The sequence below is a fragment of the Haemorhous mexicanus genome, chromosome Z (assembly GCF_027477595.1).
Source record: "Haemorhous mexicanus isolate bHaeMex1 chromosome Z, bHaeMex1.pri, whole genome shotgun sequence".
Lineage (NCBI taxonomy): Eukaryota > Metazoa > Chordata > Aves > Passeriformes > Fringillidae > Haemorhous > Haemorhous mexicanus.
In genome coordinates this window covers 37,152,731-37,397,752 of record NC_082381.1, presented here as the reverse complement: position 1 = coordinate 37,397,752, position 245,022 = coordinate 37,152,731, and the positions used below count along the sequence as shown (strand labels likewise).

General features: G+C 40.7%; 7 protein-coding genes across 18 annotated transcripts; 4 read left to right on the top strand and 3 right to left on the bottom strand.

The window, feature by feature from the left end:
* Positions 1 to 33,904: 33,904 nt before the first annotated feature.
* LOC132322141 (thioredoxin) lies at positions 33,905 to 43,520 on the top strand. Its single transcript, XM_059836443.1, has 5 exons — positions 33,905 to 34,037; positions 40,171 to 40,275; positions 40,911 to 40,970; positions 41,789 to 41,854; positions 43,306 to 43,520. The coding sequence occupies exons 1-5, from the start codon at positions 34,014 to 34,016 to the stop codon at positions 43,366 to 43,368; spliced, it is 318 nt and encodes a 105-aa protein (XP_059692426.1). The 5' UTR covers positions 33,905 to 34,013; the 3' UTR covers positions 43,369 to 43,520.
* A 7,072-nt stretch (positions 43,521 to 50,592) lies between these two features.
* PTGR1 (prostaglandin reductase 1) lies at positions 50,593 to 94,155 on the bottom strand. 8 transcript variants are annotated; one of them, XM_059836440.1, is made up of 10 exons: positions 93,576 to 94,155; positions 61,539 to 61,645; positions 59,628 to 59,673; positions 58,866 to 58,925; positions 57,447 to 57,614; positions 55,309 to 55,426; positions 54,871 to 55,026; positions 53,277 to 53,382; positions 52,145 to 52,263; positions 50,593 to 51,263 (listed from the first exon to the last, which is right to left on the bottom strand). In XM_059836440.1, exons 2-10 carry the CDS (start codon positions 61,642 to 61,644, stop codon positions 51,153 to 51,155), a joined length of 990 nt encoding a protein of 329 aa, XP_059692423.1. In that variant the 5' UTR covers position 61,645; positions 93,576 to 94,155; the 3' UTR covers positions 50,593 to 51,152. The 8 variants fall into 8 exon arrangements, with proteins under 8 accessions (XP_059692423.1, XP_059692421.1, XP_059692417.1 ...); XM_059836438.1 differs by lacking the exon at positions 93,576 to 94,155 and adding an exon at positions 70,789 to 70,906; XM_059836434.1 differs by lacking the exon at positions 93,576 to 94,155 and adding an exon at positions 62,227 to 62,449.
* Positions 70,987 to 92,163, top strand: SMC2 (structural maintenance of chromosomes 2). Of its 2 annotated transcripts, none has more exons than XM_059836432.1 (25): positions 70,987 to 71,155; positions 71,760 to 72,019; positions 72,898 to 73,047; positions 73,657 to 73,779; positions 74,725 to 74,763; positions 74,946 to 75,056; positions 75,197 to 75,241; positions 75,683 to 75,916; positions 76,514 to 76,663; positions 77,341 to 77,574; positions 78,419 to 78,578; positions 80,476 to 80,593; positions 81,255 to 81,393; positions 81,644 to 81,763; positions 82,073 to 82,277; positions 82,834 to 82,969; positions 83,958 to 84,082; positions 84,890 to 85,083; positions 85,313 to 85,456; positions 85,699 to 85,893; positions 87,012 to 87,212; positions 87,988 to 88,104; positions 89,421 to 89,581; positions 90,791 to 90,938; positions 91,810 to 92,163. In XM_059836432.1, the coding sequence occupies exons 2-25, from the start codon at positions 71,852 to 71,854 to the stop codon at positions 91,966 to 91,968; spliced, it is 3,576 nt and encodes a 1,191-aa protein (XP_059692415.1). In that variant the 5' UTR covers positions 70,987 to 71,155; positions 71,760 to 71,851; the 3' UTR covers positions 91,969 to 92,163. The 2 variants fall into 2 exon arrangements, with proteins under 2 accessions (XP_059692415.1, XP_059692416.1); XM_059836433.1 differs by having other exon boundaries at positions 70,992 to 71,147.
* Positions 94,156 to 96,923: 2,768 nt separating the features above from the next.
* On the bottom strand, positions 96,924 to 155,999 carry ECPAS (Ecm29 proteasome adaptor and scaffold). Of its 4 annotated transcripts, XR_009485026.1 has the most exons (50): positions 155,502 to 155,645; positions 148,242 to 148,372; positions 144,620 to 144,736; positions 142,943 to 143,061; positions 141,717 to 141,869; positions 139,504 to 139,672; positions 138,882 to 139,021; positions 137,616 to 137,697; positions 137,278 to 137,397; positions 137,023 to 137,108; positions 136,678 to 136,756; positions 135,535 to 135,584; positions 134,910 to 134,976; positions 134,683 to 134,805; positions 133,482 to 133,585; positions 132,213 to 132,336; positions 130,166 to 130,246; positions 129,223 to 129,454; positions 128,593 to 128,684; positions 126,738 to 126,872; positions 124,604 to 124,769; positions 124,017 to 124,189; positions 123,442 to 123,543; positions 121,524 to 121,647; positions 120,408 to 120,553; positions 119,457 to 119,511; positions 118,603 to 118,717; positions 117,606 to 117,671; positions 117,243 to 117,360; positions 115,295 to 115,462; positions 114,365 to 114,444; positions 113,515 to 113,620; positions 112,851 to 112,898; positions 111,791 to 111,912; positions 110,564 to 110,714; positions 109,707 to 109,772; positions 107,916 to 108,005; positions 107,359 to 107,425; positions 106,631 to 106,722; positions 106,476 to 106,542; positions 106,050 to 106,241; positions 104,863 to 105,071; positions 104,177 to 104,220; positions 103,475 to 103,667; positions 102,768 to 102,912; positions 102,072 to 102,177; positions 101,831 to 101,919; positions 100,580 to 100,651; positions 98,198 to 99,744; positions 96,924 to 98,105 (listed from the first exon to the last, which is right to left on the bottom strand). XR_009485026.1 is itself a non-coding variant. In XM_059836429.1 (49 exons), the coding sequence occupies exons 1-49, from the start codon at positions 155,875 to 155,877 to the stop codon at positions 99,605 to 99,607; spliced, it is 5,538 nt and encodes a 1,845-aa protein (XP_059692412.1). In that variant the 5' UTR covers positions 155,878 to 155,999; the 3' UTR covers positions 96,924 to 99,604. The 4 variants fall into 4 exon arrangements, 3 of the variants coding, with proteins under 3 accessions (XP_059692412.1, XP_059692411.1, XP_059692414.1); XM_059836429.1 differs by lacking the exon at positions 155,502 to 155,645 and adding an exon at positions 155,856 to 155,999 and having other exon boundaries at positions 96,924 to 99,744; XM_059836428.1 differs by having other exon boundaries at positions 96,924 to 99,744.
* A 2,809-nt stretch (positions 156,000 to 158,808) lies between these two features.
* DNAJC25 (DnaJ heat shock protein family (Hsp40) member C25) lies at positions 158,809 to 166,322 on the top strand. The gene is made up of 4 exons (XM_059836424.1): positions 158,809 to 159,141; positions 160,134 to 160,286; positions 162,228 to 162,698; positions 165,618 to 166,322. The coding sequence occupies exons 1-4, from the start codon at positions 158,824 to 158,826 to the stop codon at positions 165,738 to 165,740; spliced, it is 1,065 nt and encodes a 354-aa protein (XP_059692407.1). The 5' UTR covers positions 158,809 to 158,823; the 3' UTR covers positions 165,741 to 166,322.
* A 10,199-nt stretch (positions 166,323 to 176,521) lies between these two features.
* GNG10 (G protein subunit gamma 10) lies at positions 176,522 to 182,732 on the top strand. The gene is made up of 3 exons (XM_059836425.1): positions 176,522 to 176,698; positions 179,962 to 180,093; positions 181,821 to 182,732. The coding sequence occupies exons 1-2, from the start codon at positions 176,618 to 176,620 to the stop codon at positions 180,085 to 180,087; spliced, it is 207 nt and encodes a 68-aa protein (XP_059692408.1). The 5' UTR covers positions 176,522 to 176,617; the 3' UTR covers positions 180,088 to 180,093; positions 181,821 to 182,732.
* Positions 182,733 to 184,108: 1,376 nt separating this feature from the next.
* On the bottom strand, positions 184,109 to 232,383 carry SHOC1 (shortage in chiasmata 1). Its single transcript, XM_059836423.1, has 28 exons — positions 232,339 to 232,383; positions 228,623 to 228,752; positions 227,957 to 228,038; positions 226,194 to 226,384; positions 224,338 to 224,500; positions 222,409 to 222,511; positions 221,552 to 221,708; positions 220,165 to 220,272; positions 216,690 to 216,819; positions 215,785 to 215,879; positions 214,574 to 214,816; positions 213,004 to 213,450; positions 210,491 to 210,616; positions 208,886 to 209,062; positions 206,282 to 206,389; positions 204,489 to 204,676; positions 199,960 to 200,032; positions 198,461 to 198,530; positions 197,688 to 197,866; positions 197,085 to 197,190; positions 195,363 to 195,474; positions 194,300 to 194,421; positions 193,250 to 193,343; positions 192,067 to 192,198; positions 190,540 to 190,689; positions 189,298 to 189,466; positions 188,509 to 189,078; positions 184,109 to 186,131 (listed from the first exon to the last, which is right to left on the bottom strand). The coding sequence occupies exons 1-28, from the start codon at positions 232,381 to 232,383 to the stop codon at positions 186,031 to 186,033; spliced, it is 4,371 nt and encodes a 1,456-aa protein (XP_059692406.1). The 3' UTR covers positions 184,109 to 186,030.
* Positions 232,384 to 245,022: the final 12,639 nt, after the last annotated feature.

Genomic DNA, 245,022 nt, shown 5'->3' with positions numbered 1-245,022 from the left:
CCAGGCTGTGCTCATCCCTGGCTCAGCTGAGGAGGCAGACAATTCTTCAAGGAAAAGGTAGGTAGGTAGGTAGGTAGGTAGGTAGGTAGGTAGGTAGGTAGGTAGGTAGGTTCACAACATGTAAAAACTAAAGCCTCGGAGTTGGACCTTGGGTCAGGACAGGGAGAGGGTGGAGCTAGGCAATAACACCAGGAAACAGACATGGGAGCCCAGGAGGGACCACAGTCCATCCCAGGCAAGTAGGATGGGGGCAGAAATGCCTGCAGTGGATACTGGTCGTGCTGAACAGAGACCGTCTTACAGCTGTCTCGAGGGAGAACCTCGACTCAACTCCAGACCCATCTCACCTAGCGTGGGGCATTTGGGGAATTCCCAAAGGTGAGGGGAGGTTTCTCCATGCTGGAAAAGAAGGGGTGGCAAAATGGGAGGCCGTGTGGTATGATAAGAATGGAAACCTCGAGAAAGCTGCAGTTTAGAAAGCACTTAAGTATATGGTCATGTCCTACAACCATTAAGGGTACTTAATTGCACCTATGCAGTTAAAAACATGTTTAAGCATTCTTCTGGGCTGCAGTCTTAGTCAGTACAAGATTATAATAAATATGGAAAATTGTGTCAGCCCTGCAGACACTGGCGAGATGGCTGCTAAGTGCCTGGCACTGAATATCTGCCATCAGCTGAATGTAGAAAGTTGATAAAAGAGGTGGCTGCCCAGTCAGGTATTGCTAGGCCAGATGTCTGGTATGATTTTATTAAATAGCTTGGTTAACAATGTAGGGTAAGGGACAAACAGCTCATTAGTTAATCTTCTTTATTGCAGGGAGGTGCTATAAGCACCTGTGAGAATAAATTATGTGAAGGAAGGATAATCATATTAAAGGGAAATGACGTGAAATTAATGTTAGAAATTACAAGTCCATTCTTCCTGAGGAGAAAAAAAATTTTAAAAAGAATGTGCTCCTGGGGAGAGAGGGAAGTGTGAAGGCAGGCTGGTGACCTGGCTATTCCTACCCCTACTTGCTTTTTATTTCATACTTGGGAGCAAGCAACATTGGCAGAGTCCTAGGCAGATGGGAGGAGAGCAAAACCAAGACCAGCCTACAGCACTGGGGAGATGCTTACAAGCAACGGCGCTGGTAAGAATTTTATTTCATCTTAGTTTTGGTAGTATGACTTCTCTCTGGCCAACACCAATGAGGTAATGTTCCTGCCATTCCTGTATGTGCTGGCAGCTGGTATCCACATGGGAGGAGGAGGAGTGTCACAAAATCTTGAGTTGTGACACTCTAAAATGGCAGATAAATAAGGGAAGATAAACACAGCCAGACAGATCCTGTTCATGCCACCAAGGATCACACTGCACAGCGCCTGTCCAAAGTGTGATTTTGCAACCTAAATGTTCCAGAATCATAGGGTTCTTCTGATTTCATCCCTGGTAGGATTATATAAACCAGACATGAGTGGCTGCCATGTATAAATACCACTTTTGAGGACACTTCAGGGAGGAGTCAGTGATGGTAGCTATTGGGGTTCAATGAAACAAAGGATTGAATGTAAATGGAACTGATTTCCCACTGCACTGAAAAGTATATGAGTTTTCTGGGTTATCTGTGGGCTGGGCTCCCTCTAAGGAAGCACTGGACTTGATGAGTTGAGTTAGTGTAAATCAAGGCATGATAGAGCATAATAAGCATGAGAGAGCTATACGGAGAGCTATACAATCAGAGAGCTATATCCAGAAGGTTTCTTTCGTTTCTGCTTTCAAGAAGCTACTGGGTTTTTTTGAGACTTTCAGGTTATTCATGAAAAGATGCAAAAGTAGTATAGAATGCAGTTTGGCTGGGCATAAATGACTTGGTACACAGACACCAGCACTCTGAAAACCATCAAGCACTTAAGGACCAAGAATTAGAAAACGGAGCCCTGTCTATCCACTTACATTTCCCAGAAGATCTGTAATTCAGCCTTAGGGCAACAGAGGTAAAAGCTATGCAGCAAAAGTAAACCACAGAATCATAGAATTGTTAAGATTGGAAAATAGCTTTAATAACATTGAGTCCAGCTGTTAACTTCGCACTACCAAGACCACCACTAAACCATGTGCCACATTTACACATCTTTTAAATGCCTCCAAGGATGGTGACTTCTGGGCAGCCATTTCCAATGCTTGGCAACCCTTTCAGTGAAAAAAAGTTTACTAATGTCCAATCTAGACCTCCCTGGTGCAACTTGTTTCCACTTGTCCTGTCACTTGTTATCTGGGATCAGAGAATGACCCTCACCTGGCTACAACCTCCTTTCAGGAGTTTTCCTTTTCTCCTGGCTAAACATACCAGCTCCCTCAGTCACTCCTCATGAGACTTATGCACCAGAACCCTTTCCAGCTCCATTGCCCTTTTCTGGACATGCTCCAGCACATCAATGTCTTTCTTACTTTAGGTGTGCAATCTCAAGTGTACAAATCTGGGCACAGCATTCAAGGTGGGGCCTCACCAGTGTCCAGTACAAGGGGGACAGTCACGTCCCACAGTCCTGGTCCAAAACTATTGTCGATGCAGGCTAGGATTCCATTGTCCTTCTTGTCTTGGCCACCTGAGCTCCCTGCTGGCTCATGTTTGGCCAGATGTTGACCAGTACCCCACAGTCCTTTTCTGCTGGATAGCTTTCCAGCCACTCCTCTCTTCACCATGTGAGGTTCTTGTGACCCAAGTGCAGCGTCTGGCGCTTACCCTTGTTGAACCTCATACAATTGGCCTCAGCCCACCATTCCAGACTGTCCAGATCCCTCTGCAATCCCTTCCAGCTGATCAACACTCCCACCCCGCTTGGTGTCATTTGCAATCTGACTGCAGGTGCAGTCAATCCCTTCATCCAAATCATCAATAAGGATTTTAAACAGAACTGACATCAACACTGAACGCTGGGATACACCAGTAGGAACCATTTCCCTGTGAATTATAGGGGCTTTATTTTACTCCATATCCCTGCCTTCCAGCTCAACTACCCTGAGGACAACCAATCTTAGTATCAAAGACTGAAGCAAAGAACACCTGAAGTAGGCTTGCAAAAGAACTTGCCTTCACTGGTGCCAGGTTCCCTGTCAGACCCAGAAAGGCTCAGGACCCAGTTACATTTGACATATAGCAGGGTGCATTGTCTCTCTCAGTCTTGTCCTCATCACCAGTGGGTGTCTCTGGACCCAAAAGCATCTGCAAATATCCCCAGCAATCACAGCTGGTCAACAGCCCTTGCAGTTTAATGAAATTCAATTCAAGTCAAGGGTCAGGATCTCTATGAGGCATCAGTGGGCTAACACAGGAAGTAACAGCCAGGGTGATTACCTGTAAAAGAACAACAAGACCACAACTGGATCTTCCACACTGTCCACCACACCAAAAAATTCCGTTGGGAAATAAAGTGACATCACTCAATCCAGACAATCTCTGCTATCAGAAAACCTTCATTGCCAATATTCCCCAACAGATTAGTTCTTTCTATACCTCCCTCATGCACACACACGTGCACAGGGGAGCCACTGTCTGCCACTTGTGGGGAAGTAGTGCAGACTCTTGTGCCAGCTCCACATCTCCCTAGGTATGGATGGAGAGTGAGCTGCAGATTACCTGCCCATGGTTAAAGTGACTTCCCCTAATTTAAAAACATCAAAAGCCTGTTGGTGGGAGATTTAGTTGTGCCCTGCCTATGCAGGCACAGGCAGGCAGGGGAGAGGCAGACAGGCATCTTCAGGACTACAAAGCAGTGAGCCAGATGCACAGCAGCCAGTGCCCTGCAGCCTGGCCCAGTCAGAACTCTTTCAGGGGCAGCACTGCTCCACACAGCAGCCACGTGGAGAAGCAGTGCCCAGCGTGTTATCTCAGCTACCTTGGAGGAACTGTACTCAGGGTGCATATCTCACAGTGCTTGGGTGCAATCAGCCCCGCAGCAGGGTGTTTTAAGGTCAAAAGTGAGTGCCACAACTCCTGCAGGAAGCAGGACTGCTTTCACCCAAGAGGGGAGCAGATCAAATGGGACCCTGAGCAGACAATCTCTGGGGGGGGGGTGGGGGGGGTGGGGGGGTGTCTTGTGAGGGAAGGTCAGTCTCCAGGGCAACAAAGCTGTCATCCCTGTGGCAGGAAAGCAGACTGGCAGGAAGCTGCACTAGCCCCTATATCTCAAACTATGCCTCTGTCATGTCAAAATCCAGGCTTGGCCTCCAAGAGGAATGTTACGTCCTGTGGAGCATCTTGCTGTACTGTAACAGGGCCACAGAACTCCTTGGTCCCCTGCACTCAAAAGCAGAGCTGGCTGCCAGGGCAGCACACCATGCTTTTACTTAAGGATGCCAGAAGTTCAGGCTCCTCTGCCATCCCTGCCTAGATATAGTGAGTTGATGGGATGGATTCTGCTGCCACCCTCAGTTTCTAGCTACACACATGCATTGCTGCAGCTGGGTTGGCTTGGCACTCTTCTTCTGACAGGATGAGGTGTGGATGTCACTTGGTGTGATGCCAGGCTGGTGTTCTGAGTGTCAAAGGACAGATCTTCTGCAGAGATGGGCGTGAGCTTGGCCAGTTTTCAGACCACAGCCAAATGTAATTAATTTCCATAGCAAGACTTGCAGGTATTGATGTCATCTCCAAAGATGGGGAAACTAAAGCACAGGCAGCAGATAATCTGCCCAGCCATGCACTAGAGATAGAGAGATACAGTCTGGGCTGGAGCTGGGACTTCCCAGTTCCTCCCTTAGGATGTACTGCTGCCAGCCCATGTCTCCAAAGCAGAGCTTGTAGTCAGTGGCTGCTGGGGCACTCAGAGATGTGGTGCGGTGTCTGAGGATGCAGGAAGAAAAGTACCACATGTCACCCCTGACAGGGTACCCTCTGCCTCAAAGGCAGACAGAGGAGTATTCAAGAGCACATGTCTAATCACATAGTAGATCATCAGGACCATAAAAGCAGCAAATAACTGGAAGCACTGATAAATAAAAAAGATCTGAGTGGGCAAAAAGCTGAGTCTTAGGATGCAATGCGTTTGGGCTGTCAGGCTTACCATTACCTTTTTGCAAGAGTGTGCAGAGCCTTGCCTGCTGTAGCTCTGCAGGGCACTGGGCTACTTAGTCCTCACAAAGCTTCTCTAGAAAATAGCAGGATTTCATTTTCCCTCAGGCTCTAGCCACTGCATCAGCAGCACTCCTACCAGATCAGTTTGCGAGACTGATGCAACCAGAATTGAAGTACTGCAACTGCATAGTCTCTGCTGAAGGTGCCTGTTAGAATAGAGGAACAAAAAAAGAGAGAAACTCAAAGAAAGCCAGACATGTTATTTCATGGTGTTCAGTCTTGTCTGGAAAGATTCGGGTCAGACCTGGTGTATTCCTGCTTCTGGGAGGAGGCAGTGGGCAGCAATCACCCTTGTTCCCAACGCCCTTATCCAGGACAGAAACAGTGGAAGGCCTGAGAACAGGCTTTTAGCCCTGGGGATACTTCCCATAGCTACACAACCTCAAATCTGTCTACCTGGGGTTCCTGTAGCCTGTATTTTGACTACAGATGTAGCTCCTGACTCAAACCAGCATGCAACCCCACAAGAGTGGGACCCCCACTTTGGGATTTTTGTTGGGGCAGTGGATTCTTCATCTGAGGAATGCACAGCTCCCTTACCAGTGTAGAAAAGAGGTCTACATTGCACCAAAATGAGAAGCTCCTCTGTCTTCTCCCTGAAAATGATGCTTGCACCCAGGTACCTGAGAATCTTTGCTACCATGGGTAAAACAGTACTCAAGGGTCCTTTTCTGAAGGAATGTTCCTCTGCTCTTGGTGAAAACGAACATTTAGCTGCCGTCTTTGTCCTAAAACAGTCTGTTTTCATTGGTCTTCCTCCAAATCATCTTTAGGAGGAAGTACTGCCTTTACCATATGAGCAAAGCAAGTACATACTGCTTGAGTTTGGCCAGAAAAAAAAAAAGGTCAGATGAAGATGACTGTTTCCCTGCCAGCCTTGTGATGTTTCAGCCAGGATTTGATGCAGTCTGATTGATATGTCCAAATAAAATTCTCATATGAGCTGGCCACATTCCTGAACTCTAGCTTAAGTCTCACAATAGGGTGGTGAATCTCCTGCAAATCTGAAACAGCTGTCTGTGCCCTGCCACTTTCTGCAGAAACCCTTTTGCCCCCACACCTTCCTGGTCTCTCCCTGCCAGAGCTGAACTGGCAGCCATAGAGTGATTGCCCAAGACACAGTTTCACTTTCTCTGTGCTCTGTGTAACTGCAGCTGTATCTTTCTCCCATCTCTGTAACATACAGCTTTTTTGTCTTTTTGCCCCTACCTTTACCCTGTTTGTGTTTTTCTTTCCCTTGGAGATGCAGCAACCATGTCTGGTGAGAGCCTTTTGCCTTCATACGTGTGGCACCAGCAGCTGTGAATCCCCACTAAGTGCTTCAGCAACCTCTGTTCAAGGCAGTGATGCAACCCAGGGAGCCAGACCAGGGTTCCTGCCAGCCCTGCTGTGGGCTCATGGTGTGCTCCCAAACAAACCACTCATCCCCCATCAGTTGCCTTGCAGACCTTGGACACGAGCTGCCTTTGCTGGGCAGGCACAGACAAGCCCACATCCAAGTATGAGTTGCACAAGGACTTGCACTGAGGGAAAAGGCTTTTCCAGCCCCAGGTATAGGCTGAGGTCTAATTCACAATCCCAACCTGCAGCTCCATCCCTCCCATCATCGCAGTGAGTTGACTGCAATGCTGGTGTGTCTCCATAGCTGCCATGCCCAGAGCCCACCAGGCCTGGTTTGGACGTAGATTCTGTTCTTAAAGGTGTCTGTAAACATACTTTTCCACTTTCTACTGCTTTTGTTTTGGGGTTTTATTTCTGCAGCACTCAGAGGCTGGTACTTAAAAGTCTCAAGCCCCTGCAGAGTTCAGTGGGAAGTACTGGACATGGGGGTATCCCTGATCCCCTGTTCCAGTGCATTGGTCTCTGTGGAAAGGAAGATGGCAGAAAACCCATGCCTTCCAAAATAATCTGTATTTGCTACATGCTTTATCACAGCTGTTCATGGTCCCCCAGGGTGTTTTGGTTCCCGTTTGTCCTAATTTTATTTGTATAGAAACAAGGTGCAGGGAAGGAGGAGGGAGAGGTAAGGAGACAGGGAAGTTCTTGCCCTCCACAGAGCATGCTCCCAAGTCCAGGCATCTCCAAGACCGTATCTCCAGGGACAGATGGCTTCAGGGCCACCTAGCACCCAAGTACTCAACATCCAAAGGTGTTCTTGTGTTTACCCTTTTCATGGACTCCCAACAGGGACCCTCATGTGGCACCCCCTGCCTCAGCCACCTCCCAGACATCTCTGATCAGCATGCATGAGCAGTATGAGATAACATCTTGCATGTCTTGTGCTGATGATGGAGGGGTTTATATTTGTCCTTTCCTATTCTGTGTGTCCAGAAGCAGCTTGCCAGCTATCAGAAGGGGAAGAAGTTTCCCAGACATACTGCAGGGATGCAAACAAGTTGTTTGCACAAACAAGTGTTTGCGCCTGTCCTTTTTCAGAATAATTCCTTTTATTAACCAAACCACTTTTCCAGTTTGCCAAGATCATTATCATTACTCCAGTGATTCAGGGCAGTGCATCCCAGTTCATCATCATCTGTAGATGTCAGAAGCACATGCCATAGTCCAGCATTCAGGTCAACAATAAAAACAGTAATTGGGACCAGACTGAGAAAAAAAAAATAATCATAATAAATCAAGAACTTCTGGAGTTTGCTTGAAATATCTCATCTGTGTGGCCAGAAGTCATTGTCACCAGATGCGTTTATCCAGCAAAATCTGTACCAACCTTCTAGTGATCTCATTTAAACCACGCTCCGGAAAGCCTCACAGGAGAAGGTATAAAAAGCCTCAGCAGTGCCAAGAGTCCCAGGTGACCTGCTCCTGCATGTCAGCATCACCTCTTACCTCCCTTCAGGGGAAATCAGGTTTTTATAGTACAATCTGCTGTGCAGGTGTCATGATGCACAGTTTGAGTCTTCTGTTACATTTCCTGCCTTCATCAAATTTTCAGTGGTAATTACAAATAGTTCTGGGATTGACTGAGCCAACTCTTGCATTGTTTGAAGATTAATTTTGTCAGGTCATGACAACCTGTCAGTGTCTCACAGCTGTGGGTTCTTCTCCCCTTGGCTGAAATCTCATTGGTTGCTCTTGCAGTTTAACAACTAGCACAAAATGAAGCCTGCACCTCAAAATTAAGACTGAATCAGATACAGAATCAACCATTTTAGCCTTTCCAGTGCCAAAAGTTGCTGTCTGGTCTTCCACTTTGAGTCTCACAGGCAGCTACCTCTATAAATATTTACTGGGACTAGCACCTGCTTGTGCTGTCTCACTGAAACCTTCTGTGGAATGAAAACTGGGGGGAAAAGGCAAAAAAATAAACAGAAAGAGCTTCTACTCTATTCTTAAAAATTCAGAGTCTACTGAAAATATATTTCTAATGATCAACAGCAAACTTGTTTTTTCTTGGCATGCCCATGAACCCCTAAGTAGCGCAGAAAGCACAAATTTAAGTTTTGGATCTACCTGAGGTTCCCAATAGAACAGCCTCAAAGGAGAAGTGCTACCCACCTGATCATCTTCTCTGAACATACACTTCACTAGCAAACTCTGCTTGCATGAAGGTGCAGGTTGTAAATGCCAGATATGTTTCAGCTGTCACTACCTCCCCATTTCCATTCATCTGGCTGGCTCCTGCTTGATTCAAACAGTCCACTGCAAACAAGGTAACTTTGCAGGAAGTTCAGCTCTGTGGCTTTGCTTATGAGAATGAGGGTGCTTTACCTTATGCCTTACACTGGCAATACAGCAAGGGCAGGGTGAAACACAAATTTTGGTCTTTACCAAAAAGGTGTGTTTGGGAAGAGGCGTTAACTAACAATGCTCACTCAATGCATGAATGCCCTGCTGGTACATTTCAGACAAACTGCAAGCATGAGCTTCATGCATTAGCCTTCCTGCACTGGTGCTCATAAAGCTGGCAACAAAATCAGGGAAGAGCATGATCACTGCACTGCTGCACTTCAGACAGGGAAGGCACTGTGTGCAGTGTGCATTTATTGGAGCCAGTCAGGATGTGAATGCCAGGCTCAATGGACAGGTTTGGGATTTGCCAGACAGGCAGAAGCACTTCAAATGCATCATACCACCAAAGCACTCAAGTGGGATGGGCGCTTTTTTTTGGCAGGTCATCACCACCCTCATACTCAGCAGACTTCTCCTTAGCCAGAACACAGAAAAGTTCATATGCCCCTCTCTCTTCTGACAGTTGTATTGGGTTTGCGTGGCAAGACTTTGGTAGCAAGGTGTGACTTCTGTGAGGAAATGCCAGAAGTTTCCCCTATGTCTGATGGAGCCAATACCAGCCAGTTCCAAGAGAGAGCTGCCACAGGCCAAGCCCAAGCCCATTATCAAGGGGGTTAGTGCCTCTGGGACAGCAAATTGTAGAAGGGGGATAAACTGCTGCACAACAGCAGCTGAAGAGAGGAGTGAGAATACAAGAGAAGGACAGTCCTGCATACACCAAGGTCAGTGCAGAAGAAGAGGAAGGAGGTGCTCTGGAAACCAGAGCAGAGATTCCCCCTTCAGACCATGATGAAGACTATGGTGAGGTAGGATGTTGCCAGCAGCCCATGGAGGTCCACAGTGGAGCACATATCCACCTGCAGCCTGTGGAGGACCCCATGCCAGAGCAGATGGTTGCCAAAAGGAGGCTGTGACCCTGTGGGAAGCTTTTTTTTACTTTTCTAACAAAGAGCAGAACTAGCATGGAAAGGTTGTGGGACCATAAATGCCCATCATGCAAAAGCCATTCAGAGGACGCTTTTCCCCAGCCTCCCCACCACCACAGGCAGCAAGGTCCATCCTCAGAGTTCAGTCTGAAGGTGAGGGCTCGGATGTATCTTGGTGAACCTGGCATGTGCACATTTTGAGGGGCTTTGGTGTGCTTTGTTTGCCAGTGCTTCTTTGAAAAAGGAGTGATATATTAAAGTAACAGAAAACTTTGGACTTTAAATAGCTCCATGTTTTGCCTGGAAAAACTCTCCCTGAAGCTGTTAACTGGTCTTCTGGAGCTGCTGTTAGTAACAAAGCAGTGGAAGTGATACATTTAAAAAATTAACTCTGTGCCTCATTTACAAAGTCTTTATCCAATTAAACTGCATTTTTTGAGCCACTTATCTTTCAAAGGAAGTGGTTTTAAAACACAAGGTAAATTCACATCCTGCACTGCCTGATGCCCCACTTAAAGCCAGATGTTAGGGTTGATTGTGACCATTGGGCACTGCTGAATTCTACCTAAAAACACTCCCTGCATTTGGAGAGATGCTGCACAATCAAGACTATCCACCTGAGAAAGTTTCTTTTAAAACATTCAGAACATTATCTCCCGACTGTCCCGCCACTTGCCTCCTCTTGGAGTAGTGAGTGGCTTCTGGGAAGGCACGACTCTCTCCCAATGCCCCCCTCAGGGTGCACCCCACATTCTTCTGAAATGCCAGCCAGCGATCACTCCCTTCCATCCAGATCAACTACACAGTGTTGACTCCAGCAACAAGTATTTAACCCAAGGATTTAACCTACACCATGCAGGCAGATGTGGTCTCAGCTGACCTTTTTCCTGAAAAGTTCTCCCTGGGACTTACAATTCTGTAAACAACTCTTCCAGAAAAATGGTTTGCTCAGAAGCATGCGCAGCAGAAACACTTCTAAAACCCTATCAGCTATAAAATAATAGAGATTCTCAGCGATTCTCTTGGTTTTACTTATACAAAGCACTATTTTGTTACCTCACAACTGTACCAGTAGGATAAGAAGGTTTACAAGGAATTTGTCATTGGAGGATAAAGACCTGTTGCTACATTGGGCTGACATATTCAGACAACTACATGAAAACGTTGGGATGGTGTAACCATGGGTGATGGCAACCATCTCTTGCACCATTAGCGCGAAGTGGGGCTTGTAAAAGAGAAATTGAAGGGATTTGCCTTCCTAAATTCTTTTTTGGTAACAAAAATAATACAAATAATACAAATACAGGTGAATATGGATCACAGAAGGGAGACGAGAAATGTTCTCACCTTGACTTTAAATTGGGGGGTTCTAACTGAGTAAAATGGTATGATGATGAAAAGCATCCCAAACAGTGAGTTTCACCTATTTTTTCATTTGCATGCCTTGTTTACCCAATGTCCAGTTTTGTACACTGCACAGGTTTTGTGGCTCTATCATGAAAAAGGTTTTTTTGATTGCCAGTTTTCATCATGGGTGGCACCTGCACCTCTCCTTCTCATTCAAGAGGGCTAGCCCTGCCCCCTTAAACATAAAATGCCATGAAGGATATTTAATTTCTACCAAAAACAAAGGCGCTGGGTATCTCCCGTCAGACCCACCAACAGGCCCAGCACTAGAGGGAACTCCAGCACCACTCCAGCACTCATCCCTGGTGGACCACTGCTCCACTGACACAAGTGGATGGGATTATCTGCAAGGACCAGTCCTGGCACTGTTCTCCTTCCCTGATGCATAAGGCCATTAAGACTCAGCGTCTGGCCTGAAGGCAACAAAAAGAATTGCCCTTTATTGGCATAATCTGCCTTTGGCAGGTGCAAAAATGTTAAGCATAGTTTAAACAAGGAGAAAGAAGTTGGCCTCTGGTGTCATCTGCTGCTGAGATGCCACTTCCAAGTAAGGGGGCACTCACCCATCAAAACCTCTTGCACAAAAGCTCCTACAGAAAACAGACCTCCTCTCCACATGACAGGGCAGCTATATCTTTCCTAAAAAGAAGCCATGGTCTGAGCTGCACGTTTGGTTTGACTTATTTTGCCCCAACCCAGGCAGTGGGAGAACCGATGGGAGGAGAGTGGTGTGCAGCCACCTCCAGCAGCACAAGGATTAGGGCCTTCACTTTTGCAACCAAAGTCAGAGGGGCTCAGCTTCTCCATCAGTCAGATGAATTCCTTCTCTGTTGTTAATTTCTCTTGTTTTCTTGCAGGTTTTTGTTTGTTGTTGGTTTTACCTCTCTGCTATAGGATTTTCAGATCTCCAGAATGAAGTGAATTTCAGCTGGGTGGTCAACAGCAGGATTTCCTCCTGCAGATCCAGGCAGACCCACATCTGCTGGTTTGTCAGTGCTTGGAGTTATAAATTAGCTTTCACCTAAAACACCTTTGATGTTGCAGCTGTGTGGTGAGGGGAAAGCTGGACAGGTGCATGGCTGCTGCACCTGTCATCTCATGCTGCACGTGGGGGACTTAAGTTGTACTGATTTTTCATCTGCCTCTGCACCTCAGTGGCAGGGAGTGGTCCCTGGGTGTGATCCGCAATGCAGCTGGCTAGGCAGTACCAAGAATCCAGCCTGTTCCTGGGTGACAGCTGAAGCATCCATGGCTAAGCCAGCTAGTCATGAAAAAATTATTTCCGCAGCTGCCTCTTCATTGCAACAGTAGCCCCAAGGTTCTACAGAAACCCACAGAAATCTGTGTAATTGCAAACGCCTGCCCCCTGCTCCTAGCTTCAGCACCAGCGCAGTCCTGCTCTGACCTGCTGAGGCATCACTGCATATGCCCTGTCTGCAACTACCCCTGGGCACCTCTGGCAAAAATAAGACCTCAAGGTAGCTGGACCTCTGATCTGGCTCAGCATGATCCTTTCTGTGCTCATGTCTCAGGTAAAGGATTGCTGCAGACTCCTATGGATCCCTTTGAAACCTCCCCATTTTTCAGAACTCCTGGGGTTGAAGAAGCTACACAGTTTTCTACTAAAAATAATATACCTGTTCCCTGTTTGCATTTAGTATTCCTGCTTAATATCCTTAGTTCCTGACAGCATGAAAATACCTGTTTCCTGCTGAAGAACACATCAAAGACCTAAGTAAAACCAAAAATATTAACTGATAACCTCCACCTTCTGAAGTCAGAGTTAGCAATTTTCCATCCTTGAGTTCTTTTCCTCTCATACTGTGTGATTCTGTATTTAAGGAGCCTTTCTCATTGTTATATTCTGCTTGCCAGAGATTATGATCGCACATTCAAGAGCCTTCATCAAAGAGCAAGCCTGCCTAACTTGAGCTCTGCACTGGTTGCTAATGAAATCAGATTTCCATTTGACTTGTACTGGATTCAGTTTGCAAATGCCATTTTCCTTCTGTTTCACAATCAAATTGGATTTCTAGGTGAGGAAGCCACCTTGCTCTGATGCAGTGCTAGAGGATATAAGCCCTTAATGGCCTCTCTCCAGCCAGCACTATGCTTAGTTTTACATTTCCCCTCATGTAAAGTTGATTATGTATACACCCACACATACATATGTATATGCACACACGCACTTATGTAGGCATGATCAGATGAGGAGGTGGACAGATCTTCTGCTGAGGAGCTCCAGTTCTCCTAAGCCTGAAACTTGGCAGGAAGACCTGGAGACACACAGCCCCATGTCCCAGGCCTGTTGGGGGTTATCCAAAGAACCTGGTGGGGTTTATTGGGAGAACATCTCGCTGTGGTGCAAATGAAAACACATGACCCAGAAAGACTGGTACCAAAACCCCAGAGGCTGTCTGGGGATTCCCCTCTTGTGGTTCCAAGGACTCTAGGGAAAAACGTCCATCCAACAGACTCAGAGTTTTGTCTGCCAAACCCCAGCTGCAGCCAGCTCCCAGCAGATGGAGCGGCTGCTCCCCAGTCTGAGACCTGTCCCCTGAATCAGGGTGACTGAAGGATGCCCTGGTGGACATGTGTGTCAGCACTACAAACATATTCCCTAAAGCCCTCAGAAAAGGGCTTCTTTAATACCTGATCTGACTTCTCAGACTGCCAGTCACAAAAGATTTCAGTGTTGTTAAAGCAACCAAAATGAGAGTAGGAGGAAGATCAACCTTACTTCTCTTCAGGTCTGTGCTTTCCTGTGGTTGATGCAGAATTCTCTGGTACCTCATCACGTTTTATTTCATTGATGATGAGTTCCATGTCAGGTGAGGCACAATGTAAAAAGGATCTGAATAATTTATTATTAACCTAACAGGGGAAGAAGAAATAATGAACAAATTATCATCAAAGAGTTTCTAAAGTAAAGGAAAAAAGAAATGTTTCACTGCAGATTAGAAATTCTTTCTGCTGATAAATGAAAGCCAGCTGTGACCACTGACAAAAACCTTGCTCTGTCCAGTGTCCCAGCTCTGGGGTTTTTCTACAGTGCTGGTAAAGTGGTATTTGTGGCACACACCACCAGGCACTGGAAAGCCCATGTGTGCAGACAGACATGCATGGAGGTACACCTATGCACAGGACGTGTGCTGCTGAGCCAAGGAGGCTCCATGCTCCAGAAAAACTATGTGCCAGGGTTTGTTGTCAAACTGGGACTCCATTTTTGACATCAACACCCGGACAAAATGCCTTGCCTGCAGTAGGAGCTTTCCTGAGCTTGACCTTCATGATGTGCAGAATGGAGTCCACCTTAAAGAAAACATCCCTAGGAAGTTTGGTAAATAAGAAAAAAAAAGTTGAACTGGACCTGTTTTGCTGAGTCAAGATGATGTAAAGGTGCTTGAGAGGAATAAATGCTCCCACTTCTGAGTCATCTGATAAAATCACATCCTTTGACTATCTCTTAGCTCTGCTGATATGAATGACTTATATGGAAAATACTCAGTAGTTTGCAGATTGCCAAATTCAAGAAAGATCTTGGGAATACACAGACTGCCTAGTGGATGGGTGTGTGCTGCACCCTGTTTCTGTGGATTTACACAAGCTCTCCTTCTGATTTCATTCGTTGACAAAGGAGGAGTTGCACAGCACTGAGAATAAAGCTGAGCTAGTATAAAAATGGTGTATGAACAAAGCCAGATACCTCAGATTTTGCAAAGTCCCAATAGCAGAAAAGATTTTCTACCAGGGCACGTTTTTCAGATCTGAGACAAATCTGCTATTTCTTGGATGAGCAAACTCAGCCTACAAATAGAGCAAGTTCCCTAAGAGCCGAGGTATAGGCTAGCAAAACTGTTGAGTTAGTGGAATGGAGAGCTGGCAGAGGCTGGGGAGCCATCCTGCATGCTCTCAGCCAGTGTCCAAGAGCCTCCTTTGCCCCTCAAAGGTACATGGGTGACATTGTCACCTCAATAGCAGTCATTAGAAAAGCACTGCCTGTGGCAACTGCATCTGCTCTGGCAGGGTTTGTGGATTTGTGTGTTCAAGTATAGAAAGGGAGAGGGATGAGGGAGGATGTCTGTGTTACTAACTGTGTTCTATTCACTTTGTCCCAGACTACTCTTGTTCATCTAGTGTGAATTTGACAGCCATTTTCAGCTGAAAAGTTACACTGGCTTATAGCATCCTTTTTTGTTCCACAGGGAGTGCTCATTACCCAGTGAACAAGAAGGTTTCTGGGTCAGAATGACCTGCTGGCTTGTGCCTTAGGATCAGGCATCTTAACTGCAGTGGGGAGGCACCCAGCTGAGCACCTCCTTGGGCTCTGAGAGAGTAGAGACCCTTGACCCCTCATTCTCAGGACATTAGCCAGACACTGCTCTTGCTGCTTAGGATGAAAGTGAAGCAGAATCCCAGCTCTTGGGACTCAATAACCACCTATAATAAAGGCAACTAATGCTACAAAATAGTAAAACAGCCATCAGTTAGACAAGAATGTCACTAATGGATATTTTTCCAGCCCTGCTTCAAAGCAAAATGATGGGCTTTCGACAGAGTGATTAGAACAATGCCTCGAGTGGAAATATCTCATACGAACCAAGTCCTTCTGGGTGCTTTGGCTGCAAATTTTCCTCATGCTTAAGGTTCAAATGATGTGAATAGGGTTCAAAAATGTGGGGAAGGGGGATGATGCACATTTTCAAAAAATAACCTCTGGCTCCTCTTAAGAGAGACAACTCAGGAAATACAGTGCTATGGCATGCCAGAGAGGTGACCTTACCTAAAACTGCCTGTCCAGAAGAAACAGACAAAACTGCTTCATCCTTGTCTCTCTGTCCCTGAATATTGCTGTGCTGTGCTACATCCCCATGAAGAAGAAGGCTGCCCTTCAAGCATCCCCATAGCTAAGGGAGGTTTGGGGCCTGCTTGCCTTGCAGGAGGTGGAGGGCACTGATGGGAGTACCTTGTGGTGCTAGGGTGCTGTGCTGCACTGTGTCTTGGTGCTGCCTCAGAATCGGGCAGAAACCTGCTAATGCACAGTAAGCAACACACAGAAGTTGGAATCAGGTGGAGGGAGCAACACTCTGCTGCAATGCTAATCCCAGCAGCAGGGGGACCCTGAAGTAGTGTACTTGATTCTGGCAGAGGCGACCAGGGTTATTGCTCATAGTGACAGCTGAGCAAGCCTCCCCAGTACAGGTCAGCCCTCAGCGCCCTGTAGGTACCACTCACAGAAAGCTACTCTGATCCTGAAACAAGCCCCAAACCCTGAGCACTCAGCTCAAGCCATGCCATCTCTGGAACTACAATATCAGATAAACAGAATTGCAGGGTGAAAAGCAGCATCTGGATTTAGGAGCAAATTCTGAAGTTCCTCAACACTTGGGAAGATTTGGTACAAGATACTTTCCCTGGCTTTCTTCTCTTCCTCACCAATAATGCCTCCCCCACCCAAAAGCAGGCTAAGCATTTGTATGGATTCAGGTGTAATGATGTTCACAAAAAAAAAAAAAAAAAAAAAAAAAAAAAAAAAAAAAAAAAAAAAAGCCTTACTGGCAGTGACATAGACCTGCAAGGATCCTCTGTCTTTAGCAAACACAGTGGAAATCTAAAGAAGCTTCCTGACTCTGCCTCAGTATCTTGCTTTAGCAATAAACTGCTGTAATCATCTCTCTTCCGGAGAGGAAATAAGGTTCATCTCTCAGCTTCGAAGGAATCAAGAAAATGCACTTCAAAGGAGTGACTGTTTGTAAGTTTTTAAGTTCTGTGGTTTGTAAATGCTGTGGTGTAATTGCAGAAGAGCAACCTGTCCAAATGTATCCACATTCAAGGACATTCTGAAGCTCTTCTCTGCCCATGAGTCTACGTACTGAAGACAGCATACTCAGGTGAAACAGCATAGCTTCTGTGCTGCAGAGTGCTGAAAAGTGCTGGGCTTTTTACTTGCCATGATGGCAAGTTCATTTATTCTACCTACTCCAAAAGGAATGCGCAACATAATGTTTTCTAATTTTGAAGTCCGTCTGATATTGGTTAAGGGCTGTCAAACAAAGACTGAGACGCCTCTATTTATAAAGACCTGTTGTCAACATTACATCTTGAGCACAAAATCCAAACTACTAAGACCCTCTCCCCAGACAGCAAGAACCTAAAACACCACCAAGTCATAGAAGTAAGGCAGTCCCGTTGACTGCAAGAGGCTGCCTTTTCAAGGGTCAGACCAGCAAGTAAACTAATATTTGCATGTAATATTCAGCAGCTTGGGTAAAAAGATGTAAGGCATGAAAAAATAGGCCCTTCCCCTTCCTAAAATCTCTTGTGTGTACTCCAGCAACTAAGCTTTGCTATAAAATGAGAAAGGAATCAAACTGCACCTGGATTTGATTCTTGCACAACCAAAGCCTCAGGTACATTGAAATATGAGTCCAGCACCAAACACCCCAAAATACCCACTTATTCACAATTGTTGGAAATATATACCAGGCATCTAATGCAGTTTCACGTGATGGAAGTCACATCAGGTTAGGTCCTGCTCAGTAGACATCTTCCCCAGTAGAGATACACATAAGAAAGGCAGTTCCAATGTATATTTCTAATATTTTTGCCCATTTTGTTTAGTGCTAACAGAGTATACAGCAACTAAACAGGTGATATTAACACACCAAATATAAAAACACACATTTTCCTTTAGTTTTCTGGTAAGGATTCTTAGTTTCTGGAAACAATCCCATTCTACTCAAGCTACCAGATCCATGCCAGCTGATAACGAGGGATGAGCCAATCCAAATCAAATACAGACAAATAAAATATCATGCTTTATTGATGAAAATAGAAGAAGGTTTCTGGCCATCTGCCAGGAAGATAAAGAAGGATTAGCTGGACATTTCTTATTTCAAAACCCTGACCTTTTATCACTATTCAAATTTCCACCTTGGTATACAATTTGGAGACGAGGCTATTTCTCATCATGAGCTATTTCTCATCTATTAATTGTGACAAATACTTTAGAAAAAAATGAGGAAGTAGAAATCAGGAAAAAGCAAATCTGCTCCTGAGAGGGGAGAAGCAGACTCTGTAAGACAAAATGCAAACACATCTTGAACTGCAGGAAGGTGATGTATTTTCTCAAAAATGTGTTTCAGAGCAACCTTTCACGGCCTCTGTATTTAGTGGCCACTTATTTCTATCTGTGTCAATAAATAACTAGAGCCTCGATTTTTCCAGACCTGGACCTGGCTCTCTTGAGAGAAAGCTGCATGCAACTCAAACATTGCTCTTTTGCTTCTCTTTCAGTCCTGAGAGGCCAGCACAGACAGGCCATGATGACAAAGGGCAGATGCATTTTGAGTGAAATGGGAACTAAAAACTCAAAGTTTACACTTTCATGAGTGAATGGTTTAGGTCATTTAACAAATTACCATCAGCAAAAGCAGGTGTAATATAAATTTGTAAAACCACAACAAAGTTCAATGGCAGGATCCTCTCTAGCACTTACTACCTAGATGAAGCACAAAAGAAAATTGTGTTAGAATCACTTTGGAATTAATTATACAGAGGCTGGGGACACCAAAGGGTAAGAGGGAGACCCTCCCATTGAGTAACAAGGTTCAGTAAAGACTTCCTTTCTTTTTAAACTCTTGATGAAGCCTGGATGTGGCTGTGCCCAAACTTAGTCTCAGAACAGTTTACAGCTAAAGGATTTAATATCCCTTAGTCATTGACTAATTTAATACTTACAAAATTATTCAACAGGGTGTACTGTAACCAGAGCAGTAAAATTGAGATGGCAACATTCAATCTACACCTGCTATAGTTTGTATTCACATCTGCACACACACAGATACATAGAAGTATGTAAAAAGTTATATGTGCCTGTTTAAAAAAAAACCCTCAAGTTCAGTGAAATATGTCAAATGCCTTTGCATTTCTCAATGGGTAAAAAGCTGGCCCTCAAGGAGGATGGGGTATCAGCCCAGTCCCATGGGAACTTTTGGCAACAGCTCCCAAAGTCCTACATGTGACAGCTGGTAAGCTCCAAGAGGCATCCCACTCAGAGAGTGTGGTAGGTTGACCCTGAGTGGACACCAGGTGCCCACCAAAGCCACTCCATTACTCCCCTCCTCAAATGAACAGGGGAGAAAGCTTCATCAGTTGAGAAAAAACAGGAAGAAATTACTCATCAGTTGCTACCATGGGCAAAACAAATTTCACTTAGGGAAACTGGTTGAATATATTACTAATAAAAATCAGAATAGGAGAATCAGAAGTAAAAAAAAAATCTTAAAAACAGCTTGCCCACACCCCTCCCTCCTTCCCAGACTTAACTTTATTCCTGAATTTCTACCTCCTACCCCACATTGGTGCAGGGAGACTGGGAATGGTCAGTTCATCACTTATTGTTTCTGCCATGGCTTCCTCCTCAGGAAGAGGAGCCCTTTTCCTGCTGCACAGTGGCATCCCTCCCATGGGAGACAGTCCTCCAATTAGCTCCTCAGTGAAACCTTCCCATGGGCTGCAGGTCCTCATAACTGCTCCACCAGTGGCTCCCTCAGGGAGTCACAAGTCCTGCCAGCAAACCTGCTCCAGCATTGGCTCCTCCGTTCATGGGTCTGCAGGTCCCTGACAGGAATCTTCTTCAGAGTAGGTTTCCCACCATGGGTCTCGGGATGGTGTATTTTCAGCATCCACCTTTTCCAGCATGGGGTCCTCCATGGGCTGCAAGGGGATCACTGCTCCACAGCGGTTCTCCATGAGCTGCAGGGGAACATCCTGCCCCACCATGGTCTGCCCCACAGGCTGCAGGGGAAACTCAGCTCTGGTGCCTGAAGCACCTCCTGCCCCTCCTTCTCCACTCACCTTGGTGTGTTCCTCTTACAGATTCTCACTCTACTCTTCTTTGGCTACAATTGTTCCTGTGCAATAACTTTTTGTCCTTCTTAAATATGCTCTCGTAGAGGTGCTGCCATGTCACTGAAGGGCTTGGCCTTGGCAGGTCCATCTTGGAACTAGCTGACATTGGCTGCACAGCCTGGTTTTTGGTAGCAGGGGAGGGCCACAGAGGAGGCTTCTGTGAGAAGCTGCTGGAAGTTTCCACCACGTCTGACAGAGCCAATCCCTGATGGCTCTGAAGATGGACGTGCGGCTGGCCCAATTAGAGAGGTTAGTAACACTTCTCTGATGACACATTTAAGAAGAAAATCAAAGCAGGGCATGCACAGTTTTCTTCCAGCGGCAGCAAAGCGCCGCGGCCGGGGCCGTCCCAGCGCGGAGCGTGGCAGTGCGCGGCCACAGCCGCCCCCGTCTCGGCGCGGCCCACAGCGGCCCCGCCGGCCCGGCCGCCCCAGCCGAGCGCTGCGGGCGAGCAGCGCAGGGGCAGCGGCTCCCCTTCCCAGCGCCCTGCCTGAAGAGAGGTGCTAAACATCAGCAGCGCCCTGGCAGCCACCGCTGCCCCCGTGATGGCAGCAGTGCAAGCACGGTGAGCGACTCCCCGACACGGAACCTCGACGAGATCAACCTCTCAGCACCCCGGGATCCTGCAAGAATCCTCGAATTACTGGAACTGGTTGGCAATGGTACCTGTGAAGAGCAGTTTTTCTTCTAGTCAGAGAAGAGGAGGAAGGGAGGACATGTGAAGGAAAACAACATGGTGACACCAAGGTCAGTGGAGAGGAGGAGGAGGTGCTTCAAGCATTGGAGCCGAGATTCCTCTGCAGGCCATGATGAGGACTGTGATAAAACAAGCTGTCATGCATGAAGTCCATGGGGCTGCAGAGATCCAGTCACAGCCTGTGGGAAAAGTGCTCATGTTGGAGCAGGTGGATGCCAGAGAAAGCTGTGCTCTAGTGGGAGACGCGAATAGAGAGAGAGGCCCTGCTTCCAGAGATAGAGAGTCTTGCTTCCAAACTAGAGCAGCCTATCCTTAAAAGACTGCACCCCATGGACAAGTGACCCATGCCACAACAGTTTTGGGAAGACTGTTTGCCTGTGGGAGGAACCCCATGGCATAGCAGAAGAAATACTCCTCTCCCTGAGCAAACAGATGAAGATTTTGAGTAATGAACTCATCAAACCCCCATGCTCTGTCTTCCTGCACTGTCAGTGGGAAGGAGGGAGGGGCTGGGTGGACAAAAGGTGTTTTAAAGGCTTATTTTCACTTCTTTTTATCCTCCTCTGACCCTGCTAATAATAAATTTACTTTATACCTTTAAATTTGAACCTGTTTTGCCCTTAGAGTGTTTTTTTCTCCCAATCCTTATCTCAATTCATGAGCCCTTTTTTAATCTTTTTCCCTCCCCTCTGCCCAACTCTAGCAAGAGAGGGTGAATGAATGACTCTTTTGGGTGCCTGGCATTTGGCCAGTGTCAAACCGTGACAATGGGAGACAAAAGTAACATGAACCAGCTTCAATAAAAGAGGTACACACACACAAAAAAGGCGGGGTACATGCAGTTCATAAGCCTTTCCTTCTGCTCTGAGCAAAAACACCCAAAAGGCCAGTGACTAGTCAATGTAAAGGAAGACAGAGGTCCTCTTGGAAACACCATCTTTGTTTTGAGTCAAGAAACAATAGGTGATTGGTGTCAATTGCCATTGAGTACCTGCTCAATGGGTGGGTGTGGTCCAAAGACAAAGGCTGGAAATAACTCCCAGGTATAGCAGTTGTCAGTAACAGACCAGCCCAGAGCGCCCTCACAGCCTTGTCCTCTCCATTTCACCTGCTAACTTAACAAACTTCCTTTGACTTCCCTCAGCCAGCCAGCTACAGGCCTCGCTCTCAAGAGAAGGAAGCCTAGGCTGGGCCCAGACCAAAACCCAATAGCCAAACCCTGGTTTTCTCTTCGCTCCCCCTCCTGGCTGCCAGCTGCAAAATGAAGTGTTTTAGCAGTGACTTTGCAGTTTCAGCGCTTTGCTGAAAACAGTGTCCCAAACCTCTTGGTGCAAGCTGGCTCCCAGAGAGGCACAAGGCTATAGAAAACTGATTCCTGTCTCCCTATGACTTTATTTTCAGCAGATCAGGAGCAAAGCTTTTAAGTAACAGCACTTGGGAATGGGTCTAGGCTTCTCACTGGATCATTTTCTTTTTGCACACAACCCTCCCCCAAAAATAAACCAGTTGGTTGCAAAGGCAGCATGCTTTCTGTAAGTGTCTGTTGACAAAATCTGTACCTTTATTCCTATAGTGAAAGGAGAAATGAGTCAAGGGAGCCCTCAATGTTGTTAAGAGCTCAGAGGACTCTGAAACATTAATTGGCCTGTCTGGACCAGCTCTGTGTCTGGACACTGTTATTGTAGCCTCTATCACAACTATTGAAATCTGAACTTGGGACCACACACACACACACACACACACACACACACACACACACAGTGTTTAATTTCTTTACATTGTATACCCTATTTCCTATTTGCAGGCTCTTTTCTTTTAGTTTCTAACAAAAAACAACATACTTCTCCATTTTAATTGGTTTTTGTATTGCTAAGCTTCTGGGCTTTGTAGCTGCTGGGAAGAAAAGCAAGGGCTGTCATTGCTTTAGAAGGAAAATACATTAATATGATGCTAAAGAGTAAACTTAGGACTGAAAGTGCTTGTCCGGCACAGACATCATTGTGCAACACAACTTCAAGGGAAGGGTCCTGCTAAGCAACACAAGTTTACACCTCAAATTTCGGTAAAATCTGAAGAAAATCTCCAAATTTCAAAAAACTTCTGATGGAGACAAGAATTTCCCCCAGACCACAGTCAGGGGGAACTCTGTCTGGAGGAGAGGATGCCTCATCTATGTCTGTACACTGGTGCTTGCCTGGTGCAGTGCTGCAACACTAGTGAGAAAAGCCAGGGTTTATCAGAAAGCAGATGACAAAGAAGAAGCCCTCCAGCCCATGTGGACTGTCCAGGTGCCCCCCTGTAGAAAACCCCACTGCTCCAACACCACATACAGACCCCAAACATGAGGTAGTCAGGGAAGAAATTGATGTCTGTCGTTGCAGCAGGGCACCTGCACCCAGGAACAGGCGTCCAGCCCATTTGTCTCTGGTGGTAGGTAGCAGTAGTGCACTCATGCAGAAGCATCTCCCATGAGGCCAGGGGTGCCCCAAGGCTGTTAATGAGTATCACACTTCTCAGAAATGTCTCATAAGTCATTCTGGAGTTGCCATGAGAGGAAATTGCATGGCAATAAAGCAGAATTATATGGTTATGTTAATTAACCAGAAAGGTGGTAAACATTAACTCTCTTTGAGAATCATGTGACGCATAGAGATGTTCAGGTTCCCCTCTCAGCTCAACACTATTTTGGTTTTTTCCGTTTGGAGGTTTCTGGAGGTGTGCTGTCTCCAGGATATTGTAGGATATGATGGCATGCTGAGAGGGGGTTAAATGTCCAGCACAGGAAAGAAAAGTAGCAGCTATGCCTCCCTGCATCATCAATCACTGTCATATCCTTTGTCCTACAGCAGTTCAGGAGCTTGATATGACAGCACTGGCTGCAGCAGTGTTCAGCTTTCCAGCAGAGCAGGAAAATGAAAGGAAGATCCACACATTTCCCTGTATCTTCATTAGGCATTTGACCACAGCTTTACTGGGAGGGCCACGGTCCGTGTGTGGCATGGCCAGGAAATTGAAAACCTCTTCTGATTGGAGGGTTGAGGTTCAGCCTGGCTGTAGAAAGGGTGGAAATGGACCAATTGCTCCTCTGTAGCACACAGAAAAGCCAAGGCCAGGTCTTCTCCTCGTGACTTGTTGGTGACTAGGAAAAGGTTCCCTTGTAGTCCTCTGCTCAAAGAGAAAAAACTGGTGCTGACAGATGCCTGAAATGCATCACTGGCACTCATGTGACTTGTAGCCAGTCACATGAGGTACACGCTTGGGTACCATCTGTCAGTGGTCAACCTGGTTATATGGAGAGACCCACAAACCACACGTATATGTCGGTGAAACAGCTCTGAAATCCTTATGGAACAGATGACACCAGCCACCAGCATGGATGTGACATTTACAGCATTGTTTCTGCCTAGATGTTGCAGTGGCTTGAGATGTCTGATGGATAAGTCTAAGACTAGAAGGCTTCTCTGTCCTGGGGCTCTGGCTGTGTGGTTCCTCAAGCCTTGCTGTCATTGCATGAATCACAGCCAATGAATCACAGCCACCTCTAAGCTTGTGGAAGAGGCAAGAGCACACGTCTCATGAGATAGCCAGCTAGTTTTGTTTCTTCCTGTCTGCTCCAGGGCATCTCATCCCTGTTTTTCAAATGCTTCATTACAGATGTGTTCAAGGATCCTAAGTTTTTTCTGGGATGTGGTGACCATCTTCCTACTCATCCCTGCTTATTTGCACATCCAAAAATATAATTGCTTTGAAAAATGTCAGCTGGACAACTTCTGCAGTGTAAACATGGGTTCTTCAGCCCTATTTGTTTTGGCACAAAAATGTAATTGTATGTGCACTTTTGGAAACTGAAGCTTGGGCACATCTCTCTCCAGTGAACATCATGGTTCTGTTAAACAAGTATCTAGGAAATCACACATTACATGCTTTTTAAACTTGCCTCCATACCCACACACAACCATCCCCTGATCTGAGCCAGCAACAAGAGATGAAGTGCTGCTGGTTTTGGGTAAGAAAATGAGACAGTGATGGTTTATGAATGCACTGCATTTGCAAGACAAGTTTTTCATGGGGGCAGGGGGGCAGTCTACAGGGGTGGCTTCTATGGCAAGCTTCTAGAAGCTTCCCCCATGTCCAGTGAAGCTACCGCTGGTCAAGGCCAAGCCCATCAGCAGTGGAGGAAACTCCTCTGGAGTAACAGAAGGGGAAGAAGTTACTGTGTAGGAAAGGAGAGCCAGGAAGAGGAGTGAGAATATGTGAGAGAAGCAACTTTGCAATCACTAAGGTCAGTGAAGAAGGATAAGGAAGAGATGTTCCAGCGACCTGAGGTGAAGGCCATGGTGAGACTGTTCTCCTGTAGCCCATAAAAGTCCACAGCAAAGCAGAGATCCACCTGCAGCCCCTGAAGAAATCCAGGCCAGAGTACAGGAAGAGTGTGAGGAGCCCTCCCCCTGCAGAGAAAAGAGCAGCAGAGACAATACGTGATAAACTGACTGCAGTCTTCTCCAACTTCCTGCATTCTGGATGATGAGGTAGAGAAATTGGCCAGGAAAAAGGAGACATGGGGTGGAAGGTGATTCTTTAGCATTTAGTTTTAATTTTTATTACCCTACTCTGATTTGATTGGTAATAAATCCAGTTGATTTCTCCTCCAAGTCTGTTTTGCCTATGATGGTAATCAGTGAGTGACCTCTTCCCGTACTTATCTCAACCCACAAGAATTCTCTCCTCTGTTCAGCTGAAAAGCAGAATGACAGAGCAGCTTTGAGGAGCACGTGGTGTCCAGACAGGGCTGACCCACCACAAGAGGCAACCATACAGCTGCATTTTAAGAGACCAGTCAACCCCCCAAACTAGGGACTGCCATGGGTACAAGGACAGAAACGCTGAGGCAGTGCTCTAGTGTTCTGAGGTACACCTTGTGGGAGGGATGTGATGCTGTCCCACAGCTAAGATGACATTAAGGTGTTGAGACACCTTGCCATGCAGGTCCAAAGCTAGTTTGCCTCTCTCTTTCCATAGTTTTTCCTTCACACTGCTGACAGCTTCTTTACTGCACTGCTATGTCTCCAGATATCAGATTACCCATTTCAGGGTTGTAAGTGGAGCATGAAAGTAAGAGCCGCATGGAGTTCCAAGAGAGGGAATACACTTGCTCTCCTGAAGCCAGTGAAGATGACACAACGCCCCAAATCCATTTTAGTTTTTGGAGCAGAGAGGACCATAGAGGCACTAAGTGTAGGGACCCTGGTGCCAAATTTGTCACTGCAGTGGTCCAGGGAATGTGCCAAACAGGAAAGAGGGGATATGTGAGCACCCCACCTTCCCAATGGGGCCATGAACAACTCTCAGTGTACAAATCACATTGTGTGTTTTTAAATCAGACCTGTCAAATGCATCACTGCTGAAGGTCAAAGTCTGTGTGGCTTATGCATCTGGGTCCCTCAGCCTGCAGGTAGTGCAGGAATGTGGAGGTTTGTGAGGCAGATGCAGAACTATACAGAAATGTAGTATTTTACTTCCCGAAGAAAAGATGCGGAGCATGGTGGGAAGAAAAAAACTAGGGAAGAGGATGATGCTGAAAGAGAAATAAAGTAGAACAGCTTTGGGCAGCAGACAATGCAAAACAATGTTTGTGATTGGCACTGGTTTGTAATTTGATTGTGATGCAAAGAAAAATGAAGAAGTGAACCTTATTCCCACACCCCTTCTCACACACTGCTTCATGCGGACAGCACAGCGTGGTCTGCCCAGCCAGCTGCCAAAAGGCACTGGACTCCTATACTGGGAGGTCAGAGCCAGGCTTGATGCAAGGACACCAGAATGGTGGCAGTCAGAACAAACACTTCAGGACCACAAGAGCCAACCTCGGGTGCATAGGTGTCTCTGTCCCTCTGGGAGCCTCCTTAGGAACCCCCAGCCAGGCCTGAGTCGGCAGACACGGGGGAGCAAACCCCCGACACGGCTGACTGCGGGGAGACACCTTCTCATGCCCCGAGGGTGCTGAGGGCAGCTAGGCCAGTTGCCTTAAGCAGCAGAGGAGACACTAGAGACATCGGTGGAAGAAAGGGCCGACTCTTAGCAGGGGTTAATCCAAGGTTTTATTCAGGAGCTCTGGGGAGCTCCTGCACCTCAGGGGGCCTCCTGCTGAGAGCCCCGGGAGATGTGCCAAGGTTACATTTAAAGGGAGGTGGAAACCAAAAGTAGATAACATTTTACTAACCAATAAATGACCCAAAGGGATGGATACTGGGGGATAGACATTTAGGACAGCATATCAGGCAAGTCTCGGGGGGGGGCTGACCCCTGGCCTCTGGCTAATCGCTTGATGTCTTGGACCGAAGCTTCTAGACGGAGGGGTTGGGATGCTGATTGACAGAGAGCCAGGGTGGGGATTTGGGGATGATCTCATCAAGGCAGAGGAATTACATAGGTAAAAGGAAAGGGGGTGCAGTCTGGGGTAAACTATTTGGGAAAACTACAGGGATACAAGAACCAAACTACTTCAAAGTATTACAAAGTATAAAAACACACTACAACACATAGGTACTTTTTTTGGTCTGTGAACAAGATTTGAGAAGGTAGCCAAAGACAATTACAGCTTGCAAGTTCTCTATATCACATAAGCACCTGTGTGTGATGTCAATACTTTAAATGCAAATGTGAGTGTTAGTTCGCTGGTAACACACCAACTCAGTCTATTTTATTCACAAACTTGCATTTAAGATGAAGAAAACCAAGAGTACCTGGCAAATTGTGCTACTGGCTGAGTTCTGTAGATTTCCTGGAAAGTCTGTGACGAAAAGGATCCTGCCCACACAACAATGAACAGACTCATCCCTGGTGAAACATATACTTTAATCATTTCCAGGAACTAATTGTATTTCAGATAAATTCAAAATGAGAAGCACTGAACCAAATCCCTGGTGAATGGGAATTATGTGTGAAAGTTTTCATAATAGGGGGCCTACAGGGGTGGCTTCTGTGAGAAGCTGTTAGAAGCTGCCCCCATGTCTGATGGAGCCAATGCCAGCTGGCTCCAAGATGGATCTACCACTGGCCAGACGTGAGCCTGTCAGCAAAGCTGCTAGCACTGAAAACACCAAGGTCAGTGAAAGAGAAGGAGGAGGAGGTGCTCCAGACACCAGAGCAGAGATTCCTCTGAAGTCTTTGGTGAAGACCACAATATGGCAATCTCTGCCACTGTGCCCCATGGGAGTTCATGGTAGAGCAGAACCTACAGGACCAGCAGTCTGTGGAGGACTTCATGCCCAGAGCAATTGGATGCCCAGGGGAGGCTGAGACACCATGGGAAGCTCATTCTGGAACAGGCTTCTGGCAGAATTTGTGGAGCCATGGAGAGAGGAGCCTGGCACAGGTTTGTTGGCAGGACTTCTCCCCCCGCTCAGGGAACCCTAGCTGGAACAGTCTGTGCTTAAGGAATGGCACCCCAAAAAGGGACCAACACTGGAGCAGTTCAGGAAGAACCCACACTGAAGAAACTCCTGGAGGACAGTCTCCCATGGGAAAGAAGGGAGGGATGGGAAATGATGTTTTAAGGTTTGTTCCTATTTCTCATTATCCTGTTTGTGATTTTAACTAGCAATACATTAATTTCCCAAAACTGAGGCTATTCTGCCGATGACAGTAACAGCAGTCTGTCCTCAACTCAACCCACAAGACTTTTGTTATAATTTCTCTCCCCTCTGCAGTTCAGACGGGGGAGTGATAGAGTGGCTTTGGGAGCCAGCCAAGGTCAACCCGCCACACCTGGAAGCAAAACACACACCAACCACTTTGTCCTTTATGTAGACACCACATACACATTTATTCTTCATGGCCTGCTTCCTCGAAGACTTCTCCACATGTGTATCTCCACATGTCCTGAAACACCAGTGTTTGCCTGTTATATAAGGCCAAATCAGCAGGTACTGTCCCCCAGACAAAGTGTTATGAAAATGCGCATGTCCCAAAAAAGCAAAAATATCTCATCTCCTCTCCAGGAGTTTCCTGGTCTCCCATTCTGCATATACCCAGCACAAGCACAGCAACCACAAAGTGCTAAATTTCAGCTTCATGCTTTTGCACAGCCTTGAAATTCTCTTTTCCTCTTTGTCCACTGCTGTCCTTAAGGTCAAGAGCCTTGAAATACCCCCCTGTGCCCCAAAGAGTCTTGCTCCTTAGTAGCAGCAGGGGACATTTGGCACAGACAGATTTAGCATCATTCCCCAGGAAAATGAAGGATTTCCTAAAAAAAGGATGCGGTTCTCTAGGAAAAAAACCCCCAAATATATACAACATTGTCTTGTAGAAAAAATTGCAGGTCTGCTTGCTCCAGCCTGTTCTGCTATCCAAGGAAGAACAGAGGCTGAGAGCATGGAGGAGATGACTGAGTTAGAGACACTTAAGGCAAATACACAACATGTGTTTGTCTTGACATGTGACCTGAAGTGACCCGATACTAGAGAGTGCAGATGAGCATTCCCATGTTTGCAGACCTCCTGTCAGGGTACCTTCCTTTGTGGAGACCCAGAACATGTCATAAACCCAGGTGAGCTCACAGAAGCTTTCTTTAAAAAAGAAAAACAGGCTCCTTCTAATACAAGTCCCAAAAGTAGCAGCTTCATCAGCTCTGGAGTGTTTTGAAATTCTTTTCTCCAAAGAACTTAGTAAAAATGAAACAAAAATGAGTGTGAGGGAAGTAACATGGATGTTTGCTTGATTCCCAGAAATGCTTTGTTAACCCACATCCCCACATGGTAAGGGGAGATGAACTGTGGCCAAGATCTTTATTCCTTTTTTTTTTTTTTTTTTTTTGGGGGGGGGCACATTTTACTCAACTTCTCTTTTTTAATCAGACATGCTACACCAAGCATTCAAAAGACTCCAGGCAATTACATCTGCAGTACATTAGCCTGGGAGAGAGAAAGAAGCATGTTTCCTCTGTGACTTATGCTGGAACAACACCAAGCACACCCATCCAATTATTAAACATTTATTGCACCTTTAATACGTCAGTTACAAAAGCAAAATCTTCCAGAAAGGCAGGCTGGAATGAAAGGGAAAGTACAATTAAAGATTGCTGCTTTGTTGCAGTGTCAGGGCCAGGTGTTACACTCTCAATTTCCATCGCAAGACACTGGCAATAACCTTGCTTTCCTATGGTAAAATCTGATGCTGCTATGGCTGCAGATTGTTGCTTCCAGCAGCTTCCTCATTTCTGCAACTGGATGCAGAATTTCTTAATGCTGGACATGACTGACCATCTGTGCCATGGCTGTAGTATTATTATCCTTGTGCCTTCTACTGAATGACACATTTGAGTGGTCAGGAGACTTAAAAGTGGTTTTAGGACACAGAAATTTGTCTTAGATATGCTCATGGGAGCTCGGAGAGGTTAACTTGCAAGAAGTTAGCACAAGCTGCTAGATCTAGTTTCCTGCTCTTTCTTTCCTTTTCCATTTCCTTTGTTCTTCCTCTTCTTCCTTTTCCATTATTTCCTTTCCCATTTCCTTTGTTCTTCCTTTTTTTTTTTCCCTCTTATTTCACGTTTCCTCACTCTCCACTGCATGCCTATGGAACACCAGTGACTATTGTGTGCCAGAGTCCAAAGCCTATCAAGAGCAGTTTTTGTTGGTTAATGCTTTGCAACACCACACTCAGGATGTCCAGCTGTAGACCTCCAGTGTGCCTTGGGTCTCATCACTCCATGACGTTTCCTCCACCCACCAACACGCACTGGCATACAAAGAAGAAAAGACAAAGCAAGCCCTTGAAAGGAGATTCATGGCTCCAAAGCCTTTAAAAAACAGGCAGGAAAACAGATCTGGAAAGCCATGTGGAGCTGGGGGGAGCACCACACCAGGACCATGTGTCACAGCTCTGCCTCATTCATCCAGATGGACACCATGATTTACAACCTGCCTCACTGGTCATTCTGTCAGGGATTACTGCTGCCCACCTTTCCTACCCTGCTTCCCACCTCTCCCAGCAGCTCAGAAAAAACTGAAACTGTAATTTGCTTAGCCTCCCAAACCCTACTGCAGGTCTGACCCTGAGCACAGCTTGAGTTTACCTCCAGCTGTGGGTGAAGTGCTTCCCTACTGCTTGCCCATGTTGCTCTCATCTAGGAGGTGACAGAAATCAACACAAGCAAAGGCCCAAAAAATAAAGGATGCCTTCCATCACGGGAGCCTTTTTAAAGGTGACTAAACAAGGCAAATTGAATTCCCACCTGGATGTTTGTGATGATTGTGGCATAGCATGTGCTCTCCAAAAATACAGTCCTTTTTACTGGCCTACACCTAAGTGGTACTGATTAATTCTCTTAAGGGCACCTAAATTTAGACCTTCTGACTTCCTCTCACACATGTTTTCCACACATCCAAGGAGTGTGGCAAATATATACTTATAGTGCATAGGTGGGTCAGGCATTTGTCTATGTCTCCAGACCCTCTGCAAGAGAAACTATCTAGGGACTGATTTTTGAAGCTCACATTGCCTTTCCACTCTGTTCCTCCTCAGGCCACATTTTCGGACTTTCAGAAGCAAGCAAACACACATTCCTGATAGTCTTTCAGTGCTTCCTGGTTCTCTGCCAGCCCACATTTGCAAAGAGCCATCTATTGGCCACTATCCTATCCACTGACTCCTGGGTATGACACATCATACAGCAGTCTGCTGAAGCATGAAATTCACGTGATTTTCAACTTCTCCACAGTCAACTCGCATATTTTTAACATCCAGTCTCCATCAGCCTGGAGGAGAGAAGTATGTTGCATTTGTGGTTGTGAGGAAGGTGGGTGGGAGTGAAGGCACATGAGAAGCTGAGGCCACTATGGTTGAGTGATTGTGTACATGGGACAGCTACAGCGTTGTTGAGCTAAACAATGAGACATTCCACAGTTTAAAAAACAAAATACAAAAATAATAAGAAAACAGGGTGTGTTTTCTGGGGCTGTAGATTTTTTCCCCCCATTTAGAGGACACACATTCCTCTGTACCATTTTTATTATGTGCTGTCATGATAGTAATTACTACAGTCTAAGAATCAAGTACAGATCACATAAATTATATTACTGTCCAGTTATTTTAGGCATCCATACAACAATCCTACAGCAACATTTTGGACTTCAAACTGCTGTATGCCTAAGCCTGTCAAGTCAAGCAACTGTGAGCACAGCAGGAGACAAGCAGCCATACATGGCACCTGAGAAGGGATACACCTCTACTTCTAGTTTAGAAAGGGTTTACCCCCCCACACTTGCCTTTAGAAAGTTGTTGGTTTCTAAGAATTTATTATCTGGGTGGGTTGTTCCCTTCCTTTGCTTGCACTGGCTTCTGCACGAGCCACATGATGCTTGGCTGAGGTGGGGCATTCAGGAGTTGGACTTTGAAGGCAGTCTGGGCTTCTCATTTTATCCTGCCAGGCAGCTGGTTGTAGAGCAAGGTGCCTTGGCTGATGAGGAATTCCTGCTTTCTCTTGAGCCATTGGCAGCAGCTGCACCTCCCCAAAGCAGCACAGGGCACATGTACCAGATGTGTCTCCCTGTCAGCCACAGGGCACAAGGACACGGGAGCAGCAGGGACCAGCTGGAGGAAGCTGGAAGAAAATATGAATGCCAACAGAAATCACCAAGCCTTCACGGTGCTGCCTCTCACCCACAGGCATCCTGTCTCCTCTAGTGATGCCACCAAAGAAAAAAAGGGGATGCTTATGGCATCTAATAGAAGGGGGAAGAAGCAGGGAGATTCAAAATGTTTCCGGCAGACAAAACCTATCAGGTCTGAAAAGACCTAGACAGGAGGTGGCCTGCTGTGGTGCAACTTAAGTTGAGCAAAGGGGATGCAACCACAGGGCCAGAAAAGAGCTTGCTAGTTCTGCTGCAGTAGTATGCCACACACTTAATAAAATTCCAAAATAAAAAATTACTCAGTTTCCACCACAAGTAAAGCAACATATGAGAGCACATCCTGTTGGGATGGGTTGGTACCTGTATCCAAGGCAAACTGTCTTTTGTTTTCTTTTTCTTTTTAAGGAAGAAGTGTATTTTTTTAATCCAGGACCTGCACTGTCTTCTCATCATCTGCTCAGCTGTATCCCAGAGCAAATCTTTCACAGGCTGGTAACCCAGCTGCTAAAACCTGCAGAAACAGCCCATTCATAACCCACCTGGCACCAATATCCCAACGCCTAACCTTTCCTGTGGCCCGTGCAGTGGGAGCTGGAGTCAGCGACGTCCAGAGTCCAACATTAAACCCTACCAGCCCAACAGAAGGAGAGCAGGGCTGTGGCAGACCTGTTTTGCACTGTGGGGTGGGCAGTGGTGCAGCATGCGGTGAAACAAAGGATGTCTCCAAAACACTGAGAAATAAACAAGACAGACGAGAACTTAAGGTTCCACCAAAGAGTCCGTCCCCTGGGATGGGAAGGCTAAGTTGTTCCTACGAGGAGTCTTTCTGGTCCTGGCTGAGTCCCTCCATGAGAGGAGACGGTCAGTGTTTAATGCCGGGCAAGCACCGCTCGCCTCGCTGAGCCTTCTGCGCTGCAGAAGGGCCCACATCACACAGAGAAACGGCGCCACTCCGTGCTTTTGGTGGTGGGAAGGAAAACAACAAGGGGAAAAAAGAAAAATATTCCCGTGATTTATTCCCGCCTTCCAGCTTTGCAGCAACCCCACTCTGCCCGCATTACGGCCAACACCAGCTCCCTTTCTCGTAAGGCGAGCAAAACGCCGCGTCAGGCAGGGCCGCTCCTCGGGGGGACGCGGCGGGGGGGGGGAGGCCAAGCACTTCCTGCTCATCGTTACACAGCACTTTTCCAACCTTCCTGGGCTTTCCTTTCTTCCGCTGCTGCTGCTGGTTCCCCCTGGCAGCCGGCAGGGACGCACTCTCCCCTCCCGGCCGTGGCTGCGGGCGCGGCTAGAGCCGACCCGCGCCCCTCGCCGCCTCCCCTCAGCGGGGCCCCCGCGACCCCGGTCCCCAGCGGCGCCGAGGGCGAGGGCGCGCGGGGAGCGGCAGGAGGCGGGGCGGGCCCTGCGCATGCGCGGCGCGGCGCGGCGCTGGGCATAAAAAGGCGGCAGGGGCGGCGCGGGAGAAGCGCTGGGACGGCGGGAGGCGAGGGAGGAAGCCGAGCTTAGTGCGGGGACGAAGCCCTTGGTTCCTTGCATTTACGCCACCGACCCTCCGTTCCCAGCCGTCGCCGCTATGGTGAAGATCGTGGGCAGCCTGGTGAGTCCGATGGTCGAGGCGGCCATGTCCTTTCGCCGTGAGAGGGGCGGACGGCGGGACGAGCATCACTCCCCGGCGGGCGGGCGAACGGGGAGGGAGCGCTACCGGGGGCAGCGTGGCAGGCGGGGAGCGGTGCTCGGGCTGCCCTGGGCTCTCGAGAGGCCTTGGCCTGTGGGAGATGGCGGGTGAGAGCCCGTGTGCTGCCCGGGCAGGCGGAGCCTGCTTCGCCCATGCGGCGGGAGCGAGGGAAGCCGCGCGGAGGGCTCGGCCAGACCGGAGGGGAGGAACAAATAACTGCGCGACCTGAGGCTTCGGGGAGTCTGGATGAGCAGAGGGGTGATGCAATTTCACGTTATGACGGATTGCTGCTCACTGCACTCTAAAGTCTTAAGGAGAAGGTTTCGTTTCTCAAGCGGGCTGCAGCGTAGTAGAGAACGGGAGGAGACGACACAGTCCTAAGCTGCGTCAGGGGAGATTCAGGTTGGATCTCAGAAATTCCTCAGGTAGGAGGAATTTCTTAAAATACAGGGTGATTGGGCGTTGGAATGGGCTTCACAGGGAGGTGGTTGAGTCACCATCCTCGCATATGTTTAAAGAACTGGACGTGGCACTGTGTGCCGTGGTGTTGGCTCACAGCTTGGACTCTATGATATCGGAGGTCTTTTCCAACCTAACAGATTTTGTGATTCAATACCTTAAATTAGCAGTCCTGATTTGCCTTATGGACTGTTAGCATGTAGGGGACCAGGTGGCTTTCTTAGAGTTTGGCCTAAGTTCTGTTGCATTTCGGGGCAGGACATCATGGAAAAGTTCATCCATTCTTGACTTGAAAGGAGCTGCTTAGAGACCATTCCCCATACTTAAACAGCAGGAGTTGCTGGCATAAGAAGTATTTCCCTTGTTATGGTGCTGTCTGACATATTCACACCCCTAATGCAGCACATTACTGTTTAGATGGTTCTGTGAACGCAAACACATCTGTGGCTCTGAGATACAAAATAGTAATAAAGCCTAGACCAACACATGGAGAATACCCTGCTGGTGATGAAATAGCATGTGGTCTTGTGCACAGCAGCTGATGTGGTTGATAGACAACAAAAGAGTATTTGTTAGCTGTAACTTAGGAACCCAAGTCTCAAAAAATATTCTCCATGCAAACTTCGCAAGCTCTTCGTTTCAGAAAAAATCCTGTTGGACTAGTCTCACCTTTTTGAACTTGAAATTTGGTGCAAGTATCAGTTTGATCTCATTTTTAAGTGTCTGCAAGTGATGATGTGTGGGCATCTTGTAAGGCCCCACAAAGTCGCTCAGCAAGGTCTTTAGCAGGGTTTACATTTGTTCTTGTACTCTGAGTTAGACATGGGAGAAATACCGTCAGGATATTCTCAAGAGGTCAAAACAACAAAAAAGACTTTACTGGCAGCTTTAGAAAATCAGGGAACCTTGGCAAAAGGTTTAGTGACATTCAGTCAGCATAATACACTTCTCAAAGCATTAACTTAGCCCACTCTAAACCTGTTTGATTTCAAGTTACTCAAAAATTCTGAGGAGAGAATTAGAAGAAGAAAATGACAGAAAAGACATTTTAAAGGGCACATATAGCTAATAACTGCTGGGTCCCAGTGGTATTCAACTGATAGAAATTCCAAGAGGAGGTAGGGTCAAGACATATGCTAGCAGCATATTTGGCCTTAAATACCCCTTGCCTCCAGTGTGCCCGTGAGTGGCAGATGCTGTGTGTCTGGGATACAGGTTCCTGGGATGGGGGGTGTGGGGCAGTGCACTGCCTCACCAGAGCAAGGCCTGGCCTGCCCCTTCCCCCACACATCTGCACCTCAAATTGTTTCAAGACCTCAGTCTTACCAGTCTGTCAGGCGTCCAAGTTTGTTTTCTAGGCTGTGCTCTTCTACAGTCAGTTCACTTTAAAAATGAAAGGCATGTCAGACCTCTCCCGCTGGACCGCAGAAGAGTTGGGATCTGATACATAAATATACAAACTAACGCTTGTGACCACAGCTCAAAAACCGGTGAATACAGGAAGCCCCTTAAGAGGGACAAAATGCCATTCAGGTCCTGGAAAGAGAATGGTGTGTGAACTCAACCTGGAATTGTTGTTCTGCTTTGTATCTCTTCCCCCTTCTCTGTTTATGGTGACACAGATGGGGCAAACTTTTGGTGTAAGTGTCGAGATTTTTGTTACACACAGGAATGGGTTAAACACGACAAGTCAAACCTGGCTCTGCTCTAAGTTAGCTAGGCTTCCACTATCCTCCTCGCTATGAGCCTTGTTTAATAGCCTGCTGTAGTTAAAGTGAACTTTAGTTGCACATTCGTGGGGAGTGGGAACTCAACAGTCATGCTGACAACAGCATTTTAACGTCAGTGACACCCAGAGTATTCAAGCACAGTGCAGCTGGGATTTGTGGATTAATTCTGGTTTTCAGTAAAACAGGTTTGTATTCTTCTCTGATACAAAGGGGAAAACCCATTCTTGCACTGTCTGCACTTCTGTGAGTGAGGGCTGGGTAGAGGTGGCCCTTTTCCCTGCACACCCCTTCAGAAACAGACTAGCTTCTGAAGAATGTCTACTTTCAAGGCACTTGACTGATCCCTCTGTAGTACCTGCTATTGCACAGAAGGAGCTGTATTGGTCGTTTTTCAGTGCCCTGAGATGAGTGACTAGTGTAACTTGTAAGAGGGTTTGGCTAGGGGACATACTGCCTTTTATAGTCAAAGCTAATGGGGTGTATAAACTTAAAAATCTGGTGCAGCCAAAGCTGTCCTCTTCATTCTAGCTGCCTCTCTTTTTATTTAGGTTAAAGAAAATGCTGAAAAATTGCAGCTTTTGCTATAAGTGATAATTTTAGAAGTGGCATGTGCTAGGGAGTTCAGGCAGTTGAACCTTAGCTTTGTTTATGCTAGCTTCTGTATTTGAAAGCCTCACTAAATTACATAGTAACCTTTGGCCATCACTCGATGACTGGACAAGTTCAAGGGTGACTTGATATATGTTGAAAATAATGTTTACAAGCAAGCTTTAATCAAATAAGCCAGATAGTGTGGACCTGTATTATCTGTTGCTGAGAGCAGCAGACTCTCTTCAGCACCATCTGAAGGAGGCCAGCAGCCTCCTTTTTGAAGCACTACCTGCTGCTGGGAACCTCTGGGGCACAAGAGGCTTTCATTATTAGGGTTTCTTATGTGGCCCTTGGGAACAGATGCCTGCTACCAATGTGTTTGTTGAAGGTAGCATGCCCTTTTCTGCTGGACAACAATACAAGTAAAATGAGGTCTTGTGTGTGCTCAGAGAGGTTGTAGTTAAATATTTAAGGAAAAAAAAGAAACAAACAGCCAAACAGCAACAACAAAAAAAACCACCACTGCAAAGAACAAACCAATATTGACCAGCATGCTAGCTGAGGTTTCCCCCAGTGAGCTGCTACCTGGAGAAAATGCTGTTTAACAAAGCTCTAAGATCCTTTCCTGCAAAGCATGACAAGTTGTCTTGTGACAGGAGGTTCCCCTACTGGAAAAAGAGATTGTTTAGTGTGACGGTGATCACAGGGGTCCCAGGATGAGGGAAGAGATGAGAAAGTTGACTCCATGTTCACAAGGCTTGACTTATTATTTTATGATATAATATATATTAAAACTATATGAAAAGAATAGAAGAAAGGATTTCATCAGAAGGCTAGCTAAGAATAGAAAAAGAATGAATAACAAAGGCTCAAACTGACCAAGATAGTCTGAGACAGGTGGACTGTGATTGGCCATTAATTAGAAACAACATCATGAGACCAATCATAGATCCACCTGTTGCATTCCACAGCAGCAGATAATCATTGTTTACATTTTGTTCCTGAGGCCTCTCAGCTTCTCAGGAGGAAAAATCCTAAGGAAAGAATTTTTCATGAAACATGTCGGTGACAATTTAGTTTTTAATAAAAAAAAACTTTGTCACTTTACAGTTAACATGAAAGACAGCTAGTGAAGTCAGCTGAACTGGTCAAGCAGCTTGTTTTTTGTTTTGCTCCTGCTAGTGTCTTCCTTCCTCCAGGGAAATAAAGCTCACTAGAAAAACTTTCAGAATGTCTCACTAATTCAGTATTTTTAAACTTGCAGGGGTAACACCTTTGGACCCAGCATCTCTTTTCACTGTCCTGCAACAATTTTGGCTCATAGTAGAGATGATTTGCAGGGTGACACCTCAGGACCAGGTCACAAGTGGTGAATGGTATATGTGACCAGCTGTAATTATGATGCTGTCCCACTTTCCCTTTGTTCTGTGCAATAACAAACCTCAGCTGTGTGGCCATATGATGAATGCATTCCAAGGCTGGCTTCCTTTAACAGAATACAAGTAATTATGCAACTGGACAGGAGACTTAGGGGTTAAAATAGGATGGTCTAACTGGCAGCTGCGGGAGGTGGATTCAATAGAGTGGTGATGTTACAGTGCAGAGGTCTGAGAAGCTGTACCAAAAATCAGTAGCAGGATTTCAAGGCCAAAAGGAGTGAGGCTTGACTGAGGAATTTATGATATAAGTACTGGGACGGAGCAGCGAGTGTGGATTGTTGTGTACAGGGACATTAAACATTGTTGGTGGGAATGGGCGCAGGAATGCATACTGTGTCAGTACAGGAGTAGGGGAACCTAGGGAGACAGGAAAACTTAACTGTTCCTATATCTTTCAGAATGAGAGGTGGTGTGGAGTGTTACTACTGGTCTTGTGACTGTCCAAGATGCAAGGATAGAAAAACCAGTATGACTGCTGTGCCTCTGAAGAAAGCTATGTGGGGAGGGAAAAAGTTTACAGGGAGATGTAATGCTGAGTGAATTTGAAATTACTGGAAGCTGTGAAGACTTTCACATAGGATTATGCATACATAAGAATCCTGCTCATGCAGGATCTCTGCTTGCTTGTCAAATATATTCATGACCAGTTTGACTTTGGCTTCTCAACTGTGAGACATTTTTTAGCTTACTAGAGTCAAACTTATTGTGGCTGATTGCAGAAGCAGGTATGGATTAGTTAACCCTTGCACTGCAAAACCAACCCCTGTGTACATCTGGCAGTAACCATACTGCTTTCAGCCAGCTGTTGCTGACAGGATTCCAGTGCTTTGCTCCATTAAGCTGGGGGGGACTAAAGCAGCTATCTTTTGAAGTTTACACTAACAGCTCTCCTGAAGCTTGATTGCCAAGGTAACAAAGTTGAAAATCATTGAAGTGGCTTGTACTTTCTTTGAAATAGACAGTATCAGAATGTAGGTGATCAGCACTTTCTACTTCTGCCTGAGACATCTGTTTGCCTTTTGTTAGGATGCAAGTATTTATTACTTTTAATGCCTTTCAGTTCTGTTAAAGCATTCACTTTTTGACCAGCAAAAATAAGTAATGGCATGTAAGATGTTTAGTCCCAAGAAATATTGTCCAGAGATGATTTGCATGACTAAGTGCAACACAGCCTTGAAGACTCAGAATAAGTATTGGGTGTTTACTTGTGTAGTCTGTATGTGTACCATTGCTTTGGATAATGTCAAATGTGGGTTCACCTAGCAAAATAACTGTCTTATGAGGTTGCTTTCAAAAACATTCTTTAGAGTAAGACACACAATATCATTTTAATGTTAGCCATTGATAGAAAAAGTCACCGGAGTGCATGGCGGTACAAAGGTTTGTGTCTGTCCTTTCCAAATTCTGCAGAGGAAAGTCTGTCCCATATGAAGATGAAAGTCTTGCTGCCAAGACAGGAATGAGAATATGGATTTTAAAATCTCTAAGGATCATATTTTGGGGATAACACAGAGCTGTCAAGCATTATAAGTAGAGAATTTCTAGCTTGTTTCCAGAATTCAATGAGTTTGACTGAGCATTGTGGTTGTTTTCTAATTGGTGAGACATAAGACACTGACTGCTGCTAGCACCAATGAAAACAATTCATGCTGAAGCACTTAGATTATGGTAGAAATAACCCAGGTAAGTGTTTTAGGCTTGCCATAATGATTAGTTTGTTAGGTCTGAGAGCAAGCCAGCATGGGGATGAGTATTGTATCATTTAGGAAAGGAGGGGGAAATCATCAATGTGTTCTTTTTTTTTTTCTTTTTTTTTTTTTTTTTTTTTTTTGGTAGGTTGAATTTGAGGCAGAACTGAAATCTGCTGGTGAGAAGCTTATAGTAGTTGATTTTTCTGCAACATGGTGTGGACCATGCAAAATGATCAAGCCCTTTTTCCACGTAAGTATTTTTTCTGGGTTTATTTTTGCATTAAATTGTATATAAATGTTGGCGTTGCTTTACAATAACATGGAGGAAAGTTCCTTTTGCCTTATGTGATTTGCCAGCATTTTCTGGAAAAGTGAGAGGTTGCAGAAGTATCTATTTTTAAGACTACCGAGTGAAATAGACTGACCATTGATATAGCTAGGAACTAAAATGAGCTTTAGCTTTTGTCCTGGTGGTTACATGCATTTTGGGTACATAGAGACCTGCCAGTTGCATTGCAGCCTTCTGTACATGGTTAATGTAACTCCTGCAGCTGCATTTAGGTGGCTGTGTTATCTCCTGATAAGGTATGAGAAGCTGTAGCATCTTTTGGTGGTCAGCTGTAGGCTGAAGAGAAGGCCTTCCACCTATGTCTCAGGATATTTTGGATCTTTGTGGGGAGAACATGTTTCTACAGACTCCTCCAGAAACAGTCTGCAGCAGAACAGAAAATTTTTGCTCTGGTAGTAAAATAGCTGCTTTAAGATAACAAAGCATGTTTCACTAGCAGTTTAAGCAGCAACAGCCTTTCAATTTATACAAATGCATCTTTTCAGGAAGCTTTCCTGTAACACTGTAACTGCATAGTTCTTTTTATTTCTTTCTAGAGTTTGTGTGAGAAGTATGGTGATGTGGTATTCATAGAAATCGATGTGGATGATGCCCAGGTAAGGTCTGGGGTGGTCATGAGGGAGGACAGCTAAGGACATCCATGCAAGTGACAGCCAAGAATTCAAAATGTCTTCACACATTTTGAATCAAAATCTGAAACAAAACAAGAGTTTACTTCAACTTAAAATTGAAACACAGGGGTTTAGCTGGAAAGAATATTTTTTTTTTTTTTTTGCAGGGAACACCTGAACAGAACAAACTAACAAACTATCTGCTGGTTATCAGCACTCTTGAAGTCTTATAGCATGTGTTGGATAACTTGGAAACAATGACCCTTTACTTTGGGAGGGAGCGTTAGTCTAAGGTCTTAAGCTGCTTTGATGCAATCTTCCTTAAACCTAATGGTTCACAACCTACTGATCTGTCTGGTCCCTCCACTGCTCTTGGCACTTTTTCCTCTTTCATTAAAAATGAAATTAGGTCTTGAATTAAGTGCAATATAATGACTGCTGTATTGCAGTTTCAGCATTGTCAAATAGGTACTTGAAAAATATCACATGGAATCCCAAGAGCTGCCATAGGGCTCTTGAGTCTTACAAGCAGACATCTGTTTTGATGCAGAAGTCTGTTTTTTTCCAAACACAGAGTACAGGTTAAGGTTTTTGCTATTGCATTAATTAAATGTTGAAGAAGGGATCTTTAAGGCTTACTTCAGGGAGATGTTAACACTGCACTGGTTTTGCTAGTGATGGACTAGCAGAAGTTCTTTTGCTTTATTTTGAGCAGCATTGGCTTTATCCTGTCACCTAGAGTGGGTTCTAATTTTAACATCCTTAAGAATGCCCAGTTGAAAATGGCTTTTTATCTCTTCCAGGATGTTGCTTCACACTGTGATGTGAAGTGCATGCCAACGTTCCAGTTCTACAAGAATGGAAAGAAGGTAGGCTCTGCTGTTCTGGAACTGGAGCATGCAAGCTATACACTTGAAAGAAGATTGGGAGTGTTGGACTACTTAGTCTGCTTTCTCTTGATTGTGTCTCTATGGTACCACTACCATTAAGACACTCTCACTTGTTTGAGAGCAAACAAGTTCATCTTAGTACCACAGCAAATGTAACCAGCAGTTAACTGGTGATGCAAACTGACTTGTTCACAGGTAGTGAACTGAGTTAGTTACAGGTCAATCTTACAGACAACTTCATGGGAGACAGTGGGGTGAGATGTCTGTGTTAAGACTGCTGGTCTGCCTGCCTAGCACCCTGCCTTTTACTTGGCCAGTGTTTGTTGTCTGGATGCAGCTTGTGTTGAAGAGAGAAATTACTATAGGTGCCTATGGAATCCCGCCCAAACAGAAGTCTCTAACCTGGTTGAGGCTATATACAACAAACAACTGTTTAGTTTATTTCACAGAGAGGCTGTATAACCTTTGAAGTGAAGGTCCTGTCCCTGTTTAAGACTGGGCAGACCTCTTTTGTCTGCACTGCCAAGAGATGGATGAGATAGGATGCAGATTGTGCTCTGACAGCAGAGTGGGCTGCCTGTGCAGGATAGTTTGAGTAGCTCTCTGCATGAACTTGCTAAGCTGAATGTGTTGTCTTAGGCTTTTAGTTTGCTAAGCAAGCTGAAGGTGGACTTTTCTGAAGGAAAACAGTGCTTTAGGTGCAAGTTTTATGGCTGAAGGCAATGGAAGTGATGTTGGATAGCTGAGTGTCACAGGTAGGGTGTCTTTCAGTTCAGTATGAGGTCAGTATGAACCTTTGACAGTTCTGTTAGGGTAAACTTCTGCAACTTCATGATGTCATTGGAAGAATTGAGATTATAGCTTGACTGTCAATGTGTGGCTTTTTGTATCAAGCAAGAAGTTTCATGGCCGGTAGTGTAGTCTGCTCTCTGCCTGCCATCCCTGTAGATAAAGAAGGACATAGCTGTTGTTTTAGAGGCAACATTCATCTGCTGTCTCAATCTTTCTGCTCTGTAAGTTGCAAGATCATTTCTCACAGGAGAAGCCAGGCACAGGGGTAGGTCATTTGGAACAGTCCTTCCAAACTTGACTGGTAGGGTCCTGAGGAACTCAAGGTGACTTTGAGCTGCCTCTGATATGTGGGGACCTTCAGAGTCCCTTTAAGCCTCTTTTTGAGTCTTACATAATATTGATCCAGGATTAATGGTAGTCTGGAAGTGAAGTTTGATAGTCTTCTGTATCAACTTTTGCATTAGTTGAATTGAGAAGGAAATAAATATGTAAACATATGTAAAATACTCTGTTTTTGAGAGTGGGAAAAATTTTCGTTTTTAGCAGAGTTGAATAGGTGTGTATGTGACTTGATGCTATGCAACTAATGTTAAGAAGCATTAAATGCAGGAGTTCTAAAAATCAGTCTCTCTTTACAGGTCCAGGAGTTCTCTGGGGCCAATAAAGAGAAGCTGGAAGAGACCATTAAAAGTCTAGTCTAATCTCCAGCCATGAAGACATTGAAGAGTGACTGCTTTGGCTAAATTACAGCCTGCAACTTTTCTACTTAAAAATAAACAAACTAGCTAGATTAAATGGTGCAAACTATCTTCTTGGTCCATGTAAATGAGTAAAATAAAGTATGAACTCTTCACTTTTGGGTATTGCTGTGTGTTTAACAAAAAGCTTGAATTTCATAATGTCAGGTGAGTGTAAGGTTTTGCTATGTTAAAAGGGTACTGTCTATACAAAGACTTCTCAAAGGCAACTTCATCTACTGTTGGTTTAGGATCCATGACAGTTGCTTTAGGAGGAGTCTGCTGCCACCCTACTGAGATGGTAGTCACTATGCTATAATCTAGTTTACAAATACCAAAAGAGGAGTTGGAGAAAAGAGGGTAGTCACTGGGTGGGATACTTCTTTCTTTCATTACATCTTTTTAGTTAAAATATTTTTTAAATGTTTCAAGCTGCATTTTAGAGTTCAAAGCTAAGACTTGTCCTTCCAGAGCATTATACCAGTCCTACTATGGAAGTGCATGGTAGGACTTGGACTTGCTGTCTTTCTGCCTTTTCAATTTGCCTTGCCATTTGTATGAGTACCTTCTGGTTCTATTAGTAAAGAAGTTTGTTTAGTCTGAGTTGGGCTGCTTTGTTTCTACGCAATAGTCTGGAACAAATGACTGAAGAAGTAAAACTTGTAATGTCTTATAGTCAAGAGAATTTTAGATTTATGTACTCTTGTAATTTTCATTTGATTGCAATGTTGCACTCTCAGGACACGTTAGACACTGTGTTGGACAGTAAACTGGACTCTGGTCCTCCAGTCTTGAATCAGGCTGTCTGGATGAATGCTGACTTGCCAGCCTTTTAATACCTGCTATTCACCTACTCTTGGCACTGTAACCAAGGGGAACAGTGTTTTTTCTGCTGTATCAAAATGGCTTCCTTGCTGGCTTGGATTTCCTGTACAAGAGCTCAGTGACAAGGGAACAGGGCTGTAGCTAGCAGCGAGTACAGCTTAGTGAGCTGTGCTGCTCTCTGAGTATCCCCTCATGGAAAAGCTAGATTTCCTGCTGCATATGCAGACAATGTGGAATGAATGAGCCTCTTGTCTTTGTGGTAGGAAACTCACCCATGACTCAGCGTTACACTCACTTCACAAGCATGCATGAATTTCTTGATTGCTCTGGAGGACTGAGGGCCTTGAACAGCTTAATGTATATGTTCCTAATTTGAAACAAGATTTTTCTAGTCCAAGAAGTGGTCACACCCTTTACTTGAGAGTGAGCCATCAAGGCTCTTCTTGGATGTAAGTTCTGAGTTGTGATTATGCAATGAGAAGAACATGGAAAATATTTTCCATGTAGTTCTGGCTATTTGACTAAAAGAGGTGCAACTGCATGTTTGAACTGATCAAAGGTAAATGGGAAATCACTACCCCAAGTGGTGCCATTAACAGACTTGTGAGGAGAGAAAAAAAATGAAGCTGCAGCAAGACTGCACTATGAACACGCACTATCTGCAAACAAGCATTGCTTTTGAAAGCCATTTCTGCATGGCCTACTTATTCCCTTCAGGTAGTAACTGTGAACAAGCATGGTTTAAAAAAATTCCTCCTGAAGGTTCCAGATGAAGTTCAGCAAGAGGCCCTGGCATCCCACTTCAGCCTTAAGAAATGATACTGCAGTGTGCTGCAACATACAGTATATTTCTGCTGAGGCAAGACCAGACCAGGTTGTTGCAGGGGAAAGGTGTGGTCAGTGGTGCTTTGTTGCTTGTGTGTTGAGTTTAACTTAAGACTTTGTTCAGTTTTTTAATAAAATGATACTCTGCAGTAGCCTTGGACAATCCAGGTGACAGTGACTGGAAATTCAAGTCGTGATTGGAAAGACCAGAATAGCTGGAATACCTCTTGTGCTGAAGCAAGGGGTGCAAAGCAGTTCTTAAAAGGGCAGTGAGTTCAGCTTCCATTGCTGCAGTATATTCCCCTCCCAAGAGCTGGTATGTAGGCATACTGTGATGAAAATAAATTTCATAGCCTAATTTGAAAGATGTTCTTTAAGGCTTGGCTCTTAAAAGAATACACAGTGAGGATCTCTATGTTAGGTAAACTTTCTCTTTAAGGGAAACAACACATGGTCCTCAAATGCAAAGTTATACCAGAATTTGACTGTAGTTGGTCCTTGTCATTACAAGTGATGGAAAGCAAAGCCTATGCTTTGTTCTGGTTGTATGTAAGGAGCCTGGGCTCCTAGAGCTCAAGTGCCCCTACTGGGAGGAGAGAACCCTAGTTCAGGATGGGAACTGGCTTGAATCTTTCAACAGGCAAAGGTGGGTGTTTCAGTCTTTAACAAGCCTCGGTATAGCAAATAAACATTTTGTTCTGAATGGAATGGGTATGAGTATTCTTGCAAAAGCCTAGGGCATATGCCCTCTCACAAGTATTAAGTAATGATACTTCACAGAGAGCTGGGTGGGTGCATTTTTTTGGTTTTTTTTGTGTGAAGGTGTGAGGCCAGTATTGCTATGTGCCAGGCAGTAGCGCAGCATTCACTCTTTCATTAAACTCTGTGGTCTGCTTCTTGCATGAGCAGGATTGGCTGCTTTGATCCAATGATCTGCAAAGATGCCTGTAAGAGGGAAGTGGGTAGGTAGCCAACTGACTTGAATGTTTGGTAGACCTGATGTACATGGCAGAGAAAAAACAACATAGAAAGGTTTCTTTTGGGAATAAGGGTTTCAGGAAGAAGTTCTTGCCCCTCAGGCAATGACTGCAGTCTGTGTCATTTGGCTATGAAATGGCTGGGATCTGTCCCTTGCTGTCAAACAGGAAAAACAAGATGTTTTTGTCTGCAGGCCTGTTACATAGTTTGCTTATAATGGGCTGGTCAACAGGAAGAGAAGTACTTCCTTGAGTATAGCAATTAAAACACATAGCTGGAATAATTAGGCTTAATGAGAAAGGACTAACATGAAAGGAAGGGCCAAGGGGGCGGGGGGGTCACAGTGAGTGGACATGTGAACTGCTTTTGATTAAACTGCAGTGGCATAGTGACACTCCTTACCTCCATCCAGGGGTTCTGAAAGGCCTGTTGTGCACTTGGGGAAGCGTGAGGAGCTTAACCACCCACGACTCAGATCTCTTGCAGCAGTCAACCTAACTGCAACTCCAGCTAGCCATCTGCTTTCCCTTCTTTCCTTGACCTGAATGAAGACTTTAATTCCTCTCTGAAATGACTCCAGTAAGAGTATTGGTTATAATTTCAATGTTTAATTTCTTAACTGTTTGTACATTAAAACTAGCTGGATAAAAAAACATACTTTTTTTTTTTTTAAACAATGCCAACAAACGAATAGCAGCTCCTCTGTGCTGTGCTCGATTGACATGCAGATTTCAGCCACCAAAGGAATTGGCTTGAGGAGCATACTGTTGAAATCCTTACCGGATTAACTCTGTTGAGCTAGTCCCTGGCCCTTGGTGAAGGGTTGGAGAGTCTGACCTGGTGAAGGTGTCTTACAAGATGCTTTTTCTCATATGCTCTTGTTCCTTTCTCGCTACCACTATAATTTAGAGCTTTTATTTAAACTCACATATCACAGAAGGCTTGGCTTTGGCCATTGATTAAGCCCCCTTTGGAGCTGGCTGTCACTGGGTGTATCTGATGTGGTGGCAGCTTCTGGTCCTCACCAGAAGTCACCCCTGCAGCCTCCCCAGTATCAAAACCTTGGTAAGATTGAACTAGGTGAGTTTGAGAAACTTGAAAACACCTGAACAGATACTGGAGATGGACAGCCACCTGAAATGCAGTTTTCCCTCCTATGGTCCAGGTTAGTAGAGAAAGTGAGGGAGGCATGGGAGCTGCACCAAGTTCTATTTCTACCTGCAGCTGACAAACACAAGCTTGTGCCATGCAGATCGCCACAAGGTGGCCACGGCTGTCTGTGAGTTTTATACAGTGTGTATAGGCACAGGCAGGCTCTGTGAATGCCTTGTGCTTGTAGCTCTCTGACAGTGCTGGGGTGATGGCTGTACCTTGAGATAATGGGCTAGAAGGGAATGCATGGGGGAAGGCGGGCTCCTACTATCCTGGTGGCACCATCTGCCTGGCTTACAGGACTTTGTCATGGATGTAACAGAGGTATAAACAGACTCTAGGGAGTGGTGAAGCTAAGCATTAGAAGGCATAGAAGGAGTCTAAAACTTGGCTTGGGTCATCTCCCCCCTACTTGAATAAATCCACGACATTTGCTCAGGGAGACAATGAAGTCTGGTATTTCAGCATTCTTTGTTTCTAGCTCCTCTGAGTGGGACAACTGGGGGAGAGCAAGGACGCACACCATGAACAGTGCTGTATCTGTTAATCCTTCTGATAAGGGAAACACAATGGGCAGTTTGCAGGATCACTCCAAAGGAGGCTGAGCCCACACTGAGCTAGTAATGATGGGTTGAGGATAGGGACAGGAGACATCTCCCTACTCTGTAGGTTATGGCCAGCAGCAAGCTAATCTGTCTGGAGCAGATGGTAGAGGTGAACATTTAAAGTAAGGGGTCATAGGAGCAAGATAAAAGCAAAGGATCAGAGGTATGGCTTGCTTGCCATACAGGCAGAGGTGGCGGCAGGTTTAAGGTTGGATTTGATCCAGCTGGGGAACAGATCTCACCTCACATAGAAATGGATGCTGTGGCTGGGCCATGGTGTCTCATGACCCTCCTTGGGCACTGACCATGAGAGAAGCCCATGAGGCAGCGATGGATTCCAGGGATAGCTCCCTGGTTTCAACAGCCTACAGCCCTTCGCAACAATTCCCAGTGCTTCCTGAGGCCACCTTTGGTGTGGCAGGCCATGGTGAACTCCTCAAGGAGGCACCCACTATGTCCTAAGCTCAGACAAGTTATTGCCACCAGCTCCAGCTTGATGTTGCTTAGGAACAGGACATAAAAGTTGCATATTTACTAGCCTGGAACAACTCTAGAGACTGCTTCATATTGCACAGGCAAGCACAAGGCATTAAGCAGTTAAACCACTACTCTAGAAATAATGATATGTATAAATGAAGAGCTATTTAGCCAACAAATTATGAAGCCTGCAGCTGTTTACATTTAAGATAAAATAAACTCTTCCTCTTGCTCTCAAATATTCCATCCTCAATTAACTGGGATATTAAAGTCTCAAGAATCCCACTGCCACCCTACCTGCGAACTGTAACTTAAGTAATGGCACAAACATAACCATGTGGACTGGAGGAAAGCAGCAGAAAAAGACCAGAGATGAGTATCAGATAGCCACAGCTGCAAAGTGAAGAATGACCACTGCACCCTGGGCAGTGCTGACATCCTTTTCCACCTCTGCAGACACACACAGCGGAGAACTGCTGAACTGACCCAGCCCCAGGCAAGCCCTTGCAACACCTTCTGATAGCCAGTGGGACCACTGGAGCTCACCCCTTCCCAGCAAGCCTATAAGATCAGCTGCAGAGTGATACTGTTAGAAGAGGGGGTGCCTGGCAGAGTGCTGCTCACAGGCCCTGTGCAGCTGTCAGAGGAGAGGCTGGACTGCCTGCAGGTACTACCCATGCTCTGCCCCTAAAAACACACAGAGCCATGTACTGGCAGAAAAGCCAATCCCAGCAACACGTTGCTGCGTCTTTGTTCTAGTCTGGACCTTGGCACCTTGTTAGCTTCATTATCCTGTCTGTACTCATAGGATTAGCTTGCTTCACTTGCAGGGCAAAACAGAGGGACTTTCATCCTGCCTTGTTCCACTGCCACAAGGAAAAAATTCAAAATTTTTAGTATTTCCTTTTTATTTTCAACATGTGGAAAAATCTAGGTATTGTTCCACAAACTTAGAACTTTGAGGACAATAAGACTCACAGTAAGAAACTACTGCAAGACCTCCAAACGGTAACAGACAATGAGGGATAATTGTCATTATAATTGTCATTATTCATGTGGTGGCAGTGTTCCTGACATGTAACAGAAAACTTGGATTTTCATGAGGATACAGTTATATTCCCCAGAGAAGTTCAGAGGTGTGTGGTGTTGGTTTCATGCAGAAAAATTATATTTTATGGTTAAATAGCCCTGCAAAATCAACTGCTATTTATGAAGCATAAATCTGCACAGAGCAAAGGGGAATGTACAGATCAGTATTTTAGAAGGAAGCAGGCTGAGACAGGATTGTTCTAACTGACAATCTTTCTGCAACTCTGACCAAGGGACAGGAACTCCATGTGGCTGTTCTTAGTTCACTTCCTAATCATCACTTTACTTGAAACAAGAGATCATTAATTCACTAGATTTAATTCAGTATTTTAGGAATTGCAAGCCCTCTGAAAATTCCTCAACAAAGAGCTACCACACAACAGCACACCTCTATTCAGTGCATCTGAAGCCTACTGACAAGAAGTTCCCTCTTTTGCTTTAGCACTTTATGTGACGTGCAATGGTATTAGTCCACAAATCTTCCTTAGTGGCCAATGTAAAACCACTCAGTGGCCAATGTAAAACCACAGCACTGGAGCTTACTCAAATCGTCAAATAATTCTCCTCAGAAAACAGTATAAAGTGACCAGAACCTCTTTCTTACCCACTTGTGCCAAGGTTCATTATTTCCCCAGTGGCCAGCTCACCTGCATTTCAGGGTGTGTTTTGTTAAGTCCACTCAGTCCACTATTATCAATCTACATCTTAAGAGATCTCTTTTTGTTGACATACATAGCATCTAATCCTGGAATTGCAAAGATATTAAAGCTGTTTGGGATTGCTCTTCAAGGATCAGTAATGCAATCTTCGAACTAACAAAGAAGTCCTCCACAGTGACTGTAAATGGATCACCATCACCTTCAATGCCTCTTTGTATCCCATAGTAACAGGTCCTTGTTCTCTTTCAGAACATCTAAGATACCGAAAGTGCTACAGTTGCTAATCTATGTGTCTCCTTTGTGTGGCACATTGTGTGTGCTGGACACCTATTTAACACAGTAGGGCCATCATATTCATCTCACCTTCCAGGAGAGCCAGGATAAACACTATGGCAAGGTCACCTCCAAGCTTGGACACCAACGACAAGTTTCTCAAGAAAATTAGTAATCTATCCATATCAACTGCACTAAGATCTGCTGGGATAAACAAGTCCTTTTAGTATTTTAGCTCCTATATGTTCACCATAAGGAAGTGAAAGAGAGAGGATTCCACAAATAGAACTATAACATAAGCAAAGTATACATTAAGAGATTTATTTTTCCTTTCCATATTCTCAGAATAACTGAGAAAGCTACACTGTTTAATGAAAAATTTTTTTAAAAAGCCAGCTAGAGAGGAAGCTGGAATCCCCAAGTTTTGTTAGCTTAGCTTGCTCCTTGATATGGGTTTAAAAAAATCCCCCTTGCAAAGTTCTGGGCCAAATCAATGGGTAAAAATTAAATGTGCCATCAGTTAGCAAAGCTTTTCAAATTGATTTTCCTTTCTACAAGCGTGCTCACAGAAAGGTTCAAGCTATTATCAAATCTGTTAAAGTTCTGATTTTCAGCAATTTTAAGTCACTTTGTTTTGTGTAGCTCTGGGAAGCAATTCTCAATTTCTTCACAAGCAAAGCAATTGGACTAAATACTTAGACTAATTATTAACATTAATAATTAGCCAAATTATTAACAGAAGTTACCACGAACAAGCATCTAGCAAAAAGACTGAAACATACTGATCACATTATTTGACAAGTGAATTAAAGGCATTTGACAGAATCACATTCTCCTGCACCAGTCTCCCAGGAATATCTGATCTTCACACTTTTACAACAGCTTTTCCAAGATTTTCTCCCTTTAACATTCCTATAAAAGCCGTTGGCATATTCTCAAATCCTTCAGTGACTTGTTCATGGCACTTCACCTTACCCTGTCAAAAGAAAGAAAATTGCTGAATTTTCATCCACCAAAACAGAGTAACTTGCAGCAATATTTTCTCCAGCATATATATTTCATTTGAAACACACAAGCTGGCATGCACCAGCATAAATGCAAAACCAGGTGGGCTCTTGTGAGGATCTGCTTTTGTTGTAAAACCTTTTACTTGGAGTCATAACAGGAAGTAAAAGTCACTGCTGTAAAAACATACCAGGACAGATTTACTGCTACTTGGTCCCCAAACAATTGACAGGTAGGGGATCATTTACCCAAAACCAGGCCTGTCTCTATCCATACAGAAGTATGGAATTGCAAATCCAATTATCAAAACCTGACCCATCCCAAAACCTCATGTATGTACAAGCTAGAGCCTCTTAACCTTTACTGGTCACACTCACAAACTTCTCACAGCCATGAACTCGGTTACTAACTCAGCCTTCACCTAGAAAAATAAAGTACAAGAAATTCCCTATTAAATTCCTTTAAAGCCCAGCTTCCAATACTATAAATTCATTCTTTCCAGTAACTTCAGCACAATACTACAATGGAAATCCTGGCCCATACTATAAATGACTCAATGAGAGATACAGGAATTACTCTAACTATGAAAATCTTCATTATCAGGTAAGTATTTCTGAATTATTTCTGGAAGCATGCTTCTTCAAAGCCTACATGTATTCTGGATTATATCTGAGTCTACAAGCTGATATCACACATCTCAACAAAACAGAAGGGATTAGGCATATTTATCATAGTTTAAGTGTTCCCAAGAGTCTCAAGGATCAAGGCAGGGAGAGGAGAGACCTCTTGAAAAGATGGACTCTGCAGAGTGAGTACACCTTACAAACAAGTGCCCCTTCCTTCCTTCCTCACCTCCATGACCCACTTCAGCAGCGCCTGCAGACCTTCCTCCCGGCGGTTGTTCCATCGGCTCACAATAAACCCTTCCATTTGAAGCTCTTTGAAAATCATGGGAAGCTGCACATAAGGCCCTGCAAGAGAAAAGAACCAGCAAGCCACCTGCAATATCAGTTTCATTCAGAATTAGTCTCAATGCATAAAATGAGCTTTTAGCCAGTAAAGATCACTGAATCACTTTCTTTCAGCTAGAAGCAACAGATAAATTTTCCAAAGAGAATTTCCAGCACAAAAGACTGAATATTCATGGACAGATAGTCACCTAGGGAGACAAAGGCCTGATCCATAAAGCTAAAAAATTCTGAAAACAGTTTCATTCAGAAATAAAGTGGCCTCAGCTTCACCTGAGAGACTTAAGCTGAATCTCAAAAATACTGTTTTAATACCTTGTTTGATAGCCTGACAGGCACTCATGCTCTCTCTAACTCTCAGGATCTAAGTTATAAACTCTAGAAAATGTTTCCCCAGTCACAAAAATGTCTGATAGTCTCCTCATTACTAAAAGACTGTTCCATTTTTTTTAAGCGATGTGACAGTCCAAAGCCGGTCAGCTGCCAAAGACAATACAGTCCTTAGAAGGCAAATCTGGAAAATTTAATGCTGTTGAAAACGAATATTCATTCAGCCATATTTCTCAGCAGTTTTATTAGTAGCTGAAATCTTACTGGGAAAAAAAAAACAAAACAAAGCAACCCAGAAAGCTTAAGCTGCATCATCTAAAAACCTGAGGGAAAACCATTATCTCATCTTAAAGTACGTACTACTGTATAAATGGCATGATGACTGTCTTCTGCTGATCTGTATCTGCATAGGGCCATGTGGAGCCCTGTTTTAAGTATCTTAACCACTCCTTCATTCCTAATCACCTGATGTTCACCAGACAGTGTGGGCAAAGGAGGATGAGTGCATGTACGCACAAGGAGCATGGTCCCAGTGTCCCACACGTCCCACAGCAGTAGTTAGTTACCCAAATGTATACAGATATCCACACTTAAATGGCACAGGGAAGTAAAGAGCAGACTGCCATTATGAATTTCTGCCACTACCAAAGACAAAATCATTTTAGATTTACAATAAAGGCCCTCACCTTTCTGAGGCACAGAGTCATTGTACTGAGAGATGGCACCACAGACTGCAATCCTTCCATATTTCTTCATTTGGTTGATAGCAACACTGGCAAATTCTCCACCCACCTACAAGAACCAGAGCATGGACAGCATTAGAGACAATCCAGTGCATTAGAAACAATCCAGTGTTTAGCACTGACTGCCAAAATCTGCCAACATTGCATTGTTGCACCAACAGGTTCAACTGGGGGAAGTGACTTCCACTACCCCAAAGACTTGGTGGCTGCAGAAACCTTGGATTTCCACAGTGCTATGAGGACTCAATCTCACTCTTCTAAAAATTATTTATGAATGTATGGAATTAGTTTTAATTCCAAATCTGTTTCATGAAGCTTGGTTTGGAAGCATGAGGCAGGACTAGCAAATAGATCCCTCCTCCTAAGGGTGCTAAGAAGCACCAACCCTGCTTTTCCCACACACCAGTCTGCAATTTTACATCTTTACGTCATGGTGATGTAAACTTTTTACTTCACGGTTCTCATCTCCAAAATAGGGATGTGATGTGAAAAGAAGCTTTTAATAGTGAAAACCTGTGAAAAATTATACTGCTGTGCAGAGCTCTGCACAAAAGCTAGAAGTGAGAATGAAGGGAATGGACATGACCATGAGCTAGGGTTTAAGACCTTAGCTCCTGCCACAGAGACAAGCACTTTGCCAGGACACCAGACATTCCTTTCAATTGCCAGAGAAAGGCAAAACACCATGGCCTTCATCCCTGGATTGGCAGAAGCACTTCTGAAAGAAAGACATGCCAAAGAGGTGATGATGGTTTATTTTAAACCAGGTAGCTAGCCAGGGAGTTTAAGGCCAATATATCAGCTAATACCCCCATGGCCAGGTATTATATTATCAGGTATGATATATATGTTAGCTGTCGTAGGAAATTAAAAGAGACAGGGGTAGTTCTTTATCTTGAAAGTGAACTGACACAATTTAACTGCATCCATACTGTTAAATTTTCTTAGCCTTTAAAACAAGATGTTCACATTCAAGCACCTATCAAGAACAGTACATTGTCCCCATTAATTCCAGCTATATTTGGGAGATGTCAGAAACTTTCTGAGGGCTGCTCCAGTAGATTTGCCTTGCTACTGTTTTGTTTACCGGTACCAATGCAGCCCGCAGGACCACATAATGTGGAGCCATCCACACTCACTCCCATTTCAGCAATAGCAGAGAACTGCCTGTGGTTGAAGGTGGGGCCAGGAATGGACTGGATCAGTTTCATGTTACTGTGCCCGTCACTTGCGAAAATGCGCCATGCTTTTCAGAGAGTGAAATAAAACCTCTCTCCCCATTTACAAACACTGCCAACAATCCAGCTTTGCCTTTTCAGTTTTGTTCTTTCTGTTACTGCTCAAGTCAGCTGCAGAAATATGTGTGGGAAGGGATCAGAAAAGCAGTAAGCTCCTACAAAGACCATTGCTTGATTAAATGGATCTCCATACTGAAATCCTGGTGTAGACTTCAATTAGATTATTACAATATTGAGTTCCTGCTAGAGTTTAAAGAAAATGACAGGTGCTCAAGGAAAGGCCTTCTTTCTGAACTTACATTGTCAAAGAAACAGTCATAGCCATCAGGAGAGGCTTTACGCAGTGCTTCATCCAGAGATTTAACAGTCTTGTAATTAAAGGCTTCATCGAAGCCTATTTTTTTCAGATAGGCAACCTTGTCATCTGAGCCAGCACAGCCAACCACTTTGCAACCCTGCAAGGAAAGGAGAAAAACACTTATAAACATCCCCTGACAATGCAGGCTGACATTCAGAGTGTGCTAGGTGAAGGGCTCACCCTTAAAGGCTGTTGTCTGCATATGAACTCCTGAAACATCCAGCTAGATTTGCTATGTTGTCAGGAGCTTTTCCATCTCAAGACCCTAGTGTAGACACGCCTTCAGGGATGCTTGTCCTACTGATCATTCATGGCCTTGTTGCCCTGTTTGACAGCTATGTCTTCTCAGCAGCACGTATGAGCAGTTCAAGCCACTCACCCCAATTTTAGCGAGCTGCCCTACCACAGAGCCCACAGCGCCAGCTGCAGCATTAACAAGGACTGTCTCTCCTGGCTTCATCTTGCAGACCTCCAGCAGACCAAAATACGCAGTGAGGCTGCAAAGGAAAGGAAAGAATGTTCAGTGAGGAATAAAAGATGACAGACACACAGATGTGGCTTGACCACACTGATCCAAAATACAGTCACCACCAGAACAAGATTAAGTCTTCCTATATTGTGAAATACAAAACTTAATGGAACCTTAATTTGGCTTTTTCACAGCCATCCCAAAAAAAAAAAAAAAAAAAAAAAAAACAAAAAAAAAAACACAACAACACAGATACACTGCTGAGAAAGAGATTGCTGAGGCAGAAATCTCTCGAAGGTGAAAACAGCTTTCATTGTGCTCATTAGTGAGAAGGAGAAGCACAGATAACTCTGTGGCAACTCAGTTACATACTGGAAGAGACAGTAAATCCAGCATAGACAGAGGTCAGTTTCCAGCTGGTATCTACTAGATTAAATTATATTAATCACAAATCAAAGCTGGCAGAAAAAGATAAAAAGGCTGAGAAAAACTTGCTGAACTGATGGGCTCACTGCTCCAGAGGTCTACTGTGCTATGGCTACTGGGTGAAACACAGAATAGTTAAGGTTTGAAAAGACCTCCAAGATCACTGAGTCCAATCTCTGATCAATTACCACCTTGTCAACTAAATCTTAGCTCTAAGTGCCATATCCAGTTGTTTCTTGAGCACCTTCAGGGACAGTGAATCCACCACTTCCCTGGACAGTCTGTTCCAATGCTTGACAATCTCTTCTGTGAAGAAATTCTTCCTGGTGTCCAACCTGAACATCCTGGAATGCAGCTTGAGGCCATTTCCTGTTGTCCTGTCACTTATTACCTGTGAGAAGAGACTGACCCCCATTTGGTAACAACCTCGTTCAGGTAGTTGCAGAGAAGAGTAAGGTCTCCTTGAGCCTGTTTTTATCCATGCTAAACAAGTCCAGCTCCTTCACCTGCTTCTCATCAGACTTGTGCTGCAGGTCCTTCAGCTTTGCTGCCCTTATCTGGATATACCCCAGCAAGTCAAAGTCTTCCTTGTAGTGAGGGGCCCAAAACTGGAAACTTCAGGTCTCACCAGTGCATTAGTAATCTGTAGGAACCACTGAAGTAGCTCAACGACTGGTCAAGAATCCCACAGAACTCTTCTAATTTCTAAATTCAAGCTCATAGCTTCCCATATGGTCTCAAATGAAAAAGCTAACTGAATTCCTCTATAAGACATCTAGAAAAAAACATGCATCTTGACTGATGTTAAAATCAAATCTGAGAAGTTCTCCACCACACACAATTTTACAATCATTTTGAAAGCCTTCCAGATCATTAGCACTGCCTAAGTCCTGATCTCCCATAAAAACTACAGAGAATGAATAAGAAATGCAAGCAGATGACTGAGAGATTCCAATAGTACATACAGATTCCAAAGCACAGCACTTCTGTCTGCTGCAGTGCAATTTAAAGAACATCTATTTTGCTGCATGATACAGCATCTGTCTTTTGCACTTTGGGGTTGATTCTGGAAATACAGTGAATAGCAACAGAGCCCAATCAGTAAAAACAGACTAGTCCAGGTGCCAGTGAAGTTTGAGACTTTCTACTAAGGCTAACACAGACTGAACTACATTCTTTCCAGCTCTTCCTGGATCCTCTTTCTGACCTATTACAGCTCCTCAAGGAGAGGCACAATAATCTCCAAGGCAAATCTCCTCTGATGTTGAGGAAGGACTAAACTTCATGCCCTATACAGGGCAAGCACATCCAGATGCACAGCTTTTTTACCAGCATGAACAGGCAGCATGATAGTAGAACAAGATAGTAGAACAAGACTCTTTCTGACCTATTACAGCTCCTCAAGGAGAAGCACAATAATCTCCAAGGCAAATCTCCTCTGATGTTGAGGAAGGACTAAACTTCATGCCCTATACAGGGCAAGCACATCCAGATGCACAGCTTTTTTACCAGCATGAACAGGCAGCATGATAGTAGAACAAGACAAAGGTCAATACAGACAGGAAGAAAGCTCCTGCACACCAAAATCCAGGGGATAGTTGCCTTTTCATCTCCAAACTTACCCTGGCATGCCAATTGTTCCAAGAGCTAGAGATTTGGGGAGTGATTCCGGCCAAGTGGAAGGAAGGAGTTGTAGATCTTTCCCATCAGAGATAAAATGAGTTCTCCAGCCCCTGCTAGCCACAACAAAGGCTCCCACTGTGAAAGCAGGATTTTTGCTTTCTACAACCCTGTTTAAAAAGTAAAAAAAAACAAAAACAAAACTAAACAAAAAAAAAAAAAACCTAAGCAAAAAAAAAACCAACCAAAAAACCCATATCCTGTTAGAAACAAATCAATACTGGGTCTTCCATTCTTCCTGTGATTCATAAAAAAAATATTTCACGTCATGATTTTTAACCTGTATCTTCTGACTGCTGATGCTTTAGGGGTCAAGTGCCTTTCCTGAAATGTCTACAGCCTCTTATAAAGAGGGAAATACTGGCAAGATGATTTTAGATTCAGCATCGCCCACAATAAACCAAATTTTCACACACAAGTGCCAATTGTTTCTTTGACTAGCACCAGTTTGGTTTGAGATCAGACCAGGCTTCTGTGAGTTAGAATGCAGGAAAGAGGATGCTAGGATTAAAGGATGGAACAGCAAGTTGCTGATAAGCTGTCTGTTCTCAGACAAACTGCACATCATTTAAAAATTTAAGATCCTGAAGAGGAATGTCCTGGGGTAATGAAATCAGATAAAAAGCAATATCTAAAATCAGGGAGATATCCATATCAGGATCTCTATGCCAAATGAAAATTCCACTTTCTTAGCTCAACAACAAAACTGTGTTGGAAAGGGGTAGATAAGCAGCTTAGAATTATTAGAAACAGTTGACCCTCTGTCCATCAGACTTGGTTGTTAATTTATCCCAGCCCTCAATGTTTCTGCAGAGAAACACAAGAGTCAAAGGCCACAGATGTTCCTAGGCAGCAACTCACAGGCAGCACAGCAGGAGCAAGCTGACAGAGGGAAACATCTGTGCAGCTACATAACCACAAGCTTAGGAAAAGGATGGATTTAAGGTTATATAACGCTTTGGCTTGAGCTGTATCTTTGAAGATGCAGAGATATTTTCAGCTGGAATAGATAGCATGCATGATTGCAGTCATGCAGCTACTAGCACATCAGGTTTTAAAATGTGAAGTTCAAAATGTGCAAAGTACAATAGTTGGTCCTTTATACTTGTAAAAATTGCCTTTGAAGACATTATCACCAGCAACAATATACCAATTTTATCCTAGGTCTATATGCTCTCCAGAAAAGCAAAAGATTCTTGGAGGAAAAATACATTCCAACCACTTACAGGTAAGAAAGTCAGTAGCAGAAGTATGTAGACACAAGTCAGGGATGGGTAACATAAGCTGCAGATGTCTGGAGTGTCAGCACATTCCTGTTGTGATCTGCCATGCACACTGATAACAGGAACTGAAGGTCTTACCTGGCAACCTGCGTGCCTATCATTATGTCACCCTCCTTCATGTCCCTTCGACTGTAAGGTCTACAACACAGGCAAACACAGCTTACAGCATGCAACTTTAATAACATTCCAGACACACTAGGAAGTAGTAGCAACTGCTTGACACAGAAAGAGAATATCTGTTGTTGACAGTTAACAATTAGCTTGTCATTGTAACAGCATAACCAGATGTTTTCCAGAGCCAGCTACTTGGGCATCCTGAGCAGGAGTGCTGGTGGGATGACAGTATTAATCTTCCCATCATGGTCCATCACTACAACAAGACTGAGACCCAAAGAACTATCTCCGAATTTAGTGTCCACAACGCCTCTTCAAACTACCCAGTCTCCCTGTGCTTCAACTACCCCTTATTGGGTATTTCAGCAATGTCCACCTTAAAATGTGTGTCCTTAAGTACAAGTTTGCTAAGTTAAATTAAGCAGGAACTGTTACAAGGCTACAGTCTCATTCGAGTACATTGCATTCCAGTTGAAGACATGACAAGGAACAACAGCTGATTGAAAAGTCTAGGGCAGCAGAAATGTTACCCCAACGTCTAGTTAAATCTGGCACAGCTCCATATATTATTGAGTCTTGTAATTCACGTACATTTTTTAAAAAGCTCACAAAGGCATTGGGATGCTGAAAACAGCAGTGAGTGCTGCCCACTGTTGTTTTGAGGTTTAAACGGCAATTCAAATGAGGTGTCTTAGCCAGAAATTCAGAAAGGACAAAAAAGTATACCTCATGTAAGGATCAACACTGAGAAACACTGATTCAAGGAGCAACTCTGCAACAAAAGACAAAGCAAATTCCTGGATATTAACAGTGCAATAGAGCACAGTTTCCACAAGTCAGTCTTTCAGCTAAATTGATATGAACTCCTGACAGCTCAAAACCCCCATATCTTTGTTTAGGAAAAACCTACCAGAAACAACTACAACATTCTTTAGTTTTGGGTTATTGGCATGCTGTTGAAAACTAAAATTTCCCCAGTGTAGCTTTAGCAAACTATCTTATTTTCAACCTTGCAATTTCGCATGTATCTCCTCTCTCTGCAGAAGAGTCAAGCAGCCAGAATTCATAATCAAAAATCTCATTTAATTTCGATGTATATAAAATGTCATCCCATGATTCAGCCAGAAGAGGGTGGCACAGGTCAAATACAAACTAATTGGCTGCCTTAAACAGAAGGCATTAGTTCATCCTTTCTAAATAGCCTAATCCACTTTACTGTCTAACAACACTTGTTCTTGGGAAAGACACTGTTAAACATGTTTTAAACTTCTCATTTACACAGCAGTTTGAGCGGTTCATCTCCACCGACTAATATTTTTCATGGCCTGTGCTGCAGCAGTCTAGCTGTAAATGTACTCAGAGATGGAAGTACCTTCCCATTACTTAAGAGTGAGCAGAAAAGCCACGTAACATAACAAGGAAGGCCATCGCATATAAAAGTGCCATTGTAGTGTGAGCTTATGCCTCTTTTTGCTTTAGGGATTAAAATATGAAGGAAAAATTACTCTATCTTCTTAAATACCCACAGCATGAAATTTTTAAATGTATTTGCAAATGTAAGAAGAAATCCATTTTTCAAACATTTAAGTTGTAAACATAATTGGTACTTTAATATCCTTCTGCATAATTCCTTCTACACACCTTTTAAAGCGTGGCAAATTTTGTAAATGACAAGTGGTGGGATGAGTCTCAGGAAAATACAGTACAAATGTCCATGTGAAACCAAAAATCAAAGTTCATTCTTTTATCAACAGCTCCTGTGATTGATATGATGATAAGTTATCATATTCCTTAATCTTTTTAAAACAGAGAAACACAGGAATAAAACCTGTCTTTTTTTTTTTCCTATTTATATTCAACCTCTCTTCCTGTTGCAACAATCAAATAAGATAAGGAATGCCAAAAAAAATCGATTTTGAATGCAGGCAAAAATCTTGCCATCTTTCTTCTTGAAATAGAAGATCAACCTTCTGTGACTCCAGCCCCAAGGTCTTTCAGCAGCAGGCTCACTCCCGGTGCAGTCACTCTGCTCTCCTCTAGCACTATCCTCAATATTTTCTCCATCAGCATGAAAAACTCCACTGAAAACCTAGTCCTATAGGGTATCATGTTCTCCATCTTTTTCCAAAAGATTTTGAAAATTAAAGTAGATAAAAACATTTTACTAGTAAAACATGTTAGGAACTTAATACAGTTACTTCATTGGTTCTAAGTCACAGTCCACTTCTCTCTTTTGGCATTAAAAAAATTCTCTTCTCCTGGCTGCTGGTTTTGAGGCCACATCACTTCTTCATGGTGATTTTCTCCATTTGCAAACACATTCAAATGCCTTTGTCATTAGGCAGCAAGAGCGATTAGGCAGCAGTAACTGTGAAAAATAGGCTCCAATTGCTGTGTGATGGACTTAGAATTCAATCATTGTTTCTAAGGCCTTATCAAGAATGCCTTTGAAACCACCAACCCCATCAGTATACGTTTTCAGCAATTGTCCTTCACCCTTAAGGTGCATGGCTTGTGACAAGCCAGCAATTTTTGAAATTCCAAAGAGAAACATGCAGTTTTATAGATCCACAGCCACACATCAGCAAACATATAACCTCCAGAAAAATTAGTAGTGACAAGTAGCATTCTGCTCACCTCCATCCTTTAGATTTGGTAGCTCTATCTTTTTCAGGTCAAAGTCACTGGTTTTGGGAAAACCATCAAAATGCTTCTTTAGAGCCCATGCCTTGGCAATCACCATCCTGTGTACAAACACAGACAAAGCACAGCTGTCAAAGCGATGCCCAACAGTGCTGGGCTGCTCGTGGGGCTGGTTTAGATTTCATCAGGCAAAACATCTATCTCAATAATGTGCCATCACACAAGAAAGCCTCTGCTTGTCTCTGTGGTAATATCACCAGGTTGAGAAAATGTCAGAAAAGTACCCTTATTGCATTAGCAACCTAGATCTTCCTCCGACCTGTCAGACCTCTCTGCCTGCTGGCAGCAAGTCCTCATGTGGGAAGTCATCCCAGCAAAATATACATCTCCCACTCTAATGATACTAAAGAAGGAAAATCTACTCATTCTAGGAGGAAAAAAAAATCCCTTTAGAAAATATAATTAAAAACTTATGTCAATTAACTATTAACCATTAAACTAAACTTTTACAAGCTTGAACCAAAGTGCAAATGAGAAAAACAAATGTAAGCAAGATCTCTTACTGTGACATTCATCATATTGAAAAAAAATGCTTCTCCAGTTGCAAAGCTTAGCGCTTAGAACTGGGAGCACACTGCTACCAATATTTTTCATACAAGACAGAAACAAATAAATTACTTGCATTAATTCTATCGTCACAGATCCTTTTCCCTTCTTACACCCAAGGGAACCAACAAGAACAGAGAAGTTTATACTTAGAGCAAGCAGGTGAAAACTGGGTCTCCCGCTGACAAGACAATAACCTTCTGCGTCTGCTCAGTCACTGGCTGGACTCCTTCAGTCACACACACTCAGAAAAGATGAAAATGTCTGCTCTTGGTAGGTACTGCCCTCAGTACACCTCCCTTGAAGTAAGTAAACATAGCATAAGGAACACCCACTGTGATTCACTTTCCTCCCATTAAGTAGTTGAGATTAACCCTTCAAACCCAGTTCAGCTCAGTGCCCAGCCAGCTGCACAGGCACTTTGTCAAGCATGCAATGCTAACTGCATAAAACCCATGGTTCTAGAACCCACAAAATTCTGCAGTCGGGAGACAAGACTATCCACCACAACAGGAATTTCTTCAAATTACATTTTACCCATCCAGTCCTGAAACTCTACCTCTGTGCAGAAATAACTAATTAAAAATTAATGTCCATTTCATTGCTCAATTCATACTTGAACACAGCAAATACATTCACCACTCATGGTGTGTGCCCTGACACGTTCCCTGTTCTCAGCACAAGGACAGATTGCATGGCTAAGCCTCTATCTACGAGCCACCTTAAGAATCAATAGCAAATTTTGGCATTTTGCCCCAACTATGTTGCAATGAGGTATGTAACAAGGGAGAAAACTCTGTGCAGGGGACTGTCTTCAGCTTTTGTTCTTTTTGTGAAAACGCCCAAGTACAATATGAAGGGTGAAAAGTGTAAAGAAACCAATACATTGCGACGTGTTCAACTACAAAACCCCTGAAGACAGAAGTGCTAATGAGTACCGAGGACCTGAGGGAAAAAAAGCAAAATGTGTTTAAAGATGCACATGCAAAGATCAGGGAGAACAGGGCAAGCTCTCTATCTGCTCTATTATCTACTATTTAGATAAAAGAGTCTGTCACCAAATCCAGAAACTAATCAGCACTTAACAACTTTTTGTGATGAAACAGAGATATTTCGTGTTCCGCAATGGCAAAGAAACACAAAGCAAGTGAAGGTTTCCTGCACCAGAAGTGTGTGCTGGGGAAATCACCTTTCACAAAATCAAGTATCATCAAAATCGAAGCATCCCAGAGTAGATAAGTGGGCCAGCATTTGTATCTGCTGCTTTATGTATTTGCTTTGGTATCAACAGTGTTTGGCTGCAACAAAAGACACTGCAGCAACAACCAAGCAAAGCGAGAAAACAGGAGCAAAAGGTGAGTTCAGAAATACACAAAACGGATCCCATTCACTAGCTTACACTCACAGGCATTGAGAGGGATTTGTCCCACCTGTGTGCCCTGCATTCAGATAGGCACCCAAGTGCTCCAACCAGGAATGATCAGGGACAAAGGGATGCTGGCTAGGCTGGCAGCCATGCACTGATGTGCCATTTGCACCTCCGGGGAGCCAAAAGTGCTTCAGAAATGCTTTGTCCTCCATCCTGTCACGTGTCTGTGAATCATCAATACTGACTCCCTGCTTTTTGTATCTTTTGTGTGTATGCCTCCAAGGCACCAGCCCTGTTCTTTACTTTCCCACTATCCTATCTTAGTAGCTTGAGTCTTTACATTTTGAGTACAGGACGAACTGTAAATGTACGTGCCATCAGTACTGGCTATTTCAGTCTCTCTTCTGTTGTTTCTTCGGGTGCTTCCACCCTCAGATCTCCTATTCACAGGAATCCTCACCTTCCTATCAAACATCTCTACTTTTTGGAAAACACGGGTTTTTCTGCAGAGCAATGATCCTGCTTAGGAACAATATCGAAACACTAATTTCACTAAACCCTTTTTTATTATATTTAGGCCTAATTTTGGAAACAGAACAAATTTTCTGTCTACTATTTCTCTTTTTTTCTACTGAAATCACATCATTATAGCCATTTCAAGGCTAGGAGACTCTCCTGTAGGTCATAAAACAAAAACCCCAAACCAAACAGAAAACAATACAGACACATGCTTGATTATTAGAGCCACAAACTATTTTCCAGGACAACAAACCAAGATGTTTTTGTATGTTTAGATATAAAATCATAAGAAGTAGTAAGGACTACATTGCTCAAGCAAGCATATAAAATAACTCCAAAGGATAAACAGCAGTGATACAACATTTCTGGGTTCCAGCAAAATTTTACTGGACTAAGTATGTCATAGCTACAATCTCAGTTCCAAGAACAGTAACCTGCTCTTGTAAACTGTAATGCTACCTTGTTTTCAAGGTCAGTAGGTCTGAATAATAAATTTCTTTTGACAGTTAATTATATCTTAGTTAACCAGGAGTTTTGTGATTTTTCAAAAAAAAATTGTAATGAACTACATTTAATTAGTTTTAAAAAAAGTTTGACTGTGATTTTGATTTAGATCTGTGTTGCATGAGTGTCAGCAGAAAACTCTGAGAAATTACCTCACTGTAACCACAGGAAGGAACTCCATGGACCCACACTGCTCATAGAACCTAATCAGTGGAAGAACTGAATTCAATAAAGAATTATTCAATGGTTATCAAATAACTAGAGATTAATTAGAAGTCATAGAACAAGAAAGATAAGGAGTCAAAGGTCTATACATCCCAGAAAATTTCATTAACACATTGCAGGTGCAGTAAGGGAGCCACTTCATAGCTGAGTACACCCCAGAAAACTTAATCAATAGAAATTGTCTAACCAGGACAGTAAATTTAATAAAGCACTGTTTAGCTGGATTAAACTTGGGTTATCCATTAAACAAAGAGAGATTAAATGCTCTGAAAGTACTTAAAAAACCAAAACATATATACCACAATGCAATAAATTAGGCAGATTTTTCGGAGTGTCTATAAAATATCTTGGATGTTATAGTGTATATGAATGCCTGAAAATTATTGTTTCTTTGAACAGGTCTCTGCAAATAAATTCCCAATATGTTCCAAATTTTGACTCAATACTGTTATTAGGAATGTTCCTCTAACAGCTTTTTGCTGGTAGATTTAAAACTCTTCGTTACACTTCTGTGTGTTTGCTGTATAAAGTGTTTCATAGACCATTATAATTATTACAGTAGAGACTGCTGTGATAACTTGAGAACGAACAGCCCAGAGAGTGATAAGAAGGTATCTTTAAAAATAAGGTGATGCATTTCTGCTTGTTTTTCTTAAAAAAGAACCAAAAAGCCTTTGCTGAAATTGAAGGCCAAGACAGCATTTAGTCTGATGTCCTTGAAACCCTCCTTGCCCTGTGGTCTAGCCCATCAAGTTATCAAATAAAACAGACAATCAAGGAAAGAAATAATGGATTGGGAAGTCTTGGCTTTTTGCACTAGCAATGTACGTAACAAAGCAAGGATCCCACCTGTTTTCAGATACTGCAGCAGCTGCAAGCTGCAGCAGAGCTGAAAGTGAAAGCTTCACACAGGTAATCATAGCTCAGTTCCCAAAATCAGCATGAGTAATGAGGTTCACAATTCAGGGGAAAATGGAAGAGAAGAAGAAAGACATGAAAACTGGAATACCATAATACATACTAGCAACTAGAAAAGAAGAGACAGACAAGTCTGAGAAAATTGAAATAGTTTCAATAGACTGAAGAGCTAGTGGTGATAACCGAAATCAGGAAATCATCACATTAAAGCAGAAAAGCAGTAAAGCTTTCAAGACAGCATGAGTCAAATCAGAAAAATTTACCTTTCTCATCTAACCTCAGCTGTTATTCCTGATTGGTGTGGTATGGTTTCCTAGCCTGGACTTGCCCAAATCTAACCTTGAGGACAAAATCCTTTTAGAAACCTGTCAGTTACATGAGTTCAATTAAAATTTTGGGTTAGCTTAACAGGTCATATTCCTGACAGTCACAGTTTGTAAATATGATTGTGGAACTTTTCCTTTCATCTCCATTCTGAAGCAGTTACACACTGGAAGAAAAGGGTGTGATTCTTCTGAGGCTAAGTAAAGTGTATCTCAGACATAATTAATCTGTAGATTGGTTCTGAGGAGAAATTCACCCATCACAACAACAGCAAAGTTGTTCTGGTAATCATCATCTTATCTATTTTCTTCCCCCAGATCTAATGTATTAATATTCTGCAGCATTTTAAAACAAAGTGCCTTTAACCAGCATAAGGGACAAAAACGTTAAAAAAAACCAAAACCAACCAACCCACAAAAAGCCCCTCAAACTAACATAAAAGGACTTCTTGGCAGTAGATACTGCCAAGGGAGTAACAATCCAGAGACCACCTCATACACATACAAGGATTACCTGGGAGTGAATATGGCCTCAAATCCCATGTTCTTACAAGCTTTAGCAAAAGCTACCTGTTCTTCCCTCTGACTTAGTTCTTACAATGCTTTTTCAATTGTATTTTTTTTTCCCTGTGGTAAGAACAAAGTAAAGGCAAACCACTCCCATGCTACTTTTGGCAGAGACCATACTGCAAATATCCACACAAGCATGACACTGCATTAAAAAGCAATAAGCTGCAACTGCACTTTACTTATGCAATACTACCAAATCTTGGAAGAAGGTCAAAGATTGAAGGCGGCTAGTTTTCACTCTCCTAAATGACTGTGCCACTTTGTTATCAGGTTGCAAATCCAACAGAGGTTCAAAGGAGCAAGTTCACACGAGAAAGTGAAAAGGGATGTCAACACCATCACAGAAATAGGTCAGCTGCATGCAGCTCTCAGAACTGCACTTAAGTAAGACCTTATCACTCTCTACAGATATCTGAAAAGAGGCTGTAGCCAGGTGGGGGCCAGTCTCCAAGTAATAAGTGACAGGATGAGAGGAAATGAGCTTAAGCTGAACCAAGGGAGATTTAATTTAGGTGCTATAAAAATATTCTTCACAGAAAGGGCTGTAAAGCATTGGAACATGCTGTGGAATCTCCATAGTGGGAAGTGTTCAAAAAACATGGCACTTGCGGACATGTCTACTACATGGACAAACTACATTCCTTTACTGGTGAACATGGTGGTGCTAGGTTGGACTTGATGATCTTAAAGGTCTTCTTCCAGCTTTAGCTTTCTATGAGCTCTCTATGGCTCTATGGGGCACAGCACCTGATGTGGGCTGACAAAAAAAGCTGAAGCTACTTAAAGGGCCAGCTGTGCTTTCCTAGACACTGCATAAAGTGATTAAACCTAAACCTCTTCTAGGCACTTTTTTTACTTCTGCCTTACTTAAATGTTGATACAGGACAAACATGTTGTAACATCAGTAAATGCAAAATTTCATCAAAGCTATAGAAATATCCTATAGCCCAGTTTCACTTCTGCCTGTTCTTACAGCAACAGGCCTGTTACTGCCCCACAGAGAGAAATGATTAATCCGCTTGATTTTACAGCTGCCAAATAAAACTTTGAGTATATAAAAGCATAGATTTCTACAAAGGTTAAACACCCCCTTGCAGCGTACACATCTCTTGGAGCATAGTGACTAAGTGAACTCGGAAGGGAAGTGACAAACTTCAAGCTGGAGCTTTCAAGCACCAGCAATCTCTCTGAAGCCCCCTGGACTTCTGTACTATAACAAGGGTAGTTTCACCGTTGAACAAGTTCCTGCTTGTAACATATACAACCAGCTTCTCCCACAAGATGGAAACTTGCTGCTCAAGCCCACTTAGCATATACATACATCTCACCTGGTATCTCTCACCCGTTATCTTGTAGTATTAAGGAGACTTGATAAACGAAAAATTAAAGGGACATGAGGAAAAAAAGAAGAGGGATGTCAATGAGCGTCCAAGGAAACAAATTTCAAGAGTGGAAGCACAGATCAGATTGTAACAGACATGTGAAGCTGTATTACTTTTGAAAGATAATAGATAAAGATTTCAACCTGTTCTAATATCTGACCTTGACATGGTTTGGCAGGAGGAAATCACAGGATTCTCCATGTGTCACTGTTAAACACTGTTCAGCAAACAACATTTATCATCTCTTACCGTGCATTCCCCTCAGATGAAGTAGGTTCCATCCTCTTAACACTGTGCTGCTAAGCAGCTAAAGATGGCAGAAGAAACAATAGCTTTTGTTTCTGGATACTGAACAAAGCCATTCCTCTCTTGGTTTTCCTTCATCATCTTGGTGACTCTACACTGGATCTGTTCATGTGTGTCGGGGACTTTCTTCTACTAGGGAACTGAGAACGCTGGATGCAGCTGGATCCAAGTTCAGGGTAGTGGGGAAAGATTCTGCTCTTCCAGGTTATGACTGTCTAGGTCTTTAATAAGGATATCAAAAATTATGGCTAGTAATAGGCTGTCCACTGTGGTGGACAATCCTCCAACTTAGGAACAAGATTAACTCACCAATTTGTCTCTGAGGTAGGGCTAGATGAACACTCACATTTACAGACCATAGGAGATAGTCAGAGCTCACACCCCTGACCAGTGTTGATCAGTGGCAAGAGGGAAATCTGTCAGGTATCATATGTCATATGTAGGATGGCTTCTTTGTCATGACACTGGGACCCTAGGATGGCATTTTTCACAGACGCAATCCTATCACTAGACCTTCACTTATAGTAGGGAACACTTTGCTACTCCAGTCCCCACTCTGCTGTCCACCCACACTAAGGGTGTGGAAAGACAGGTGGTTTGCCATTGAAGACTGAGGCAAAAAAGTTGTTGAGTGCCTCAGCCTTCTCATCCATTGCTACCCATTTGCCAGCCTTGCATTTCCCACAGTGGTGTGTGTGTGTATGCTTTCTTTCACCTCTCCTGTCAAAGTAACATTCCTGTAGACACCCTTCTTGTTATTCTTCACACTCCTTGTCAAGTTCAGCTCCAGATGCCCCCGGCCTTCCTCAGCCCATCCCTACACAATCAGACTACCTACACTCTTCCCAGACACCTGCCCTGCTTCCACTGCCTCTGCATGTCCTTCCTGCCTTTTTGTTTGACTCACACATGCTGATTTCTTGCCTTCTTTGCCCAATTTCTTGTGACTGGGGATCACTAGCTCTTGTGCTCTGTGGAAGGTGTCCTTAAAAATATATCACCTCTTGTCCAAAAGGGCAGTTTCACAGAGGATTCTACTGACTAGCTCCTTCAACAGCTGGAATTTTGCTTCTCGGAAGTTCAATAAAGTTATTATAACAATAACAAAACCACTCGTAGATAGCCACCTGCTAAAAATATATTTTCCTTCCTCAAACCATGTGTTATATTCATTCCAATGTGCTAACTGCATGTTAAATAGCTACAACTCGATTTTATATTTCTTAAAATGAAGCACTTAAATTTAAGCCTTATGACGACAAAGCTATTACAGATCTACTTAATAACTTATTTCTTAATACTTAAGCAATTAATTGTTTTTCTTTCCCATCTCATATGTAAACAGGGAACAAACCTGGCTGTCTTTATAGGATGAAGCTGCTCACATCAGAATTGGTTCTGCTTTATTTCAATTTCCTTATTTCAGGCTGTGGTTAATCTGGATGGAAAAGGAGAAGCTGGAGCAGGTACAGTACTAGCTCCCCAGCTGCCAACTCTCTCAACACACTGAGAATAACTTTGGAATTTGAAGAACAACCAGGTGCCACCTTCAGTGTAGTCCAAGCAGCCACCTCTAACAGGAACAAACCAGGAACCCTCTTGCAGGCAAGAAACACTCAAGCACGTTTCCCACAGCAGGCAGATTCAAAAATAATTTCGGAACATTTTCAGTTTGCCAAAAAAGAGTGGGTTGCATAGTTACACAGTATCATTCTGACTCTTGTCCAAACTCAAAATAATTTTTCCCAGTATAAGTTGAAGATGTAAGCAAGTGAACTGCAGATAAGGGACCATCAAGTACTTCTGGCTACAGTACTTCCAGCAGCAGTGATGTCACACTAATGCCTTAAACAGCTGCATCCAATATAATTCCTGAAGCAAGCAAATATATCTTTTTTTCCCTAATGTAAAGTAGACCTGCAGTCTGAAAAATTTCATATTACTGAAATAGCAACAAACTGAGTAGTCTAGGACACCAAGTTTTACAGCTGACCTCAGCAGTAACACTGTCCAGCTGACAGCCTGCAAAGTCCTGGTCTATCTGCACAGCACGACAAAAGCAGGCTCAGGAATGAGTAAATGCCCTCAGCCGACTTTGCTTTCCTGCTTTGACCAGTGCGGCAATAAATAGACAGCTACTGTTCTTCCAGTGTCACGTACTCACATATTTTGAGCAATTTCTCCTAATTCTGCTTGAATGGAAGCATGTGTGTTTATATTACAACAACAGATTTGAACAGGCATAAATGGCGCCTGGGTTTTGTTTTCATTTTTTGGGGGGGAAGGAGTGGGGCAGGCATAACAGGAATGCGTGTAGGAAGTAGAGAGCAGCGCTTTCTTCATTTTGACTTAATTTTAGGGAGGTACAAAGACACTTCCCGCCGCAGCCTGGCGCTAACGCTCAAGCTCCTCAGCGGCGCTACAGAGCTCCCCAGGAACGCCCGAGTGCCTCCCCGTGCACCCCCATCTCCCTCGGGGACCAGAGGCCCCCCGCCGCTCTCCCTCCCTGGGCCGGCACCCACCATTTTCCGCCAGCTCCCGCCCCAGCAGAGCCCTTTCCCCGCCGTGCCTGCCCGGCCGTGCCCGCCGTCCCCTCCGGCCGCGTCCCAGCTGCGCCCGCTCCTCTCCCAGGAGGCGCCAGGCACGGCCCAGCACCGCCCCTCTCCCGCCGGGGAGGGCGGGCCGGGCTGAGGGCGCGGGGAGGCCGCCATCAGGCACCGCCCCTAACGGCTCCGACTCTCGGCGCCAAAATTTGATCCTGGCGGGCAGCTAGGAGCGGCGCCGGACGGGGGTGACCGAGTGAGGCACTGGCATCGAGGAGCTGCGCCGGACAGGGGTGAACGAGTGAGGCACTGGCATCGAGGAGCTGCGCCGGACAGGGGTGAACGAGTGAGGCATTGGCATCGGGGAGCGGCTCTAGTCGGGGGTGGGCGAGTGAGGCACCGGGACCGGGGAGGGAAGCAGGGCTGCCCACCGCCCATTCGGCATCAGAGCCGGCAGGGAGGGCTCGCTGGAGCAGGGTCACTGGCGGGGGCAGCGCGATGAAGGCGGCAGGGTTGAGGATGGGGCTCTGATAGGTCCTTGTTCGCGTGTCTCAGAGCCGAGGCTGCCGCTTGCCTGCGATTTGCCCCTGGCGGGCGGTGTGAGTGAGAAGGTACAGCAATTCTGCGAGCGGGAAGGGGAGGCTTTGCCGTGTTCTCGAACGCCCGGGGCTTTTCTTCCCCTTCGCTTGCGGCCAGCTTTGCGGCAAACCGTGGTTTTGCCGTGAGTCTATGCTCAAGTGTCGTGATAAACTTTGTGAAAAGTCAAGTCCCTTAGAAATGCTGAAGTACAGATGGGATACTGCCTGGACTTGTGGTCTACTTGGATTTTTTCGTTTATAAATGTATGGTGTTTTTGTTGTAAAAGGTATGCGGTTTTTTTCCATTTTCTCGGATCTAGTTGTTTGTTTGGCGGTATGACTCATTTGGTTATTCTTTTTTCTTTACTCTAGGTAAAGTGTAGGATATAGGATTATAATTCGGATACCTTTCTCAGTGCTTCTCAGAGGAATACTTTGCCTGGTGCCTTAGGAACATTGAGAAGATGTACATTAAGTCAATTGTTCTCGAAGGTTTTAAATCCTATGCTCAGAGAACAGAAATTAATGACTTTGACTCGTTATTCAATGCCATTACTGGCTTGAATGGTAGTGGCAAATCCAATATCTTGGACTCCATCTGTTTCGTGCTGGGAATCAGCAATCTGTCACAGGTAAAGAGATGGGACATTTAAGAAAAACCTTTCTTCTGTTAGCAACTTTTCATGTTGCTCTAGTGAGTAACCTTCCGTGGAAGACCTGAAGTGGTGCTTCTTTGAAAAAAATAGTTTGAATTTTTCATTGCATGAATCTGGGTATCTGTCATTGTTGCTCAATCTTTCATTAAGGCTGAGTTATAACTTTATCCGCCTACCACAAAGTATGTGGCTTAAAACAATAGGCTAAAACTAACCACTTAAGAGCTAACAACTTCAAGCCAAAAGTCCTTTTTGCATCTAAAGGCACTAATTTACTGATTTGTAATAAATGTTTTCAGTACTGGATTGGGTCTTAAAATCTGGCTACCTGGTTCATCAGAAAAAAATTTAAAAAGTGGTTTTCATGCAATGCCTGCTATTTAAGAGATAATGTATCTTTATTTTCCTAAAAAAGTGTGTGCTTTGACATCAGTTTTAATCTCTGTCTGAAGGTGATTTTTAAATTTGCTTTCTTTCCCATCCCTACCTTCCCCCAGTTGTAGACAAAGCCAGCAGGCCTCCAAGGAACGCTTTCTGAATCATTTCCCTGTGAACTAAAAATAAATGCTTGTTAAATAAATTTACTGTCAGCTGGCTTTTTTTACAGATGTATTCAGTGTTTGTCAGGAGCCTTATGCAGAAACAGTTTATCTGGATAAGTAAAACTAGACTGGCGCACAGTGTTTGTGGTTTTACAGTGATAGCACCTTGCAGCTCCAATGTGTCAGTTGACATGAATTCATAAATATGCAGCTAGATCTTTGGTTATTTTGTTAATTTCTCCAAAACCTACAATAGTACAGTTAAAATTTCAATTTCTTTCAAAAAAGTGTTTATCTGTTCCCTGGATTTAGGTGCGAGCTGCCAACTTGCACGATCTAGTTTATAAGGGAGGGCAAGCTGGAATTACAAAGGCAACTGTGTCCATTAACTTTGATAATACAAACAAGAGTCAAAGTCCATTGGGATTTGAAGCTAATGATGAGATCACTGTGACTAGGCAGGTGAGTCTTTAATATCTGTATTTTTTTCATTACCTATGTACATTTTTACCATGCTCATGAGTGGTCAAGGAAAATAACAGTCCCTGAATTTTTAAAGTCCCTGAGTTTCTGCAGTAGAGACAAGGCTTCTGTGTTGCTTCTATAGTGACGTTAGTCACACAAACTGTAAGAGTAGATCCAGTGTACTAGCTAGAAGTGTTCATAAATCAAGTTAAAATTTTCCATCTTGTGGCTTTTTCTGCTTTCATATCTTTCCTCTTAATATCTGAACTCTGTGTTAAATTTGGTCTCCAAGAACAAAGGAACCTTTATTGTTCTGGTGAAGATGTTGGGGTTTTGGTTTTTGATTATTTTTGGATTGTTTGGGGTTTTTTTTGAAGTAGAGTTTTTGGAAAGTTTCTTGACACTATTGTCCTCAATGACTAATCTTTCTTATAATTTAGTTAAATATTTTAAATGTCAAACAAGCTCTGTTTTGATGTTCTGCACAGTTTGCACATACATATGTATGCAAAGATATAACAGGTGTGATTTCCTCAGATTTTTTTATTCTTTATTACAGTTTATATTCTCACAACACCAAGCAGTTTTTTTGTTTTCATTCTCTAGGTTGCTGTTGGAGGTAGAAGTAAGTATCTTATCAATGGTGTGAATGCTGCCAACAGTCGTGTGCAGGATCTCTTCTGTTCTGTTGGACTCAATGTCAATAATCCTCACTTCCTCATTATGCAGGTATTGTGTACATCTTTATAAAATACAGAAAAAGTAGGACTTGCACTAAATTTAAGACAGGGGAGATAGTGGGAAAACACTTAATTTCCTAATTAGAGAGGCATCTTATCAAGAAGAAATGAAGTCTGTTAAGTTGTTACTATTTATAGTACAGCATAGTTTGACTCTAAAGCACATCTTTTATCACAAGACCTCATGTGGCCCTCATGTTAGCAAAACTTTTCCAAAATATTTTCCCATTTTATTTTCTATTTTTTCTCTCCTTAACAGATAGGTATTGCTTTTATAAATATTATAAAATGGCAGATTTTATTTGCTATTATTTGTGCTCTGTGTTAGACAGTGTCTTGAAAAAAGTTGAGATATGTACCTTCTGATGTCACAATTATCAAAAGAAGGCTGACAAATTGCGAAGACTGTAAGGGACTAGGCAAATTCCTGAAATATTTGCAAGGAATAATAAAACAAAGCAGGATTTATTGTTTCAAATATAACTATCCCAAGTGGATGGCAAAGGTGGGAACAGTTTTGTACATACACTCTTTCTCCCTGTTATGTATGAGCTACCTCACCCATAAAGCTCATTTATAATTAGGAGCTTATTCAACCTACTAAGACTCTAGGAAAAATATTTGCATTACTCCTTTAGGATGTAATCAGGACTGTGGAGGATTAGCCTAAGATACAATGTAAGGGCCATTTCAAGTCTATTACCTGAAAGAGTGACTTATTTAAACTTTGAAGAGCAAAACAATTGCGTAAACTAGATTATTGTTGTAGCAAATAAAAATTTTAAAGTGCTTGAACTTATAATACAATGTATAAAAGTGAGTGGGGGTTTGGGGTTTTGGTTTCTTTTTACTACTTCATGGTACACATGAGGTTCTTTGGTTTCTTTTTACTACTTCATGGTACACTGATCTTGTTTTATCTTTCTGTCACTAGGGACAAATTACCAAAGTTCTAAATATGAAGCCACCAGAGGTAGGAAAGTTGTGAGAGTGTTTTTGTCTGAAGTTTTACTGAACTGATGTGACTGATAAGAATCTATATGTTGGGAGGGTGACAACAAAAATAAAGGTTGGAGGGAAATGAGATGTTCAGCTTAATTGAACCAATCTAATGTAAGAAGAAACATCAAAGTTTTTTGCATTGCTTTATTTTAGATTTTATCTATGATTGAGGAAGCAGCTGGAACGAGGATGTATGAGAACAAGAAAAAAGCTGTCCAGAAAACCATAGAGAAGAAGGAAAACAAACTGGACAACATTCAAAAGGTACTACATGTTGTAAAGTAGACTTTCATTCATGTTTGTTAAAGATAACTGAACAACTAGTTCAATGTTGACTTGTACAGTGTGTTTAAATTTTAGAGTTCAGTAAAATCAGAATATAAATCTTCTGTTGTATGTTTCAGGTCTTAAATGAGGAGCTCAGTCCATCTTTAGTGAAACTGAAAGAGGTATGGAGAAATTAGAAGGGTGGTAAGGTAGGTCCTTCAAGTACCGAAAAAATACTTTCACAACTACCCTGAACCAGTAAATTTTGGCTAAAACAAGTAAAGGAAAAAATTTTGTCATATTTCTAGATACAGAGAATATATTTTAGACTTCCAGTAAATCCAAGAGAGCGATGCAGGGAGAAGAAAGAAAACAAGAGAATTAGATAAAAATAGATTTTAAAGTGTCTTAGTTCTTAAAAAAACTAAGTCAAGCGGTATTTCTGGTGTGCCATCAATTATATGAATGTTGTTTTAACTGAGAATAACATTAAGGATCCATCCACTTACTTACAAATACTGATATTTAGAGGTGCTTAAAAGATTTCTGTAGTAGTCTTTTGTAACTCTGTTTTTCCATCAAAATTTAGAGGCTTTGTTTGTTTGGTTTTTTTTTTTGCCCAGGAACGAGCATCCTATCTAGAATACCAAAAATTAGTACGAGAAATAGAACATTTAAGCCGGTTTTGTGTAGCTTATCAGTTTGTTCTGGCTGAAGAAACAAAGGTATCCTCTGCTGATATGTTAAAGGAAATGCAGTCTAATATAGTGAAGTATCAGGAATCAAGGGCTGAAATCGAACAGAAGGTAAAACAACTTAATGAAGATATAGCGGAGATGGAAAAGGAAAAGGATAAGGTAAATGAAAACAGAGTTGTGCTCCTCTGAATACCTGAGGCACAGGGAGAAATAATTTTAAGATACTTGAATTATTTTTATAGATAATATACTGTTGAATTTTTATCTTCTTCTGATATGTTGCTTAGGTTATGTGGTTATGCTTAGGTTAATCGGTTTTATCTAGGAGACATCCATTTAAAGGGGTTTGTTTTTTTGGGTTGTTTTTTTTTTTGTCTGAAATGCAAATGAAAAATAACTGAAGTGTAAAAAACTGTTTGACTTCATGTTTTTACTCTGTGCATTCAATATTAAGTTTTGCCAGAGGCTTTTTTCTCCCTTTTTGTTGATGTCTCAAAAGAAATGCAAGCAAAGTTCTGTTTGACCAAAGTCAGTATTGACTTTGATTTTGGGAGCAGTAAATTCAATGAGAAACAGGATGGCCCATAGAGTCTTTTGATGTCTAAATCCACCTTGTGTGCAGGGACAGTGTCCCATCTTATGGAGTGATGTGGGTCTTCAACAGTACCTTCTTGTTTGGTTGGATTTCAGAGATGAGACATGAATACTGCATTTGTTTCCCAGGCTAAATTAAATTCCCTTCATTACTGGTTGTAGGAAGCTGGTTGTAAACTCCGTGAACTAGAAGCTGCTCTTTCAGCACATCAAAGAGTTAATACAAAAGTACGAAGTGCTCTTGATCTCCAGAAGCAAAACTTAAAAGGTGAAGAGGCTAAGTACAATGAATTGGTAACACGTATGCAGAAGGTAAGATATTAATATACAATTTTCTTTACATACTAAATTAATTCAGATTGTGGAAACAGCTGTTTTTTCTTTCCTGTTATGATATGAAGAATCTTGTGATTGGCAAGAATTATATTAAGAAAGTAGAGACAAATGTTAAGGGCTTTGTTTAATTTGTTCAGCATAGGTAGTAGGTTCCCTATAGAAAAAGACATGATGCAAATACAAATAAAGTGCAACTCCTCACGGCTCCAAATTTTCTCTTAAGTTCAGCAGAGGTCTCTGTAGCTTCACACTATTATGCTCTCTGGACATATGTTACTCTTAAAATTGAATGAGGAATTTCTGCCTTGCATATTTTTGACAATCAATAGTTTCTTATGCAGGAGGATAATTTTTTAGATATTGGGAAGAGCAAGATAATTCTAGTTTTTGGGAGAATTACTTTCTTTCATCTCTCTGTAAATATTCAGTATACTCATGGGACAAGTAACACATTTGAAAACACGCAAAGACATATTGCAAGTTCACAAGTTCACAAAATCTGACAAAGGGTCATAGAAATGTAGTTGATGAAACTACTTGTTGCTCCTTATTTAAACAATATGAATTTCAAGGTAATAGACTCAGGTTCTCTTCTTTTTTTTTTTTTCTTTTTTTTCTTTTTTTTTTTTTTTTTATTCTTTGTTTTGCTGAAGGATTCTAAAGCATTAGAGTCAAAGGAGGAAGAAGTAAAGAATCTAGAGAAAAAACTAAATGTTTCACTGGAAGAAAGTGAAAAAGATGCACAGGCTTTAGCTGCAGCACAACAGCATTTTAATGCTGTATCTGCTGGCCTATCCAGCAATAAGGATGGCGAAGAAGCTACTCTTTCAGGACAGATGATGACCTGCAAAAATGAAATTAGCCAAGCACAAACAGAGGCTAAACAGGTAAGAAAAAAACCTCTGCCTGTCTCAGACCTGCCTTCATACTTTTGAAAATTGTCTGAAAGCCAATTGACACATGCTTGAAGGATAAATGAAAAGAGGTGCACAATATCTATGCAAGATATTTTACATTTTGTCATATGCATTAAACTAACTTTTTGATAAAATATAAACAAAATATCATTGCACAGGAAAATCCTGTAGCATTGCTGTGAGGGAGTATTACAAACTGGCATCTGAGGTATAAAGTAGAATTCGCTGTACTGAAATGATCAATAGAATTGAATAGGAAAAAATTAGGACTGTTGTCCATAATAAACAGTCAAAGATATTTCAACAGTTAAACTTAATGGAATCAAAATAAAGATGCCTGTCATTGTGAAATGGACGGTTTAGAAAAAAATATTTTTTCCTTAGTTAAATTGTATGCTCATCACATCACTGAAAGAGCCGATGCTTGTTTTATCTTAAGACAGAAGACCTCTGCTGGGGTAGTTCTGATAGTGGAGTTTAAATTTCCAAAGTTAACTTTCCTTGTCTCACTTCTGGAGAAATTCATCTCTGTAGAGTAACAAGAACAGCTATATCCCATCTTAAATTATTTTTTTTCCTTCTCAGAGTTTATTCATGTTCTAATATGTTACTACAGTTAAATACAAGATCTGTGGTTTTGTTTCCAAATAACCTGTGCCATTATTTTCAAAAGCCATGGCTGGTTTTTGTCATATCTGCAACCAGCGGAAAACTTCATAAATTACATGGACAGATTGATAGTGCAAATGTTTTAAATTTGCACCTGCAAGATTGTCTTTGAAGATCTGGTTTCACATTTGCTTACTCATTATAGGCTCAAATGAAATTGAATTATGCACAAAAAGAATTAAAGGCAAAAGAAGCTGAAGTTAAAAAGATGGATGAAGGCTACAAGAAAGACCGAAATGCATTGGAAGCTGTCGAAAAAATGAAAATAACTCTAGAGAAGCAAATAAAGGAGCTGAACTATTCAGGTCTGGTGAACTATTCAGACTTCTGATGCATAATTCTGGGGCAATCTGCAAAGGAGTATAGAATTGTCATGAGTTGACCCTGACTCAATGCCAGGTGTTTGCCAAATGTGTTCTATCGCACCCCTTCTCAACTAGACAGAGGAGACAGTACACTGCAAAAGTTCATGTGTTGAGATAAGCACAGGGTGTGATCCACTTGACAATTACTGTCATGGGCAAAATAGACTTGACTCAGGGAGATCAATTTAACTTAATTTCTAAAGCTCTATTTTACTTCTGATTTTCTGTACCTTCTCTCCACAAGTGATGCAGGGGGATAGGGAATGGGGGCTGCAGTCAGTTCCTCACACGTTGTCTCTGCCACTCCTTCCTCCTTAGGGTCAGGACTCACACCCTTCCTCTGCTCCACCATGGGGTTTTTCACAAGGGAGGCAGTCCTCCTTGAACTTCTCCTGTGTGAATCCTTCTCATGGCCTGCAGTTCTTCACAAACTGCTCCAGCAAGGGTCCCTTTCATGAGGTGCAGTCCTTCCGGAGCAGGCTACTCCAGTGTTGGGTCCCCTTGGGGGTCACACATCCTGCCAGCAAACCTGCTCCAGCATGGGCTCATCTGTCCATGGGTCTGCAGGTTCTGACAGGACCCTGCTCCAGTCTTGGTTTCCACCGGCTACGGGTGGATATCTGCTACACTGTGGACCTCCATGGTCCATTTTGCTACCTCAGCATGGTTTGCACCACAGGCTGCAGGAGAATCTCAGTTCCAGTGCTTGGAGCACCTCCTCCCTGTCCTTCACTGGCTTTGATGCCTGCAGGACTGTTCCTCTCACATATTGTCACTCCTCCTTCTGGCCACTGCAGAGAGGTTTGCCTTTTTTCCCCTTTCATAATATGTTATCCCAGAGGCTTCACTACCATTAGTGATGGTCTTGGCCTTGGCTAGTAGCAGCTCTGTCTTGGAGCTGGAGGATGCAGAAATGAATGAAAACAATAGAATTTATGCTCTGCTTCCCATCAGGAATTAGGAGGCAGTGTTCAGCCACTTCTTGTGAAGTAGGACCTCAGTCTGCTGTTTTGGAAGGCTGTTTTGGAAGATAAAGGCCTTAATAATGGATGTTTCCCTTCCCTCATCCTTTCTCTTAGCTTTTACTGATGAGATTACCTTGATAATAGCATAAAATATCCATTGGACGCCGTATCCTGTCTATGTCCCTTCCCAACCTGTCACCTACTCACAACCTACTGGCTTTTGGAAGAGGGACTGGAGGGACAGCCTTGGTGCTGTGCCAGTATTCTTAGCAGTAGCCAAAACTGTGTTACATCTATGCTTTCTCAGTAGAAACACTATGAACAGCACTGTGAGGGCTGCTGTTGGGTATCTCACCCAGCCCCAGTGCAGGAGGGAAATGAAAAATCAAGTGCACTGCTTTCATGCATAAATTCCTCTGATGTAAGCTCTGCAAACTCAAACTTTCAGAGATAGCATCTTAAAATAATTTGATTATATCAGCTCTGGACTGACCATTTTGAAGTTTGATGGCACAATTAAATTCCAGCTAAAATTAAGATAGTAAAAGAGACCAACACCCCCATTGCTTCCTAGTTTTCTATACCTAAAACACTTCTTAGACTTTGTTTGTTATGCCAGGTAACATTTGCTTCAGACACTACTGTTAGCTGATATTCCAGATCAACCTTTAGGGAAGAATATTTCTCTTTAAACTTTCTCTTTGCATGTTTGGTGTCATGATGGTATTAATTTATTTAGTCTGAAAATTTACAAAGAATTTTTAAAAATCTTCTCTACATATATGTAGATAAGCAGTGTAGGATACTAATTTTTAAGCTAATATATTTCTCTGCTCTGGTTATATCTCTACTGCTTGTGTTCAACTCTGAAGAAGAAAAAGAAGAAGCCCTCCTAGCAAAAAAGAAGGCATTGATTTCTGATATCAGCCGGCTAAGAGAACGAAGTGAAAATTTAATGGCAAAATTTCCTCATCTACAATTTACATACAAGTAAGATCTCAGTGTGATCCTGAAAGACTCTTGAAAGGACTTTTGGGGGCATTTTACCACATAATTCTACCATTCTGCTGTCTTTTTCTTGCTGCCAGTGAATAATGACTGTCTTACCCATGCTGAAAATGGGGGGAAAGTCAGGAAATGTTATAATCTTATCTAAGTCACTAGAATTTAGAAGTTTTGTCTGATGGCATTTCCAAGTCATAAGTTCAGTAGCTAAAGCCATGGAATCCAAAGGTCTAAACTAGGAAATATGAAATCATTGTTTTCAGCCTGTGGACACCAGTAGACTTGCTCTTTGGAGGTCGACTCCAGTCAAATATCTGTATCCCCAGGTTTAATTTTTTGTGTAATGGGCTGAACATACTCCTATAGCTGTGGAAATAACAGAGCCCATTGGAAAAATCCATTGAAAAAATATGGAAATAAAACAGGAATTCCATTCTTTTAATGGCTGTGTAACTGACTCTTTATTGTCAATCCTCTTCCTGTGGAGTATTTAATTTAACAATTTTTTCATGGGGTTCTTTTTCTGATAGAATTTAGAATTGCTTATGGGAAAGCCCATTATCCTGGGTTTTAAATATAATTTTTTTAAGGATGTGTGAGAGAAAAACAAACATGATTCATAGTCATAATTTATATTTATTTTAAGACATCCAGAAAAAAATTGGAATCCAAACCATGTGAAAGGCCCTGTTGTGTCTCTTTTCACTGTGAAAGATCTATCCAATGCCAAAGCCCTGGAAGCGGTTGCTGGAGGCAAACTCTATAACATTATTGTGGACACAGAAGTAAGTTTATTTCATTACTACAGAACTCTAAATTTTGAGATGTGGTCATATGATTTGGGGTTGGCAAGCAAGTGCCTTGTTGTTACTGAATGCTTGAGAGGGGTTTGGACCCAGGTGCATGTTTTAGTTGGGTCAAGAAAGTCATGCATAGTTGTTGGCAACAATGTGTTCTTCTCCCAATGTATTATTGCCTTTCTTTACAAAATCACCTGTGTACTCAGGTATGCTTTGTAACTATTTTTCATTTGAGGTTACTGGCAAAAAGCTTTTAGAGAAGGGTGAACTAAAGCATCGATACACCATCATTCCCTTAAACAAAATTTCAGCCAGGACTGTTCAAGAAGACATAGTCAAGCTGGCCCAAAGCTTGGTATGTAAATGAATACACTCTTTACAATATATTGCTTCTGTCCCATTTCAATTTTATTTCTGTGCTAAAATCTTGAGATTCTTAATGGTTATTATAATAAGAATTTGTACAGAGTTTGAGGAGATATTGATTTTGTTTTCCTTTGTATCCTTTCAATTTTGTGAGGTTTAAATGGATATTAATTATTCCACTTGTAACTGAAAAATGTGATTATACTTTTGGAAGAGTTATTATCAACAAAAGACAGAAATCAAATTTGAGACTTATTATAACTTAAGGCATACTAATTGCATTTTGTGTGATTTCTAGGCTGGGCATGCTAACTTGCATTTAGCCCTTTCTCTAATTGGATATGAATCTGAACTGCAGAAAGCAATGGAATTTGTATTTGGAACAACACTGGTCTGTAATAACATGGATAATGCTAAGAAAGTGACCTTCGACAAAAGGATAATGACGAGAAGTGTTACTCTTGATGGAGATGTGTTTGATCCCCAAGGAACTCTGCATGGAGGCAATTGCTTGTTCTATTAATATAATACTAACAATATTGTGTGTCTGTTGATATGTTTACTGCTCTTGCACATTTTTTCTAAAAATTAACAGTAACCTTTTTGTTTAGATACATACTGGGAATAATACATTTGAGGTAAAGTTGTCTTGAGCTGAAATAATATTAATTATTTTAAGAAAAAATTAATGACAACCTTCACATAAAGTAATTTAGATTTTAAATATTTAAATCTTATTAGACTGTATAATCCTCTTGGAAGCAAAAGTGCTTTTTTGAAGTAATTCATTATTGGTTTGTGACAATTTCATAAATTATGGAAAGTTAGCTATTTGAATAAGACCACACACGTGTAGTTTTCAAAGACTGCAGTACCATGTTCTGTGATAGAGGAGGCAGTCTTTCTCTTCTAGCTTTAGCCTAGCTGTCTTCTCTGTTTCTCAATTAAAATAAATCATTAACCTGCTTCATTATTAATGTTTAGAATTTGCAGTTACCAGTGGTGAATCCACTGGTTTAATTTCAATAAGCCTGGCTTTTTAATTTTTTCGTTGGACAGGTGCATCCTCACAGGCTGCACCGATATTGTCTAAACTTCAAGAAGTGAAAGATGTTGAAATAGAACTCCAGAAAAAGGAATCTGAACTTGCAGCTGTAGAGAATGAGTTGGCAAGCTTGAAGAAGGTTGCTGAAAGGTAAAGTTTGCACTATACTGTATAATTTCTCTTAATGTGACTGTGTAAACGTAATGTAACAAGTTGTTTTGGGAGGCCATAGGCCTTTTGAGAATGTAATATGCAAAAAGTAATTCCCTTCCTCCCTCTCCTCCCAATATAATTAGTAAGTTCAGTAATCAAAAAGCAAATTCAGTTTTTAAATAACACATGCAAAACCTCTTTGCTTTGGATAATACAGGAGGGGAAAAAAGAGTACACATTGGTATTTAATTGAAATTGGTTGAATTTTCATGAAGTCCACTAAAGAATGGATCTAATCTAGACATATTTTTAACACCTGTACAGAATTCCAATTTGTAGTCAGTTTTATTTTTCTCACAAGGAGATAAAAAGATGTTAAAAAGGACTATCTGAGGGATTTCTGTAAGCATTTAAATTAAATAATATTAAGTATATTTGGTTTTTAGCTACTCACTTACTGAATACTATATTAAAAGATGCAACAGGAAAATATATTTAGTCAGTTTTACAAAAATACCATATGGAGGTAGTGTTGCATAACATGATACCTACCACCTGGATTTATTTTTTCAAACTGTTTTGAGCTGCAGTAGACTTCCAGAGATATTGCTGAGAAGGAAGGAACTTTTGCTTCAAGATATCTTTTCTACAGTTCTTCACCGTAATATCTGTAATGCTGCCAGCTGGGAAAAAGTGATGTCTGAATTGTTGCCAAAATTCCACGAGTTGCATTTGTTTTAATAGGTCAGATCAGGGCTAAACAGCAAGAGCAACGTATGTAATAATTAACATGCCTATAAACCTCACAATTATTATTAAAGCAGTTATATCAAATTTTCATTCATTTAAGCTTATTTGCCCTGTTGCCATCACTGTATCTCACATGAGAAATGGAATATAGATATTCATCTAATTACCACAGCTTTGAAAGTGAGATGCTAGGTAACCTTCCATATAGCAGTGTGTGTCACTACTGTCTCAAAAGGTATCGGCAGCTGAAGCAGCAATGGGAGATGAAGTCTGAGGAAGCAGAGCTGATGCACAAGAAGCTTTGTCAAAGTGCTTACCACAAACAAGAGGAAGAGCTGATTGCCCTGAAGGAAACCATTGGTGACAAATATGTTCTTACTCTTTTACCTGAAAACTAATTGTTGAGAATGAGATGGATATCAGGCTGTTTGAGTAACACATTCTTTATTTAAGAAAGAAGTACTTTTAACTTTAAAAATACTAGCTTTATATTGTAGAACATGTAACAAATACAGAATCATAGTATACTTACACAGAGGTGATTCACTTAAAGGTGGCCATTCTCTTATAGTAAAGGTTATACTCTCACTGAATGTTTTTTATATACTTTGTAATATAGGAAAATACATCTTTGCAGGGAAGTCCAAAATTGATTTAATCCCATATTTGAGTAATGTTTGCTCTTTTCAAGCCATCTGTATTTAAGGTTAGTAATATAGTTTGCATAACAAGAAAGCATTGGAAAGAAATAGTGTTTTGTATAGCTAAGGAGAGGCAAAATTGCACAAAATGTAGCAGCAAGTAAAACATCTTAAAAAAGGACAGAAGTGATACATATCTAGACGTAGTATTCTAGGGATGAGATGGTATCTTGTTAGGTAGCTGTCTGATTACTTTTTGGTCCTGTAATTTGACATTCTTCCCTCAGTCAAAAAAAAAAAAAAGGCCATCTTTTCACAATGGCTGTTTGGTCCGCTATCAATAACTGATAGCAGCAGCACACTGTCTTTGACATATCTGATTATCATTGACATATCTGATTATTCAGACTTCAGCAACTAGTGAGTGTTCAACCACTTTTTTAGAGATTAATTTCAGCTAGCGTTTAGGATGTAAATTTAAAGATGACAACAGTGCTCAATCTCAGTACTCTACTTCTTGATTCAGCATCTTGTGAAGAGACATTAAAAAAAACTGAAGAGAGCAAAACGAAGGCAGAAAAAAAATACAAGGAATTAGAGAATAAAATTAAAAATGCAGAAGCAGAGTGTCTAAAAGAGCGAAAAAATGCGGAGCAGAATCTACACAATGCCAAGAAAAAGGCAGACACTTCAAGCAAAAAAATAAAAGACATGCAGCAGGTAAAACTTCACTTCTGTTGGTAGTTCTCTCCATGTTAAAAATGCAAATATCAGAAAGTTTGATTCTCCTGAGGTTTTAATACTCTCAGTTTTGGGACTTAATATCTTACTGTGTAGTCACTGACTGTAGCATTTACTACATCAAACTGAATCTTAATTCTTTCCATCCAGCTGAATCTTAATTCTTTGCATTGAAGTATAACTAATAAATTAGAAAATATCTCTCTAGGAAGTCAAAGCTTTAGTTCTGGAACTTGAAGAGCTGAAACAAGAGCAGGCCTCCTATAAACAACAGATAACAGCTGCAGAGGAAGCAATCAAATCCTACCAGAATCAAGTTGACACTCTGGTGGCTGAAGTGGCTAAAACAGAGGTAAAAGTGAATAAATACTGTGTTTCATTATCCATTTTGATGTTACTCTGTGTGATCCTCTGAACCTCATATTATGTGTATTTTTTTCTGCAGATTTGCTTACTATACTCAGCCTAGGTAGTTATTTTTTGCTTCACTTTCACATGTGATTTTTTTTTTTATCCTTGCTGTGTCAGTTCTAATAAGGCTTTAATGCCAGCTTTAAAAGAGGCCAGTAAATGTCTGCTGATTTGCTTTTTCAGGAATCTGTAGAGAGAGCACAGAAGGAGCTTGCCGAGCAAAAGAAACTAATTTCATTACATGATAATGCAATTAAAGACAAATCTGCAGAGATGATAAAATACAGTGAACAAAATAATGAATTACAGCTTAAGATTAAAGAATCAGAACACAGCATCTCCAAATGTCAACAAGAAGCTGATGATGCTGCTGCCAAGGTATTTCAAAATTGTGCTCTTCTTCACATCTTGTGACCAAGAATGGTTATTCCCTAGCCACATGCAAAGGAAATAGCCTTTTTCCTTTAAGCACTGTCATATTTGCAGCTCTCAATGTAAAATTTTTATCTGAGGAATAGGGAGTGGAAATTGTACATTGTAAAAGAGCTAATCTGTATGGAGTAACAACATAGATCACAGTGAGAAAGTGATCAGTAAGAACATTCTGACTGTATGGAGGCACAGGGCCAGCTACAGCCCCATGGAGAAATACTTAGAGATTAAGAATATGCTAAGTCATAGGAATTGAACCAGAAGTCTTCACTCCAGTCCTCCAGGCCTGTTTATCTTTCTGTGGCCCCATAGGCTAGTTTCCCTAACCCTTGCAATTGGTCAGTTTCCAAGCCCCCCTAACACTATAAAAGGGGCTGTCTTGGCCCATTCTGTTAGAAGAGCTGCATTCAGACCCTTCGTGAATCCCTCGGAATAAACCATCATGGAACACTCCGATGCCTGCCTTCCATCTCTCTCTCGTCGGCTTTCAGGAAAGCCATGACCAGCCAAAGCCCCTGGCAAACTAAAGAGCTGAAACCATAAAAGAGCTGATATCACTAAGAGCTGACAATCACTGAGCTTGCTAAGGTGGCCACAGCTGTGCAGTGGTTCAGGCTAGGGCACTCAGCCCCCAGAGGGCTGAGATATCTGGCCTTAATGCTGCTTGCCTGGGGCACTGACCCCACGGGGAATCAGCTATCCGGCTAAGAGGCTAGCCCCTGAGGCTCTTTTTTACATCTGACTGTCTGGACAAATTAGATAACTACTTAAAGAAGGTAGTTCCATGATGAAGGTGACATTGGTAGAGTTCAGATGTACAAAAAAGTGCTTCAAGTTAGTAAGATGTACATGAAAGCAACCTTAAATCCTTCGCTTGTCCACAGTGAAGAAAATCACAAAAAGCATTATAAAGAAATCTACCTGTGCTACACTGGGGTAGAAGAATTAATGTGGTAATTTCAGAATGTAGGTGGGGGGGTTTTTTGGGTTTTTATTTGTTTTAATTTTTATTTCGCATTTGAGAACCATGAAGAAAAAGCTTCAACATAACTTTTTATTTAAAGGTGGCCAAAATGCTGAAAGAATACAAATGGATACATTCAGACAAGCCACTCTTTGGCCAGCCAAACACAGCCTATGATTTCAAAAGTTGCAACCCTAAAGAAGCAAGTCAGAGGCTGCAGAAATTGCAGGAGCGTAAAGAGAAGTTGGGAAGGAATGTGAACACGAAAGCCATAAGCATGCTTTCTGAGGCAGAGGAAAGGGTAAACGTTCTATGCTTTAATCTATAAAAATTGGACAGGCTGGTCATATGGTGTATATACAATATATACAGATATATATAATGTAGCTTTATGTTTTCATGTGCTTTCTTTGTCAATATACCAAAAATAAAACTAAGCCTTTTCCTGTATTTTTCATACTAATCTTACATCTTCGAACTATTCATTTCCACACCAGGTTTTTAGATTCTCATAAGGTAAAAAATACTCTTTTATTCCTTTCTACCACAGATCATCCTAAGTTGAAGCCTGAGCAAGCCTTGTGGCATCCATTAGATAATTTGAGAACTATATACTGAATTAAAAGTTGCAAAAATATATTCATCTTCAAGCACGACAGCTTGATGGTGTAGCAAGGTTGTCTTGAATTAATCTGTACCTTCAGGCTAATCCAGGATTGTCTGAAAACTGCCCACTGATTTTATCCTTCAACTTTTCTAGTACTTTTCCTCCTGTCAGCCTCGAGGACTATCCTTTCTTCTGTGCAAAAGCAAATGAAGCATGATTAACTTGGAAGTGCAACTTTCAGAGCAATGTCCTTCCCCCTTGCTGATTGTTGAAAATTCTGATGCTTTAATTTGCAAATAATCCCAAAACTTACATCCCTCATGCAGCTAAATGAATGCACTGGATTTTAATCTTGTGGTTAATGACTATTTCATAGCTACACAATGATACAGTGAAGCTGTAAGATTAGCACATAGTGCATTTGAGCACAACATTCATTGAAATCAATCTTTTCTTCTCCTTGCACCAGTACAATGACTTAACAGAGAAAAAAAAAGTTGTAGAGAATGACAAGCAAAGAATTCTTGAAGTTATTGAAGAGCTTGACCGGAAGAAAAAACAAGCTTTAGAGGTTGCTTGGAAAAAGGTATGACGCTTGAAATTTATCTTCATGTTTTAGTAGAGGATCAGATTTAACTTTGATTACTGTTTTGCATATTTCCTTGGGGAAAAAAAAGTCTGTTTTCAGAGCTAATATCCCTGACCTATATTTAAAAATAATCACTTTATTTCTCCTGTTTATTCCCACTTTTGAGAATAAGACATGAATTCTCTGAGAATTGTAAAGGTCCGGTCAGAGCTGCAAAACTACTTTCTCATTCCCTTTTAATATGCCTTAACCTTCATAAAATGTCCACAAACATTTCATGAAGGTTAAGGCATATTAAAATACAGCTGGGTTTTATTTTTGTTGGTTTTTTTTCTTTTCCTAAACCAATATTTTACCAGAGTAAAAATTTCCTGTTGTTATATTGCCCTCTTCAGTGCAGGGCTGTGGGCCTGGGTTACTGCTCCTTTTACTGTCAGGACACATAATATTGGGGTAGAGCAATGTCTGATTTATGTTTCTGTTTACCTAGGGACTCTGCCTTTTTACCAGGTCTCTCATATAATGAATTATAAGAAAAGTATAAAATTATGCCTTTCTAGATGGAAATCTTTTGACACTTTCATTTCTGCTGTACCAACAGGTCTTGTGTTTTTTGGCCTTTGAGAAAACTGATTTTAATCAAGGTTAAATTGCACATAGATGAAATATCTGTTTAATTATTAATTATCCTGCCTCTACTTAGGATATCACTGACAAAATGGTACCATTTCATTGTAAAAACGGTGTTTGACAGAAATTATTGAGCTGTAATGCAAAAGCATCATTCATGGTGGAAGTGTGTTTTCTGATAACTCCTAAACCTAGGAAATTTTAATCTGCATTTACAAAGTTGCATCCTATCCCATACCTGGATATTGGTTAAGTAAACCTGTGAAGAAAAAGAGTGGGGAGGACACCACCATGTATCTCTTACACGGTGCTTGTACTTTTAGTAGTCCATTAACTGGGAGAAATTGCAATTTGCCGGTTAATAAATCTGAGTTAAGGCATAACCATTTCCCTGGCTGATAGCAAAAAGAAGCCTTCCAATACATCTTCCATTAGATCCTTCTAAAATGCTTAGTATGAGGTGTCATATATCCTTTGGTGTTGCTTCTTTTTCGGTACAGAAAAAGTAAAAGCTAATGTTTTCTCACTGTCCTGTGAGACATGTATGTGACTTGGGAAGTCACTGGGAAAGTGTTGAACTGGGAAAGATGTCTCGAGTGTTGTGCTACTCAGCACCAAGTTCTTCACTCTTTGTGCTCTTGATCCAAAGCACATTTATACATCTTTTGTGGTCTGACTTCTAGGTGAATGAAGACTTTGGTTCCATTTTCTCAACACTCCTACCTGGAGCCAGAGCTATGCTATCAGCCTCTAAAACTGGCAATGCCTTTGTTGGTATGGAGTTCAGAGTTGCCTTAGGAAACACCTGGAAGGAAAACTTAACAGAACTTAGTGGAGGACAAAGGTCGGTGAATTCATTTGTTTTCCATTGTCATTGTGTATGTAATTGATATGTATAAGTAATTAAAAGTTCTGAAAAGCAAAAACTTAACCTTTTCCTTGTCAAGTCAGGGACTCTGCTTCCTTCCAAATGGACTCAATATTGGAAGCACTATTAATACATTTTGACTTAGAACAATGCTTTACTTAGTAAAAGATAACAAACAGGATTTTACTCTTGTCACAAAGAAGTGGCAAAAAAACCAACTGAATGGTGAGAAAACCACATTAAACTCTAGGTAGTACTGACATAATGTTGAATTAAATGCTCCTCTCCTTGAGCTGTAACCACAAAAATCTAAAATCTACATAGGCAAGTGTTTCCCTGGTATAAAGGTAGTGTCATGGCAGCAGTTTTCTTCTCCAGTGTCTAAGGCTACTGTGTAGGGCTTCTTTGCAACTTCTGAGGAAAAAAGATCTTTACACACTGAAAAGCAGAAACAGAATTTGGGAAGAGGTGAGACAGAGATATAGAACTTTCTAAGGACAGAATACTTGAAGAACCAGATGCGGAAAAACATAATTGCAAAACTCAGAACTGGAAATCAAACAACAGTGTAATTTTAAATATTGGCACACAACTAACATGATCTTCCAATAAGAAGGAGTAATATTTGCTGTTTCTGACAGAGACTTCATGTTTTGAAATGAGGAAACTATAATTTCATCTCTTCAGAACCATAGCAATAAAGTGCTTTTGAGGGACTATTTTAGAATCATAGAATCATTTAGGCTGGACAATCTGTTAAGATCATCAAGTTCAACCATTAACTTAACTGCCAGGTCCACCATTAAACCATGTCGTTAAACCCCACATCTGCATGTCTTCTAAATCTCTCCATGAGTGCTGACTCAAGCACTTCTGTGGGCAACCCATTCAAATGCATGATAACCATTTCAGTGAAGAAATTTTTCCTGATATCATTTCCTCTTGGCCTGTCTCATTACCTGGGAGAGGAGGCCAATCCCCACCTGGTCACACCCTCCTTTCTGTAGACAGCTGTAAGGTCCTTCCTGGGCCCCCTTCTCTGCAGGCTAAACAACACCAGTACCTGCTCCTCACCAGACTTGTGATCCAGACCCTTTACCACCCTCATTGCCTCTCAGCAATTGTTTTCAAAAGCCAGAGCTCTTCAAACAAGACTAAATCATAATTTTCTTGTCTCCATACTAGATCGCTGGTGGCGTTATCCTTGATATTAGCCATGCTCCTCCTCAGGCCTGCCCCAGTTTATATCTTGGATGAAGTGGATGCAGCCCTTGATCTCTCTCATACCCAGAATATTGGTCAGATGCTTCAAACCCATTTCAGACACTCCCAGGTATGATCTTGAAATTATTGTGGGAATAGAACGGTTTGGGTTGGAAGGGGCCTTAAAGACCATCTAGGTAATCCTCTGCCACACGCAGGCACACCTTCCACCAAATTGCTCAGAGTTCCAGCCATTATTTCCAAAGGCAGTCTGGCACTGAGGACTCTGAGCTGTTTACTTCTTTTATTCTATGGATGTGTGTTAGATTTCTGCGTTGTTTCAGCTGACAGCTAGACTGACATGGCAGGTGGTGAAACTTGAATGTTACTGCTGCACTGGTTAAAATGGAGCAATAGGGAGGAGTATCTGTAATACGCTCAATTTCAAGCATGACAACATCCTGAGTTCTTTTTTCCCAGAGATTTTTAACTTGAGGTTAAAGATATTTCATGTTGACACTATTAAAATAAGTCAGGCACTACTGGAAATGATCTCTGTATTGTGACCTGTACATGAAAAAAAGGCAGTACCCATCTCTGTTTGATGTAAGGACTTGACCATTCCAAATTATGAGAGTGAGGAGGGGAACCAGTATTGCAAAATTATTTGAGTAGTATCTTTTGACTAGGTAAGATCCTACATTCCTTCATAATTAGTGGCAGTTATTTCCATGTTTTCTTTCACCACGAACAGACATCCTGCATTGTGAACTGGATCCCAGGCCAGGTGCTGGGATATGGACAGAAGTGTCCATTAGCTGCAGAAAAAGTGGGTTTACACCGTCCTGTGTAGCACATTCTGTTGAGCCTTGGTTAGTCATAGAATATTTTTAAAAGATTATTACTGAGGTATTTAGCCAAATGAAGTCCTCTCTTTGGAAACCTTTTCTAGTGTTGTTTGGATAGCAACATTAATTTTAAGTGTTTCTGGTTTGTTTTAGTTTATTGTGGTGTCCTTGAAGGATGGAATGTTCAACAATGCAAATGTCCTCTACAAGACCAAGTTTGTGGATGGTGTATCCACTATTGCAAGATTCAGTCAGACTCAAACCAAAAAAACGAATCTGCCTGCAAGAAACATGCGAAAAATAAATTTGTGAATGTGAATGGTGAGCTGGGAAGAATTGGTCTTCTACATATGCAGTAGCAAATCACATGTTCCCTGTTGCTTCTTAATGTTTTTATAATGTTTTTAAATGTATTAGTTCATATCTGCATCTTACTAAGAACTGAAATTCATTGGAAATAGTCTGTAACAGCCTTTTCTTTTAAGTAAACTGGACAATTTTAATGTTTACTGTGTACTGTAATTCCTTTCATTCCTCTGTAACATTTACACATAAATGTATATAAGTAGTAGCTTTGTAAAGTTGAAGTAGTAACTTTGTAAACTTCCTTTAGATGAGGAAAAACTGATTCAATTACCAGTGTTCTATTCGGAGGACTTATTGCAAGTGTAGTAAGAGTCTTCCTCGCCTGACGTGGTTGAGTCAGGGACAGATGAAATGACTCCTTGGCTCAGAGGAGATCCTTTATTAAGAGCTAGCATCCTTTTATAACCAGGATCGCTAAGGTAAACCAGACTGGTCTCAAAGTGAAAACCTTTCACACTATTGGTGAACTACGAATAGCACACTCTGAAGGTACATATCTATAATCAATATGAACAGAAAGAGAGATAATAGTTGTTTTCATTCTTCCTCTCTAAGTTTCCCAGGCCTGAAGCCTGGGAGAATTCTCTTTGACTGAACTGAGAATCTCCATAATTCCCGCTTTTTATATAAAGAGGGAGCTGGCATTTGTACTCCTCTACAGGACCCACTGCAGGAAGGAGAACAAACATGTCGGAACTCAGGACATCCCTCTGGGAGTCCAGAGTTTCCGGGACCCTTGCCAGGGGGCTCAGAGGCCCTGGCACACAGTCCAGAACACCAGCGGGTTCGATTACGAATCATGGAACAACTTACCACCTTTACATGAAGAGATAAAAGCCACGGCAGTTTAGATAGTGCAAAAATAAAGTACTCACAGAGTGTAAATGTAGGTTTTAGGATTTTTGGTATAGGGGTTTCTGGGGACAAGATGGAGGGATTTGGGTGTGTCAAGCCTTTCTTCTTCTTTTTCTCTGCCTCCATCTTCACTGGTGATGTTGGCACTTTTAGATTGGTTTAGAGTAGAAGCTCACTGTCTAATATAGATGATAGGTATTGGAAAATAATTGTAAATATTGTACACGTAGTTTGTAGTATAAAAAGATAACGCTGCCCTGGGGGCAAACAGAGTGCCTCTGACTGTCCTGCTGGACGGACCTCCGCTGGACAGGGAGAAAATTTTATAGATAAGGTACAATAAACCTTGAGACCGAAAAACTGAAGAGCTCCGACTGATCCTTTGAACGCACAGGCTGAAACAGAGACTTTTACCAACAAACCGGGGTCTCAAACCACACGGGACCCCACACAAACACAGCTCAAGAGGTTTGTCAACTGTCAATCAAAACCTCTAATCAGACATTGGATCAGAACAGTTCAAGAGATCTCTAACTCATATTATAAATTCCAAGAAATCAGTTACCAACTCTAGTATAGTAACAAACCATTGGCAGTCTGCCAAAGGACTGGCAGTCTGACTCACCAAAACCCATTTCTCAGTGCAAGCAGACGCCCACATGGCAGCAAAGAAGGTATTAATAAACACATGCACATACCCAAATCATCCAAATCTGGCAAAATGAGACATCTGTTTGCCACAGGTGCAAACCTTTAGGCCTCTGGGATTATCCCAGCAGTAAGGTACAGCAGGTCAAACCTTGGTGGGCTTTCAATGAAATTGCTTTCTGCAGGGTCCGCGCACTTTGATAGAAGAATCATGCAAGGCTTTTGGCCTATGCAATCATGTCCTGAATAAACAACTTGAGTGATAAAACTGAACTCAGGTCCAAATTGCATCCTCAAAGTTTTCAAAACAATTCAGTAGAATTGACCAAATTCAGAAACACTTGAGAAAAATGCTGGAAAGTCATGGCAACAGCCCTTAATATGCAACCAGGCTGAGCCTAAGTTGTGACATTCCAGTCTGATCCGAGTCTATGAATACGATGCCCTTTTTTTCCCAGAAAGGCCAGCTGCAACAGCGGGTTTTATGACCCTGGGGCGGGGCGGGGGACCCGGTCCTGGCGGACGGACCAAGGACCCCAAACCCGGCCCACGGGGTGGGGTCTTTGTTTCCACAGCCCGCCCCCACGATGCTGCGAGTGTCCCGGCCACAGGAGTGGCCGAACGCCTCCTCCTCCTGTCCTAATTCTCTCCAGGACCACTGGTCCACGTTGGCAGATGGAAAGGAGAGGTTTTTCCGGGATTATAAAATTTCACCCTGAGTTTGGGGTTCTTGGCACCACCCCCGTCTGCCCAGGACAAGCGGGTGATCCGCGCTCCCTCCGGCGCCTCCTTGCCCACGATACAAGTGATTGTTGCCCAGTCCCCTGGTTCGCGGCCCCACCCCCATCCCCCCGGGGCAGGAGACCGGCGGCACCGTGCTTGGAGACCGCCTCTCCCGCCCCGCAGAGGGGAGCGGGGGGCCGAGGTGCCCCGAGCCCCGCGGGGAGCTCCACAGGGCGAGGGCGCCCCCCGTCCAACAGAGGGTTTATCCCAGGAAAACGTTGGTTCCCAGAAAAGCTCTGAGTTTCAGAGTTCTCAGTTTTCCGGCACCGGCAGAGAGCAGCTGCGCGGCGCCTGCGCTGCAGAGCAGGCTGGTGTCTCCTTTCACTCTCCCCGCCTCAGGAGGCTCGGGACCGTCGGAGGAAGGGGAAAGGGAGACTAGACTGAAGGAGACTGGGCTGCTTGCAGGCTCCGATGCAGGCGGGAAGCGGAGCACCGAGCTCCTGCAGGGACTGGTCGTGCAGTGGAAGGAGCGGTGTTCCCTGGCGGATCGCAGGGGGTCCTCCAGGGCCGCGTGGTGCCCCGCCAGGCTCTGCCGAGCGGGCTGAGGGTCGGGCCCGGGGACGCAGCCGCGGAATCCGCGGCTGGAGAGGCGGCGGCGGCTGGCGCTGGCAGGGGGGGCCGCTCGGTGCGCCGGCCACGGGCGCACGCAAAAGCGCCGCGGCGGCTCCTCCCGCTCCAGGGGGACGTGGCGCCGCTGGCAGTGTCTTTGGGCGGCGGCTCCAGCCCGTCCTGCGCATGCTCCAGCGAAACAGAAGAAAGTCGCAGTGCCGTCCCACCCCGCGCCGCGCGGGCCGGGAGCCAGCGGAGCCGGGTCGGTGGCGTCGCAGTCCGCGGCTCGGGACCGCTTTTCCCGGGGCTTTCCACTGAAGGGCTTTCGAGATGGGTCTCCAGGCAGGCAGTGAATGCCTTGTGACCGCATCGCCTGTGGTGACTGCAGTTAGCAAACAATCACCTAGGGATTCCCAAGTCTCCGAACGGAATGCAGCGCTCACATCTGCTGCGAACCTGCCCAGGCCCGCAGACCGCAGAGCCCTCCATCAGAGACAGCGAGTCTCATGGGCGGGACAAAAGCTCGTCGCTAGAAAGTTGGTTTATCATTTTCAAGGAAAACCCGTCCCTCAGCAGGCGTCCACTTCAGGAGACAGACAGTGTTGGGAAAAAACTGTCCCCACTCAGTTCCCAGCCTCTCGGGGCCGTCGCCCGCGGTCCGAACGGGACCAGTCTTCTCAGGAGGACGCAGGGCACAGTCAGTGTTACCTCGCTCCGCATGGCAAACGGCGTCCGATTCACGAGGGGTCTCCCTGTTCAGCCTCGGCTGCGAACTCGGCCGGACCCTCCAGGGTCCCGTCCTTCACCCTCGGCTGCAGATCACGTCGGAGTCGCCAGATGACGCGGTTGAGTCAGGGACAGACGAAATGACCCCATGGCTCAGAGGAGATCCTTTATTAAGAGCTAGCATGCTTTTATAACCAGGATCGCTAAGGTAAAACCTGATTGGTCTCAAAGTGAAAACCTTTCACACTATTGGTGAACTAAGAATAGCACACTCTGAAGGTACATATCTATAAACAACATGAACAGAGAGATAATAGTTGTTTTCATTCTTCCTCTCTTAAGTTTCCCAGGCTTGAAGCCTGGGAGAATTCTCTTTGACTGAACTGAGAATCTCCACACTCACCTGTTATCAAATTCCACAGAAAAGTATAATTGGTATGTAATTGTTTTTTAAGGAGCAAAGCAATCCTCAACAACTAACTCCTAAGCTCTTTTTACAATTTTTAACTTGTTGTTACTCAATATAAACAATGGCATATAACACAACCCGGTTTTGTGTGTGCTTTCCTTCCTCAAAGTTCTTCACTGAGCTGTGCCTTCTCAGAATTGAACCATTTCTCAGTTTTTAATTTATCTGAATTTTTCCTGCTGCTTTTACCGGCCAGAAATGACATGTCTGTGGGGCTTAAGTCCAAACCAGCTTTATCACAGCACTGCACAGCAGGTCCAGCCCACCACAGCACAGGACCCTTGCACGGTCTCTGCGTATGGTGGGTGTATGGTCTGACAGCATTTCCCTTGCCAGAGCACGCTTCAGCCACTTGGTAACCAGCATAGGTGAGGTTTGTGTTCATATGCTGTCCTCTGCTTACCTCAGTCATGTCCCTCCCTTCTTTTTCTTCCCTTCTGAATACTGTTTAGAAAAGTATATATAACTGAGGTTGCACTGGGGGGGGGAAATGTGTGCATGTCTGGAATAATTTGGAAATACTGAAGTTCTTTAATATTATTTTACTAAGTTTTCAATCTCAACTTTAGTAAGTTTTCATGGCCTCATCTACCATGTATTTGTAATACATACAAGACTGTATATATAATAAATGCAAAGAAAGTGTCTTTAATACAGACACATGCCCTAACCCTGCCTGATTTCAGGAGACCAAGCCATGGTTTCAAAAACACACACTTCCTTCCAGGGCTGCAGAGCCACCAGGTGTCTCCATGAGGGGAGGGCAGCAGGCCAGCATGGAGCACAACAGCAGCACACACTGAATCTGGATTACAGGAACACTATAAATTACCCACCGCAGGAGAAAAAAACACTACCAGTTACTCCAAGGAACAGATCATGCAGCTTTTATTTAGTTTTTTCCTTTTTGGTAAGCAGGAGGGTTTTCTTTCAGTCAGACCATTCACATATTTGGACAGTACAGATTGCAGTAAATTTGATGGAGATCTTGCAACATTAGAAAACTTTTCTCAATATACATCCATTTAAGCAACAGCTTTTAAGTCAGAGCAGGAGTGCTAGAGTCGAGTCTGCGCACTGCACTCCAGGTATACAAAGCACTGCAGCAGCACAAGAAATGCCCGTGCTGGGCAAAGTACAGTGTGTTTTACATAGTGCAATCACTTTTAGAGGAGAAACTCTAGGAAGGCCACATCTATTTTTTATTATTTTTTTTTAATTCTATCAAGTTTACAAATGCGAAGGGGGTAGAAATCAAACCTCTGACTTAATTAACTTTTGTACAGGTAGGTTTTGTGTATAGGCACATGCTTTAGAGAGGAGCTCTGAATCTGCTCTGTAATCACGAGAAAGACATATTGCTTTGTGATTCAGAAAGTGTCATACCATCTCTAACCTTCCTAACACTCTTGGCCAGAGTTGTAAATCCAGCTGTTTATAATAGAGTTCCTAGAATACGCTCTTCCCTCTAGTGTAAATCCCCAATAGAGAAATTCAGGTTGCTATTGACAATGATTACAGTTATTCTGTGTACAGTCATTTGACCATACTAGGCATTGCCTCTGAATACTCCAGTCCACAGTGAAAGCTCAAATTACCAGAGACATGGAGGCTCTTACTTTTCTGTTACTGTCACTCATCAATATGAAAAAACCCAAGTCAGACAATGAACTGCTACAGCAAAGCATCACTGGTAATATTCACCTAATACCAAAAAAAAAAAAAAAAAAAAAGAGCACTCATGACACTACATGTCACGGTAAGCAAGTTTTTAAAGATACTGCAAAATTGTTTGCCCAGTAAAGTTTTAAAATGTACACTGTGCTCAATAGTTCAAACTACACGTAAACAAAGAGCAGCTCCCTGCAACAAGGTGTAAATCAAAACATTGTAGCACCAGCTCCCAGCACCAAGGAGTTGCCCACTGACCAGTTCTAATGTACAATGCAATAGTGCTCGCTGAGGTTTCTGCTACACAAGAGCCACAGTGGGACAGCTCTGCCCATTTCTTCCTGACGTTCTCTTACCAGGTGTGCACAAATTGCATTCTTCCCTATGGAGAGCAAGTCAGACAACAAGATTGTTACAGTACCAGGAAACACTGACTGGGGAATGGCACCTGAGGGGAAAGTAGGTACTGCATACCTGAATCTGAATAAATGGGCATGGAGGAAACATGATGTCATCTGAGCAATCCTCTCCTTAACAGAGCAGATCTGAAAGGAGCTGCAGACTGCAAAAAAAGAAACAAGCCTTCCGGTGCTGAGAGCCATGAACATGATATTGCCCACACTAATGATTTTATTTCACCATCAGCAAAGCATTTATCCCCAAAAAGTTGTACACATACTGGTCAGATTATGGAGCAGTGCTATCTTCACACTATTAAAGTTTGTTGTTATAGTGGTCAGATTTGTCTTTTGTTAGAGGAGGAAAAAAAAGGAGACAGGCAGTAGGGCCACATCACCATATAGCAATTTTACTCCCATATTAATGCAGATATAATCTTCTTAAGTGCAAATTGCTAGAAACCAGCATGACTTGGGCTCTGATAAATGACAGATGATTCCGTTTCTTACAAATATTGACAAGTCTAAATTGTTACAGGTTTCCAAAGCAAGAACAGGTTTACGAACAGGAAGGGAATAAAACATTACCACTACTATTAAAAAAATGTGTCATTTCAAACTTCAAACGCTCTTCAAAAACATATCTAAAAAAGATTGTTTTCCATTTTTTTTTTTATTTCCTGGAGCTAAGGAGTGTCCATGCAAAACAATTTTGAGAAGAGCAGTGTTCCACCTGGGTACCAACTAGGCTCAACTTTGTCCCACACAGCTCAGTAAAGTGCTCTCTTGTGCATCCTTTTGGGGAAAAAGTTCTCATTTAAAGTTTGGGAGGCCAAGGTTGCCAGCTGGGGAAGGCATAGTCTTGGTCAATCCATGCTGAGGTCAGAGAAGGAGGAAGGAGTGAAGTTAACAGTACTCTGCCTTTCATAATGCACAGACAACAGGCTGCAAGGGAGGAGCAAGCAGAAGCAGAGGTGGGTGTCAGATGAAACCCTGCCCCTGGGAAACCACAGGAGTTGAACACAGGCCTCATCAAGGGAAGCATTTTGTTCTCTACAGATAACAAACACCAGCACTACTGGGGTAGACACCAGTTAACAGATCTCTACATACAAAAAATGTCAAAACTAAATGTGATTTTACTTTCTGTACTGGTGGATTTTCAGCAGTTTTTCTGAAGGACAAAGGGGGTCTGAGTAACATTCTTCTGCCTGTTAAAAAAAAAAAAGCATCTTGCCCTTGCGTTTATGTTGCACACTTACAAACATTATAGGGCAGATGAGAGGTATCTGCTGATAAAACAACTAATGATTAGCTTAAGAGTAAAAATAATATTAATGGGGAAAAGAATTTAAGGCATTTTTTATTTTGGCCAGGAATGATGCATCCTACAGAGTAATCTTCATTTCCCCACTTGGTTTTCAGACCACTGCACTTTTTTGCTTTTGTTTTACATGGCACTTTGAAATTTATGTTTTACAACTTAGTCAAGATTTTCAAGTGTTCTCTTCAACACAAATGCCCTCTCTTGTAGCTCAGGTCTGCTATCTGATGCCATCGTAGACAACGAACGAATGAGGTGCTCTCTGCTTTCTCGTGTCAGGCTTTCCCACTGCTGAGCTTCTGTGCAGATAAAGACAGACAGACATTGGACATGAACACCAGAAAACAAAACAAAAAAATTCCAAAAGGACACTGCTTTCCCCAGACAGGCTAAAAGAGTGACTGCTTCGACCTTTCACTCACATTTCATACTGCACTTCCAGGAGAACTCAGATTCACCCGGATGCTCAGGTGCATGTGCTGCCTCCTGACAGCAAGTTGCACCTCTCTAGACCAGGTGTCATTGTCTAAGCCTGCAACGTGTGAACACAAGGGCCTGAAGAGCAACATGTTTCCCATGCTGCAAATGGCTCATGAAAGAGGCATGTAAAGTTTTTGCCAGAATAAAGGAAACATGAAATGCATACCAGAAACCCAAAGGAAAAATTTGCTACATAACAACTGCATATGAACCTGAGACCTAAGACGACCTCACCCTATGAAGACAATTCTGCAAGTCTTGAATACTAAATAATAAAGAGAAACCAAACTTGACACTGAAAATGTAAAAATCACTCTTCTGTACTAAAAGGAGCTCCCCCCTCTGTGGAGCTTGAACATAATACAGACAGATCTGACAAGACAGTTCTGTGAGCTCCATGTGGGACTCTCCTTGCTGAACATTTTCCTCACCAAAGAAAATGGTATTCAATGGTACTTTAGAACTTGATAATAGCTTTGGTTACTTCAAGGCCTCTCCTACTTCCAAGGAGCTTCCCCAGAATTGCCAGTCCCAGCTTCCCCAGAATCGCTCCAAGCAGAAGGAAAGGCCATCTCTCCAGAGTTTCAGGCCATACAGCCAGGTGCCATATTTACCAAGCAGTGGCTCTTCCAGGTGGCAAGTAAAAAGTCTCACCTTGTAGTCTGGTGAGCAGCAGTTGTATCACAGACAAAGCTTCTGTTCTTATGGACGTGTAGCTTTTGTTTTCTAAGAGATTTAAAGAAAACAGACAAAAAAACCCAAAACCACATTGAGAACCAAATGCATTCACCTTACAAAAAGCAGTCACCTCTGTGATCTCCAGACCACTTTTGCTAACACAGTTCACTGAGCTCTTGTTTGTGCTGTCAGTCTGCAGTGCCCACTTGAACACGAGGCTCATTTGAATGGTAGAAAGTCAGCAACTGGAGGCTGACAAGTCAACTAAACCTTGTGCATTGCCTCTGCCAGTACCACAGTGCTACTGTTCCTTACATATTTCAACGGGGAACAAAAGGCTGCCATAGCTGCAGGGTGATGGCAGACAACTTCTGTGTGTAACAGAATGTTCTAGGAAGTTGTACTGGTTGGAGACCATACAAATGTTATCAAGCAGGATTAAGTGAGGGTACGTAAACCCCATGCCAGCCATCAAGCACAAGCTTGTCAGCTTATCACAAAAAGCTACTTGGTCTCTGAGCAAAAATCTTACTAAGGTGAGGACCCTAGTTCTCATTCCATGAGGACTGATACCTAAAAGAAACTTTCTCCAAAGGGGTCTCTGAATTGGTAGCAAGCACTAAATTAAGTGCTGTCTTTAGGCACATCTGAAACAAGACCACATGCAGGTACGAGATATGGGGCACTGTGACAGTCACAGGACAAGTGGAAACACTACCAAAGTAACAGAGGCCCATGACTGTCAAGATGACACATGCAGCACTTATATATGGGTGCCCTGCTCCAGTAGAGCACAAACTGCCTCTAAGCCTTGGAGCTTCATGCTGGCTATCTGAGAAAATTTGGGGTATCTTTTGGGTATTATAATCTTAGATACATAATGCATATGTATCTAAGAAGTCTGAATGGTGGAGGAGAAAACCTTGTGTTTCCTTAAATTAGGATTGCTTGATTGTGTTCTGAGAGGTTGCACAGTGCATCTGTCTCTCCCTCCCCATGCAGAGCTCTCTTGCACCAGAGGAACACACTTCTCTGTGAACTGCACCCTGCACACTGCTGTCTCAAACAATGCAACTTCACAATAATCACCACAGTGCAAGGAACAGCTAAATGTTACCTCTACAACTTCTGCTTATTCTGCATTTCCTCTACCACACAAACCCCCAGAGGAAAACTGTATTAACAAGCAATTCATCATCCATCACAAACTAGGAGAAGTCCATTTACCTAAAGAATGGGTGATAGAGGAACAGGTTTCCAACAGTATTTCTGTCAAAGCCACAGGATCAGAGTGCTCCTCATCAAACAGCATTAGCCTGTCAAATGCAAAAACAGTCAGGCATCCTGCATCACTGGGACAGAAGTTTGCTCAACTTCTCCATTAATTCAGTGTCATCAAATTCACAGAACAGTTTCAAGCAAGAAGGAGAAGCAAATCACTGAAGTGGACTACAGAAAGAAGAATTACCCTTGAAAGTAGGCATTCATGGCTTGTAGCACTCCAAGCTGCACTTTCCACGTGCTGAGTTTCAGACGGTCACACATTAACTTGCAAAACTCTTGGCGATAGCAACCTACAGGAGAACAAGGACATCATCACTGTGTTACCACACACTTACTCGTCTGTCTCTAAAGTGCTCCTCAACAAGTGACATCAAGCTATTCACTGCATATGACCAAGTCAACATCCTGTAACGAGTGACCCTGAAAATCTTCACCACATCAACTCACTAATTACAAATGCTAGCAGACGAAACAGCTGCATTACACACTCTGTCATGCTAATAAAAGCAACCTTTTCCCAACCCTCTCCAGGTATTCCCAATCCTTGTACTAGCTTTGATGCAAATGTAAATCTGAGCAGCAGGGTTAGGCTTCTTTTCATTAAACAAGCCACCTCACCCAGCCTGCATATCGATAAACTCAGAACATTTTTGTGAAGTGAATTTAAGACAACAGTACAGGATTTTTCCCAAGAATGGCTTATTTTGCAAGAAAGCAGTTGGGGCAACTATCTCAATTAAGACCCTCACAATCTGCCTGGAGTAAGATCCTGCATCTTCTCCTGCCCTCCTCTCATTCTGCACGTGATCTCCAGGTTCTTCCCTTCAGCTTTTCATTGTAACAAAAAATAGTTTGTTCTGCATGTCATCAGCTGACTTACGCTGTGTCTCCAGGCTCCTCGGCCAGGCTTTGCCCAGGGTCTCAAAGGCACAGATCAGGGACTCCATCTGAACCTCCTTCTCCCTCATGTCCTCATCCTCTTCATCATGCTTTGGAAAAGCTGCTCCCATGCTCTCCAGAGAGTTCTGCAGAGGCCACGGGGACAGAAGGATGAGGGCAGGCTAGGCACACACCGCAGTGCAGCTCAGTCTCTCCCTGCAGCCTGCACACACCAGCCCTCGTGCCCAGCTCTGGCGCTGCTGGCAGCTGCACAGGCACAGCAGGCTCCATGGTCTGGCACCCAGACCACATGCCTGTGCTACACAAGTCCCACTCCCAGAGCTGCAAAGCTTTGCTGATACTAAACACAAGCACTCTACACAGCTTCCCAGGAGCCTTCCGCTGGCTGTAGAGCAGTCAGGAATTAACTTTTCGAGTGGTAACAGGGCAGTGGCGGACATCACAGGCAGGAATCTGTCTAAAGAACAGTTGAGCTAACTCAGAATTTGGGCAGCACAGGTAGAACCACCCCAGGGCTCGCCAACTGTCTGGTATTCAGCTCCACCAAAGATCTGGCTGAGTATGGGGAATCCCTCATATCATCAGCCCTCTGGGCAGAAGTCTGGCATGCAGCCAGCATCACTGGGACTATCACCACTTGGGTGTTCTGCTTTGAAAGAGAGAAAACTCAAAAAGTTGAACTGTCACCTTCTTTATCATGGGGAAGATGATATCAGCAAGTTCCTGGAACCGATCTTCCTTTGTTACCTGCAGCACCCCAGCTGCACAGCGCAGTGCCACCATCTTATACTTCAGGTTTTCTTTACGACATTCTTTCAGGAGAGCCTGGACAACATCTGTGATGGTAGGCTGACCTGGCACTGACTTCTGCAGCTCTGCACTGAAATGCAAGGCACATGGACACTATCATGTTAATCTCTTCTCAAAATCTGCTGTTCCCACAGAGGAATTAATTCCTGTGTCCAGAACTCAGTGGCCTACCAGTAGTTGTAACAGAACTTACACAGGGGGGCTCTTTCTCACTGTTTGTCTGCTCTCCCTGTTTTATTCTCTCTTTTTCTCATATGCTTCCAAGGCACTTGCTCCCTCACTACCTCTTCTACCTCTTCCTCATTTTCCCATTTAAGGTCTCCATCTTCCCCCTTAGTCTCTGCTTTCCTCTTAGCAATTGTGGCCTCTCTACACTCTCCTCTTCCTCTCTAAATCAACCATTTACTTCTGCAGGTCTCTCTGAAGCATCACTTGCTCCTCACATGCTGATAAGAGATCAGGATGGTGATGACAAACTTTCTATAATCTCCTCAGTACCCTACATGCAATAACACTGTACAACAACCTCCCTTTTGAGATCTCAGATCCTGAGGGTACCACCTCATTCAAGCCACTTACCTGCAAGCAGAAACCACACTGCCAACGGCCTTTAACAGCTCCTCCTGGAATGACAGAAGAGACATCACTGAGAAGTGCCACACAGCCAAAATGTACAGTCCTGCTGCACGGGGCAAACCTTCGTGTTCTTCTGCAAGGGGCAGTGGGGAAACATGCCTGTGACAGCAGTTCAGAGAAGCAATGTCTATCTCTTGCCACTCCTCCTGCAGAGGACTTAGCTTTGACAATCTGCACAGAGCTGGCAGCAAAAAGGGGCCGTGCAGCACCTCTGAGCACATGCTAGTATCCCTCCAGGATAGAAATGGTGCAGTGGAATTAGTCAAAGTGGGAACCTGGAGCAGTGTCATGTCATAGTTTGTCTCAGGTATCCTGTCCTTTCCCAGGTGTCAATCACTGTTTGCCTTTCGGTCAAGCAGCAAAGGCTAGACAAGCCCAGGCAAGCCCCATCCGGACATATGTTGGAATTTATTTCAACAGGAACCCTACTCCTAAAGCAGTCTGAATTTCAGGTGCCTACCTATCTTCCCAGTCATTTCTGTTTCTGCTAAATGCAGGATAAAAGGCAGACTCCCTACATCAGCATTCTTATTGTGCTGCTCTGCAGCAGAGAACATTGCATTTTCTGACTTAAGGGCTGCACGCTGCTGGGCTCACAGCAACCCATGAGGTGACAATTCCCTGTTTACCTTCCCAGTCCAGGTTCTCCCTGGCAGGCCTTGCAGCAGTGCAGAGAGCACCATTCCCAGATGTGGCGGTACAAGGGAGCCTGTCTGTTTGGCAATTGATGCCATGGCAGCTGCTCCCTGAGCTTTCATCTTCCAGGACTGGGACTGCAGAGCCTTCTGGGTGATGGATATCAACTCCTGCAAATACAGTCTGATCCCACCCTGAGTACCTGCATGTCAAATGGAGGAAAACGATAATTTTGCAACAAAACAAATATACCTTTGATCTTACTAAAAAACCCTCAAAGATAACAATACAACAAAAACCACCACAAGTGAACAAGACCAGTGCTACCCTGGCAAAACCAAAAAACAACCAGTTATAGGTCTCTTGGGGTTTTTTGCTATGAGATACACCAGAAAGGTCTACTTCAGGCAAAAGCGTGTAGAATTCCTCACAGCCTGGTCGAAGATGGGTTTTTTCTAGGGGTTCCAAATACAGTCTTTGTTGTGTATTTAGACAGAGAGCTCATTTCAGTCCTTCCATATAGCAGACACTAGACACTGTGAGTCTGTTTCTAAGCAATATAATGTCTTTTTTTTTTTTTTTCCCTTCCAAGAACAGGTTACTAGAGAACCTTTTTCAGCTCCTTTCTCACACTCCTGAAAAGTCATCTGGTCACTGAGGAACCAAATCTTAAATCTGAAAGAGTCAGCAAGACAGTACTATAATGCATCCAGATCTTCATCTATAGAAAGAACTGCACTTCTATAGCATAGATTCATTCAATGAATCTAAAACCAGAGGTATTACCACAGAGATCTCCAAAAGAGAGAAAGGTCAAAGCCCCTGGAACTTTGAAATGTGCAGCAGCCCCTATAGGCTGACATAAAAATTTCCAAAGATGTCTAGTTATCTGCACCATCAGGGCCATTATTACAGGGGCATTCAGAGTGTATCACAATTTTAAAATACTTCTACTGTGACTGTCCACCCTTGTGATCAATGTCCCTGTAATTATTTAAAACAGCCAGAGAAGGCCAACTTCATACAAGAAATCTAGAGCAAGGAAGAAAATGGGAACAAGCTTTCCAAATCTCTTACCATGAAAACTAAAACCCTGCATTTTCAAAATGGAATTCCAGAAAGCATGCTATTTCTTGTCCCATGCTTTCCAGAAAGCTTTACTATTCTTAATATAACGTACCAGGTACATTTTCCTGCCAAACTTCAGTCCACAGAGTAGAATTCTCTTTCTCTCCTTTCTCTTCCTCAGGAACTTCATGCATCCCAAGAAAAGCCAATGGCAGCACCTGCTTGGCATGGTTCTTCAGTACATCTGGGCTGTAGCGTCCCATAGCATGCACAGTTAAAGCACAGCCTGCTCTGTAAACTGGCTCTGAAAGAGCAAAACAAGCACCTTATGACTGTGAACCAGGATTATCATTTTAACTGCTTGGTTTGCCTCTTGGAAAGCAGAGTACTGCACAGTATTGTGTAACATTGTATAGGAATTATTCAGCCAGTGAAACCTAGCATCAGGACATATAAATGTTTCTTTACTAGCTTTTGATGTCACCAGGAACTTTTTCTGCACTGTATTCTGTAAGTGAATACCTCAAAAGCAACACACCTTCCTTCTCCATGTACCAGCTGCTGAGTTTGTGCAGCAGTTTCTCAGTGCTACTGTCTCGGGAAGTCTGTAAGAAGGAAGAGACTCAAATTATTCAAACACTTCAAAGAAGACCACCTATAAAAAAGCAAAATAAAACTTAAAGCCCAGCTTACCCTGACTAGATGCCCCATAGCAAAGGCAAAAGACTTCTGTACCACACTATTGCGATCAGTCAGGCCACTCAGTAAAGCACTCATAAGTTTGCCTGTTGGAAGAGACTTTACTTTATCAAAAAACATTATGTTTTATTCCGTCTAGCAAGAATTGCAATAACCTGCATTTCATTAGACTGCCTGAATTAATGCATTTTTCCTCACTGCATGTATGTGTGGTTATTAAGTCTGTAAGTCCTTATGTTTAGTGTTTTGCACACCTTGACTGATAATGTTCCTATATGCAAGCACTCAATGCTTTCATGCTTTCAGCTTCATTTCTATTTTACAACAGAAATGTGAGGTTCTTTCTACTATCAGAAGAGACTCAATGAAGCCAAGGTCGCTGTTCATGGTCCAGCCATAACTCAAATTGAAAGAACAAGTGCATACTGACAGTGCTGCAATAAGACAGGCATTGTTAGACTGCTCCAAGAAAAACAAGAAATATTTTTGCCTATTCCTACTCAGTGCTAGTGAATTCCCTCAACCCCTTCCTCTACCTCTTCCAACTTGGTGGGGTACTGAACCTACTCCAAGCATGCCAATCTCAAACAAAAAAGCTAACTTCAAACAGCTCTCTGATAAAAATAAACATGTAACGATCATTCTTGTCCTAAACTCAAGGGAAGAAACACCACAGCAACAAAAAGTCCCTTTAAATCCTGACACTAAGAGACAAATCTTACCTGAATAAGGTGTTAAGTCTTGAGGGCACTGTGTGGTTAATGACACAATTACACTGGCACAGCCCCCCTGGAAGGTTGCAAGGGAAAACAAAAGTAAGATAAAACAATATTTTCCACTGGTCATTATTGTTAATACTTGCTATGGCGCTACCTGCACTTGTAAGACATGATCTACACCCACTGACCTCTATTCTCATAATCCAAGAGCAGTAAAAGTAGAAGTAGTAAAAGTTTGCAAAACATGAATGACAAGAATTGAAAGAGGAAGTGAAAAAGGACCCACAGTCAGGACAAATGATCCTAGAAGATTTGCAGCAATCAAGGACAACCTTCTGCACTCATGTGTCACAGAGTACAGCAGCCATGTAGCCTAGAGGAGGCTAGGGCAGCACACATTCAGTAGAGTGATGTAGTAGAGTGGGACTCAGATGTCAAATGACTCCAGTATCTATCAACCCAAGCTGTTGTTTTAAAAGACATAGTCAAAGGAACCATATTTACACTGATCTATATTCCCCTCTTCATTTCCAAAAGAATTATTAAAACCACAGACATACCTTTGTGCCAAGGCCAACTCCACTTTTGATCAGTTCACACAGCCGAGGGACCAACTCACCGAGTACAGACACATCCAAATACTGCAAGCTCTAGAGAAAGGCAAGAGACAGGGAGAGAGAGGAAAAAAAGTAAAAAAAAGAAAGGTAATGATAGTAACTTAAGTTGGTATATTTCTAGCAGAGGCTGCCTCAGCACTGCTGGCTGGTCCTGATCTGAATCACAAGAGCTTGCTGCATGATGAGAAAAAGCCCACATGAAGTGGATTCCACCACATACAGATTCTCCTGCCTTACTTCTCTGTTGAGCTGACCTTGCTAAAACTATCATTTGCTGGAACTGATGTTCTCTGGCACTCCAACTGCTAAGGAAGCCTGAAACTAACACACACATGAGAATGAGATACAAAGGCATCTGCATCTTAGAACAAAACCTAACATTTCCCCAACTCTCTGAAACCAGGAAGCAACAATATATCCAAACTAGGGCCAAATATATCCAAAACTGGGCCTCATGTTACCAGCACTCTATGTAACACACTGTTTCTAGAGGGGAGATCCATTCTCTAGCAAATTCAAGGATCACATATCAAATAATAGAATAAATAAAGGTAACTTCATGAGTGTCCAAAGCCAGATCAACTGTTACTTCCCCCTCCATCACTGGTATGGTGAAGGAAATTATCCATATAATCTCCCAGCCAGCCCAAGAATATACAGAAGGTTGCTCATAAGCCAGGACATCTTCACAATACTCCAGGGAAGCCATTACTATCTCTCCCCTACCCTACAAAATCCCAATCAACAAATCAGGGCACCACAGCTGTTCCCCCAGGGCTAGCACGGTAGGGCATGGCCCGGAGGAGGGACAGCAGCAGCTGCTGCAGCCTGCAGGGTTGCAGCAAGTATACTTTGACATGGAGCCTTTCATTCCCAACCACTTTACACTCTATTTATAGAGACCACTTCACCTGACATCAAAACTCAACTCCACATGTTGTTATGTACAGGAGGGCTTGCTGTTGCTGTCCAGAAGTCAAGGAAACAATAAATTGCTCTGATGGCTACAACTCCCCTAAAATTTGCTCCACCGTCACATTCTCTACCTGCCCACATGCCCCTGGCATGCAATGCCTGAGCAGAAAAGAGGTGCCTTTTTTTGGGAAGGGACAGGCTCTTACAGAGGACAAGGAGTTCTGTCAGGACAGATCCTACAGCACAGCATCTGGCTATCAGCAACTCCTCCTCCAGCAGAAGAAAACTCTGGTGCCAAACCACTTGCTGACAGTGCTTCCAGTGATTTCAGCATTTTCTCTAAGTACCTCCACCATGAAAGTCTGGGCAAGGCACAGATGGGAATATCTAAGGCACCACAATGCAATGGCTGAACAGCATTTACCAACAATGACTATCATCAGCTGAAGGCCCAGATGAGAAGCTGTTTTGGAGTTGTGGGCTAGAGATGAAGGGACATGCTAGCTAACATAACCCAGAATCAGCTGAGGCCCCATCCAAAGAAAAGCACTGGAAGTGCTCTTCATCAAAGCAGGCAGGTCTTTAGATGAAGAAACAATCCATCTAACTCCAAATGGAGCCACAGTTATTCACAACTGATCTGAGGGGAAAGGACTGGTGGCATGGTGAGAAGTCTGTACATGAAAAAGGAAGTGAACACACAGCCACAGATGTGATAAGAAAACAAACCCTGAAGAGATATTCTGTAAAGCTTCCATTTTAATTCCTCTGCTTCTACAACATACCTTACACTGGAACCCTTCTGAAATCAATACTTACCATGTTAATGGTTTCCATCATGGGAGATGACTTGACAGCACTAAGTCTGGCACTATCCATTGCAGTCTAAAAACAAACAAACAAACAAAAACAACAGGGGAAAAACACCAAACAAATCCAAGTGTAAACACAACATGAAAACAGTAGAAAGGACAACAACATCAGCCGTAACTCACTACCTTACACTAAAACCTATTTCAGATGCACTGAGAAAGCAATTATGCCTACAGACTAGGAATGTTTCCCTTTCAGAGGCAGACTGATGTTCTAGAGGGGGAGAGAGAGGAAGAGAAAACAAAGGTGGGGGAAAAGAGATAAAATCTCACACCGAACTGTTCATATTGTTCACTCCCTTTTCATTTGGAAAGGGATAATCTAATTGAATCACAATGAAATTAGCTAAATTTGTTTCTAATCAATGGATTTCAATCACTTTCTCAAAAAGACTGTGATTTCTTAATATGGTTCTCTGAGAACAATTAAAGAACACAGTGCTGACAACATCCACCTCCAGCCCACAGTGCTACAGCATGCCTTCCAATTGAAGTTATATGAAGTCCTGAAGTTAATCTCTTGGAAAAACAGCAGTAACATTTAAAAACAGATTACTAAAATTGCTCTTCACTTTTGGAAACATACAGTGGTCTAAGGAATAAAAATAATCCCAATCCTTCAAAAAAACTCCACATTGGTACAGCCATATTCCATGACCAAACTTTTTAGTAACTTACTAGCTATTTCTCTTTGCTTTTTGAACACCTCTCTATCAAATCTGCTATTTTTCTGTTCAATTAATGAAGACTAAATCTTTATCATCTTTGCTCTGTTGATACTTCCCTTGTTATAGCTGCACTTACTTTCTCTTGATCTGTTGCAGAAAGACTCAAATAATTGAGTACTTGAGGCTCCAGCACACTCAAGGATTCCAGCAGGGCTGGGATAAGTTTTGGTGCATGAGGTTTCAGCATAGATCCAGCACTTTTACTGATCTTCACAAGAGTGTTAATACTGGAAAAAGATTAAAGGAGAGGTCAACAGAGAGACTCACAAAATGGTCTGAAAAGCCTCTCTGATCTACTGTAATCCAGATATACTGATTTAAATATTCCTTCAAACAAAACCATGTGTAATTTTTGCTTAAACAAAATTATTCCCTAGCCCTGAACTTCCAAGGGATGTTATGTATATTTTGGCCAGAATTGTTTACTTTGGCCCTGGAATCACAAAGGGTATGGGCAAAGAGGCAGTACTGCAGAGAGATAAGGAAGAAATAACACAACCCCATGTTTTAAACAAGCACTGTGCAAAGTCACCCTGAGACATTAATTGTCTCTGTCCAAGAAAAGACAAGTTACAATAATCTATTCAAACCTTACTAGTCAGTTTCAGACTGATCACATCTTTCAGGCTGCATTTTGACAAAGGGGTTTTTTATCTTCAAAAGGAATGAAAAAAGTTCAAGAAATATTCTTTTGTTAGAAGCCTTCTAGCTTTCCTAAGAATTGTTTTTGTGAAGACCAGCTAGCTACCCTTCAATTCTGAATTTTCCAGTTTTTCTGACCCTCAGTCAAAGGAAAGAATAAACAAGGTTATAAACTGACAAGCACATAAAGTCCCTACACATCAAGGAACACTGACATAAAATGTATTTGAACAGTGTGACCAAGTGCAGTCACATGTGGGATGTGAACTGTCAATATTCACAAGAACTTGTGAAATCAGACATGGCTGTTTGAAGAACCATGGGACTTTTGTTTGCAACCAGAACAAATATGCCAGTCCCAAGGGACAGCCTTAGCATGGCACACTGCTTCTGAATCAGCCTGCCATTTGTACAGGAAGAAAATTCAGTTCCTGCTGGGAACTGAATCTGGGCATTTGCAGAGAGGACATATACTCCCAAAAGACAGGCAAAGTTCTCATGGCTGCTGTTTAAACTCTGTGAAAAAAGAACTCAGCAGGAAAGCTCTTTTGGAGTGCAACTTGTCACTTCAAACACAAAAAACATTCTGCAACTCAGGTGAATAAGCTTGGTGTCTTTGGTCAAGACCCGACCCCAGGAACTTTCATAGTGCAAAACTAACCTGAGAGATCGGACTTCAGCAACTGTGCTTACTATTCCTTTGTCTAGGAGGCAAGGGAGCAACACAGCTATTGTCTTCTGACCTGCTGCTCCTTTAGAGGGGTCACACATTTTCACACAGACCTGGGGATAGGTGAGAATCAGTGCTGCAAACATGTACAAACCTCCCCCACAGATTATATTAAAGCACCTTCTCCTTCAGACAGAAGAAGCCAACAACAACTAAACAAACTGCTCAAGCCCAGGCTCTGTTACACCCTCATATTCCCTGCACAAGGTAGTTAAGCCAACTAAGTTAACTACAGTCAACTTCCAGAAATGGCAAATTCAGAGCCTAGCAGGTCTTGACCTGAATCTGGATGAACAGATAAATCAAAAACAGCCTCTCAGTTGAAGGACAGCCTATCTCAGCCACAGGGACTCAACCATTCGACACAGAAGAGCAGCAAGTCACAGATAAGAACACATTCTGCAATCACAACCTTTCACAACACTTTGCAACCAGATCCTTACTTGCAGCATTAAAATGCCATGCACTATGAAGACTGTGATTTTAAACGCAGCACTTTAGATCCGCTGCCACCCATATGACTTTTTTAGAGGATCACCAAACAAATTATCAAGTGCGTCCTACACCCAAAAAACTTAGTCAGTAACAGCATCACAGAGAAGTCCATACACAGTTACTCTGTTTCATAAGAGTGACATACCACCAGGCTTGGTCAACTAGATCAGTCAATCTTGCTAAACTAAGTTTACTTAAATTCCATCCCCAAGTAAGGAAAAAACAACATCAGAGAAAAAACCCACAGTTTATTATATCCTTCCTTTGCTAGTATAGACCTTAACATGGCATTACCCTCAAGCAGCAGGACTTCATTAGCATCAATAAAAGTACAGGGGAGTGGTGATGCTTATTATGATTGTTCTCCAGGGCTGTCTTTCACAACTGGATCTTACACATGAAATCCTCTGTGTAAATATAGTCTATGGTCACCCCTGAGATCAAAACCATACATGCCTTGTCTACATGTGCATATGACAAAATTGTAGAGTTTTACCTTGCCTAAAGTTTTTAGAGCTAGTTCTGCCGCCTTTCGCACAGTCTCCTAAAAAAAGAAGTCACCAATTACTTCTGTTATTTTTATTCTTCTAGAATGATTAATATTAATTGATAAGCATTAACACTAGAACAGACAAGGCTATCTTCATGGCCAATACTTAATAGAAAGTAGCAATATCTTTAGAAGAAAGTATTAGAACATTGTTCAAAGAAATTCTGGCTTTGGTCCATCTGAGTATCTGGTACAATCAATACACTGACAGAGCTGAAACCCAGAAAGACCCAAAGACTCTGACATTACATATCCAAGTTCAGCACACCATGTATCACAATGTATCAGTTCAGCACATTAGAAGTCCAAAATGTGTGTTTTTATATTCAAAAGTTAAGCAACTACTCAGAAATTCTTTTTATCAAGGAAAAATCTGAAATAATCTAGAATAAGCACAGCCAGAACAAAAACCAACACTTCAAACATAAAGAGAATTTCCAACGTGGCAATAAAATTTTACTTTCAAGGAGCATGAATTTCTAGTCTGCTTAATACTCAAAACTCCCACTAGCTTCAAGCTCACTTGTCAGAGAATCTCTCTTTAAACACCTCAGAGCTTGATCACTGTACTTTTTGTTGAAGATTCTTATTCAGTTCTCAGTCCCATTACCTTAATGTCATCTTGCACTCTAAACAGGACTTCCCAGATCTCTGGAAGCTTGTCTATGACATCATCCAAAGGTCTTCCTCTTAATAAGTCATTTAGTGCCAGACAACTGCAAACAGGAAATTTTATTTCTTTCACAGTGTTCTTACTTGATATAGATGTTTATATTCAGATATCTTTATAAATATAAATAAATAGTTTAGAAAAAATGAGAACTGTTTCACACTCCTTACTTTCGCCAAACACTAAATCTACTCTGTCACAAGAATGTCTTCTTTGGCAGAGAAAAAAATGCTCAGTCATTCAGGTAAAACTTGAAATATTTGACAGGAAGTGAAAAAAGCTGCTGAGGTGAAAACTGCTACTGCAAACATTCCAGTGACAAAACTGTTTTAGTCTTCTCTTCTTTAAGCATACAATAAGAAGAAACCAAAATGTATTAAGTATGGAACTGAAATTAAAATGGAGGTTTTCAGTACAGCATAGCTACAAACCATTTATTAAAAACGGCATCCTGCTGCCAAGTACATAACTTCAGATTAACAAGGTTTTCCAAGAGAAACTATTATTTCAGATTCAAGGATAGGCAAGAACTAGTAAGTAGAAAACTCATTCTTCAGAAGATGTTGTTGAGTGTAAAGCAACATGCACTAAAAAATTTCAGCAAATAGCTGAAGTTTGTATCATACTTCCAAGGGCAGGCTTGGAAGTATGAGTACAAGGCCTGGGCTGTTATTTTGATGAAAGGATATGTTCTCTTTTCCTCCTCAATCTCTTCAGGTTAACAAGTTTACAGTGAACAAGAGAAAAGAACCGCGTTCAAAGACAAATCTAATACTTTTCCTAGCAATACCTGGATTCTCTGATCCTCCAAAGACTGCTGGTTAGGTTACTGATCAAATCCTCAAGAATTTCCTTCATGTACTTATCAACCTATAATGAAAAAAGGAAAAATCATGAAACAAGCACAGCTATGCATCCTTCCCCAGTACTCTGTAAAAAAAGAGTACTCATGGACAATACAACCTGCTTTCAGACACATCAGATGAACTAATGCTTGCCAGTGCTGTGCAAACTTTCTCCGACTGTGCTTTAGACATGCCTTTCTCTGCACTGCTTGAGTGCTTAACATTGTGAAAGATTCAAGAAAAGTCCCCTATGACCTTTATCAGCTGAACTGTTAAAATGCAATACCACACATGTATTTACTCAAGAAGCAGTTGTGCTTTAGTGAGGGATTAGAGTGCATGACTTCACACTGAGATCAGCTTTCCTAGAAGAAAAAAATGCAAACCCAATTCCAAGCCTTGCAGAACCAGAGCAAGAAAATCACTTATTCCTGAAATACACCTGGGAGGAGTGCTCCTCAAACAGATGGAATAGCCTCCAACCATGAGCTTCCTCCCACTTAAAAAGTGAGGAACTATATTTAGATGCTCTTCCTTTAGGAAGGCATCTTAGGCCATAAGGATTCCCGAAAAACTTATCATAAGCAATATCAAAGCACTATCAAAGTGGAAAGACCCCATTTTAAGTAAGTAATAAATTTTAATGCTGGCTGCACAAACAAGGTCAGCAAAATCCTTTCACATATGAGAGAGAGTGCAAAACCTCTGTGAAAGCTCCAAGCTGGCCCATGGATTTAAACACCTCCTTTCCAGTGCAGTATCTCACCCCTTTCTGCACAGCCCGTCCTTTCACAAAATGCATCTCTCCCATGAGGATCTCCGACACACTGCTGGCTGGCAGCAAAGCCCCTAGCTGCACTTTGCTGGTCACTCACCATCGACTTGTCAGTGACCAGCGCATTCCAAATGCTGGTCATTGCCTGCCGAATGCCCAGGTTGGGGTCAAACTGGTAACGGTAGAGCCGGGGAAGAAGCTGGGGCAAAAATGGAGCCAGCTGCTCTCCAGCCTTGGCAGCTATCACATTGAAACCAAAAGCTGCTCCCTGAAATAGCAACAAAATAGTATTTGTTGAAACATTGATCACTCATGCAGTTATTGCTCATGGACACCACATAGTCAGGGACAAAGCGGACTGACATGGTTCAGATTTAGACCAGATCAAAAGGTCCAGAATACTACTAGAATTAGCCCATCCTCACTGCTACAGTAACACAGTAATCTCACACTCAGCAGACAACATACTACTTCAAAACTTTCTTCCAACCTTAAAGTCAAGATATTGATTGATCTCATTTGCAGAAATAGTACTGGTGAATTAAAACTATGCAGATTTAAAAGAAGATTTAAAGAAGATTTAAAAGAAGATTTAAAAGAATCTTCAAAAGAAGATTCTTTCTTGGTTAAACTGGTGAGGGGTGGGCAACTGCTTCCTTACAACTCTGCTGATTTAGAAAAGTTGGAATAACTCAGGAACTGAAAAACTATAAAGAAAATAACTTTACCTTATTTCTAAAACCTGGAACTTCTGGGGATTATAATTTTGCATCTGTCCATATTTACTTTAAACTTCAGTACTCTTCTATGACCTTTTCTTTCTCTAACACTCAGTTCTACTGTCACTTCTAATGCAGTGGAACTGATGCTTGCCTGTGAGGTCCCACGAGATTTGGCAGAATAGCCCAAGAAGAAATTACTCAATGAAGGCAGTGCAGTGACTGCCTTTAATGACTGCCTGTTTTCTGACTTGCAGTGTCAAATGCTGCCACTCAAAATCCCACACTAGGGACTTCAAAGGACAGGATGTGTTGTTTGGGTAATCTAGAAAACAGCAATAAAGACACATTTTCAGTTAGGACCACTGCCATGAAAAGCAAGAATCTGCAGAAAGTGTAAGGAAAAGCAAGGCCTCCAAGGCCCTGAACAGCATGCTCTGTTTAGCTCTTGTGGGGGGTTTAGAGCAGAGATTTCCAGATGTCCCCTTCAACTTAAAAGATTTTGCAAATTCTTCAAATGCCAAAGCTCAATCCACACCTTCTGAGTGGATTTTTTTGACTCATCTACACTGGAGAAATTCCACAAGGGTTAGGAACCTAACTATGCTCCTGTGCTTTTGAAGTCACAGTGCTGAGGGCGGTCTTGAGAGGTGCTGCTGAATTGTCAAACTCTGGATGAGAGTTAAAGCTGGGACTTGTTTTTAGCACTAAGTGGTGTTGTCAGGGATTTAAAACAAGTTCTTCCATGCTCCTGTGAAACCAGTGAAGAGTCCCCACATAAAAACTCTGAATAGTACACCTAAATCTTCAAGCTTATGATACTCCTTTTTTCACCAGGAAGGGCATCCAACAGTATTTTAGGCTTTGCTAAAACTCCCAGCTGTTTTAAAATACCAAAACTTGAGTTAAAAAGGGATACTTTTGACAACAATGCTTTCTAGCAACTTGCTCATTACTTTTTACTCTGCCTCCTTAAATAACAAAGATAACTTTCCTTGGCATCCAAAATTTCATCCAGTTTTCAAAACATTATCACTGTTTGAACACATTAAGGATTGTCCTTCTATGCACACTCAAAAAAAAAAAAAGGATGTCAGATAATTCAGAGGGGGATGTAGGATTATATGAATACTCTGATACCAAAGTTTTGTTTTAAGAATTTCAAATAATCCTGAATTTTTTTCTCAGCCTGCTCCATTTGCCTTGGACTGATACCAAAGCATCAACGCATGCAGTTATTCATAAAACATATAACCAGAAATAGAGAAATGGATTGTTGTTTCCAGAGTTCAGAGTGGGAATGGAATTTGTATGAAAGCAGAGCACTACCTTCCGAGAATTCCACATGGCATGATGGTTGGCCAGATTCATGAATTTGTACACCAGGTCTGGCTGATTGAGGTCACTAGCCAGTGAACAAAGCTCCTTGTAGGTAGAAAGACCTTGACTTTGAAAAGCAGAAGGGAAATCAGTGTTACTATTTTTATTTAGACAAATGCTACAACACCTAAAGCTACATTTAATTCACGTTGTAAAGCAGGCAGAGAAAGGTGAGTAGTGCATCTGTATTACACAGAAATAGTTACAGTAACTTGGAGAACAAGAAGGAACAAAATGTCAGGTAGCATATTTTTAAGGGAATTCTGTATAAGCACTCACTGTGTCTCTGTCAGAGACTATAAGTAAACTTACCCATCTGGAGTTTTACTCAGACCTCCCTGAAATACCACGGTTTCTCCAGTCATCTCATGTTTGGCTCTGATAGAAAAGAATGCCAGTATTAGCATTACCAAACTCTAGTTGAATACACTGCACACTATAGAACAGGTAATTTTGCTCTATTAACTCAGGAACTTCACAATTTTTTCAGTTCCAATCCCACAAAAAGCATACAGGTGGGCAAAGCTACACACACTGCAAGGAATGTCATTAACCTGTAAAACATGTAATGTTAAGGAGACATTACAGCAAGTGAAGAGTTTTGCTGTAGAAAGGTAGAAAGTCAAAACACTGAATGATGACTTTTTAGCTCTGTCCAGACATGAGCCATATAATGGACAGCAAATCTGTACTTAAAAATGAAATAGTATCATTTCCATTCATCTTATTTCTTCCTGCTTACCACCAATGAATCCCTAATCCAAGCCTAGGTTTTTATGATTCAGTGGTCAAACCTACACCAGGTTAGACAGGAGAAGTCCATTAAAGAGCATTTCAAATACTGACCAACATGATCTCGAGCCATGAGTCTTAAGACCAGCATTTGTCATGCTGAAGCTGACAAGCAACCATTAACAGCACTTCCTTAGCAAAAGGTGCATTTCAGCACAAGCAAGTCACCACTTCCGCAACATTTACAATGTGCAGAGTTGCTGCAAGTGGTCATTGCTCTCTGCAATGACACAATGCAGCAAGTAGCAAATCTAAGCAAATCCCAACCCATTTGAACTGCTTCAATCAGAACTGACATATTATTTTGAAGCTTTGCTGAATGGAACAAAACTAGAACAACTTCAGTCACAAACTACTCTAAGCTGACTTAAGAAATGTTCAGTTTGACTCCCTGTGAATGGATAGTCTTGCCCTTGATTCCAAAACATCTCTTTCCCCACAAAAAAGAGGCACATTTTTATTCCCACCAGACACATAAGTCAGAGTCCTCTGTCACTGTGTTCTGAGATCACTGTACCTTTTCCCAGTCATAAGGGTATCAACGAGCGTAGTGACTAGCTCTTGCTGATCCTGTTCACTTCCTAGTTCATATATCAGCCCAAGACCTTTTGAAGCAACATCCTGACTAAGCTCTGCAAGAGATTTTACAAAGCAAAATTCAGACAAGCAAGTAACTAAGCAGTACACAAATTTCAAAAGTAAGGTTCAACCAGAATCAGAACATAGCAAACATGGCTCTGTTTTACTTCAGAGCTGTCCATTTCAGTGCATATCTAGTCTGTTATGACACAAACTTTGTATTCTGGAGCTGAAAATTGTCCTGAAGGAATAAACCCCTTCAAAATAGGTGACATCTTCCAACACTATTGTTACTGCAAGTTTTGAAACAGCAGAAAGAGTTCCAAGACCCATAGGTATTCTAACATGCTAGCGGCACCTGAAATCAACTGTGGTAATACTCTCTTCAGCTTCAGCAAGCTTTGCACAGGCTGCTGGATGCCACTCTTTCCACTAGCTGCCATGGGTATAGCTGTAAGCCTGAAGAGGTCTCAGAGTTTCTGTTCATGCAGAACTCTGAGATATACATCCTGCTGCCCAATACAGAGCTGAAGTAACACCATTTCTGTTACTACAGTCTGAAGGGGCAAATGCAGTGTGCTTCTTAGCCAAACGCACAAAAAAGTTGTGCTTCTTATCTCTGCACAATGCCTAGAAAAGAAATAATTCCTACTAACATAAGAAATGGGAAGTTTCTACAGTCATCAATGCTGACTGACAGAGTATGGTTGACTTTATGCCTGTTCAAAAATTCCCTCCAGTCTGCTGAATGCCAATGAAAAGACACAACTTTTAAGATGCAGCAGTACTTACCATCACTATCTGACAGAATTGAAACAAATGCACTTTGAATATCCTTGAGATGAGACTGTAAGAGGAGAAAAGAGGACATTATTTTGGATCCTTTGTTTGGTTTCCAGGCAAGTTTCTAACAGAAGCTACTGTATCAATGGAGTTGCCCATTTGAGCTACACTTATGACAAGAACAACATTTGTTTAATACAAGGCAGCAATGCATCATAAATCTGGATTGCAGCCAGATGGGACTTTCTCCATCCCCAAACTGGTGAGTTTTTTCACCTCCCTACAAGGTGCAGTGTTTAGATGAGTGCAATATGGGGCAATGTTTTATATTAAAAAAAAATAAATTACATTTGCAAAGCAGCTTGTCCCAAAGCTCTTTATCAATACCTGTAGAGGACAAAATGCTTACTTGATTCCATCACAGTCCATAGTACCTCTATGCAGATAGAGGACATTTTGGTTGGGAATGTTTTATTTTGTACTTGTATAGGACTTTTTACATTTTCTCATTATGGACAAGCACTTTAAATATAAGGTTCATAAAGTGTACCAAAAATACACAGTACATGAAGCACATTGTAACTGCTCTTAGGTACCAAAGATAAATACCGTGAAACACTTAAGTTCTGCTCTCCTTCTTCTTCCCCTCCTAGACCTCTCAAAGACTTTTTGAATATAAATCCTAAACACTATACAGATACAAAACTCTTCTTCCCAAGGGAGCATTTAGTGCTACTTCATCTTACAACAGCTATTTACATTGAGATTATTCTGACTTGGATGCAAGTCAGATGTTTACAAAGGTGACAAGCACCCTTGTTCATCTGCCAGATTGTCTGTTCCTCTAGAAACAAAAGATAGGTGAGACAATAGAAGTGAAGAGGAAGGGAGGGACAGAAACAAGATAAGAAGCAAAAATAGGGAAAAGGAGCTAGAGTTAGGAAAAGGCATATTTCTTACCTTAATTGCTTTGTGGGTGCTCAACTTTTTCACCAATGACAGAAGCCAGATGCAAGCTGCCTGTCTAACATGTGGGTTGGGACTGATGATGTGCTTGTTCAAAATAAGGTCTAGGACCCACGGCACCACATCATTCACTTTCAAATCTATATTAAAAAAAGTAAAGGTGGAGGGGAGGAGCTCTGAGAACTGTCCACACCCATTTTGATGGAAATAATGAAAAACCTAATGAACTCAAGAGTACTCATGTGACACCTTAATCTCTGCTTATTTAGGAACTCACTGGAGTCACTGGGAAAGTAATAATAGTAGAATAAATAACAGAAATACAGAATCCTCCTAAATCTTCATGAACATGTTTTAGAGCCTCTGGCCAAGAAGAGGTCCAAGACCATTCACACTAAGACTCAGGGCAAAACATATTTTTTTGTTAGGACTCACAATTTCTGGAGCAATGGCAAGGTTTAATTTGTACCACACGCTCAGCTTTCTGTACACTGCACATCTAAGACCACTCTCACAAAATTAAAACATGTGTTTGCAGGTCTGAGATTAATATTTACAGTTGTCTGATTTGAAGCTAGACTTTTGTCACACTTTTATTTCAATGGGTACAGAATCTTAGTCCTTTGAGAGAGTTTCTGCATTTACTGCATGTAAATTTCACTTAATTGTATTACTTGAAGTTATTGGAAAACACTTGCAATTTGATTTTATAACCCTATTTTCCTGTTCAGGGTTCACAATGGTATTTTAAAAGATTTGTATATTAAAAACCCAAAACTAACTCAACATGGCAAACAAAAAAAAAAAAAAACAAAACAAAAACAAACAAACAAACAAACAAAAAAAACAAAAAAAAAAAGAGAAAAAACCAAACCAACAAAGTCAAGTGGCAATGAATTACATAAAGAGCTATTTAAACAACCCATGAACAAAGTCTTCTTCTGCCTCTGAGCAGACAGATATGAAGAGGTAAAACAACCTGTATATAACCACAAACACAAAACCTCTCTTGCATATTCTGTTATAAACCAAACACCACAGAAATGAAGCTTGGTGCTAAGTGTTAGCCCAGACATTTCCCAACCCAGCCCCTGCATTAGGAAGACCTACCTGAAGGAGGGATATATTCCTCCTCTGTGACTGTCCATGCATCCCGTGCAGCCACTGAGCTGGTTCCAACAGCAGCACTGGTAATAGCTTCACCAACAGTGAACTGCAGCTCTATCTGTTTGGCCTGAAAAACACATCAGAGCATCACTGACAGTACTAACAAAGCATATACCAAAACTTCTGGCACTTAATCCACAAAACCACAGTCTCTTTCCCAGTCCCGATGTTCAGCACTAATTTACAGTAAGATCACTCTTCTAGTGAGCTTCTGAGACTATGTGGCACCTCAGACCCACTGAAGTTGATGTAAAATGAGGCAATCCAAACTGTCTGAAATGAATGATAAAAGCTAAAATTTCCACATTTTTTAAAGCACATCTTTGACAAAGTATTTACTAGTCTCTGTAGAAGCTAAACTTGGTGAAAAGAAATAATTCAATAGAATGAAAATAAAACAAAGTTAGAGTGATGCTGATAGTGATTAGTGAAAATTACTACGGCTTTACTATAATAGGGAGTATTGAAAGAGTCTCCTGTAATTCCATCCAGAAGCTGATTTCTTAAAAGATGTGGAAACCTTTTTTTCACATTAAAATAATTCAGATGGTACTTGTTTTGCTTCACTGTCCTCCTTACACTATCCTCTGAGCCTTCAGGAACAAGATATGCCACTTTATTGTCAGTACTTATGATGAATTTTATGTTGTAAGAACTGGTTTCCATAACTGCTGAGTACCTTCAAGATAGCTCTCCTTATGCTCTAGAAGCACAAAATGCTCAGGGTTCCTGGAGAATTAAGCCTTTAGCTTCCTGCAATCTAAGACAAATAGGTTTTTTTCAAGTACACCTTTTATAAAGGAAGTGGTAATGTCCCCATGCAGTTACAGGAGAAAAACATGGCACTCAGAAACATCTTTCGTACTTTGGGTACACAGTATTCTCAGTATTTTTAGTATTTTAAGTAAAGTGATAGGACAGGTGGTTAAAGGCTTCAAACTGAGAGTAGGCTTAGATGAACTATTAGGAAGAACTTCTTCACTGTGAAGGTGGTGAGGCACTGGAAGAGGTCACTCACAGATGCCCCAACCCTGGCAGTGCTCAAGGTCAAGTTAGATTGGGCTTTGAGCAACTTGGTCTAGTGTGAAGTGTCCCTGCCCTGTCAACAGTTGAGGGATTGATCACCTTTAAGGTCCCTTCCAACCCAAACTATTCTATAATTCTATGGTTTTTGCCCGTTTGATCACATTAGAATTGGAGCACTCAGCAAAGCATGTCTGTCTGATACTCAACAGCCACTTCTACAATGCAGAATCCTATGTCATTATCAGCAAGGAAGAAAGGCAAAACAAGCTGTAAATGAAAGGCACTAAAAAAGCTTTTTTTACTTTATTTTGTTATCTAGCATATTGAAATATGTATAGGAGCTCTGAAGTACTGTGAAAGAATGCAGTGTATTTCAATAATGAATTTAGATGGACAAGAGATACATATATTTATATAAACTTCTAATTCAAGTGAGTTGTATTAGCTAATGTAGCTCAGAGGTATTCATATTACCTACTTTCAGGGTACTTTTGAAGGCCAAAGTACAGGCGTAAGGCATCAATAATATAAGCTCTGGAGATTTTATACATAAAGTATACAAAAAAAAAAAAATCTATAAGCTTCTTGAAGGGGAACAAGTATTTGCTCAGACTGAGGCAGAGACCTGGACTAGAAAGTTTTTAAACTGTGGCATAAAACCTTTTACCAGCCCCAAGTCTATCTCTGCTATCTATTTCAAGGCAGTTTTAAAAAACCCAAGGCACTATCACAGAAAGTCAACTCCCATTGTAAATCTGGCTCTAGACTACATGAAAAGCACCGGAAGAGAAATACTCACTGTAGCATAAAGGATAATACACTGATAGTGTCTCACCTCCACAGAATCCATTAAACCCTGCAGCAGTAGCTTCTGGTGGGGAAAATCTTCATCTCCCACTGGGAAGTAACCTAATGTTTGTATTGCTCGTTCCTTCATCTTAAATACAAACAAAAAATAACACCGTCATATAACCTTCCTGTAAGTCCATAAGATGCACTTTGAACCCACTATTTCTCACTGAAAAGTGAAGTTTGCTGAAGTTTCACTCAAGGTATCAGATGTACATGCAAAAGGCTTTTTAGATCAATCAGTGCACCTCTTTTCCAAAGTAGATCAGAACAAATGTCCTGTTACCTTTGAGGATTATGTAAAAGAAGATATTCCCATTTTTCTTGAATTAAAATGAAGACCATTCATATTTTTATCTCTTAAGCCCCTAGTTATGACTATAGAAAGCACAAGTGATCAGTGCTAGACAGTATTAGAAAGACCTAGACCCTAGCCAACTCACTAAAGCCAACAAAAAGCCTAATTCCTTTAAAAAACAAGGCTGAGTTTGGCATGTAACACATATACCTAGTGAGCATTCAAGAAATGAACAGGAATCAAGAACACTAAAAAAATCTTGCCTTGTTTGTTTCCTTGCTGGAAGGGATTCGGGCCAGTAAATTTTCAACAAGTTGCAGCTTTGTAAATCCTGTTCCTTCGTTGGGGATTGGCAAGGGGCCATTCCTGCCAATCTCCCCAAGAGCCATACAAGCACCCACCACAAGGAAGGGAGAGGTACTGTCCAAAAAAGAACCTACAGGGAAAAGCAAACCAGGATGACTCAGATTTTGTATTATTTATTTAGCAGTGGACAGGCACTTGTATTTTACCCATGCAAGAAGCAAAGCATTAATCTCCTCTACAGCTGGTAGGAAGCATTATGTTAGAAAAAAAATAGGAGTGAAAGGAGACATTGAGAGGAATCTAGGCAATAATATCACTCCTGATTGTGCTGTGCTGGTTTGCAAGTTACAAAGTCTACCAAGGTTTTGCTGAAATGTCCATACATCTAATCAGATTTTATTCTTACAGACTGTAAATTCTATCACAAAAATTGAACTCAACATTACTCTGTCTATGGGCTGAGCATCTCAGAAAAATCCTCAGCCTGGGATGGACTAAAAAAAACCAACTGTTACATGCAGCAAAGTCTTAGGCAGGAAGTTACCTATTGTCTCTGTCGTCGACTTTATAAGTTTGTCTTGTTCTGGCATGACTGAAGTGTTTGGTTGTTCTATGTCATGTAGCTCCATTGTTCTGCTTTTCCCTTTGGCCAAGTACCGTCCTACTGTAAATCCCAAAGCCAACAAGGATCCATGTTGGACCTCCGGGCTCTACAAACAACACCAACAGTGCAAAAAAATCTCATTTTCAAAGTAAGTAACATTTTGCACAACGCAGTGATTTAAAAACACATATGGACAAGCTGGATCAGAAGGCACCCTGAAGAATGCAGAGCTCTAACACAATAAAACAACAGAGTTTAATATTGTTAGAGCTCTCTGATGAATGGAGCTCTTTACAATTCATTAACAAAACTTAAAAGAGATCTTGGAGGACAGATTAGAAATTTATCACCAGCACTCACATTCTTAAAGCTACCCTTTGGTAGCTAGACTTAAAAAAACCCCTCAAACTACATTGTTTCTACTTAAAAAACAGACATGTTCAGACCAAGGGGACAAAATGTACTCTTGGGTAAAAAGCAGTACAGGGTAATCCCGCTACGTCTCTGTGGCTCAGAATGAGCTCAGACCTGGCCTACGCTGAAGGCAATGCCTCTACAGCTTGGCAGGCTACAAATCATGAAATCTAATCCATACAATTAAATGTCAAGAACACCAATTTCTCCAATGCTGATTTGGTGCTGGAACTATTTAATGACCGTGTTTATTCCTATAAGTGAAATCTAGCAGAAAGATTTTGTGGAGAAAAAAAGGCTAAGAGACTCAAACGCTACCTAACTGGAAAAAAAAAAAAAAACCCAAAGGGAGGGGTGCAGGAGCTTAGGCTTGAATTAATTCACACCTCTTGTTTCTTAACACTACAGATGTTGCACCAGCGCAATTGTGCTGACACAATGGGTCCTCAACCTAGCCTGGCCACCAGGAACTGCTCCTTGAGGTGGTGTCACTGCAGCAAAGCCAGCAGAAGATGGATGCTTCCCCCATCTCCACTTTAGTTATCCATTCACACTGCAGTCCTTACTGAGACACAAGGATCACCACCACTGCTAGGTTACAAATTCAAGTGGTTTTGTACAGTAGCAGCAAGTCAGAGCTCTACCTGACTCAGACTCATGAAGGCATGGGAACACCCTGCTTTTTTTTTTTGTTTCATGGTTCACATGGGTGAGTGGGGCTGAAAGCAGTGGGGGGTTGGGACCTATCTATACTGACTTTGTGACTGCAGGAGCTGTGCCCTTCACAAAACTGAGCAATGACATGGCTTTGGCTCCCATGCAGAGCTTTCAGAGACTCAAAACAAATCATGTTTGTTAACTACAACGTAAAGCAACCAGCACTTCTTGTCAGCCTGTCACCTGCAATGTAAAATGGTGGCCTTCTAAGTTCATTAGAGAGACTGATATAAAACCATTTTGGGGAAACAGAACCTGGAAATCTACTGCTTTCCCTCCCACTCAGGATTCAAGACACACCAAACCAGACCAATTTGTTTCCAGGACTCCTTTTCCACGCTTGCAGTGGCAAAATGGAGAAATAAGGATAAGGGGAGGCAAAAGGAGCTGCTGGAGAACGGAAGGCAGGCACACCCAGCATGTAAAGACACAGCTGTGGAGGCCTGCTGAGCAGTCCATGTGGGGCAAGAGGGAAGAAGGCACAGCCCTAACACAGCACAAGATCCTGAGGTGGTAAGGACCCAGTAGGAGACTATGGCTCAGGAGGGGAAGAGCTGAACATTTAACAAGTTAAAAATTTTCTTGATTCTGTGAGTGCTCAGGAATAAAGAACAGGTAAACAGTTTGAGATAGGTAGTGTGATCCATTACCACTCAATGGGATGTGGCTATTTAGCTGGATAAAACTGGTTAACTACACGATGGCGCTTTGTTTGGGATGTGCCTCCATGAAATCCTACTGACCTTAACAGCTTCAGGGATTAATTTATTTAAAGATCTGTTGCACTCACCTACAACAAAAATCCCTTCTCACCATCCAACTGGAAGCCAGTGAGTTAATTTTATACCCAGATTAAGGTTAATACTCCTAGACACATGGTGAGATTCAAATATCCTATCAGTTACATGACATGAGAAAAAAAAAGAAGCAGATAGATAGTTACATGGCTGTCTTTTGTCATCTTGATCAGCTGCTCCAAGGATGCCCTAAGCTCATCTCCAGACATGGTAGACAGCACTACGGAATAAAACAGGGCTGCAAGCTCACGCATTTCCTCTTTGTTAGTGTTCATCAAGTTCTGTGGGAGTTTAAAAAAAAAAACAAGCCATAAAATATGGAAGCAGCTTCTTACCCAGTATGTTCATAAAGAGCTTCAATATACAAAGACAATTGTCATGGAGACACATAAACAGTTCTTAATTCAGAAAGCACACTTTAAACCAACAGCATTATCATTTAATAAGAAACACAGCCCTCAATTCAACAAAGCATTCATTACACACTGAGCACTTTGGTGAAAGAAGACCACTAGCCATAAGAGGGCCACCCACCAATTCTGTGTCAAAACCATGCACATCAAATTCTTGGCTGAATTTTGTCTTCAGCTAAGAGCTTCCAGGTTTTGCATTCATACTGTGCTAAAAAACCCACACCCTAAGCCACTACACTTTCCCTGAGCTGCTGGAGGTTTCCATACCCTTCTAATTAATCAAAAGGAATTTAAAAACCTCAAGAGGGTTAATAATTCAAATATAACCAGAAAAAAGTGTCCAGGAAATCACAGTTCTCAAAGCAAAACCACCCAATTTGAGATCTTGTATTGTCCAAATAAGTTATTAAAATTTGAATTTTGGAAGCTTTGGGTAATTTGTTAAGACATAATCTTACCTCTACCAGCAATTTGATGTATAATGCAACACACTCCCATGAAAAATTCATACCCAAATCTTTGAGTGCCTTGGGCTACCACAAAGAAACCAAAATGAGCCACGCAAACAAACAAGAAATGATCTGTCAGGGTCATGAAATGTAATGTTAACTTCAACACAGCAACAGATCACATATATGACTTCTAACAAATCCTCAACCTGTTTGTTTCACTTGAAAAGGCAAAAACACATGAAATATAATTTACAACACTATTTCTGAAACTCAGTACTATCAATAACTACCCCTAGGAGCTTAATTCTGCAAATGGACACTAGGCCAAGGACAAAGAAAGGTTTTCTAAAATGATGAGGAATACTGAAATGGGCAATGTTTTTAAGTATTCTCCTGTGCGGCTCATACCTGCACGTAAATCAGAAGTGATAACCTGCATACAGCACAACGCAGCACAGATATCATCAGGAGAAACTATGAGAACACAGTCTAATGTTTTTTAATACTTGACTAAGTATTTGTTGCTGCCAGATTGCCCCAGTGAAAGCAACGGCAACCTGTAAGACCTTCAAAAATCCTAGATGTTTGAGGCTAATAATGAAAAAGCAGAGGAAAGAATCTAGGGAACACAGATTTCCCTTTGGCTTATTCCCAAGCAGACTTCAGTGTACGGGGTTTCTTTTGTCTGGGGTTAATAAATAGAAAAAAAAACATCTTCACAGGAAGGTCCCTAAAAAAAAACAATAGATGTAACTAATCGCATATTAAAAGAAGTCATTCACATCTTCCCAGTGAAAACATTCACTCTGTCAAAAATGTGCTGAATGTTGTCTTCAGCTTTCCTCTGCAGAGAAAAAAAATGGATGACTATACCTAGGATAGCTGTCAGACTACCTAGAACATGTAAGCGAATGAACAAAAACAGTAATACAGAAGAACAAAAAAATAATTTTCCCCATCCTGGCACATACAACATTTCATGAGGTGTTGACTATGAGTAGAAATACCAGATTTCAAATCAAGTGCATATTTGGAAATAATATTCTGTTTCACCAAGGGAAATGCACCAGATTTTGCTAACGCCAAATTCCATCCATCCTCCAGAAAAACACCAAAAAAAGGGGTTTTCACAATACCTTAATCCAATCCATTTTGTCTACAAATCTGGCGGCTAGTTTTTCTGGATACACTGAAATAACTTCTAGAAGGCAATACATGACTGGCAAACCTAAACAATAATTAAAGAATGAGGTTATTAAATAGCTCCAGTATTTACAACAACGTAACATTCAGTGCTAAAAAGAGTTAAAGAAGTATCAGGCATTTCAGGCATTTATTTGTAAATCACTAGGAATAATGCACAGTACAGAATAATAAGGTATAATATTTCTCAGACATATTAGGATTCTAATAAAAGCAAACACTCTAGTAGCAATTAGTTCAAAACGCATTCAAATTTTAGATGACACTTGTGGTAGATAGACTATTATCAGAGTGAGGAAGACACAGCATTCATTGGTGAAGAAGCTGTTATATACAATGGCTTCACAATTTTACACTATTATGTCAACTGATGCTGCAATTTTACAGCTATGCTTTCTCCCACCTACAAAGTAGCATAGAAGAAAACAAGTTTAAACTAAATAGTACATAGTCTGTGTTTCAACTCTATGATCACTGAAGCCAAGTTCAAAAAACAACACAACTCATTTCTAGTAAGAGAAGACACTTATTTCTTCAGGGTACTGATGCACACAGTTTCTTACCTCCAACACCAGCCAAGAGCTGCTGAAGAAGGCCAATATATATATGTACAGGGTTGGATTCTGCACTTTTTGAAGAGGAGGAGGAGGAAGAGAAAGGTAAGTGGTTGCCAGACATGAGGTTTCTTATGTAACGTCCAATGGCTGGAGCATGATCTTGCATATCTGCCAAGCTCTGTGAGGTTGGCACCACACCAGCACTGTGAGCAAGACACATCCGCAGATATAGAACTATCTAAGTAGAGAAGATAAAAACCACAGGATCCTGAATGCATAAGCACTTGAAAAACCATGCAAGAAACAAAAGAGCAGAGAATATGCTGTATTCAATGTAACCAAAATGGAATAGTTTTTTCTTTTATCAAATATAGACAGAAAAGTTAGCATAGAGACAGGAATAAATATAAAGTGTAACAAACCTTAGAATCACTTGCCTGACAACCCTACATCACTTCCTAAAGATTAAATCATATGCAGACTTTTGGTTTATCACCAGCTGTTGTAACTCCTTGTAGGAAGTTCAGCCTGTACCCAATACCAATTTGGCAAGTGTACAAATGCAACATGACACATGGCTAATATAAATCTCACTTCCCATTTAATTTTGTTTCTACAGATCACTGGAGCCTGGGATTCTGTTAGGAAAAAAGCCCCAAGGAGCAGTAATGGGACCTCAGCACAGGACTGCCTGTCTTGATCTAATGCTACTCCATTAGAGATGCTGCAGAAAGCAGAGGAGCAACTCTCTTGTGAACATTCCTCCCAAATCCCCCATGACAATCTTGTTCAGACTGCTGTTCAACAACAAAGGATGGACAGTTAATGCCAACATCTGTTTCAAAGAATTTTAGAATGTATGGTGACTTATGGTACCTGTTAGCTTCTAACGCTGTCCTCTAGATAAACAGTGGGACACATATCTAAGGAAGTAAAACCAGACAATTACCTCTCCAAATGTGGCGGGATTAAAAGGTAACACTGCAGTTCCAGTCATATATTTAGCTGGGGTTTTCATTCGGTGAGTGGCCTAAACAACAGAATACATTAAGAGTGGACCATTCAGACCCATAATAACAGAGATGTTGGAAAGCTCAGTGAAATTTTGCTGATATGAGTGTGTTAATCCTCCACTTAATAACTGAAAATATTTAACAGCTCTGTAATAAAAAGGGCACAGTATACTTGGTAATAGTCAGTTCGATCTACTTTATACCAATTCAGAAAGTGAAAACTCTGAATGCATGAGAGAGAATACAGGGGAGGCTGAAGGAGTACAACATTCTGTCTTCCTTTCAGGAAACAAAGAAGCATTTAAGAATTTAAAAGTGAAGTACCTCACAAACTTCCAAACTCTAAGCCTCCCCCACCAACAGGCAGCCAGAAAGCTTTAAAGTGGCAGTTCTGCCAGGAGAGGCTGCAGAGCAGCCTGCTTCCCCACTACTGAGAGGTGGGTGCCCTGTGCTGTGCCAGCCAAGCCGGGGGAGCCTCTCGGACTGAGAGAGACTCGGAGGTAATCTCTCTACCTGCTATGTGGAAGGCTGCAGCAGCAAGTGAGCAACTTCTTTACATGTAAATGTTAGCTTTCACAAGCAGAAATATGCCAGCAGAAACACATCCAAAGAGAAGTTCTTAACACTGCAACACCCACTGCAAGTGTTGCAGAAAAGCAATATGTATGTATTAAACAGACAACATGCACATCAACGTGCATGTCAGGCAGACTTGTACCTGAGTAAACACTCAAGGCAATTGCAGAAGAAAACTCCCCTTAACACACCATGATCTTTTGCAATGTTAATTTTAATGACATACAGAATTATTAAAGAAAACCTAATTTAGTGAAGACTGTGACTCCCTTGAGGAATGGCTTCCCACCCATACCCAGCAGACGGGGTTCTACTCTTCCACGTTTTTTTTTTTTTTTAAAGGAGAGAAGAATCATGCTAAATCATGCAATCATTTTTCAACTCAGCCAATTATGTCAAGTAATGCATACAGACTTCTCAAACATCTCCAAACGTCACAGATTATTGGTAGTATGTGAAAAATCACACTTTGAGATAACTAAGCAAATAATTATACCTCTAGGATTTTTTAATACGTCTTCTGGACACAAAGATCTGAAAAGTGCTCAAAAACATTTTAATTCCCCCATGACTGAGGGACTCTTGCTTTTGTCACTAGGGATTAAACTACACTGATCCATAATTATTTAGTGACATTATGAATGCTAAGGAAAACTTTAACTACAGGGCAATAGAATTTAAGAGTGTTATCTAAAACTGAATCTTGGTTCCCTAATTTTTTAATATCTACTTAAGTAATCAGCATTCTGGACAAAAAAGCAAGCTTTCTGACAGAACTTCAAATACTTTAGAGTATTAGTAGAGTACAACACCACCAGAGCACAAAGTTCATAAGAAATCTCTCAGGTGTAAGAGTTCTGCTATCACAGATCTCATGCTAAATCACATGTGCTTCAAAATTACATACTTCTGACATTTTTAAAAAGTAGGCTATCATAAGAAAAAATATTGCCAGTGTCTCTCCACATCTCCTTTACTGCTTATAAGCCTAGTACAGCTACTATACACAGAAGTGTGTAACACAGACAATATTTTAGCCAAATAAAAAGCAGTCTTCTTGCACCTTCAAGAACTGTGTAAAATATGCTGGATTATAACCCTTGAGGAACTGGATTCCTTATTCCACATATCATCCGCACAAACTGCAAGAAAGCAAAACATTCCCTTTATTAAAAGATCTGTCTCACTACTTAACACTTGGATTTCTTGCAATCACTGCCAGCAGGAAGTGATGACGAGCATTAATCTTGGCAATGAAATACTATGCGTGGTCCTTACTTTGATTTTCACTAATTTTATTCCTTGGGGCAGCTGTAGGAAACAGACACAGGGAAGGCAAGACCAAACTTATCCCATGCCTGAGTATCACGTATCAATTTGTCATTTACTGTGACAGAGGCACTGTACCTTGTCTTGAATGTAATGGACCATTTCAGGGAAGGAAGGCATCTGCTTCCCAGAACTCTCCTTTTCATTTTTTCCAGAAAATGTTCTCAGTACCCGCTGGGCTTCTCCATGTACCTCCTCCCGCCTTTCAGAAGAAAAGATGAGAAACAGACATTATTTGCACAGAACAACAAGCCTTTAATGAGCATTAAGATATGTTGGGAAGCTGGGAGAGAGAGAACAGTTTTTAAATGAGATGTGGGTTTTTGGGGTTTGTTTTCTTTTTGTTTGGTTGGGTTTTTGACTGCTTTTCTTTAAAGAAAGAGAGAAAAAAAATCTTCCACTACAACTTTTAATATTTGTTTATTTCAGAGACAGGAAACAAAAAGGGATAGTACTGAGTGCTCTCTGCAAAAGTGTCTGGATGAGATCTCACTTCTGTTCCTCTTACATCCTTCTAGGGTTCACCATCAGTTTCTGGTTCCCACATCCTTGTTTTCCTATCTGCTACTTCTCCCTAAAACTTCCTATAGTCAAGTTTCAGCTGCCACCTACTAGGTTTATCATTATCTACTTAACAATAGATAACTACTCCTGAAACAGTGCTGACACTGCAATGACAGAGCTGGTTGTTGCAGCTGACCTGCTTAACTTTCCTTAGTTACACAATAGCTGCTTTTATCAAAATTTTAGTAACTAAAGTAAGTTGGGAAAAAAAACCCCACCACTTACACTGCAGTAACTGAAAACTGCAAATGAAATGATTACTGTAATTTAACGAGCCACCTACTCCTCAGCAGAGAGTGGCAACTCTCAAAACAGCATGCTCAACTCTCTGCAAATACAAGCTAAAAATAGACTGACAGAATTTGCCAGGAAAAAATAACTTCTAGACACTGTAAAAGTGATTTCAGTTAATGCATTTTACTTTTGCAATTGCAACTGATCATTTGTATGAAATGCTTTAGTCACTGCAGTTCATCTGAAACAAGAAAAACAATCTCAAGACTGTCACTGAGAAACAGTTCTCCATCAGGATGTCAAGAATGTGAAGTTTGATTTCCAAACTACCATATTTCATTTTCTTCACATTATTTATGTGCGAACTTACACACACACAGATACATGTATTCATATTTAATGCAAATATATATATTCTACTGAATGTATATACATGTGTGTGTGCATATGCATATATATATATATATGTACACACATATTTACACATATACTCAAACACACGTAAGTGTATATATATGAGAAAATAATTTATAAAGGAAAACAACTTACGGGTCTCCTGCAGCTAACAGGAGTAAGTATCTGGAAGGGATATGATCTGGAGGGAACACTGTGCTAGCAAATTTTACGGCCACTTGACGTACTTGAACTTCAGGCTTTAAGGGAAAAGACACAAACGTGGTTGAGTCAAATGACAGCAGTAATGACTTTCACTCACCACTTGAACATCATCAGTCATTTGTTTTGACCTCTGGTACCAACATGATTCAAAAAGTTTAGACATTTTGAGACACTACTCATGCTTACAGTTCATATGGCAAGAGACAGGGCAAAGAAAAGCAAACTTCTCATACACAAGTACGGAATTAAATGTTTAATAAACACATACACACTTCAGGGAATCATACTAATTCTTGAAAAACTGAACTGCTCCATCCAGGCAGTTTTGAAATGAAACTGACATATATCATCTTGCCACAGAAAACAGAGCTATGCTTAGGAGGAGCATAGCCAGAGGTGGGAAAGAAATACCAGCTTAGGGTAGTGATTGTGTCTGTAAGGTACACATAATCTCAAAAAGGTACTGCCTGGAGATTTAGATCCCTTGAGCAAAGGAGCTGTCAGCGTGAAAATTATCTCTTACACTAGAAATACACACAATCTTCACAGTCAGACTGGGTACTGATGCAAACACAGAGTATACAACACTCACTCCTTCTGAAAATCCAGACCTCTGCTGTATTCTAAACACAAACAAGGTACTCAAAGTAAAAGTAAGTCAAGTCTGATTTAGTCTAGACTAGTGTCTCAAGGCTAAGATCATGAAGAGGTTCACAGGTGCCTTATATCATATATCACACAGCCTGCTGAAACCCCACTTAGCAGTGAATGATCCTTTCTACCAAACTCTCAATGTCCCACAGTGTTTCAGAATACTGTCCCTGAAGCATTTACTTCTTGAAGTTTTCTAAGGTGAAGACTATGAGAAACATATAACGCAATTGTAATGGATTTGTTTTTTTGCTAAACAGAACACAAACATAGAACTGCAGTATTACCTCCCTTGCCATCACCGAACCACGTTAAAAATATTTTATCTGAGCATACACATCCTGCCTTCTCCCAGACAGGCCAACGCATTCAGTAAGAAAAGGAAGATCTGATCCAAATTATCTAACAGAAGTGTCAGGAAACAGGAAGACAATTAATTGGGTTTTTTTTAAGTATGTGATTTCGACTCCACTGAAAATACCTTTATTAAATAAGAAGCTACAAGAGCTTCCATCAGAGTACGCTGGGCTCCTTCCAAGTTACTGTATGCTCCAACCATCATAGACAATGCCTCTTGAATGGCAAGCCTAGTATCAGCATCTTCCTATAGCAAAAAAAAAAAAGTTTCATTTACAGTGTATAGTGTCAAGAATTCAGTAAAATCAGAAGAAAACAATAATGATTTCCCAAAGCCCCATCAGCACCCACCTTGCATAAGGCTTCAAAAAACTGCTGTACCAGTGCTATATCCTTGGTAAAGAGCTGAGGCATTCGGCTGAAACAAGATATTTTAATCCATGAAGCTTTTGTTTTATTAAGCTGAAATGCTTCACACTTCATTGGTCTTCCCCTCATTCCAAATTTTAAGTATCAAACAATTAGAGCCAGCACAGAAAGTTTGCTCTATCTTAGCCATATCCACCATAAAGCAGCACATTCTCCCTCCCTTAACACCGTTTGGTAAGTGAGACATTTTATGGACAACCACTTGGATCACCAGCACATGACTGACCATACCAGCTGCCTAGCTTCATGCACTCTGCTCTTTGCTGTACATTCCTTAAATTTGTATTTCTGGCAATCCAGAATGCAGAACCATTTCTTAAATTCTGTGCATAATTCATGAGCTGCCATTAATCCCTGCTAGAGAAGCTATCAGGTGAAAACTATTTCTTTTTACATCTCTGAAGTTGTCACAAGAAGAACACTTTTCTCTGCACTGTGCACTCAACTGCAAAACTGGTAGGTGGCATAAAGCTTGCTGCTGATAAATTAACTAGTTACTCTGGAAAAGTTATTCCATGTCTCATTGCTTAAATGATGTTTCAGTTACCTGGAGAGCTTTCCAACTGCTGAATATGCCATTGATAGCAGTTTTGAATCCTTGAATAATAAAACAATAAACAGAATTTAGCAAAACCAGAAAAACACACAGGTATATCTTTTATAAATATACATTTACTTAATATCCTGTCTTCAAATTGCTCAAGCAGGCTTTCATGGAAAAAGAATCCTAAAATACAAAGTATTTCTATCCAAGAATAAAAACGTTATATAGAAACAGAGGGAGGACACTTTTGTCTAAGAAACAGAGAAACTGCAAGTTGTGGCAAAATGCAAATCTCTTTTCTGGTCTCAGCTAACTACATTTTAGTTCAAGAGAAACAAATAAGGAGATTCAGTGAGGATACAAAACAGTAGCAAAGGGACAGAAAGCACTAGCTCTGAACAGCAGCTGTAAACAAAGGAAGCTGTTTGCAAAATGCATCCTGTGGATGACCAATACAGCACTTTTATACACAGGGGCTTACTTCCTCCTTTTTCATTCTTTTCCCAATGGCAGGGAATCCCATGCATTCAAATGCCAATTCAGGCTAGAAGGTCACATTCAAAGGTCAAACAAAGCAGCAAGAAGCTCAAAGCTGCAAAAAAAGGTGATCTGCAAGATCTGCCCTTTCTATGGTACATGTAGAAGTATCATGGAGAATTTGACTTTTGAAATGGCACTGGAAATACCTCATCAGGCCAGACTGGTATTTGCAGTTCTCTTCGGTAAAACCCTTCCCATAGTAATACCATCTCTAGATAGATAGCATGGAAGGTATAACAAGCAGGCCTATACAGATGCTTAACACAATGAGATAAACATCCAGAGTTGAGGACCTTGTATGCTCCAAAGTAAGGGCAGCTAGATACTACTTTGACTTCTCTCTTTATATTACTAACACTATTAGTTTCTTCAGATCTTGCAATTGGTGCCCAAGCACATATCTATCAATGTTAAATAAATAAAACAGTTTTGCTACATAGCATTTTAAAATATTTGCTTCTCTTCCAACAAAAATTCTTAAAAGGTATTCTCCAGCAACCTCTCAAGCAAACACAAAAAAAAAGATACATCAGTTTCCATCATACATTTATTTATCTTTTGCTTGTACTCACATGAAGAATTATAGTAAAGAATTTTTCATCTTACCTCTTTGTATTCATTGATCAGCTTTGTAAGTCCATTTAAAAGCATTGGACCTAAGGGCTTTATTTTATTCTCTGGACAACTGCAAGTAGAGAAACCAACAAAATATTATCTTTTGCATCCCTGAAAAGGTTCTTCTCTAGTATCACTTCTCTTGACTGTGTTAACATCAGATATTACAACTTACTGTGTGCAAGCACAGACACACTGAGCTTTCCAGATTAAGTAAAAAAACCCCTACTTTCTCTGTGTTTTAGTACTCATTAGTTCAGTTGTATCTTTATGAAACAGAGTGGCTTCTAGGCAAATAGCTAAAAAACACTAAAAAGTGCTCTCTGAACTACTTACATGATACAAATATGATGTACAAACTGCAAAGACAGACTTCTCAGTTTTGCATTTGTGTTTGCACCAAAGAGTCCATCATACACCACCTGACGAAAAGGAAGGAGCAGATTACAGAGTGTCTGGCTTCACTTTCAAAGATTTTCATTCCCCCTCTTCTTTAAACACTGTCATCAGTAACAATGCTTTCTACCTCTAAGTACTGGACAAACTGTATCAAACTTATTAGGAAGTGTAGCTTTGGAAAATAAGCATTACCTGAATGTTAGCTGGGAACATTTCTGCAGCTTGCCGGGATCGTAGAAGATGAGGAATTATCTTTAATTTAACACGGGTGCTGACTGACTCTCGTTTCATTTCTGGTTTCAGAACAGATCCCTGTCAGAAACAGAGATTAAATTACTTTCTGCTGCAAATCAGAACACACTGGTACAGAGAAAAAATTATTCAAATAGCATAAATATTCAGTGAAAGCAGATATCAAAGGAGGTGATAGATTAAAGAAATACAAATACTTTTTTTTAAAATAAAGTAAGACAACTAAAATTACTTCTTCAGCAATTAAGAAGATAGACAACTCTGGAGGCAAGTCTTACCTCCTTGGTTTTCAGTGGTATATCCCCAAGATACACTTTATACATTTTGTTGATGATAGCAGGATTGTTCCAGTCAATTAAACTGAAGGAAAAAAACACATTGAACACAAATTGTTATGATTCCAACCATTGACTACTTCTTAAAATACAGCATTCTGCATCATATTCATATCAGTTCCAAAATTTACACAGAACTTCACAGTTTGACTTCTGACCACTTTTTCCACACCCACATAATATACAGTCATAAAGAATGTGAACTAATTAGACTTTAACAATTTCTGACAACATGATATCAAGTAATTTGTTAGAAACCTACATGCTCCCTTCTCTGCTACTGAAACAAGACATACAGACCATGGTAATTGACCAACTGAATATCAAACAGTAATCTGTGAACCAGCATACATTTCTTATAAAAGACATTCAACATTACATATTGTCCATACAGTTATTTTTCTCTCTGGGCATCCTTCTCATCAGAAGGAAAGATGAGACAAGAAGAAGAGATCAGCTTCTTTAATCAGACTTCATCATTTAAAAGAATCATCTCCCCTGTCTAGACTGAGGTACATGAACAGACTTCAGCTGCAGAAGGTTTCATATGAAAAATTTGACTCCATGTTAAACAGTCCTACATATTTCAAAGATGTAGCCATATTTCAAAGATGAAGCCGCCTACATATTTCAAAGATGGCCCTGTCTTGCTCCAGCCTCCTACATGAGCCAGCAGATGTCCCACTGTCAATGTCTCAGCAAACAGTATCAACAGCCATTACTCTGGCCTCTTGATGAGTTAAAGACAGAAGCATTGTCTTTAGATTATGAGGGGCAAACTGCAGATGAGCAGAAGCTTCAGTAATAACAGTGCTTGCCAAACTTTCTAGATTATCATCCATTTCACAATTAGTCTCTTTACTCTCCTAATAAATTAAATGAAAGTATACTTTTCTGGAAATAATTTACTAAAGCCTTATTGAAAATTGATAAACCACAGGGGTCAACGTAGAAACCACCGTTATTTTTCATGATTTGGCAAGAAAGTGATACCAAAAATGATCAAACCCACACAGCTAAAGCTGTCAGTTTTGGAGACAAGTGACATTTCCAGCTGCAAACCACAAATTCCCAGCCCAGTGGAAAGACATGGCAGCTTCACAGATATACAGGGAAGCTCAGCCTTCCTCACCTCCAGCACAGTCTCTCTGGAGCACTACATTCGTTGTGATAGCTGCTTCAGGAATACTTACACCACCTTTTCCTTACCTTTGCTTGCTCTTTAGTTCAAGGTCTGCTGCAGTGGCAACACTGTGTCTTGTATCACTTGAGGCTACAACCAGGTGTATAACAGCTTCAAGTTCGGGCACTTGCTCAGCCTCAATGAACTTCACTATCCCCAGCTTACACTGTTTAACACCAGGGAAAGCAGAGTTACTCACAAGAAAGCGGATGTTACAGTAAGTGTAGCACCTCAGCTGTCTCAAATCATGGTTTCTGCTCCCTTAAGGAGAAGTTCACATGCTCTCCATCTCTTAGCTAGCCTCCTGTCAAAGTCTGCAGCAAAGTACGGGCATTACCATAATGGGATACTCTTTTACACCACTGCTGAAAAGGGATGCTTCAGAAGACACTGTTGCAACCTTTCAGAGTAAAACACAAGACTAGGTGGCAGTCATGGCTGCTTCCAAATCACCTTCCTTCCCACCTCACCACTGCTAAATTCCTTAAGGCATCATGCAAAATTCCCCAGCAAATTCCCTGACGGCAACTAAAGACCTGGTCAGAATCAGTTACATATTTTCCCCCTGGCTTTCCATTCCTCCATCTGCAACTGTCCCCATTACCGTACCCACAATTCACCACGGAGCAGCCCCACAGCACTAAATACCTGTTCTAGCAGCTCTGGTGTCCATGGACTATCTCCAATTACCCTTTTGGCTGCATAAAAGCTCATCCCTGGAGGTGGCTGAGGGATTCCAGAACCTCCCACGCTACTTGATGAAGACCCCTGGGCCGAGGGCACGTTTTGTCGACTTTGAGATTCATTCAATACAAACCTAAGCAGGCAGGGAAAGACCTTTATTAGAGCCTTTTCCAATCCACATTACCAGCTGAATTAGATTCTAGAATTGAGAAAAACACATAACTTGTCCAACTTGATTATTTTTTTCTAATTAATCCCATGACTCTAACATAACACAGAATTTGAGGCTCTGCTACCAATTATCCCAATATATTCTGCAAGAGCCATAACAATGCCACTGTAAATTAAAACAAACTTCAGTTAGAAAAGGGAAGAGTCCACTGGCATTTCCAGAAAGGGTCCTTAGCTTACAAACCAGAAAAAATATTTCTTTTGTATTAGAAGTAAATACTCATGCTGTACTACATGAAACTCATGCTAAAATTTCCAATAACATTTATATGATTTCCATAAAAAATAAAACCTAACAAGGGAAACAATGAAGCAACACAAGTGGCAGCAAACATCCTGATGTAAAAAAATAAATAAATGAGATACTGTCTTGGAAAGTGGCAGTTTTAATACAGGGCAGAGAAGGAAAGCAAAAATAAAAAAGTTTACAGAGCTTGTTCTTTTGCAAGACCAGCTAGTCCAGCTGCCCTGTGCTCACCTTCATGCTTTTATAAAAGCCACCACACCACTCCAGGTATCCTTGGAAGATGGCCAAATGGCCTCAAAATTGCACTGCAGAGACCAGCAAGAATTCTTTTGCCCCAGCCAGCCTCCCATTTTGCATTCAGCACACAGGTAACAAAAAGAGGTAAACAATTTCAACAATAAGAATTCATTCCAAGTCTCATTAGTTAAAACTTTAAACACTTTATTATGAGCTTTAAACCCTACAGTTAAGCTTTCTGGTTGCTTTACTGCAGCAAACAGGTAAGGCTAAATCACAACTGGACAATGACAGACCAAGTTCTAACAAGTATAAATTAGCTGTAAACCACTGCAAACAGATTCCCCTAGGGAGCAAGACTTTAGGAGACAGACAACTAGAGCCACAGGCTAATTTAAGACACTCTAGCACCTTCTGGAAAGAAAATTAAAACCTTCACCTTCTACTTTCAGTGTCTCTGAGTGTTTTCTCAGAGGTCTCTTTCAAATCAAATTATTCTGCGATTTAAAAACTCATGCTTGGCCAGAGTATTAAAGGGTGGAAGGGAGTGAAGTCTCACTGGAAAGCCCAAAGATTCATTTGTTGAAGCTACAGCCACAGATGAAGCTAAGGGCAATTAACCTGAGCCAGCTGAAGAGTGTGAATCATGAACAGAAGAACAAGCATTTGAAACTGTGTGCTACAAGATTCTGTATATTCAAATGAAAGGGAAGTAGTCCCCTAATTATCTGATGGAAACATGGCCTCCAACAAATTGATATGGAGAAAGACCATGTGCTTGCTATTTTAAATTCATTCCTTCAGGTTAATCCACTCAGGCGAGCAAGAATTATGAGCTCAAATAGATCACACTGGCACCAATCCTATGAGACTTTTATTGCCAGAAAAAAAACAGAAACATGTTCAACCATCAAAATTATTTCTATTTTTTTCCAAAGCAAAAGCTCCCCTAGCAATACAAAGAAACAAAAAGAACCAACAAAACAGTTAGTGGGAAAAACATTTTGAGAAAGTATTGATTTTAGACACTAGAAGGTTCCTAACAAGCAGTGATCAGTAAATTCAAGTTGTTCTGTACATTCTTCTTGCTTACAAAGACAGTGTTCACACTAACACAACATCACTGCAGTTTGAACATTTTCCACCAGAAGACAGACCAGTCATGTTCAAAGGTTCAACTCTGGAAAGCAGAAGTTTTTAGAGATTATTCTTGCTTATGATCTCAGAGCAATAAGCCTTAAAACTCAACTGCAGAAAGATGGGGACACATTTTTGTCAGGCTTCTCTTTGAAAGGGTTGGCTACCTGGTTCTTACAATTATCAACTTCTTTTGTACTTTTCTACTGGTTTCATTCGAGCCAGGAAGTAACAGCGCACTTTAAATGTGTTTTCATGGGTGTAGTTTGTACTGTTTCACACACAAAGAACACATCAATGCTAGGGAAGACTCGTATCAACTCACCCATAAGGCATAAGAAGAACATCCAACATAAAGTCCAAAAGCAGCTGTACAGTCTTTGGTTTTTCAGCAAGATTAAATGGAGAAGCTGCTGCTTTCAGTGGTTCAGCAGGGTATTTCATGTGAAAAAGGGTTGGTATTAGAAGATGCATTAGGCTGAAAAACAATTACATTTACTGCAACCATTTTAAAAACCATACCTGTTTACTTATAACATACAAGAGAGAAACCTTTTACAACAAGACTGTTCTTCATTAGCAAAAAAAAGAAAATCTTAACAAAAGTTAAACATATTCACAATCCAGGGGCTTCTATTTACCACCTGATCTACTTAAAAATGGAAAGCAGAAGATAAATTAGGATTTGTCCTTAAAATGGAATATATGTGTCTGCATGCATGCAGACATCTGGAGAGATAAAGTCACTGTCTTTGTCCAGATTTTTGACAGCTTAATAATTATGCCACAAAATACAGTATAGGGCTGTCTCATCCTTAAGACACACTGGCAAATGTAGAGCCGTACAGCCGGATTTTCCAGAGCTCTCTTCACTCATGTGAAGAAGCCTTTTCAACAAAGAAAAACCACGCTTCAAGTATTTTCACACTAATCTCATGAATGGAAGCAAGACGTTACTCAAGACCCTTCAGTAATGTCATTTAAAAATATTTTTACACCATTACAGTATGTAGAGTGAATGAAGACATGATTTTAATGACATTTTCCAACACCAACACAGTGGAAACTCATCTCAATGTAGGTAAGAACCAGGCCCACTCATAGAGATTCCTAGTATACAGAAGTTCACAACTTAGCTATAACTCCTACTGCCTTGAAACACTACCTCTCAATTCAGAGTGGCCAATCTGAGACATCTAGCACTGCTCCTGAAGCTGGGTCAGAGGGTATCTACTGAAGGTCTGGCCTTAAGATGGAAACCAGAACTTGGTGAAGATGCATGGGGGATATGGACAGGCATTTCACTTCCATCATAACACAGACCTCTTATCATATAGGTAGTCTGCTGCAAGAGATTCTGTATATTATTACAGCATTAGACTATACCAATTTCTTGTACCACTCAAATGACTGGTTTACTCATCCAAATTGTACATGGCAAGAACATCCTAAGTCATGAAGACAGCACTAAGGAAATATTTTAACAACTAATATAAATTATTTTACTAAAATAACACCAACAAAATTCACTCCAAGAGTAGGAAGTCATACCTGTCTTGTTGTGGCTGAGGTTTCCCTTCCATTGCAGTGAGAAGGGTTGGAGCCAACTCACATTGTTTTTCCACAGGCAGACGGGGGTATCCCATCTTAACATAAATTATGGTAAAATTCTAAAGGGGTAGAAAAAGCACATAGTGTTGCAGCAATGGAAAAGAAGTATGTGCTCCTTAACTACTTGTATGTTCTGTTACATAATTGGGTATTGGAAACAATATATGTTTTGCAAGACCAAATTCTCAAGTCTAAGACTTATCAGATTGACAACCATTATAGTGGAGATTCAGCAAGGACTAGTCAGAGTAGGTCTTACTGGGCTTCTGCTTTAAAAGCAGTGGAAAAAAACAATCAAAAAAGCTCTCTCTGGTTTGTCTTTCTCACTGCCAATTTCACCAAATGCAGCTGCAACTAAGCAACAGCTTAAAATAAAGCAAATGTAATGATCTCTCTTACCTATTTCTGAAATAAAATAGAATACAATATTGAATAAATAAAAAGTCAGCAGCATAGACAAAATTTCTCTTAAAAACATGTTTCTAAATCACCTCATTTAAAAGCAGCAAATGCAGTTAAGAATCCAGTGACAGGACAGCACAGCAGAGTAATACTGAATACTGGACTATGCTGTTCATCTGAATCCAGCCAAGAAGTGCAGAGGTAAGAGTTGTGTCCCATGACCTGGCTGAAAGCAGGGCCAAAGAGTGTACACTACTTCGTAGATGACACTTGAATTAAAATGCTATGAAGTCTTATGATGCAAAGGAATATGCGTTGCTGAGTTACATGAATGAAAAGACATTTTGACAGGTACAGCCAAATACAGCATTTGTCAAGTACGTCTCTAAACAAGATGGTTCATTTTGCTCTACAAGACATATGCACTCCAGAAGTCTTGGTCATTTCTAAAATGTGAATTCCAGACAATTGCACTTGCTGAAGACAACCTAAGACTACTTTTATGTATGTCACTGCTGTTTAAAGTCTAAATATTTCTCCATATAATTCTAAGATGTTTTTTAATTTATGCTACACACAGGACTTAACAGTAAAATGAAAAGTACAAAGTTTCCCTATGATTTAATCACTTTTATTTCATGATGATGATTTGCAACAGACATATCAAAACTGAAATGCAAACTGTCTCATAGTTTCATAGTTTTGGAAAAAACCTTTTAAAACTATTTTCACTTTTAAATTAGATTGAATGAAATAATCTATGAAAGTTTCACAATCTATAAAATAACATTTTTTTCATCTTGCTCAGCTATGGTCCTGACCCTAAAATCACATAAAAATACAGGTCCTCATGTGTTCAAAGAGATAAGGGTGTTTTAAGTAAAACTCCGATCCTGCAGATATCAGGATAAGGATTGGTAGCTGCTTGCAAAATGCAGCTTTTACCAATGAACAGACCCTTTACAATAGAAGCAATGACAATTACTGCAATCATGAAATATCAAGAGTAACTGCCTAATTTGAACATAATGCTTTATGAAACCAAGTTTCACCCACACCAGACTATAAAACTGAGTATAAAAAAAACCTCTTAAAACATCAACCTCATAACAATTACATACTTGCTAGGAAAACTGACTGAGCTAAATACAGAAGCTTTAAAGAATATTCTGCTTGCTAAAGTAAAGCAGCAAACAGTCTTGGAGGAACACTTACAGTGACAAATGACACTGCAGAAGGATCTTGATACTGAACTAGCAGTGTCTCTACTGGAAGCTGAATTTTTGGTCGACTTTTGATGCGCTTATTCAGATGAACCAGCAGCTCCATGACCTGACAGGAAAAAAAACCCAAAACAAAACAAAAGTACTTGAAAGAACCACCATTAATGTTGCTACTCTGGGGTCCAATCATCAACCTCAACCCATTAGGCAGGCTTAGTATAAGCAAATCAAGCCTGATCTAACTGATTATTTAATTTGTAAGAAATCAGCAGCCATCATTTATATTATTATCTTGAAACCATGTCACTGTTAAAACAAACACAAAAGTCCCAAAGCACACCACAATCAACAACATCCATCAACAGAAATAAAAGAAAGGATTACTGAAGATGACCAGTTCTCTCCACAGTTTAGTTACTACCTGTCAAAACTGTCTCTGGCTTGGAAATCTGTGCTCCTGCTCTATATATGAGCTGCAGAATAACTCCAATTCACAAAGCTGGCAAAAAAAAACAAAATCCCCACCCATAATAAAGTTACAAAATAAGTGTATGAGAACTGTTTGAAGTGGAACATTACAGAACTGAAATCCTTCAAACAAGAGGAGAAGCCAACAGGAGTGCTGTGAATGTCAGGCAGAAGCAATGTGCAGTCCTGCCTGGGCAGGGAGAGCTCCAGCAGTAATGCCAATGGGAACAGGCAGATGCTCGAGGGGAATGACCCTGGACTCTGACAGACAGCAAAGCAAAATTGGGGCCAGCATGTGTAGAAACAAGAGAGGTGCACCGTGGTATTCCCTCATGATGAAGACTATCAAGGTCCAGCCCAGATGATTTGTACAGTCTTTATTCTCAGAGGTTTTCCATGACCCATCTTGATAAAACCTTCACCTTCATCCTGAACTGAACTTGTAATGGACTGTTTTAAATAAGAGATTGGTCTGGAGACCTTCTAAAGTCCTGAATTATCCCATGATTCCACAATCCGATTATGTAGTTTCTTAGCATCACCAAAGTGTAAGTTGTAAATCTCCTGAAGGAGGTATCATAACTGAATGAAGAAAATTGAAAAACTACAATTTCTACTCTGGAACAAATACCCATTCTGAGAAATCACACTGAACATCTGCATTTTGCTTGCAAACTTCATTAGATTCTCAAAAGAGGTGATGCAAAAAAATGGAAGCATCATTAGATGAAGTCAATTCAGTTCAGGCAAAACCAGTCAGAGCCAGTCCTAGATTCATGTTGACTTCAAGCAATACAAGCAAAAAGCCAGGGTGTCCTGCGTTTTCAAGGGATCATTGCCTTGGTTACAACATGCTGTCACTGAAGCCCATAATGGAAACTGCAGAACCACATGGATGCTGAGCTGCATACGAGCAGCCTCTTAGACACCATCTTTACATCCACTCTATGACTAAGTCTCAAACAAAATCATGTCCAGCCATAATCCGGAGAAACTGCAGAGCTGACTGCAAGCATGTGATCAAAACCAGAGATAAACTATCAAACTAAGTAACACTGACAGCTACCAAATTTTGCTGCTGTATATTTATTGCAACAGTTACAAATTCATACTATTTTAGTGAGAAAAAAAACCTGTCTACACAGATCTCTCTGAGAAAGGGTAGGAGACACTAAGACAGAACTCAAGAAACTTGTTCAAATGATCAAGTGCTATAATTGCATGTATTACTATTATCTGGTGAAAATGAAAATCAGGAGTTTAAACACCTAAAAGGAAGAAATGCATTTTATTTCATTATTCACTCTAATGTAAAAACTATTAACTGCTACCACTACAATACACTCTTAAGTAGGCTGTGTGATTTCAAGAGGCCTCTTAAAATTTAATATTCAAAAGACTATTCCTCCCCTTTCCTGAATCTTCCAACACTCCCAAATAATGGACAATAGATTCCAGCTTAGAGAAAAAGATCATACAAAAATACCCTAGGAAATTTAATCAGCTGGTTAAATGTCTTTCTTCACAGCTTCAAGCACACATGGTAAGCAGGTATTCAGAAGAACACACCATCTGAGTTGGATTATCTGTCCTTCAGTACAGTGGAATGGCATGACATCCATGGATCCATTTTCATGTAATCACACTTAGAGATATGTTTTGTGCAGAACTTTGAGAAAAATCTATGCTACAGTAACTTGCAGGTTCTGTAATCTACTTACAAATGCAGTGACAGCATGATCATTTCCCCATTCCTACAAGACAGAGGGACTTATGAAAAGCTTCTTTTCCACCACCAACCCCCAACACTTCATCTGCACTCTGGTTTAAAACATTCCAGTCCACTCCTATTATCAGACCAAAAACCTAATGCAGGAATCTGAATTCCCCAGTGTGGGAACTCAGCACATCACTCCTGATGTCCAGAGCTACTGAGAGAACCCTTGGGGGGGCTTGGGAGTCTTGGAACGTTGCCAGAAGCACTTGGTGGCTTGATTTTGATCCATCTAGAGATGTGCCACCGATGTATGAGGAGATGAAACCTGTGAGAATCACTCAGGTGTGAATGGTGAAGGGAAGACATAATTCTAGGGTAAAACACAGATTTTGGGGTTTTGGTACAGGGGGGTTATGGAGACAAGATGGAGGAATCAGGGTGTGTCACAAGGCTCTTCTTTCTTCTTCTTGTCATCCATCTTCTGTGGTGGTGTTGGCACTTGTGGACTGGTCTGGGGTGAAGGTGCATGCGGTGACAAGGGTGATAGGTATTGGGAATAAAGAGTAAATATGATGTACGTAGTTTTTACTATAAAAGACGCGACCGCCCCGTGGGCAGAGTGCCTTTGGCTGCTCTGCTGGTCGGATCCAGGTCGGGCAGAGAAGGAACTTTGTTGATAAGAAATAATAAACAATTCTGAAGACTGAAAAAGCTAGTGTCCAGACTCATCTTTTGAGGCCCAGCGTGCAAAGAACCATCCTACATGTGTGTGGGAGCAGAGATGGACAGCCGAACCCCATACCCCAATTACATATTAAATTCCACCTCTAAAACTGCTTGGTCCTTGCTCCTTATTCCTGGTTACAGGCAAAAACCAAACAGTTTTGGTACATACTAAGGTAACTGAATAAATTTTGTGATAAAGCTGTCTTATGTACCACAGAACCAATTTTTTTCAGGTAGGTATGACAGTCCATCTTCAAAATTACTTGGTTCTTGCTCTTATTCCAGTTATCAGCCAAGTGAATGACAGCAATGAGTATGGCTTCATGGTATTTTGTGCACAGAAGAAGGCTTGCTTCACATATGCCCTAAGTCAGGTGGAAGCACAACAGCCCTGGAAGCCAAGGCAACCATCCCTACGGCAGCAAGCCTTGATCCTAAGCTAACTCAGAGCTAGTGGGCCTCAAGAAGAAACAAATACAGCCTCCAGACATTTGCAAAACCTGTGCTGACACAAGCACTGACTCTTTTGTTTAAGCTCTAACAGCAGAAATGAACCAATCCACTATCACGGTAATGATAAATTATCCTCAAAGAGTAATTTTCTCAACAGAGAACATCCAAGCATAGCAAATCATGATACATCACAGGGATTTCCTTCTCCCTGATCAGGACAATGTATCTTTATGGTAAATTGAACCCTTACCTTCTTGCGAACTCCTTCCTGCGTGCTGGACAGCTTGAGGAGAACAGGGGGTAGGAATTTGGAAATAATGTTCTGTAACTGCTCATCCGTTTCTGCATGGCCAAGACGTAAGAACACGCGCTCCAGCTGATCTGCAATTAATTAAAGAAAGAAAAAAGAAAAAGAGAAACTGGTTGAAACTCAAAATTTCTGCAGCAAATAAACTTTTTCTGAACATCCCCTAATGGACTTAAAAGAAACTGCACAATGTCATTAGCGTACTTATATCTCAAAAGCACTCATCACAGATTTTTAACACAGAGAAAACAATTCATGGTAGAAATCAGCCTGATGGCTTCTAGTACTAGCCTTCACAAGTACAGGGAGGCCTCTCCTAGCAAAGACAAAAACAATTAAGGCCACCTTTGCATGTACAGTCCGCACACCTGAAAACACAAGAAACAATCTAGAGTGAAAAAATCAGGGTTTTTGAAGCTCGAGACAACTGCTCCAGGGTAAATTTGATACGCACAGGTTAGGGTTACAGGAGTACTCATACAACATCTTGACACAGGCTAACCTGTCCAGCACCTGTCCACTGGGGCACTTAGGTCTCCTAGAAAATCTGAACAAATGTTGGCTGAGGCAGTTACTTGTTTGTTATAAGTAGCTGATCTGTTTTCAAAAAGACAGCACTATCATCAATAGGAGTAAGAGCACAAGCATCAAATGTAGGACATACTGCTGTGATCCTACTATCACTCTACAAAGTGGCTGGGGTGTTTCAACTTATCTTCCTCTGGCCAGCTAATCTTCTCCCCAAATCCACAAAGGAATGAACAAAAAATCATTTCACAAAAACAGATGACAGCAAAAATCTTCTGTCAATAGCTCAAGCACAAAGGCTGACAATAAAAACAAGGTTAAAAGTACTTATTTTAAGTGCCAGCATGCAGCTGCCCCAACAGCTACACCAGAAGCAAAGCCAAGCCTCTCCAACAACAGCATTCCCAAGCTGGACCGAGAAGAGTTCTTGTGCACAGGACCAGAAGCATGTTTTTCATCCTGCAGCAATGATGTCCAGACCCACAGGCAGCAAGGAGACCCAAGGTTTCTGAAGGGCTAAAGGTCTTAAGACATCTTTCAAAGAGGAAATAATTTCCCCACAGACTAATGTAAAGTGACCTACAGCAAGCTGAGATTAGAGGGAGACCAAGGAGAGGCCTCCTTCAGCAGAGGAGGATCATCAAACTGACTGTAAAGGACTAGAGTGGGGAAAAAAAAAGAAAAAAGAGCACTGGTACAGGGCAGCAGTAAAGACTGAGGTGATTGGATATGGTTAGAACCCAAGTGAACAAAAGGGATGTTGAAATGCAAATACAGCTCTAACCAGCAAACCCATGATGATATGGCTTCGGAAGCCTTTACTGTCCTATTTTTAAAACCTGCGCTATGCCTGCATTCATAGCATTATTCCTTCCTCCTCTGCCAGATGCAGATTAAACATAAACATACCACTTCCAAAATCTCATTTTCTGCTGAGCAAATATGACAGGCAACTGAACAGACAGAGCACGATGAAATTTTACCATCAAGGAAACTACTGCCAAAACTCTGCAGCATCTATACAATAAACTGAAGATACGAGTCAATCTCATTTCAGAGTGATTTCACAGACCACTCAGGCTGTCAGCTCTATAACACAGATCTCTCTATAACACAGATCTCATGTTTCAATCTTTTAAAAAATCATGACATTTGATTTCTTTTCACTTTCCTTCTTGTGTCATCCTTCCCCCACCCCTCCTATCCCTCCCATCCCAAAGAGCCCCCATTCAAGAACCATCTTGGTGTATCACTACCATACAGGCAGTAAAGAACTACAGAAATCACATCAAGCAGCTAAAAGCTAACAATTAATAAAAACTATAAAATGTTTCCCCTTGGAGCTAGAACTCCAGGAGAACGCTGCAGATCCATCATTCTCAAGCAAGTTGACTGAGGGACTTTCTCAACATGTTCTTTAACATTGCAACAGATCAAAAACAAGTGTAAGGAAACACAACCAAAGTTAGTTCTAAAGCCATTTGTTGGCAGTCACTGGACTACTCAAAGATCTTCTCAAAGGCAGAGAAACTAACAGAGCACACTTTGCATGTCCTCTCAGGAAATGCAGCAATGCACTGAATTGCAAGCATCTGCCCCATTTCCAGCTTCCTCCATTAATCTCTTCTCAAGCAACAACCGGAATGGTGGAAATAATAATATCAAGAGCAATAATAATAGAAATCAGGATGAAAAAAAGCTACTCCCTTCTTAATGGTGTCTGTGAGATAAGCTTATTACTTTTCTCATACCTCTGCTGCAAAGTCTGTTAAGCCCTAATACTGTCATCAGATATTCTTCTTTAACCATAATCATAACAAGACTCTTTAGCCAATTCAAGGATACTGGTCACCTGGATGTAGTTAAGAAACTGGCCAGGAGTTTCTCAGAGTACTCCCTCATGCTGCTGATGCAGGCTGTATCCATAGCAGTAGGAGAGGAAAACAAAGAGCTATAAAACCTCCCAAGTATTGTACATCAGACATTTTCTCCATGGTTTTTATTCTACTAACCATTAAGACCATTTCTCAAGCTGACAACATTCATTACAGGAAAGCATAAACACTGGTGATTTAAAGCACCACACACAATGGCCCAGGAAAGTAACTGTAGATGAAATATCTCCATCTCAGATGCTGTGTCCTGACTTCAAGTGTGCTGCAGACCTCCTGGCTGGCATGAGGAAAGCACCTTTCCCTGAATATCTCTTCACAGCCAGCAAACAGACCACTATGCACCAGACATCAAACAAGACAGTATGCTCACAACTGGTCTCAATTCCCCATGTCATGCATTTCAGAAATTTTTAAATATAAAGCTAAAATCTTCTCCGTCTGATTTTACAGCCCCTACTACTACCAACTGAAAAACTGCACAATTGCAATTTTAGGAGCTTATTTGATAGTAGAAATAAGTAAAGCAAGATGTCTAACTTGCTTTACTACATACCAAGAAGGACTGGCAGTGGGGGGTGGGGAGGGGGCAGAAAGGACAAAAACTGTTTGGAAAAAGCTTTGGCAGCTGGAGACCAATCTTAGAAACATCGTATGTGTGCAACAGCTATGACACTTAGCATTTTACTATGGATTAAAAAACACAACACAACAAGAATAAGGTGCTTGAGTAAAAAAATTAGTAAGTAGATTTACTTTTAAAATACATACAACTAAGTCCATGCAGAATTAGAATTTGAAACAGTTATTCACATATTTTGGCACAATCACTTCTTTTCTTGCTGCTGTGTAGTACTTTCACAAAAAAAAAAAAAAAAAAAAAATTGTGGCACTTTCTTGAGGGGAAAAAAGGTATTTACAAGAAGACAAAGATAAATATGGAAAACCGAACAACAGTCATTGCATATGAAGAAGACAGTTCCTTTCATTGTAAAAGAAACAAAGGGGCAGAAAAACAAGATATGGCTTTCTATCTTTATTTTCAACATCAGTGACCAATTTGTGTAAACTGACAGGGTGTATTTGGAATCTGCAATTCCCAAGTTACCATGGCAATGTAGCTACCTATCTGTGAGAAAATACATGTTTCACTTCTCGTTCTTTCCAATCTCCATTTAAGACTACAAGGAGGAATACGGGTTTCAGCACTTAACAATCTTGCAAAGACAAAAAAGAAAGGAATCACTTTCAAAACACAGATAATGCATACAAATTCTACAAAAAACCTACATTGACAATAACACTAATGACACTTCCAAATCCTGCAATACCATTCACAATAGGGTCAGCATTATTTTAAGTTTTGTTACTTCAGAACTGACCTTGTGGTCACTCAAGGTAACAGTAAAACCCCACAGTTTTCACAGGAAAAACATGTCCTTTCCTTCCATTTGGTAAATATTGACATGGTAAGTATTTACCAAATACTTATCAAAGATAAGTGAGAGAAAGAAAAGGACGGGAAATGGATAAACAGTGAAATAGTTACCTCAATACAACCAAGAATCAAAGAGTTTACCCTCATTATTTTAATTACAAAAAAAAAAAAAAAAAAAAAGTCTGGCTATGCCACTGTATATCTGTATTTTTATCACAGAAATCTCTCAGTTCAGCCAAGCACAGTTCTATTTCAAATCAGTTTCCTCTGGCATTTATAGATACTATGTACAGCACACCAGTTATTCCACACAGACCCCTCAGCAATGCACATTTGTGTAGCAGAGTATCAAGTAAAATACACACCCTTCCTTTTATGAAAACTGACTCAAGAAACTGCTGGGGCTAGGACATGTCAAACTAGCTGTACTTCACAGTTTGACTGTTAACCACAAAACATTTGAGGAACTAAAAACAGTGTCTAAGTCGTCTGCAAAACAGAGCAGATCTGTGCATGAAGTCAGAATTTATCTTCGCTTTCTGGAGAACTATCAGTTTGACAGATTGGTGGAACTGCTACAAAATAAATAATTTCTACAATGGTTTCAGTAAATCAGATAGAAACCCCTGAGACCCTCCTCTATTACCTGAACACTGTAGAAGCGTTACATGCACAAGCATCCCCCCACATTTTCTCCAAAGGGCCCAACATCAAATAAAGAGCTCTGGATGCAAAAGCATTTCAATTTCACCTCCTAGATGGCAGGGGTAGTTTTAGAGGGAGGTTCCTACTAAAGCAAAAGCTCTAACACACCCTTTTGTATCTCTAGAACTAAGCAATTCTTCATTATTCCACACATGGAAGAATAAAGCTCTCATCTGCTGCACAACTACTAAAATAGGAGTCAAATTCTTGTTCAAATGTTATTAGACTCTTGGAGAAAATATAACTAGTATGATTATAGCAGCAAAGAGTGAGTCAGGATTTGCTGGTGCTATTCTTGTCTCTACCAGTAACCCCTTGTGTGCCTACAACAAAAAACTTAAGGGAACACTTGTACGAACAGGCCACTCACCAGGCTGTTTCATAAGATTTGACTGGAAAAGGCTGGGAAGACATGTTGGAGGAGGAATATATTATGTTTTTTCCCATTCTATTCTTTCATTTTATAGAAAAGCTTACGTAAAAACTTGAATAGTACACCAGAACCCATGTTGCAACTTGCAATATTCCAGGCACAAGTTCTCCATTTTAATGGATGTCTACTATTACTCAAGATTAACTTGCCTCTCTTGCATCTGAACTCTTATGGCTTTAGGGCCAATTTACTGATTTTTCATTAATTTTTAAACTGCCTTATCTTATGCTGCCTTCAAACAACCTGTCTTCTAAAATGAAAATTATCCTTTACACAGCATTTACACAGAGTTTCCATGTTTGACAGGGGCTATAGATGAAAGCCTCCTACAGCCATGTGAATATAAAGCAAGAACTTGGTTTTTCAATCTAAAAGTAATGGCAATTATTTTTCTTATTTCAGGACTAATCATCATCCTATAGAAGAAATTATTTCTTACCAAATATGCTGAAATTTAACTGTTTGAATGTATCAAAAGACAGCATGCCCACATGGAGGTTTAGTTTCCCTCTCTTTCTCTACATGAAGTTATTCTTTTTTCCATTAGCTTTAATTAGTTTTTTTTTATTTAAGATTACTAACATTATTTAAGAGTACTTGCTATTCAGTGACAGAGAGGCACCGCAAAAAGCCCAAACTAAACAAAAAGAAATTTCCAAGACGAGATTCTTCCTCCCACCCAAAGAAAAGATTTCTAAGCAAACCAATAAAGCTCTCTCAGTTTTGAAGGATGTCATGGTCAAACAACCTGAATGACATAATGTAATTATTAATGTAAATCTCAGTCTAGGGATATTTGTCTTTTCAGCCCAGCTTAAGAGAAAGGGCTGTGTAGTTGAGGCACATGGCTGAGGACTAATTTTTTGCAGAATCAGATTGGGAGCCTGGAAAGTTAGATTACACACAGATAAAAACCAAGGAGTCACAAGGAAGAGATCTCACACTGACTGGTTTCACCAAGGGGAATCACGATAGCATTGTAAATCTAACAACAGAATTTCTTCAATGACAGCAGCAGTAAGAGCTTTCATTGTCTTCACATCAATTTATCCCAGGTGTCAATGGAAAAAATATCTTGGCATTTAGGTCCTCCAGTTCTAGGATCAGTACAGGATCAAGATTCTTCTCTACTCCACCATGGGACCCTGGCTATATAAGGGATATTGCCACCATTATCATATCACTCAGCCTAGTTCCAGTAACAAACAGCAGAATTATGATGTTGTCTACACATAAGCTCGCAAATAAACAAAAAACAAAATCAAAAAACCAACTGCAACAACGAATAAAACAAACAACAAATGAAGAAACAGCACACAGAAATTCTTTAGTATTGAAAGCCAATAGTGCTCAAATATACTCAAAGCATTTCTTCTGCCCTCTCTCTCTGACGACTGCCAAGTACTATTTCAGGGCAACCAAAGGCCCTCTCATTTGGCTGAGTCATATGCTATCTAGCTATTAACTCTTCACAGATAAGAACCATCTTTATGCCAGGCCAGGAAACGCAAGGGAAGAGAAACCGCTTTTTTTGAAGTTCCATAAGCTTCTTCAAAGAGCAGCTGATGGGTTGCTTTCCCAGAGTCTCTGAGAAAGGGTTTTGGAGGTGACAAGAAGGCAGGGCCGAGCTCCGCTGTCTCGAAAGCTCGGCGGCAGCGGCACCTCCGGTCATGTGCCGAGCGCCGCAGGGGCGGCCGCGATGCGCTCTCGTACCCACCGCCCGGCACAGCGCCTCAGGGGGCCGGGTGAACGCGCCCCTGGACGTGCCAGCCGGTGCTGTGTTCACACTGCTGCTGTGGCTCAAACAAGGCACCCGCACAACGCACAGCGAAAGCACCGACGGGCAGACGCGCTGCCGCTAGTGCCCGTACAGGAGCAGTGGGCGGAGGCCGTTCCTCCGGAGCCGGTGGTCCCGGCGACCCTAAGCTCCGTCCCGGCCAGGAGCCGCCGCCACCGCCCCGCAAGGTCACGCAGCCGGCGTGTCCGCGGAGCGGCCGCGGATGCGGGAGGTGCCGCTGCTCCCGGTTTCCGCTTCCCGAGATGGCCTCCCACGGCTGGTCCGGCCCCGCTACCGTCACCGCCCGGTGAGGCCGGGGGCCGAGCCCCACCGCAGAGGAGACCCGCTGCGGGGAAACCCCGGGTCGCCCGCCCGCCCGCTTGCTTGCCCGCCAGCCCTCGCTGCGCGTCCCTGCGCCGCGAGCACTTACTGAGCTCGTCCTGGGCGGCCGCGGCCATGTTGCCGGCTGGGGAGGGAGGGGAGGCGGCGAGAGACGCCCTGCGCCTCCCACCCCTCTCCGGCACCGGCACCGGGCCGGCGGCCGCGTCTCTTCTTCTCCTCCTCCTCCGCCTCCTCCCTCTCCACCTCTTCTACCCCCTCCTCCTCCTGCTCCCAGCGGCTCCCCTCTACAGTGGCAAGCTCCCGCTCTTCTGTCACCGCCAGTTTATATTTAGAGAGAGCTGCCGTCCCCACCGCCCGCCCCCGCCGCGTACACGGCCTGGCCCCGCCGCCGCCGCCCCGCCCGGCGGGCCCCGAGGAGGAGGTTTACGGGGGCAGCACTGACCGGAGTCCGCGCTGACCTCCATGGCGGCCGCGCCGGCTCCGCGCTCGGCACGGCGGCGCAGGGATGGGACGGGACGGGACGGGAGGGCGTAGGGAGCCCCCGCGCGGCCGTGAGTGCGCTAGCAGGAGGAGGGCGGAGAGCCCCGCCCACAGCCGGGAAAGGCCCTGCCCACCGAGCGGCAAGGCCCCGCCCCCCGCCACGGCCGGCGCTGCCGAGCCGCTATTCCAAAACTATTTCCCGAAGGGATAAAGCAGCTCCGTAGACCTCCTCCCCTGCCGTTCTGGGGTTACTCAAGAGAGACCACCACACCGCGTCTTTCTCCCAAACTCTGCCATGCCATGCCATGCGTGATCTCTGTAAGGAGCACCTTGGCAACGTGCCCTAGCCGAGGCGTCGCTGGGGCACCTCTGGAAGCAGACAGCGTGGCGCCCGCTCCCACCTCCCTTACTGCTTCCTGCAGGCGGAACGGGGGCAGCTGGTGACTTCTCCCGAAAGCTCCAGGGCCAGTCCCCCGGCAGACGTGAGTTCAAGCGACAGGTGTCAGAGGATTAGCTTGTTTCTCGAGTCGGGAAAAAAAAGGTGATAAAAGCTTCTGTGCACCATTTTTTGCTATATCTGTGCAATATTTCTAGCTGAGCTGGAGTTCATTGCCCCCATAGCAGCCCTCATCTTGCTGCACTCTGCATCAATAGTTGGAAAGGTGCTGATAACACACCGGTGTTCTGGCTATTGCTGAGCAGCACTGGCACAGCATCAGCGCTGTCTCTCCAACATTCCTCCCTCCATCAAAGGGGCTGGGGCTGGACAAGATCCTGGGAGGGGACACAACCAGGCCAGCTGACCCAAACTGCCCAAAGCCATATCCCATGGCATATGATGTCAGCTCAGAGATAAAAGCTGAGGGAGAAAGGAGGAACAGGGGGCATTCATTTTTTATAGTGTTTGCATTCCAAAGCAATCTCCACAATCCTGAAGTCCCACTCCCCAGAAAATGGCCAGACGTGGCTTGTGGATGGGAAGTAAAGAATAAAATTATTTTCTTCCTCTTTGCTTGTGTGTGCATAAATTTTCGCTTTTATTTCAGTAAACTGCCTGATCTCAACCAACAAGTTGCTTGCCATCTTATTCTCTCTCTCTCCCATCCAGCTGAGAAAGGGAAGTGATAGAGCTGCTTGGTGGGCACTAGCCACCCAGCCCAGGTCAACCCACCAATTTTTTAAGGTCATGGTCTGAGGAGTTGACTCACAGCCTCCAGTGCTGAGAGGCTGGGCTCTAATGAGTAATAAGCTGCAAAGAGGTGGCCCTTCTTTTTATTTTTTTTTTTAGAAAGTAGATCTGGGACCCGTCCACAACTGATGGAAATTTTAAGCATTTATTATCGCAGAAAGGAGACAGGCAGAGTAGGAGACCAGCCACATGAGAGGCACACTAATTTCTAGCTTTAAGAACAGCACATGCTCTCTGATGAGCTGAGCATTTTTGTGGTGAATATTTGCAGCATCGAGCCCATATATGCTTTCCTAAGAAAGGTCAAACACTGAGGTGATGTTCCTGCTGGTCACACCAGAGCAGAGATGTAATCCTCCTTTCCAGAAGTCTTCGGGTGTGGGACATCACAGGTGGCTGACCTGGTGTCAAAGCCACCATTTCAGGGAGTTGTGCATACAGAATCACAGAATGGGTCAGGCTGGAAGGATATCTGGTCCAACCTCCCTGCTCAAGAAGGGCTACCCTAGAGGACATGGTACAGGATTGCATCTAGACAGTTCTTGAACCTCTCAGGTAAGGGAGACTCCACAACCTCTTTGGGCAATCTGTTCCAGCGAGCAGTCACCTGCCCAGTAAAGAAATTCTTCTTCATGCCCAGGTGGAACCTTGTCACCCTCCCTTAGGATACTTCTAGACATAGATGAGGCCACCTGTCAATTGTGTCTTTGGGCAGCAGCAGCAGTAGGAGTGTTCTCCATGATTCCATGCCATAGAGGTGGTGCACCAGGCAGTTCCCAACGTGGAGCCAGTTAAATTTTGTTGGACCCTCCATGACAGGTGGTCAGATCCTGAGCTCTGCCAGGAGCAAGCCTAAACCAGGCACAGGCTCAGGAAGTACTTCAAAAGTTTCTTTCCTGGAAGAATTACAGAATCATTTAGGAAGGGAACTTTGGAGATCACCCACTCCAACCCCCCTGCCAAGGCAAGGGTCACCTAAATCACATGGCACAGGAAGGTGTTCAGGTGGGCTTTGAATGCCTCCAGACAGGGAGACTGTGACTTCCCTGAGCAGCCTGTCCCAGTGCTCTGTCACTCTCAATGTTCTTCCTCTTGTTGAGGTGAAACTTCTTGTGTTATGGCCTTTGCTCCTCATACTATCGGTGAGAACCACTGAAAAGTCTGGCACCATCCTCTTGGCATCTGCCTTTGAGATATTTTTATGCATTAATGAAATCACCTCTCAGTCGTCTCTTCTCCAGACTGAACAGGCCCAGCTCCTGAAGTCTCTCCTCATGATGGAGATGCTTCAGACCCCAAATCACCTTTGTGTTCTCCTCTGTGTTCTCCTCTGGACCCCTTCCACTATCTCCGCGTCTTTCTTGAGCTGTGGAGCCCAGAGCCGAACACAGCAGATCAGATACAGCCTCACCAGGGCTGAGTACAGGGGGCAGGATCACCTCATTGACCTGCAGGCAGTGCTCTTCCGAATGCATCCCAGGATTCCGCTGGCGCGGGTGCAACGCAAGGGCACACCGCCGGCTGGGAGAACGGGCCGGCAGCAGCCTGTGAGAAATCGGGGACAAAGGATCGGTCCTAGCGCTCGGCGCCTCGAGCAGGCCGCGCTGCCTGCCCGCGCCGCCCCCGAGCGCGGGCTCTGTCGCGACCCGCCCCCTGTCGCGCCCCCGCCCTCCCGCGCCGGCCCCGCCGCCGGCCGCGCGCACGGCGCGGAGTGCGGCCCGGCCCCGGCGGCGGCGGAGCAATGGCGGCGGCGGCGGCGGCGGCGCGGTGGTGTTCGGGCGGGCGGTGGGCGCTCTGCCTGTGCCTGTGCGCGGCGCTGCTGCCGCGCCCGGCACGGGGCCTCACCGACCGCCTCTACTGCGGCCGCCGAGTCTGCTACGAGGTGCTGGGCGTCAGCCGGCAGGCCAGCAAGGCGGAGATCGCGCGCGCCTACCGGCAGCTCGCCCGGCAGTACCACCCCGACCGCTACCGCGGGGAGCCCGCGGGCGGCGAGGGCAGCGGGGCGCAGGAGGCGCACGAGAAGTTCCTGCTCATCGCCGCCGCCTACGAGACCCTCAAGGTGAGAGAGCGGGACCGCCGCCGCGGCCGGAGCCGCTCCGGTAAGCAGTCAGGGAGGAGAGGAGATACACCCCGAAAAATCCTCGTTCCGTAGCCAGCTCGAGAGTGCAGGAAGGAGTATGGAGTGCTCTTGAAGATCCTTCTGTGTCTGGAATGCGTTCTTTTCAAATTTATTTATTTATCTATTTTATTTGTAACGAACCGACGAGGCTTTACCTTGGAGGTATACCTTTAAAAGTAGCAATGACTCGAGTAGCATATGGGATCTGTAAGGGAAGGCTTCTCAGGGCAAAGCATGTGTGACTTGGCAAAGATGGAACCCAGGAATGGAAGAAGGAGACGTGTAAGTGTTTTAAGGCTACAAGGGATTAGGAAAGGGAACTTTTTTTTTTGGGGGGGGTGGGGGGAGATGGGGGATGGGAGACGGAGTTTGAAAGTAATTCAGTTGAGCCTGGCAAAATTATATTTCCCATCCCGCAATTACTTCTTTTGGATGGAAATGATGAGAAACTTAGAAAACATGAGAACAGTAGTGAGGTTTTGAATTGGCCTTTCACTGGACAGATTCCATAGCCCTGTAAACTAATTCCTTTAAGTTTTGTAAAACAATTTCCTAATAGGTTCTTCATCTGAAAATCTTTTCCTGAGCAATACTTATTAACTCCAGTCCAGCTGAACTTCCCATTCTGAAGTTAAACAACTTACTCTATGGACTTTAGTTGCTTGTCTGTTTTCTAGTTTTAAATGCATTTGCACAGTGCCTGATTATTAATTTTATGACTAAACATATCATATGTGCATGGGCAGATAAGTGTGAGAACAAATTAATAGAGAATATGAGAAAACGACAAATTTCCTCTATGTTTCATACTCCCTCAGGCTGCCACCAATTTTACAGAAGCATGGTCCTTAATGAGATGTAAAACACATGTACAATAGAGCAAGTGAAAGCAGGAATTTAAACCTGAATGAGTTTTTCATGTCATCCTGCAGGATGAAGAGACGCGTAAAGATTATGACTACATGCTGGATCATCCTGAAGAGTATTACAGGCATTACTACCACTACTACCGCAGGAGACTGGCACCTAAAGTAGACGTCACAATAGTGATCCTAGTTACAGTGTGTGCCATCTCCGTGTTTCAGGTAAAATTTCACATTTACATCGTACTGCTCTGTGAGTTTCTGAACAAGAAGAGAAGTAGTGGCAGCTCTCATAATGTGCCGTTTAATAAAAAGCGTCAGTGAGGAGCCCGGTTCCTCTGTGCTGTGGTTCAGGTCTGTGCAGTGTCCATAAAAATCCTGAAATCAGGAGGTACTTAGCAGATTTTTGACTGCCCTTGGTACCTTGAGCAAAGGTAGAGATTAGAGATTTAATTTTGTTGAGACAAGGTGAATCTTTTCTGAAGAATTTACTTGGTTCTTCCTGGCAGGCTCAGAGTAGCTCATGCAGGACTAGTGCCCCAAATAACGTGTATCAGTTTGTCAAGATGCATAAGTAAATAAAAAAAACCCAAAACAGACTAGCAAACTGAATTCAAGACTCAATTCAGTTGATAGAACTGAAGATCAGGAGTTTACTAAACTTGCGTGACTCTCTCATTGCAGTGTATTTTAAACACCACATTGATGAAGTCAGGAGAGAATCAAATTCAGTTCAGCAAAGTTTACTCTGAAGGTGGTAGATCCAAGGCCAGGAAAACCCCTTGTATTTTAGATGAAAAAGCTTGTGCTGATCCTGGCAAGAGAACAAAAGTGCATAACTTCTCTTTAGAATCTTTTAAATCACTGGTTCAAAACATCATTAAAAATACCCAAGAAGTTTAAGAGATGAAGGTACAGCTTATGCTGTGGTGCAGGTAGCTCAATGTTTAGTGGGATATTGGAAGTTAGAATGAAAAGTATGTTGATCAGAACTTGAGAACTTGGAATAATAAATTCTGATGGCGTATTCAGCCAAATACCTAATTTATCTTCAGATTTAGTAGTGGCAATGTTTCATTTCACATCTTATTTCTTATTTTGTCTATAAGTGCAGACACACAGTTTCCTGGAGTCCCAACTGCAAAATGCTTCTAAATTCAGTGTAAGCATTTATGTTAACTGGTTTGCCCATCTTGCTTTCTGTTGTTTCTGCTCCTTGGCCTTTGCTAAGGTTGTAATAATGGGTTTATGTCTGCACTTGGTCTTGGTAAACAGTGTGAGATGCATCATATTTAAAAAAGTTGCATCAGTGAAACATGCTTGGATGTCCCAAGAATGTAGGTGAGCTGCTAACTTTTTCCCTCTTTGCCTATCTAGTTTCTTCCATGTTTTCCATGCCCCATCTCAGGTCATTTACAAGACACTAGACAGGAATAACATCACCTCTCAGCTAGTCTTTGTGTTTCTTCTGTCTTCAGAAGGAAGCATTCTCAGGGTTGTGCTCTACAGGGCTAGGAGTTGGACTTGATGATCCTTGTGGGTCTCTTCCAATTCAGGATGTTCTATGATTCTGTGTTAATCCAGGCAGTAAATTTCTGGTTTGTTGTCTGGGGCTTTTTTTCCCCCACTTCCTTGAAATCCAGAGGGCAGCTGGAGATCAGAGAGGTATGTTGAGTCTTGTAAAGTGGACACTGCCAGACTAATGAGATTGTCACATACTTAGTTGATGTTCAGTGAACTGTTTTAAATGGGTAACAATTTTATACTTAAATATATACTAGCTCCTTCGTACTAGCTCCTATATTTATAAATATAAGAAGAGGGGCTTCTGAGAATGGCTGGCACAGCCTGGTATTAACTTGCAAGAGATTGCCATCTGCTCAGAAACAGAGCTGTTCAGAACAGTGTCAGCTTGGCCTTCCTTGTCATCATGAATTGCTTTGAGATACACTTGGATACATCCATTTTCCCAGTGCTTCACTGAGTCTGGAGGGATAGCTTCTGTGATGCCACAGAAGTACTATTAGCTTCACTGTTTACCTTCACTGTAATGTAACTGTGGTTAAAAGTGTGTGACAGCACTACTTTTTCCTGGTAAAGCACCAGATAGGAATGTGTCTGTATTAAAACATGGTTTTTAATTTTACTGTTCTTAAATTACAGTTCTTCAGCTGGTGGAGTAGTTACAATGAAGCTATCAACTACTTAGCATCTGTGCCAAAATACCGTATACAAGCTACTGAGATTGCCAGGCAACAAGGTTTACTCAACAAGACTAAAGAAAAAGGCAAGAACAGGCGGTCTAAAGAAGAAATTCGTGAAGAGGAGGAAGAAATTATCAAAGACATTATTAAAAATAAAATAGATATAAAGGGTGGTTATCAGAAGCCCAAAATATATGATATCCTCCTATTTCAGATCCTTCTTGCTCCTTTTTACTGGTGCAAGTACATAGTTTGGTACTGTTGGTGGATTTATTGTTTCACTATTAAAGGGCAAGAGTATGGTGTGGAAGAGAAGTTGTATATCATACGAAGGTACATGAAAATGTCTCAGTCTCAGTTTGACAGCCTGGAAGATCATCAGAAAGAGACTTTTCTTGAACGGCAGCTTTGGATACGAGAAAACTATGAGGTGGGTAGCAGTACTGAAATTGGCTAGGAAATAAACTTTCTAACACAACTTGAAGTATTAGAAAGCAGGCATTCTTTATTACAGCTCTGGACACACCCCGAGCATATGTCCTCTAATCAGATGTGTGTCCTGAAACTTTACAGTGGGGTATTTATTCTATCATGATCACACATATTCATTACAATATATTTCCTAGCTTATACATAAACATCACTTTTCCTAGAGCTAATTTGCATGCATCTGAGTCCTGCTGGAAGTTCTTTTATGATTCTAGAGGCTTGTCTGAAGGGGTCTGTGATGGTTGTATTGACTGAATGCTTCAGTTTTACAGGTGTCCTTTCCTTCAACTTTTTCTTCTGGCACGTGCTGTTGCTTCTTGTTACATGCAAAAACACCACTGTTTTCCTTATTATCTGTTCATCCACTGGTTCTACTTTTACATACCTTTACCTTTTTTTGTTAATTAGTCTTTTAAGGTCTATCCACCAGCCTCAGGGAAACTGAAGATCTCTCTTCTTTATGTTATTTATCAGTAGCCCTGGTGAAAAAACTAGTTTTGGTTATCCAGCAGTCCCAGAGCAATAATAACAGTGTGCTATTATGGTAGGTTGAAGACTATTATCTGTTCTCCAAGCAGTAATAATTTTAATAAGAATTACCTAGATTGTCTGAATCTCCTATTTCATCAGTCTTCTAAGCTGTTAATTCCTAGCTCAGACTGTTTTGATTAGTTATTTGTTATTGTTTTGGTTTCATTTTCCCATCTGTCCTTTGATAGTTCTTTGGCCTGTGGTGAGTACATAGACTGTTCTTGCAGTGCTGTATACTATTCAAGTAGGGATGGCATAAAAACCACCATTAGGCACAACTTCTACTCTAGCCCGTGGATAGTCATTAAATTAATAGTCAATACTAGATAGTCACTATGTAATTTTTAAAAATTCAGTGAGAGAAGAGAAAGAACATTAGCCACACCATGGAATTTGCAGTCCAGAATTATTTGTGATGCGGTGGCATGGCAGGCTGACAAAACCTTTCTGTTATTCCACAGAGGTGCATCTGTGGGCCATTTGGATGGAAGGTTTCTAAAGAAAAACATGAGAATGCGAACTTAGTCTGCTTAAGGGGAAAAAGAGTTGGTGCTGCTGTTCTGCATATGCTGGGAAAAGAGATGGGATGATGGCAGGACAGCAAAGATAAGAGAGAGTTTTCTAGCAAACCCATCCTAACTGAGCACCTCTACATACTTGGCAGCTAATCCTTTCCTTACATTAACACCTATTTTACCATTTTCCTGTTCAAGTTTGTAGACTAATCTACCCCTTCCTGTTTTTGAAGAAACATTCTGGAAGACCTAAGACTGAGTAATGCTGCTAGTTAAAGCAGGTGTTAATATCGAAAAAGATTGGATGGATATCCTGTAGTAGAGCAAAACGGCTCTGGTTTCTCATCCAGGCAGTTTTTAACTTAGGATGTTTTGGTCACTGGATGTGAAAGAGCTGTATTTGCCACAAGTCAAGTCTTTTTAGCTCACACTTGTCTCCTGTGGTGGCCAGAAGATCATTTTCCCTGACAAATACATGACAACTGCATCTGTATAGTAATATTTATCCAACATACCTTGCACTTTGTAGCTTTCTGAAAAGGAAATGGTGTCTTTGTAGGTAATTGCTTTAGTAAGTTTTACCTGGTCACTTGTATGCATTGAAGTTTGCATTCTCTGCTGTGCCATCTGGTCATGAGTTCATCAATAGTTGTAAAAGGTGGTAGAAGAGGATTTTTTTAAGCCACCTGGACTCCTGCTCATTCCAGTATTACTGGAAATGGAGAATAATCATGGTTTATTCTGTTCTTGTGCTGGCTCTGCTTTTGTGTAGCACTGCCATATCCTTACTTGAAACGTAGTATTTTCTAGGCTGAAAAATAATGCTGTAGTGTTTCTCCCCAAAAGCTTGTCTCTTCCTTCATCACTGGAAATGTCTATCTCATATTGTTCAGGTTTCTGGTGTCTTAGGATGGGAAAGACCAGGAATTCAATACACAGGGCTCCACAATAATTTTACTGTTTCCTAATGATTCTTAAAACCATTATGATCACTGAGCATTGAGTTTGTGTATTCATGTAGCCATCTATAATATATTTTTAAAATCTTGTTTGTACATAGTGGAACTGTAAGTTTAATTGGCCTTTGAGTCAGATTAAGTCACATGACACTGAGATTATAAAATCATGGATGATTTTGAGATTTATGCTGGCTCCATCTACATAAACTGCCTTCCAGAATAAAAATGCAGATACTGTTGCATTTTTGTGGCTTTTTTTTTTTAAGATTCATTTGCTGGTAACTGTTGATTCCATTGCAGTGATGGAATATTTCTTGACAGAATATAATTGTTTATCTTTTAATACTGTAAATACTGGATGCAGAGATATTGAGATATTCTCAACTTTCTTGTGAACCTTACTTGGGAAGAAAAAGTTCCATAGTGGTATTCTGTTAGATGATGACTTTGAAAAGGGAGAACAGCTAAAATGAGGAGCTGAACAGCTGGATTGAACAGCATGTGTGCTGGAAGGGACTCACAGATTAGCTTTTCAGAACATGAGCAGTTGCTTAGTGTGTATTTTGTTGAATTCATTGAGCATCTACTTCTCTAGCAAAAAAAAATGTTTTGGAGCTTACAGGAAGGTTGTTCTGCTCTCAGAAAAAACAAAGCATCTTGGGCAGTAAGAAGTTGGCTCTCAGGCTGTAGGTGCTCCAACACTTCATATTGGTCAGGATCTGCTTCTACGCTGCAATCCAGTCTTTTGTAAGAACAATGAGCTGGCAAACGATTGAAGAATAAACTTAGACCACACTTGAGGCTCAGTTAAGCTGTTTCTTCATCCTTATTAAAAACTTCTCTCTGTCTTACCAGGTGTATAAACGAGAGCAAGAGGAGGAGTTAAAGAAGAAGATGGCCATGGATCCCCGATGGAAGAGATACCGGCGGTGGATGAAAAATGAAGGACCTGGAAGACTGACTTTTATTGATGATTGAAAGTTGCTGAACAAAGTGTGTGCTATTGCTGAAAGTGATTTGCAAAACTTTTCATTACATCATTCAGAGTTTTGTCTGCTGTGGCTTAGCAGTGATCTAAAACTCAGGAACTATTACATCAGGCAGAAGCATAATACAGGTTTACCATTTTTATAAATCAGACCTATTAAAACAGGCTCAGTCTAATGTATATATGCCATTTACTTGGGGATATCAATGTGGAATTCATTATTCCAAACAACGTATTTTTGCTAGAGACTTCATAATCATCATCAATGAAACCATAACTCTGGTCTTTCTGAAAATGTTTTTAGTTCAAACCTTGGCAAGTCCCAGTTTTCCTCTTTAATATGAAGGGTTTCTGCAAGTGGAAACTGAAAATGCTTATAAAGGATTCTGAAGCAAGGGCCATTTTCTGTTTTCCTCTCTTTCTCCCTACTTTTCAGTCTAATTTCTAAGATGCCAAATTGGTTGTTTTTCATGTAAACAATATGGGGATTATACAAGACTACTGCTATTCCTGCTTCACTTGGAAATGGATTTTATTCTTTGTGGGAATAAATGATGCATGATTGATCATCATTGTGATGCAAACAAACCTTAATTCTTTGTTCTACAGAGTAATTAATGAAACACTATGCTTGGATATTTTGTGGTTTTTCATCTTGTACATTGGACTATACCTGCTTGTTCAGAACAAGTATACCAGTGAATATTAGTTTATTAAATGTGACATTTCTTTCACCAAAGTATTGGTTAAAGGGAAAAATGACCCTTTTGTTAAAAAGGGCAATTTTGATGCCTTATGTAAATAAAAGTTTATATATGCAGACTTAATTAGTTTTAAATTCTAAATCTTAAGTATTCATTACATTTATCTCTTCCGATCAGACCTCTGAGTACTTAGAATAAATAATGCATAACAGCAGTTTGTGGTTTGCTCTGTAACAACCCAGGTCAGAGAGTTTCTGTGATTTGCTGGTAAAAGGGATTCTGCTACCTTATTCCTCTTCAGTAATTTTACTGGGGAAGGAAAGATGGGAGCATAGTCTTTCTCCTGTCATCACACTTGTAAAATCGAGTTCTTTGGAAGGAAACTGCTGAAAACAGTGCCTTATTAGCTGCCTTCTGTGGAGACTGGTTCTGGGAGCACAGGCTTTGAACTTGCTACTCCTGACCTTTTGCACATTTTTGAAGTGTAATTTCAGTGTTCTGTTTAACATATTCAAAAACGTGTTGTAGTTTTGCCTGGCTGGAGATGTCCAGCTGGAGATGAAACACCTCATAACCACTTGTTCAACTCCCCGCTCTTTTCCCCCCACCCTGGTAGAATGGGGACAAGAGTCAAAGTAAAACTAGTATGTTGAGACAAGAACAGTTTAATAATTGAAAATACAGTAAAATACAATAATAATGGGAAATAATAAAGCAAAAAATTGATGCATGATGCAATTTCTCACCAGCCACTGACATGGCAGACTCCCCTTCCTGTACCCAGATCCGCCAGCCTTCTGGGTAACCCCACAGTTTAAATACCAGACATGATGTTTTCTGGTGTGGAATATCCATTCGGTCAGTTTAGGTCACTTGTCCCAGCTGTGCTCCCTCCCAGTTTTTTTTTTTTTTTTTTTTTGTATCTTCTCACTCTCAGACCATGAGACAAAGAGGGAAAAAGTCCTTGACTTTGGACAAACACAACTTAGCAAAAACCAAAATATCACTATGTTATCAACACCATTCTCATTCTGAATCCAAAACACAGCACTGCAGAAGCTACTGAGAAGAAATTGGCCTAGCTCTAATCAAGACAATATCTGCTGCTTATTCCATATCATCTGCATTATGTCAAATTTCACACTCCCCAATATCCCATCACCTTCCCTATTTATCTCTTTTAATAGATATACAAACATCATTCTCTTAGTCAATGGAACACTCTGTTAAGTGTTCATAAAACATCCACACAATTAAAAAAAAAAGTGTGTTGACTTCATTTAATCCATGACTTTGGCCTTCATCCTTGGTAAGAGTCTTTCAAGCAGAAAAGATGATATGAGGTGTGGGTTTGTTGCACGCTGCATATTTGAGCCAGTTCTGATCCCGGTAGTGCTGCACTTTTTGGTTTTATCAAAGTTCGTTTTTGTGAGTGTGATGATCAGAGGGAAGTCAGGCTCAGATCCCCAGAACAGTTGTGATTTGGATAGATGCCATGAGGTGCTCTGTAAGGTGATACACATGTAGCTATTATTACTGCTTCTACACACAGAGGTGGTAATAGACTGTTGCGTAGTGATGAACATCACACAATTTAACTCATTGTCTATTTTCACCTAAAATCAAATTGCCTTGAGACACACACAGGACTTCCCTATCCTCCAACATTACCCACCAAGTGCACCTGGGTCCTTGAGCAAAAGCAATCCCTCAGATGGGTTTGCCTTTGCCTGGGGCAGGAATAACCCAGACCATTTTCCCCAGCATGTTTTTAGTATACACTACAGGAAATTTATCCCCTTCTACACCACAAAAAACTTTGGGCAGGGCCAGCCTGGCTGGCAGATCCTCTGGTATCTAAATGGTGGCCTTTGCCACCATATGGGGACTCCATACAGCCACTTTCCATCTCCAGTGCTTTCACACAAGGTCAGCAAGGACTAAAATAAAATAGGCATACTGCTCCTTCCTTTCCGGTAATGTGTTATATAGTGGAGCCTCTCCAGCACATATTACCTCTCCTTCTGGTGACATTCCCAAATCTTTGCCTTCTGGTCGGTCCATGTTCACTTCTAAGAATCCTGGATGATGAGGTTTCCTATCCAAGCTCATTGTGCAACCAATGCAACACACTTAGTCCATACAGCATTGCTTGCATGATGTGTAGAGGTGATCCTCCCTTTAATATCCAGCCCACTATACAACCTGAGTACCAGGAGGAGCTGTGCTTCAGTACCAATCACCTTCAAAGTGGCTTGGACACCATAAGCTGCCTTGTATCTCCCTTTTAGTTAGTAGTAGGAGTAGAGTAGGCCTCACATCCTCTGTATGCTCACTTCCAAAAACCTAGAGTTCAGCCTTGAGCCTTACCTGGCATTTCTGTCAGTCTCCAGAAAGAACCATTCTCATCAGCTTCAATAAAAGGCACATTTTTTACATCTTGCCCTATTCAGACTGTCCTAAGGGATACACCATGAATTATCTCCTGTTTGATTTATTCAAAGGCTTGTGCTGCCCAAGGCCCCATTTAAAATCATTCTTCTTCTGTGTAACATGCTACAGGGAGTTTACAATCAGACTAATTTGAAATGTTCATTCTCTAAAATCCCACAGTGCCTAAGAGCTGGTATTTATTTCTAGGTAGTTGGTGGGCACATCACTGTTTTCCTGTTAATAATGTCCATTGGGATCTGGTGATGTCCATCTTGCCATTTTATTCCTAAAAATTGCATGTCTTATGCAGGTCCCCTTACCTTACCTTTTTTATGGAGAAAATGGACTATAGAAGGATTTGGATTTTTTTTCCTTTCTCAAAAACCTCTCCAGTATTCCTCCAAACAAAAATATCAATATAGTCCAGGTGTGCTGATTCTCCCTGCTCCAGTGCAGTCTGGATCAGTCCATGGCAGATAGTGGGGCTGTGTTTCCATCCCTGGCACAGTCAGTTCCAGGTCTACTGGACATCCCTCCAAGTGAAAACAAACTGTGGCCTTCTTTCTGCTGCCAGAGGGATTGAGAAAAACACGTCACCAATGCCAGTGGTGGCACCACTTGGCTGCCTTTGACTCGTGCTAGTATTAAAGCTCCAGAATGTTGGGTGTGGCAGCACTCAGATGTGGCATTCACTCAGGCCATGATAATCTACTCTTAGTCTCCATCCCCATTAGACTTTCACACTTGCCAGCTGGGGCTGTTAAGGGGTAAGGAGGTCCTGCTGATCACTCCTTGGCTCTCCAGCCAGCAAACCACCTCATGGGTAGGAATTACAGAGTCTCCTTTGGAGCCTTATTACCTCCCATGCACCATTGTGGTGGTGCTGGCACCTGCTGCTCTTCAGCAACAGGAGAGTCCTCTGAGACCAGGTAAGGTAGACCACTGTTTAATTTCCTCTGTCTCTGAAGAAGTTATACTAAAAGCCCACCAATGCCCCTCTTGGATCTCTGAAATATCATCTGGCACAGTCTATGCCAAAGATGCATGGACCCTCTGGTCCAGGCACACTAGGGTGCTTTTGCCTCTAATTCCCAGTTGGACTACTCTTAGCCTCCAACAGAGTAAGCTGTCACTCCAGAAATACAAATGGATCCTGTCCCTGTATAGCTTGATGGCATTAGGGTACAATGGGCACCAGTGTCTACCAAAGCCTTGTAATCCTGTGGGGCTGTTGTGCCAGGCCATCAAATCCACACATTCCAGTAAACCCAGTCATCCCTCTCCTCCACCTGGGTAGAGGCAGGGCCCCTTTAATACTGATCTGAAGGTTCCCCACTAACATCTTGTAGAAGTGGATTAGAACATCTCTCCATAGGGTCAGTAGTATGACCAGACCTTCATTCTGCCTGGAAAACTGTCTGCTGGAGACTAGAGCAGCAAGTTCCCTAGAAAAAAATTGCACTGTGCTTGTTTTCCCCTTCAATTCCTGCACCTGTGCATCTAGGATCAAGGTGGATTGTTCATCCCACTTCCTCATATCCTCTCCATGGTCCTGCTGGTAAAACCACAGGGTACCCTGTGGTGTGTACATTTTATATCCTCTTTCTTGAGCAAGAGGACACCTGCTGTCAGTCATTGAAATAGGGGCCCCTATAGGTGAGGAGCAGGACATATTCCCTCAGAAATCCTGAGTCAGTTTATCTACCAGTTTATTTGATAGCTTTTCCACAGCTGCAGTGATGGGGGAAGGAATACTGTCTTTGTATTCCTGGATGTCGAAAATCACCCATGGTCAGTTGTACATCATCTTTCCAAACTGTTGTTGATAAGGGGTTGGCATATGCTGTTGGTGCACTCTGTAGAAGTTTCCACCATGAACTGTGGACGTAAGACATCATCTGGACCTGGGTGAGCTGCACATTGTCCGGGTCAAAATATATCACTCCTCATATGGCTAATTCCCTCAGATATTTAATACCTTTCTCTATTGCAGCCCATTTGTCTAAGTTATATGGAATATCTTCTTTATAGGGACACCTTGCCCTCACATTCGATAAGAGGCATGTCCACAGACAAAGGACTTGTGTCTTTTTTCTAACTGCTTTGTCAATGCTGGGTTTCTCAGCAAGTGGTCCCAGCTCTCTGCTTTCCTTACTCTCTTAAAGCCACACTGTTGTCTCCTTTGTCCCAGCACAAGAGCAGTCAGGTCACCTGGACAATGACTGAATATTCTCATATCTCCCACAGGTCACTCAGAGAAAGGGATCAAGTTGTGGCTGTCTCTTCTGTCTTCTCTTCCAGTTCCTGTGACGGCCTTGATGATGGCTCTGTAATTCACCCTTGTGACAGTGCTGCTTCTTTGTCCTTTTTATTCTTCCTGTCCTGTTTTTGCTAAAGCTTTTTTAAAGGCTGACTTTCCTGTACATATCTTCTGCTTCTGTACAGGGCTAACTGACATTGGCACCTGTAGATTCTGTTTCAGTGGTTTCAGTGGCAGTTCCAGTTGCTGGGGTTGGAGCGGCTGCAGTGTCTCACAGTGGCTGGACGAGCTGCATGGTCTGTTTTTGTCTCATTGTCAGATTCAGAGATCTTCTTTTCCCCCTGAGACTACTGAGCAGTGTTGACCATGGCTCAATAAGCCTGCGCCAGGCCACAGCATGTTGCAGTGATTTGGGTTCTCTCCGGGCTGCCAGGGTGACAGCACACTTTTAAAAAGTAGTTTACTAGTTTCTGGATTCTGTACTTGCTCAGAGGTAAGGTGCAAACATCTTGAAGGTGCCCACTGCCCTATGTACTTGCTCATAAAAGCCCACACATCCTGCCACTCCAAACTATTCAGCTGTTCAGGTAACAGCTAGGGCAGAGTTAATTTCTTCTCAGTAGCTGTTACACTGCTATGTTTTGGGTTGAGAATGAGAATGGTGTTGATAACACAGAAATGTTTTGCTTTTTGCTAAATTGTGCTTATCCAAAGCCAAGGATTTTTTTCTCCCTCCTCATCTCATGCTCTGCCAGAAAAAAACCAAACTGGGAGGGAGCATAGCTGGGACAAGTGACCTGAAATGCCCAAAGGGATATTCCACACCAGAGAACGTAATACCTGGTATATAAAGTGGGGAGAACTTCCTGAAATGGCAGCTGTTCTGGGCTTGGGAAGGAGGAGTTTGATATCAGTCAGCAGGTGGTGAGCAATTGCATTGTAGATCACTTGTTTGTTTTCTTCTTCTTCTTCTTTCTTCTTCTTTCTTCTTCTTCTTCTTCTATTTTACTGTATTTTCAATTATTAAACTGTTCTTATCACAACGCATGAATTTTACTCTGGTCCTTCTCCCCATTGTGCTGGATTGGAGGTGGAGAGAGCGGGTGGAGTTGAACAAGTTGCTTTGTGCCTAATTTCCATCTGGCCTTAACCACAGATCTGGTCCATGATCTTTTTGGCACCTGATTATGGACCCAAAAGGCTGATATAAGGGCAGGTCTGAAAGCGTGTTAAAAGAAAATTGTTATAAACATTCATTGTAGTAGTTTAACAGTTGCTAGCTACAATGTGGACTTATTTGCTCTCCTATTTGTGACATTTTGTATTGTACCAGAGATACTTGCAGTACTTGTTCTCTGTGGTGTATTTTGTAGGATGGGACTATGATATGATGGTGTTGCTGGCCAGGACACCAATCAGGTGTATGTATTCAGCATTGCAGGTGTCTCTGTGCTCTGGGAGTTCTTCATTGTGAGCAATTAATAATCTTTATATTTTTCTCCTCAGAGGAACAACTTATGGGGGGAGCACCTTCCTATTTTTTTCTCCCTCTCCTTTTTTTCCTTCCTTGCCCTCTAGGTTGATTACCATAGTCAAGAATTTTTAAGATTTTGAATATCCTTTGACTACCTTTGAAACCCAACTGCTCTTTTTACTGGGAGCCGCCATGTTATTGTAAATGGTTCAAGTCTTCTTTAAGGTCAGATAAATAACTAAGAACATTACCTAGAGATCTGCCCAAAAGCTGGACAGTTTGGAGAGGTGGGAAGGAGTGCTGAATTAAAATTTTTATGTTGAAATAAGAACAATTTGATAATTGAAAATAATGTAAAATAATAAAACAATTATAACAAAAAGGGAAAAAAGCAAGTGATGCACAATGCAATTGCTCACCACTTGCTGACTGATTCCAGACTCCTCTTCTCAAACCCAGATTGGTGACTCCCCCCAGTTTTGGTACTGGGCATGACATGGCGTGGAATATCCCTTTGTTCAAGGGTCACCTGTCTCTGCTACACGCCCTCCCGATTTGGGAGAGCATGAGGAAAGGAGGGAATAAAAAGTCCTTGACTTTGGATAAACAGGACTTAGCAAAAACCAAAACATCAGTATGTTATCAACACCATTCTCATCCAAAACACAGCAGTGCAACAGCTACTGAGAAGAAATTATCTCTATCCCAGCTGAAGCCAGAACAGCATGATAGAAGTATTATGCTGAATCTCTGTACACAGAAGTAAAATTGAAGAGGAACTGCTGGACTTGATCTCTGTTGAATGTAGAGTAGCAATGAACTTAATTCATTTTGCATCTAATTATCAATTAAAATCTAAAAATTGTTAAAGAAGGTATGCAGAAAAAGCTGTGCTTGCTTTTGTGAAGCAATCTTGGGGATACTGCAAAGATGTGTATGAAGTGAGAGACCACAGCTTTGGTGTACTGCTGCTTCATCCTCCAAAACACAATCAGTCTCCTGCAAGAGTGGAAGAGGGAAGAATAAGTTGCTGTGGTAGAAATAGAGAATGAAGCTAAGCACAAACACAGTGGCGCTGATTATTAGAAAAGACAGTTATATCTGGAAATGTACAAGGCAATTGTATTCAAGAGGATCTAAACCTGTGAATGCAGTTTCACAGGCTAATAGCTCCACTGCTTTTGCCCTTCTGACTCCTTTTGCTCTGTCCTTTTCCAAGCAAAATATTTGGGTTATGCAAATATGAAGCCGAAACACAGATCTGTTTTCCCTTGATGTCTACCTTCCTTGTAATCAAGATTAATTTCATGACCTGATAGTACAGTGGAAATCAGTGCAATGGAGGTACAGTCCTTGCAGAGGACAGAGCTGTATCTTGCCGTGTAACACATGGAGCTTGATATCAAGTGCCTGGAGAAGTCAGACATATCATACAACCTGCTGGAAATTAGCCATTTTACTGAGTTCATTTTGGAGTTCCCTCTTCTCTAGACATGTCACCCCTTTGAAAATAATCAGATGCAGACATAAATGCATAGAATGCAGCAAAAATTTGCTGGGCAGAGACACTGCAGTCACATTCCTGTGACAAAGGATAAAAAAAACTCAGGTGTCTTTAGAAAGCTGTCAGCACTGCAGCGACACCTCATTAGCAGAGGCTACTAGGCATTTCTAGACTATCATGGTATTCTAAATTATGTCTGTCTTCTGGGCATAAATATTCAGAGACTGCTGAGAGTTTCAATAGTAGGCCTAGCATAGCCAGTGTAGGTTGAATTGACTTGAGAGAGAAATGTCTTCATGAACAAATATTGCTGGTACTGTGTAGTTGTGAGATCATTGCGGGGAAAAGGGTTGGAAAATTTAGGATCTTGGAGAAGATTCAATGTGTCTTTTCCATGACCATGCTGAGGCTCTGACTGAGGAACAAGCATGTGCACACCTGGTTGTCCCTACAGAACTACAGAATCATTAAAGTTGGAAAATACCATTAGGTTCTGCTGGACCTGAGATGAACTTTGCTTGAAACTTCATAGAGGACATCTCCCCAAATGACCAAGAGAGACCACTAGAGACACCAGAAGAGACCCATGCAGGCCTGGTGACAAGTCATAAGGTGTGCAAACTAAATGACAATGCATGAGGTAGATGGTATCTAGGTATTGGATAGGCGGGTTTATGTAAAATTTTGTGTATGAATTCTCTTGGTTTTTACCCCTTGGTGTGCTTGATTTGTAGGAAAACTTCCATCTTGCACCCTCAGTACAATAAGCATCTCATTTCTGGACCTAAACGTTTGTCTGTGTTCCTAAAATGTCAGAGTTCCAAAAATTTGGCAATACCAGCGCCTCAATATTTTTCTTGTTGTGAGGGGCCCAGAACTGGGCACACGACATGAGGCGTGGCCTCGCCATTGCTAAGTACAGAGGGACAGTCACTGCCCTGGACCTGCTGGCCACACTGTTGCTGCTATGGACCAGGATGTCATTGTCCTTCCTGGCCACCTGGGCACATGCTGGGCCATGTTCAGCTGCTCTTGATCAGCACCCCCACATCCTTTTCTGCCAGGCAGCTTTCCAGACACTCTGTTCCAGCCTGTAGCACTGCCTGGGGTGTTGTGACCCAAAGGCATAACTCAGCACTTGGTCTTGTGGAATCTCACGCAACTGGCCTTAGTCCATCAATCCAGGCTGTCCTGATCCCTCTGAGGAGCCTTCCTGCCCTATAGGTCAACACTGCCATCCAACTTGGTGTCATCTGTGAACTTGCTGGGTGTGGACTTTATCCTCTCATCCATCCAGGTGGGTGATGAAGACATAAAACAGGGCTGACCCAACTACTGACCCCTGGAAAACACCACTAGTGACCAGCTGCCTGCTGCATTTAACTCCATTCACCACAACTTTCTGCTCCCAGCCATCCAGCCAGTCCTTACTCAGCAAAGAGTTCACTCATAAACATTATGAGCTGACAGTTTCTCCAGGAGAATGCTGTGGGAGATGGTGTCAAAGGCTTTGCTGAAGTCTAGATAGACAACATCCACAGCCTTTCCCTCATTCTCTAGTTGTGTCACCTTGCTACACAAGGACATTTGGTTGGTCAGCCAGGACCTGTCTTCCAGAAACCCATTCTGGCTGGGCCTGACCTCCTGGTTATCCTGTCTTATGTTCAGAGCAACCATTTTAGGCAATAAGCTTAATTCCAACAACTTTCAAAGAAGCCAGCAAACTAACAGCTGTCAAATCCCTGCCAAAAAGTGAGAGGACTTATTTATGTGAGAGGTCACTGCTAAAATGGTGAACAGCTCTGGGTGGGGAGATGCAGCAACACTGGCAGCAGCTGCCAGGCAGCTGGAACCTCACGGCTGCCTGTGGGCAGAAGACATGTTTAGAACTCCATCTTTGTCAGTGTTCAAGACCAAGTTTGATAGGGTTCTGAGTAACCTGATGTAGTGGATGGCATCCTTGCCCAAAATAGTGGGGTTAGAACTAGACCATATTTAAACTCCCTTGCGATCTAAATTATTCTATGACTCTGTGAATTCCCTTTCTCCTCCTCTTCTCCCTGTTTTCCCTCCATTTCTTTTCTGCCTTTCTCCTCTTTTTTCTTTTTCTTTCCTTTCCCCCGTTTTTCCTCTTTTCTTTTTTCCACTTATTCTTCCTCCCTAGTTTTCCTCCCATTTCCCCCTTTTTTTTCTTCTCCCCTCCCTCCCCACCCTTCCCACTTTATTTTTTGTTTCCTTTCCTTCCCTTTTATTTTTTTCGGCCGTGCTGTAGGTTTCCCTCCCGCAAAGCAGCTCCAGCCCGCACCGAGCGCCGCTGTAAGGCGCTGCAGGCGGCAGCGAGCAGCGGGGTCCGGCTGAGAGCCGGGGCGGTCCGCGGGGGCTGCGGGCGGAGCGGCCCCGGCCCCTCCCCGGGGCGGAGGGAGCCGAGCCGAGCCCGCCGGAATCGCGCTGCCTGCCCGCTTCATCCCCTCCGTCTTGCCCGCGGCGTCGCTATGTCGTCGGGCGGCAGCCTGAGCACCATGCAGCGGCTGGTGGAGCAGCTGAAGCTGGAGGCGGCCGTGGAGAGGATCAAGGTGAGCCGGGGTGCGGGGCACCCGGGACCGGGGTGAGGCGCGGGGTGCAGCGACCCCCGCGGCGGGGCGGGAGAGAGGAGTCGCTCCTGCCTTTCCCTTCGCACTGGTCGGCGCCGCCCGCCCTGGGAAGAAAAGGGGCGAGGGGTGCGTGAGCCCGGCGGGCTTCGAGCCCCAGCCGGACGGGAGGGATTGAGAGAGTGCCGTTCCCTGGTGGAAGGAGCCGTGATAAATAATACAGCAGCTCCTCGTTAGTTCTGCACCAGCAAACAAGATAACCGAGAGTAGTTCCTCGCAGCGGAGCCAGCCCGACTCCCCCCTGCTTCGGGGCGCTGGCAGGATCTCCGGGGGGAGGCGGTGCGGGGTGGTACCCGCTGGCACAGTTGGGGAAGGCAGGCGATTTGCTACGCATGCATGAATCTTCTCCTGCTTGCACATTTCCAGACAAAGGCAGCACGATGAGGCGATCTTGTCGTCTGCCAGGTCCTCAGGTTTGGTGACCTGACCGAGACAGCGCTTGGTTTCCAGCAGATGTGGGGGGTTCTTCACCACGCACAAAATCCAGCATAGTCTGTGAAGTGATGGAGGTCAAATTAATTTATATCTTGCACTTTTCTCCTCTCTCTGCTTGCATTCGCCATTTTTCTCTGGCCACTCACAAAAGACTAGCTTCCTCAGTCTGACGACAGTGCCAACACATTGAGCTGCAGGAACTTAGCTAATTGATTTAAAAATCATTCAAAATACTTGTTCCCACTATTCCTGACCTGGGCTGGTGAAAATTTGAAGTGCTTGTTGTGAGGTGAAACCACTCTGGCTTTTGGATATCATTCCAATCAATTTGGTTTTGTTACTACATATTAGTAACAAAACAGAATCAGCAGATGCTTGATTCACTAAAGATTACTGTGCTTATCACCACAGCAAGGTGTGGGAATATGTGAAAAATAACATGTTTCAGAGTAGAAATGTAGACTCTGTGGCAAGAGAAGTATTGCCAAACACTGAAATGGTTTCCCACCAGTTATTGTTGATGCCTGGATCTCTGTTCCTGCTCATTTTGAGTCATAAACTCAAAATACTCATATACTCCTACCCACTACTTTTTTGTGGGTGGGGAGTGGCTATAAAATATATAGTTTGTAGTTTGCAGGTGTTACTTTGTGGCAGTAACATTTTCTGGAGCTGGACTTCTCAAGGCTGCGTATTTTTTTTATGAGTTTGCTCTTGTAATCCGGGGAGGCTTGTCCTTGATGGACCTTAGACTCATATTTCTTGGAGCACTATGCACAGCAATCTCCTTGGAGGTTGCTGTTCTAGGAACCTGTTCATGGCTTTGAAATGACACATGATAAAAATGGGTCATATAAATTGTATCATCTGGGTTTCTATACATACAGTACAAAAATAATGTGAAATATATTCAGCAGATAAAAACTACTTAGTTCAGTTTTAGCAAGCACTGAAATGGGAGAAAACATTGTTTCAGCTACTTTGAATAGACAATGTGTTTCCAGTCGGAAGCTGGTTATGAAAGGATTTTTAAAAATACATTCCATACTGCCAAGTTCCAATGGTGATTTTGTTTACCCTGCTGGCTAAAAAAGCAGACAGGAACAATATTTTCAGAAAGAGGAAACTGAGTAGGAAGAAGTACCCATACACATCTTGCATGCAGAGGCTGCTGAAGGGAGCGTGTTTGTCATGTGATGAAATACTGTAGAAATTTTCTGTGTGAGCAGGAGAAAAGAAGAATGTTATGGGGCATAGGTAGGACTAAGAGTAGGTTTGTATCTTTTGAGAATATACCAGGATATACATAGGTCAGTCTGTGTTGAAGGGTTTGGCATCAAAGTGCCAGGAGATGCTGTAGGCACTGCTAACTCTCAAAGGAAAAAGCTCCACTTGGCCTTGGCCTGACCAGTGTTGGGATCTCTGCCTGATAGCCACGTGGTGCACAGTTGGGCACCACAAGGGGCAGGTGCTGTGGTTGAGGCAAGGGTGCTAATGTTGCAGGGGATCCAAAGGACTGGACAGGGCAGGACACCTCTGCAGCCTCCAGAAAGGGCTTCTCCTCAGGTAAGGAAGGAGTGACAAAGCCTGCTGACTTAGTAGGAATCCTTGCTGTAGATGCTTTTCCCTGTACTCTGCTCAAGAGAAGGAGGCTGAGGGGGAAAAAACTTCTTATAACAACTCCCTGAAGTGCCATCAGCTGCTGGCTAAATTCAGGCAGTTACTAGGATGAGCGTCCTGGAGGAGAGCCTGGAGAAGAATTGGAAGACAGTGAACAGGAGAGCAGCAAAATAGCAAACAAAAGTGTGTGCTAGGCCAGACTTCCCATGTGTTTCCAGATGCTGTTAGATAGGATGGCCAAGAACCAAAATCCCATTGGTGCTCTGGGGTGGTTCCTTCAGACAGGAGGCTGGGAAGTGTGCATGGTCCTTCTGGTTATTGTTTTGGCAACACTGCAGAGTTGTGTAGGAAGAAATGTCAGTATTTCAGGAGTCCTGTAACAAAGGCAGAGGTGAGGTCAGAGGGGAACTTACAGTTCCATCAATATATTTAGTATTTCCTTTTATAAAATATGTATCAGACAGCATAGGTTTTGATAGTGCCCTGTAGCTGTTCCTAATGTGTGTCTGGGAAACTGGAAATTCCTCTACATTTTCCTTCAAAAATGTAGGCCCATGACTGACTTGCCATCTGCAAGGAGAGCAGGGAAGTTCAGTGCTAAGGACATTTTGTCTTTGGGATCCTGGGCTTGTTCTGCAGCTCTGGACTCTCCTTGTAGGGAGCCAGAGTGTGGATGTGAATTTCTGACTTCACTGCTGGGGGAAGACGACGATTTGGACTTCAAAAGCTTTTCATTCTAATCTTTTTGCTTTCACTTCTGTGTTGTTTAGAACTTTGGAATGAAAATACTTTAAATAAATTATCAGAGGATATAAGAGTTCAAATATAAACCTCCAAACATCACAGAAGATTGTAAAATCATCATGGCTCTGAGCATTTTATTGGGAAGAAATTGCATTACATTGGCACCTCAGTCCTCTACATTCTTCTGGCTTATCACTGGTGTAATATTTCATGTGTGCTTCATGATAGCTTTATAAATTGTACTTCTGTGCTGATTTACTTGATGTTCTAGAATCTGAGAGGTGACTTGGCTGCACTCCATCTCTGTTTGACAATAGCTCTTCAAGAGGAAATGCTTAATAGATGCTTGTGAATGAATTAGTTTTCTCTCTGGTTTTTTTCCTTTTCAGGTCTCTCAGGCAGCTGCAGAACTCCAGCAGTACTGTATGCAAAATGCCTGCAAAGATGCCTTGCTTGTTGGGGTTCCTGCAGGGAGCAATCCCTTCCGTGAACCCCGATCCTGTGCTCTGCTCTGAAATCAGGTAATACAGTCACAGATGCCATGACAACCACTCTAATTTGAAACTCAAGCCCTTGGAGAGACAAAGACACGTGGTGATACTTGTTTAAGTGTTGAGTTCTTGCTTGAATGTTCATAATTTCTCTGCTGGCTCTGCAAATGATTTTCTAGGTTTTTTAGGTGGTGCAGTGGAAGCATGTCTCTTCTCTACAGCTCTTTCTAGAGGTGTTTTCTTTATGAGTTGTTTTTTTGTTGGGATAGTTGTGTTTCTGTGTTTGTGCAGCAATAAGGTCATTAGCAGCATCCAAAGTCATTAAAATAGTCTAATATACATGACTGTGTTTGACATAGCCAGACAGTAGACAGTTACATACCCAGCTTGAAGAAAGACAAAGCTGTGGCAATTTTATATGTTCTGATGACTAGCTCACAGCTTAAGCAAGAATCATGTTAAAATACATTTAGGTCTTTAATGTCATATTGCAGTTCATTTCGCTGTGTCTGTCCTTAGGCTTTTCCTGTTCTTACTGTTGGTACAGCACCAAAACCATTGGAAGTAGAGAGGAGCTAAGGCAATCTGTAGTCACGTCCTTTGTAACCTTTTTCAGCACAGATCTAAAGGATGAGCTGCTCCCTGAACTCTGCATTGCCTGTACCCCTGTAACACCTTCAGAGTAGATGGGTGGGTGGCTGTCCAATGTTTGCAAACCTTTGGGATCCAGTTTCAAGATTCCCAGTCTGGCCTCTCCCATTTGTCACAAAGGTTATCAGTGATTGCAGCAGGAGAAATTAAGACCATGCATGCTAGTGGTCTTGGGCAGAACCACACCATAGCTTGGAAAATCTACTTATTTTGCTTGACACACAAATGTGGAAGTAGGATATCCAGAAGCGGTCACTCCTCCTTAAAAGAAAAAATAAAAATAGTTCCTGCTAAAGAGCTGAAAAATCTACAGAGAGAGAGAGAGGAAGAAACACTGAAGTCTGATCTTTTGATGAGCGTGCTATTAAAGAAAAAATGGATGTTTTCTCAAAGGGCAGAATTTAAGCTAGAGCATAATGTACTCATAAAATCTTCCCCTTGCTGCTGCCGACTGTTCCTTGAGCTTTTGCCTCATCAAGAGCATGGCTTTGATTGTTGCTACATAGGTTTAACAAAACAGAATTGAACCTAAAGAAAGGAAACAACTGAACATGAGATGCTCTTCTGGAAAAATTTAGAGAGGGTGAAGCAGAAGCAGATTTTCTTAATTTGGGTGCTACCTGTAATTCTTCATGCAAATAAGATAAAATTCCTAATACCATTGCATATGTTCTTCTGTTATTTAAGCAGCCTTTCTACCTTTTGGTTTTCTGGGGGCCTGTGTGTGTGTCTACATGTTCTGAGGTGATCACATCATACAGATACATTACAAAATATTTCCTCAGAAGAACTTGATGATTAATTTATGATACTTTTAAAAATGCATAGCTCAGCCCAAGATGTCATTTGGTACTTTTTGCTGGTAGAACAAATATTTAGTTTATTATTCTAGTGTTAAGTTAGGATCATAAGAAATTCAGAGCAAAATAAAAAAGCCAGTTAAAAATTTTATGATATTGTGAGGATATCAACATTCAGCACAGGAAAGTTATTTGGTTTTTCTCAGTGCAAAGGAACTTTTATGTTGTAATTTTTAAGAGAAATTACATCTATCAGAATAAGAAAATGGCATTTAATAAGCCTTTTTTTTTTTTTTCTTCTTGTAGGCAAGGTCATTGGAGAATTGCCTTCAAGCATGACATGAATAACAACTGCCTTTCCTTCACAAGAAAAGTCTCTGTCTTTTATGTGGCTAAAACAGCATCCTAGATATCTGTTTGTGTGTTCTTGTGAATCTGTATTCCACTATATTTTAGTAATATTCTTGAAGGTTTTTAGTAATGTTCTTGAAGTTTTTTAATGTAAATGTTTTTTCATAGTCATCACCACTTTTACTACACTATGCTAACTATAAAAATATTACTTGAGAAGTTTACATTTTAGAAATGAAAAACATGTGAATTTTTAATCAAATTACTTACTCTGATCTTGATAAACCTTAACACCAGAATAATAGCAAAAACTACTCATGGGGATTTTTTTTTCCAAAATAAAACAACCTAAAAGTGAATAATTAAAGTATAAAGCTAAATGCTGTTAGAGCTGAAGTAATGTCCTCAGGGGATATTTTGCTTCCATTAGCAAGACCTGGAACCTACTTTAGTTTTTTTTTGCAGCGCATCTCAGTGCATAAATGACACATTTTAGTAACTGCTGAACACAATATGTAACAGAGGCCTGATTCCTAAAGCATGTTTCTTGCAATACTTCTTATCTGTAAGCCTTCTTCTACTTTGTATCAGTACTGCTGGGGTGGAATTTTCTTGACGTATTTAAAATGTTACCAAACAGACACTAAGAATCTGTGAACACCCAAAGATAATTGCATGCATTGTTGTCACGGTTTGCAATACACAGAATTTACTAAGATGTGCTTGGTCATTTGCCTTCACTTTTTTGATAGAGCACTTTTACAAGAACAACTTTTTAAATAGGTTTTTAATTTTGTGTACTTCCTATTGCTTGTATTAATCTTTTAGAAGTTTGGAAATAAAAATCCTATCCCTCTTGGCTTTGAACTCATTGTGTAATTGTAACAAAGAGCAGCTACTGTAAAGAGGAGGAGATGTGGATTTAGCAGTGGGAGTGAAGGCCTCAAGCTCTTTGCTCTTTTGGGAAGAGATGGTTGCTGTTGGATTTTTAGAAACTGTATCTTATTAGTAGAAAAATCCCATTCATATCTGTTGACCATGTAAATACTAACAATATTTTGAGGCTCACTTACACATTTTGAAGCTGTAAGAAAGAACTCTGCAATCTGAGTACTTAATGTTCATGAATGTTAACTGAAATGGCGCAACAGTGTCCTCCAGGCAGTTCAGTCTTTGTCAAATATTTTCATGTTGATGTCCTGCAGAAAGATGCAACATGAGAGCTGTAATACTGCTAGTATGTATTGTGCCTTTAAATGCAAAAGAGAGCATCCTTCCTTCAGAGCTTCTCTTCACTCTGACTTCCGTTCACTGCAGGCCATTTAAGTATGGCAGTTTTTCTGTTAGTACTGGACGCAGGTACAGAAGTCTTGAGAAAACCAAGTTACTGTTGCACAGAGGACATCAGAGGCTTGGTTTGAGGCCAAAATGGCAAAGATACCGATGAGTCAAAAGCCTTTGGACAGCCAGCATTTGGCTGCTGCCTAGTTCCTCCTAGGCAAGCCCTTCATATCTCTTTTCCCTCTTGCAATAACACCTCCCTTCATCTCCACACCCCCACACCTGTTTCTCTCCCCAGTACCCCTGCTGCGTATGCTTTCAGGCTCAGCAATGTCACTTGGAGCTTGGGTTTTGAAGTGGCTGCTGAGCTGGCGCAAGGAGTGGCCAAATGACAGTGTGCAGCAGAGAGCCACAACTGCTAGACAGCCAGTCAACCACTGTTGTATCTTGGCTGCCCTGCCCAACTCCATCTGGTCTCTTGCATCTGGAGCAACTGCAGGTGAGCAACTGCGTGCAGCATCTTAGCTTCCTTCACCAAAGACTATCCAAGAGGGCTATCTGCTGTGCAGATACTGTCTGATGGCAGCAGGTCCTACAGGACACCCAGGGTAAAGAAGATTGAATGGGTGTGCACATTTGTATGCTCAGTGCCTCTTGGGAGCTGCAAGCCCCCTTTTCTCACTGTCATCTCTCCCAGCTGATCAGCTCTTCTCCATCTACAGCTGCATCCTGCCTGGTCACTAAAATGTTTATAAACTTGTTCCAGCAATGGAGTGTCCCTACCTGTAAGACTGGAGATTGGATTTTTGTACAGTGCCTTTTTGTCTAAGAATTAGTTGTTCCTAATTCATAGTAATAGGTAATTTGGCAGGGTGAGGGTGGGGTAGAGGGGAGGGGGGAGTGGGGGAAGTGCATTATTGTAGTTCAGCAGTAATTTTATTCCACATTAAACAGACAAAAAGGAGGGGGAAGAATGTCATAATTTATAAATTTGTCAGTGTGTCCATATTTTTGAGAGACTGAGATTTGTCATAAACAAAAACAGTAAAAACCAATAGTCATTGCAAGCCCTTTCCCTTATTTTCCACTACATTACCAGTAATTTAACTGTACACTGACATCTTTTCTACCTAATGGAAACTTAACACAGACAGCACTTGAATTTTTTTATTTAATGTACACAATATGTCTTTGTTTTCAAAGTTATCTACAGATTATCTATGCTATGCTTTCACAACTGTTCGCATGGAAGTTCTGGTGTCAGCCTTTGCCTGTGGAAGAGGAGAACATAAATACATAGCTTGGCACTAGCAGCTATAATTTTCTCAAACTGTGGTCATCTGTGACTAAGGCTTTGTAAAGCTGTACTTAAAAAAAACCTGATTCCTGTTTTTTTGGGAGGTACTTCTGAACAACATAACCCATGATGCAAAAGAAGTAAAACAGTTATGTCAGGTGACCACAAAAATGGGCCATGGATAGTAAGCAAATTGCAACTTTTATTTCAGTCTTTCTCTTATTCTAGGAAACCGTGGCTTGTTGCAATTTTACTAGAAATCTTTTTATGTTACCACTTGTGAAAGGTATTTTCTGAAATCCTGCAAACAATCAGCGTACAAATAATTCAGGAATATTACAGTGAACTAAAATTGCAGTTAGTGCAGTCATAGCTTTTAAGAATCCAGTCAAAAGACAGCACTCTGTTTTCTCCGAGAGACCAATCTTTCTTCCTTAAGTGCTGGTTTCATTTACTCAAATAGTGAATATGTGCTTAATGAAGGCTTTATGTCAAGTAAGTATTTAAGTGCAAACATTAACCTTAAACTTGGTGGTTCCTCTTTTATTACGTCCACCCTCCATTTCTGTTACTGCATCAAACTTAGGAAGATTGGTGAGTTGAAACCTGAATAACCTCAGCTGAAGGCCACTGAACAGAGAAACACATTCTGGCATGCCAGTGTAAACCATTTATGCATTCCTGTAGCAGAATGGAATTACTGTCTACCATTGCTCCCACACATATTTCCAGTTTTGTTGCCAAATCTTTTGATGGAAAGTGAGGGTTTGGGTACTATTCTATCCCATTCTTTAGATTACAACTGAGATAGATAGTTGTTTAATTTTTTTTTTTTTTAAATTCAATCTTTCACCCCTTCTAGTTGTATCCTATATCTGGATCTGCCTCCCAGATAACTTTCATCCCCCTACTTGCCAATGCCCTGCAGAAGGCTGAAAAACATGGATGCCAACAAATGGCCTCCAGCAGGTTATGCAAAGGGTAAGGGTCACAGCTTAGTCCCCTGAATCACATCTGTGAGAATGCTAAATTTCAACAGTCTTAGCATGTTGTCCATAAAACAAAGAGCTTTTTCCTAGACTGATTATGATTAAAAACTTATTCCTGAAGGAGCTGTCAGAAGAAGAGAAGTGGAATGGAGCTCAAGGGACAGCTACAAAAAGTCACAGCTATAATTGCAATAAATCTAAGACTTTGAGAAGCCTTGAGATGCCTTGAGATTCTGGCAGATCTAGCCCATCTTTACACTGGAAAAGCAGCAGACTCAGGGAGCAAACACAGGTGCCTTGAAAACCCAGGGTGAGCCTTGGCATCTGTTTCTTTTTCTTTCTTTTTTTTTTTTTTTAAACATAAAGAGTGATAAAGTAGCTGTATATCACCCATGACAACAGAGAAGCAATAATTATCCAGCTTCAAGAAACTAGTTTGTTTAGCAACACTTTAAAAACATACAGAAGAATCCTGAGCTAGTGAGTATTTCCAAATCCTAATTACTTTCTAAAAACTAACAATAATAATTTATTTCCCTTTAAAGAGTTCAAGAACGAAAAAACAAAAAAGTATGCAATATGCAAATCCTAATTCTGTTCAAAAGAATTTAAGACGTGTTTGTCCATCTCTTCTTCCAGGGACTCGTTCATATGTCAATCTCCTTTTTTTGAACTCCTGCCCTTCTGGAAATCCTGAATCTGAAAAAGAAGTGGAAAAAAGAAAAACCATGATAATACAGCATGTATGCAGACTTAACTGTGTGCTTCTCAGGAGCAGTAGAAGACTTTGGCTTTAACGGGTGTGCTCCTTAAGGAAAGTATCAGCTGTCATAAAATACAATGTGTAGAGATTTATATTTGTTCCATCTTACTGCTACTGGCCTGTTTTATGCATCTTGTCCTGCAATAGGAATATAGGACCACATACAAAAATAAATAAATCAACCTATACTTAAACACAATATTTCAAAAATATTTGTTTATTTCTATTTCATTAATAATACATTTAGAATTATTCTATAATTGTTGAAATTTAGTTATTTTTAACCAGACATAGTCATGCTTCAAAGTTGTTTTAAAAAGCTACTTACGTTCTTAAGATTCAAGTGCTTTTACAATAACGTATTTGAGAAGTTGCTAACTCAAAACAAGTTACTGTAAGGAAAATATATTTAGCCTTTATAAAAAGTATTGTCAGAAAATGCTAAAACTGACCTAAGGATTTGATCTGTTCCAGTGGAAATACTGGCTTGGTATGGTGTCATGAATTATCTGGGGTTTAATGAGAGTTTGATCTGACACCAGAAGAAATCATTTGGATTTATTCTCAGTGTGTCTTTCTAACTTGACTCTGTACATATTTCTTAAATTTTTGCTCTCAGAGGCTTTTATTGTATTAAGGTGAAGCTATGGGGTTTTTTTGGTTTGACTGGTTTTTTAATTTTTTTGGTGGGAGAATGGGTTTGCATTAGCATGCAAAACGATTTAACATACTTATTTTTCCCCTGGTTAGAGAATTATAAAGTAGAACAAGCCTGTTCTTCCAAAATCTAAACCAAAAATCACTTTTCCTCATTTTGATTTGATTCACATTCAAGCATACTGTTGTCCTACTGGGCAAGAATAATACAGAAAGCTTATCAGTTGGAGATGACAGTATTTTCAGAACACTGTAAAATGTGGAACCAGGTGAATCTGCCCTGAGTTCTACAGAAATATATTGCAGCATTTTATGCCAGTGTCAGTTACAGGTTACTGGAATATTTGCTACCTACTCAGCAATACTGCAGGTCTGAATTTTAATTCCAGAGAAGCAAAAGGTCTGTTCAGAGCTTCTGTATGAACATTTAAATTTACACTGGCTGAAAATTAAAAGAAGTTTACTATATCCAATTAACTTTTTCTGTCTTTACCTCCATAATTACCCTAAGCAGTCAATGAAAGAGTGATTTAAATTAGTTACTTAGGTTTTCATGAATGAGTCTGATCTGATTAGTGAAAGCATTCTAATGCTGTACTGACCTTGTACCACCAAGGGATCTAATGACAGCCACTAACAGACAAATCATAAATTAAGTCATCTGTACTAGGTGTTAGGCACTTTTTTAAAACAAACTTAAACTTGGATTTTTTAAAAAAAATGTGGCACCTTACTTGCAGGGAAATAGAAGAATTAAAAAAAAAAATACTACAATAAATGATCCAGCAATAGGTAGTCTGACGGGGACTGTCTTAATTGCAAGACACCATGGATACATATTATGGTTTATTAAAAAATGTTTCAAGCTTACTCTATTTGATGGAGTAAACCAGGGATAAGAAAAGTACAAAAAGAGAGAAGCCAATTATTTTGTATAAGGACTGAACATACTTTCAGGGTAAACAAAATTTTGAAGTACACATCATCATACCATCTCTTTGAAAATATAAGCTTTGGAATGATTTCAAGTGGAGAGTTTACCCCTGGAGATACTAGCTAAAAAATATTCCAAGAAGTTTATGGAACAAACTCAAAAGATTTTTACTGTGCCATTTTTACTCCATTAGTGCCAACAGCAAAATACAGCCATTATTAGAATCTGAATTTCACTCTCGGGATTTGCTGAATCTCCTTTTTGTCCTATGGAGAAAATACAATATTTTGTCTAAATCTCTGTTTCCAAAATAATACTTCCTATAACTTTTAAATTAATTCTGGCATGATCATTATCTATATTTTAGGCACTGTCAGAAAGAAAAGAAGCTCAGTCTTATACTATTGAAGAACTATGCTTTTCAATATTTACCAGGGAAAAATAATGGCAGCAACACAATTCTAGTTCATTTGGCTTGGCTTTTTTTTTTTTTAAATACCCCAAAACATCTTTATGCTCAAAACAAAATCTGTAAGGAACCTTTAATCACAAAAGAGATACATATGCAAGTAAGTTTTAGCAAAGATAGCATGCAGTTGTTGGGCTGAATTTGATTTAACAACTATTTCAATAAAAGATAAAATATAGTCTTACTCCTTTCAACTTTGCTGTTGAGTAACAAAAAGAATTTCAGCAAAATCTTCAGCTTACTTTGGACCTACCTGTTTGAATTTTTTCTTTTGTCCATAATAATGGAGGCCTTTGTTTTCTCTTTCCTTTAGGTGTTTCACCTATTGTTTCACCTATTTGGCTAAAATTCAGATTTTGAAGCTCATCCACATCATCAAAGAAATTAGAGAGAAAGCAATCATGAGCAAATGAATTACGTGGGCCTGTGGATGAAGAATCATTCCACAGGGGCTGGTCAATCTGAATTTCTGGGCTTTTAAATGTCGTGTCTCTAAATTCGTCTAGAAAACTCTTAGACCTCTCCTGAGGTGCACAGTCACTGAAAGCTGCAAAGAAATCCTCTTTTTCAGAGTCTTTGGAAGAATGATCAGAGCGATCATGCATTCTGAAAGGCTGTCTTTGAACATGGGGAGAATTTTTAGCTTCTAGATGAGCAAAATCTTCATAGTCCTTTGATAGAGCAAAGAAATCCAGCTTTCTCCTTGTAATTATGTCTGATGAGCATGCTTTCTTTTGCATACAACTTGGAAGATCAGACTTTAAAAAACCCTTAGGATGATTCAGTGGAGGAATTAGGGCTTCAGAATTCATATGAGATGTTCCTGGTAGAGAAAAATTTGAAGCATTTTGTATGGCGAATGAAAAATTAGCTTATTTTTTACATTTTACAGAAAACCAAGATGTCATTGAACATTGTGACTGCAGTCTGTCTCATTAGAATAACTGACCTTACCATGATTAGAGGATAAAAATTCTAATACATTCAGATTTTTCACTTGGTTTCAAGGGAAACACACTTTCCTAGTCATTCAAGGTATTACCTGTGCTGTTTTGTGCCTTTTCAAGCAGCTCTAAAATCTGACAATTTTGTTTATTATCAAGATACAATGTGTTGACGTTATTCTGGTTTTCTGGGTGTGATGCAACTTTCACTGTTTTTTCTAGAGCGGCAGTATTCAGGCTGTATGAAGATATCATGTCACTGAAATGCTGAAATGATGAAGAAAGTATTTGTTAGGAATGTTGATGGTATATCACTACTTGGTCTACATTACCAAGTATGAAAAGTAAAATCGGTGGTTAAGATTCTGAGATCCATAAATTTTTGTTTACTGGAACAAAAAAAAAGACTTGCCAAAGCAGGAGAGGCATGTATACTACACAATGTACCTGTCTTATGTCTATGAACAGATTAAGTTATAGCCTCTGTCCTGAAACACAGGAGAAGCAGTATCTTAACAATACAATTTATTCTCCTTCATTACTCCAAGAGTGTAGGAAGCAGTGTCTGCAATGGATTGGCACGTCTCATGCATCACAGAGGAATTTAACTGAGCTTTTTTTGTCAATGAAGATGGCTTTGCACATTTACAGTTAAAACAATAGTATGCACTATTTCACATCCAGTGCCCAAATACCTGTTTACTTGCTCCTTCACCTTAATGGAATGCTTCACCTTAAATGAATGGTGTCCTCAGCCATTTTCTTGAATGATAAAACTTGAGTATTTTTCATTGAATTAGACAACTATATTCAGTCTATAATTTTCCCAGACTTGACCCCAAAGTAGGAACAGTACGAGCACACAATTCTTCATCTCCAGGGCTCTCTCAAACATTTAGTGCTATGAATGCTAAGTGGTGGCTTCATTATAGGGAGGGAGGGAGGCAGGCAGGAAGGAAGGAAGTAGGGATGGAAGCCCTGGAAATACTTAACTGGAAAACATCTTTTACATTAGTAATACACAAAACCTTGCATGCTGATACACTACTCAATACTGTGAAGCTCAAGGAGGAAGTTGATCTAATGAATATTTTTCCAGTTAAGGAAATGCTCTCATTATCTTCCCACAAACAAAATGGTGACTTGACAAAATCTGCTGAGAATCAGCAGACTCAACATTTGGGATATGAATGATATGCTAAAACCTGTAATTAATTTTTAAATAACACCAGCAAATGCACAGGTAGCAACAGATTAAAAAAAAAAAACCTCAACAAAACAACCACATATTACAACAGAGCAAAAAAATTGGTATAGTACATAAAATAATTTTCACCAACCTTTAAAACTTTTTTTGGAGCCTGTGGCAGAAGTTCCTGGAGTTGATCAAAGCTTGCAAGAAATAACCTATTCAATGAAGATCCCTTCTTTAACATAAACTGAGCAACCAAAGGATTGATACATGGAAAAGTAAGCAGGCATTTCTCTGGCTGGAAATGGAAATTATTTTGTTAGAATGAGATCTGATAAATTTTCTATCCTTTTTTTTCCTGTTCTACGAAGTCACATCTTATTGAAGAAGGCCTAGAGTATATCATAGAAAGACAGCTTTCAAATAGTTCACTTTTATAGTCCAATAAAAACTCATTTTTTTAGTATAATTTCTGAAAAAGAGTAAGTTCTGCATAACAAAAAGCAAGTCTAAAGATGTTTATTTTCTAAAGGTTAAAACCAGTGAATAACTTAAACTTGATTTTAAAATGCATGACCAGATTTACTATTAATTCTCCATTTTAAAGTGAATTACCTAGATCAACATAAACAGACAAAACTGGTTCTGTTTTACAAAAGCTGTATTTGCTAATGACAATGAAACAGGTGGCAAAAGCAGGAGTTGTCAGGGGGAGTATGAATGTCACGAACACGGCAGCAAGTTGACAGTAGCTTATTACCAGTGTCAGCTTACTGCTCCTGACTTTCATAAAACACTGCCAAGATCAAGTATCTTCAACAGACACAATGACTCCTCTACATTTTTTACCAGTATCCTTAATCCCTAAATTTGAAAACCTACAATCCAATACCTCACTCTTGAAAGGCCATGCCAATACCTGTTTTATAATGCCTTTGAATTTTGCAAAAGCCAAAAACAATCTCAGCTTTAAAAGAGTTCAAAGCTGTCACATAAAATGAACAAATCCATACATTTCATTTGAGAACCTTACTGTACAAGTTAAAGGATATATTTGATGGGGTTTGATAGGCCTGTTCCATCATTTACTGGAATATGAGTTAAACAAGTATTTACCATCTGTTACTGAAGCAAGTCAGCAAGCAATGCCATTGACTTAAGTAATGGATCAGCACTACTGAATCTGGCCTCCTGCCCAAGTGAGCCACTGTATCTTTTTCTTTTACAATTTGGGTAGTTTTTTAAACCTAGTGCCTAGAACTGTAGAACTGCACAAATTGGCAAGTAGAGGTGGTAGATAAACCTCCCTACAGGTTAACTATGAAAGCACAGGGAAAATCCAAGTTGCATCTAATTGTGCTGACAAAGATGATGGAAATATCTATCTATCTATCTATCTATCTATCTATCTATCTATCTATCTATCTATCTATCTATCTATCTATCTACCTACCTACCTACCTACCTACCTACCTACCTACCTACCTATTTATCTATCTCTATATATCTCTTTGCATATATACTAGAAATATGCTTGTATATATATCTGCAAATATATATATAAAATGCTTATTAAAATAAACATATTTTTAGAGAACTACAAGAAAAAAGCCTAAATCTTTATGAATCTTAGAAACAGGAAGAAAACTGTCAATTCATGGGAAGAGAAGCAAACCTCAGATGGCAATACAGAAAGCCAGGATTTGTCCAGCCACTCATGAGGACTGATATTAGATGCCATCAAAATGTTGTCAGCAATCTGACGAATTACCAGTGCTGTCTCTTCAATCCCTGGTGTAAGAACTACCTAAAAGTGATACATAATATTCTTGGTTAAAACTTACTCTAAGGAGTGTCTTCATTTGCTCCAGACATTGCCATGTAAACTAAAGGTCACCCTGAACACAAGAATCAGTACTGCTGAGTAATTAAACCTGATCCATGCTTATCATGCTGGAAAACTCCAACCTTTGACCTGGCTGCAAATCACACTCCTTATTTATGCAGATGCTATGTAGGTGAAATTAACTGATTTATCCTACAGGTCTTCTCTATGTGATAAAGTTTCTGGGCATAACATGAGTTCCTAACAAAACAGGCAATTGTGAGATGCCTACTACAGTTTAAGAAGCTGTGTAACACTTTGAAGCTGTAATTTCCATACAAGGTACACTGGTGAGTACATTAAATGAAAAAAAGCCTAATCTTCTCTTCATCCTCATAACTTTCATTTAATCAGGTAAATTTTATACAAATTTTAATATGCAAATAATAATGACTTCATAAAGATCTGCACTCAACATTGGCTGCAAATAAGTGAAAAAAAGTGCTTAAAAAGATATCACTTTGTTCAAAAATATAAGTTACCAACAATTTGGTAAGCTGAATGAAATTTCTGCCCCATCTTTTAATGCTGATTATTCTGGATACTAAAACAGATTTTCTAGATTCTAGATTTCCTGATTTTTAAAGAAAAAAGTTAACCTATCTTGTCACATTAAAAAAGCACACTAGCCGACAGCAAATTATTTCTTCTTTCCTTCTGTCACATCAGCAACAAAATATTGATCTGAAACTTCAAATTAAGACATAAGCAAGATTAATATATATTCTAATAATTTATTAAAGGCATGATCACATTTTTTGACTCCTAGTTATAAAATATTTCAACTGCTATTTGATTCGGATTAAACTTGTATTGCAATCAACACAGTCTTTTCACTGACTTTAGCAGCACTGAATTAAGACCTCCTATTTGAGTAATTTGGAGCTATTTTATGTTTTTGATGTAGAAGGCATACTTGATTGAGCTTTTTAGAAATAGCATATCATAAAGATTAATACAGAAAAAAAGTTACCTTCACTTCAAAGTCTTCTGACTTCTGTGTAAGTTCAATTAGAGTGGCATAAATTAAGACAAGGTTAAGCAGAATATTTCCCTTGAGACTGTACCTGTAAAACAGTTTCACTGGATCATTAATATTTAATATGCACATGTAATAATTTCACACCATTTGTTCTATGTCCTCATAAATATCTGTTTAATTTCCTGGAATTCAGAATACCGATACCGTTTGAACATTAATATCTGTGGAAAGAAAACTAGAATACATTAAGGGACTGACTGCTGAAGGATGGACTGTAAGGAAAGAAAACAGAGTCAGTCTACAGAAAAGCAAGTCTAGTCTGCAGCAAAAGGTCTGGATCGAGGTCAGTAACTGGAGACACTGGAGGAAAAACAGAGAGAAAATTACCACTTGCTTTTGGAAAAAAATCTCAAAAGAGGTAATAAATTAATGTTTATGAACTATGTCAACAGAAGGTATGCTTCCATAGCAAAAAGAGAACTACTGAAGCACTGGAAGAACACTTGAAGAATGTTTCCCCGTTGCAAATAATATACAATGGTATTAACACGGTAATTCATAACCATGCATTTGTAGAGGTTAATTTACTTCAAACAGATGTAGGAATAATTCCAGTATTTCATACCTTTGGAGCTGTGAAATTTCTGGACCTGCTGATTTGAAATATACCTCATGTTAATATTGGCTGCCTCAAACTCTGCTATTTTATAACAACCATTTTTTTATCATTTGTGTAAGATTGAAAATAGTCTCACAAAGAAAAAAGAACTTTTAAAAGCTTTTGGTGGTCTCCAGTGATCACTATTACTTTTACATTTTCACTGAGTTTTTCAGTAGGAGCATGACAACATTGTAACTAAGTGAAAAATCCAAAGCACACTAGAAATATGAGCTTACAGTATTTGTATTGTTCAAAGAGAAATGTATTCCCACAGAGAAGTTCAAAGATAAACAAGTATCAACTTGTTTTAATAAGCAGCTTTCATTAGTGACAAGTTTGTTTTAAAAATACCAGGATAACAAAAGAATTTAGTAACTTACTCTAAACTCAGTCTTTCTCTGGAATAGAAAATAATCCAACAGCACATATATTGAAATGATAATGCCATCAGCCTTGATAGTACAGTGTCACAGGAGTCTTCATAATTTAGTTCTTCGACACTCTACCATGGAATTTAAATAAAGAGTAAAAACTAAATAAATACATTATCATGGCTTCCCCAGGCTTTTAATGAGTATCAACATAATATGCAGAAACTAGTTCAAACATAAATACAGCTAAATAATGTAAGCATTAAGGACACATATGGGAGTTGGGAGAATTAGTTTGTATTCCCAGCTTTTATTTTCTTTGAACTTCAAAAGGCTGACTCAAAGCTTTATGCCTCTTCTTCCTTCCTCTAAAAAGAAACAGCGTCAATACCTTTTTAGGCTGTTCTCAAGATTTTTTGTGAACTTTATTAATGCAAAATATTGTTATAAGCTTCCGAAGTACTCAATTGGCCTGTACAAATCATATCATTCCTACACTAACTATATAAAACAAAACATCACTAATTGCAGCAGCTTGTAAGAATGTCTATCCTGTACTTATAATACTAATTAATTATTTTATTATGTATCTATCTTTCAGAAACAGTTCTATCTGTAATCTGTCTTGTTGCATACCAGAATATAAGTAGTATGCTATTGCCTAAACTCTTATTTTTTATTAAAACTAGGACAAATTATTCAACAGATTAATTCAGATAACCATCTGAAATGGAAGGAATTAATATGCACACTGGGAAGAGAATAGAGCCACAAATACATTTAATTGGTTGCTGCAAAATTTCTTTATACAACCCTCTTTTGAAGTATGCATCCTTTAACTACATTTTGTATAATCAAACCACAGGTCAAATGTTACACCAGTGAAGAAACTGAGAACATTTTAAACTAGTCAAACTGGCACAGACTTTTAGGGTTAATGATTTGTGATGTGAAACAATGCATGAATTAAGTATGATTATGGGGAAGAACAGATGTGTCAGAAGTCTGAAGTTATGGCCTAGAAATGACTGAACACATAACAGAACTTGGACACAGTAATTTCATTTTGTACCTGCAGAAAGATAGCAGTGCATTCATCTACTGTCAGCACAACATATTGATCTGTACTTCCAAAGAGCCTTAAGGAGTAACTGCTGCTTCTTTCAACAAAGGTAATGCTGTACCTAAAAAAGTAAAATTATTTCATTAAAACTAAGACAAGTAAAATAATACCATTTTCTTAAAGGAAATGGATAACAGACACCCTTTAATACAGTTTTTAAACTTATATAGTCTTGATCTTTCTCAAATACTCAGTTCACTTCAAGACACACTTGAACAATACCTATCAATGTAGCAGTAATTAAATTATATTGCTAACTGCATGGAGTATCACCTTGACATCCAGGCTTTGAGTTTACAAAAAAATAGAGGTAATATAGAAACTAAGATAGATACTAGCAACTTCTAACTTTACATACTGCATTTCTTTTCTCCTTTCATGACTGTGCAGCACAAAGCAAAGCAAACTGCTTGATTGCCATTGGTATGATCCTAAAGTTTCTGAGTGACTTAGAACTGCCAACAGCAAAGGCTCGTGTTGTGTTTTACTAGGAAACACAAGAGACCTAAACCTGAATCTGCCAGTATGGCCTCTAGAAACTTGTATGGACAGTGTATTCAGACATTTTAAAAAGTAAACTCTTCCCTTTTCTGAAATCATACAGCTCTTTGCTCACCTATTTAACTCCTTCACCAGTGCTAAAAGAAGCTAGTGAAAAAGTAACAAAACATTGTTCCCTATGGCCAGGCTGAACAGAGAACTTGAACAAGTCAGAATTTAAAAGCATATCAGATTATGTGTTCAAATTTTAAATGTCAAAGACATATATTTTTTTTCCCTTACTGAATTGTAATTAGACACAGACCAAAAATGGCTCCACAGCTGACTCAAAGATACAGCCAGGATTAAAACTGGCATGTCTGTCCCACAACATGGTGAAATCAACTATCTGTATCTCTGTCAATATGTTTGAGAGATATTGCTGCTCTGCTTCCTATTTCTTTGTTTCAGTGTTTCTTTGTTTCTTTCATTCGTTCTTTTCTTTTTTTTACTTTCCCTCCATGAGATATAAGGTAGCGTTACCAAGCATTTATTATGGTGAGAACAAAATTCAAGAAAATTATGTCAAAGATATAATAAAGAAGCACAATGATTTACAACCCTAGAAGTATTCCTACAGGTTATAAAGTACTAAAAATTAGGTGAATAGTGGATATGAATTTTATTAATAAATTAGCTTTTATTTTGAACTTAGCCTCTCCTAAACACTGTGATGCACCAGAAAATAAGATGTTTTACTATTGTTCAGTTTGAGTATTCAGCATAGCTTCAGTGGATAAAAACAACAAAAACAGAAAAATCCCCAAGCAACTTTTATGAAGAATTAAATACAAAGTTTTCCAAGGACCAAGAAGCACAAAAGAAAAGTTTACAAACACCATGATTTTCAGAGAAAAGCAGACAATTTAAAAAGTTGTTCCGATTTAAAAATGCCAGCTACAATGTAAAAAATTGGCCAATTCCATTCTGGTTGGCATGTGTGTAGTTATCAACTAAGTTATCAACTTCAACAGAAAAAACTATATTCTTGTCTCTGGAAGAGCTATTAGTGTAATTGCAGAAATGTATGTGATAGCCAAGTAGATGACTTATACATGATAGAGTAGAATAACATACATGTGCTGCAAATCTGAAAATAAATAGCCCACAGAAGCCCTTCCTTTCACTCACTTGGATTCAAAAAGCTGAAGAATATCTGGCATATTAAGAAGACCTTCAGTTGTCAGAAATACATACGGAATCTGTACTTCCAGAAGAAAGGAACCACCATGATTCCCTGAAACATTTTGTATGTAAGATAACAGTTTAATAAGCAAAAAACTACAGATACAAATGGACACTCAAAAATGCACCTTTAATTAATCTTCAATAAAATGCTTCCACTCCATCCATTTTTTTTTTCCCCAAAATGAAACTCAATTGAATCTTTTTGAAATTATGCTTAACTTCAGAGTTTTTTAGATCTGCAGCATTCCCTTAGAATGAGGAAGGGTGGATACAGCTTGCAGAAGCTGTAAACAACTTAGGAACTTGGCACAAGTCTCTTATAGACCCACATGTACTCCTACATCCTGACCAAAACTAGGCTTACACTCGAATGAAAACACCTTCTTGCTGCATAGATAACCTAACTCTGTTTGTTGAGCTTTAGCCCTCATAATGTTTTGCTCATTCTCTTCCACAGGCATAAGAATGTAGCATTTTATGGAACAGAAAATGTTTTCTTTTCATAGGTCAGTCTAACTGCTTATTACAATTCTGGAGAGCACTTACCCATTTGTATTGTTTCAGGGAGGGTGGTTTTAAAAGTCATGTAAGTAACATTCAGATTTTTGCACAGATTTTTCCAGCCAGAATTTTCAGAATAATCATATTCCATTACTAGTGAGAAGTGCGTCCAAGGGAAGTCAGCTCCAATTTGCTGATTATGTACAATAATGCAGGAATATCTACTAAAACTTAAAAAACCCCAAGAAATTATGAATAAAAATAAATGCAGGTAGAAATACCCTCAGAACAAAATAAACTCAGTTTTACTTTGACAAATTCTAACTGCTTAAAGTCTGTTTACAAAAATATATTTACCCTTCCTGGCTAAGGTTCCAACTCCTTTAAAAGTTAATTTAAAAATCAAAAGCTGTATTCTTCCTCCTACAATTATATGCCTAAAATATCATATATTTCAGAAATGTCATAATTTGTAATTTCTTCTGTTATGCCCTTTCACCCTCTTTTTCTATAACAAGCAAAAATAATGTCTCTCTACATATTTCTCTTTTTCTAAACACGCAAAACAACATATAAAGAATATGCAATTGTTTGTTCCTAAAGTTCCTCTAGGCCTCACTAAGCATTTTTCTAGAGCGGACAAAACTGTCAACTCTAAAAATGAATCTGGTGAAAACTATTGCTATCAAACTAATTCTACCATGAAAACTTTACTCCAGACTGGAAAGACCCATGGAAAGGAACTGAAGTAACCGAAGTTTCACTGACCTTAGTCTCGACTAAAGAATTTGTTCTCATGAATCAAGATTTTAACTTACTTGTTTATGATCTCTTTACAACTTAAAGGGCTTCCTTTTTTCTCAGAATTCAAATCCACAGCTTTCAAACCTGCTTAAAAAAAATAAATTAAACAGTTGATTAAATAAATAAGCCTCTAAGACTATGAATCAACACACAACAGTAAGTGGCAAAGTAGCAAAACACAGGTTATTAAAATTTTAGGTATTACGTAGTCTATCTTGCTGAAGTTCTATACAATTTCTGCACTGTACTGTTGAATGCAATGATTTAGAAACTTCATTCTCAGAACCCAAGGAAAAAGTAATGCAAACAAGTTTAATGTCTCACAAACCACAACCCTATTACCTTAAAATGAAAAATTAAAGGGTAATACAAAAGGAAGAATATTTTCCTCTTTATAAGTTAAATCTCTTTACATTTTTTGTACATTTGAAATTTTAACCGGAAGATGTGTCTAAGAAGGAATGTTGGTTCTACACAAGTGCCTTTTTTCAAAAGCGTAGTTGGATTGACTTGTGTTTGCAAACAATTCTTAAGATCTTAAAACAAATAAAGCTCTTTTCATTAAATATTATTATTAGTAAAAGCACTGTGAACATGCCTCCTCCCTTTCAAAACATTCTAAAAGACAGGCTTTCTTCTTTTAACAGCACAGGAAATCTAACTTTATTTTTAAAGGCAAAAGAACAGTACAATACATGACACTTGATAAGGTTCAAGCAAATAGGATTTGTGAAAATGGATTTAAAAAAAAGCAATATAAAAGGAGTCAGTGACTTGTTCTAAACATAGCTATAGGCTCAAATTATAATTTTCCTGAAACCTGTTTGCTTTACTAACTGAATTTGCAGTGTTGAACAAGTTTGTACTTGTGAAATCACTCACAGGTAAAATGTTGAAGTGATGAAAGTGTTGCTTTTATCAGTGGGGAGGTGGGATATTGGAAACAGAATATTTTTGCCTTGAACTTTATAGATTGACACAGCTTATGCTGATGTATCTAACAAATTAGCAAATGATCAGCAACATATAGCCAAAGGAAAATTTGTATCTGTACCTGAATACTCATTCAAGGCTTTATGCTTGGGAGTTTAGTTAAGACTTTTAAAATCTAACTGCTCTGAATATGCTTGCAGGGAAGAAAGCTTGTGACTAATGATCAGCTAAAAATGACGAGACAATCCAATCAAGAGAAGAGATACAAATACAATTAGGCAATGGGCTGTCCATAGCTCCTTCATCTTCTGTTGAAAAAAATCTTTGACTCAGCAGATAAATTATCACTCTCTTGAAACAGAAAACATTAGACCAGAACTCTTAAACGGGAGAAAACAAAATTAAAAGATAAAAGGCTGATGGAAGAGTTATGAAAATTAAACGTCAAGAAAAATATGTAGAAAGGGTCCTGATGAGAAGGGAGAAATACCTGCACCAAGCATTTACACAGGAATGCAGCAATCTACAGAATAACAGCTAATTTTTTTTTTTCAAAAATGCACATAAAATAATCATTTACCTTCTATCCTAGATAATGGGTGAATGAAGGCAGCTTTTTCTCTTTCAGAGTCCACTCTTGTAATGATTAGTATCTGTATGAAGACAATTAAAAGAAACTCAAGTAAGGTTAAATGTTTTTCTTTCAGTCTGCATACATCTTTCTTTCTCGTCTGCATAGAAAACACAAGATTGAATAAACAGATGGCAAAACCAGAAACTTTGGAGTTTTCCACAATGGCAATCAAAGAATATTTCAAGTTGGAAGGGACCCATAAGGATGGAGTCCAATTCCCTGCTTCTCACAGGAGTACCTAAAACTAAACGATATGACTATATCCAAGAGCTTCGTGAACTTAGATAGGCTTAGTGCTTTAACCACTTATGCAGAAGTCTGTTCCAGAGAAGACCATACTCTAAGTGAGGAATCTTTTGCCTAATGTGCCTGAATTTCCTCTGACAGCACTTAATTCCAGTTGCTTGTGTCCTATTACTGGTCACCAAAGAGAGGAGATATGCAGCTTCCTCTCCTGTTTTGCTTCAGGAAGGTGTGGGCTGTGATGGGGTCACCCCTCAGCCACCTCAGGATATGCACCTTCTCCACAAGGAACAACAAAAATCACCTCAGCTGCCCCTCTTCTTGCCCTTGAGGTCTTCTATCATCTTGGTCCCTTTCCTCTGGACAGACAAAACAGACAAGTTTGATATCCTCCTTATATTGTGGCACCCAGAACTGCCCCCAGCACTCAAGGTGAGGCTGCCCCAGTGCAGAGCAGAGCAGGACAATCCCTTTGCCTGGCTGTGATGCTGTGCCTGATGCACCCCAGGACACGGGGGCCCTCCTGGCTGCCAGGGCACTGCTGACTCAACTTGCCATTGACCCAGACTTCTAGTCTCTTCCCACTGGGCTCCAGTCTCTTTCCCAATTTGTATGTATAATCATGATTGCCCCATCCCAGGAGGAGAATTTTCACTTAGTCTCCATATATTTCATAGAGCTGGTGAGTACTCAGCTCTCTAGTTTAACTTTTCTGTAAGGCCTTTCTATCCTCAAGAGAGTTCGTTTAGGCCATCTCCTCCGAATTTAGTATCATCAGTAAAATCACTTAATGTACTTTTAATTCCTGTGTCCAGTCAACTCATAAAAAACATTTAAGAACACTGTCTCTAAAACTGAGTCCTGGGGAATGTCACTGGCCACCAGCCTGATGTAATTCCCTTCACTGTAATTCTTTGAGCTCAACCCATCTGTCAACGGCTCACCCAACCCAGTATTATGAACTAGTCTAGCTCTGCGATGAACAATTCATCTAGAATACTGTGAGAGACATTTGCTAAAGTTGCAAACTATACTCACTGGCTTCCCTTGATCAGCTAGGTGGGTCACCTTGGCATAAGTGCGAAAAGAAAGGAAATTAAGTTGGTTAAGGGGCACTTTTCTCTTGTGACCCTGTCCTGGCCATGGCCAATTCTCAAGCATTTTTCAGTAACTACCAGAATAAACTTTTCTATAATTTTAGCATGCACTGAAGTGGGACAGACAAGTCTGTAATTACCAGAGGCTTCCTTCCTTCCCTTCTTGAAAATTGAAACAACATTTAACATCTCCTAATCAGCTGGGATCTCTCCAGACTCCCAAGACAGTTGAAAAATAATGGAAAGAGTTCCCACAATGACATTTTTGAGCTCCTTCAGTATCCTAGGATGAACCTCACTGGGCTCTATATGTCTGTGCACATCCAAATGGAGCAGCAAGTCTCAAACAAGTTCAGGATTGGCTGGGAGTTCAACATTATCCTCAGTCACAGTCTTCTAACACTGGGCTCTGGGAGTTGAAGACAGAGGCAAAAGAAGGCATTGAATGTCTCTGCTTTGTCTATGTCCCAATTTGTGAGGTGACCAACCTTGTTGAGCAACAGACTGATGTTGTCTTTTGTTCTTATTTTCCTCTTGACTTATTTAAAAAGCTCTCTTCATCATTCTTCACAGTGTTGGCCAGCTTGAACTTCAATTGAGCTTTGGCCACATAAATTTTCTCCCTACAGGAGTGGACAGCATCTTTAAAGTCCCTTCATGTCACCTGCTGATAAGTGACGTCCCAACTCCATACACCTTCCTTTTCCACCTAAATTCTGGAAGATCCCTGCTCAGGCAGGCCAGGCTTCTACCTCGCTTGCCTTGCTTTTGACTTGACTTGCTCCTGAACTCATAAAGAATGCTAGTTAAAGACACTAAAGATATTATACCCCATTATTACTATTGTACTAGACAGATCTGTCACATTAGAAAAATTATCCTTATGGAGACAAAACTTAATCTGAAGATATCTAGAATTCAGCCTGCAAGGTATTTATGTAACAAAGGGAGGTACAGCATGAACTGCTAAACTGATCAGGAAGATCTTCCAACCTGTAGATTGAGTCCCAAAAGTGTTTCTGCCAGAGATCTGAGACTCATTGAATATTGCTTAACACAAAAATGTTGAAAAGAATTAGAATCTAACAAACTGACACAGTCTTAAAAGAAATCCCCATCAGAGAAGGTGTTTACCTTGTCCATCATTTTAACTGATACAAACTAAACATGTTACACTAAGTATATAAAGAAGAATATGTACCTTAATACATCACCATACTTTCTGACAGGATTTCTGTTGTTCAGGCTCTCTGAACTTTTATGCCATTTTACATGAGATAAGATTTTAAAGAAGGCATATAGCATCGACCAATTTTTAAGATTTACAGACATAAGATAATAGTATGTGTAAATATTAAAAGCATATTAGATCTTGTCAAAAAAGGACTTCTGGTCAGACAGAGGCAGATTTCAATTTCCATAAGCAGGTGCAAAGAAGAGCCAGTCAACAATCCACTGGCATTTTTATAAGCAGTTTTGGACAACTGCATTTATAAAAGCAGACCTGCTTTTCTGTACACAATTCAAAAGCAGACATTATATGTTCATGTGAGCTAGATGAAATTTTGAGTAATTTTCCATCTAATCATGAGTACAAAAGATAATGAAACAAAGAGCAATTTCTTTTTTCTAAACCAGCAGTAACTTCTTCCTTACAAAGGAAATGTCCCATTACAATCCTGCATCAGTAACAACTTTGGCTAATAAAAGGATAATGAAACTATCCTATTTCACATCATATTAACTGATATTGACGTGATATGATAAAACAGTAAATAGTTTATGGAATACAACTTTTACTTCTTGTTAAACTGAAATACTCCTTCTACCTAGTCTGGCTCGTTAAAACCTGTCTCTGAATGTTAGGAAACAGGAAACAATTAGTAATTGTGAATAAAATCATATATAGCATTATATTGCATGCATATCTGTACATGACTAAGTCAAGGAAGCAAGTCAAAACTCTGGAATTATAGCTAAAAAATTTTTAAAATCATGGCTAGTGGAGTTCAGAAAAAAGCCAAATTGCCACTGAGCTGACTTCAAAATGACATCAAGTTCTCATACGCCTCCTACTACAACATGATCCTAGTACCACAAAGCAAAACGTGCAGCTCTTAAGACGACAAAAAGGATGCAAAATCATCCTAGTGTGTCTGCTGAAGGACAGACAAGACAATCAGCCCCATTTTATTTTTGTTGCTTCAATTTTAAATTCAAAAAGAGTATATAATAAGTTGTTATATTGTTCTTCTCAGCAAAATTTAATCAAAAGACATTCAGAGCTCCCAGTGCAACTCTTAAACACAAGAAGAATAAATCCTCAGGAAGTGAAGTATGGAAATTAGCTAAAATAAACTTAAAGATCTTTTTTGGCTGTGTTTAGGATCATAACTTCTATTCCAAACAGTTAGAACACTTTAAACACTATGCATTTCATTCCGTTTCCTAATGTGATCAGTTTTATGTAAAGAAATAATAAATATTTTGCAAAGGAAAGTGGTGTTTGACACTGTGTCATATCACCCAAAATATTCACACATCCAGAAAAGAGAATCTTTGGGTAATTTGAATATCCTCCGAAACTCTCTCTTCCATGCCAAAGCTATCACTCACAGATGTTTGCTTCTTGTATCATTCAAATGCCAGGAGGTTGGCCAGATACACTGGTTAAGCAGAGGTTATCTGTGGATAAGACCATCCACACACTCCTTGGCGTATGTGTGCTCCAAGTCGTCATATAAGCACACAATCATGACTTGTGCTATGATTCTCTCTCTGCCAGATGACTGAGGCTTTCAAACAAAAGGCTATATTATAATTTTTAGTAACTGATATAACTGATACAATAAACTTATCAAGAAAACAAAACCACCTGCAACAAGATAAAGTCCTGGCAATGCTAAAACTCTTTTGCATGTTATTTCACGCATGCAACAAAGGGAGATTTGATCAAACAAAACTTGTCCTGCTGCAATAGAGTTCTTAAAATTTATTTAGCCTTATTTAATAGATACCATGAGGTAATTATTAGACTTTTTTCATAAATGAACCCTTGTTCAAACACAATCTTGCAATTACTCATGTAATCTGGAACAATTTTGCTTGTTAAGAGAAATTGGTTACTTTGTTAACCTTAACACTGTGCTTCTCTCCACAACTTTTCATCCAATTTAACATTTCACACTGAAGTGCTGTTATTTTGGGATGCGTTTCATGTTTTTTCTGGCTGCTGTACTGTACAATCTTCAGCTGCCTCCAGATATTATTCAAACAGGATTCTAAAATGTTTTTATAGATATCCTTTGCCTTGGACAAATAACCTGTTAATAAAGCAACAAAAGAAGTAAATGAAGTGACAAAAGAGAATTGTCAAGCATTGTGTTCAATCTGCACATCAATTTAAAATCTATGTGAAGGTATCTTACACAAAAACAGATGGAATGTTAATGGCTCCCCAATATGGAAGGAGAATATGACCACTAATTGGGTACATAAATGGTGTTTATAAGACTGCTGCACTTTATGTAGTATCTGCTATGTAACTCCAGACAGAATTATACAAGATAACATCCTAAAACTGCAGATGCTAGCAGCAACACTCTCATACTTAACTAATCCATAGTGTTTATACTAAGTAACAACAGTATTTCTATCAGTGTTGTCTACAGCTTGCTTGTCCTGTGTGTTTACCACTCTCCATACTACCACAACTACTTTCAACTCAGAATAGTGCCTTCTGTGTATAAATGGTGAACAATGCTGGGGTTATCTGAAAATGCATAAAGAAAAGATAGATCCAACATAACTACATGATGAATCACACAGCACAACAACACAACCGTGAAGACTACAAGGTCTACTTAGTATCTCACTCAATTTTCTAATTTTTTTCAGATTTTTTTAACTTGTACAAATTCCTGTGTGAGCTGTTGCTCAGGTTTGGAAACACAGACGCTTTTGTAACGCTGAAATATCATCTAGGAGTGCTCCTGCTACAACAAAGAGTAGAGGAAGAACTGCTCATTTTTCTTCCTCCTATCCTTCTATATTGTTTATAGTAATGATAGAAAATGTACAAGTAGAAAATATATAAGTAGAAGCCTAATGTACTTAGGCTTCTACTTATATATTCATTCTGTATTCTTCTTCCTACTCTTTATTGCTAGAAATATTTCAGGAAATACAAAGTATTTTCCCCTACACTTCAGTTTATGGCAGATGTTTTACATTTTACATCACTTTCAAAGAAACACCATCCATAAAGTTCAGACTGAAGGTAGATGCTCTGAAGCAACTTTATCTCCTATAAAGACATAAGGAGTCTGACTTTCCTAGGGCATTCATAAACACTGATTTCAATGTCTTGTAGACCTATCCTGAGAGAGGTATTTGAAAATTCGAAACACACAACTACAGGAATTTGACAAGCTCAGCATTATCATTTCAGGCATTAAACTGGGTTACAAAGGATTGCCATATTCCAAATTTGAATAAGACCAGAAAAGCTCAAAAAAAAAAAAGCTTCTACATAAGTCCAGTGTTCCAAGTTCAAGCCTCTTTCCTCATGACACATTAGATAATATTTAAGATTTTGCTAAAAATGCTCTCAGATTTAAGTAGCTCACTTCCATGGAGCCTAGCAATATTTTATGTGGAATGTGTTCCATACTCACAAAAGATAGATGGTAAATAGAAAAGGACTTTTGCATGTTCCTCAGTTTCCACATAGAGATTCTCATGAAAATTTGTCATTCTGAGATACAAGACATATTAGATATGTGAAAGCTCTTTATGAATAGAATTAGAAACAGCAGTCTATTAGTCATGATGGCAAAGAGTCACAGCTACAAACATGAGGGATTGTCTGCAGAATGAATACAAAGCTTTGGGTTTCTGGGTATCATTATTCAGGACTGAAAACAAACCTAGAGCTGTATCCAAGCCACATGTTAGCAGCAGATCTCGAACTGTCACCAGCAGGTGTACCAGAGCAGCGTGTCTGAACAGCATGATCTCCTTCTCATCTATTTTACCTATACAAATAGAAGACAGAGGTGTGGTCTACATAAGATGTCACAAGTCACATTTTATATGTGTGTGTGTATATATATATATATATATATATATATATATATATATATATATATATGTAGCCAGCTTAAAAGGTCCTGGTATCTAAGCATTTTCATTAAACACAGTTAACATAGATAACCTTCAAAGTTTAACTTTCAGATCTGGTGGTCATGCCAAATAGCTTAAGATATAGCATAACATTTCGCAGGTCATCTGTCCCAGGGCAAGTGGCACACAGGCCAATGTTTTTGAAAGGTGTGTACAGATAGATGATGCTTCTGGAGGAGGAGGTAACAGTTCTGCATGGCATATCATTAAAACCACATTGCTTTACTGATTTTAGTGTGGCAATTCTCTGCACCTAATTAACATCTTATTATGAGAATCTTCACCCTCAAGAAAGTAAATTTGAATGACATTTGCTTCTTCTTAACCCCAAACACACCAAACAAATTTATGGGCTTCCTATTCTGTATTGTGTGTCCATTTTGAATATATATTATAGGACTTGATTGAACAGGAAGGAATTTCTAGTCTGAAGACAGAAGGAATTTTTGAAAATTGCACACAGGTAATGGTGCAGTTCATCATCATAAACCAGAAATTTTTGAAAACACATCTACAGAGTAAGTGTGCTTAATAACAAAACACATTCTTCAAGATGCTTAAAAAGGCTGAGGAAGATAATCAAAGAATAAATTACTACAGCTGAAGGTGCATTCTAGGTGAAAAATAGTAGCTAGTTCTGTGCACTGGGATTAACATAACTTTAATTCAAAAAGACAAGCAACACACTTGGGAAGGAAAAATCAACTTAAGGACACAGCATACAGAAGACGTAGCTGGAAACTGCATGAAAGGCAAAGATCTTGCAACTATTCTGCACCAAAAGACAGAAAGTTAATGTCCTGCTCTGTTAGTGAAGGACTATCTCCAACTCTTTACACCAATCACCATAAAAACTCAGTGAGGAATACAAGTAATTTAGAAAAAACAGAACACAGTAAGAAACCATTTTATGATGAAACACTGGAGCACTTGGTGATATTTGATGCATAAAAGACCAGCAAGGGAATAGTAATCTGCTAATAGATCACTACCATCACAGTAAGTGATTGTTTTCTGTGTTCACACAGAGATTAAGGAACAAATATACCAGCACGATCTGGGGAAAGTGGAATAAGACTGGATATTGTGAAACTATTTAAAACCAGGAAGGAAATAAAAGAAGTATGTTACTAGGGAGATTTCTGTATCTTATACAGAAACAGAGAAATATTCATTAGGAATGAATTGGATATTTTCTCTCTTTCTGTGGACCTTCCAGCAAGAAAGTTCTTACTTTCTTCTGCTGCTTTAGCTGGGGAAAAATGCAATGTCTGTAGCATGTAAACTACATCTGAGAGTATAAGTTTTCTTAAATTAATCTTGAATTGAAATGCAGACTCTTACATATTTTTTTCCTTGATTCAGAGAAGCAGTAGTAATTTTCTGCACACTTTTCTCACAAATGTTTTCCTTTCTGTGATTCACTGATACAGATATAGATACCATGTTTATCGCTCGTTTGTAAAGATGGTGTTTGCTTTTTTGTAAACTCCTTCACATTAAGAAAACACTGCTGCTGATAATTTTAATACAGTGATTCTATTAATCACAGTCTGTCATTCTGTAGGGCCAACTACAGTTTCTTTTTGTTTGCCTTCTCATTTGTCATTTCATGGCTGTTAATGTTTTTTTTTTGAGAAAAATACATTCAACACAGAAAGCAATGAAATTGAGGCAGCAAGAGTTTATTGCATAATTTATGACACAATATAGAAACCTGGCAGGTAGTAGACAGCCTACTATGTTATCCTTACAACTAGTTCTCAACTATGAGCTGTACAACTCAAAAAATAACACAAAATACCAAGTAACATCCTAAATGTTCCTTGAACCAGTCTCTACTTTGTTATGAAGTTTTCCAGACACTCTTTACAGTCAAAAATCTTTGTAAGGGGTCACTGACTTTGATTACTTTCCTTCTAATTTTTCTGGTTTTATAGTGCTTTCACATGCCACATAGGAGAGAAATGAAGTCAAAAGGAATCCAAAGAATTATGGATTTTTTTTTTTGTCCTCATTTCTAACATGGACATTATGCAGGTGTGACCAAAAAAAAAAAAAAAAAAAAAAAAAAGAACACTGTTTGCTATAGAAACAGCATTTCTGAAGTATATGTAAAATCTTTTAAATTGAAATCCAATTAGTATTGTAACTTTGGTATTGTAATATTGATGTTAACAAATGTAAAGCTGAACGAGGAGACAGTTTTGAAATACAAAAGGAAATTAGTTGTAACTCTATAAGATAGACTATTAAAAGATTTACCATTAATTTATAAAACATCTTGAACCTCGTCTCACCAATTAAATCTGTATTAGTTTTAAAGAACAGATGTTTGAAAGACATACCTTGTTTAAAATTATCACATATCACTTTCTCTTGCTGTTTTAAGAAAAACCTTGTATGATCAAATTTAACACTGTCAAAGCTCCAAGTAACAGAAGCAAGTACACCCAGGTCTGTCAAATCTTTTAGTACAGGAATAGCTGCTTCTTCCAAGAGGCAGTATGCCTGGCATTGGCTTTCTGGATAACACAGTAAAAAAAAATAATAATGAAGTTTTGTTTCACTTATCACTACTGGACATGAATATTTTAAAGACCTAGCAAAACATTAACAACTTTATCTTGTTCATGCAAGCTGCAACATTAATGGAAAAAAGTTAACTTGCCACAGAGTCTCCTGAGTGGTAGCAATCAGCTGATCCTCACAGCAGGTAACCACATTGTTCCACGCATTTGATAACATGATCAAACTCCATGAGGAGAAGCTAGAATTTTCTACTCCTGTGACTCACACTAAGATTGTTCTACTATTCAGTTGTTCTACAGCAGCCTGTTTCTACATTATAGTAATTTTCAAAATGCTGATTTTTGTTTTTACTGCAGAAATGCTTTAATTTCTCTCCCCTGCTGCATTAAAGGAATTTTGCTTTAAAATTTATAACAAAAAAAAATTAAAAACAAGCTTAAAGCTATGATTCCCATCTCAGATGGGAATAAATGAAAATACTACTCTACTCTTTCACTGGTTCTGTGAAAGAAAATCCTATTAAGCACATGGCTCAAATGAATGCATTTCCACGTATAACCCAACTAATCTGTGCTAGGCCTACAACTTCCTAGGGCTGGGCATTTTTAAGGCTATATAATAGCTTGGATAAATATTTCTAGGTTCTCCTCTACCATTTCTACTGCATGAGAAAAGTGTTGTCAGTTATGTTCTTTGATACAATGCCTCATACAACAGCCAGAGTTCAAGGGGTAAGGCCCCGTCATGTCTGAGATAAATCCATTGCTGATTTCTACTGTGTTAAAGACCTTTCCTGTCAAAATGACTACTGATCTCTTCCATCCCCGTTTCTTATTTACTCAGACAAAAAGGTGCAAAATAATAAATGGAAAGTACTAAACGGCATTAAGAGATTTCATGCCTGCTAATTTTGACCAGACATAACTCTAAGTCCCAGTTACTTTTCTTACCTTGCATGCAATTTGCTTTAGTCTTAAGATGGGGCTCCATAGCCTGCTCTCACATCTGTGCCAAAATAAATATCCATCTACTTGCAATACTTTCAGCCACAAAGAGAAGAGACTAAGTCTAATAATTTCTGTATTTGTCTGAGCTGTACTATTTTATATAAATTTCTACTGCAAAACTATATAGAATCATAGAATAAGTAAGATCATTGAGCTCAACTGCTAACCCAGTGCCACCATGTTCACCACTAACCCATATCCCCAAGGGCCACATACTCAGGTGTTTTTAACACTGCCAGGAATGGTGAGTCCACCATTACCCTGAGAAGCCAGTTCCTGCCTGACCACCTTTTCAGTGAAGAAGGTTTTCCCAACATCCAACATAAACCTCATCTGGTGCAGCTTGATGCCATTCCTCTGGTCCTGTCACTTGCTACCTGGGAGAAGATAAAGCAGTTCCAAAATAGTGTATACCTGATGGTTGAATATTGACAGTGATACTGTCTTTATTCTCTTGGGTTTTTTCCTCTGTTTTTACAGTCTCACAAAAAGAATCATCCTCTTTGTGAACACTCATATGCTGCTCTTCAAGCTGTATCACTAAATAATGAAATCACAAGTGAATATTAGCTAGTATCACAAAAGCAGCTCAATAAGCTGAAATAAGAAAACTGCTTTCAAATAAGAAAACTGCTCTATAAATTACTCTACATGCAAACATACTTTCAAATGAAGTTGTTTCTGTGAAACATACATTTTCTCTTCATGAATTCTTTATTGTTTTCCTGGGCTTATACAGTAGAAAAATCCACAAGACCCAAAACCAGATTAGGCCCTGTTTGCCTTCACAGCCCAAGAAGTCAGGCATTATCAGACTGCTCTTCCTGAGGGTGGAAATACAGAGCTGGGAAAGTTCAGGGGCTGGTACTACTGGTCTATAATATAGTTCCACAGGAAACCTCATATGCCTTTATATGGAGAAAAACCATTCATGATAGAAAAGATGCTGACGACCATAAGGAGCTCAAAATATGAAAAATACATCAGTGAGTCTGAGTTCAAGAGTTTAGATACTTTAAGCCATGCAGAAAGCACATAGAAGTTGCAAATTGAAAAAAAAAGGATTAAAATAACTGGATATTGAAAATATTTTTTCTCCTGTCATCTAGCTATCTTTTGCAAATTGTTAATATTCCTAAGTAGCCTGCCCTTCTTCTTGATACATATAGATGCATGAAATTCAACTCTGGCCACAAAGCTTCTTCTATCTCTTTATTTCTGATTATTTTTCTGTGAGAGAGGTTCTTATTGAATAAGAATATTCTCATAAATATTATTGATTTTTCTAGTTAAGAATGCCACTTTCCTCAGCAAAAAAACTAAAAATGCAGAGACAAAAGGCAAAAAAATATTGAATTTTTATTCTAGTTAACTTAGATAACTTGCCTTATTTTGAAAAGATAGCTGGGGTTCAAAACTGGATCACTGAGTTGTTTCTTCTATTACCTTCCTGCGTATTTTCTAAATATTACACACAATGATAACTTTAAAAAAAACTAAGTCAAGCAACGAAGAGGCCTTAAGAGCACTTCTGGCCTTTCTAATTTTCAGTTAGAGTTAGAATTACCCTTGATAAAAACTTTAATTCAAAATGATGCAATGTTTTATATCATTTCTACATCGATGTGGCTTATCACAGACCCCTGTATTTTAATGGCTTCTCTATATGGCAGGTGTAAGTGATCTGCACACTGTGGTCTACCTGTACACATATCCTAATCTGCATTGAATCTTCTTAAACGCTCCCAAGCCTACTAGTGAATGTGACAGCTTGTCTTTCAATAAGCTTGGACTCCTCGTTAGGCAATGCAGTTCTGGTCAGGGTCCACTAGATGACAGCATAAAACTTCAGGTACCTCGGTCTCTTACTTCTAAAATCTGCATTGCTTTCTGACGCCATGAAGAGTTTTATGCATCTCCGACAGTGTCAGAAACACATGAATTTTACAAAAAAATAATTACTCCCAAAGGATTACATAAGCTTGGAATTAAAGAAACATCCCAACTCTACAGGAACTATTGCGGAGGCTTCTATGTAACAACTGTGTGGTTTTGGTTTTTTTTAAATGCTAGACATTTAACTAAAACATAGATAAAAGTTATTGCAAAAATTATGCCATACAAGTCCAAAAAGTTTCTCAAAAATTTTTTCATATAATTATATTCTGAAAAGTGAATTTGGAGGTATGCCACTGTTACCTGCCACTTTAAGTCACAGATATTTCTTTTTCAAAACAAATAAAAAATTCGACTTCTTTTTTTCTCTCTGCTATTTCGCACTCCTTCAATGTTGAACACATACCTGATACTCTTTCCCAAGTACTGCCATCAACAAGAACAGGCCTACCAGCAATTTTCTTTTTTCCTTAATATCTGTTCTGGTGTATTGTTTGACAATTTGATGGGGTTTGCACCAACGTTACTGGCTCAGATGAACACTTCCTGTTCATTTCCTAGGCTACAGAAGTGAGTACTGATATTTGCCATTTGATAACTACAATGGATTTGAGGATTACTACTTCTCCAAAGTGGCCAGGAGATACAATTTAGAACATATGGATGGAAGAGATCTCCTGAAATAAGTACCACCTACAGTTACTTTGTCAGAATAGGAAAAAGCCCAAAATATTTATTTTCTGAAACATCACTTCCAACAAAAAAAATCCTGTCTCAAAAAAAAAAAAAAAAAAACCACCCCCGCCCTCAGCTCATCCCAAGTAAACCAACCAACCAAAATCCTCTAATATATCTAAAGGAAAACAACAAAAGGTAAGATACTTAGCTAAAAAATCAGTTACATTTAAGACCATAAAAATGTTGCCAATTTACTTCAAATAATTGACTAGGATGAACTAGCATCTGTTGTAACTGGTGAAATAGAGAATAATTAAATCTGGAAAAAATGCAGAATAAACTGGTTCACATACCTTTTTCAGGTCTATCTCCATAATATTTTTCCTCTCTTTGAATGACTGTATATTTAGATCTCATCATAATAAAGTTGTTCAGATCTGAATCATCGCTGGCCCATTTAGAAGCAAGTGTAAGTGATGTAGGCTTTCCACCACAGGATGATTTGTCTAGTTTAGAAGACACATCTTTACAGCTGTCTGATTCAGATGGTTTGGGGGTTTTCTTTCCTTGGTTTAAGAAGCAAATTGCCTCTTCTGTCTTAAGCTTGCTTATGCTTCCTCCAGTAAGCTCTGCCACAGATGTACTTGTGCTTTGAATTTTGGCAGGTGATGGAGCACTCATGGCAAAGTTCTGCCTTTGAATCTGCAGTGACAAGTCAGGATTAACTTCTTTCTCTGACTGATGTCTTGCAGCAGAAAGAAGCTCTTGGTTTGCGACAGAATTCTTCTCCTCAAGCCATCCTAAAAAATACAATTTAATTTATGTGCTGCGACACAGATTTTTTTCTTTTCTTTCTCCTCATTGGAATTAAGGACTTTGGATGACTTACAGAGAAGGCATTTTTACAAACTTCTTTGCGCCTTCTCAGATTGCTAGGATCCCTTTTCAGAAAACTTCCACCTGACTAGTCCTAAGTAAAAATGCACAGTATTAAGATACAGAAGGCCATGCTATTGTTTGAAGTTTTCACCATCTACATGAGTTTTATTGATGCTGGATTTCAAGAAAGTGAGATGCAATATATTTCATTAGGAAGAAAAATTGACAATTTTTGTTTTTTAGAGGGAAAAAAGAAGAATGCAAACAGTTCTCTCTGAAGATATGCTTCACTAGAAATACAACTCTTTTTGCATTGTGGCTGCACATCCATCTGAAACACAGTAGCTAAACAATTAAAGAATGTAAAAAGCAGTTAACTGGAAATGTTCTTGCATGAGCAGCATCTATGTGTTTCACAATATACCATGTTACTGTCAATCCCTGTAGTATACAACCAAGGCACAATTGGTACCTTGCAGTCTGGCCATTGTTATACAACAAAATCTCTGAATAACTTTTTGGTTTTCTGTTGAAGTTAGATTACAAGTATGCAAAAAAGTCCATGGATGAGCTGTTCAAATTTGAAATAGTCTGCATAAAAAAACCCTCTAGAGCATCACAAAATAAGGAATTTTCACTGTAACATACTCCCCCCAGTGACCTTGTGCTGATAGGACAATGTGAATATCTGCTTTATTAAAATATTCCAAAGCAAAATGACTACTTCTTAAGAAATTTTCCTCTACGAAACTATTTAATTAAAAAATGACTGGTGGAGGCTATTCTTCATCTGCACAGCAATAGAAAAAAAATGATTTTGTGTAGTTCGACAATTTTCTTCCTCCAATTTCTTCTAAGCTAGTGAAAGTACACCTTAATTGCAGTAGTGCCCTTCCTTCATTTTAATGTAAAACATTTTGTTCTTGAGAATAAGAAAAAATTAATTTCCTTTTTTCTTGGAGATCTGTAACTCCTTGCATGATTCTCTGTTTAAGTACCTATCTTTGCCTTTCTATCACTTTTTTAAAAAAAGAAGATACTTACTTTCTAATTCGTATGATGTATATTGTGTGAATGTTTCTACTTCTGTAGGAAGCAGACTGTTTGCATTACGTCCATCCATATTGAATTGTTCCAAACTTTCTACAGCTGCTGGATTTAAACCCCTATGAAGCCACCAGCCCTTCTCTAGTGAGCCAAACATTGGCGCTTCAACCTCAAGTAGCAGCTTTTTCTGCAGCTCTCTCAGTGAATGATGCTGATGTGCAAGGTTAACAGCTGGATGCTCTACAAAAGAACCAGAAATTAACATATAATATCAATAATCTAGAAAGACGAAAACAGAATGTCCTCTTGGAAATGAAAGCTCCCAAGTACTCCTGGCCTATCACATATATCTATTATTCATACTTCCATTTGTAACTCTGTGTCCATCAATAGATTTAAGAGCAAAGTGGTTATCAGAGGAAGTGTGCTTTTCTGAGTTCTGTGAGTAAGAGGGGCAAGGGTTTCAATTTTTTCTTTTCAAATCTAATAATGCATAGCTGCATTACTAAAGTTACGAATTATCTTTTTAATTATCTCTGGGTTATTGTCATGGTTACAAAGACTTATCATAATCCTTACCTGGAAAAAAAACCTGAAACAGTAATAAGCATACCATACATTATTTTCAACTATAAATCAATGAACAAATGAATTGGACAACAAAACAAGTCAATACACATAACTTAATCCTGAGACTTGTAAAATGAAGGCAAATAAAATGAAATGAAAGAATAGTACTAATATATATTCTGACCTTTTCATGAATAGCCTGCACCTTGTTTTGGTTTTGTGTATTCTGCTTCTCTTCTACTCTTGCAAAATTACAATATTATTTTCCATTAACAGTACTATCGAATTGATTGCTACATATTTTGAAACATTATTTAAAGGAAATTAGCACACAGGAATGAGTGAAACAGATTACCAAATTCCAACTATTAGTTATTTTATATAATAGTAGTGAACACTGTCATAAAAAAATAAAACTCTTGCTTGATTCAAATTATCTCCATAGAAGGATACATGGCACACCAACTTCTGTGTTGCCACACTCTAACTTCTTATATGTGTTAAAATAACCATATAATACAAATGTCAATGGCTAAAATATGTGCTCTGTAATATAACATCTTTTCTGCTATATTTCTGCATGTACATGGAACTTTCAAACATCAGTTAGAAATTGATCATCAATTAGAAATCCTTACCGACAAGCAAAAGAGAGCTCATATTATCCCGATACTTCTCTGATTGCCATACCAAAGATTCTAAGAATTCCCTAGAGGGCTCTGCAATCAAAATACTATGAAGAACATAAAAAATGTGCAGGTATGAAGTTTAGCAGCATTATCTGTTGAATTTTGATTTATATAAAACTATCTTTTAAAGATATAATTTGTCTTTAAATTTTCAGTTCATTCATTCATTCACTCATTCCTGAAATTTTTTTTTCCTATCCATACAAAGGACAATAGGAAAGAGTAAGAGGAGGAGCCATCAGGGCTGGGTCATGAAGTAAAGCAGCACTGAATGAAAATTCTGTCCAGACCATGGCTCCCGTCCCAAAGGGATATTGAAATTCTTCCTGCATATGTTAGAAAGACAGCAAGGCAAGAAATGCTAGTCTCAAATAAGACGAGAAGAAAAAGATGGAGAAATCCTAATCGTACGTTGGCATGAAAAGGCCTGAAATCTATTGTTGGAAGGTATCCCCAAAATAGACAACACTTTCTTACTATATATCTTCCGGACATTTTGCAGGTGATCCTTTTGCCTCATATATGAGTGCCATAGGTATAAATATATGCATATGCCCATACAGATACTTGTAATGCTTTAAATATTTACTGTCGCGTATTGCAAAAGCAAGACTGGATTTTCAGGCTATAAAATCCCCCCAGAGAAAGAGGCCTATGGAAGTAACTTCCTTTCCTTTTTCAGGCTCCTCTAGAAAACCCCACATATGGACGGTGCATTCCATCACTCTTTCACACAAAACACAATATATATGCAGCTCAAAGAATGTAAGTACCAATTCATAAATACTGTGAAGTTATTTTTTCATTATTTTGAGGATTTATGAACTAATTTGTCACTACCAAGGTTTTATTACCTGTTACCAGAGAGAGAAATAGGTTCTTCTTGAAGTCTTCTGCACAGAAAACTAACCCATGATCTTTGTTGTCTGCATGGAGGAGTTAAAGGCACTTCCATTTCATCTTTCAAATATGGAATATATTCAGCTGGAAATTGCATAAAGCCCCAGCCAAAACAAAAATAAAAATCAAAATCACAAAGCTACTTGTGAATGAAATGCACATGCTTATGAATCTTACACAAGTGAAGTTCTGGATTAAAATAGAAAATATTTTCAAGGGACAATTCAATAAGCTATATGCCCCAAATATTTCACATCTAATTTCCAGATATTTTGGGGAAATAACTGTAGATCACATTCCTTGACGTAGTTCTGAGTATATACACTTCACAGATAAGATTATAATTAAATCCATGGCTGAGATTTTGATATTTATGCCTGTTACCCTTCTTAGACGATTCCTCCATAAATTAAGTAAAGTAAGTGGGAGAGAGACTATAGGCAATATTGTGGTTGCTGTAAAAACAGCCTCAAGAACTTCAAAAACAGTCAGGATTTTAATGAAAAAAAACCAAAAAAAACCCAAAACAAAACCAAAACCTCTTTCAAGCAGAATTAGTTCTCATTGAAATTTCTAGGGATGATCACTGAAATTAATTACAACACCAGTTTTTTTTTTTTTTTTAAGTAGCATACAAACCAACCTGGCATGTTAAAAGTCCTCTACAAGTCACTTTAAACATTCTTTTCTTCTTCCTCCCAGTCATATTAAATGTGGACATATAAATGATTATTGGGTTTTATTCAAGTCTTATTACAAATTTGCAACTTCATTGATTTTGGTGGTTCACATAATTGCCCTGGTATTAATCTCTCTGGCATTCTAGTAACCCAAAAGTAAAAATCACAAAAACCACAGTTGTTTCATGTTTTGTGAAAACTAAGGCAGAAAAATTGTGAATAAATCAGTGCCTCCACAAGGAAAAACACTTATAATGAATTCAATATTAATTCCAACAGGCAGCAAGTAGATATAATCATCATATCCACATTGCCTGGACAATTGGCACAAAGCACCTATGAATCAGTCACCTGTCCAGCTGCTCACAGCTTCTCCTTGAAGGATCTAACAAGCTGATTGTTAGGCAGGAAGGGTAAGGGACAGTGATAGAAAGGCAGAGGACACAAACATATCAGAAAAACAGGGGAAAAAAGGTAAGAAATTAAAGTGGGTACAAAATAAAGCAACACACTTCAAGTCAGTATAACTTCTTTCCCACTTAGAACAAAAAAGGTTCAATGAACTCATCCTGTGAACTTCAGCTCACAAACCAGTTTTTGTGAGGAGCAACAATTTTAGGACTTTCCTTTGAATAGGACAGAAGCTGATCTCAGGACAGCAAAAATACCTGCTGTTATCTAAAAATAATATTCTTTCTCTTTTAGCAATACTATTCATATTTGTTCTTGTCTAGTTATTTATGCTTTTGAGACTGGAATTCTTTATCAGCTACATTAGTTAAACTCTGCCTACACTCAGAGTAACATTCCCCTTCTCAGAACATTGCTGACTCAGAGAATTATCTTGTCTCTCAATGCCTTTTTTAAACAAACTCAGTGACTAGAAAAAGACTGCTTAATCTTATGACTGCTTCCTCACTGAATTCAAGCAAACGTATTTCACTTCTGGTAACTCATAAAGAGCAAAATTAATTAGAAGGAGAAGACTGCTTCATAGCAGAAGTTTCTGTATTGGGTGTCAGGTTTCAGCTGAGATACCTGACAGTCTTCTAGTTATTTATGATTGCACACACTTGTAGGTCTCTATCCTACAGACCTGAGTCTATCCTGGAAAAAAAAAAAAAAAAAGAGGGAGAGAGAGATAGAAGTTGATTGCAGCCCAACAATAGAATTCTGCCTCATTGAAGAACAGAGCTAAGAGAGCAACTGGTAATAAGGACTAACACAGCCACTTTTTTTAAAAGACAATTCAAGATGGCTTGACAACTCATTTACTGCAGAAGAATGGACAATAACCTAGAGAAGATCACAGTCAATTTATTAGTACTACATACAAGGGAAGAGTTAGATCTACCGCACTTAAGCCCCTCCTGCTTGTAAGCTTTAGAAGTAAAGAGCAGTCAGAGAGCAGACTACACACAGATTACAGTTTATCATGCTAGACAATAATCTCCAGATGTAAAATAAGCTTAACTTTATCCTGGTGGAACTTGGTGTGTTTGCATTGAGCTTTTATATCAGACACTTTGAAATGGTACGATAGTTCCAAACATATTTCCGCTACAATATAGTATCTAAAGCACGGTACTATTAGTACTATTAGCCTGCAGGGGACAACTATCAGCTAAATTCAAAACTTTTTGGAACTAAGACAATAAGAAAAGTCTTGGTCTGGAGAAAGCCCAAAATTTCTTGAGTATTTTAGTAACTTCTGTATGGAAAACTGTCAAGTGAACAAGCACTGATGGATAATACTGCTGCTGTCCAATACAACAATGGAGAGATCTTTTCATAGGCAGTATATACATGAGGATGAGACGTACATGTATCATCATGCTCAGATCACATTTATTTGTAAATGTTACTCTTTGTGCAGGCTCTTCTACATTAAATGAAAGGTGAAAAATGTCACCAGCACAGCCATTTTTCTGCCTCACTTAGTCAGCTAGAATTTAGCAGTGAATTCAGTAGGGCTGGCAAAGACTGCACATTATTTTGAAAGGTTATGCCTGGAACCCGAAAAAGCTTTAAGTAAGGTTGGATGACGAGGATGAGCAGCGAGACACCAAAGCTGCTCAGCACTGGTCGATGGTGTAAACACCATGACTTGGGTTTTCAACCTAATAAAGGTGGACACACAGGGTGTATTTCCTAATCTCAGTATAAGAGAAGTGAGGATTCAATGCACATAGCAAATTCTCAACAGTAGGAGTTTATTTCTGTAGAAAACAGCTCTGGCTTAACTTCCTAGTCACACGTAATTACTGAACCATTTGCAAAACAGGATGTCTACACAGGAGTTTTAAATCTCTATAACTTACAAACACAACACTGCTACTTGAATTGTTCTCCACCACCCTCCTTTGAAAGCATTTATATCAGACTTTTACAAACTTTAAACTCCACAATTTTAATCAATCTGCCTTAACTTTCATCTGCCCTCTCTCAGTAGATGAGTTGCTAGATAAAACAAGATCTAAAAATCTAATAAAGTGCAAAAGTTATAGACATTGCTCACCGCCAAAAGCAATACAAAGGAATTGTAAAGTTGCTTGTGTTTAGACTATAAAGCTCTACAAAGGAGCATGGCACCCCCACCTCCTTATGGTGCGGGTATAAAATAATAGACTACATAAAAGTGAATCTTCTTACCTATGTAGTACATGTTCTCCCACAAACAGAATATTAGAGAAACTACTTGAAGAATTTATCTTAAATATCACCCCTTGATTTATAAAGATCTTCCTACCTGACTCACAGAATTCCAACATACTTGTGCTAATACTGGAGCAAGCCTCTTGTGGAATGGCAGAGTATGTGGAAATTTCTATTTTGTATGTAATTTCTGCTTTGAGATCTGAAAACAGATTTTAAAAGGTGCCATAAATGAACCATTTATTAATTTTTCCTGTCATACCTTTCAGTCTTTTTATTGAACCTCCATGATATATTGTTATGAAAAATTAGTCATGCTTAGTAACCCCAGATGCTTTAGCTGATTAGAGCAGTGCTCAGTCTTGTCCCTTAACTGACAAAAAAAAAAATCCCCCACAACATTGTATAGTCACTATCTGAATTATCCCAAGATCTTATGACTACAATAATTTCCAGAACAACTAAGTAGCCTGAATATAGTCTACTAGGAGTATGTGTATGTAGATTCTTTTGCTACCAGAAAAGGACTAAAACAAAACCACCCACAATAGGTTGACTTTTATTTATGGAATCCTCTAATCTCTGAAATCTCATCTTGAAACATGACACATACTAAATATATTGGAGAATGCACATGAAACCATTTTAGTCAAATATCCACTTTTAAAAGTTTTGTTTCTGTCTTCAGTAAGAGACTGGTTTACTTCAAACTGCTGCCCTATGAGACACAGAATTCAGCACACATCCTCCATCTTCAGAAGCATTAAGCCTCCTTCTTTGAGATGCTTCCTGTCCACCAAAAAAGTGGAAAATTATTTATTTTTACTATTAAAAAAAACAGCAAGAAACCAACCCACATGCAATGCCTTTTTCTTTTAACAAAACAAAATACTGTCATACAAATCAATCCATTAGCTAATAACTGTCATCAAAGTTTTATTTATCAGTAGTCTAAAAGCATTCAGTAATTTTTCTAAAATTCCTTTGAAGAAACTATTACTGTCATTGAGAATAATCCTGTTATCCATGGAAATATTTAACCGCTTTCCCCCCAGAAATCTGCTTTTTTGTTTGCAATTATAATGCAACAAAAGTATTTTTTATGGTATGACTGTTCTGCAAATAATCCTCTTAGGGATGTCTCTGAAAGTAAACTTAGAAACGTATTAGAGAGCACAACACCAAATTATATCGATTGTATTGATTATATATCACAAATCACAGCTCATATTACTATTGTGTTCCAGATTACAACACAGCCCTGGACTGAGTCAATGGCAAGTCCTTTACCACCCTTACGGAGACCTTTCTAATACGAGAAATTTGGGTGTAACAGAGGTTCTAGATCATCCACAGAAATTCTCATCTGATAAGCTGTGGAGTAATTTTTAAGTGAACTCAATATAAAAGAGCTTGATTGTGTTAAATGTGTTCAAATGAAAGGAAAATCAGGTCAAGCACTTAAGAAAACCAACCCTCACCTTCTCTGATCACTTGTTTGCAAAGGTCTTCATCATTTACAATGACTGGGGCTAAATTTAACAACTCTTTTAGTTCCAAGTATGATGGAATCTTAACACAATCAGATCTGCCATTGTTCGGTTTGCCAAATTCTAAACCAACAGGCAACAGGAAATACTGAAAAAATATTAATCACAACAGAATGGCCAGTAAATTTCCTTTCATATGACTGCACTGTCAAAGCTCTAAAAATCTTCAAATAACTTAATTCTAAACCAATTTAGGAGCTCTTAGGAGAGAAATCATTTGACATTTACACAGCACACACAAAGCTTTGCTCAATACAGGGTAAAATACAATGTTACACAACTTCCGATTGAGTCAGTGGAATATAAAAAGTGTGCCTTAATTTACAGCTCCCAACCAAGTACAATCCTCATTTATTTCACTGAAAGTTTGCTTTTTAGAATTTTGAAAAATGGAGCAAAAAATAGATTTGACCTCTTTAAAAGAAAAGCCAAGCTGGCCCCCCGAATCCCAGAACATGTCTTGCAGCCTTCCCTTTCCCAAGCTCATGCCATGGCTTCCTGTTCTAATTAATTTTTATTCTTAGTGTAACAAGTATCTACATTAAACTGCAAACACATCAGGTACCAAGACAAACAGCTTGTCAGAGCAGAGATTCCTAAAAACAGCATCTAAGAATTAAAAACCCACAAATAATACCAGTGTTTTCTAATCTTGGAAACATGAAAGCTCAAAATATTTGGCAAATATGAAAAGAACTTTGTAAGATGACTTGCAGGTGAGCAAACACACATGCATAACATAGAATAACCACTAATGTAATATACAGTATGAAACAACAGGATTATACCTCTTCATCTTTCATAGATACAGTACGGAAACTCTCTTTAATCCCCTGCAATTCATTTTGACTTTCTTCCATCTTCATTCCATTTTGGAAAGTCAAACATTCTCTTTAAAAGATCATAAAAGAAACCAAGTGACTTCTTTGTATTACCTAAAGTCTAAGACTGAAACTCTTGGCAATAGTTTTGACAGCCATATACATGGCAAAAGTTTTTCTAAATCCATGCCTTTTCTAAGAAGGCAATTCCAAGTGATGCTGTACTGATTTGTGTAATCAACCAAAGAAAATTTTTAAGAAATAACACATTATATGCAGAGTAGAAATGCTTAATATTAGGGTCTGCCTTAAACACTTACAGCAAAAAACCTTCATATTATAATTCTTCAGCCTCCCAGCACAAAAGTCCCCTCATGTAAAAGCACTTTCTGCAAAAGCTGCAGATCTAATTTCTTCCAAAGTAAAATTTTTTTACTGGACAGAAAATCTCTGTAATCTATTTGCCTTATTTATCTTTTGCCACCATTCCTATTTTCAGGAAAGATTCAGCATGAAAGAAGGCAGTGTGCCTATTACTTGTTAAAGTGAAAACTAAAAGTATGTTCCTGGTTTAACTGAAAAACTTTAAAACACTTGAAGTAAAACTCAGGAATGAAGCTACTACTTGCATTGAAAGGCAAGGACACATGCAGCACAGGGATGAAGATTTGTCAGGTAGAAAGAAAACACTTCATCAGGCATTTGTGTCAATTACAGGCACTAAACCTGTAGTGACTTTTTAGGGTAGTAACCAGAGGAATATCTTAGACTGCAGACTACAAACTGCTCTGTGTCCAGCCTTGGGATGCTCATGAATTTGAACTCAAGCTGAAGTCTGTCTAACTGACTCCCTTTCTCTAAATGCATCTCCCTGTGTGCTGCATTAGGAGATCTGGACTCCCATCTTGGACAGGTCCACGTTTTTGCTAGTCAACCACAGGTCAGGAGGTCAGAGCTATTTCTGTAAAGCTTCACACTAGCATTTTTTCTCCCATTACTGGTATTTCTGAAAGTCATTATAGAATTTGGATCACGTTCTCTTCACTGGGTATTTACAGTACTCACACAGTCTTACATCCAAGATTCACTGCAAGACTGGGGCTCATCTTTGGAAAAATAGGCAAACAACTCCATTCCTCCTTGTTCTACTGTATGGGTACATCTGGCTCAGTTAAAAGCTGTTTTACCTTGCCTCTCATTCATGCAATGCTTCCTAGTGCAAAGGAAGCAATACAAGTAGTCCAGACACGAAGTAAATCAGCACAAGAATTAGCCAGACTGTATGAATGTATATACATGATGAGTATATTAACAAAATACTTTGCCCATTTTTGATACAGCATACCTGTTTAAATGTACTGGTTTGTTCAAATTCATGACATAGGTATCATTCAATTAAATTCAATCAACCTAGCAATACAAAACTGAGCAAAACCATAAGAATAATTAATATTTGAACTTGAAGGAATACAATTCAACTGGGAAAGAGCATGGATTTACTGGCAGCACATCTGAGAGAAGAGAAAAAAGGAACATGGAAGCATGTGTAAAATCCTAGCCCTACTATATTTAGCGATAGTTTCATGATAGGGAATCAGTCAGTTTGAGGAAGGACTAAGTCCCTTAAAGATGCACATTTTTTCAGTATTCCAAAACTAATATCCTGATTGTGTTTCACACCTATAGAATGTAAAAATGACAATTTCATTAATCCAGTTTTCTTAATGCATACAAAGTTCACCCTCCTCATTTTTTCCTAAGATGAAAAGCTGAAGTCTTTACCTGTTGCAAACATAAACTAGCTACAAAGGTAAAATACAACACACATAAAAATGTTAATGGCATTATACACAGACTATGTTTTATGTTTAATATTATACAGAAATTTGTAGGTACCTGAAAATATTCTCTGCTGTTAAAAACTGTCCTTCAGAATCTAAAAGGGGATCTTTCACTAAAAAAAACTGTAGTCTGCTCAGAAGTATAGATAAAGTTGGCAATTTTTTACGAAAACTTTCAAGATTATCAACAAAAACAAACTCCTCTTCCAAATATAAATCTGACAAAATAGAAGAAAAAACATTATAAAACAAGATAAAAATACTAAGAATTATCAGAATAAAGAATTGTTGAGCAACTGTTGGAATACTATAAATGTCAGCAAAACAATAACTGCTTTTTACTTTAAACTTAAATCCTAAAACACTTAAAGTGCAAGTCTAGACTTCTGCAGTTCACATGATAACCTCTAGTTTTCCTTAGCTTTTTCTTTTATCTTACATAATACCTGTTAAAAACAAAAGGTATTTTTTGTTTCTTTGCTTGCACTTTCAAGTATGATAAAGGAACTTCCGAAGTAGGTTCTGGTCAAGAAACTTAGCTCAGTGCAATTTTAAATGTAGAAATGATGCACTCTCTCCAAATGCGTCTAAATCTAATTGCAGATTCCCTAACTATGAAGAAAAAATATTACAAAAATGGTTGCAAATTACTGTGATTTCAAGAAAGATGAGATTGTATCAACACAGGCTAGGAAATGAACAAATCTAGAGCAGCCCTGTGAGCAGGACTGGGGGGTGCTGGTGGGTGAGAGGCTGGACATGACCCAGCCACGGGTACTCCCAGCCCAGAAAGCCAAACATGTCCTGGACTGCAGCCAAAGCAGCATGGGCAGCAGGGGAGGGAGGGGATTCTGTTCCTCTGCTCTGGTCTGGTGAGAGCCCACCTGGAACCTTCCCTCCACCTCTGGGGTCCTCAGGAGAAAAAGAAACATGGACCTCTTGGAGCATGTCCAGAGGAAGAATCACAAAAACAATCAGAGGAAAGAAACACCTCTCCTGTGAGAAAAGTCTGAGAGAATCGACATATATTCAGCCTGAAGAGGAGATGGCTCCAGAAAAACCTTACTGTGGCTTCTCAGTACTTTAAGAAGGCTTATAGGAAAGGTGGGGATAGACCTTTAAGGTCCTAAGTTTTAAACTTAAAGAGGGATAAGTTAAATTAGATATAAGGAAGCAGTTTCTTACAACAAGATTGATGCCCCATCCCTAGTAGTGAGGCAGTTCCATCCCCAGAGGTGAGGTGTTTAAGGTGAGTTGGATGAGGATCTGACCAACCTGAGCTAATTACAGGGGAGTTAACTCCCGTAAAAGGTCCTTTCCAACCCAAGCCATCACATTATTCTATTTCTTTTGTGTTTAAACTACTGCTCCCCTGAGACAGAAGTGATGCAGTAACCACATTTGACAATCCCTTACATTTGCAGTATGAAATACATATGAATTTACACACACATTTTACACATATATAATACATATAGAAGGGCAAAGGAATTTTTTTGTCCTTCTTCCTTATTTTTTAACAATATGGATGTCTCCTTATTCCCACATCTCCCTTTCACTTGGATGATTCCCTGTCAGTAATAACCCTCTGTTCTCTCACAGTGCCTGAAAATGATGGATACTGATTATGCTCCCACCAAACTGTAACTGTTTTATGATGCTAACTCAAACAGATATCCACAAACAAATCTATCTTAAACTTCTTTTGGCTTGCATCTCTCTTGAGCTATTAAAACACGCCTTGCTTCTCCAGGGAATAAATCTGTCTTTTGTGGTTATATCTTATGCCACTGCAAAGTTTTTGATCACCCAAATGATCTCATCAATTTCTCTGGAACATATGTAAAAAATTACAAAAGTTAACAAGATTACTGAACCAAAACTCAGAAAACAGCAAATTGAACATTTTACCTCGCTGTGGTTCTTTAAATTCAGTGGCATAGTAAATCTTCAAATATTTGTCTTGGATGGAGTCTTCCTTAAAAGCATTATTCATAAGTAAAAAAGATTCTTCTGTGTCAGTCTGAGAGCAAGGATTTGAACTTGGAATAACTTCTATCAAATCATTATTAGTCTGAAACTCTACAGAGGAGATAGGTTTCCTAAAAAAACACAGAAAAAAAAAACTTGATGCTTAAGCTGTAGCAAAATCAATGTTGTAACTTCCCTGACTCCTCAGTGAATCAACAGCACTTAGATGCTCTAAGAACTTTGATTATCACCATATTCACTGAAGAAGACTGGAATTTAGAGTTCTCTCTGTCACTGGATCCATGGTCAAACTACACATTCAATTTTCCCTCAAGAAAAAGTCCTTTAAGTTTACACCCAGCATAAAATTGCACAAAAATAAAAAAAGCATCAAACCTATTGATGTCATAAGGTTTGTGACAAAAATTTGCTGCTGGGTTATATGTACACTTCTGTTTCAAAAACCATGAAGAAATTGCAAGTAACAGCAATAGGAAAAATACAGGGTAAGTGAAGAAATGAAACCACTTCTATTTCCTGTAACTTTTCATACTAACCTCAGTACTACTTATTAAGAAAACCTCCCTACTGTTTGCCAAATAAGTGGGAAGTAGTTTGACTACAGAAAGGAAAAAAACCCCCATGACTTTCCTGAGCTAAACATGCATCTGGAAAAAACAGTTACAATAGTTTATTGAAACGTGTTAATGCTGTGCTACCTATATAAATTGACTGCAACAATAAAGTAACTGTGACAAGTGCTGACATTTCTGAAGCACCCAAATCAGCTCATCTACGGTTATTGTACTTACTATTCTCATTTCAGACAACTGATCTCTCAATTTTGCATGCTATTGATTTATTCATATTTTAAATAATACTTAGCATTACATCATCTTGCTATTTGCTAGTCATCTTAAGATAAGGCTCATAAAAACAATCAGTGTGTAAGTACACCTCTGAAATTGAGCACAGGACTTCATGTGTAAAGCATTAGAGGGGAATCTCTGCTACCCATCTTATAAAAATCAACTATTTTACAACATTTTGACTGTAGTTCAGAAATTAATTTTTAAGCTATAAGTATTATAGTTGACAAGCAAAAACCATGTGGTACTGATAATAACTAATATCAAAAGTTTCACATGGCATAAGCCTCTGAAAATCCATTAACCTTAAAACACTGCCCAAGTTAGAACTTCACTGAAATCACTAGGTTTCACTACAGCTTTATAGCTAGAACAAACCTGAGTTATTTTTCTGAGACTATACAGACCACCTCTTTCCTAAGGCTTTTCTAGAAAATGGCAAATATTTTAATGCAGACTATTTTAAGTATGGAAAAATATTTTCGAGTCACGTAGCTATGCTTGTACAGTTACATAAGATAATTGTCTCACAGAGGAGAGGGGAAACAGCTTATTTTCATCTTCATGCAGTTTTCAGAGACTTTCTCCAATGTCATAAATAGATTACACAACCATTAAAAATTATATAAAGAACTAGTGAACTCCATAAAAACACAATGCTACTTTTAGTGAAAAAACCCATCTCTAAGCTGTCTGATAGAGTGTACAGCTCCAGCACACTTGCTACTGTCAGGAAACATCTTCATATTCTGTTTTCATCATTAACGTATAATTCAAAAAATACATCAGTGATATCAAAGAAATCATGAATGTTTTTAACTTAAAGTTACTGACTTTTCCAGGAAATCCTCCACAGGTAAACTTTTCTTCCATTGATCCAACACTGAAATAGCCATCATGTTCTGTGTTGAACCAACTAAGATGAAAAGCAGAGAAAAAGTCATGCAGCAAATATTAAAATTAGTTTTTATACATTGATTAAATCATTGTTGAGGCTAATCAAACTTTACACTTGACATATAGAAGAAACAACACCCTTAGTTTCCATTAGCAAAGGTGATACAAATGCACAAGTAAGTTGCAAACACTTTTATGCATATATTTCCCTTTGTCTGTCATTTGAAGACTTCATTTTTTGTCACATCTCATAACCTCAGCATCATCTTCCAAACCTCTCCCAAGGAATCAGGTTTGGTATTTTACTTATCTCTGATCATTGCTTTTCTTCCACAAACATTTCTCTGGAAAGAAATCTATCCAGAGATCTCTACAAACTTATCAAATATCATCTCATTTATGGTGCCACTCAAATAAATATCCATCACCCATTTGCTTCAATTTGGGCAATGAAGATTTTCTGCCTTCAAGAGCTATAAGAAAGGGCACAGTGCTATGTCTGGAAATATTTTTTTTTAGCAGATTTATCTTATTATGGATAAACACAAGTTTTTCTTTAATCTACAGTAAATCTAAACTAAACTTAAGGATTATATTACATACTTCTAGTCCATGGCTTCCTATACTTATCATCAGCAAAGAGTCCACTGAGATGATACTTTTCATCTTGATGTAAACAGGGAGGAAAGCAAAGTGATAATTTCCAGATGGAAAACTTCTGCCTTGCCATGCTCTGAATAAAAAAAAGGCATGTGATAAAATCATGAGAGAGACAGCTCCATTCTTTTTGCGCACTGCCTCTTCAAACATTCCCACTGCTTTCACGGGTTTTCTTCTTTTTAAGAGAAGATACTAACATTTACCTGATTTGCTATTTAACTTTTAACCTACGTGTCTGAGTACGAAGAATTGAACATACCCTTAGCTACCCTTTAACTAAGCTTTGAATGTGCAATTACAAGTGCTTACCTTAACACTTGGAATGATCTCCTGAATGGACACATGGATAAGCCGACCAGAAACAATTTAGTATCATTCCTACTACTGCAGTTTCAAGTGCTATTAATATTTCAAGGCCTCTTGTCTTTCATGTGTCATTATGAGCTAATGAAAGCCCTTTTAAAGCCTTTCATTTTCTCTAAAACCAGGAACAGTAATCAATTGAATTCTGGAATGAAATACTCTATGTGGCAAGTTTAGTAACTTTTCACTGAATACCAAGTTCAATAAACTACCTTACAGCTCCTTTGTCATAGAAACCTATGGCCAGTACTGTATAAAGAGCACAGAACCAAAGAATAACCGGTAAGTTCAGGAAGCAAAGAAAAATTATACTTACACATTTGTGTTTAACAAGTTTATTGAAAGAAGAAGAAAGAAGTTGTTCTTTAAAAGTCTGTGGAGTAAAAGGCATATTGGAAAAGAGAACTAGCTATAGTCATGTGGAAGAACATAATTAATAAAACCAGAAATTTTTCTCTAGCTGTAAACCCACTGCTTCACTTCAGCTGTGTTGCTTCAGGTCCCAGAACTGCCCAGCCATTCCAACATATTATGTCAAGTCAAATATAGGTTGTACTGCTAGAAATCTCAGGTGATAGATTAGAAATACCTGAAATATTTCACTGACTTGGACTGCAACCAGACTAATCACTAAAGCTATTGGTGTACTTTGCAAAGCTTCCAGTAAGAAAAGAGAAAACTTAGGGGCAAAAAACCCCAAAACCACAAGCCAAAATAAACCAACATGACAAACAAAAAACAAACACATGAGAAGCAATGAAAACAAATACTGTCACTTCACCAATACAAATCCTTTCTCCGTTTCCGTTTAATCATTTGTGGGATAGTTACAATTTTGTAAATGCTAGTTAATTTTAATTAAAAAACCCCAAAAACTCATGCCATCATAGCATCTTTTCCTTAAAAGGCTCTTGTGAAAAAACAGATCTGATCGAATGGAGTCCCTCTTGCCTAAGTCAAAGCATGGCATTTCTTCACTGATCTCTTTCACAAATTCTGAATAAAGAAGACAGAAGCAGACAACTATGGGCAGCTGGACCTATGTCTTCTACGCTTTACTGGCCACATATTAGTTTAGGTAATCTGTATTGAAGTTACTGCTGAAACAACTGCATTTATCATAAAATAAAGGGCAGCCAGTAAATTTCCTAATAGAGATAACAGGAACAGGAAATGCTACGGATAACACTTCTCCTCATTAAAAGAAGCTGTCAGAATGGGTACAAAAAATTTGTCAAAGGACTTATAGGTTAAAGAAGAATGCTACTGCTACTGTAAAAGTAGAAGCTACTGAGCAAATAAGTACATGCAATAATAAAACAGAGATCAGAAAGAAATTTGAAACACTACTATGTAGTTTTACTAAGGCTAACTTTAGCTTAATAGCTAAAATTGTTTCCTCTCACTGATATTTGTGAAGTGGAAGAAATACATCCTAGAGCTATCATCACAGGTAATAGCCTTCAGCCAGGAAAGTTGTGCATTTCACAAAATATTTTAAATTAAACAGTTCTAAGTGTGAAGTTTAAGCTGAATTAGTTCACTTCATAAAGTCTGATAAGACACATCCTTTCTTGCCATTCTCAAATATATAAAAGTGTTTTTCAAAGCCATTATTAATAGCTATAGCATTCAATCAGTGCATGTTTACCCTTGTGTATCAAGAAAATATAAAGGTCTCTGCACATTTCTCTTCCAAATGAAAGATATTATCCCAATTCCATTCAGTTTGCATGTATTGTCAGTTTATAACTAGAAAACCTTGCACTACCAAGATGACTTTGCAATCACATCTACAACACTCAGGAGCATGAAGTATCTAACTCTTGTGTCTCGGATGAAGGCTCCTTTCTTCAAAGATACTTAAAAAGGGAAGCTGGAAAAACTATACCTGGAATTCATAAAAGTGCATAACAAGTATATTAGTAGCAGGATTCCACATCCAGTTGAGTGAGCTATGTGCAGGAAACAGTTCGATAAAAGGTCATTGAATTCCAGTGTTTCCTAAAAGCTGTAAGCTTTAGTCAAGTGCAATTGATAGAGGAAAAATCAATGTAATTTTTTCTAGAGGGTAGCAACTAGGCATAGGAACAAGAAGCTGCAGTTTGAGCACACCATCTCCCTTGCACAGTCAGATCTGTATACCTTTAAATGTATGATCACATCCATTGAACCCTTCTGGTAGCACCACAGAGCAAGATTTATACTGCTCCACAGCAGCCATTCTGCAGATCACTCAGCATTTCTCTTCTACAAGTTTTCAGCTGTCCTGATGTCAGCACCATCCTCCTCAAAACTCAGGCAAGAAAAGCCATGTAATTCTCTTTTGCATATAGCCCATGACATGTTTTGATAACATCTAATTTTTTATTTGTAGATAACATGGAAACAACTGGTGATCAGGCTGAATGGAACTACATTGAGAAGATATCTACACAAAGACTGCATGACAGACTGCACACTGCTGGAATTAAATAGAAAAAGGAGTTCTGGTTGCTACAATCTAAGAAAACACAGGGACATACACAGGCACTATACAGAACACCTGCTGTACTCTAAGGAAAGGGATGTTGGCAATGCTTCATAACATGGATCGCAGTTTAACCGCAAGTACTGCAGCAGGACCACTTCCCAGGCTGCAATTCTCCAAATACGTGCTAGGAGCGCTTCTGTGCGTCCTTCTGCTCTCCCTGAACTCCTGAAGGCATCACGTCTTGCTATATTGTTCTGCTCACACACTACAAATGCCCCCTTCTGGCATTTGTAGTGTGTGAAGTAGTGATTGTTTGTGTGGGGGGAAAAAAAAAATCTCCTTTCCACGAATTTAATTTAAAACATTGCAAAAATTTTTCCCTGCAATCATTAAGGAATACAGCATTGTGTATCACTATTCTAATACACACTAAAGTAGCTAGAAAGTTGGATTATTTCTCCAGAAAGTAATTAATTTAATTTATTAGAAGGCACAGTGTATTCTCCAAAGAAAGCTCTAAACATGAAATTTGTATGTGCATAACTAGACCATTATAAGTAAATGCAACAGACACTAAAAATAACTGATGCTTTACAGTCTGTGCAAAATTGTACCCAAATTTTTTAATTTAAAAAGCCTGTAATCACTTCACTATGTTAGCCCACAAAGTGCAGCACAAAAACCTCTCTGAAAGAGAATTTGAAAAAAGTAGTTTTTGTTATCTTTTTTAATGTGCACTCAATTTTTTAGCACAATCTTTTCTCAATTTCACTAAATTTGCTATATTTTGTTCTGACTATTAAGAGAAACAATAAAACCATACCTCATATAAATAGTCTGTTGCGTGATACTTCAAAGATGCAAACATCTTGTTTTGTGATGTTTTCAACATTTCAACTGTCTGGAAGACACAGACAATATGGATCAGTTAAAAACTTTTTGTATCATCTTAAAATGTTGAAAGAGGAGGTTGAATTTCAGGTTCAACATGAATAGCTTCATAATTTGTAGTACATGCACAATGGATTGAATTTCCTGTAGCAGAAGGCTACACAAAGTGATCAATATTCTTCCTCTGGAAGGAAGATGTAACCGACCAACTATAGACCATGAACATTTTATTTGTTTTTTCTGAAAGAACTGGGCTTGCTTTTTTTTTTTTTTTTTTTTTTTTTTTTTTTTTTTTTAATTTTCCTAGCTATGCTTCTTGGTGTTTATTTGTCAGAAAACCTCTAGTACCATTCAGTGAATATAGGCAATACAAATTATCTCCCTTAAGTAATAACGCTTAAATTAACTGATTCAGTGATTTTTTAAAAATGGATTATAAATTCATTTTTAAAGGCATTAATTCAACTGTCTAGACTATTAACTTCTCACTGCCTCATGTATTTGTGAGGGGACTTTTCCCCCTGCTTCCAGTTTTACAAGAAAAAAGGAGATATTGTATAGGCTAGCTGAGAGCACGAGGTCCTGATGGAACACCAGGTCTCTAAGTCAGTTCATGCTTCTGAGGGGAACCAGGAGTGAGGCAAAAACTATACAAGGCTAGAGAGACAGAGTGAATGCAAAATAGGATATATTGTAGCTGGATCTTCACAAGGTAAGACAGTACTTTTTCGTAATTGAAAATAGGTAGGGAACTCAAAGAGAAAGTCAGATAATTACATCAAAAAGTGTATGATGCAACTGAATTTCAATAAAAATGAATTGTAGGGCCATAAAGGAAACCTGTGACAGAAGGCAATCTTCCTGTATGTACCAGTAAGAATCAGGACATGAGGCTAAAACTGCCTAACAAACAAATCTGGAAATACCATATACAGATATGGATGTAAAAGAATTTGAACCAATTCTGTGGTAGAGGAAAAAGTAACTAGGGGGTAGTTGGCTACTTGAAAGGAGTCAGGACAGAGAAAAGTAGTGCAGGAGAACTAAAAAGGAAGGTTCAGGCAAAAAAACAAAACAGGTAAAAAGATACACATAATCATACAGAGAACAAAGTAGAAGGGTACCTCCTAAGGGAAGGAGTGTGGATAGTTTTAAGAAGCAGGCCAAAATCACAAGATGCTAGAGAAAACCCTTTGGACAGCCTGCTGGACCCTCCAACAGATCGACACCCACAGATTTGTTGCGGGACAGTGGAGTAAGCAGGGATGGGTTTGTAAGGAGGGATGGATCCACACCTTACTGTTAAGCGTTGGAGGGCAGTGGACAGAACTGCACTTTAGCATGACTGATGTGTATCACTGACTAAAACTTCTTTATAGCAATATAACCATGCGATAATTCAAGTATTAGCTACAGAATTGCAACTAGTACTCTCAGTGATAAAACTGGAATTAATACACCTAGAAGTAGTGAACTGCTCAGTAGTCACTCCACGTACCATTAGTTCCTTAAGAGTGTGTCAATCAGTAAGCAACGATCCGGGCTACATCCGGGTACGTTCCAAATATCCACTTTTAAAACTGAAAAAGTGGGACCTAGAAATACCAGTCTGTGAGCCTACAAGGAAGTCTTCAAAATTCTTAAACAAAAAACAACGAGTACGACCCTGCTTCACTCTCCAAGAACTCGAGGGAACACCACGTTCAGTAAACGAAATATGCCGGACGAGGTACTTCTGCCAGCATCAAATGTTTTTAAATCTACGAACAGGAACCAACCAGACACCCACCTCAACCCCTCACGACCGCCCTCCCCTCGGCGCCGCGGCGCTTTCGCCCCGCCCGCTCGGGGGACGGCGAACCCAGCCCTTTGATTGGCTGTCTCCCCGAGAGTTCACCTCTGATTGGCTATCTTGCTGACCTTGTCCCCTCTGACTGGCTGCCGCTGCTCCCGCCTCCCGCCCTTCCCTCAGGAACGGAGCGTCCCAAGTCGTTGCCTGAACAAAGGGGAATCCTCAGGAGTTGGCCGATTACATGATCAGCTTACATGATTTTCAAAGCTGAAAATATTTTTAAAGCAGTAAATGCATAAGCAAAAGCAGTTAAGTAACTTCTTCTGTTCCCCCGGTAGCAGCTTGCATGGGAGAAGAAGTTAAAAGGACGGGACCGGGTTAGTTTTCAAAGGGATCGTACCTGAACGGCTGACCTGCTGCCTGTTACCTGCAGAAGAGAAATACTTACTCTTCTATGTTCTGAAAACCTGTGAAATGTCAGTCACAGCTTACGGGGAAAAAGGGGTTTTCTTTTTCTTTTTTTTTTTTTCTTTTTTTTTTTTCTTTTTTTCTTTTAATGGCTGCCTAAATTGCTCTCACAAGCCTCGAGCTGCTGCTTGTTGAACAAATTGTTGTGTTTCTCACAAGGCAGTTTAGTGTCAGATTTCTGCAGTGTCCAGACTCTGACTAGTCCCTGGAATGACAAAGATTTCAGGAGAAGCTGTGCAAAGGCCCCATCTCCCTTGCCCTAGCTCACATCACACCATCCTACTTTACACACATCCTAGCCTGTAACTAGAGACTTCTGCTTGCTGAAATGACACCTTACTGTTGTTGGTGATGCAAAGCCATTTTATTGTCCATCCATGCATTCTCCTCCTTTTACCATGGAGGTGGATACCCACAAAGAACACATCCAGAGTGTAAAAACCCTTGACAATGCTGCAGCGGGTGCATTCAGCTACTTGGTATAGTACTTTGGGAAGTCTGGAAAAATGCATCTCCTCCAAGAACTCATTGCAGGTTCAGTTCCAGAAGAGTGTTGGTTTCTCTGAGGAAAACAAAATTTAGGCTTTTTACTTCAGTTCCAGGAATTCCACCAATATTTATAGATTCCTGTGAGTGAAAAAGTTAAATAAAAAGCATATGACAGATGCTTTCTTTACTGCTGTTGGGGGTAATTGGGGTTTTAAAATATTATTTTTAACTCTGAGGATGGGTTTAACTCAGTCACAGGCATATTGCTAGTGTTTCCTAGACAGATATTCTTATGAAAAATGCAAATGCAGGTAATTTATAGTTTTCTTGGTATTTATATATTTATAGTAGATTTTTATTCAACTCTCTAAGAATCAGGAGATTAATTGTTAGGCCAAATAGGCACAATACAGAGCCCATGAACTTGCAGTTGAAATACTTCATTCAGAAGTGATCCTCTCCAGTTGGAATATAGAGTAATGCATGTTTTCCCACCCCATCCCCATGAGAAAGAGAAGCTGTTGGCAAAGGTTCAGGCCCCTGGCACAGAGGCCCCAGGCTGAAGAGGAAAGATGAGGGGGTATTTGCCTGGTGCAGAAGCTCTTTGTGCTGCCTCAGCTGCTGCAGTGCCACTGCATGGCCTGCAGCCTTCCTGGTGTTCACATTCCACCCTGCATGCTTCCAGCAGGGCTCCTTCCTCTTCCTGGGAAAAGCACTGTGAGACGGTGGCTGCTGAGGCAGGGGACAGGGACTCCTGCTGCCCTGTGCCAGGGCATGTTGGTGCATCCCCTTATTTCCCTTCAGGGTCAGGAGGGGTGTGAAGCCCCAGCTAGGCTCATGGCCTCCAGCCATGCTGCAGGAGCCTGGATGTGGAGCAGCCCTTCCCAAGAGGCTGATGCAGCCTGGGGATGTGCTCCACATGTGGCAGCCTGTAGGGACACAGGGATGTTCTCAGGGAGGTGAGGCACTGGAGAGACCACCACCTCCTCCTCACCCTGTGTGAGCAACTCATCCACAGCCCCTTCCCTACCTGCCCAACTCCACCTCTGGCTTGGGTTCTTTTCCTCAGGATCAGCCCCTACTGCAGACCAAGCTTGCTGAGTTCTATTCTTGGGGGAGAGACTCAAGGAGACCATGAGTGTCAGAGAGACAATGTGTGTCCTACCACTGCAGCAGGGCAAGGAGACTCAGCAGGATGAGAAATGGATGCTTCCAAGACCAGGCAAGAGCTGCACCTGCTGTTGAAGGCTCTAATTCCCCTTCAGTTATCTAGAAACCATCTCAGAGCATCTGAGTCAGCATCTGCCAGTAACTAATGCCATAACACTTTAAGTGAAAACAAAGAACAAATAGATTTTTTTTTTTAACTTGTGAATTAGCGGAATGATATAAGCAATGAAGCCTTATCCTGATTTTCATTTCAGAAAAAAAGTATCTGGAAAATATAATTAGTAAGTCTAAAAATGGTGATGAGAGAAAAATAAAAAACTTGATGACATAGGACACGTGGCTAATTTCTAGCTAGAATGCATGAAAAATCAAAAGAGGCTGCCATATTCATTCATCATTTGTAGAAATATGTACATCCATGTGTTACAAATCCAGCAGTGGTTGTGGAAGAGATTTTGTGAAAGGCTGCTGTGGACATGATTGAGCTCCACTAGGGGCTGTCGTTGTCACACATCTAGGTGAACAATTTTCTCTTGCAAGAGCAAATTGTAGGCAGAAAAATCCCACAGGGACTGAAAAAGAAGGGCTTCTTATCTCCAGGTATCTTCTTCAAGAGGTCTTTGTATCAGCACAAAGTCTGTCAGAAGGAAAAAATCTCATAAGGGAAATTGGCTTTAGTGATAGCCCCTGAAATAAAAGTACAATGCTTTCATGGAATTTTGATGTATTTTCTTTGCTGCTTTATTTGCTTTCTTTTGAGAGAAAATAAAAACTTTATGACAACTAAATGATTATACTGACACAGAAATTTTTTGAACTTGTTTAACATCTCCCAAACACTGCAAATTATCATTCCATCTTCTGAGAAAAACCATGTATGTGTGGTATGTGGTCGGTGGCATATAACACTAAAGATTTCTGCATTGTTTTTCCAAATCCCATTTGTTGAGGAGGAAGTATCAGGTAATATTTTCACCTTTTTTCCTTTCTTTTTTTTTTTTTGGTATGAAAGTGTGAAGAACACTTCTGTCACATGTATCTCACTAAGCCCTGAAAGAAGTTCAAGTAAATAATTAATACCATTGTAATAAAAACATTTTAGAATGTTTTTTGAAACACATTTGCAAACCTTATCTTATACTAACCAGAGCAGGCATCAGAGTGAGTGACACTAGAGGGTGACTCCAGCCCATTTGCATGGTGGAAGAAAGTAATTTAAGAGTTGAACACACAGTTTAAAAGATGAACACAAAGATGATCTTATGAAGATGTGCTAGCCACAGACAACCCTGGAGACACATAAAAATTTAAACAACATGAGTGAGATGTTTTTTTTCTGTGATACCTTTAAGATTAGAGCTTTGTTATTGTTCATTTTACAAATTGGTCTAAGAAATTTTGTAGTGGGATAATGTAGTATAATACTTTGCCACAGGTATGCTAGCTGTAGAAATGGGGTGAAAGCATAAAGCACTGCCTCAGAGAATATCTACCTTTTGACCAAGACTTTGCCTTTGAGCATCATTTCATTGAAAAGTACAAGGCAAAATGGCTATATTTGTTTCAGTGTTTCTCAGTGAGGTAACTTACCTGTCTGAGACAACTGCAACAATATTTCCAAAAGTTCCTGGGAAACTTAGTTATGGTGACTTGAGTCTAAATCTGAACAGCAATAGCCAGTCCTTTCTGTTATGCACAGGTAGTAAGCTTAGGAAATTCTGGACCTTTCAGTGGCCATGTGTGTTTTTAATCACCCTGGAGACAGATACATTGTTTAATTCAAGGAGTTTAGTGTCAGGCTCCCTGCAAAGTCAATATAGGCGCTCTGTATTTCAGTGCATGGAGGAGTGTTGTGTATTTCATTGCTCGGCTGGGGAAGGGAATTATTCTTCCCCTTAGCTACCCGAGCCTATCTCAGAACTCAAATACATGCAAAGTGTGAAGTTGGATGGATAATCCCAGCAGTCTTGGGTTGCATTTCTGGCCTAGAAACACCATTCTGCAGTGAGCATCTGCCATTAAAAAAAGCTCAACATCCATGTCTTCCCTACCATGTTGTCATGCTGCCATTCCTGTCTCTGCATCTTCAAAGCAGCTTCTGAAACTTTTGCCAGGTTATGGCAAAATAAATTCTGCCTAATGGAAATATGTAATGCACATATATAGTGCTTAAGGGTAGCACCTCACATAGAGACAGAAATCTGAAATACTGTCCTCCATTAAATGCTGCAGCTCTCAGACCAGATCAGTAGACTACCTGCACTTAATGCTTAATTACATAAGCCTTCACTGCATCTAGATAATTGCTGGGAAACTCTCTATGTTTAACATTTCCTCTACAAGCTCAATAGTAGCTTGCCCCACTGTGTGAGTGGAGGATTAATGTCACAGGACTTTGTGATACCTGCACAAAAGAGTCACAGAATGGTTTGGGCTGGGAGAGCCCTTAAAAGATCCTCTAGTCCAACCTCCCTGCCATGGACATATCTGTCTTCTAGACTAGGTTGCTCAAAGCCCTATCCAACCTGGCCTTAAATACTTCCAGGGATGGGACATCCACACCTTCTGAAAAACAGCTAGTCTTTAGCCCAAGCTATCAGTAGAGGAAAGGTGAAGGGCTGAAAAGAGAAAGGAGGCAACATGCTTACAGCAGAGTGGCTGAAGAGGTCAAGGGTACACCCCTCCGCTGTGTGTTTTAGGAAAGTCTCACTAAATCCAAGGCAACAGGAGGAAAGCAGGGATTGTATTTTGAGGTTTTACAACATTTGTGAATTATAGTAAGATTACAGTGTTATGAAATATAGAGGTCCAGACTCAGGCAAGGCAATGCAATGTCCTTAGTGACATAGCAACTCAAACAGGAATTAGCTGAAACTGGATATTGTGTGCAGGTGGAGGAAACCAAACAGAAAACTGCAGAAGGAGCAAAGATGACCACAAAACCTCCGTGTGTTATTGGGTGGTTCTCTTTACTGAAGACAGTTTTCCAAGTCTCTGCGTGGTTATTACACCAACTAAGTCTCTCAGGCATTGTTTCATGCATATTTTCTGCGCTTGCTAAGTATTTGTAGTGGTTGTTATTTTCTGTAAGCTCATTTGATGATGGATCTGGGGCATTTACATTTTTTGTTCTCCTGTGTATCCAGAACTGTGAAAATTTAGGTATTAATGAAATTCTTAATAAAAAGGACAACAGTCAGGCTATTCATAATACTGACATGGGGTTGCTGATAAGCTGCAGTTTTTTATTCTCTTGACTTCAGTAAGTATTTGTAAATAGCTTGAATAGTTCTCTCCAGGATAGGTCTGTGGCTGACCAAAACTGCTCTAACATCTTGGGCAGTCATCTTGAACAAAGTGTCTTGGGATTTGGGCATGGAGAAGCTAAGTGCTTCAGCATAACAGTATTTATTTATTAAAGTCACAATATTTATCGCTGATGTCACTGGGTTTTTTAATGAATAGCAAATTAACAAATTTTGAATAACACAGTTGAAATTATAATTTGTTAAGTCAAATAATTTGTGATGTATTTGTAGACTGAAGTAGCTGATAGAATGCTAAAAGCAAATCTGTGAGGCTCAGCTTATCAAGTGTTGCATTCTAATGTAAAAATAAAAAATCTATTTGCTTGAGTGATGTATGTTTTTTTACTTAGGCTTACATATGGGTTAAAATATGGAGATCTCTTCTACTGAGCATTTTTGCACATAAAATGAGTAACTGTAGTAAATACACAGAAATATTATTTGTGTCTCCAAATATCTTTACTTTGGCTAATGTCTAGCAGTTTTTTACAGTAGCACTTCAGTTAAACATGACAAACTGTACTTATTAGGATTTAAAACTGTAACAGAAACAAAGAGACGCTGACAGAGGTAGGAAGTGTTATACTCCATGAGTTTTCCTAAGTCTCCTGAACAGGGAGAATGCATTGTTGTAGCCTGTTCTTAATGGCTTTAATGGCATTGATATGCACTAAATCATAGAGAAAAGAATAATTTTTTATGCAGGAATTACAGGAAGATATTTCTGGTGTTACAGTGAAAAGCACAGCTGTACCTAGAAAATATCTGAACGTTTTGGCTATTTTAACAATGATGGAGCAGTTTTCCTGGATAAATGGGGTTTTCAGAGATTTTTGACAGTTCCTCCAGATGCTTTCTTATCACAGTCAGACTCAACATCTTCTGGTCTGAGCGGAAATGAAGCCAAGTTGTTGACATTCCGCATACTAAGTTTGACAGGTCATAGTATCTTCCAGCTCTGAAAGCCAGTTAACTATCAGATTAATGACAGGACTGTAGATCAGATACCATCTCAGGAGTGTCTACTGTGCTTACAAATGTGACTTAAAAATGGGAGGGCAGGGGAACAAGTCTGAGCATTGAATAATTCCATCTCTGCTGCTGGAAGGATGGCCTGCTCTTTCTGTCAAGCACTTCAGGTGATAATGAGAAAAAAGAACAAAATTAAATTGGTCTTCCTCTCTGTCAAAGGAATCAGCAGCCCCCTGTGGTTGTTAGAATGGATAAATACCCCTAGCAGGAGAGTCTAAGGAAGTAAGAACCTGCAATGAAAAATTCTTCGTTTATGAGGTAAGTGTCCCAGTCTGTACTACAGTGGGCAGTGAGCAGGGACTGACATCATGATCTCATGAGGACTAACAGCTGGTTGTGAATTCTTTTTATATAAGCTTAACTGCTCACTGAACACTTCCAGAATCTTAAGATGTTGACGGATTCTTGGCCATTATAATCCAAAACAAATGCTGGTTTTTTGCAAGGCTGTGACATAATACATCAGATAACACACTAATGGCTATTTGGAATACACTCAGGAACTGTGATGTCTGGTAGGGCCTCTAAAAAATAGGCTGATAGGGTAGGGCCTCTAAAAAATAGGCTCTAAAAGATATGTTTTTTAAGAGCTAGAATACGTACAGCTCTGCAATTAAATATTTCAAGGCTTTGTAACAGCAGTGGTAGTTCCAAGGAGAGCTCCTTTTTTTTAACTAGACAGAATCTTTGACATAATGATCAAGCTCAGAATTTATATGAGTTTAGGAGATATCAAGATGTCTGCCTTAGGACTGTGCTGATAATATTCCTGCTACCATTTTTTAACTATCCCTCAAACACCCCATGGTGGTGAAAGGCAGCATTATGGCCAGAAAACCTCACGTGGACTAATAATGACAGACTTATTCGTTTCCCCTTTACCTTTTACCATTCATTCGGTGTTGCCACACCAACACGTATTATCTATTTACTCCCTCAGCAGATGTAATGATTATTGGTAGCTGTTGGAGGAGACATGAGACCAGACTGGATGTAAAAGGGTTTAATGTAGGAAGCTACATTTAACATTTCAAAATATCTGTGAGTTGCCGGGCATTTTTACTTGCTTTCTCCATACTTTTGTCATCTGTGTGGCTTCATTTTCCACATCTGATGGACCACAGAGGGAGACTTGTTTTGAGTTGACATTAAAAAGCCATAAAAGTTTAACTACTTAAAACCCATCACCCACTGTTTGCCAAAGTGTTGTATTGCTGACATTGTAAGCATTGAGTAAAATATTTTCCAAATTGTTGCCTTTACTAAATATTTGTAAGCACCAATACATTCTCTTTATGATGATGTGTAAAATCTGGTGAAAAGGGTTTGGTATTTTTTTTAAAGGGAAAACAAAAGAAATTATCACATAGAAAATAGATTCTAAAGATGCTTCTTAGCAGGGATAGATTGTTTTAAAGTAAAGGTCCTAAAATGTATGTTACTGATGGTAGCCAGAAGATTTTATTAACAGACAGTGTCTAATATACTCTGGGGACTGGCAATTTTGAGGATGTTAGTTGCCCAAGAAACAGAGGTAAAACTAAAAGCATGCAATGTGCTTTGCCTTATCTAAGCACCATCTTCTCACTTCTGGTGCCAATTCTTATTCTTATCCAAGCCTGACTTTGAGTAATGTATTGCAACAGAAAATACTTTCAGAATCGTGTCATAATTATTGAAATTTTTTTTTAAGTCAAGTTTCAGCTTATGAATGTATTTGAACAAATTATTTGGTGTAGTGAGAGGGTAATTAATGTTCTCTTCTGGAGTTCTTTCTTATTTTTGCTGCAGTACATAAGGTCAGATTTTTTATACCACAGAAATTAATTAAAGAGATGTTGCCTGGTTTCCTGCTGAAATATTACATTTGATGTTAACAGCTAGAGTCGAGGGAAAATAGGAAAATGTAACTGGTGCAAATTCTTAGGGTTGTCAATGTAGTTGGAACAGCTTATATGCAGAAACTGTCCGAATAGGATGTAATTACTTTGTTCTTAGGGAAAAGATGGAAGAAACACAGCTTTGGAAGCTGTAGCAGTAGCAAAAATTTCACATATGGCAATAGCTGTCTGAAAGAGAGTTTGTCATGTGTCCGTAATACCACTGGACTGTGCTTACAGTGACAAGCAGCAGTTGCTTCTGTTTCACAAGAGTGTTCCATCCCTGCTATGTATGTCATCTGAGCTTTCGTGCTGGGAGTGCCCTGAGTCTGAGATGAATTTGTACAAGGTATGTTTTGAGTGCCTTCATGTGTCCTTTTATCTACCCTCCTTCAGTTCTGTGTCAGTAGCAGTGTCTAAGCCTATTTCTTCTAATCAGCTGGAGACACTTGTACTGTTATTTGAGTAGAGGGATCATTTTTGTGTTGACAGAAAGTCAGCAGGAGAGAGCAACTTTAGTTAGTAGGCTTCATCTCTAATTCCTGCTAATACTCCTTACTCCTGTCTTAGGCCTACTTGGTTTACAATAACTCACACTACTGCACATTTTTTTGCTCAGGAAGTTCCATCCAAGTTCATAAAGGAAGATGCTTAAAAATCAAACAACCTTTCCTTAAACTCAAGGAAAAGTAGCAAGACTTGGACCCTCACAGCATACCATGTAATCCCATTCTGACATCCAGTTCCCGATGCCCATCCATTCCATTCATCATGTATATTTTCCTTGCAATACCATACAGCAGTGTTAAATTATAAAATTAGTAAGTTATTTGAATGAGAAAGCTTCTTGCACTGCATGATTTGTAATGTACATGGGTGTAAGAATGATACAGTCACGTAAGGAGTGTTTGCATAACACTGGTGATGTTACACTTCCAGAGCCTAATTGCATGTTCCATCAGTCCTGCAGGGAGAACAGGAGCATAGTTACAAGACTCTGACATATTGTCTTCTGCAATGTTGATATGTCATGTCATGCTTTTGGTGCCTCACTCACTGTCAGAAGTTTGAAAACTGTTGGAATTCCCATGTAACTAATATGACATTGGACTGAAATTAATGGCCAACGTCACAGTTTCAAGCAGTTTTGTTTGGTTTTGGGGGTTTTTTGTTGTTTTGGTGTTTTTTTTTTTTTTTTTTTTTTTTTTTTTTTTTGTTGCTGTTATTTTTGTTGGATTTTTAATATCTAACTTTTACCTGAAGGAAAACTTCTTGATCTTTTTTATTCTTAAAGCTGTCCTGTAAGATAGCAGATAGTGAAGGGAGCCAGAAGGTTCCTTCTGTTCTTTTGGGGTGGAGTGTCACAGCCTCAAAGCACCTGTAATGTAAAATGGCTTTTGGGAAGTTCAGCACTTTACTAAAAGCTACAAGAGCAAGATTGAGCAACAAAGTAATCCCGTTTATGATTTCTTTTGGCAGGCATCCAGAGGCAGAGAAGCAATCCATAGACGCAGAATTACACAGAACACAGGAACACAGGGGGAATAGAGTCTTTGTTTCTGCTGGGAAAAAAATCAAACAAGCAAAGACTTTCTTCAGTTTTGATGGTCATTTTCTGAGGGGAGCTATGTCCCTACCTGATGGCCGGGATAGCTGATGCTGGAGACGCTGAAATATAAGAAAGCAAAGATAAAATTCACTCTTCAAAATAAGTCAGCTACACCATTCCCCAAGCTTCATGTCGTCCATCATTGTGCTTTGTGCAGTCTTACACTGATCGAGCAATTTCCTTTTTTTTTTGCTAAGATGAACATTCTTGCTGTGACTGATACTTGTTCTTGCAGTTGGAAGATATGAGTGTAAACCAGGGCACTAGTATGCTGCACTGGGAATGTAGATTTCATGAGTGAGTGAGCTTCAGCTTCAAATGTGCTTACAGGCAAATCAGGTTTTGATTTAGTCAGGATCAGTATTATATGCTGAAGTATTTACTCAGTAGGATCTTTTTGGAAGAGAGAAAAATTTTTAATATTACAAAACTCTGTGTGTCGATGACTCAGCTCCCAGTGATTCGTACTCTGCACTCATATTTCATTTAGTTTTCACATCCTGAGGATCTGGGTCTTGAGATGACACTTTTACATGGCTGGAAGATTTATCACAATGCAGGACAAAGATAAGCCCATTTGTATTTTTCCTTGGCCTGCCAAAATCCACTCCCTCCTGCTCAGTACTTAGCTATGTGAAACTTGGTGATAAGAAGCTCCAACCCAGATTTTGTGGCTAGTTATGTGAAATCCTTCTATTGTCATAGTGAACAGATAAATGAAAGAATCCATCCCAAAGAGACTGAAATTTAGGTTGAATATGATTGAAAAAGATAACAAGAAAATGGAAATGGGAGGATTGATTACAGGTGAAAGGTAATAGGCACCTTTCTTACTAGTATGCATATATTAAGCCTGTTGATATCATTG

Coding starts and splice junctions, on each gene's coding strand:
- LOC132322141 (XM_059836443.1), top strand. CDS start 34,014: ATGGTGAAGATCGTGGGCAGCCTG. Junction 40,276..40,910: donor TGATCAAGCCCTTTTTCCAC/GTAAGTATTTTT, acceptor ATTTCTTTCTAG/AGTTTGTGTGAGAAGTATGG. Junction 40,971..41,788: donor TCGATGTGGATGATGCCCAG/GTAAGGTCTGGG, acceptor TATCTCTTCCAG/GATGTTGCTTCACACTGTGA.
- PTGR1 (XM_059836434.1), bottom strand. Junction 59,674..61,538: donor ACCAAATCTAAAGGATGGAG/GTGAGCAGAATG, acceptor CTTTTGTTGCAG/AGTTGCTCCTTGAATCAGTG. Junction 51,264..52,144: donor TGCTGAAGTGGGTCATGGAG/GTGAGGAAGGAA, acceptor TTCTTTTGACAG/GGTAAGGTGAAGTGCCATGA.
- SMC2 (XM_059836432.1), top strand. CDS start 71,852: ATGTACATTAAGTCAATTGTTCTCGAAGGTTTTAAATCCTATGCTCAG. Junction 77,575..78,418: donor CACAAACAGAGGCTAAACAG/GTAAGAAAAAAA, acceptor TACTCATTATAG/GCTCAAATGAAATTGAATTA. Junction 85,894..87,011: donor CTGATGATGCTGCTGCCAAG/GTATTTCAAAAT, acceptor TTTTATTTAAAG/GTGGCCAAAATGCTGAAAGA.
- ECPAS (XM_059836428.1), bottom strand. CDS start 155,529: ATGGCCGCGGCCGCCCAGGACGAGCTCA. Junction 133,586..134,682: donor TAGCTTCTTATTTAATAAAG/GTATTTTCAGTG, acceptor TTTCCCTTAAAG/CCTGAAGTTCAAGTACGTCA. Junction 109,773..110,563: donor CTGCAACAGATCAAGAGAAA/GTAAGTGCAGCT, acceptor GTTTGTTTTTAG/ACTGCAATGGATAGTGCCAG.
- DNAJC25 (XM_059836424.1), top strand. CDS start 158,824: ATGGCGGCGGCGGCGGCGGCGGCGCGGTGGTGTTCGGGCGGGCGGTGG. Junction 160,287..162,227: donor GTGCCATCTCCGTGTTTCAG/GTAAAATTTCAC, acceptor CTTAAATTACAG/TTCTTCAGCTGGTGGAGTAG. Junction 162,699..165,617: donor GGATACGAGAAAACTATGAG/GTGGGTAGCAGT, acceptor CTGTCTTACCAG/GTGTATAAACGAGAGCAAGA.
- GNG10 (XM_059836425.1), top strand. CDS start 176,618: ATGTCGTCGGGCGGCAGCCTGAGCACCATGCAGCGGCTGGTGGAGCAG. Junction 176,699..179,961: donor CGGCCGTGGAGAGGATCAAG/GTGAGCCGGGGT, acceptor TTTCCTTTTCAG/GTCTCTCAGGCAGCTGCAGA.
- SHOC1 (XM_059836423.1), bottom strand. CDS start 232,383: ATGTTTGCATCTTTGAAGTATCACGCAACAGACTATTTATATGAG. Junction 228,039..228,622: donor TAGGAAGCCATGGACTAGAA/GTATGTAATATA, acceptor TTTTCATCTTAG/TTGGTTCAACACAGAACATG. Junction 193,344..194,299: donor AGAGAAAGACTGAGTTTAGA/GTAAGTTACTAA, acceptor ACTGTTTTACAG/GTACAGTCTCAAGGGAAATA.